The 212,105-nt window shown below is 52.8% G+C and overlaps 12 protein-coding genes, 1 long non-coding RNA gene and 2 other non-coding genes across 19 annotated transcripts; 6 read left to right on the top strand and 9 right to left on the bottom strand.

Moving 5' to 3' along the window:
• The first annotated feature begins 6,227 nt into the window (after positions 1 to 6,227).
• Positions 6,228 to 10,898, top strand: HIC1 (HIC ZBTB transcriptional repressor 1). The gene is made up of 2 exons (XM_068154603.1): positions 6,228 to 6,571; positions 7,344 to 10,898. Exons 1-2 carry the CDS (start codon positions 6,520 to 6,522, stop codon positions 9,287 to 9,289), a joined length of 1,998 nt encoding a protein of 665 aa, XP_068010704.1. The 5' UTR covers positions 6,228 to 6,519; the 3' UTR covers positions 9,290 to 10,898.
• A 296-nt stretch (positions 10,899 to 11,194) lies between these two features.
• On the bottom strand, positions 11,195 to 129,497 carry SMG6 (SMG6 nonsense mediated mRNA decay factor). The gene is given in 20 exon segments (XM_068154602.1): positions 11,195 to 13,384; positions 15,031 to 15,112; positions 15,405 to 15,616; positions 18,890 to 19,043; positions 27,307 to 27,453; positions 30,362 to 30,538; positions 63,704 to 63,905; positions 72,484 to 72,652; positions 73,159 to 73,275; positions 98,563 to 98,641; positions 98,643 to 98,709; positions 102,553 to 102,614; positions 119,368 to 119,580; positions 120,188 to 120,298; positions 121,508 to 121,586; positions 122,790 to 122,896; positions 123,615 to 123,725; positions 124,384 to 124,576; positions 126,619 to 128,380; positions 129,392 to 129,497. Coding segments are annotated over 20 exon segments (4,269 nt in total). The 5' UTR covers positions 129,486 to 129,497; the 3' UTR covers positions 11,195 to 13,253.
• On the bottom strand, positions 41,957 to 42,696 carry LOC137449468 (uncharacterized). Its single transcript, XR_010989395.1, has 3 exons — positions 42,391 to 42,696; positions 42,242 to 42,287; positions 41,957 to 41,991 (listed from the first exon to the last, which is right to left on the bottom strand). It is a non-coding gene; the product is annotated as an uncharacterized lncRNA (long non-coding RNA).
• Positions 129,498 to 129,588: 91 nt separating the features above from the next.
• SRR (serine racemase) lies at positions 129,589 to 132,090 on the top strand. Of its 4 annotated transcripts, XM_068154599.1 has the most exons (7): positions 129,589 to 129,772; positions 129,879 to 130,014; positions 130,232 to 130,335; positions 130,409 to 130,528; positions 130,631 to 130,705; positions 130,907 to 131,116; positions 131,401 to 132,090. In XM_068154599.1, the coding sequence occupies exons 1-7, from the start codon at positions 129,602 to 129,604 to the stop codon at positions 131,596 to 131,598; spliced, it is 1,014 nt and encodes a 337-aa protein (XP_068010700.1). In that variant the 5' UTR covers positions 129,589 to 129,601; the 3' UTR covers positions 131,599 to 132,090. The 4 variants fall into 4 exon arrangements, with proteins under 4 accessions (XP_068010700.1, XP_068010699.1, XP_068010701.1 ...); XM_068154598.1 differs by having other exon boundaries at positions 130,409 to 130,705; XM_068154600.1 differs by having other exon boundaries at positions 130,232 to 130,528; positions 131,013 to 131,116.
• Positions 132,071 to 138,157, bottom strand: TSR1 (TSR1 ribosome maturation factor). Its single transcript, XM_068154597.1, has 15 exons — positions 138,033 to 138,157; positions 137,852 to 137,955; positions 137,412 to 137,628; positions 137,200 to 137,334; positions 136,232 to 136,659; positions 135,798 to 135,957; positions 135,332 to 135,492; positions 134,847 to 135,049; positions 134,265 to 134,427; positions 133,945 to 134,055; positions 133,560 to 133,692; positions 133,073 to 133,189; positions 132,725 to 132,865; positions 132,525 to 132,599; positions 132,071 to 132,428 (listed from the first exon to the last, which is right to left on the bottom strand). Exons 1-15 carry the CDS (start codon positions 138,130 to 138,132, stop codon positions 132,250 to 132,252), a joined length of 2,427 nt encoding a protein of 808 aa, XP_068010698.1. The 5' UTR covers positions 138,133 to 138,157; the 3' UTR covers positions 132,071 to 132,249.
• On the bottom strand, positions 133,405 to 133,497 carry LOC137449495 (small nucleolar RNA SNORD91 family). The gene has a single exon (XR_010989407.1). It is a non-coding gene; the product is annotated as a small nucleolar RNA SNORD91 family (small nucleolar RNA).
• On the bottom strand, positions 134,690 to 134,782 carry LOC137449496 (small nucleolar RNA SNORD91 family). Its single transcript, XR_010989408.1, has one exon. It is a non-coding gene; the product is annotated as a small nucleolar RNA SNORD91 family (small nucleolar RNA).
• Positions 138,158 to 140,460: 2,303 nt separating the features above from the next.
• POLDIP2 (DNA polymerase delta interacting protein 2) lies at positions 140,461 to 148,368 on the bottom strand. Its single transcript, XM_068154594.1, has 11 exons — positions 148,163 to 148,368; positions 147,508 to 147,589; positions 146,729 to 146,826; positions 145,852 to 145,948; positions 145,332 to 145,407; positions 144,620 to 144,727; positions 144,261 to 144,397; positions 143,207 to 143,233; positions 142,896 to 143,021; positions 142,425 to 142,504; positions 140,461 to 140,926 (listed from the first exon to the last, which is right to left on the bottom strand). Exons 1-11 carry the CDS (start codon positions 148,330 to 148,332, stop codon positions 140,812 to 140,814), a joined length of 1,116 nt encoding a protein of 371 aa, XP_068010695.1. The 5' UTR covers positions 148,333 to 148,368; the 3' UTR covers positions 140,461 to 140,811.
• Positions 148,369 to 148,445: 77 nt separating this feature from the next.
• Positions 148,446 to 151,002, top strand: TMEM199 (transmembrane protein 199). The gene is made up of 6 exons (XM_068154595.1): positions 148,446 to 148,654; positions 148,732 to 148,805; positions 148,883 to 148,972; positions 149,989 to 150,025; positions 150,320 to 150,432; positions 150,566 to 151,002. The coding sequence occupies exons 1-6, from the start codon at positions 148,483 to 148,485 to the stop codon at positions 150,659 to 150,661; spliced, it is 582 nt and encodes a 193-aa protein (XP_068010696.1). The 5' UTR covers positions 148,446 to 148,482; the 3' UTR covers positions 150,662 to 151,002.
• On the bottom strand, positions 151,000 to 152,713 carry SEBOX (SEBOX homeobox). The gene is made up of 2 exons (XM_068154596.1): positions 152,400 to 152,713; positions 151,000 to 152,238 (listed from the first exon to the last, which is right to left on the bottom strand). The coding sequence occupies exons 1-2, from the start codon at positions 152,676 to 152,678 to the stop codon at positions 151,993 to 151,995; spliced, it is 525 nt and encodes a 174-aa protein (XP_068010697.1). The 5' UTR covers positions 152,679 to 152,713; the 3' UTR covers positions 151,000 to 151,992.
• A 439-nt stretch (positions 152,714 to 153,152) lies between these two features.
• KIF12 (kinesin family member 12) lies at positions 153,153 to 158,681 on the top strand. The gene is given in 19 exon segments (XM_068154589.1): positions 153,153 to 153,212; positions 153,214 to 153,265; positions 153,268 to 153,349; positions 153,662 to 153,727; positions 153,856 to 153,934; positions 154,011 to 154,132; positions 154,304 to 154,379; positions 154,523 to 154,657; positions 154,741 to 154,876; positions 155,113 to 155,204; positions 155,426 to 155,561; positions 155,647 to 155,765; positions 155,889 to 155,993; positions 156,073 to 156,338; positions 156,501 to 156,684; positions 156,792 to 156,875; positions 156,956 to 157,089; positions 157,212 to 157,351; positions 157,505 to 158,681. Coding segments are annotated over 19 exon segments (2,133 nt in total). The 3' UTR covers positions 157,570 to 158,681.
• Positions 157,715 to 163,177, bottom strand: VTN (vitronectin). Its single transcript, XM_068154593.1, is given in 10 exon segments — positions 157,715 to 157,921; positions 158,095 to 158,367; positions 158,951 to 159,100; positions 159,224 to 159,380; positions 159,655 to 159,794; positions 159,901 to 160,096; positions 160,098 to 160,192; positions 160,494 to 160,613; positions 161,106 to 161,255; positions 163,113 to 163,177. Coding segments are annotated over 9 exon segments (1,311 nt in total). The 5' UTR covers positions 161,167 to 161,255; positions 163,113 to 163,177; the 3' UTR covers positions 157,715 to 157,802.
• Positions 163,178 to 163,934: 757 nt separating this feature from the next.
• SARM1 (sterile alpha and TIR motif containing 1) lies at positions 163,935 to 177,170 on the top strand. 2 transcript variants are annotated; one of them, XM_068154588.1, is made up of 10 exons: positions 163,935 to 164,539; positions 167,357 to 167,975; positions 168,133 to 168,345; positions 168,439 to 168,530; positions 169,024 to 169,259; positions 169,796 to 169,889; positions 170,377 to 170,566; positions 170,669 to 170,790; positions 171,349 to 171,519; positions 177,148 to 177,170. In XM_068154588.1, the coding sequence occupies exons 1-9, from the start codon at positions 164,088 to 164,090 to the stop codon at positions 171,476 to 171,478; spliced, it is 2,148 nt and encodes a 715-aa protein (XP_068010689.1). In that variant the 5' UTR covers positions 163,935 to 164,087; the 3' UTR covers positions 171,479 to 171,519; positions 177,148 to 177,170. The 2 variants fall into 2 exon arrangements, with proteins under 2 accessions (XP_068010689.1, XP_068010688.1); XM_068154587.1 differs by lacking the exon at positions 177,148 to 177,170 and having other exon boundaries at positions 171,349 to 171,691.
• SLC46A1 (solute carrier family 46 member 1) lies at positions 174,367 to 191,701 on the bottom strand. The gene is made up of 8 exons (XM_068154590.1): positions 191,598 to 191,701; positions 186,037 to 186,214; positions 180,200 to 180,305; positions 178,617 to 179,040; positions 177,669 to 178,521; positions 177,194 to 177,277; positions 176,017 to 176,173; positions 174,367 to 175,484 (listed from the first exon to the last, which is right to left on the bottom strand). The coding sequence occupies exons 3-8, from the start codon at positions 180,217 to 180,219 to the stop codon at positions 175,415 to 175,417; spliced, it is 1,608 nt and encodes a 535-aa protein (XP_068010691.1). The 5' UTR covers positions 180,220 to 180,305; positions 186,037 to 186,214; positions 191,598 to 191,701; the 3' UTR covers positions 174,367 to 175,414.
• SLC13A2 (solute carrier family 13 member 2) lies at positions 181,988 to 195,036 on the top strand. Its single transcript, XM_068154592.1, has 12 exons — positions 181,988 to 182,089; positions 185,123 to 185,251; positions 186,080 to 186,216; positions 187,336 to 187,562; positions 188,433 to 188,613; positions 188,827 to 188,949; positions 189,829 to 190,047; positions 190,150 to 190,247; positions 191,457 to 191,578; positions 192,254 to 192,415; positions 193,396 to 193,533; positions 194,250 to 195,036. The coding sequence occupies exons 1-12, from the start codon at positions 181,988 to 181,990 to the stop codon at positions 194,379 to 194,381; spliced, it is 1,770 nt and encodes a 589-aa protein (XP_068010693.1). The 3' UTR covers positions 194,382 to 195,036.
• The last annotated feature ends 17,069 nt before the right edge of the window (positions 195,037 to 212,105 follow it).

The following is a 212,105-nucleotide window of genomic DNA, read 5'->3' as shown; positions in this document are numbered from 1 at the left end:
GGTGTGGGATCACCCCCTGCCCCAGCCCCGAGGTATCCGCTCAGGGCACCCACAGCAGTCCGGAACACCCATCCTCTTACCACCCCCCCACATCCCGACCGCCCCTATGGGCTAAGGCATGGCCCCATCTCGGCCTGGTGGCATCACCATAGGGGTTGGCGGTGTGGGGCCGCTCGAGCTCCCTGTCCTCCATCACGGGAAGGGGCTGCACAGGGCCCCAGGTGTGCCCGCACACGGGCTCCAGCCAGCTGGTAAGCTAGCACCCCCTGCCCACCTGCACATCCCAGTGTTCTGGGCAGCACCTCCCGCCTGCCCCCCAGTAAGAACCCACATCCCTCTGGTGCCAGTCCCAAGCCCTACAGGAGCATGGGACAGTACAATGGGGGGGGTGAGGGTGGGGGTGAGGTGACTTTAGACTACGGAGGGGGGGACACCCCACTGCAGCACCTTGCTGCCCTGACCCAAGGGGCTGTGTACCCCCCCAAAATCCGTCAGTGTCCCAGAGCCAAACAGGTTGTGACTTTGTGGCTGAACCGATTTTGCTCACCATCCACATCCCAAGTGCCAGCTCCCCCCCGCCCCCCCCACGGGCCTTCAGGAGTCCCGGGGGACTTGGGGAAAGGAGGGAGGGGGAGGAAATCCTTTCCCCCCTTATATCCCCTACCGTTCCCCCCCTGCCCGATTCCTGCTGGAGCCTTCTGACCTCACTCTGCTCTGGCGAAGCATCATACTGGTCGCCACAGCAACAGCGGCGTTGTCATTGACAGCAGCATCCGCCGCTGCTGCAAGGCCACACGCTGCTGTGGGGGTCCAGGCCACAAACACCACTACCTCCCCCCCGCCTTCCCCTGACCCTTCCTCATTTGTCACTTACACCCCGAAATAGCTACAAAACGGTTGAGAGCATGAAGCCCCCTAAAAAAAGCTTCCCCTTCCCAATCAACCGCCCTTAGGGTGCTGCCAACCCCAAAAAAACCCTTCCCGGGGACACGGGGGTGTCTCCTCCCTCTCTTTTCTCCTACATCCCCCCGTAGAGCCGGTGCCCGCCCTGTCGGGGCTTCTCCGGTTTGGGAAGGGGCGGCGGGTGTTGTGGGGGGGTCGCTGCCGCAGCGCTCCCCGCCGCAACCGTGACTCAGCCCCGGGATTAGTCAGCAACCGGGGCCGGCCCACCCGCAACTGGCTGCGCAGCTCCGCCGCCGCCTCCTCCGGGGCCGCCCCCCGCACCTCCTCCCGGCGCCCCTGTCCCCCGTCGTACACCGGGGGTGCGCGTCGGGGGACCGGGGCGAAGCGAGGAGTGGGAAAAGCGGGCCCCGAGGGGACAGTGGAGGCGAAGAGGGGGGCCGGGAGAAGGGGGGGGGGGGGGGAAGGGGGTGGTCGCATCTCGGAGCGTGGCCCGTTGCTGCCATCTCGTGGGCTTTCCACGAGCGACGGCAGCCGCGTCTTCCTGGTGGTGGGGGTGGTGGGAAGGCGCTGAGATGTCAGTACTCGAGAAAGGAATCCCATCCACCCGCAAAGCATCATACCAACAGGGGATGGGGTCTTCAGCTGTGTGAGTAGTCACCCTGCAGGGAAAGGGTCCCATTGTCCATCAAGCATCATCCAACAAGGCAAGGGTCCCACCGCTCCCTCAAGCATCATCCAACAAGGAAAGGGTCCCACCACTCCATCAAGCATCATCCAACAAGGCAAGGGTCCCACCACTCCATCAAGCATCATCCAACATGGAAAGGGTCCCACCACTCCCTCAAGCATCATCCAACAAGGAAAGGGTCCCATTGTCCATCAAGCATCATCCAACAAGGAAAGGGTCCCACCACTCCATCAAGCATCATCCAACAAGGCAAGGGTCCCACCACTCCATCAAGCATCATCCAACAAGGAAAGGGTCCCACCACTCCCTCAAGCATCATCCAACAAGGAAAGGGTCCCATTGTCCATCAAGCATCATCCAACAAGGAAAGGGTCCCACCACTCCATCAAGCATCATCCAACAAGGCAAGGGTCCCACCACTCCATCAAGCATCATCCAACAAGGAAAGGGTCCCACCACTCCATCAAGCATCATCTCACAAGGTCTCATTGCTCTGCAGATCACCTTGCAGGGGTGGGAGGGTTGAGAATCGCCCCAACAGAAGGAGGTCCCATTGCCCCATGAAGTATCATCCCACAGACAAGGTCTCATTCCCTCCACCCCCCTCCCCAAATATCCCACTGTTCCTCACCCAGCTGGGTCCTCCAAAAAAGGGGTCCTACTGCCCCACGAAGCATCACTCATAAGGGAGAGTCCCATTGTCTCACCAAGCACCACCCCACCAGGGATGGGATCTTCATCTGCCCGAGGGGTCAGCCTGCAGGGAAGGGACCCCATCATGCCATCAGGCATCCTCCCACAAGAAAGGGAACCCCACTGTCACAGGAAGCATCACCTTGCAGGGACAAGTGCCCTCCAGCTGACAGGGACATCATGAGGGTCAACAAGGGGAAGTGCAAAGCCCTGTCCTTGGGTAGGAACAGCCCCAGGGACCCCCTGGCCAGGGGTCTGATTCTGGTGGACAACAAATTGACCAGAAGCCAGCAAGGTGCCCTTGGGACAAAGGAGGTTAATGGTGTCCTGGGGTGCATTAGGAGGAGCACTGCCAGCAAGGTGAGGAAGTGCCAGGTCCAGTGCTGGACCCTCCACTACAAGTGAGATGTGGATGTACTGGAGAGAGTCTGGTGAAGGACCACTAAGAAGATTAAAGTGTCTCTCCTATGAGAAGAGGATGAGAGCTGAGATTGCTCAGTGTGGAGGAGAGAAGGCTCCAAGGACCTCATCAGTGTAGGGACCCTGTAGGTACCCATCATAGGTACATTGAGCAGAGAAGATGGAACCAGGCTCAGTGGTGCCCAGTGCCAAGGACAATGGGCAGAGACTGAACCTTAGGGCTTCTCTCTGGCCTTTGGGAAACACTTTTTCACTGTGAGGAAAACATTGGCACAGGCTACCCAGGGAAGTGGTGGAGTCACTGCCCTTGGAGATACCCAAAAACCCTCTGGGCAACCAGCTCTGGGCAATCCTGCTTGAACAGAGGGTTGGATGGCGGCCAGCTGAGGTCCCTCCCAACGTCGGCTGCTGTGTGATGTTGTTTGTTGTGCACCTGAACACCACCCCTAGAAAGGGCTCTCACTGACAGATCAAACACTGCTTTGTGGGGAATGGTCCCCTCAACCATCTGAGCATCTCTCTGTAAGGAAGGGGCACCACTCACCTCAGCATCACCCTGAAATGATCTCCTCACCCACCTCAGAATCACCTCACCAAACATTGCCCTGTGAGTGAGGGTCTCCTCGTTCATCCCACAGGGAAGGGGCCCCCTCACTCACCTCAGCACCACTCTGCAATCAAGGGGTCCCCTTGCCCACTCCAGTGTTGCCTGGCAGCTGGTGCAGCAGCCATGGGCTGGTGGGGAAGCTGTGTCATACCGGGAGGCTTCACCTTTCCCACCACCCCACAGGTGTCCCATCATGTTTGAGGGACACAGGGCACTCCAGAAATACTCAGCAAGGTCCTGTGACCACCCCCAACACCACTTTGCAGCAGGCAGGACTCAGCAGTGGCATTCCCACGGCCCTGCCTGGCTGCGAGAGCAGGGCAGGAGATGGACACCACCGCTCTGCACCCAGCACGGAGCAGCTCAGCGCTGTCCTGAGTTTCACTGGCTTAGCCCAGCACAGGCAGAGGGGGCACACGTCCCCACGCAAACAGAGGGGCTGCAGCGGTGGGGCGCGGGGGGCTGCCGTACCCCAGCACCGCCGGGAAGATGAAGTGCGAGCTGCCAGCGGGGGCTGCAGGCTGCCGGCGGTGCCGGATGCAGCCCGGCTGGCCAACGCTCCATAATGGAAGACATGTGTGTGGGCTTTGGGGAGAGGCTGCGCTGGGAAACAGGGCCCTGCCGAGACCGGGGGGCTGTATCCTGTCCAAAAGCCCAGGTCCCACATGAAGCCAGGCATGCGAATACGATCCAAACCACAGCTGGATTTGAACCGAATCTCCCAGCATCTGGGCTAATTTGCTGCAACTTTGATTGATCGTGGGGAGGGGGCACGGGCGGGAGACGCTCCAGCTCAGACCTCCCAACAGAGCCAATGACTTAACCAGAGCCGGTTCCAATCTGCCCAGCACATTGAGGCCAAAATGTCCCTTTCCCCACATGCTCCCGTTCACCGTGTGGCTGTCCCCACGTCTAGCAGGTCCCGTGGGGAGTCCGGGGCAGGTTTTGGGACTTTCTGGGTGCAGGGTGCTGGCTCAGGCTGTCTGGGGCCCCTCCACGAGGCAGAGCAGGGCTCACCCAGGGTCACTTTAGAAGGCAGAGTAAGGTAGGACCGGGGGATATTAGTGGGTCCCACGCCCCCTTCTCCACCTGCCCCAAACCCCTGCAGGCACCGATTTTCTGCTGGGAGAGGCCGAGAACGGGAGAGGAGCTGCAGAAAAAAAAAAGAAGAGGGGGGTGGGAGGGAAAGGTGAAGTTTTTTCCATTCCCACCCCTCGGTCGCTGCCCGAGGGTTCGGCGTCACTCAGCAGGTAGCTGGGGCAGCCCAGGGTCCCGGGCGGCCCCGGGGGGAGCAGCTGTCCGGGAGCCGCTCGCTGCCGTGATTTATACACCTCGGTCCCATAAATTACCGGGACGGAGCCCGCGGGAGCCATCGCTCACAGCGACGGCCAGAGCTCGCTGCCAGAACCTGAAACACTTCCAGCCGTTAATTGAAGAGGGGGGAAAAAAAAGGAGAGGAGGGGGGGTGTGGAAATTAGTGCCCGGGGAGTTGGGATTAAACCACGGCTCGGTAACGAGGGTCGCCCACGTCCCGCTCCCAGGATCCCGATGCTTCCTGTGGGCACAGGATGGGGAGTGGGATTTCTAAGCCCCTGCCTGGGATGTGCCCACTGCAGGGTCCCCACGGGCAGTGCCACCCCTCCCACGCCGGTCCCCTGTGGTGATCTGAGGCACGCTGAATCCGACGGGAATCTGCGGATGAGTTCCATGCGAGAGATGCTGAGCCGGGAGGGTCACGGCTCCCACCGCCACGCACCCTCCCTGCCTGTACCCATCCTCTTTCTCCCAGTTCAGGACAAACCTGGTCGCTGGAGCTGGTAACTGGGATAATTCTGCGGGGATCCCGGCCAGTGTCCCCAGTCCCCGGACACCCCACAGCAGCTCCCACTCACCCAAGGTTATGGGCTGAAACCCTCAAAGCATCCGAGGTGGCCCCAGCCAACACTCGAGGTCCCTTGCCCAGATCAGAGGGTGCCAGCGGGACGCCCCCCCAGGATCAGTGGCCAGCCCAGGGGAGCCCATCACGATGCTTCGCTGTACTCGGAGTTGTGCAAGAGCGTGTGGCCGTGAGAAAAGGAGAAGCGAAAGTGCGAAGCGAGAAGCGGCTTCCCCCGCCCCAAGGGGGGGACTCCAGGCTGTACCCCCTGCCCCAGCCCAGCAGCCTTTTCAGGGGAGGCTGCGTGGCTGAAGCGAGAGGAAACGTGGCTCTGCCTCCCCTCTTCTCGTCCCAAACCACCGCAAGCCCACCCCGAGCCGCTGCTGCACATCTGGGCACCAGGGCTGCAAACCCCCCCTCTCCCGCCCCTGCCTCTGCTTGCTGCCCTCCCCCTCACCAGCAAATTAAGCCCTGCTGCCTCCCCAGCCAAAAAAAACCCCAAACCATCCCCAAACCCCCATGCCTTCCCCACATCACCTTGCCCCGCCCTGCTTAAAACAGCACCCAATGGGTCCTAACCCCTCTACCCATATTAGCACCCATCCCTCAGGTAGGGCAGCAGTGATACCCCCTTCACACGCCCCCCATTCCCCTTCCCGTCCCTCCTCCCCCGCGCACCTGCGCTGGGTGGAGCTGCCTCCGGTAAACGGCTGGGGTGGAGCGCACCGGGAGCCACTAGATGGCGCCCTGCGAACGGTACCGACCCGGGGTGGGGGACCTAGAGGGACAGCAGCCTTTGCCCGGAGATACGGAGTGGGGGTGTCGGGAGCTCCAGAAGGCCCCACCTCAGTATCACTGGGCAGAAGCTGATGTCCCAGGGATGAAGACCCCCGAGGGGACGGGACGGGAAGAGACCGGGATCAGGGCTTGTGGGGAGGGGGAAAGCGGGCTCCGAGGAGGAGGAGACCGGGCATGGGGAGGGAGGGGAGAGGAGAAGGGAGGGAGTGGGGGGGCCCGGCTTGTCGGTGCCCCGCCCGGGGATGGGAGGAGGAAAACCTCCCGCCGTCCCTTTAACAGCCAGCGGCGCTGCTCGGAGTTCAGGCCGGGGTCAGGGGGAGTTCGCAGCCCGGGTTTCACCTCCGAGCTGGCGGCGTTGGGAACCCCGAGGAACTGCTCCTGCTTCTTCCACCACCATCTCCTCTTCTTCCTCCTCCTCTTCCTCCTCCTCCCGTTCCGTAGGACCGGCCGGGAGCTCGGGGTATGGAGGAACAGCAGCAACAGAGGAGGAGGAGGGTGAACAGCAACCGGCGGCGGCCCCCCCGGGGCTGAGCCATGAGAGTTCACCGAGACCTCGGCTGGTTGGCGGAGGCCACCGGGCGCCCAGGTAAAGGAGCGGGCGGGGGGGGGTTACACACACACCTCGAAAGAGATAAAAATAGGGAAAACTCCCAAAAGCGGCTCGGCGGGCTCTTGGCTTTACCCACCTGGGCGGGGGGGAGACACCGGTACCGGAGCGGAGGCGGATAGGGAGGGGAGGTCCTGCTCCCCCCCCACACCCTACACCCCACCCCAGCCGTCCCCCCGATCACCTCGCGGGGAGGGGGGAGAGGAAACGGGGGCGGGGGGCACCCGGGAGGGCCCGACCGTCCTCCTCCCGGGACCGGGGCACATAAGAACCGGAGAAGCGCAGCGGGGAGCCGGGGGCAGCGGCGCTGCGCAGGTAACCAGCGGGGGACGGCCCCGGGGGGACGGGCGGGTGTGGGGCACCGACCCGGTTACCCTCCCCACGTCTCTTCCTCCGGCAGGTGGGCGCGGGGGTGCCGGGGCGCTGTCGGGGCCGGGGCGCGGCGCTGGCGGCGGCGGCGGGTGATGTCACATTCTCCGAAAGCCTCCGGGGGTTTTCACCCCCCTCCCGCCCCCCCTGGCCCGCCAAGAAGCAAGCCCCCATATAAGCGGTGGCACCGGCCAGGCGGTCCTGCAAAGCGAGCAGGACGTGGTGGTGTGCGGGGCTGGGGGCAGAGCCCTGACGCCCCCACCCCACACACCCACCGCACGCGTGGGCTGAGCTGCCCCGACGTGCGGGTCGAGCCCCCTCCCTAAGCGCGGGCCGAGCGGCCGGGGCCAGTTGCAGCACTGACGGGGCCGGTGTGTTGCAGGGCGGCGGGCGAGGAGCGGGATGCTGGACGCCATGGAGGTGCCGAGCCACTCGCGGCAGCTGCTGCTGCAGCTGAACACGCAGCGCACCAAGGGCTTCCTGTGCGACGTGATCATCGTGGTGCAGAACGCGCTCTTCCGCGCACACAAGAACATCCTGGCGGCCAGCAGCGCCTACCTCAAGTCGCTGGTGGTGCACGACAACCTGCTCAACCTGGACCACGAGATGGTCAGCCCCGGCATCTTCCGCCTCATCCTCGACTTCATCTACACCGGCCGCCTGGGCGAGTGCGAGCCGGGCGGGGAGCAGAGCCTGGGCGCCGTGCTGGCCGCCGCCAGCTACCTCCAGATCCCCGGCTTGGTGGCCCTCTGCAAGAAGAAGCTGAAACGCAGTGGCAAGTACTGCCACCTGCGTGGGGGCTACGCATCCTACAAGCTGGGCCGGGGGCTGCGTGCTGCCACACCGGTCATCCAGGCCTGCTACTCGGGGACGCCGCGGCCTGTGGACCTGCCACCTGTGGAGCCGGCGGCACCACTGAACACGCAGTGCGGGGAGCTGTACGCTTCAGCCACCCAGGGCACCCCGCTGCACCCCCATGGACTGTGCCCGCCTGAGCGTCACTGCTCACCGCCTTGTGGCCTTGACCTCTCCAAGAAGAGCCCCACTGGCCCCTCCACCCAGCTCCTACCCACCGATCGCCTCTTGCCTGGGGAGCCCCGTGAGCCCTCTCTGCCCCCACGGCACGACAGCCCCCCAGTCAGTGCCGGACTCTTGGCCAGTCACGCTGCTGCCTACAAGGACTCCCCACCGGGTGGCGAGCCAGGGGGGCACCCCCATGTCCCTGACCCCTTCCGCAGCACTCCGCCTTGCACTGAGCCCCCGCTGCCCCGTGCTGATGGGCGTGAGCTGATGTACCGCTGGATGAAGCATGAGCCTCTGGGCCCCTACCTGGATGAGGGAGATCCGGAGAAGGAGCTGGAGCGGGAAGAAAAGGCCGAGTCACCTCCCGCAGCACCACAGCCCCGCTACCCCAGCGTGGAGAGCAATGACCTGGAGCCTGATAACAGCACGAGTGAGGAAACAGGCAGCAGTGAGGGTCCCTCACCTGGTGATGCGCTGGACCGCTACTGCAACCACCTGGGCTATGAGCCGGAGAGCTTAGGCGATAACCTGTATGTCTGCATTCCCTGTGGCAAGGGCTTCCCCAGCTCTGAGCAGCTCAATGCCCATGTGGAGGCCCACAACGAAGAGGAGCTGTATCACAAGGCAGCGGCCGAGCAGGCCGTGCCCTTCCTGGACAAGGGTGGCCCTGGGCTGGGTGACATCCTGCGGCCCTACCGCTGCTCATCTTGCGATAAGTCCTACAAGGACCCGGCCACCCTCCGGCAGCACGAGAAGACGCACTGGCTGACGCGCCCCTACCCCTGCACCATCTGCGGCAAGAAGTTCACGCAGCGTGGCACCATGACCCGCCACATGCGCAGCCACCTCGGCCTCAAGCCCTTCGCCTGCGACGCCTGCGGGATGCGCTTCACCCGCCAGTACCGCCTGACTGAGCACATGCGCATCCACTCGGGCGAGAAGCCCTACGAGTGCCAGGTGTGTGGCGGGAAGTTCGCCCAGCAGCGCAACCTCATCAGCCACATGAAGATGCACGCGGCCGGCCCCGACGGCAAAGCCAAGCTGGACTTCCCTGACAGCGTCTACGCCATGGCCCGGCTCACCGCCGACCAGCTGGGGCTCAAGCAGGAGAAGGCGGCCGAGCTGCTCTCCCACACCTCACACTTCCTCAGCGACCCCAAGGCCATGGAGAGCCTCTACCCGCTGGCCAAGTTCACGGCGGAGCACCTGGGGCTGAGCCAGGACAAAGCGGCCGAGGTGCTGGCGCAGGCTCCACACCTTCATGCCGAGGCCGCCCGGACCATAGAGCGATACTCGCCCCCCTAGCGCCGGCCTGGCCGGGGGGTGAGGAGGGCCACCGGGCTCCCCTCGCTGCCCCGCGTGGAGCTGGGGGTGGCGAGAGACGGTGGGTGTTCATCCCCCGGCGCTGCCGATGGCTCTGGAGAACTCACTCGTAGCAGCAGGTCCCATGAGAGCTGCCCCGGGACGGCTCGACGGCACGTCCCGGGACGAGCCCCCCAGCCTGCCTGGGAGAAGCCTCTGATTCAGGGACTGACCTTGTAGCGTGGCCCCGCCTTGCCGTGGGGGGCTGCTGGGCCCCTGGCACCAGGGCGGGAGCGAAACACAGGCTGGGAGGCCGGGCTGCGCCCCGGGGCTTTGGAGGACGTGAGCCTGCTCCTTACCTCAGGGCCAGCCCAGCACTGGCCCCTGGACGAGGGGACGCCCTTGGCAGCTGCTCGTGTTGCCCTGGCCTCACGGTGAGCTCTGTCGCGATGGGACCTGGACTGTGCCACCTTGGCTGCCGCGGGGCCGTGAGTAGTTTGTCCCTCGCGGCCGGAGCAGCTGTCCCGGCCGGGAGCAGCGAGCGTGGCCATGCTGGAGCTGGGGGGGTTTGTGCTGACCAAACCCTCCCAGGGCCACGCTGGGAGCTCGGGGACAGACTGACGGAGGGGGCCGGTGGGAGCGGGCGGTAGGCTGGTGGTCAGGTCCGTGCCGGTGGGGGCTGGGGAACCGCGATGCTCCTCACCCCGGAGCAAGCACTGAACTCTCGGCCTGACTGCCGCAGCTCGGCCACCGGCACCCTGCGTTTCCCGGAGGTGGGGCAGGGCCTGTCACAGACTGAGCCCCTGGGCCCTGCCCCAGCCACCAGGGATGCCCGGGGGGGCCCCTGGGAGGCCCAGGGACCTGGTGGCTTTGCCTTCAGGTGGCCAGTCGCCTTGAGTTTTGTTTTTTTTAACGTGGTGGGTTTGTTTCGTTTCGTTTTTTATTTTGCCAAAGATGCCCGTCCCCAGCGCGGCCGGGCTCGGGCCGGGGGGGCCATGACAAAGACAAAGCGTCTGGTTTGTCAGCTACGGAGAGGTGGCCAGGGGCTGCGGGAGGGGGCCGGGGGCTGGGCAGAGCCGGGGGTGGGCAGGGAGCTGCCCCAGGCTGGGCTGCAGTGACCTGGGGCTGAGCCCTCCACCGCGGGACGCCCCCTGCCACCGCTGCACCTCCTCTCCTGCCGTCTGCTCAGTGTGGGCAAAACCCACCCCTGGCCTGGACCCCCCCGGCCCGTGCCCTGACCCCTGTGCTGGGGCTAATGTGAAGCTTCTCCCCTCCCCAGCTCCCTCCTCTCCTTTGCACACACGAGGTCCCAGGGGCGGCCGGCAGCAGCGACTGTCCCTGGCCTCGCAGCCACTGTGCCTTAGCCTGAGCAGGCTGCTCCTGCCCAGGTGCCCCCCTCGCCCCAAGCCTGGGCTTCCCGGGTCTCCCCTGGGCTGGCAGGATCCCTCTGGAACTGCTGTGGGGCGAGTGGCAGCAGCACCCGAAGCAGAGCTGGCAGCACCCAGTGGGGCCCTCGGCCCCCTCTGTATCACGTCCAATTTGTACACGGGCTCCTTGCCCTTATTTTTTTCTATAGTCAAAACCGAACGAGCAATAAAATGACATTAACTGAGCGGCCTCATGTTCTTCTCTGTGGGCAGGCCCAGCTGGCATGGGGTTGGTGCCGAGTAGGGCAGGGAGGTGATCCCAGGGGGGTACAGGGGGTGCAGAACCGCAGGGAGGGGATGTGAGGGGTTTTGCTGTGCATCTGGTTCACCCAGAGCCCCGTTGCTCTGGGAGGCAGCAGCAGCTGCAGGTGGGACAGAGCCACCATGGCCTTAGCACAAACGCATCCTGGTGCCCCCCGTGCCCACCTCTGCCCCAGCCTCCCCAGCACCCACCCCGCCGACAGCAAATGACTCAACAGACTGCGCAGACAAGAGTTTAATACTAAAAATTATTAAAACCATCTTAACAAAACAGCCTGAATGTGGCTGCCTCCCCATAACATGGCTCCCTGCAGGCACTCAGGCAGCAGCCTGGCATGGATGGCCCCAGTCACGGGGCACTCGAGCCAGTGAGCCCCATGGTGCCACGCTGCTCTGATGGCAGTAAGACCCTGTCCCATAGCCAAGCTTGTGGCATGGTGCGAAGGGTCAGTGTCTGGCAGAGCCACAGTCACTCCAAGCTGGTGGTACCCTGGGAAGGGCCTTGCAAAGCAGCCTTGGGGCAGCTGTTAGAAAAACAAACATTTAAACAAACTCCGTGTGGAGGAGACGGCAAAAGTCCACACGCTGCACACAGCTGTGGGCATCGAGCTGGGGTGTGGACGCTGTGTGTGCCGTAGGCTGAGCCATGCTGATGACTCTGTGCCCTGCAGCAGGTGTGGGCACCCCAAAGTCTTTGTTGAACAGGCTGTGCCCTGCAGCACGGATCCTACTTTGCTGGCAGCTGCCCTGCACAGTGCCCTGGTACAGCACTGGTTAGCAAGCACAGCCCTGCTAATTTCCATCACTGTGCCGTGCAGCCATGCAGCTGGGCCCTGCCAAGGCTCTGATCCCAGTGTTAGCCTTCACCCTGAGGTGGGGTGGCCAGTGCAAGGGCAATGCTGGGCTTCCCAATGCAGGCACTGGGTCTGAGCCACCCATACAGGAAAGGAAAGGAAAGGAAAGTGCTGGGCTCAGTCTTACTGCTTCCTCTGCCACCTTTGACTCTTCCCTCCCATGGCCACAGGGACTGTGGACAACCTCAGGGTCACTCCCACCCTCTGCTCATGGGACTGGGACTTGACAGAGCTTCAGGGACTCTGGTTCACAGGTTAATGCTCTCTCTTAGCTTCTGTATCTGGTGTGTAACTGGGACAGGGATGGGAAACTTGGGTGATAGGATGTGATGTGGAAGGGACTCAGCAATGCCCCAACCCTGCAATGACTCCTGGTGCGGTATGACCCAGGGATGAGGCAGCAGGGTCCCTTCACAGCTCCCTCCAAGGCGAAGGGGCAGCTTGAAAGGGGACCCTCCCAGCTGGGCAGGCACCAGCCTGGCCTTGCAGCCATGAGAAGCTGGATCCCACAGGCAAGAGGAGCCCATGACAATGTGAGGACACACAGGACCTGTGGGACCTGGGGTCCTTGGGATAATTTTTTTGGCCTCACTCTGTCTTAGGTCAAAAACATGTCTAAAGATAGTGGAGTGGGACTCAGGGGTTTGGGGGAGGAGAGAAGGGACAGATAAGCAGCAGGGGAGCAGGACAGAAAGCAGCTGTGAGAGGGATCTGAGGCTGTTCAAAGCTTCCCTCAGCTAAGCAGGTGGAGCACACACCTGAAAACTAACCTAAACTGAAACCTGAAACAAAACTCAATAAGCAAACCCTGCACCAGGGAGAGGACAAGCACCTCCGCAAGAGCAAACCCTGCGTGAGGTGAGCATGAGGTTGGGAAGGGGCTGGAGGCCTGGAGTTGCCTGGGCCACGCAGGACTAACAGGCTGGGGCAGGAGGGGACCTGCCCTTGAAGTCCATGGCCTCTCTGAGGGGTATGAGATAGACCAAGCAATCCCAAAGTCTACTCTGGCCTCAGTGTCCTCGGTCTCTGCCCTACACAGCCTACAAACCCGAAGAGTCACCAACCTGTGACTCGAGCTTTCTGCAACCAAGCACACCAAGCAAAATGCTGGCGGTCTGGCACGGGCTCACCCAAAGCTTCCCTAGCCAGCAGGGCTCACCAGCTCTGCTCTGGCACTGCCCAAAAGGCTGGTGGGACCCTCACCAGCCCAGCCTCCACGTGAACCATCCACAGCAATGACCTTCCCAGCTGGTCTGCCCTCGGGAGGGGGCTCTTCACAGCATGGCCATCGCAGGGTGGGTTGAAGTCGTGGCGTTTATTGTTTGTGGTGGGCTGGGCGTGTGGCGAGGGCTGCCGCTGAAGCCGGTCTCCCACCCTACCAGGCTGTGTGACTCACTCAGGGGCTGTCGGCCCCGCTTGGCCCTCTCAGCCCTCCTGGGCCCACTTGAGGAAGGTGGGGATGTCCCGCACCGGCACGTTGCGGGTCAGCGCTTTGACTCGCAGGTTCCGGTCATCGGTCAGCAAAACCACTTCCCTGAGCAAACGGATGGGATCTTCTGCAATCAGAGAGAGAGAGAGTGGTGTGAAGCTCACACTGTCCCGCTCTGCCCCAGCCCTTGCATCCATCCCACACCCTGCTGTTCCCATGCTGTGACCCCTCCTTGGGTGCTGCACCCCAGGCATGGCAGAGCCACCCGGCACCCCAGCTGTGCTCTCTGCTCCCTGCCAAAGCTTCCTGGCGTGGCTCAGAGACAGCTCTTCATCTCGAAGGCCGCCCTCTTCCCCCACCCTGTGCTGGCTGGGGGATCATTTGTGATCTTTGCCCACAGTCCCAGGGCCAGGAAGGCTGGTGAGCGGTGCCAGGGCCTCGTGCTGCCCGCTGCCTGCCATGGGCTGCGGCAGGCAGGGAAGAGGAGGTCCTTCTGCCTGACCCAGGCCAGGAAGACGGCCCGCGACCCTGGCTCCAGCAGGAAGTTGGTGCTATTATTCTGGTGATCTCATTATAAGATCTAAAACCACCCCTTATTTTTTCTTGTGAAGGTTTTTTGGAGTCACCACTGATACTGAGGCATTTCTGGCTGGGGCTCAGCCAGCCAGAGAGAGGGTTGGAGCCTGAGAAAGAACCGAAAGGATCTTGCCCCCAGATGGATGAGCTGCCCCGCACGCAACGCGCCCGGCTGGGATGTGGGAGCCACGCTTACGTGTGTGCAAAGCAGGGGAAGCATATGGGGTATGTGTAAGCAGCTGGGTCCTGTGACCAGAGTACTGTTCCTATGAGCACAGGAAACACAGAGCCTCTGAGCCAGGACGGGAATGGAAAAAACAGAGTTTATGGGAGCCCAACATGGGCCCAGATTGGCTGCGTTGGGGAGCGACAGGACAAGGGGAAGGGGAGGGTGGCCAGGAACGCGGGCTATGGTCAGGGTGTTGGGGCTGAGGATGGTGGGGAGAGTGCCCAGGCCAGCCCATGCCAGGAGGAAGGGGAGCAGGGCTCGGCAGGAGGGCAGGCCTGGGCCCGAGGGCTGCCGCAAGCGGGATGGGGAGGTTCTGCGCGGACGCTTTAAGAAATGTGTAACAATAAACATCCTCTGCTCCGCGCTGTGACGCGCCTCCTTGTTACAAACCAGAGGCTGTCAGCTTGTCAGGCCCCATTCCCCATAATCCACATGATTTCAAAATTCAGCATCATTTGCACATAAACATTTGGTGACGGTTTCTCTGTGAATCTGACAAGTTAAGCTGCTAAGAATTTGCACTGACAAATGCGGGTTGATTTCTTGGGCAGCTGCTGATGCGATTCCCATCCCTGCTGTCCTGGCAACAGCCTGGGGGCCGTCTGGTCCCAGCACATGTGGCCAGTGCCAACTAGGCATCTGGAGGGAAAAGGGCCCTGGACAGGAGGCACCAGGGTTTGTGGGGAGGAGGCTCTTTCTGGCCCTTTGTCGCCACTGCTGAGCACCACAAAAGGGCTCTGGGTGAGCTTCTCACAGGCTGGGGCATCCCCAGAGCACACTGAGGTGCACATTTGGTAATGCAGTGGGAGGGCCACAGCCTGGGGCTGACCGGAGGCAGAAGGTGGCACCTGGGTGTTGAAAGAGGCAAAATGCAGGAGAGATTGGCTCCAAGGCCTGTGAAAAGAGAAATGAGAAGAGCCTGTGGAATGCCACAGAGAAGGGACAAAGAGGATGTGAGGATGTTCTACCTTTGTTGGAGGGCATGAAATCCTTGGCCTTGTCATTGCAATAGTGCAGGCAGCAGGACAGAATCAGGTCATCATTGTTTCCCTGGAAAAAAAGGGAAACGTTACCCCTGGCAGGAAAAACCCCTGCAACCCCACCAGCCTGATCTCTGCACTACCCTTGGGACATTGCTGCAGCTCAGTGGAGACAGCTGCCCCGAAACAAAACACATGCAGCCTGCAGGAGCCTGCAAAGGTGGTGACAGAGGTTCCCCCTGTTTGGAGCTTGCGGATCCCAGGGTCCCTGGTTTCTCCCAGGGAGGTGGTAGCAAAGAGCCTCCAGCCCTTGTCATCACTACCTCTGTGTCCCATCCTTCTGGGGCCAGGTTGACCCTTACCTGTTGGCCAGTGGTGTCTTCACTGCGGAAGGAGATGGACTCCAGCTCATTGCCTCTGCTGGTCAGAGCCCTCAAGCAGTTGTCCCGGCTCTCAAATCGCTCCTCCAGGAACTCGATGGACTTCCTGGCTCTCTCCTGCACTTGGCGGGCATAGCCTGCAGCCCGGTGCTCCATCTCTGGGCCCTTGGCCAGGCCATCCAGCTCGTTTATCACTTCAAACAGGAAGAGGAGGTACAGTTACTATGGGACAAGGTGCTCCTGTGACCTGCTGCTGGAGCAAGCAAGTTGCCAAGGCCTTGGGGCCGGGGCACTGGGAGCTGGCTCAGGAAATCTGGGTTCAGCTGCCACAGTGTCCCTGTGCTCCTGGACTTGGCTGCAGGTCTGGAAAAGCTTTGCTGCCTTCCACCCCCATGGGTCACCTGGCTTGGCAGGCACCTCGCCCTGGCAGTGTGAAGATAACACTCCCCAAGGGCACCTCGCTCTGGTCTGCACAATGTCAGGCCCATGGCCATGCCCCACAACCCACACTCCTGCCTTACAAATCATGGCACCTCTGTGTGTGCCCAAGAGGGTCAGCAAAAGGTCACCTGCAGCCTGCTCCTCCCCTGCCAGCACAGCGATGGCCAGTGGCACCGTGCCTCCTGCCCCATATCACACCACCTGGCTCTGCACCTCTCTGCTCCCTGTTCTCACTTTCAGGCATGAAAAGCTGCTGCCCTACAGCCACAGGTGGGAGCAGGGTCATGCGTGGGAGCAGGGTCATGCATGGGAGCAGGCAGTTCCCACTCCAGCAGCTTCCCCTGCAAGTCTTGGCCTTGTTTTCTCCACCTGAAGCTGCTGTCCCTGGCTCCTGGCAGGGGAGATGCTCACTCCCAACACCTCACCCATCTGGATCTGATAGAGGGTTCACACATCTGTCCTGATACAAGCCACTTGAGATAAGCCTGAGCTTGGGATCAGGCAGATTCCCAGCCCATTTGCTTTCACTGGAACCAGCAAGCCTTACAGCCTCCTGCACTGCTGCCTAGCAGAGAACTCCAGCTCCCTGCATCCAGCAGCAGCCCGAGGGACCCCAGCGGAGCTCCAGGAGGGACCTATCCTCCATTGCTGGGGCTGCTGGGAGAGCCTTTGGGCTCAGAGCAAGCAAGATGGCAGTGGCAAGGCCGGGCCCGGCGGCGCGGGTGCTGCGGCTGCGCGGGGCCGGGCTGGTGTGCACGTGTGCGCGGGGAGCCGCTGCGCGCAGTGTGTGCTGCAGCCATGGCTTCATTTCTGAAGATTGTTTCCGAGCCTGGAGCCAAGTCCTGAGTTCAAGTGGGAACTATGCATTCCTTGGGGGTTCGGGGAGAGAGCTCGGGGTCTGAGGCCTCTCCCCAGTGCTGTGAATCACTGCCCGGGGAGCCTGTGCGCTCGCTCTGTTCCATGGTGAGACTGGCACTCACTGTCTGGGTATTCAAATTAAAGCTGCATGGAGCTGCTTTGCTCTTCGTGGGCCAGCGACTCCTCTTGCTACCGACCTGGTGCTGCCATTTCCACACAATGCACGGCTGGGCCCGGGGTGGGGGGAGCCGTGCAAGAACGGAACATCAAACAGGAAAAGCTGGTATTCCCTCCCGAAATCCGCCTTCCTGCTTCCAAGCTAAACAGGCTTCAAAGGGGAGGCTTGTTTGTGCTTCTGCACCAGGCCTGGCTTCTCCATGGCGGGGTCAGCCTCGAGGAGCACGGAGCAGGTTAAAGAGCAAGAGAAACAAACCCAACGCGAAGCTGTGCGCTTAACCCCTTGCTGCGTCCCTGGGAAGAGCTGGGAGAAGCGCCCTGTGCTGGGGCCCAGATCTCTGGTCCAGCCATGGGGCACAGCACCAAGGCCTCTGTGCCCAGTGGCCATCAGCCCTCAGCTTATCCCCAGGGACAGGTTCCTCCTGCCTGCAGCGGGGTCTCAGCACTGATGGTTTTCCTGGGGGGGTATGACCAACCCCTGGTGTGGACATGGAGATGCTGGCTTCAGGGCAGGCTCGTGGCAGGCAGTGGGAGATGGGTTACTCTGTCCCTCCTAAGATGGGCTGCAGAAGGAGGTGTCAGGATAGGGAAAGCACTAAAGTGGCTCAGCTGCTGCTGCTCCTCCTGCCCCGAAGCAGGGCAGGACAGGCTCCTTTTGCAGGCTTAGGGCTGCAGCAACTTGAGCAGGGGCAGGACCAGGGTATCCAGCTCTCCTAGTCCTGGCTGGAGTTCCAATGGAGAAGCCTCACTTCAACCACAGGAGCACACCAGGAGGCAGGGCCATGGTTCCAGGGCAGATCCCAGCTCTCTCAGGTGTTAACATGCCCCACAGCTCCCAGGGCTGCCCAGGCTCTGATGGTGCTGCTGGCTTCCTTCACTTCCTCACAAAGCCCTGGCACTGTGGTGCCAAGCCATGGAGTGCTTTGGCAGCTCCTCTGCTAAGGTGGGCAGGCAGCCAGCCCTGCTTCCCCCACCCAGGAATCCTATTCCCAGCCCCAGGATTCCCTTCTGAGCCAAGCTGGGGAAGGGCAGCACCTGGATGGGGGCTCTGGGGCAGGCAGAGGTGTCTGCAGGACATCAGGAGTTGAGAGGGAGTCCCATAATGGTTTGGAGGGCAGGCACCCCTGCGTGCTTGAGGCCAGGAGCTGGGCATGAGCACACACTTTGCTGTCTGGATGCTGGAGATACCCACGGGGCAGAGCTGGCCCCTAGCTGCCTGGGGTTGTGACTGAGATGGAGAAGCCTGTGAGCTCTTTAAGGCTCAGCCCTGCTCCTGGCCTGGCCTCTCCTGCTGCCCTTGGGGAATCCTCTGAATGCCAGGCTGGCACTGGGAGGCGCCGGGCGCCAGAGTGACACTGGCCAGAGGAACACTACCTCCAGCCCTGAGTGTGATCAAACAATCAGAGCAAAGGCATCTAACCAAACCTTCCAGCCACCCTGGGAGACCACCCAGCAGCACAGCCGTTATCTGCCAGGCTGAGTGTTTACCAATAACGGGAACCAGCTTGCTGTTTTACTGCGAGCTTTATAAGGATAAAAAGAAGGGCTGGGCTTGAGCAGCTCCGAGATGCTGGGACACAGGCTGGCCATTTGCTCAGGCTGCCTAAGCCCCAGCTCAGCTGGGATAAGCTATCTGCTCTGACTGTTTAACAATTCCTCCTCCTTGCTCCCTCCAAAATTCCCTCCAAATCCCATTTAACACCCATATGCCTCTCACAGCCCCTGGCACCCTCGAGTGCACCAGGAGGAGAGGAGTTTGCGGAGCACCGCGGGCAGAAAGCTGGCAGGAAGGGAGAAGGACAACACGGGCTGAAGGGAACGCCGGACGCAGCTGAGACAAGACAGGGCAGGATGGAGGCCAGGCCACGGCGTAAGCAGACTGGCTCCAGACCACACAGGCACTGCGGGCACGAGGAGCATGGAGAGAGTGAGCCAGCATGGAGGGACAGCCTGACCTGGGGGAGAAGGGAAGCCCCTACCACAGTACTCACCAATTAGGGGCACCACCAGGATGAATTTCCTGCAGTTCAGCAGAGTGATCAAGCTGCTGAGGTGGTCAATGAAACCATTGGTGTCTGGGACGAGGAAGACAGGTCTGATCTCCAGTTCCATCTGCCTCATTTGACTCTGGTCTTTCAGCACGGCCTAGAGGAGAAGGACACATGATGAGTAAGAAGGATGTCAGGCCTACGACCTGTGGACCTTGGGAGCACAAGATAAGCCTGGCTGACAAACACACCTACTACAGCAAAAGGCAGCATGTGAAGGGGACTGGCAGGAGGTTGTACCCATTCACCTGCACATCTCAAACAGGCATACAGTGCACAAAAGGGCTGGATGGTGAAAGTCTCCAGGAGACTGCTGTCCTAGGAGAATAGCCCTGTCCACGGTGGGGAGAACAGTTGGGACCAGCCTTGAAAACTGAGGTGTTTTGGGAGTTGTCCCATTCACAGGACTGGCAGCTGCCAGGATTATCTGCACCAGTGCCAAGAGACTGACCCCGATACAAAACAGTGGAGATAAAAGAGGGCTGGAGGAAGTGGGTTCTGGGACTTCAGATGGAAACAGCTCAAGGTGACAACAGCCAAAACAAACCAGTTTGGAACACCCAAGTCCTGCCAACAGTTTCCTAACACAAGGACCCCAAGCAGGCAGCAGGAGGGGAGGTCTGCGGGGTGGGGATGCTTGGCCAAGTACCTTACTCACTGTCCCACCAGCTCCCACATGTGTGCCTTGCCTTTTCTGACTCCATGCAGCTGGGAAACCAGGTGGATTCCAGCCCTGAAAATCCACAGCGCTGTCCTTGGCTGAGTCCTTCGCACCCACTGGAGACGAGGTGCTCACACATAGATGGGAAGGGTCTGCTGCTGGGTCTTACTAGCAACCCTGGGGTGTTGCACCTGGACCTCTCAACGCTGCCAAAGTGAGGCCCAGGAGCTCACACATTGCTTTCTAGGCTATCGAAGGACTTGGGCTCTTTAGTAAGTCACAGGCTTAAAAAATGCAGGATGCTATTCTAGTGCTTCCTCTGCTTAAAAATAGCTTCCCTGGACTCGCCGCCGTTTGTTGCCTCTAATAGGAACCGGTCACCCACGGAGTGCAGCAGCACTGCTGTGGAACACATCCACCTTGCAAACCCTTGTGAGACCAGGCTTGCACCCACAAGATGCACCCTGGGGACATGAGGTGACCACTGACCCTATTCTGCCCAATGTTATGGGGAGCCTCCCCTGCCCGGGGTGAGGATCCCAACCCCCCCCCAGTCACACCAAAGCCTTGGAGGCACCCTGGAACAAGGAGCTGCAGGGCCACCAGTGGCCATGGAAAGAAGTGGTTTTTAATCCATTTCCAAATGTTGTCATCTGGCTTTAAATCAAGGAGACTTGATGCTGCCACCTCCCACAAGTGTCTCTAGGCAAGGCAGCAGCCATAACCTCACCACGTGCCTCCCACCCACCTCCTGCCAGTGCGGGTCCTGGGGCTGCATTTCCTAGGACCACAAGGGGTGATAGGGAGAGTAGGGAGCGTGCCAGGGCCTCTCTGCTCCACGGCAGCACTGAGCTGACATGACAGCACCAGCATCCCTCTACAGATGCTGCCACAGCCAACCATGTCCTGGGTGCCATCCCTGCCTGCACTACACCTTTGGCTGGAGAGGTGTTGGCACTACTCAGCAGCATAGGAACCTTGTATTGGTACCCTGCCACGGTGCTGCTGCTGCCTCCTCACTGTGAGAAGGGTGGTCAGTGGGGCTTCTCCTCAAGGCTTGGGGGTGACAGAAGAAATACTTATGCCTTGGAGGCACCAGGCCCTGCTGAGCTCCACCAAGCTCCACCTGCTGTGGGGAAATTGAGAAGGGTCCTGTTGGCCAATGTAGAGTCCCAGAGCAAAGCAGCACATCCCCTGTGTGGTAGCCAAAGAGGTCAATGGCCTCAAGCTTGCAGAAAGGGGGAGCTGAAACCATGCAGCCTCTGATGGGCAACGACAGTCCTATACCAGCAGCAGGAGAGGCTCCTCCACCCACACCCCAACACGACCCCAGGGCTCGCTGTGGCCCTTGCAGGTGACCTCGGGAGCACAGTTCGAATGGGAATCTCACCTACGCCTCCGGCCAGGGAGCATGGGGGTGGCAGCACGGGAGGGGCAGTACCCTCGTGGGTGGCATTTGCCCCGGCAGCTCTCGCGGGCCGTACCCGGCCGATTCCTGGCAGCCGGCAGCAACGCCTGTGCCGGCCGTCACGTCCCATTCTGCTCGCCGGGCCGCCCGGTGAGAGAAGGACACAGGATGCGCCGGGAGTGAAAGAGCGAGGTCGGCGGGGAGCGTGCCAAGTCCCCGCACAGCACAGCTCCGGGCCCGGCACAGCTCCGGGCCGCTCGGGGAGCCAGAGGGAAACTCGCCTTTGCAGAGTTCAGAGGCCGGCAGCGAGATTTATTTTTGTTTGTGTGAGTAAAAGGCTGCAGAAGCCTCCGGCCAAGGGGGTTGGGGGGGGGGAGAGGAGTGGCCTGTGATTCATGCAGACGCTGGCTGGCCCCGCGCCAGAGATGAAAGGGAGCCCATGTGTGGGGAACCGGGAGGCGAGCGCCACGTTAACCCTTCTGCGGGTCCGTGGGGCACCGTCCCGTGGGGAGGATGGAGAGCGTGGGGATGTGGATTGAGATGCCCATTGCCGAGGGCACAGCCTTTGTGCCACCACCACTACTAGAAATGGGCTGCCGCTCTCGCTGTGCCTCAGTTTCCCCCATGCGAGGACAGGAAGCTGGTGGCCTTTGTTCCGTTCTAAGGAGGAGACCCTGGGGAGTGCAGCGTGGTGAAAACAGCCAAGGTACAGCTCTGCCCTGGCTCAAGTGGCTCAGGACAGCTGGATTTTAGCCTCGTCTGACTGCGGTTAAACACACTGCACAGCTTGGTGGCAGAGGGACACCGCAGCACTGGACGTGGCAGGGGATCTCTGCGACTGGGAGACCTGGATCTGTTGCCCCCAGGTCCGGGCAGCTCCCCCTCTTCACCTGCACCCGCACGCTATGGCCATCAAAGCTGTTCCCCTCTGCAGCCCTCTGCCTGCCCTGCTGCTTCAGCGGGGGCTTCTCCCAGGAGCCGGAGCCGGAGGTGGCTCCCCCGGCTGCCCCAGCTGGTGGCAGCACTGAGATCAGACACTCCTGCGCACAGTCCCTAATTCCCAGCTCATCCATCAGCTGGGATCACCTGGGGGATTCCCCGGAAGCCGATGCCCTGTGTGATAGGGAGAGAGCCAGGCCACCAGGCAGCACCTTCTGCAGGGGCGAGACCTGAGGGTCTCCATCACAAGTACAGAATAGGTGGAGGCTCCACACCAACTCCCGGGCACATGGACCCCAGAGCTCCTCTGCCTGTGGTGCCACTTTGGAGGAGGGACCTGGAGCCAAAGCTCAGAGAGAGCATCCTGCTGCCCTCGGGATGGGTCGTACCGGGTCACACCACTCTGCCAGGGCGGATGGGCCGTCACCATCCTGCCACCACCTCTCCTGCCCCGACCCGCTCTCCCACCATGGCGCCTCTGCCCCTTCCAGCCCCCTGCGCGCTCCGCGGGGATTGGAGGCGGATTTTCCAGGTTGGAGAACAATGCCTCTCCAAGTCTCTGCTCGAGGGCTTCCTCCTCCCCGAGGTTCGTCTCCAGCGTCTTCCTCAGGAGTAAACGTGCCCCGTGGCTGGTAGCAGCGCGGGGCCGCCGCCGTGGCGGAGCCGCCGCGGGTGGGTGTGCGTCTTCCGCCGCCAGCAGGCACCCCGCTCCCAGGCAGGTGCGCGGCGGCGCGTGTGCGCCCGCGGCATTGTTCCTGCGCGCCCAGGAGAGCGTGAATGGGACACGGCTAAATTTAGCCACTTAACTCACGCTCCCGCCACAAAGCCGCGGCTGCATCTTACAGGGGGCGGCCGTTCCGTGGGCTCGGGAGGGCCAGGAGAGCGGTGGCTATTTCGGGAAGGCGGTGTCATAGCTGGGCCGCCCCGGTTAAGCTGCTTCTGTAATGCTGGGAGAAACAATAGCAGCATCCAGAGGAAGAGCCTGTTATGTTTCAGGTGGGATGTTTTCAACCGGTCAGGAAACTCGACCGCTCCCAGCGCGCAGCGGCGGCACAAAGGACAGGGGATGCTGAACAGCATGGACCAAGGGCCTGGCCAAGCGGTGGGGGCGGCCAGGAGTGCTGGCTGGGGACACAGCCATGCCAGAGAATGCTGCCTGGCCTGGCAGTGCCACTGTCACCTCCTCTTGCCCGCCACCTACGTGCCTGGCCTCTTGCTTTTCCAAATACCTGAGCGGCGCTCGGGTACCTGCCTGGCCTTTCAACTCACCTCAAGGCATTGCTGCTGTCACCAGGCAGTGGCTGGCAGGAGGCTCCATTCCAGTCTGGGCAACTGGTGAGGGTGGAGGCAGGCTGGCAGCAGAGCCAGGTAGCAGCAGCCAACCCATAACCTAGCAAAAGGCTGTCCAGTGACACACAGAGGCTAGAACCCAACCCAGCAGCAAACTTGGAAAAAGCATCAGGTGGATGACCTCCATCATCAAAACTGGGCTTCAAGAGCTGGAGAGCATGGCAAAGACAGGGACATAAGATTCACATAGATGCTGAGGGGACTAGGGCATCTCTCTGACGAGGAAAAGCTGAGAGACCTGGGTCTGCTTAGCCTGGAGAAGACTGAGAAGGGATCTTACCAATGCTTACCGATGCTTACCAATATGTAAAGGGCAGGGGTCAAGATGATGGGGCTGGAATCTTTTCAGTGGTGCCCAGAGACAGGACAAGGGACAATGGGCACAAACCAGAACCCAGGAAGTTCCATCTCAACATGTGGAATTTTTTCTTTTGAGGGTGATGGAGCACTGGACAAAAAGTCTCCTCCTCTGGAGAGATTCCAAACCCACCTGGACATTGTGAACCTGGGTAACCTGCTCTGAGTGACCCTGCTTTAGCAGGAAAGTTGGGCTAGATGATCTCCAGAGGTCCCTTCCAGTCCCTACCATGGTGGGATTCTGTGATTCTGTGATAGCCTTCTGGGGAGTGGGTAGTGAGTTTAGCTGTGAGAAGCACAACTCTGCATGGCCCAGGTAAGATCACAACACAGCACTCCCCTTGGGCACAGAAAGCAAGCAGATGGCTGAGAGATGAAGGCATTGCCCTGGGTCATTGCCTGCACCATCAGACTCTATGGGAGGCAGTGGTGGCACCTGGTCTTTGTGGACTCAAATCCCCACCACTGTGCCTGCACAGCCACACAGCCATGCATGGAGAGCTAAGGCTCTAAGCTGTGCTGAGACAGGAGCTGCATCAGCTTAACTTGGGTGAACATGTGGAACTGTGGCTTGTCCCCAGGATAATGAAAGTGGGACATGGAAGGCAGCCAATACATGAAATCTGTAGGTGAGCACTGAACAAGAGGAAGGGGCTGTAAGAGGGAATGCAGAAGATATCCAGGTCCCATGAAACACAGAATCTCTTGAGAGGATTGAAAGGTCAAGGACCACAGACCAGGAGAGGGAAAGTGGAGGTGGATGATGAGCTGGCTCTGACCTGGCCTCCCCAGGCATTGCTTTCCACCCCAGTTCCTCTGCTCCTCCAGCTCTGGCTGCCTGGTTGAGTACCAAGGCAGAGAGAGGAGCAGGGCAAGCACACATGTTCTGCTCCAGGCTGTTCCCAGCTAGCTACAGGCTGGATGACTTTACTGAAGCCCCAAGGACTTCTCCTCCACCCTGCGCCTTCAGACTCCAACTGCACCTCAGCTCTCAGCTGTGCAGCCCCTGAAGCTGCCCACACCCTCATTTTGACCTCTCTCTGCCTGCGAGCATCGGCCCCAGCACGGCCAGGGAGGAAGGGAGGAGCATGCCGGGGGGAGAAAGCCCCTGACAACATCAGGCAGCCCCCACTCTCCCCCCCAGAATGGGCAGCGGCCATCCCGGGGGGGGCCCAGCTGCAGCTGGGTTAGTGGCCGGGGCCGGGATCTGCTGTACGCTGCCCTCCCTGAACATGTGCAGTTCCTGTTTGCTGTGTCTGTACAAGGCAGTGGGAAGTGGGGAATTTACTTACACCTCCCGCTTAACAACCCTGGGAGGCTGGAAGGCTTCAGGCCTCTTTAATTTACAGCCCATCTCTCCAATCTCTCACTCGCTCGCTTGCTGCTTTCTTCCTCCTTTGTATTAATGTGACCCAGGTACCTGCCAACAATAATGGACTCGGCTGGTGGGGGTGGCCCCTCCCTCCCGGCCCAGCTTCTACCTTCTCCTTGATATGAATTGCTCAAAATTCAAATGAAAAAAAAAAACAAAAGAAAGGGGGGGGGGGGGGGGGGAAAGAAGAGAAAAGAGGAAAAAAAAGAAAAAAAAAAGTAAAGAGAAAAACAGAGAAAAAAGAAATAAAAAAGAGGAAAAAAAGAAGGAAAAAAGAGAAAAAAGGACAAAAGAGAAGAAAAAAAGAAAAAAAGAGAGGGAAATAAAGGGAAAAAAGAGGAAAATAAAGAGGAGGGGGAAAAAAGAGGAGAAAAAAGAGGGGGGAAAAAAGAGGGGGAAAAAGAGGGGGGAAAAGAGGGGGGAAAAAGAGGGGGGAAAAAGAGGGGGGAAAAAGAGGGGGGAAAAAGAGGGGGGAAAAGGGGGGGGAAAAGGGGGGGGAAAAGGGGGGGGAAAAGAGGGGGGGAAAAGGGGGGGAAAAGAGGGGGGGAAAAGGGGGGGGAAAAGGGGGGGGAAAAGGGGGGGAAAAGGGGGGGAAAAGGGGGGGAAAGAGGGGGAAAAGAGGGGGCAAAAGAGGGGGCAAAAGAGGGGGAAAGAGGGGGGGAAGGGGGGGAAAGAGGGGGAAAAGAGGGGGCAAAAGAGGGGGAAAAGAGGGGGAAAAGAGGGGGGAAAAGGTGGGGGAAAGAGGGGGAAAAGAGGGGGCAAAAGAGGGGGCAAAAGAGGGGAAAAGAGGGGGAAAAGAGGGGGGAAAAGGTGGGGGGAAAAAAGTGGGGGGGAAAAGGTGGGGGGAAAAAAGTGGGGGAAAAAGTGGGGGGGAAAAAGTGGGGGGAAAAGTGGGGGGAAAAGTGGGGGGAAAAGTGGGGGGAAAAGAGGGGGGAAAAGAGGGGGGAAAAAGAGGGGGGAAAAAGAGGGGGGAAAAAGAGGGGGGAAAAAGAGGGGGGAAAAAGAGGGGGGAAAAAGAGGGGGGAAAAAGAGGGGGGAAAAAAAAGGGGGGAAAAAAAAGGGGGGGAAAAAGAGGGGGGAAAAAAGAGGGGGGGAAAAGAGGGGGGAAAAAGAGGGGGGAAAAAAGAGGGGGGAAAAAAGGGGGGAAAAAAAAGCAAAAAGGAGAAATCTGCAAGGTTGGGGTGGGTTTGGAAAAGCGAAGCGCAGTGGTTCTGGGCCTGGCGCCAGTAGCCGGAGGGTACACATGTGCACGGCTCTCCCAGTAGGGCCTTCAGCAGCCCTGTTTTACAACCACCTCGGCACACACTGCAGAGTTCACGCATATGGCCAGACAGATGTGTCTGGCTTACGTTCAAGGCTGGAAAATGAAGAATTATGGAAGTGAAGGGCCCTGGGCATTAGAGAGGGCGGAGGTGAGGGGGAGGGGAGCCAGGGAGAAATTTTTTCCTCTGCTGAGAAATCCTCATCTGGGCTTCGAGGCTGGAGGAAGAGGGGTTGCGAGCGAGAAGGCAGCCAACAGCCATGCATGTGAGATTGCTCTTAAAGCAACAGCCTGCACCTCCAGGAGACTGCTCCCAGTCCCACCAGTTTACCTCACCAGCTCCCACTGGGCAACAGGCTCGGATGAGGCCAGAGGCAGGGTCAGGATCACCTGTACCCTGTCTGTCTGTCCCCATAACGATGGCCATGCTCTGCAAGCCTCTCTGGCTGCAGCAGCCCTTTACAGGCTCTTTTTCCTGCCGCTGGCTCCTACATGAACTCTGCTGTTCATGTCCCACCCTCTCCCCCATCTGCCTGTGTCCTGCTGTACAGGAAAGCTGATTTCACACCAAACTTTGCTACCATGGAGCCTCTGCCCCGGGCCAGGGGACAGCTCACTGCCTGGCATACACTGCACTACAGCCGTCAGCTACACAGCACTCCCCTGCCAGGTTCTCCTGGCTTTGCTGGCAGCTCCGCAGAAAAGCTGTATCTGGCTTCACAAGGGTCTCAGGAGTCCTCAAAACATTCATCTCAGGGCCTGGGAGGACAGATCTTACTCTGGGTGGGGACAGCAACACCACTTTGGCCCTTCCAAAGCTGGGTTTCACAGAGAAAGAACAGGGCAACTATAGCCAGGAAGCCCGAGGTGCTATGGAACAATTCAAGAGGCCACTGGTCCTGAAGCATGGCAGGGAAATTGCTGTGCATCAAGGGCACAATGAGGCAGGATCGGTCCCTGTACCAAAGCAAAGCAGCTCCTCAGCCAGCTTGGGTGCTGCAGCCCATCCTACCTGAATCTTGTCTTGACGACGCTGCTGCTCAGCTACTTTCCTGGCCAGGGCTTGCTTCTTGGCTCTGAGTTCTTTGATGTCCATCTCTCCTCCACTGACTTCAGCCTCAGAATCATCTTCAAATGCCTCAATCCTCACATCATCTTCCTTCTTCCAGGAAATGCAGAAAGAGGAAAAAAAAAAATGGGAGAGAAGTTCATTGTAAGGGATGTTGGTGGCAGGGACTGTGCTTGCTCTGCTCTCCCCCTTTCAGGCAGGCACGGTCCATCACTGCTTGCTGAGGGACAGCTGACTACTTCTAAACATGCAAAAGAAACATACAAAAGAAATAAATAGTAAATTTCCAGGAAATGACAAGGTGAGAGAGGAGGTAACAGGGCAGGGAACAGGCAGGGCAGAGCCCTGCTTAAGGCTGTGTTCTAAAATCAAACTCTCTTCCTCACCTTGGAAAATTCTTCCCACAGCCTTGGGTGAGTCACTGATGTTTTACAGGCTTCAGTTCTGCAAAACCATGGCATTTCCCTGACCCTCCACTTTGCCTGGATGTTGAAGCTGCACATCCCTTGGAGCAACTGCTGCTTTTCCTCACCTGCCTGCACCTGCTCTAACCCTCCATGAACCCAGGAGACCAAAGAGCCCATTCTCCTTCTCTGTTTTGATCTTTGAATATGCCAGAGAGATTCTTGCACCCAGCCCAAACCTTCCAGCTGGGCTAGAACAGATGTTTTAGAAGGAGATGCTCAGTCTTGCTTAACGCTCTACATCATGGAGAATTCACTGCATCTTGAGGTCAATCACTTCAATGGTTAATTACTTCTTCTGTTAACACTTGCATCCTACTTCTAGTTTGCCTTTGCCATGCTTTCTCTGGCCAGGAACCTTGTCTTTGCTGAACTGAAGGGTCTCAGGTTCTCCAATCTCCTCCCTGCACAGGCACTTCGGGACTATACTACTTCTTCATCCTCTCCTGGGGACCCTTCCCTGGCTCTTCCCACCAGGAGGTCTGCAGAGCCTTCCCATTATGCCTGCACTGCCTAACTGGAGACCCTAGAATGAGCCATGCTGTTCCTACCTCAGGTGAAGGCCATGCTGGCTTCTCCCTGTGCACCTCAGTCTCTGGGACACAGGACAGTGGGAGGTGGTGGCTGGCGTCCAACTAGGGATCAGCCACAATCCAGTTCTGCCTCCAGCTTTGCTGCTCTCCCCAGTGGCTCTGTGCCCAAAGAGGAGGCCAAAAGTTCCTGTTCCTCAACATGTGTCCCACCTGCAGCTGCCCAGCTCTGCTACTGCTGCTGACAACCTCCTTTGTCTCACCCAGACCCCCTTGCTCCCCACTGCAGTGACCATGGACTTCCCAAGCCATGCCATGACTGATTTCCCCTTCCCTGCACAAAAGCCAAGGTTGTGATGGGGCTGGCACCCAGGCAGAAAGACCTGCTCTGAGCCCCTGGAGAGCTGCAGGGGACAGGTCCTGCACAAGGGGATGCCCTGGAGGGTTAAGAGTATTGCTACACACCCTAGCCTGTGCAGGCTGCATGGCATGTATCAGCAGGAGGGACCTGGGCAGGAGCTCGCAGGCTTGATTTAGAACAACCCCAGCACTGCACAGTCCTCTACTCAACTCTTTCACCCAGCCTGCACACCCTCCCAGCCACAGAGCCACATACTCTTCTCTCCTTGTGGCTTTTTAGCTATGGGAAGGAGGAAGATGGAGCCCTCAAGCTCACTTCCCTCTGCCAGGACAGCTTGGACCACAGGGGATGGGGGGATGCTGCCAGAGGCATGTGTCAGATGCAGATGTGCTGCACTGGGTTGGAATCTGCTTGCCCAGTGGTCACCCTGGTGAGCTGGAAGCTCCCTTGCGATCAGAGCCCAAGGAGGAAGCTCCAGGGTTGTGCAATGGGCTCAGGCAGAGGTTCCCACTGCTGAGCAGAGAGTGTGGGGACAGGACAGGAGGGAGCTTTTCTCCATGCTGTGTTTGTTGATAGGAATTGGAGAGATTGATACAACAAAAGGACCATCCCTGCCATGATGCTGGCTAGAACCTGAAGATCCCCCCACATCATATGCTTTTGGTGGTGTCAGCTTGAAGGTCTCCCACCTTACAGAGACATCCCTCGCTTCCTGGAGTTTTGCTCTGAGCCCTAGTGCAAAAAAAGTCACCTAAAATCTGTCCCCTGCTCAGCCAGAGCCAACTGCTGGGACAAGGTGGGTGCGAGCACATTCTTGCTCTGGGCTTCCCTGGCTGTCAGCTCCCTGGGACACAGAGGGCCACAGACCACCCAGCACTGGCAGAGGCAAGCTGTTGTCCCCTGCATGGAGCAGTATCTCTGCGTGGGTCTGCAGCGCCCGGCACAGGGAGGGGACTCGCAGCGAGGCTTGGGCAGTGCTGGGCCACCCAGCTCCCCGCTCCCAGTGCCTCTGCCCCTCTCTCCTGTTTCCTTGGCCTTTCCAACTGGAAGATTAAACAGAAGAAAAGAGCCAACCTGCAGAGCGGCTGGCAGGGCCCTTAAACACACACATGGAGCCTGGAGTGAAGCAAGGCCTACAGGAACAAGCAAGGGCAGAAAAACAAGAGCTGAATTCCTTAATCACATCAGGATGTGAGAGGCAGGGGAGGGACGGGGCGCCAATGTCAGCTCTTCCTGTACGTGTGCTGGAGGCTGGAGCTCAGGCCTCTGCCTCAACGAGCTCCACGGCTATAAACTTGATCCTGAAGCTGAACCCTGACACCCCCTCGCCCACCCTCCTCTCCCGGGGCCGCGGCGCTGTGCATTATTAAAGCTCTCCCCCAGGTTTGGGTATGAAAAAGCAGCATCTGGAACTCATAGCAGCGCGCGAGATACAGGCACACCACTTGGACTGGCAGGAAAGGGCACGAGTGAAGTACACTCAGGAGACAAGGGCTGTGCACCATTTGCCCCCCCTGCCTCCCCCCACAAAATGCACAGGCAGCTATGCTGACTATAAATAGCGGGAGCTGCAGGGCAGGCAGAGGCTGGGCCCCACAGGGGTGATTCTTCCTTCACCGAGGCGCACTCTTCCCGCACGGTACCTGATCTTCCAGTTGTTTTCCCTCTTGGCTTCCCATTTCCTTTCCCATGGCGTCTGGGACGGGTGCCACTGACACATATTTTCCACCCTTGAATGCCAGCAAAGGCTCTTCTTGTCCACAAAGGGCTTCCAGGAAATACTTCAGAACTGTGACCCTCTTGCAGTCGGCTGCAATAACCTACAGGGTGAGGACGAGGGGGTTGGGGAGAGGGAAAGGAAAACAAAGTCAGTGCAAAGGGGAGGCAGATGGACAAGGGCCAGGGGAAAATGTTCAGGGTTAGAAAGTCCAGTGGGATGCAGGCAGCACTGAGCAGCACCACAGGGATGTCCAGGGTGCCCCTCTTCTTCTAAACAGGGATGGAAAGGCTTTGCCCATGCCCAGTCCCCAGGGGAGAGGAGGCAGGGGAAGACAGGACGCCCAGCACCAATCTGCATCTTGTCCTGCCCGCTATGTGCAGCCCAGGGCTGCTGTAGAGCAGGCAGCCTCCTGCCCAGCCCCACCTAATGGGGGAAAAGCCCTTCTGAAGCATGAGAGATGAATGATGTGGCCTATCCTTAGTTTTGTTTTGGCTCCATTGCCAGGTTCACCCCCAAAAAGCTGAGGAGGAATGAAGGTGCGAGAGCAGGGGCATGGGGGCATGAGAAAACCTTAGCCCCTCCTTGTCTCCAGCCTGACCCCATCCCATGGGCCATCTCATGGACCAAATGGGGAGCCCTGTCAGGGAGGTTAGGACAGATCTGGCCAGAAGGAAACTCAATAGCTTGGGTAATTATCCAATTTATGAGGCTCTCAAATGGAGTTTCCAGAGCCCAGGAGCCCAGTGTCCCTGCAGCCCCCCATACAGCACAGCCTCTGCCCCACCCCAACCAGCTTTGGCTCAGACCTTGTCCCCTCACAGCAGTGCTCTGCACCTGCAGAGCTCTCCCCTGCGGTTTCCTGCTGCCCAGCATCACCCCTGAGGAGCAGCAGATTTATAGGGATAAAGTCAGCAAACAGACCAGAAGTGCTACATGCTATGAAGACAAAGGCCAGATGGATGCCTGTCAGTGGACAAGGGGCAACAGGCACACACTGGAACATAGGAGGTGCCATCTGAACCTGAGGAGAAACTTCTTTCCTGTGAGAGAATGCCAGAGTACTGGAGCAGGCTGCCCAGAGAAGCTGTGGAGTCTTTTTCTCTGGAGAGATTCCAAACCTGCCTGGACATTGCCATCCTGGGAAACCTGCCCTTGGTGACCCTACTTTAGAAGAAGGTTGCAGTAGATGATCTCCAGAGGTCCCTTCCAACCCTCACCATATTGGGATTCTTGGTGCCCAAGTTCTTCCTGGCACCAAAAAAACACCTTGGTTTTTTTTTCTGTACAAAGCAGCTTCAGAGACCCCAATCCCAAAAGGGTCCCTGCAGGCTTGCAGGACCAGGATCCTGCAGCCAGGGCAAAGGCCACACTCCATAGAGGTGACTCACCCAGACACCTTGCAGTCAGGGACAGTAACTGCTCTCCCCCTGCACACTCTCATCACGCCACACCGACGCCACATCGCCCAGCCCTGGCTTGGTGGAGACCAGCTGGCCACCCTGCCATGCTGGTGCTGGGGCCGTGCCATGGTGAGCAGAGGGTTGGCAGCAGCATGTGGTCCCACTGCACCAGGCTGCCGTGAGAGGAAACTTCTGCTCTTCCACAAAGCTGGCAGTTTCCTCTCTGTGGGCTAATTTTAACCAGCATGTCGCTGCAGTGCGTGTCGAAAACCTGACCCTCCTCTGACCTCCAATCTCCCACCCTAGTTATTACCTCCTGCCCCTGCAGCCAGGACCACCTCTATTTGAATCTGGGACTCTGCATCCCCCTGTACCTGTGCTGATGGGCAGAGGGGAAGGAGAAGCTCCCTTCTTCCCATGGGAGGCTGTTGCTGCAAGCAGGGTGATGGTAAGGATGCAGTATTTCAGAGAGCAGGGGACCTGTAACCACTCAGTCTGTTCCTGAAAAACGTGTCCTATGGGACAGAGGTGAGCAAAGGACAAAGGGATGCAGGTTCAGCACTGGGAGCAGGTGAGGCTGCTGGGCACCTCTTTCCTGGGACAGCCCTTTGCTGCCTGGGACACCCAGCCAGGAGCAATCCCAGCCAGTGTCACCACAGGAACATTCCCATCCTCCTGGCTCTCTATTAGGAACAGTTATGTACAGGGGAAAGTCAGAAGGAAAGATAACAAAAACAAAGCAGGGATAGCTGTCATGGGAAACATCCCACCAGAGAGCTCCAGGCTGCAGTGGACCTGGGGGAAGTGGTGGAAACCTCACTGCCTGCTTCAGCCCCAGCTTGGCAGGCTAATGCTGTGGAGACCTGGCCTGACTCATACAGGGTGACTTCAGCCCAGCGATTTTCCAGTGCTGGTATCTGCAGTTCCCTTGTGCCCAGCACTGCTGGTACAGCTGCAGGGGCATGCCTGTGGCAGCACCAGCATTTGAGCCCTGCTGCTGGCAGCCACATGTGGGGGGATTTCAGGATGATGAAGGGGATGCAGAAGCTGTCTGGTTAGGTGGAGAAGAGATGGACAAGCCAGCCTGACACCATTCCAGAGGGATTTCTCAAGACACCTCCAGAAATAAAAGCCATCACATCTAGTTCAGGACCCATGAGGCTTTCATGAAGGGCTGGGTGCTGACACAGCTGCAGCACAGCTGTTTCTGCACAACAAAAGCTTAAATCTCACTGTTGGAGTGGCCTGGACTAGGAATGGATCAGGCATAGTGCAGAAGAGGTCCCTTCACCCATGGCTGGGCTTGGGGACAAGGGCAGGTGGGTTTGCTCCTTCCTCCCCTGAAGAAGAAACAAGTAGGAAACACCAGATTTCCTGCCAAGCCAGCACAGCCCAATTCGGCTCATCTGCTGGGGAGAAAAGAGCCCAGCTGAAGGCCCATGACATAATGCCACAGCAACTCATCTCATGAACACATTTTTCCAGCCCACATGAATGAAAAACAGGGAAGGAGCAAACGCTCTGCTCAGCCCTGTCATGTGCAGCCCTGCTCGAGGAGGACACGGCACAGCCCGGGCTGCCAGCAGCCAGGCTGGCCCTGCTGTGGGGCACCCCAGTCTCTGGGTTGCTGGGAAAGAAGTGACCTGTGACTGGCACCCAGGCCTCTCTTGAACGGCAGAGTGAGACCTCGTGTGCCGCAGAGCAACCTGCCTTTGCCAGAAGCTTCCTGTTTCGGAGTGAAGCGCGAGTGCCCGCGGTAGCTGCGGGATGCCCGGGGCAGGTCCCGGCCGGGCAGGCTCCCGTGGTGACTCCCTGCTGCCAACGCAGAGCGCGGCAAGGACGGCAGGAGCCGTGCCCATCCCTCCTAAAGGAACGGTCTGGTACAAAGCAATGCCAAGTCGACGTGTTTGGTGGTGTGGCACAGACCCCCCCAGCCCTGGCAGGGCGCAGGGCTGCCCCGTGTGCCCTTCCCCCTCCGCCTGCGCGGTGAGCCAGCAGGAACCGAAAGCCTGGCCCCGAGTCCTCGCCGGGTATTAAAATAGGCCCTGACACGCACCCAGCCGCTCGCAAAGGAAAACTGAAACTGAGAATTGCTGAAGTGGTCTGGTGCCCCTGTCCCTGACCCGGGCTCAGTTCCCCAGAGGCGAGAGCAGCCGAGGCACTGCCGAGCCCCTCGCCACCGCGGTGCCTCCCGGGGACACGTGGCTGGGGACCCGGCTCGGGCAGGGGTGGCTTTGCCTGCGATCGCCAGCCTGATTTCAGCAGGGCTGGAGACCAGAGGTTTCTAATCTCCTGCTGCACAGGCCAGGCTAACTATCAGCTCCCTGCACCAGTCACCCACTGGTGGGCTGGTGGCTGCTGGGCTCGTTAGTGCTCCAACTACTAACTCATAGGTCATACATTTACATACTAATCACTAAGACAAAGCAGGGCACACATTCACACAGTTAACTGCCTGTAGAGACCCACAGGGCTGCACATGAACTGTACCAACTGTCGTGGTTTCAAAGCCACTTTGCAGTGCCAGTGTGCCACCAGGACCCTGTCACCTCTTGCCAGTGGTGAGCAAGGTATCAGGTCTAACGAAGGGTCCCCAGATCTAATGAAGCTGATCCTCTCTATGGCCTTAGCCATATTTTCTGCTGCAGATAAAACAGGCTGAAGGGAAAAGCTGGTCTCAGAGGAATCCATCATGAGGTGTCTGGCACCTGGCTCAAAGGAGATGTGGCCCTGACACCGGTGCATGTCCTCCAGGAGATTTAAGGGGAAGGAAGGGCCTGGCTCTGAGAGCTGCAAGTGCTGTGCCTGAGGGGATGTGCACCTGGTGCTGGTGGGGTGACACCACCAGAAACTGGCCACGGTCTTGCTTTGGGGGTCAGAGGCTTGCTTGGAGCCCAGGGGAGGGGGGCACACAGCCCCTCTGCCCCCTGTCCTGGCCCCGCTGCTCCGCACACTGCTCTGCTGCGGCTCAGCAGATCACTGTCACACCCTCCGCCGCCTTCAATCAGCTTTTACAACTTGTTAATTTTACGCAGCGTCCTAAAGAGCAAATAACTGGGAGGCAGGAATGCAGACTCCTTCAGCTAGTCCAAAGAGCCTGGGGCAGCCAAGCCAGCTGGCCAAGGGAGCCTTGCTCAGTCCTGGGGACCTGTCACATCCCAGAGGGGGATTTAGTCCAGAGAGGGCTGCCCTGTGCCCGTGGCTGCCTCTGGCAATGCCATGCTGCTGCTCACAATGGGTGGAAGGACCCTGGCAGCTTTCCTCCCAGCAAAACCTTAAGACTCCACAAGCAAACAGGATGCAGTGGCTTTGGAGAAGGGTTTGCTCGGAGGCCAGGCTGCCATTGCCGGCTCTGCATTCCTGTGTGCAAGGGGGAGACACGAGCACATCCTGACAGCTGGATTCAGAAGGGGAAAAGGACATGAGAAGTTTGAGTCATAGCATGGAGAGATCCCATCCCAGATTCAGAGATGGGAACAGGATAGGGAGCGAGACTCAGAGCCAAGCTCCAGCAGAATCCAGCGTGGGGATCACACTGTTTTTGCCACATCAGTTTAAACATGGCTTAGCTGAAGTAGCTGATTGACGCTGAAACCAAGTGAGCCTCAAACAATCTAAACCACGCAGCGTCTGCATGCCCCAGCTGAAACATTTGCACTGACCCTGCGAAAACATCCAGGCAGGCCGTGGCTAAATGCCTTCCAGTGCCCTGTGCTGCCTCCTCCCATCCCCGGGGAGCCAGCTGGGAGGGCGGCCCAGCGCGCTGGAGGAGGAGCACAGGGGAAAGCACCCGGTTTGGCCTCATCCCTTCTGGGCTTTCATCTCGCAGGCTCGCACAAGAGCTGGGCTGGGTTTAACCCTGGAGTTATCACAGCACAGATGCTCTGGGCTCGTTCCTCAGCCAGGAGCCCCTCGCCCTGCACAGCCCCAGATGGCCACCTGGGTAGGGAGGACCCAAGTGTCCGTCACGGCTGGGCAGCAGCGCTCACAGCTGGATTGCAACCCTGGTTTCTGCAGCTGAGAGCTGATCTCAGCCACAGCTTTTCTCAAGAAACTTCTGATTTTGACTAATCCCTCAAGCAGGCTTGGTGGACATGGCTCCCACATGCTTGCAACTCAGTCTGTGACCCGAGAGAGCAACTGTGGCTGCAGTGGGGCCCAGAGCAAGGCACTGTTGGCTCTGATGTATCTCGCTACTGCCCTAGCTCTGCAGGACCCAGTGCCAGTACAGGCAGCACTCAGAATCAACCAGAATGTTTGGGGAAAGGATCTACCACATGTGATGCTCTATCACAGCAGAGAAGTGCATCACAAAACACCCAGGGAAGGCAGAACAGCTCAGAAGAACCACTCCAGTTGCTCTTCCTTGTTGCTGCTGCTGGAGAACCACTTTCTCTGCAAAGCAGGAGCTCCCCAAAGAGAACGTGCAGCCACATCTTAGCCAAACCTCTCTCCCAAAACCCTCAGCCTTGCAAGAGGCACAGCTTCAGCCTCTGCTCTGGGGCACAGTCTCAGACAAGTCATCAGAGCAGATGTGCTCTTGGCCTGGGCAAACATCTCTGTCTTTCCAATCTTGGCCACATAGCTGGGCCACGACTGGAGAGCAGCATGGAGCCCACTGCTCACCATCACTAGGTCTGCTGAGCTAAGACCAGCCTTGCTTGTCCCAGGTATTGATGCAGAAAAGAAACATGGATGATACAAAGGCGCAAAGTGATAGATCTGAGTCATCCAGTTTTTGGTGTCAGATATCCACAGAGGCCCTGAGTAGCCTGCACAGATTCCTGTCATGAGTGTGCACCCAAGGCACTGTCACTGCTGGCAGCCGTAGGACATGAAGCTGAGGCTCAAAGACATGGAGGAAGCTGTGAGCGATTCTGGGGCTTGGAGCCTGCACTCAGCAAGCCCTCCCCAGAGGAGGGGATCCCTGCACCTGCAGCCCTCTCCAGAGCTGTCCATCTGTCTGCCAGGGGCCGGTTCTCTCTCCCTGACTGGCACCTAGTGGCTGTGGGGCAGGAATACAGACTGAACCTTTGCCGACCTAGGCCAGAAGACACTTTCTGTACGGAAACCCCATGCTGCCACAGGGGCCAGCCTACATCCCTGAAACCCTCTGTGCTGTGCCACAGCCTGGCACTGCCCTACAAAACATCTCACAGTTCCTCCAGACTCTCAATGCAGCCAGCTCCTCTCAACTCTTCCCTTCCTTGGCTGTTTGACCACCATAAAATACATCTGAGGGTGCTGCAGGAACCTTTTGTGACTCGTGTGCAAGAGCCAAAGTCACCTGAAGCATACACTGTGGATGGAAAAGCATCCTCTAGACCTTTGCTCAGCTCCTGTGCCCAGGATGACCTTAAGAGCTGGCTCCAGTCCAGCTCAGGACCAAGTGAAGCATGAGTAGCTACTCAGCACAGACAGGAAAGTTTCTGACAGTTTCCAAACCAAGCTTCTGGCTTTTGCTGATGCTGGAAAGACCTGCCCTGGTGTTTTATTCACCTCTGCAGTGTGCTAAAGAATCTTTCTGTCAGTTCATCTGTCCAGTGAGCAGCAGTGTTTGCAGCAGGGAGCAGTTGGCTCCAGGCTGCATCTGACACCTTGTAGGCAGGTTTGCTTTCTTCAATTTTACCCCTACCAGCCAGCCCATTCCTACTGGGCAGCTGCAAAATGGGAAGAAAGCAGGACTCCAGTCTGGGTGAGAAGTCCCAGAGAAGATAATGGGGTACAGGAAGCCTCCACAGAGTGATGAAGATGTTTCACCCAGTTTGTGAGTGTGGTTCTCACTGGGTCCTCAGGCATCACTGCCAAGAGCTCTGCCAGAGCTAGGAGCTTCCCACTGCAAAACGCTGCCTTCAGTAAGAGGCTGCAGGAATTCCTTCAGGAATTTCCACTGGACAAAGCATTTGCTTCCACACCCTGTGGCCACATGCCCCAGAGGCTGGGCACACCAATCCCCACAGCAGTAAAATATCTGGAGCACTTCTGCTGTCCAAGGTGAAGCCTTGAGCACAGGACCACACCTCTCAGTTGTTTGTTGAGAGAACAAGAGGCTCAAAATTCACAGCTTTCAGAGTCCTGTGAAAGAAGCAGATGACTCCAGGAGAAACAGCATGTCACAGCCAGGGACTCCCTGTCATAGGCACCTCCATGCCTTCCTCTTTACCACCCCAGCTCCCAGCACATCTCCAAACCTCTCAGGGATACAAAAAATTCGACCATAAAGCTGACTGAAGTCCAAAGGAGCTCACTCTGCTCCTCCCTGGCAGATCCTATGGGGACACTAGGAAGAGAAATCCCTGAACACTGCCACAAGGCTGTAGTCACAGGCTGGGGAAGAAGGAAAGCAAGACCCTGGTCCCCAGGGATGCCAGTATAGCAGCAGTGCCACTCCTGCAGGGCACAGGCTGTTCCCCCTGCTGCAGGACTCTCCAGTCCTTTCCTTTCCAGGGACTGGGGGAATTTATTTCCTCTGCCATTTCGGAGGATGCCTGCCTTGCCAGAGATTGTTTTGCAGAGTTAAGAAAGATAAGAAAGTGGTTAGCAGGCTCTTTGGTGGAGGAAGGGAGGATTGCTTAGTAAGGGAAAGGGGACCCGCTCCACTCTCGGCTGACACATGCTGCCCTTCCTCTGAGGCCACCGCTTCACCAGATGCTGGTGTTGGGGACCAGGCCAATCCTTCCCCACACCTCTCCACCCCTGGCTTTTCTTGGGTACATCTGCTCCTGGGGCCACAATGTGCTGGTGACCAGAGAAGCTGTTCTCGTGCCAGGACTAGGATCTGTCTCTCTTGGAATTTGGGAAATGCAGCTGATGAATGTTCAATCCAACATCTCGACTGCAGATCTCAGTGTGATCTTGCAACAGCAAGAGCCCTTTTTGCAGGGTATGTGGAAAAAAACAGTAAGGCAGGAGCCAAGTCCAGGCTGTCCATGCCATGGGGTTATCTGGCAACCTCCCTGTTTCAGAAAGCACCTCTTGAGCAGCAGCATTCACAGAGAGGAAGCCCTGAAGATGCAGGATTCCTGCTGAACGTGTCTGTTCCCAGCACGCCAGTGTGCTGCAGTGCTATGTGGAGATCCACCTCAGCTCCTCTGCACCCTCCACCCACCCTTCACATCCAGGCAGATAAGGGCATCATGCACTGGAGAGGGGCAGAGCAGATGTTTTGCTCTCACTGACAGCATGAGCTCTTCATAAGGATTGCCCCATGGAGACAGCCAGGCAAGTACCCCACGATTTGACCCACAGAGTAACTTGGTGATTGCTGTCCCCATGGGACATGACACCAGTGTCTGGGGTAGCAGAGGGTGGGAAGTGGAAGAAAAAGAAGGAAAGCAGGGATAAGGATCTAGCACAGAAAAATAGCAAAAAAACAGTGCAAAACAGAGCTCAGACTTACAGCATCCACCTGCCCTGCCCACACCATCAACCTCTCACCCTGCCAGCGTGAACTCTGCCACAGGCAGTGAGGAAACCAGTAACACCCACGGCATGCTGGACTTCCACCTCTGAAGGTGTTAACAGGCCCCCACGTCCCTCACAGAGCTGCCTTCTGACCTCGGCAGCAGGAGGGAGAGGAGAGGTAAAAGCTGGAATATTCTGCCTGGTCCTGGCAGGGCCGGTCGGGAAGCCGTCCCTCTGAGTTTACACAGCTTATACATTCTCCATGCAGTTCCTGGACTCCTTCCACCACAGATGAGAGTTTTATGTCGAATTTTAAGTTTGACCACAAATATTTAAACTTCCTTGGACCACAAATGCTGTATCTTCTTTGTGGTTGAGTTGGCACCACATGAGTATTTACAGATCTCTATATGTCTGTCTGTCATTTAAATCTTGCAGAGGTGCCAAAGACTTCAGAAGTGGAAGGGGCTCCTCAGGCAGAGCCCCTAATTCCCCCTCTCTGCCCTTCATTACTCGGCACAGGCAAGGCAGAGGTGCTGGCCAAGCCCTTGCAGAGGGCACAGCGTTTCAATCTCACACCCTGTTAAGCTTGCTTTTCAAAGAATGTCATCTGAGATCCCTCTGTAACTTCCCCAGCTCCTTGCCCTGGTGGATATTTGAACTAGGATGAAAGTCTTTGGAATTTTCTCCTCCTCTGTTAGGAAACTTGGGATTTCTGAGACTACAGGAGACTGTTTTAATGAGAACTGCTAAAACCCTCTAAAGCAGCACAGCTCCCACCTGGCTGCTGCTTGCAGCCTCCCCATGGGTGTTTTCACTTCCTCAAACATAAGCAATTCTCAGAGGGTGACAATCCTGACCTCCTGAACTGGGATCTTGCTCTAGGGAAACTGGTTAGAGGGGTTAGTCTCAGTGGCAGAAGGGTACTGAATTGAGGGATGGCTGTTCAGCCAGGAAAACACCACCCAATAAACACCATAAAAGGTCCATCCGAATCACCCTGCCCCAAGGAAATTCAGGGCTGGTGTTGTGCAGAGCTGGATGGGGAGCAGAGAGCTGAGGGTCCCTGAGCCAACACCCAGCCAGGTGGGCAAGTTACAGGGAGCAGCAGCCCAAAACCTGAGTTAATGCGTGCACACCGATCGAGTCAGGTTGTGTGTGTTTCATTTCCTTCAGACTTTTTAGTCTGGGACACAAATTGGATGCTTGCCTCACCAATTTTAGGGGAACTTTACAACACGTAGCAGTGTGGTAGACGCTGCTCCTGCAATGTTGTTTTTACCACTCCAAGGACCCAAGCCACCAGCTGGTGGTGGCAGCACCCAGGGAGCTCTCCTGCACATCTCACCATTCCTTGTGAGCCACAGAACAATTGCGTGCCCAGGGAGAAAGCCCCAGCGACCAGGGCTGCCCACATCAGAGGAAACAGACACCTGAGTCAGAGCAACGCGATGAGAACCCTGCGCTCCACAAACCAGAAGCCAGACTGAGCAACGTCAGCTGCAAGCTGCCCTGCACGGCTCACCGGCCCCGGACGCTGCTGGGGAGCTCAGGGCACTGCGACTGCCCGCAGCTTTGGAAGTTAAAAGAGAAGTGGCTTTGCTTTGAACTAGCAAGCAAGCAAAGCCCATGCGAAAGGGAAGCTAACGGGGCCGGGGCTGCCGTGTGCAGGGAGGAGTCCTCCGATCATCGGCTCCTCCGTTAAAGCTACCACTTAAATTCCCTTGAAAACAGAGGGTGGGGCTAGGGAAGGCAATGTAATAACAGCAGAAAAATGCCACCACAGCTCGGTCGGCTGCGACACCACAGCCCCAGAGATATCAGCAGCATTGGCATTTCCAGCCACCGCAAGAACCGCACCGGCAGCGCGCTCCCGGCTGCTCGGGGCAGGGCGGGAAGCAGCTCACACCACTTCCAGCAGCCACTGCAGGGAGGGACAAACGCTGTGTTTTGCTTCACAGCGAAATGCTGCCACTTAGGGGACTCCCGATGACGTTCTTGTGCCTGAGAGCCCATGTCCTCTTTGAGGAGGGGCTGCTCCAAGTGAGACTCACTCCATTAGCCTACCAGAGAGGTGACTTTATGTGCTGGATGCGAGCTGCAGACCGTGCAGACCCTGCTCTGACTCTAAGGCAGCAGCGAGCACAGCTCTGCTACTTATACCCAGCACTCAGCTCTTTTGGCAGGTGATTAATGGCCCGAGTCTTGCAGTCACTCGCTTCCAGCCGAGCTGCAAACACACCTAGGGAAGGGAAGGAGGAACTGGAACGGCAGCTGTTGGAGAGGAAAACTATTCGCTGTGTCTTTGTTTTCTGCAGAGCTCCTCCTCCCGGGAGCGGGATGATGAGCACAGAGCAGGGCCCCCGCTCCCAAACGGAGGAGCTGAACCAGAACAATAGGGTGGGGACTCTGGATGGGCCTCGACAAGTGGGGTGGGCTGGAGCAGGGGCACCGATCCATCCTTTTGACTTCATTCACACTTACAGCTGCATTAGAGACATTTCCTGAAAGCACAGTAGGAAGAGAGGGGTATTCACTCACTCCACCCTGCATCTAACACTGTCCTTGCGATCCAGCCGTGCACTGAGAGCCAATTCTGGCCTCTGGCAGAGCTGCTGGCCAGACATGACGAGCGCTGGTGCGAGCAGCACAGATCCCCACCCGATGAGCAGCACAGAGACTTGGAGCAGCCAGCAAACCAAGATCAATGGAGGGAAATGGAGAGTGTTTGTGCTTGTCCAAGGTGGCCCTGAGGTGGACAAGAAGGCAACAAGACTGAGATCTGAGTTTTGGGACAAGACAAGGTGCAACCATCAGCAGGTGCTACACAAAACGAGGCTGAGCTGCATGGGGCCTTGAGGCAGGATTGGTGCCATGATCCCCCACCTCGGGGTGACTGCACCACCGTGCCTGCAGCACATCACCTCCCAACGAGGCCATGACCTACAGCACTGAGCAGAGGTTTGAAAGCAGCACAGCAAGGCCTGCGCCTGACTCACCGCAGCCAGCCCGTCCCCCGGCGCATCCTGACCCTGCATGTGGAGCCTGAAAAACAACCCTTTTCTTTCCTTTTTCTTTTTTCCCCTCCCCTAAAAAACCCAAGCCAGCCACTCTCCTCCAAATCTGGAGTTACTTCAGCCTGACTCACAGCAAGGCTCTCCTGGAGCAGGCTGTGCAGGCTGTGCCGGTGATACCCACGCCGCACCGCACACCTGGAGCTCTGGCACTTCCTTGACTGCCAACCACAGGAGCTTGCTACAGCCAAGCTAATTGTTTTCAGCTTCAAACTTCAACCACTTTTGGTGAATCCTCGAATTAAAAAAAAAAAGAAGAAGATAAAAAAAAATAACATGGAGGCCTTAACTTTTGTTGTTGTTGTTGTTGTTTGAAATGGGAAAAGTATTCCTTTCATTCTCCCATAACACGGATCCAGCAAACATGAAAAACATGAACCCAAACCAAAGCTCAGACATCACATCTGGGGAGAGACCAAGCATGGAAAATTTTAATCCAAAGGTTAATGTTTGGGAAGCTCTGGGTGTGTGAAAAGAGGGGTTAGATGGGTGCTGCTCTGCGGCTCAAACAGTTGTTGCCGCCAAGTGGCGGCTTTCAAATGGTGCCTGCCTGCCCCAGCCCCGGCACCCGGGGTCAGAAGCTAAAATAGAAAACAACTGAAATCATTGGAAGCAAACAAACAGTCAGATCAGATGCTGGAAAAGCCAAGCGAAGAAGGAGCCAGCAGCACAAAGCACAGCTCAAGTCCTGTGACTGGAAACAGCCTCCTGACTTGCCCGGGGTGAATCGCACCAAACCACATGGCAGAGGTGGCTCTCCTCACCCCCCTGCTCCCCTGAGCTCTCCTGTGCCATCTCTACTGCTTCACCACCACATGACAGTCCCATGCCACTCCTGTCCCAACTGCCATCTCCACCTCCTTTGCTTGCTGCTTTGCAGGATCACACTCTGGTGGTTATCACATCTTGGGCTTTTGTTTTTCCCCACCCAGCAGCTTGAAACTTCAGCCTACAGCCAGAGCAACTTTAGAACCATTTTGGTTGGAAGAGACCTTTAAGATCATCAGTCCAACCACTAACCCAGGACTGCCAGGTCACCACTAAACCATGTCCCACAACACTGTATCTACATGGGCTTTTAAATCCCTCCAGGGATGGAGACTCCACCACTGCCCAGGGCAGCCTGTTCCAGGTCTTGACAACCCTTTTGGGGAAGTAGTTCTTTCTAATGTCCAACTTAAACCTCCTCTGGTGCAACTTGAGGCCAACTCCTCTTGTCTAGTTGTTGTTACTTTGGAGAAGAGATCAAACCTCCTTGCAGGTAGCTATAGAGCACAAGAAGGTGGACAGGGCACCCAGCAGATACAGCTCCCTGTACTCACCCAGAGCAGCACATCTTTGCTGCCCTCCTGCTTGCTCCTGCCTGGCACCCTGAGCTGCTGGGCTCCTGCACCCCCATTCCTGCTGCAGAGCTGTCTTCTGAGCTTGTAACATTCTCTCAGGCAACCAAACCACGGGACAAGGGGAAATGGCCTCAAGTTGTGCCAGGGGAGATTTAGGTTGGACATTAGGAAGAATTTCTACACCAAAGGGATTGTCAAGGCCTGGCACAGGATGCCCATGCCAGTGGTGAAGTCTCCATCTCTGGAGGGATTCAAAAGCCATGGAGATGTGGTGCTGAGGGAAGGGTTTAGTGGTGACCTGGCAGTGCTGGGTTACTGGTTGGATTTGATGATCTTAAAGGCCTCTTCCAACCAAATCGATTTCATGAGTCTATGCCCCTGTTTTCCCCACATCCTGCCTTCCAAGTGCCTTTGTCTTAATCTTCTGCATTAGATTATGTCCTTTCCAGAGTGATTCTTCCAGACACTAGGAAACTCTCTCCCCCAGCTCTAACAGAATAGCATCCTAATTGCCTTTGTTAGGGACCAGGCCATGCTTGTAAAATCCCCAGGTCTGCTCACAGCCCTATCAGCTCTAACAAAGGCTTAAAAGCGACAGGAGGGACAGCATGGAGTCCTCCCACACTTAACTAAACACAAAGAGAAAGGACCACATGTCTGCAAAGGCAGCCATGTCAGGTGGCTCCCCGGGGCTGGGAAGGGAAGGCACTGGCACCCGCAGGCGTGAGAGCATCCGGCAGAGCCGTGCCGCTCGCTGCGTTGCTTCCTGGGATCAGCCCAGCAGAGCTGCTCCCTAAGGTAGCTGAGATGGGCTTCAAAGAGCTGCAGCATCACTGCCTGTGGCCTGGGCTGCTTCTCCCCTCACTCAGCCAGCAGCCTCACCTGCTTGCTGCACCCTGCTCAGTCTGGGGAAAAGGAGGCTCAAGGGGAGACCTTCTCACTCTCTACAACTGCTTTGAAAGGAGACTGGTGGGGAGTCAGTCTCTTGTCCCAAGTTAACAAGTAACAGGACAAGAAGAAATGGTCTCAAGTTGCACCAGGGAAGGTTTAGTTGGACATTAGGAACAGTTTCTTTCCCAAAAGGGTTGTCAAGGCCTGGAACAGGCTGCCCAGAACAGTGGTGGAGTCTCCATCCCTGGAGGGATATAAAAGCTGTGCAGATGTGGTGCTGTGGGACGTGGTTTAGTGGTGACCTGGCAGCTCTGGGTTAACAGTTGGACTTGATGATCTTAAAGGTCTTTTCTAATCAAAACAGTTCTATGATTCCATGCCCACCCAAGGTGTGCCTGGCAGAAGCAGAATGCAGGAGTCTCTCCCACACACAAGGAGACAAAGCAAGCTCCATTTTGGGCTAAGATGGACCACTTTGCATCAGTATAGAGGTCTACTCACGCTATTGTGCCTGGGCCACTATAGCTGGCAGGCTGTCATCACCTTCTGCAGCTCCCCAGTGCCACTTACAGTGCCAGGAGCTCTTTTTCAGACAAACCCTTCCTGCAGCCACAGGCAGTTTTGATTTTTCAGTACATTGCTGAGGAGTGCAACAGAAAATGACTATGTCCTGCTGCAGAGGGAGGAGGAGAGAGACACTTCCAAAATAATTGGGATGTCATACATTGCTCCTCCCAGCACGGTGATGCTGCCCAGAGAAGCATGGTAAGGAGTTCAGATAGATGGTGGGGTTCAGTTCCAAAGATGCTAATGCTGAATGGGTGCAAGATGTCAGACACAACTGGGATGCTGGAGGACACACAGACACTGGCCAGGGAAGGGGCAAGGGGCAACTGTCAGCTGTTGGCAGAGCACACCTGCAAAAAGATTGGAAAAACAAAATAGTGCACCAAAATGCAAATGGTCCTTTAACAAAGCATTGCACAGGCCAGCTCCAGACCACATCTGTGTGAATAGTGCCTTGCTTGGCTGAGGTAGGGCCCCAAAATCCAGGCACCTCTCATACAGCTCCATAGCCACACTCCTCTCTCTGCAGTAAGAAACCTAAATCTGCTCATGACTGACTGAAGGAGCATGGAGAGAAAGACAGAGAGAGGAAAACAGAAGTAATGTTGAGAGAAACACTGAGAATCTCTGTGGCCACCCAACGTTTCCCTAAGCTTAGCCCATACAAAGGGCTCTGCTAAAGGAAATGTGCCCAGCACCTCTGTCCAGGCTGGGGAGGGGGCTGCAGGGGAAGGGCTGATGGCAAGGATGATGTCCAGAGAAGACCTCGAGGAGGAGCTGAAGGGAAATGGTGGCAGGGCTCACCCACAAAGGCAGGGCAAGTCTGTGATGAGAGACAAGAGCAGAACCAGCTGGCAAAGCCAGAGCTCGGGACTGGGCTCCCCCAGGGTCTGTGCAGCTGGCAGCCTGTGCCAGCACACCCAGAGGAGCCCCAGCAGAGGACAGGCAGGTGAGCTCCAGCTGCCCATGGACCATAGCTTCTGCTCTGTGCTCTTCAGCCCTCCAGCCAAGGGGGAAAATGGAATCAGAGCAATTTCTATTAGCAAGAATATAAAGACTGGGAACCTTGGGGCTGTCTCTTGACAACTAATTAATTACCAGGTAGCATCCCCTTGAAGCTGCCAACACAGCACACACAAGTTCCAGCACGACTGAGGGAGAGAGATGAACTTTGCAATCAACTCTAGGATTTTACTTCATCTCCCGCCACCATCTGAGATCCTGGGGGAACAGGAAGGGGTGGCAAGAGGCGAACTCTAGAGCCATCTGGGATCATCATTAACTCGTTCACTTGTGGCCTCTGAAACAGAACACCAACTGCACTGTGAGCAGCAGCTTCAGGCCAGATGAGAGCTCCTCCTGCTCTCAATTTCTTAAATGCCCTTCTGCCAGTTTCTGCAGTGGGGTGCCCATCCTTTTGCAGCTCACCCACCTGGCCCTCAGGGCTTTGGCCATCAGGGCAGCCAACCTTTGAAACTAGTAAGAACAGAGATGGCTTCAGGTGAGATATTCTTTGCCCACAGAAAAAAAACCAAAACCAAAACAGGCCAAACAAAAAAGAGTGAAGAAGTTTGCCAAGAAACCAGAGGAAAAGGGCATGAGGAGGTGAACAGAGTGACCACTGCTGATAGAGCTCTGATGGGAAAACCCAGAAAAATCCCCAGTGGTAGAAGATGATCTTAACCCCCTGAGGCCTGAGCTTGAGCTCACTGACCTGGCTGGTGTGGCTGTGTGTGCAGTGCCATACCTGGCTGGTCCCTCACCTCCAACAACATCCCATTTCTCTCTCTCATCAACAGAGCATCCCTTTCCAGTTAATTAGTTGCCAGTTATTATGGGATGGCACATCAAGGCAGTCAGAGAGCCACACAGTGCAGCCTCCATGCACCAACTACATCATGCTGGAGGAAAGGAGCCTCCTCGCCTCAGGCAACCAAAATCTGTAACTATCTCCTCTTCTCCCCTCTCTGAGTCTGGGACCATGGGATCAAAACCTCAGAGCAGCCCAGAAGGAGGACACAAAGGCTACCTGGGCTGCAGAGGTCACAGAGGACAGCAGTGGACACCATGAACCACTGCAGTGTGCCAAGCTTTATCTCATAAAGAAAGATGATGGCAAACTGCAGCTGAAGCTCAGGATGTGTGACCTGCTGGAGAGCACTGGGCTTGGGCAGCCAAGTCAGAAGTGTGGCAGCACTGTGAGTTCTGAACTAGAAATCACATGAAATATGAAGAAATTTGAGGAGAGTCATCTCAGGCTCCAGAGACCCAAGGAGATGGGACATGCTGTTCAGCTTGGCACATGTTAACTGAACTGTGCAGCACCCCAGGTAGTGCCTCAGAGGACTGCTTTTGTCTGCACTCAGTGTTATGAAATGAACCATCAGCAACATCCTCAACAGCATGAGGAGGTAGTGCTATGTTTGAGGACTGCCTTGAGGAGACATTTCACATCTAACAACTCTCCCACCTCACCACTTGAGGCAAACCTAGAAGCCAGCTTGTCCTGAGTTGGCAGCTTTGGGGCCCAGAAGCCTCTGCCTCCCTGCTCCAGCTCTACTGGTGGCCATGGATTTCTTCCTTAGACAAGCAGGACAGCCACAGGTCATCTTGCTCAGGTGCAAATGTTCTAGGCTAAGCCAAAACATTTCTTTTCTTTTTCAGACTTACTTGATGTAAGTCCAAAAACTGAGATGACATCAAAGAGCACATTGAGTAGATCCCCTCCAGAAACATACAGGGACTTTACCTCCTTAGTACAAACACAGTTCCCCTGCAGACTTCCTGGGAACAGCTGAAGCAGCATCACACTTCAAAAACCAGCCTGCACATCACAGGGCTGGGGAGGAGCTCAGTTCTGGCCCAGGATTGTTGACAACCCTTTCAAAGCCCACGCAGGATCACACACAGAAATTGTCACAGCCCTGGGGGGAACACAATTACCTTTGTCCCCAGAAGATAGATTGTAAAGGCAATGGAAGGGCAGGAGCTCTCTCAGGAAGCAGCCAAGGAGGGCATGGAGTCTGATAGAAAGGAGAGAGAAGATTTAGATGATCTACCCCTCCTAGAGATGGTCAGTGACTGTTTCTCAGGAGCTACAGAGAGGGATGTCCCTTTAGGATTTCAATCCATGTTGAAAGAGTCCATCTTCTTCTGAGGGAGAGCAGCTGCCAATAATTCTGTCCCTGCTGCAGTCCCCAACTCGGGTCTGTGTCTGGCTGGGCTCTGAGGTCACTTCCAGAGGGATGAAGGAGACCTGCAGGAGTCCAGGCTGAGCCATGGCATGGAGTGACAAGCAGGAGACATGCTGCTTCCTGGCAGAACTGGAACTGATGTGCAAATAATGAGAGAAAAATGTGGGGCGAGGGAGGGTTAAGGAGAAGATTAGTCTGGGGCACACTCTGGGAGATACACAATGTTAAGTATGAGGGCAAAGGAAATGAAAACTGGAAACTCAAACATAGTCAAGAATCCAATCCCAGCCTGGGCAGGAAGTTTACACTCTGCTTCTAAATATACATGTTTTTAAATCAACAAGCTCTCTTCTTCCTCAGCTCCACCATACTACCACACAGCACAACTAACCAGACGAAGGCACTGCCAAGCTCTGCCCACAGGTGACAGGGTCTGGGAGATGGAAATCCCTACCATGCCCTACCAGGGAAGGCCTGAAGAAGCTCCAGGAGAGGAGGTTTCCTGTCTCTGAGCACTCTACCCAGCACACCAGTGCCCAGTCCACTAGGTGCAGGCTCTCCTGTGGTCTCCAAGTGTGGACCACAAGGAGAGGAAGCGATAACCTGTGAGCATGAGTCAGATGTGGTGCCTCTTTCCTTCCTGCTCTCTGGCCACTGCATTCATGCTCAGCAGTCAAATAGTCACATATTTTTTTAATTTGATATAATTATCTCCTAGAAATTACTGTACACAGCCTCTTGGGATCTAAAGCAATTAAGTGAAGATAAATTTCTTTCATGGAGCAAGCTGTCAAAGGATGAAGCAATTTCATTCCCCATTTGAAGTGGAAGCTTTGGGTCATGCATGGTTTATTTGAAACAATGCCATCACCTAAAGCTGCTGATCTTATCTGTCTCTCTCTGTCTCTCCATTTCAAACTGCTGAAGATGTGCAGCGTGGCACTGCCTGAAGTGATGACATCTGGCACGGGGCCAGCTACAGAAACAAGCTGCTCCTCCCCAAGTCTGAGTGCAAGAGGCCAAGCATTCCTATTAAAAAGGGGGAAACCGAGGTGAAATCTGGGAAGAGCTGAAAAGTGGGAATTCTGCCCAAGGGAAAAGGAGACCCAAGAGCTACAGGAGCGATGAAGTGCTTGCAGGAAGAGGTGGCACTGCCCAAGGCAGGCTGGGAACACGTGGCACACCTCTGAGAGGTACCACTACCAGGCTTCCTCTTTATCACCAGACTGCCCTGAAGCCATCTAAAGCAGGTTTTGAGGATTTCATCACAACAAGGCACAGCCCACGCACTTTGGTCTGTATGAGAAGAGACATGGCAGGACAGCAATTATGTCCCACCAGCACACACATGCTAGGTCTCTCAGAAGTTCCAGCAAATTCTCTCCTCTGCTCACAGTTCACCATGCCAAGATGTTTCCTTTGAGGCAACCCCCCCACATAAACCATAAAGAAACACATTTAAATAAACCAAAATGCTGGCTTTCAGCCTGAAAAGGGGAGGATGGTCAGAGATGCTGTGGAGCAAAACAGTGGCCACAATGGCTCTGCAACCTCCACAGGTGAAGCACTGAGGATGCTCAGATCCCCCCAGGGGAGGAAGGCATGCTCTACACCCTATGGAACACAGCCAACCAGTCCAACCAAGCTTTGGATCCTCTAACAACCTAAAGGTGCCACCCTGCCAGCTGAACAACTTTCACCTACCCACTGGGATCAAAAAGGCAGAGAACATCATGAAGAACAAGTATGAATGGATCCTGAAATCCTTGTGCATATTGCTGACAGCAAACCAGTCCCACTCATGCCACAAAAAGCCAACACCCCTCTGAGCATGCCATGGGCAGGGAGCACAGAGATCAGCAGCTGCTCCTGCTGACTGCATTTCTGTCATCTCCAGATCATTCATGTAGCCTTCAGAAAGGCTGCCCTGGGTGTTCAGTCTCTAAGCCAACCAACACATGACTTCTGTTGGCACAGAATAAGGCAGGTAATGGCCTGGAAATCAGGCTCCAACCTTCCAGTGATGGCCAGCATTGCACAGATGGTTCCCTGATGGCCAGCAGCACACTGTGACTTGCTAGTACCCTCAAAGCTGCAAGCCCCTTGCTGTCCCCAGCCAGCACTTCCACCCTTTGCCCACTTTTCTGTTCAGCAACTGCTCCATCTACACACATGCAATGATACAACCACCAACACATCCCTACAGACACTCATTCTCATTCCCACCTAGCCAAATTCAGCCACACAACTCCCTTCCAGCTCTCCAGCCTACAAAGATTTATCTTCACAACTTCAGTGTTTCCCCTGTGGCTAAGCCTCTTGAACTTTAGCAGACACAACATACTCCCAAGCCATGAGGTGGCCCTGGAGGATCTCTCCTTTAGCATGGCAGGGCAAGTCTCAAGGCACAGGGAGGTTGGGGAAGATGCTCACATCTAAGAGGAAGTTCTAAAAGGAGGTTGTAGCTATGGATGTGAAAACAGGCAACTGCTGAGAAAATTCAGCCCCTAAGGCCACAACTGATAAGAGCATCCCAGCCATCAGCTCTCTGCAAAGCTCAGAGCAGTGTTGGTCAAATCTGTCTTCGTTAGGACAAAACAGTTGCTGGTACTGGAGAGAGTTACAAGCTGCTGATGGGTACAAGTTCAAAAGGCATCTGAATGACTTCAAGTGCAAGCATGATCTTCACAAGTGACTTCAGCACCAGATATATGGTAGGTCACAGGCATGTCCCTGACATTCTGAAACGCTGCTACATGGCTGCCTCTCTGCAGGAAATGCCACATATGGACCAGGTATCAGGTGAACTGACACAGCACTGGAAGGACATAGCAAGCTCTGTCATCTTCTGCCTACAGCCATAAATCTCTTTCCTTCAAGAATAATGGATGCTGTAATAAACATGACATCCTTTATGCTTCAGAGAAATATGGAACTGAAATGTAAATCTTCTGTTCACAGAGCAGAGCAGGCAGGCAATGACTGCTCAGAGCTCAGAAAACACATTTGTCTTCAGAGTAAGAATTTGTGTCTATCTACCTCCCTACCTCCCTATCTATCTATCTATCTATCTACCTCCCTCCCTCCCTCCCTCCCTCCCTCCCTATCTATCTATCTATCTACCTCCCTCCCTCTCTATCTATCTATCTATCTATCTATCTATCTATCTCCCTCCCTCCCTCCCTATCTATCTATCTCCCTCCCTCCCTCCCTCCCTCCCTCCCTCCCTCCCTATCTATCTATCTATCTATCTATCTATCTATCTATCTATCTATCTATCTATCTATCTACCTACCTACCTCCCTACCTCCCTCCCTCCCTCCCTCCCTATCTATCTACCTACCTACCTACCTACCCACCCATGCCAAGTACAGTTTGTGGAACATTTTGGTTGCCCAGAGAAGTGGTAGATGCCACATCCCTGGAAACATTCCAGGTCATGTTGGACTAGCCTCTGAGCAACCTGATCTAGTTGAAGATGTCCCTGCTGGCTGCAGGGAGGTTTGACTAAATGACCTTTAAAGGTGCCTTCCAACACAAACCAGGCTGATTCCATGAAAATTCGTAGAAAGTTTTAGGAGGGGCCTTAAAGATCATCCAGTTCCAACCCCCTTGCCATGGGCAGGGACATCTTCCACTAAACCAGATGGCTCACAGCCTCATCCAACCTGGCCTTGAACACCTCCAGGGAGGAAGCATCCGTGACCTTCCTGGGTAACCCGCTCCAGTATCTCACCACCCTCACTGTAAAGAACTTCTTCTTCCTAACACCCAGCCTAAATCTGCTCTCCTCGAGCTTCACCCCATTCCCTCCTGTCCCATTACTACAAGTCCTTGTAAAAAGTCTTGTAAAAATGACTGGAAATTAACACAATTATTGTCACCACTCCTAATACATAAACTTAGAGGCAAATATTTGTTACATATGGTGGAGAAAACGTTCTATGTACAATGCTGGCATGCAAACTGTTATGGGAAAACTCTGCTCATTTAAACAAGAGCTGGAATTTGCCTCATGTTTAAGGAAATACAGGCAAATATCTGATGAGGAAAAATGTGATGAAATGATCTGCATTAAACATCTGCCATCTTTAGTGCCCCAGCACAGAGGCAGGCAGCCCCGCAGCAGTAGCGCTGCTCGCACGACAGGGCAGAATGTTAACGCTCCCCAGTGAACCTCCCCTCAGTATCCCTTCGTCTTCCTAAGGGACAGGGGTGGCTTGGGGCTGAGGCACTGGCCTCAGATCCTGGGTATCAGGGGTTTGTTCTCATCCTGAAGCTAAGGCTTCCTGTGGGACCTGGGTCAGTCCCTCAGCCCCGCGTACCTCTGCTGCCAATCCCCAACAAGGAAATTGCTTTTCCTTCTGCCCTACCGTGTTGTGGAGATATCTTCATTAATGCCTGGGAAGTGCTTTGACTTCAATGACAGCAAGAAAAGAAAATCCTAAATAAGACCATGGTGGTGTCTTCTCTTTCTGATTCGGGATGTGACAGCACGAGGGCACTGAGGGTTACAGCTCAAGCCTGTCGTGGGAGCTGGGCTCCTCATCCTCACCCAGACTCAGCCCAGCGCTGGCAGAAGGATTTGGCATCCACAAAAACAACTCAAGGTGCAGCTGGGAGCAGCAATGTGGGGAGCAGACTCCAAGCTCAATGACAGAGGTCACCTTCCGTCTCCCGTAGAGACAGAGTAGATCCCCATCTGTTATTTGGGCTGACCACTCCCTGCATTCCACCCCGTCCACTTCTCTGGCAAGCTTCCCAGGGCCTGGATCTTTCTTATTTGGGATAACAATGAGAAGTTATTAATTGGGTCTTTTTTCAGGTTTCCTGAGGTCCTTCCAATAGCTGTGCTGGTGGATACCACAGCCGTCCTCATCTTCAGCAGGGATGTTTTAAGCATTTCACTTGGCCAGAGACAAACCAGAGTCACCCCTGAAGCTAAGCCACAGGCTTAGGTTATGGACTGAGTTTAGTACCAGAGTGCAGAGTCTGAGCAGTAGTGGAACATACAGCTGGCAAAGTGTGAGGCAGAGGTAACCCTGAGTCACAGGGAGCCCCTGCACAATCAGAAGCACCACATTAACTCCTGAGTACCACAAAGATTGTCCAGAGAGAGGCCATGCTTCATGGTCAGGGACAGGCTTGGCCAGCCAGAGCAGCCTTTCCATTTCCTCCAAGTTTCTCTGGGTAGCAATAAGAGATGGCTCATTGGGAGGGGATCCAGCATTAATGGTGTTTTAATGAGGCCTTTCAATATACTTACAGACTAATCAGCAAATTCCACGAGGTCTGGACGCTACTTTGTCATTCCCACTACACTGAAGTCATGGTGAATACCTCTTTTATAGTCAGAGCTGTGCATTATCTGGGCCTGATGCCCTGCCAAGATGTGGCAGGTTTTGTGCCATTAGGGTACTGATGAGCCCCTTACCTGCTGAATATCCCCATGGGAAGCAAAGGGTGCACACAGCATACATCAAGGAGGTGCTGCACAGGAGACATCATGGTTTGACTCGCTTCTCCAAGGTCACTCCACTGATGCCAACTCTGAGAACATGCAGTCACCAAGTTTCTTGAATAGGACATTTCCTGTTTCCCAAGAGCCTGTGCCCAACTTCTGGAGGCAGCTTTTAGGCCAAGAGGGCTGAAGACAATAAAGTTTTGCATCTCATTACATAAACCTGGCCTGATGGGGACAGAAGTGAGGATGTTTGACAATCAGATCTGCATGAAAAGATCAAAGACCACCTGAACCCAGGCTGAGTTACCCTGTCAGGCTCTACCTTCACCTGATGACCACATTGTGCTTCCTTAAAAAGCTTTAAAAGAGCCTTTTGCTGACACCAGGGCCAAACTGTACAGGGCTGGCTGAGGAGTCACACATGTGCTGGTGCACCTGCACAGCTCATGCCCAGGCTGCCCAATTCACCTTGAGCCAGGGTAGTGACTAAGGTGCCCTATCCAAAATGAGCCTGGAGGAGAGGCAGAGATGGATCCAGGGCTGGGGCAAGGCAGAGGAGGAAGGGATGGAAACGTTACAAGCTGCTTGAACAAATTCCCCATGGCTTCCCCCTTGCACATGGGGATTGCTTGCTCTCTCCACATGCCAGGAAAGAGGCATCTCAGGAGTAGGTTGTTTCCACCAACTTCTGGTTCTTCCCACAAGAGATGGGGCTGCCTGGAAGGCAAGATTCCATACTTCCCTGCAAGCTGTATCCAGAGCACAAAGCCACTCTCACACTCCCCAGCAGGCGTTAAGAGAACACATGGCACTTGATCTTAGCACCTTGGCAGGTGGCTCCTCACCTCTAAGTGAGACTGCAGTTCTCACACACCAGCTCCCAGCCTCAGAACAGAGGCAAAGCAGCAGGAGCCCTGCTCTGCAGAGAGCTGCTGGACTGGAGGTACTGCTAGATCTGCTCCTCCTTGCCATTGTGCCTGCCTGGCCAAGGCTAAGGGATCTGTTAATGCTTGGCTGTGGGCAAGGTAGCTGCACAGCTCTGAGCTCCTGCTGCCTGCAACACAGTTTCTGCAGCTCGGTGCCACAGCTGTGCGTCATCAGGCAGGCAGTTGTCCTCAGCCTGAGCACTCTGTGTGGCTGGGACAAGAGGACGTGGAAAGCTAGTATGCCCCAGAGACTGCAGTGCACAGGATAAGGACTGGATTAAAATCTGGTCACCAGAGGTCTTAAAATGTCAGCGTAAACAAGAGGGCAGTGCTGGCGGGGCTGTGGGGAAGCTTGCTTGGGCTCATGCTGCTTAACAATAGGTTCAGTGACCTGGACAAAGAAAACCTTTACTGATAAAGCCTGCAGATTAGACACCAGCTCCTACCCTCCTGATCTCTGAAAAGAGCAACTCGCACCGACAGCTGAAAAGCTCCAAATTGCTCAGGCTGCTGCTCACAAGCAAACCCCACGCTGGTTAATACAGCTGAAAGCAAAGCTCTGCCACTGGGAGCAAAGCTTGTGGGATGCTGGAAGCATTTGGTGGGTATGGAGGAGAGCACAGTGGTCACCTCCTCCTTACAAGCTGGTGAAGCAGCTCCCAGGGCAATGCATTGATTGAGAGAAGCACCAAGAGAATGGCTCAGGGCATCCAAACCATGACGCAAAGACTATCACCTCTGTCAGGTCTCTTCCAACCTTAGTGATACTGTGATCTATTTGGCTCCTCAAAAGAGGATGGGGGGACTTGGGACACACTGATACACTGGGGTCAGAATAGTATCAGAGGGCTTCCAACCTACACCAAAATTCAATTAGTGGAAATGGAAACAAAACCAATTTAGATGGACATAATGCCACATTTTTAACAGCAACTGAAACTGGCTCCTGCAACAACTTGCTAAAGATCCCAGTGGGTTTTCAGCCTGCCAAAAAATCAAGGCTCTGTGCTTTCTACAAAACTTGCTCTTGTTCCCTTTGGAAACTTCCCTGTGGTTCCCCGAGGGAGAACAGACCCCAGGGGAGATGGCCACAGCTTGCCAGCATCCGGGGCTCTCCCAGGCTGGATTCCCCACTTCCATTACTGACACACACCACCGTGGGCTCCTCTTTGAAGAGGAGGTTTCTGACCTGTACATTCTTCCCAGAAGCTCCCTGATGTTCAAAGCACCTTGCTGACAGACAGGCAGGTGTGCCTGTGACAGTGGCCTCCCCAAACCCAGCACGGGGTAGGGGGTGGGGGGAGAGCAGCCCCCGCAACAGAGCCCTAGGCAAGGCATGGGGGAGGACTCTACGCCCAGCTGTGACATTTCCTTTCACCTATACCTGTACAGCTGTTTCCTACAGGGCTGCAGCCTCGAGTGAGATGTGTGAGGCTTCTGTAGGTGCTTGGGAACAAGATGGAACAGAAATGCTTCACACCTGGCCCCAAAATTACAGCACGCTGGACGGTGGCCAACATCAACTGGCAGAGTACCAGTTGCAATGGACATCAATTAAGCTGCCTGTCATCCTCAGACTGCAGGCTCTGCTCTCTGCGATCCGCAGCGCTCCTTAAGCCTTCAGCAGCACCAGCGCTGGAGTTTTCCAGATGGGATCATTTCCTTCAGATTCCACTCAATAGATTTATTGCAGCTTCTTTTTTTTTTTCTTCTTTCTTTTTTTTAAGCCCCCCCTTCCCCTCCTCTTTTAAGAGCCTGAACTATTATTCCACATTGCAGATTTCTCCAGGGCTGTTATTTAGTGTCCTTGTGCAGTGCTAGGGCTTGTTTGCCATGAGCTCTCCCTTCACCTTCAGCTGGAGAAATGCAGTTTTAAAGAATATGCTCCAATTCCTCTTAGCTTAAAGAGGGATTAAAAATTAAGACTGAAATCCCTCTGGAAGATGCCCTGCAGAGCTCTAGGAGATGCAGTAGCAGTCCCTAGGACAGCACTCATATCCACTTCCAGGAAGCTATGGCTAAAACAGCACAATGGACACCAGTGTACCCTCCTCTGCCACCCAAATCTGGGGACACAGATGCAGCTTCATGCTTCCCACTATGCTAACAACACCTGACAAAGGCACAGAGAGGCTCCCATGGTGCCCACACAGTCTCTGGCACTTGTGGTTCGAGGAAATGCTGAGGAGGGATGAGGAGTTCAAAGCAGGTGATGTCCTGCATGCTACCTTCATGGTGGCATATAATCCACCCTCTACTCCATCACCCAATGACATCATCTTCCAACATGGCCCATAATTTAGCCTAATTGCCTTTTACAATCCAAAGGCACCACATGAAAGGGAAGGTCGAGGCTGGGATGGAGTTCAGATACTGGTCAGAAAATGTAAACATCTCTAACTGCCGCTGCGGGGCTGCCATCTCCTGCCAAGTCCCCGCTCCGAGCAGGGCTGCCTGTGGCAGGGATCTTTCAGTGCTTGTTTGGAAACCAAGGCAGGCAGGGGTGGAAGGAGTTTTTCAAAGATGACTCCTCCCTGGACTCTCCAACTTGGGGCTCCGATCTCTGCTCACAGTTTCCCTTTTCCTCTCTGGATCAAACTCTGAGCTGGAAGCTCTTGCTCTCATGGGCTGAGTGCATTTGCCTGCCAGCTGGAGGGAGATGCTCCAAGGCTATGGAATGGGAATATGGAAAGGATGCTGAGAAAAGTTACATTTGCTCACTGGGGTTTTCTCTGTGCTTACAAAATGTTTGTGCTCTCAGAATCCTGGTCTTAGAAACATAGAATCATTTTGGTTGGAAGAGACACTTAAGATCATCAAGTTCAACCATTAACCCAGCACTGCCAGGTCACCACTAAACCATGTCTCTCAGCACCACATCTTCCTGGCTTTTCAGTCCCTCCAGGGATGGGGACTCCACCATTTCCCTGGGCAGCCTGGGACAGGACTTGACAACCCTGTGAGGAAGACATTTTTCCTAATGTCCAATCTAAACCCACCCCTGGTACTACTTGAGGCCACTCCCTCTTGTCCTATTGCTTGTTACCTGGTAGAAGAAACCAAATGACACCTGGCTCCAACTTCCTCTCAGGGGGTTGTAGAGAGCAAGAAGATCTCCCCAGATCTGCCAGGGTAAACAACCCCATTTCCCTCAGCCACTCCTCGTAAGGCCTGTGCTTTTCCTTCTTGCTACCCTTCCCCTGATGCCTTGCAAGAAGTCCTCCCAGAATCACTGCAGCACAGCCATTTTAATGTGGATTTCATCCCTGGCATCCCAGGAGTTGTTAGGTCTTGGAAAGGACAAAGCCTCTGGTCATTCCAACAGCTATTCCCCCATGCTTTTCAAACCTGGAGCTCCCTTTCCAAGAGGCATCACACATGACTACACATTGCCAAAAGAGATCTCCAAGTCCAAAGACGACTGAAATGCCCTAAGAAAGAGAATAACATGACAGGACTAATTTTAGCCCAAGTCTAAGCAATTAGCTCCTAAGTAGCTAACCCAAAGACTATTAGCTCTGTAAATCTAGAGCATATTGGGGCAACTAGAGAGAGGGTCAAATCTGGACTGCCCACCTGGGCTGGACAGTACAGAGGGAAGAGATTTGTGTTGTCTACGGAGGACAAAGCTTGGATTTTAGGCTCTCTGAACTCACAGGTGAGAAGTGAAAATAGCAAGAAGCAAGCACTTGTGACAAAATGAAGGGCACCAAGTGTAGGAAGCTAACTGCCCACCCTGGAGCTGGAGGAGCCATGCAGTACCCAGTTTGCAGGCCTGGGGAAGCAAAGCAGTGCTGGTTATTTCTTGGAGCTGCGCATTTCAGGGCTTTCATTTGCCTGGTGAGGTGAGACAGGGTTGAGACTAGCTGAGTGGTGAGTATCTGAGCCAGGCCACTCCATGCATAAGCATGCACATGAAGGGGAAAAAAAACAAGAAAAAGTGGTTTTCTGTTTGAGAGGAGGGACCCAGAGTGACTAGCCCTATAAGCACATGTATTAATCATGCACCGTCTGGTTTTAATCCACACACTGCTGATCCTGCGTCTCACTGTATTGTTATCAGGGGAAGGAGTATTTCTCCTCAATCTTATTCACCAGCCAAAAGCCTGAAAATGCAAAAAACACATTTGTGAAGTGCCTTCCCAAGGACCCTGGGCCCCGGACCTGGTGAGCTGGGGCTGCTGCCTTTTTATTGGCGTTTAAAAACCTTTTATTAACGTGTGTCAGGGCTGGGGGAGGAGAGAGAGGCTCTGGTTTCAGGACCCCCCATGCAGAGAGGTTTATTGTGGGAAGGGACATTAACACTTTCTCCTCCATATCTCCCTGGCTGGGGCACGTGACAGAGCGTGCACTGCAGGCAGAGCCTCCGGTGATGGACACGTTGCAGGGATGAGGGCAGTCAGCAATGCCATGTGCCTGCACAGAGCAGAAGGATCTTCCTGCTCTGTGTGGTGCTGAGCAATCTGTAGCCCTCTTCCGGCCCTGCCACCAGCTCCATGGGGGTCACTGCTGAGCAGGATGCTCATGAGACAAGAGGATTCAGTGAGTGCTGAGAAAGCCAGGCTCCCAGGGCTGCACAAGAACAGACCCACACACAGCTCAGATGCACCCTCACCAGGACTTGCTAATTTAACCTCACCGTGACCCAAGCGCTTCCCATCACAAGTCCCTCACAGCATCGCCACAAACCACCTGACGAGTCCACAGTTGCTGCCTTCCTTCTCCCTCTCCTTGAGCCTTACACTCAGCCACACTGCCGTTCCCTGCTCCTGCCTCGGGTACAAGGCTGGGTGAGTGAGGTCCTGGCACTGTCTCCTTCAGCTGCAAACGCTGCAGACAGTCTGACAGCTCAGGCACCAGGCTGCATAGTTTGCTGTTGACTGGCACGTTCGATGGTGTTCCATCACACAAGCTGCAATGGATATCTGCCCAACATACGCCCAGGAAAACATCACCAAGTTATGCTCACCCCGGAGCCAGCTTTTGTTGGTTACAGCTTCAATGACAGTGCAAGAGACGATGGGAAGCGCTAAGTGTCACACTGGCTCCAGCAGGAATCCAAATGCACAGCTTCGTGGCAACGAACCGAGTCAGAACATTTTCACTCAAAACAAGAGACAGGCCAAATGCTCAAGAACTTGCTGAGAAACTCTGGCTGAGTACTGCACTTCATCTGCTAAATGGGATGTGGAGAACAAAAAGAAGTGGGAAGAGCAGTGTTTGTCTTATATAGCTTACAAAACAACCATCCTCTTGGTAGAGCAAATAATCTAACACCATTTTAAGCTCAAAAGTCCCCAGTTGTTGCCTTTCCACAGATTCGTTTCCTCTGAAATGCTACAAATTCATCAAAAAGCAATGGTGCAAAAGCATGGGGTAAGGGTTTGGAGCATCAGCAAGCAAAGGGAAATATCATCCTTGTAGGAAAAAGCCAACTGCCTCTTCCCAGCCATGCAAATGATAGGAGAGGTGCTACAGCAAGCTTCCCAGAGCCACTTTGGCATACTGGAACCCCTCCCTCAGAGCCACTCTGGCATACTAGAACCCTCCTCCCAGGCAACAAGACATTCACAGGGTGCCATAAAAAGAGCAGTGCACTTTCTTTGCCTCTACAGCAAAGAACTGTCAGGAACTTCTGGTGTTGTCTCCTCCCTGGAGGTGTTCAAGGCCAGGTTGGATGAGGCCTTGTGCAGCCAAGTATAGTGAGAAGCATCCCTGCACATGGTGGGGAGCTTGGAGCAGATGATCTCTAAGGTCCCTACCAACCTAAGCCATTCTATGAAAACTGGGCCAAGACTGAGAACACAGAGAAAGAAATTGGGTGCAGAAAAATAACTCCTGCAAAAAAGCAATGCAAAATCAGTATGGGCTTGCACAGTTCTCACTGCACACTTCTCACCTGCCTGCAGCTCAATCAGCAACCAAAAAGGAGCACAGGAATGAGGAAGTGCCTGCAACACGGCTGGATGGCCACATTCAGACAGAATGCTCTGTTGAAGAGCCTGATTGAGGCTCAGGGATACAGATTCCCTCATGCCACGATGGACATGGCACCCTTCCTCAGCAAAAAGCCCAGAGATGCATTGGCTGAGGAGTCAGCTTCATCTGGGCTCTGCATGCCAAAAGGCAGGGCAGAGAGCAGACCACAGAACTGCCTAGATTGGAAAAGACCTTTAAGATCACCAAGTCCAATCATTAACCGAACTCTGACAAGTCCTTCACTAAACCATCTCCCTGAGCACTGTGCCTACACAATTCTTAAATACCTCCAGGGATGGAAGATGGTGGGCTGGGAACTGCACACAAGGATGACCTGGTTCAGCTGGACTGGGAGCTTCTTTGCAGGGAATTGTCTATCTTGCTCATGGCCATTTGTGAAAGGCGTTTGGGTTCACAGCACTCAGTCTTACCTTCCTGGCTTGGTCTGTTCTGCCTTCTACAACACCCTGCTTCTGAAGAGTCAAAAAATTTCCTTCATTAACCCTGCAGAAGTAGAAGGCTCATGGAACAAGGCAGTCATTTGTAGTGATGCAGGTGCCACTCTACTCCCTGTCTACATCATTACTGAATCACAGAAAATGGGGTAGGAGCATCCAAAGAGGTCACATTGCCTCCTTTTCCAAAGCATTCACCTTTACCCAAGCTGCACCTCACAGAACCACCCAGCCTGCTTTTAAACATCTCCAAGGCTGAAGAGTTTCTGCAGAATGGCTCAGGAAGCTGCTTTCAAGTGCTTAACTACCCAAAGGCATGAAGCTTTTCCTAAAGTCTTGTCCTCTTCTATTTTGCTGCAATTTATGCCCATTCCTTCCTGTGCTTTTCAGCAGGGAGCTGGAGGACAGTTTGTTCTCCTCTCTGCAGCAGCTTACTGAATTTTCCCCGAATTTCCTCTAGACTAAAAAGCCCCAGCTCTGCCAGTCCCTTCTTGGAAGTCAAGCTTTTGAGATCTCTGCTCTATCTCACTGCTCTCCCTGTAATCCTCTTGATTGTCTGTATACTTATTGCTTCACCAGTCTGACCATTAATGGTTACTACTGGATTGAGGAGAGACCTTGCAGAACCCTTTGCTTCTGCTCAAGTGTGTCCTGACTAGAGCTGGTACCAGAGAGTTCCTTTGCCTACCTCAGTATGATGTGTTTGGTGTGTAAAGCAAGGACCAGAAGATGGAATGACACAGCTGGCACAGGACAGGAGCTCAGACCTGCACAAACCTGAGCAAGCACCCCAGCCTGCTAGGTGGGATTGTGGTTCCAAGGTCAGCTACTGTCAAACCAAGCAAGACCTACAGAGGTGGCAAAAAATCAACAAAAAACAACCCAGAAAGAAAGGGAGGGCCAGACGCAGTTAGGCCTCCTCCTCTCTGTGGTCTGTGTTGCCCTCCCAGCAGGGCTGAGCTGGTATCACTGTGCCTGGTAACCCCAGATGTTTGCTGAGCTGCAAAGGGCTCCAGCTCCTGCCAGTGGTGTTGTAGTTTCTTTATAAAGCACCAGAGGCAAAGGGAGCCAGGACAGTGAGCAAACTCAGCTCAAAAGCTCATGTGTAGCTCTAGCACACGGACACTGCTCTTTTACACAGGAGTGCAAGTGCCTGGCAGGGCAGGTAGATGGCACTCCGAATAAACCAGAGTGTGGTTAGAGGAGACAGAGTTCAGGGAATATCAACCCCCTCCTACAAGTTATGGGGAGCTGCTCTGCCATCCTACCTGCCTGCTTCAGGCTCTGATTTGTGGCTGCTGGGTAAAGAGTCTCTGTGGAGAGAGTGGGGCACTGGGACTGTTCCCAGCAGAACCTCAGTGAGGCCACAATGTACACCAGGCAAACAGGCTCCCTTAGGGCAGCAATGGCAACTGCACTGTTTGCTATTGCAATCCCTTCAAAGACAGCCCTGAAAATCCCTTTTTCCACAGTGACTTCCTGTACTAAGGTGATTGCCCAAAGTGGAAGAGCTCTCAGTTTTACTGGGAGCCTGTGCCCCTCTGCCATGGGCAGTGCTGTGAGCATGGGCTGGGCCGGGCCAGGCAGACAGAGAAGTGAAAGAGAAATCTGCACCTCCTGGGTCCCTTTGTGACAAAGGTCCTGGATTTCTCACTGTCATTTCAGGAAAAAGTCAAGAAGAAGTGGCACATGGGAAGGCAACGCTGCCACTGCTACATGCAAGCTCTCCACAGAACTCAGCCTCTGCACCTCCACTTCTCTGGCTGCACCAAGCGCTCGGGGAGGCAGCGCCGCAGCGTCCTGGCTGAGCAGCGGCGCTGGGGCTGTGATTGTGCCTCCAAGCAGGAAACTGTTGAGAGCCACTCTCATCCTGCCGTGCCTCCACGGGCATGCAAAACAAATGCCATTGTGCCTCTCCCACCCTCCCCCCCCCAGGTTTAGACACGTTATCCAAGTGCAGTCCCCAGGTCCCTCCTGGCCAGGTGGTGGCAGAGAGCAGACCCAAAACCCCACATCAACAAGGGAACTGATTTCATTATTCTAAAAACAAACAGCCAAAGGAAAGTTCAGGCTAGAATGGGCTCCTAGAGCAAAGAAAGGAAAATAGAGAGCGGGCAGTGGGGAATGCTTCATATTCCTAAAAGCCTTTTGTACGTTAACACATGGTGTCTGCTTCTCTCTAGTCACCTATTTATCACTCTCCTCTTTAGAGAAGGAAAAAAGTCCTGGCTGCCTTCCTAAGGCAGAGTTTTGTGGCCGGGGGGAGGGGGAGGGTGCTTTAAGCATGATGCAAACCATTTGGAGTGCACTGAGAGCACTGCCAACACAAGCTGCACTATTTAAACAAGTGAGGAAATGATCGTATATACAACATGCCAGCGAGCACACACACACCAGAGGAAGTCGAGAGGGGTTTTCATGACACAGAGCTGGATGTCAGCGGCTGAAAGGTCGATATTTTCCCTTAACACCCTTCTCAATGACTTAATCGTGTTCCGTTTGCACAGAAAACTTCCCAAGAATAAAAGTCTGGAGGAATCGAGGGGGGATGTTTGGCCTACTGCTGACCTTGTCCGAGGTCCTCTCCACGTAGCAGGGCTCCTGGGGGGCGACCAGCAGGGGAATGAAGCCCGAGAGCAGTCGATCCTCTTCCAGGCTAAGCAGGGCAAGGTCGTCATCTGGGTCCTTGTACAAGGGCACCTCCGACTGATTCACTGTGGTCAGTATGTTACAGAAGTCAGCCAGCGTCGCCCACACATCTACTGAGACCCTGGGAGAACGAGGAGAGACGTGAGCAATGCGGGGCTGGAATGCATTGGGAGTTGCCTGCAATGCTGCAGCGAATACCAGAGAGGTGAGGCGAGGCCAGGCAAGGCACCACTAACCTACCCCACTGGGAGGGCTCCGGCCACAGCTGCGCTGGCACTGAAGCCAGGAGGGCTCGCAACCCTCGCCCGCCAGCGCTGACACCGGCCACCCCGTCCGCCCCCCTGCACCGGGAGGGCTCCCAGGATCTTGTCCTTCCCACTGCTCTGCCCTCCTCTGCCCGCTCCTGAGCCAGCACATGTGCGGGAAGCAGCTTCCCTGGGCAGCGCCGGCAGGAACCCAGCACGTTCCAGATGGGAGAAATACTGCTTGTTACTCAATTTGAAAGCCTGCAGGGAGGACAGGCTGAACTCCTGCACTGCTGTCAGGGCAAAAGATGCACCCTGGGGGCTTCAGCCTGGCTCAGGCAGCTCCAGCCCAGCCCAGGGCACCTTCTTTCCTTCTGCTGCAACCACGTGCTGCAGCCACACTCAGAAGCAGAGAGACTTTCTTCAGTTAACCCCCCATCCACAGGGGGTTAAGCCATGTTTTGCTTCTGGCCACATTTTCAACACTCAAGACTGACCTGCAGAGCTGCCTCCGCAGTGTCTCACCTTCGTGGAGTGGCAGCGATGTGTGGGGAGCCAGGTGTGAACACGAAGCCACCAGCAGCCCTGGACCACTCTCTGCACATCCCTGTCACTTCCTCATTGCTGAGCACACCCTGAGGAGGGCCCAGCACCCCAGAGGGTCAGCTCAGGAAAGCATCAAGCACTGAAGCACTGCAGCTGACTAGGCGGCCTCATACTGCATTTCTACCTCCTGTTTCTACAAGCACTTCAGACTGGAGATTTTTAGTACTCTAATTGGGACAAAAGCAAGGAACAGGAGAAACTTGGGCTGATCTTCCTCTGGTGGCAGTAAGGAGGGCTGCTCCTCCACCCCACCTCCGAGGCACCGAAAAGCGTAGGCAGGCAAACCAACATCACCAGGGGCGCAGCAGTGACCAGTGCAGCCCAAAGCAGCCCAGGGCTGGAGGGAGGCCCCCTGCTCTTTGAACTGCTCCAGGTGGACAGAGTCTGCACTCAGTTATTTACGGGAATCAATGTACCAGGAAAGCACACTGAAATGAAACATCTTGTTTTCAAGAGCGTCCTGGGAGCCAGGCAGAATGAGGAGCCATTAATCAAAGCCCGGCACATAATCAGCACACATGCACCGCAGAGTCGCCCACGTCCCTAAGCCAGCCCCAGCCTGCACGCCGCAGAGGAGGAGAGGTCCTTCAAAACCCTCTGGGTACCCACACCAGGAGCTGGGTTCATTCACAAAGCTCTGTTCGCTTGGCTCAGCCAGGTCTGGCTGTCAGAAATGTTTAAATATGGAAAAAAATAAACAGTTGCAACACGTTTTTCGGAGGGATCTGTCCGAGGCCCTTTGTGATGTAATGGGAAACGCTGCGTTTGTGCTACCAGCTGGAAAATAAACAGAGCTGCGAGGGTTAAAAGGAACTGAACTTTCCACGACCCCTATCTGCAAAAGAAGAAAATAATAAGAGGAATGATCCACTGCCCCACAGCCCTGATAGTTTATCCTCCGGCCCGGGCTGCAGAGACAAGCACCGGATGTGATAGGGCTGCTCTGGGCCACCTCCAAGGCGAGCTCTGCCCATGGGAGATGCACAGGCTTGGGAGGCTCAGCCCTCCCCCAGTGCCCTGCTGGCAACTGGGCTCGGCTGCCTGAGTCCGGTCACATAGCACTGGTGGGGCCCCGCCAGCGCGGGCTGCGATGAGGACTCGGCTTGGATGAAGGAGGTGCAGAAGCTGCAGACATCAGCAGGGGAGAGGAAACGGCGAGAAAGTGCCTGCAACTGCTGGGGAATGAGCGCATGGGGCTAATGGGGACAGGCACCGATGCAAAGGATGCTCCCGAGGGGCTGAGACAGCCAGGTGCACGGGGCCAGAGTCGAGGAGAAGGGAAAGAAACAGATTGCAGAGACCTCCTCTGTATTCCCCAAGAAGCAGAGCTGCAGGCAGGGGGTGGAGATGACCGGTGAGGGTGGGAGGGAGGCAGCAGTAGTATGCTGGGCAGGACTGAGATCCACAGCAGGACAGGGGTGGTAGTGGGGTGAAGGAGCAGCACAGATTAAGTACAATGAACCATGTCTCTCCATGGGAGGGAAAAACACCATGTGAGCAGTCACCAAGCTGACACTGCTAACATCCTCAGAGCCACCATCAAAGCAGTCCCCTCTGCTCTCCCCCCACAGCTGCCGCTCCTCAGCCCCTCCAGCAGCACTGCCAGGCCGAGCAACCCTACACTACCCCCTGAGCATGAGAACAATCCCTGTCACTTTATCCCCTTCATCCCCAGCTCCCTACAGCTTCACTGTGCCTTGCCTGTATCTGTCATTTGTACTGGACATGTCACGTTACTACCCTGGACTTCCTTCAGCCAAATCACAGACTGGTGGCTGCCTGGGTAGCAAGAACTTGCTGCAAAGCAACCCTGAGCAGCTCTGCAGCAGTGCCTTGGCAGCTGGGCAAGCACCCTCTCACATGCAGAACCCTGCAGAGCCTTCAAAAAACCAACAAAGAAGGTGGTCTTGGTGTTTCTGCTGTGGTTTTCTCCTGCAGCACAGGGAGAGCACTGCAGAGAGTGTCTGACAATTTTCTGACTTCCCCTTGGGTGCTGCTCCTCTGCAGCACATCTCCAAGCACTGGCACCACCAAGATCATTTACCAGCTGCTACTCACCAGCAAAGCCAGCAAGTGCTAACAGCTCATGCCAAAACCATATGGCCTCATGGATCTCCTGCTGGGATGGGCACTAGCCCTAGAAGGCTGCAAAACACCTGGGAGCCCTTTCAGGCTCTCTTCTCACTGCTTCTTCCCAGGACCACACCATGGTCACCTCCAGGTGTTTCTGGCTTATATCACCCAACAGCACCGCAGTGCTAGAGCCTCTCTGGAAAGCTATGGCAGGCCCAGGTGCCTGGACACACTGCATATGCACAGTGCCACAGTTTCAGCATCTCTCTGCGGAGGGAGGCCCTGAGTTACAGACACCGAGCCCAGGCCCACAGCTCCCAGGTACAGGGATGAGGCTCCCAGAGCTTTCAAGCAAGGAAGCAAGCAGGGGGTGAGCTCGAGGTCTTTCCTCAGAACGGGGGTTCATTCACTTCCCCACAGACACATTTACATTTGCTTATTCCACTAGGACAGGAAAAAAAAATACGAGTTAATTTCTTTTTTATTGCCTCAGGATTCCAGGTTTAATGTAGCTGTCAGTGTGAGCGCAGCCCAGCTGCAGGCCGACAGGACGCAGCCCGGCCGGGACAGCGCCGCGCCCGCACGCAGCCGGCTGGGGACGGGGATGGCTCCTGGCAAACATGGATGGATGGATGGATGGATGCCCACGGTGGGCATTTGTCACCACGAGGCAAAAAGCGCCACGCTGGAGCGTGGGGAAAGCAGAAGGTGCCAGGGCAAGCCTGGCGCTCACCAACTCCCCGCCGGCTGCCGTGCTCTGGCGTGGGCCACCATCTTCACCGGGGGCGCGGGCTGCCTGGTGATTAATATCAAGCACAATGACCCCATGTTACAAGCCTGCGGGGGCCTGTGGAGGTGGCCATTTCCTGTGTAATACCAGCTTGTTTAAACACTAACAGTCAAACTCCACAGCTGCAGAACAAACCCGGAAAGCGCGGCACAGAAGAAGCCCTGCATTGTGTTCCCTGGCCGCCGAGAGCTGAGCAGCCCTGCAGATGCCAAACACCTCAGGCTTGAGTGCTCCTGGGGCTAGGCAGTGGGCACCCACCAGCTCCCTGTGCCCACCCCAGCTCCTGCCGTGCTGCACTAAACCCTCTGCATCCTCTTCCTGGGTTTCCTCTCTCCCAGCTGCCAAACTACAGGCAGCTCCTCAGCAAGGAACAAAAGGGGTTGGTGGCGGGAGCTCTTCCTAAAAGGTGTTCACCAACCTTGCCCTGGACTCAGACACAGCTGCCCAGAGTGGGGATGAGGTGGTCGTGGTCCCTTTGCCCCCAGTCACCAATGATTCCACTCACCCTGCATTCAGTACCTTTGGCCAACTGGGCATCCATAAACCCATCCCTCTCCTGAGAAACCTGCCTTCAGAGTTAGAAGGATGCTTTCCTCCCTGGGAGAGGTGCAGACTCTGCTTCACCACAGCCCTCTTTTCCACAGAGCCTTTTGGCTTCTGCTTCACTTGACTTTACCTTCATTCTCAGCCAGGTTTACACTACTGAGACACCTCTGAATCCTCACTTTGATGTCTCGATAGGGAAGCTTTGGTGGCCAGAATTACTAACTAAGACTGAGATCTGCAAAAGGGATTTTCCATTTAGTCTTCAGCAAACTCCAGCAAGATCTTGGCACCCCCATCCAAGACTCTGTCCATCTCTCCCAGTGGGAGCTGCCATCTCAGTGACACTTCTCCACAAGAGCGATGTGATGAGAGCGATCTGGCAGATCTCTCTGGGAAGGTAAGCTCCAGAATGTGCTCAGAGCTTTTGGATTTAATTTAATACTTGGTTTAAATTAACCATTTTTAAATGCTTGCAGACAGTCTCCACAAACTGAGAGAGGCCCTTTGCTCCAGCATGGAAGGAGCAGAGATTCACCAGGGTCAGCCCTGTGGCAGTTTGTCTGTCTAGCCAGTGGCTTGCCCATTGATTCTTGTGCTTTGTTTAGCAATAAATTCATTGCAGTAACAAAGTACACCAAGAAGCAGCTTTGCTCTCCTGTGCTCAGCCCTCTTCAGCCATCTGAGCTCTTCAGCCATATGGCCTAAAAGGAGATGGCATCACTTGAATGACAGCAGCCTTCCTGGAGGTCTGCCTTTCACCTCCTCTGCTGTTAATATCTCTGCCTTCGGAGATCCATCTAGGTCTCCTCTCCCTAGGACTCCCTTCTTTTACTCCCTAGACTCTGCAAATTACTCCTGGGGACAGACAGCTGCTATGAAAGACACTGCTCCAGCCCTGTTGCAAAGCAATGTCACTGCTTTAATTGACCAACTGCTTAGAGCTCAATGTAACATTCATGAAACACACCAAAAGAAATTAATTTTAAGATGCAGAAGTGACTGCTGGTACTGCTGAAGACCTGGGAACACTGGCCCAGACACACAATCTCCAAGCCACAGGGCACTGTGGATCTGAAGCAGAGATGTCCACAGTGAGGTTTAGCTCCTGTCGCGGAAACACCCAAAAAAAGAGCCACAGAAAGCTCACCAAGCCCCTCTCCCAAACAGGCAGAGATGAAAGACTCCTCCACCTCTCAGGTACAGCAGTTCCAAGAGAGGGATCTATGCAGCCTGTCACCTCTCTATGGCCTTTTGGCCTGCAAACATGCCCCAGTGTGTCCCCTAAGCCCTGGTGATGGTGCAGGTGTGGCTCAGAGCTGGATGCGTGCACTAGACCAAGGAGACTGATTCCGAGGAAAGGGATAGCTTCTCATTCAGGTTGAATTGGGGACCACTGAAACCCCAGCTTAGCAGAGGATCCCTGCCAGGAGCTGGAGTTCACTCCCAACCCCCCATCAAGAGCAAAGCCCTGAAGACACAGCCTCCTGTGCCTCCCATCCCACTCCACAGAGCCCACTCCTGCACAGCTCGCAGCCGCAGGCTGGGTTTCGGCAGCGCTCACCCCTCACACCTTTCCCTCCTCCTCTGTCCAAGGGGAAAGCAGAGAGCTGAGGAATTTGGTGTGGGCCTTTTTCTTTTTTCCCCCTCTTTTTTTTTTTATTGTAAGGACTCAAATCCAGCAGTGTGATAAATGCATCCGAGCTACAATTAGGAAGATATATAGCATCAGAACGCGAAGGTCTGGGCAGCGTGGTGAAACGCGGGCTCTCCAGAGCCCCAGCTATGTTTCCCATTATGTAACCCTGGTCATGGGCAGACAGCCAGACTCCAAATGAAAAAGAGACTCTGGCTTGGCACCGTTTCTATTTTCCTATCCTCATTCGGGGTCAGCGCAGTGTCATACAGCTGCAGAGAAAGCTCTGGGGATTAAACCTGGGAAAGACTCCAAGACCAGGACCCGGGTTCAAGTACCAGCTGAAAGCAATAAACCAACTGCCACAGCTGGGCTGAGTTTAGACGTTCTCAAAGTCCCCCAGCTCTCTGCCTTGCTAAGAACGAGTGATCATGAACATGGCGAACGCAGCGTGAGCAGAGGCCTTGGGCTGTAGAGCCCTGGCCCTAGGCTCTGGCAGAGTCTTGACAAGCTGCCCTGCTGGCCCTGAGCCCAGGCCGTCATTCTGGCAGCAGCACTGGCCCTGGACAAGCTGCACTTTGATGCAAGCTCTGGGCCAGGCCCAGTGGGCTGCCAGGTGGGTATGGGGCCTGGCTTTTCCAGAAGCTTTAGCACATTCATGGCATCCTTGCAGGGTGCTTCAGTGCTTTTTCACTGTCCCTCTTCTGTGCCCATGCCATCATGAGGGACAATTAAACCGATGGTTCCAGAGCACCGGGAGAGGGATTCATTGTGTTCAACCAACTTCTCCAATGGCACTGCCAGGGACCTTGCAGCATGTCCCAGTGCTGTGAGGCAGTGCACGTGTGAAATGGCACAGGCCGTTCTGCAACTTGGCATCTGCACTTGCTCCTTGCAAGCTCTCCCTGCTCCTGAGCTCACCCTGCCCATAAACCTTGGCTTACTCCAGCACGCCTGCTGCTCTGACCCATGTTTTACTTCTAAACTTCTTTGAAGCTGCTCCTATCTAAACCCCAGCACTTGGTGACTCTACCTGGTTACCGAGCGGCACCCAGCCAGGCAGCAGGCTTGTGTCAATAGAGAGCTGAAACAGTAACCCAGGGCTCCCTTTTCCTTTCCCACCTCCACGGAAAACGTTGGAAGTTCCAGGTCATGCCCAAGATTGGAGCTGCTTCCCTGTTCCTCATCACTACCCACACCTCCAGAGAAGCTCAGCTGCTGCTGTTGCAGTCTCAGACCACCAACTCCTGGCCATGTAATGCTGAGTCAGGACAAGAGGACTAATCCTGTCTCCTTGCCATGGGTAAGACAGATGCTCCTGGTGAACCAAAGAACAGGAAGGAACTGGGACACAAGGGGCTGCTCAGCCACACTCCATGGAGACAGCAAGGTGGGGAAGCGCTTGGGCCTCTACCACAAGATGAAGACCCTCGTTTCTCCACTGAGTAGGCCAGGATCTCGTGTAGTAGAGCCCCACAGCCCATGCCCACCACTCCCCAAATATCCACACCATCACCACCACTTTCTGCCTCAACAGGGGACAAGCCAGAGCCCGCACCTGCTGCTCCAGGGGACACAGCGCCATGCCCTGCAGGAGAGCCAGGCAGCCTGTCCCGGGGCCGGCGCCGAGCGCTGGCTGCGTGAACCCCATCAGAAATTCCATCTCGAGGCTGCCCCTGGCCAAGGGCTCGGCGGCTCCCCGCGCAGGCAGCGCGAGGGGAAGGGGGGATTGGTGCAACGCGCGCTCACGTGACGGATCCCGGTTGGAGTTCCTGCCCAAAGATGGGCAGCAGTTCACATGAGCAGGCAGCGGTCCCACACCGAGCAGCCGACAAACAGAAAACAGACTCCATCTCCACAAAATGAGGCCCAGAACTTCCTGTGTGAGATTTCCATTTCCTCAGCCAAATGAAAAAGAACTGGAGTAAGAGGCAATAAACTAGGAGAGCAGGACTGGACCTGACGCACGGAGCGGGGACCCATTAATGGTTAAGCCACTTTGCTGGATTACTCCTAATGCGCCTTCCCATCACCCCGGGTTCTGGCTCCTTTGGATTAACAATAAGACGTGATTTCAGGCTCTGGATCCGGAGTACCGGAGGCAGATGGAAAATCCTGCGGGAAAGCAGCTTCGGAGCATGCTCAGACGCTGTTTCGCATACTCCATACTTGGCCTCTCCGCTTGGGTTTCTGTCCAAAAATATGCAAATTGCCTAGTCCGCAGTACAGACTAACGGGCTGGAACCAGCCAGCTCAGGAGATTAACCCTTGGGTGCGTTGCAGGGGTAGAGACAAGCTGTTTCTGAAGCATAAGGTGACTTTTAGAGCTCCAGGAACATGCATGTTGCTCCTGCCTAGCCCAGCCTGACCAGGATTGCCTTGATTCAGTCATAAAATAGGCAACAAAATGCTGATGCTGGAAGTGGATTTCCCTCTCGCAGAGAGGAAGGCCCTGCCTGTTTGAGCTGGCTGGGTCAGCACAGCACGTAAAGGAGACGTAGCCCAACAAAAGCAGACACACAGCCTAAGCAGAAGGCAAAAATCCAGCTCATGGGCCATCTCCTAGCACATGGAAGCAAAAGGCATCAGCCAAGCTCCGTCAAAGACACTTCAGCCCCACCCAAGCATCAGTGAAGCAGTCACTATGCCACTAAGGGTGACAAGCCCCCCATGAACATCCCCTGCAGTGAGCCTCTCCAGGGTGCTCAGGGCAGAGTGCCACAGCCAGGAGTAAGCATGAGAAAGGTGACACAAGGAGCTCAGGGAGGCAGTGGACACCAGAAGACAGACCAGAGGATGAACGTACTGTTTGGGGAGCTCAAGAGAGGTCGGAGGAGGATTCCAGGTGTCCGGGTGGCCAAGCATCCAGTCTGACCAGACCTTCAGGCTAGGGAGCAGCTCCTTCAGGTCCTGGGGCAAGGCAGAGACCTTGATCTCGTCCTCATCATCCTCCTGCTCCACCTCCCGTGACTGAGCTGCAAAAACAAGATGTGTGAGCTAGGAAGCTCACCACAGCCAGTAGCCAGGCTCAGGCAGGGACTGGGAATGGACAACACAGATCCCAACATTCCAGCCTTGGACACACAAAGAACAGCCGCAACCCACACCAAACACAAAGACAAATCTGTTCTCCCTACACACACTGGGCGGGGGGGCAAGCCAGGATGTTTGTGATGCCTTTTAGTGAGGGCAGTGGGGTGCCACTGCACCATTCATACAGATGGGATCCAGAGGTCCCAGTTCTTGGAGAAAGCATGCCCTGAGTCTGTCCCTTTCTTCCAAACATTTTTGCATGCACACATCAGGGACTTTCCTGCCAGGTGATCCAGCTATAACCTGGGCAGAGCTCGGGAAGCTGGACGAGAATCCAAAGGGCTCCAGCAGAGGGGAAGAGGTGGACAAAAGAGCAGGGAAGAAGGGCCTGAACCACATCATGCTGCCTCCTGGGCAGTTGTGCGGATCCTGTTGGTAAACCCCTTACCTTGCAGGCACTCCCTCAGCAGGCTGGTGCACCTCCTCACCAGGAGAGCAAACATGGAGAGCCCCAGGGCTGTGGCCTGTTCCTGGATGACAGAGCGGCAGTCTTCAGAGATGCACTCTAGAAGAAAGAGATTTGGTTCAGCAGGGAGCAGGTCAGATGCTCCCTCTTGCTCCGCCTTTGCAGCCTCCCTTTCTGCATCCTGCATGGGGCAGGGATTTCTGCAGGGATGAGCAATTCCCCAGCTTGCACCTGTCCTGGACCAAAGTGCTTCATGTAGTGAGGGAAAAAAAGCTGGTGAGTAGCTGCTGTGTAGTGAGCAGAGGCTGCAGTCGCACTGCCCATGTCGTGCCCACCCCACCTCATCTGCTGAGCCAGCCTACCTCCAGCCGGCACTCGAGACTCCCAGCACAGAAGCTGCTGGTTGGAGCTGGTGCCCTCCCCTGAAGGAGGAGGGTTATGTTTAAGTGTTAAAAGGGTAATTAGCTGCATGTTTGATCTTTGTCCCTGTTGGAGTTTTAACCTCAGCAGCTGAGGAGGGGGCTCCTCCCATTAGCTCACCAGTCACACAACAGCTTGTCAAGAGAACTTAATTGAAGCTGTTACTCAAGTGGATGCCACACGACCACAGCTCTTCCAAAGAGAGTTGGCTGGGAGTGAGAGCAAATCCCCCCAGCACATCTACACCCAGCCAGAACCACTTCTGAGGCTGCTGAGAGCAGCGGGGAGCTGGCTTGAGGGAACTGCCTAGAGCTGGGCGTGGGCTACACAGTGAGGCTGAGAGCAGCATGGGACATGCCAGGCTGCCCATGCTCAGGCAGGAACCAGGGCTTTAAGCCTTATGGGCAGCCTTGGCCCAAATCCCCTTTGCCCCCTAGTTCATTTCCTCTCTTGAGATGCTGGGGAGAGCAGCAGGCTGGGGGCTTGCCCTGAGGGAAGCAGTGTGAAGAGGAGCGGAGGGATGCACCCACACTGCTTGGGGGTCTCCTACCAGCCCATGAAGGCTGCTCTGCAGCAGCACCTTGCAGGCTTGCACATGGCAGTGCCTGATGCATAACCAGGGCTTCCACCCCTCAGACAGGCACGCACCATAAGGAAAGCTGCTGTGACACTGGCTCCAGACCAGTACCAGAGTTAGCCAAGCCCAGCACCAGGATGGGGAGAGAGGGATTCTGTAGAGCCCCAGCTCCCAGGCACCTCCACCGCAGACATGCACCAGGAGAAAGTGTTGGAAGCTGAACTCCCCTGATGTGGCAGACCAAGGATTTTGAGCAAAGGGTAAGAGGATTAGAGTAAGACATTGAGACCCTATTGAGACCCAGGGCTAGCAAAACACCTGAGGTGCAGAGAAAAAACATTGGTTTAGTTTTTTAAGAGCAAATTGTTTCAGAGCAATGAGGTGGGAAGGTTAAAAACAGAAAAAGACTACAAAGTATTTAGAAAATACAGGGAAAAAAGGGAGGCTTGACTTGGCCAGCTCTTACAGTTCAGCAATGAATTCAGCACCCAGAGAGGAAAGCACTGAAGGTAACCCAGGGTGGCACCAGAGGTGCCTGGCAGCCAAACCAGGGTGCTCTGCTCCCAGAGCTGGCCCTCAGCCAATGCCGCAGAGCCATGGCAGAAAAGTGCTGTACTGCAGGGGCTGTCAGCTTTTGGAGGAAACATAAAACTAAAGATGTGACCACTCTGGGACAGTAAATCTCTTTCATGAAGCCTTTCCCACAATTAAGAGTGTTAGCCCTTGTGCTCTGGCCACAGGCCAGTTCAAGAAATTACAGTCGTCTTCCCCGCGCTCCCTCCGCCCGCACTCGGGTGAGCTGCTGGACTCTCTTCACTTCTTGTCTTAAATGGGCACACCATGAGCCCACAGCCATCATGCTTGCTGCACCTGAGTCTGGCGAGTCTTTGGGGTGAGTGAAAAGCTCTGGGCATTTCTGTAAGCACCCCCACCCTTTGAATGGGCAGCACCCGTGGGACTTGGGGCACTGCGCTCCAGCCTGACTCACAGTCACCTCCCAAACTGGTCTGGTACAAAAGCCAAGTCCTCTCCCTCCAAAACTGGCAAAGCTTAAATAAAAGCTTTTGTGATGCTGAGGGTGACAAGGACTGCAGAGTCTCGATGTATGTCAGACACTGACTCCAAGTGCTGGAGCAATGCTCTGTGGTGGCCATGGCCAGGCTCGGTACCAGGATCTCAGCCCTTCCCACTGCCACCAGCAGCTCCTTGCTACAGGCTACAAGTTCCCCATACAACACTGAACAACCAGTTGAGTGTCCTGCGTGTGAGCTGTTGCAGGGACAGCCACCTGCACCTTGCTCACTCAAGCCAAGTACTACAGCCAGAGCTCCACCAAGCATCTCTTACTGTCACAGACATGAGCCCAGTGCCCACCAGCCCACACTCAGCTTACATAAAGCCACAGTGCTTCGGCGTATGCAGTGATGCTCAGCTGTGGCACAGCCTGCAAAGCTCCCCCTGTGCAGGTGAGTGGAGCAGGACACCCACATCAAGGGTGGTTTCCCTGGGGTTCCAGCTCAGCTACAGTGGGTGCTGTCATCTCATCATTAAATTAGACGAAACTCCTCTGGTCCAGAAAGTTCATTCCCCGGCCAAGCCTGTCAGCTTCATTTCAAGGAGGCTCCCACAACGTTGCAGGGAAGGACAAGAGTCCAGGTGGGTGCTTGTTCACGATCCCTGAACATACTCCAGCACTCCAGCTCCCAGCACTGTCAGCAAAGGCTCTTAAGAGCTTAATTGTAGGACAAAAGAGGAAAATGCCATAAATCAGGAAAAACTTTGTGCCTTTTCACCACTTTCCTCAGGAGGCAGGGAGCCTCAGCTTTCACTGAGCTGAGAGCTCAGAGCCAGTGGTGATGACTGCATGACATGGAGGCTGTGACCTGGCAGACCCCAGGCTACCCCTGGTTACCCATGCCAGCAAGGTGAGGATACAATCAAAGGGCAAAGCCCTTGTGAAATGGAGGTGATTAAAACTTGTGGAGTGCTTAGAGTGATGAGCACTAAGGAAACTAGCACCCCACACCCACAACAAGGTCTTGTACCCACAGCACAAAGCATCTGAGCATACCCTGGCACTACGAGAAAAATACTCTGAAGAAAACATGCTGAAAGCGGGGGGATGGAACAAGAAATCTGCTCTGGAGCCCACAGGGTGTCATTACCTCTAAGCTGAGCACTGGTTTGTGCTGCTGCTAACACACAATGCATTAAGACACTAGCTTCATGGAAAGATGCTCTTGGAGGCTGGAGTGACACTTAGGTGATTTCCTATCCCTGCAGCTGAGCAGCACTACTATAACCTGGGGGCACCAGCTGCCACTGACCAACAAGAGCAGGCAGAGGGATCCTGACTGCCTAGGTCAGGACAAATCCTGTAATTCCCAGATCTGTTTCCTCCAGGTGCAGGAGAAGCAGAACTACAGCATCAGAACTTGGTGCCAGAGACATTTTCCGGTGGCATCGATAGATCCCATCAGCTAAAGCCACCACAAACACACACTCCACTTCCTCCCCTGCAATCCCAGATCAGGCTGCAACCAGATAACCTCCTGCACCCACGCCCAGCCACACCACACAGCCAAGGCAGGGTGAGAAGGTGGCCAGGCAGACTACAGACAGAAATAACATACAAAAGAAGCTGCCACAAGGTCATAGGCCTTGAGGTGGTCAGAGATGTGACTCTATGCCACCAGCAGCCACAGCAGTGACACTCCACAGGAAATTATCCAGCACAAGACCAGGTTGTGTACCAACAACCACAGCATATTCCTCCTTCACCTTCTCCCACTGCAACCAGGCAAACGTCCCTGTTAATGCTGCCATCAGTTCCACAGCCCCTGTCACCACATCACCTCTCAGCTCTTGCCTGCACAGCCACCCTGTGAAGCAGCTCACAAGGGTTAGAAATGTCACCTTTCAGCTGTGCCATAACCATCAAAGGTGCTACATGGGGTGGTGAGCTGGCACCACTACCCAAATAACTGTTCGCTAAACCACAGCCCAAGGTCACGGCCTCAGGACTTGCAGCATCTGCAGCCAAGACCGACGCAGGGTAACCTCATACCCTGCTTGCATGCTGCACCACCACCTGCTGCACTGACACAAGGCCTATGGAGTCATGCTGCAGACACAGCAGAGAGCTTGGCCAGCCTAAAAAACCACTCTCTGGGAGTTTCTCAAGCTGGATGTTTCTTGGTTATTTGTAGCCCTGCATTAGCTATGCCGGCAAAACTCTGAGGTATGTGCAGCGCTGCACAGGGCTAGAATGGAGCAGGCAGAGTATTTTAAAGTGGGAATGTCATCAAATCTTTTGCAGTTTGAATCACCACCCTGGATAATTTGCATTGCCCCACACTTCATAGTCTGAATTTGCCTCAAAGATCTGTCTTTCTGCACTTGAATCGTGAGAGCCCTGCAGCCCTCTGTGAACTCACCACAGAGCTGAGGGCTGGACAGGCCAGTGGGAGATGAGCTCTGATGGTCTTTTTGCAGGCAGGTTTTTGAGTGCTGTGTTGTTAAGCCTGCTTGACACCAGCCCCCCATAAGACCCTTTTTCCAGTCGGCTCAGCCTTCAACTGTCGGAGTTTCCATACTGGGTGCCTGTTTCAGCCCAAATTCTTCCAGAAATCTTTAGCCAAAACAGTTTGGCTACTTGTGAGAATGAGGCTAGGGAACAAGATAGTGGCTTACCCTTGTCAGAAAAAACACTTACAACCTTTTCCTTGAGCTGGAGCAACTGCAAATCCTGGAAAGGGGATCTGTGATTTTGCTGCAGAATAATCTTTTTAACAGAGAGTTTTCCTGTCCTACTAGAAATCTGTCCACACTTGGCTAAGCTATAAACATCTGAAATACAGAAGTTTTTCCATATTCAACAGGAATTCACTTCAGCAGCTAAAAACTTCTAAGATTTCACCTCCCTGAGCATGCTCCATCTTCCCACCTCCCTTATATCTAACCGCCCTCACACCTAACCTGTGCTACACTCAGCAGAGCGACCGCCCTGCTCCCATCCAGCACGCAGGGACCTCTGAAAAAACATCCTTGTGCTAGGCACTGCTGCTTGCTGCGAGCTGGAGATCGGACCCAGACTCCTCCAACTGGCGCCCAGGCTATCTGCTCTGAAGCAGAGCCCAAGAGCGAGAAGAGGGAGAGGGGATGGGATGGAAAAAAACCTGAGAGCTGACGAGCATCAAACTGCAAGAGCAGAGAAAAAGCAACTGGGAAGCAGGGCTGGGAGGTTTTTGTGAAGATCACAAAACTCCTCTGTGCTGCAGAAGGGACCTCCTGTTTCTTCACACAGAGGAAAGAGGGGGTTTCTCTTCAGCTGGGTACTGGGTCTGCACAGGGAGTGCTGTTTTTCTACCAGGAGGAAGTTTCCTTTGCAGAGAGCCTGGGGAGCAGGGCGGGTCGGCCAGCACAGCTGCTGCAGCGCCCTCAGCAAGCACCTACCTGGGCTCTCAGCTGCAGCCACGCAGGGGCTGTGAGCTCTGCTCCGACCCAGCCGGCAGCAGGATCTGACCCGGGCTTTCTGCGGTCATAAATCTACCTGGCTTCGCGGGGGGAAAAAGGGTGCACAGGGAGGGGGCAGGCAGAGAGAGATGGAGAGAAAAAGAACTTTTGTAAGGGGAAGAAATTTGTGTTTCTCTGAGAACATTATATTCATGGAAAACATAAACCAACTGTCGTCAAAGTCGTCTGAGCTCAGGAAATGGAGCGGCCGGGAGAAGGCTGCCATGTGGCCGGATGTTATGTATTTCTAATTAGTGCTATACATCTTTCAGCAGCGAGTGTCCTTTTGCTGGGAAACACAACGCGCTGCCCTTGTTATTGTAACTGTCACAGAGTGCTTAAACAGATAATCTCCAGGAAAAGTGATAAACACATCCCCTCTCCCGCTAGGGTGTGCAGAACGGCGATGCCAAAGCTCTATTAGGGCAACGCGACCAGGCGCAGGAAATGGGAATGGGAAAAGAGCAGGAGATGCAGGGGACGGCCGCCTCCGAGGAGAGGGGTGGCTGGAGGAAGCTCCTCGCCGCCGCTCGAGTGCCATGTGCTGAAGGAAATCCTGCGAGGGACAATCAGGGCAGAGCCAGCACGGGCCATGCGGCCTCGGCCAGGGTGGGGGGGCACTGGTAGGGATGGGACAGAGAGGCTGGAAGTGAGGGCTCCCAGCTGCTCGACTCCCAGCACGCCCTAGGCAGCGGTGGAAGCGAGCCACGGCAACCCCTGAGCTCGCAAGCAAGCAGCAGACGTGCTCCTACATCCACCCCAGCTAACAACACAGGCAGCGCCGAATCCTCTGCAGCTAAAACATCAGCCAACAAACGTTAGAGTCTCGAAGGAGAACAGATTCCTTTGATTCAGGCAACTGGACTGCTCTAGCCAAGGGTCAGGAGGCCTCCAGTGAGACAGTTTCCATGCTGGCCTCCCTATCCTAACCCAAGCTGCGGCTCTGGGCCGAGGAGCCTGGAGCAGTGCCGGCAGCAGGTGGCCCCAGCACAGGCAGAGAGAGCAGCAGGGATGTGCTTCGCTCCTGGGGAGCAACAGCCAAATCTACCTTCCCCAGTGACACAGTAAAGGACCTCAGGCAAAGTAATCACACCAACAAAGAAGCCTCCAGACACAGCCCCAAGATGACACAGCCCCAAGGCAGGGGACACAGGAGGTGGAGAAGAGCAGTGAGGGGCAAGCTGTGCCTAAGGCACCAGGCTGAGGTGTCAGCAGCGTGGGGCACACAACTGATTCACCAGCCAGCTGCTGCCCTGCGGGGAGGATGACAGAGGCTGGTCACCTCCAAGCTGACACCACCTGAAGGCAATTCTCTTGCTCTCTTACTGCTCAGACACAGGAGTGCTTTCCCCGTGAGTCACCCTCCGCCAGACTGAAGCGTTGGCAAGGCTATGGGGAGCCCACACAGATGGGGCTGTCTGCTGGAAGTGGGTAAGGACAACCACGCTGCTGGGCCACGGTGAAGACCTCACACAACCACCGGGGATGGAAAGCACAAAGTGAGGAGGATGCTCCCTGCTGCAGGGCATTTCCCTGAAACCCCCTCACTGAGGACCTGTGAGTCATGGGCACTCCCAGCTCCCGGGTGGAAACTGGCGAGTCACACACACACTCATCTGCCCCCAGAAAAAGCCTGGGAACCTGGAGGCATTCACTCAGCCCTGGCTAATACCCTGCAAGGAGCATGGGAATTACGGGCAGCTTTCCTGGAAAGATGCTCCCCGACTCTGGATTTGCAGGCAGGAGACACAATGGCAGCCCCAGCTCTCCTGGCCAAGCTAAACATCACCACCTGCAGCACAAAGAGCTGAATCCCTCCTGAACCGATTGCAGAAATAACCTGGATGCTCCCAGTGCACCTCCCCCCTGCTGACCTCTCCCTGTGGAGAGGCAGGGAGGCCCTGGGGTCAGGTAGGAGTCCTGGTCACAGTGCCCAAACATGCAGCAGCTCTGGGGGACTCACTGCACATGTTCCCAAAAAGCAGCTGGGGCCGCCCAGGAGTCTGCAGCTCCCTCTGCTCCATGCTGAAACCCTGTCTTGTCCGAAGGAGGGAGGGAGGCCTAAGAGGTGAGGAATGCCGGGGGGCCTGGGGAGGATGGAGCAGCTCTCCCTGTGGAAGCCATTAGATATTCAACACTTCATTTGTTTCCAGCCCTTCTGGACTGCAGTGCTGGGCTCTAGGACGAGAGGCTCTTCTCTGACGTAACCAGGAAGCAGCTGCAAAATTAAGGAATCCCTCATGACATCATAAAAAGGGTCGATGGTTTACAGGGGAAGGTATAAAAATTAATGACATATTCCCACCCGAAGCAGCAAGCCTGCCCGAGAGCCACAGGGGAAGCCATGCTCTGCCCAACACAAAGGGGCTGCAGCCCAGGACAGCTCTGTGCTGCCAGCTCCCTCCAGCTGATCTGGGAGCTTGCCTCTGATTCTGACCACTCTCCAGCCTAGGATCCATGTGCAGGGCTGGATCCTTGCACCTGGGGTGCAATAACCAGCTCAGGACATCCTTCCTGACTCTGACAAACAGTGCTTTAGGCTGAGCAAGGGAATGACTTCAGAGGCACTTTTCTTGTGTACTTGGGACTGGCCAGGAGTCACCGACAAAGAACATCATTGTGAAGTGACTCAGGGAGAGATGGTTATTCATGTCCACAGGGAAAGCAGACACGTGCACAGAGTGCCCTCAACACCCCAATTTCTGCAGCTCTGGGAGATCTTGTTGGTCCTGCAAGAAGGAGCCAGGGCAGAAGCACACTGTCCCTCCCCAGGCTAGGACAGAAAGAATGACATTAGCCTTGAGGACAATCACAAAGCCATTTCCACTTGAAAAGGGAAAAGGATAGTGGTTTAAAATTAACCGCAGCCTTTTCCAGGAAATATCAGTGGAAAGAAGCAGCCATTTTTAGAAATGTTATTCTCAGAAATTTCCTGAAAAGACCCATCAGTCAAAACACAGATTGAAGCCATTTCCACTTGAACTAAGCAGCACTTCGGAGCTCTCCCTTCGCGCTTGGGGTGCCTGACCCAGCCGGCTGGGCCGAGATCGTGCCCCACACCCCTGGCCCTGGCGAGGCTGCAGGAGTCAATTCTGGAAGTGAAACACCCCAAGGAGTGTCAGCAACGCCCCTGCTGCCCAGGGAGGCACGTACATCCCAGTTCTCACACTCACACCGAGACACACCAGTTGCAGACCATCCCAGCTGGGGCAGAGGCACCTCCGTCTCACCCACACCGGCCAAGCCTGGAGACCTGCCAGCAAACGGCGATTCCTCAGCGCTGCAGCATCAGAGCTGCTCGAGTGGGCGAGCTGATGCTAGGACTCATGACACAGGCACAGCAAAATCTTCACTGGCCTCAAGGCTCTGCAAGATCCCCAGACTCACTGGTTCTGCTGCCAACAACTGACAGCTACATGAATTTGACCTGCCTGGCAGCTAAGAGGCTGGCAAATCCAAACATACTGAATTCTTGGCTAGCTCGTAAGCAAGTGTGTCCCTCCAAGCTGGCAAGCCAGCTCATCAGCATGGATATAGCTCCAGAGCAGCCTGGCACCTGCTGTCTCTTGCTGCAGAGGGAATATTACTACAGGATGCATGAGCTAGGTGGGACCAAAGTGGCTGCAAGAGTGAAAGGGTCCAAAAGTGGGCAGGTACATGTGGAGGGCATCTGGACAGAACAGGGAATGCTGCACTGCAAAAAGAACAAATCTGGATGACAGAAACATAAGAAGGCATTCTGGGGACTGCAGTAAGGCAGAGTGATGCAGCCCAATGCAAGAAAACCCCTGACAGCATATCCTCTCTGCCTGCACAGATCTTTCATCCCTTTGCAGGAACCAGCTGCACAGTGAGAGAGAGCCCTGAACCTCCCCCCAGACTGGCCAGTGAGGAGCGCAGGCTCCTCAGCACATGTGCTGGGGGGAACGCACTGCCAGGGAGCCCAGCTCGGTGTTAGGCAGCAGGCATGGCAAGCTGCTACTAGCATCCCACCCAGGAGCTGCATGCGCCCAACCATAATTGTGTCAGATGTTATTTACAACGGGGGAGGAGGTGTGAACAGGGCTTCCCAAGAGATTTACTCCAGCCTGGAGTGAAGTTTTACCAGGACAATCGCAGCAAATAAAAGGCAGCCTTTTCCACCACCCCCCACTCCCAGTGCTGGAGGTGGGCATGTCTTTGGCAGCAAATGCAAAGAGACAGCCTGGAACATGCCTCCTCTGGTGTGAACCTTGGTGAGCACTTGGAGCCTGGAGTCAAAGCTAACGAGAGAAAGCGCCTGCAGACAGGCACACTCACAGAAAGCAGCTTTGATGGGGCAGGAACAGCAAAGTGTGGAGCTTCCGTTTCAACACATTCACTTGGTTGCTGCTCTTCTTTTTACAGCTTCCTGAGGGACCAGAGCACCACAGTGACAGTTTGCAAAGCAAACGCCAATACGCAGAGCAAAAGCCACTGCCCTCCCCAGCTCCAGGGAGGCAGTAAATCCCAGGGTCCTTATCAGATGCCTGTAGGCCTGACCCACCTCCTGCTCCAGCCCCTGGCCACATCCAGTGCTGGCTCGGTCCCTCCTGCCTCCTCAGCTCATGCCAGTGGCATCCCAGCACCAGGGCATCCCCGAGAGGGGCACAGCCCAGCTGCTGTGCCTACAGTGAAGCTTACCTAACACTTTCCGTTATGAGACCTGGGTTTAGTTCCTAACAACTGTGCCAAACTTTAACCATTTAGGCTGCTAGCCCTTCATGCCAAAAGCTTTCCTCGAGCTAAATTTATTGGGAAAATCTCATCTACAAAGGTTCAGCCATTTGCCAGAATGAGGTTAGGGAAAATATATTGTTCTTCTCAAGTTAAAAATCCTTTGACTGCTTCAGCAAAATCCCTAGCACCTTCACACTCTGGAGCAGGAACCAGAAGTTTGGCAGGAGATGGTGGCAGGGTCTGGGTGTGCCTTCTGCCACCTCTGTTCACCCTTGCTTTGCCACAGTGGGGGCCTATGGAAATCTGGATTAACAGACAGCTCTCATGTGCCACTGCAAACAAAGCAGCACCTAGTTCATCTGATGGATAGGTGAGGAAAGAAGAAAGCAAGGTGGGTAAGATGGGGGAATCATAGAAATGTTTTGGTTGGAAGAGACCTTTCAGATCATCAAATCCAACCTTTAAGCCAGCACTGCCAGGTCACCACTAAACCATGTCACTCAGCACCACATCTACGCAGCTTTTCAATCTCCCCAGGGATGGGGACTCCACCACTGTCCTGGGCAGCCTGGGCCAGGTCGTGACAACCCTTTCAGGGAAGAAATTTTCTGTAATGTCCAACTTAAACCTCCCCTGGTGCAACCTGAGGCTGTCCCTCCTGTCCTACTGAAGGTTACCTGGGAGAAGAGACCAACCCCCAACTTCAAGTTAACTCTATCACACACATCATGAGGCAATCCTACTGACATATCCCCTTTCCTCCCCTCAAATTACCATTTTCAGTCAGCACAGAAAATTAACAGTCAGTACTAGAGACCTGATGTGCTGAAATGTGCATGTATTCAGTAAGGCTAAGGGCTGCAGGATACAATAATGTTTTGGGGGTTAAGATAGCTCAGTGCTATGCTGGAGAACCAGATTATCATAGAATTGCCAGGGTTGTAAGGGACCTTGAGAATCATCTAGTTCCAACCCCCCCTGCCATGGGCAGGGACACCTCACACTAGATCAGGTTGCTCAGAGCCCCATCCAGGGATGGGGCCTCGGTCATGAACTTCCACAGGGATCCAGAAGTCACCTTAAACACTCAGCACATGCCACTATTTGTGTGTCCCCTACTTGTTGGCTGGCCATGGTAACAGAGAGGATGAAATTTGCAGACACTGGGCAAGCCTGCTTGGGTCAGGAAAAAAGGCAGTTCCTGAAGGACAATGTTTTTAGGAGGAATCCACCTCCTGGTTTTCCAGGTGAGCAGTCAAAAAACTAGGAAAGCCTTTGATTTTCCTTTAGCTCAGTCCCCCATCTATACACATTGGAGATACCATGCAGAAAGACATCCAAACCCAAGATACTTTAAGACAGAAGCCAGCAAGTTTAAGCTATCAAATTATTTGGAACCTGAGCCTTCCAGCTCTTCCTATGCTCCATGTGGCACCGAGCATGATGATAAGACACTTAATCAGCGACTACTCTGGAAAACTCCCATGTGAATGGAAAGGAATTTTACAAGCAGAAGGACAACAGGAAAATTGAGGCCAGGATCTCTGCCACGTCATCATCTTGTCCATCACAGGAGGCCTTATCTGCGTTACCCTGCACCTCAAGCTCGTGGAAATGCTGCTGAGCACAGGCTTTGAGGCTCACTGTTTGGAAACATCCTCTCGCAACAGTACTGGTGAAGATATGGCCTGGTTCACCCACCCGACCCCTCGTGGTGAATGATGGCCATGGTCTCCTCTGGAAATTTGGGAAAATCTGCTCTGAGCTGTGCCACAAAAAAGGGAGGCTCTCAGGTGTCAAGTGAGCAATTCCCTGCAGGAAGGGCTGAGACCACAGGCACAAACCCACAGCACACAGAGAAACCACTGCAGGAAGTTTCACATTCAAGCCCCCCTGTTAGAGAATACAATCTCAGTGCTCCAACAACTTCCATGCAGCCAGAGCTTCAGGTCCCCAGACCCTGGGCAGGCTGCAGGACATGCACACTCACACTGCTTATTGAGCCACCCTGTCAAGGGACTCAGCAAGCAAAGAGCCTGAACCTCCTGCATTCATTAACCAGCGCAAGACAGAACAGTTTCGTGCCAAATTCCTCCTTCCCCCTGTGATCTGTGATAGGATTGGCATGACCGTGAAGCTCCCACAGCTACCATTCCCAGCAGGACCATCCCCAGGGACAGGCTGCACTCAAGGGTGGTAGGCTCAGCCCGGGGGGCGCCCCAGCCCCTCTTTTCCTTCACTGCTACATCCCCTGCTGGGAGGGAGCAAGGGAGCGCTGTGGGCTCCCACAGAGCCAGCACCACTGCGTTTCCTGCAGAGCTTTGCAAACCTGTTGCAGTTCCAACGTGAGCTTGGGTTTCACTGTGAGCAGCAGCCCCGAGCCTCAGAGTTACTACACAGCCGAATAAAATATTTTTTCATAAATTTAACGCCAGCATGTCTGTGTTTGGAAACTTTGAAAATCCATGTTGTATGGTTTACTGCACTGGAAAAGGTGCCAGCAGAGTTTCAAAGGAAGGGAAGTGTATAACTGTTTCCTTTCAAATGCATTTTCCAATGGGATCCATTGAGGGAAAAGGCTGGAACTAACTAAAACATTATTAAAAACTGTTATGAAAAGAGACAGAGAGATGGAAAAAGATAGACAAAAACCTCCAATACACAGCCGAGAGGGAGGGAGGGAGGCAGGCAGCAAGAAAGGGGATATGGGCAGCAAGACACTTTGGGTGGGGAAAAACGGGGCGAGACGGGGAGTTTTCACTGGCAATCGCCCTTCGTGGTTTCATATTGTTGCAGATCAATTGATCAGGATCTCAAGTGCTGCTGGCCCGGTGGCACACAGCGAACCACAGAGCTGGCTGCAAGCACAGCGCTTGCGAACTGCTGACCTTCAGTTTTAAAACCAAAAGTATTCTTTGGGAAACAGTTACAGCGGGTTCCAGCCCCAGCTGCCAAGCGAAAAACAAGCGCTACTAACCTGAAGCAACAACCCCTCCCCCCCCCCCCCCCAATCCCTTACACCAAAGCAACAACCAGGACTAGTAACCTGAAGTAACTCCCTGGTCTGAGTCACCCAGCAGTAACCGCTCGTGACATGTGTGCAGGGGCTTGGCTCTTCCTTACTCCCTGAGTGGAGCGGTGAATTCTCCAATCGCTGACACCAGCCCTCGCCGTGAGCGCGCAGGACGCAGGCACCAGCCCTCAGACCACTCCTGCTCCAGCACATTGACCACACTCCAGATACTCTAACAAAGTCTACAAATACCAAAGCGATCGGGTCCGTACAGTGCCGGCACATCCCGGCTCCAAAGCTACCACTCCAGCTCGAGGCACAGCCCTGGGTTTGTTGCCCTGTGAGCGAAGGGGGAACTGAAAGGGGCTGGAAACATACATTGAGTCAAATAACTTCAGTGCCCTGGACGCCAGGAGGCTGCCAGGGTCAGGGCATGACCGAGGATGGAGCCAGATCTCTGCTGCTCTGCCAGGCTTCAAAGAGCCAGGCTGGGGGTGGGCAGAGCTCAGCGCACGCCTGCAGAGCTGCAGGCCTGTGGTTCTGCGGGGTGCAGTAACCGTGGGCTGTAGCACACATGTCGAGGGATGAGGGGAAAAAAATAAACAGACAGACAAAAGAATGAGGATGCTCTGCCAATTCCAATTGTGCAGCTTTTATTTTAAATGCTTATCAAGCTGAGAAAGAGCAGAGTTCTTGGAAAACAAGGTTTCCTTTCTTCCCATGCCAGTGTCAAACACCCTCAAGGACGGGTACGGCACAGGCGCTCGCTGCCGGCTGCCTTTGCAGCAGCAGCAGCGGCAGCCACCATCCCATCCCATCTCACCCGCCTTGGGAAGGGTTTGCAAGTAACAGCCCTGGTGTTTCTGGTGGGGAAAAAAATAAAAAAAAAGAGAGCTCTGTGATTCCTTTCTTTCTTTATTAATCTCCAATCTGGCTGGGTTCAAATTATGGCCAATTACCCACCAACACTTCTCACTAATAAAATAAATTTTTACGGGCCCTAATTACTGCTTTCGCTGAACTGCTCTACAGGAAGCCGAGAGGCTGCGGCTCTCCAGACGGCAGCAGACAGCAAAGCAAAGGCACCCGCGAGTACAGCAGCGAGTGACTCAGAGGAGAGAAGCCGCCGGAGGGGCGGGCGGACGGGGAACGCTTGCGCCTGGCTGGAGCATGAGACACAGCAGTCCATAAAACGCCGCAAGCCCTGCGCACGGCGCTGCGGGGCCGGCCGTCAGGCCCCCCGTCAGTCGCGGCAGTCGCTACCTGTGACGCAAAGCTGGCCCCCAGGGCCAGAACGATGGCTGCGGCGCTCCGCCGACTGTCTCCGCAGATACTAAACCGGCAAGCGAACGGTATTTGGAAATGGCTGCATCGATCACGCACGGCAGAGATGCAGCTGCCTCCCCATCATGGGTACTGACCTTCGGACTGGGGGTCACCTCAGGGGATGGAGGGGAGGCGGCTTCTCAGCCCAGCGCCCACCTCCGGTTCTCTCCGTTTCACGGTTAATTGGAGGAAACAAATAGCAGAAAGGTAGAAAATTGCCCTGAAACTGTGAGGCATGCAGCCTGCTCCCAGCTACACACATGCCAGCACAGCCTGGCCCCAGAGGGCTCCCCAAGCACAAAAGCAGGAACCCAGTGGGTGCCTGGAGCCTGCAGCCAGGCCCTCCCAGCTGGCAAGCTCACTCCCAACCCCACCGCGCTGCGTGGCGGCAGGGAAAGCGGAGCCGCTGCTCTGGCCGCTCCCGGCGGCAGGGAACACCCTCCGCGGCAGCAACGCCACGGCAAAACCACCGGCCCGCAGCCTACTGCCGGCACACACGAGCGTGGAGGGCAGGAGCCTTTCAAAGCGGAGCTGCCACGCAGGTATCCAGGCTGAGCTGGGGAAACGCAGCTCTGTGAGATTAATTTTTCTCCCCCCCCCCCCCCCTTTCTTAACCAGGATTACTTTAATTTTCAAGGCCTAATGGAGTCCAGCTGCGATGAGGAGGCAGCGCTGCAGTAGTAAGAAGCCAGACCCTTACACACTGGTGCAAACTTGTACAACGTTCAGCACACACACACATGCACACACACACACAAAGCCCTATAAAAAGGATGCACTGCAGGGGGATATTTTTAGTCCTGACAATACAGCACTAAAAATATGACTTTGCTAATACATCACTACAGAAATATTCCCAGTGTCCATTCAGGAACGGGTTTAAAACATTTATTTTTGTTTCCCTTTTGCAATGGTCAGAGAGGAGGGAGAAAATAGAAACTCATTGATAAGAGGAAACGAGAGAGACATGAAAAATTGAAAACTACCTAAAAGCTCATGGAGAGGTTTATTTTATTAGTTCTTAATAAATATCTTGCAGATTTCCTCAGGAAATACACCAGATCACATGTAAAATAGTTTGGTACTGATGTCAACTGTGTCAGCATATGAAATCTATTAGGGTGAAGCCACAGCAGGGTGATCAGCGTGCTGAAAAACTGCACGGCACTGAGGCGAGGGGGGGTGGGGGGAATCTCACGGCCCTTCCAAATTCTTCGAGAGGTAAAAAAGTCAGCCAAGACGCAGAGAGAGAGAAAAAAAGATCCCACATCCTGCTTTGCGCTGCCAGCAATGTGAAGTGCCCAGAGATTAATTCTATGTCTGGCCTGGAAATGTGACTTTAAAGCATTGGAGGGAGCAGGGAGGAGGAGGAGAAGAGAGGAACGAGAAGGCCAGGCGAACCGGGACTGGCACCGTGCCACTGACCCCCCTCTTCCCGAGCCATGTTTCAACGTAGACAGCAGTAAACCCCACCAGACGGCAGCTCCCGGGGCTGCCAGGGCCTCGCACCAGCTGGGGCGCGTCTCCCGCTCCCCGCGCAGATGGGCCCGGGAGCATCACTTCCGCTTTGCCTGCTTTTAAAGGCACACGGGACCATGTGGCAGGCATTTCGCCGCTCCTCGCCACAGCCCCGCGCCCGCCTGGGGCCCCCTGGGTGGGACCAGTCCCACTCCCAGCACCAGGCATGAGGTCTTGGCTCCTCAGGCCCTGCTCTGAAGGGTTTATGCTGTTCCCAACCCGCCTTTGGCAGCCAGCGTCTCCTCCTTTGTGCCATTACCCACTTACGCAAGACTCCCCTGCTCTGCTCCTGGGTCCGGCGGAGAAGCACCAGGAGTTCACAGAGGGAGGGTCAGGGGACCTTCTGGGGTTGTTCAGCCTGGAGAAGGCTCCAGAGAAACCTTATTGCAGCTTTGCAGTACTTAAAAGGGGAGCTATGAGAAAGATGGGGACAGTCTTTTTATCAGGGCCTGTGGCAACAGGACAAGGGATGATGATTTTAAACTGAAAGAGGGAGATTTAGACTAGATTCAAGGAAAAACATTTTTATGCTGAGGGTGGTGAAACACTGACGCAGCCTGCCCAGAAAGGTGGTTGATGGCCCATCCCTGGAAATAGTCCAGGTCAGGTTGGATGGAGCTCTAAGCAACCTGAACTGCTTGAAGATGTCCTTGCTCACTGCAGGGGGTTTGGACTAGATAACCTTCAAAGGCCCCTTCCACCAAACCATTCTCTGACCATATATTGTCAGGAGAGATGGGAAAAGGGGGAATGAAGCCAAAGCTGCCCCAACAGGGCATCTCCCTCTTATCCCATGCTGACGTGCTTTTGTCTGCCTCTCATCCCACAGGCTAGAGGACTTGAGAGCACATGCTGGAAACCAGGGACTGACAGATCACTTGCGCCCTGTGTCACCCATAAGCCAGCCAGCACTATGGTCACATTAACCACAGCATTGATTGATGTGGCTTGTGATGGTTACAAATGACCCTTCCATCTGAGAAGGGCCACATACCCTCACCGCTACCACCTGCCCAGGGTTAATCTGACCCAGTCCATACTGGCTGTAAGGTGGACAGAGCATTACATTAGCCAGGATGACTCCTAGAGGTCAGCAAGTCAATCAATTACCACGGGTAGAGCCAGCACCATGCTGCCAAGGACCTGATGCATGAGCACACACAGCCCTGTGCGGACCCTAATCAGGAAAAATGAAAGGCCTCCATACATTAACCTGCATGGGGCCACCCCTGAGCTGCAGATACACTTCAGAGTAGAAACACAGCCTTGGCTGTGCTGCCATTCCTGAGCCCCCAAGGGTACCTGCTTCCAGCTGAAGCCCTCCCAACATGAGGCACTCAATTTACTGAGGGACTATAGCCTGCAAGCAGATGGAGGCAGGATAGAGTTGGCAGGGGACAAGCCCAAATAGCAGCCCCTGAGAAAGAAGCTACCCTCACGATGCTGGCAGGCTGCACCCAAACCTGCGCAGGGCATGGGCACAAGGCAGGCAGCCCTCCCTGCCTAAACCTGGCAGGCTATAAAACAGCCCCACAAGCTCAATCAAGAGTTTTACAACTTCACAAAGCACCATAATTAGCCTAATTATACAATCTTCTCTCAGAGAATTAAACAGAAATACAGTAATTGAGTTGGTGCTGCTTAGAAGCACAAGGAAATCAAAGGCACAACGCACATTAAAGAGTCAGAAACATCTCTTTAAAAGCAAGAGGATTTCCTGTCATGCTGCAAACATCTAAAACTTCACCAAAGCAGCTGCACCTGGTGTGACCCTGCTCCAGCTCCCTGGCACTCTTCTTTCTCCACCACCAAAGAAGGGTAAAGCAGAGCCTCAGGACAGCTGCCTCGGGTACCTCCTTTCTTATTTTACAACAGGATGGATGGACACCGAGTGCCAGTGCTCCATTTCCTGCCTTCTATTTTATCCAGTTTCTTCATTGAAATTGAGGGTTTGTTCCAGTGTTCACAGAGTTGGCCCATGCCCTGGTGGCACCACGGCACTGAAAGCCCCTCCAACCTGACCCTGCCTGTCACTGGCTCTGTCTTGACTTGCTTGCTCAGGCTGATGAAGCTTGGCTTTAAAGCAAACCCAAGCTTTGTGATTACAAATCGTTTCCCCTCTATTTGTTACCCTGAAACGAGATCTCTGCATCACCCTGCACTTGGTGGAACCATTTCAAGGGCAGATATAAGGATATGCTCGTGTGACAAGCAGACCAGGCAGAAGCCCCCAGTGAGCTCATCCAGCACTACTCGCTGGGGACTTTTGCCACACTGCTGTTGGAGGGCAGGACTGGAGAGTCTGACACACCAGGAAGCACTTGGTTTTGCTGGAAACCTTTCCCTTCCCTGCCACTAAGCCCTGCTCAATCTTTTGCCTCCAAAGCCAACATCTAGATTTCAGAAACCTGAACTGCAAGTGGAAATTCCCTGCAGCACGTTGATTATTGCATCTCCTGCTGGCACTTGTGGCAAGGGGGAAAAAAAAAAGTCACATGGCTTTCTGGACACACGTTTCGCTGGGGAGTCTTGCATCAGAGGGCAGAAGCCAGCAGCCAGGAAAATAACTCCAATTACGGTAAATAAATCCCCAAATATGTGACAATCTGCCTTTTAAACAGGAAACAGAGGGGAATAAGCAAAGGAAGACTTTGGTCTAAACATCGCTGCCACCAGCCTCAAGAGCCCAAGAGCAAGACTCTGAAGATGCGTCTGGGCCAAAAGTATTTCACCTGAACTCTGCTGATGTGTCTCAAGCCCGAGACAGCTTCCTTCCCTGAAAGGAAAGGCGCCGACAGTTCCCAGCAACTGTGCCAACCTCCAGCCCTCCCAACTGCTCAGAGGAGAAACTCTGGAGGGTCAGCTGCCACCTCCGGACATGTGCGTGTCCCGCAGGGGGCTCGGCGCAGGAAGTCACACAGCTCCCAAGGTGAGCAATGCAGGTATCACCCACACACAGCACGTCGACCTTTCATCCTGCTCACAAGGCCACGGGCTGGGCTGTGCCAGGACACAGCGAGCAGCAGACACCACTTGACAAGGGGTCAGGTATACAAGGCCTTTGTCCAGGCACTGACATCTCAGCACCTGCTCACGCTAGAGCCTGTGTGCAAGCCAGGCAGCGCAGGGAAGGATGCACACCAGGATCAGCCAGCCCTCTTCTGGGTTTCCTCTTCTGACCACAAATCAAACCCAAAGTCAGTAACAGCAGCAACATGGAGAAGAAAGATAAACTTAATGTCCAGTTCCTTCAAATGCAGACCTTGGGAAGCATTATGTCTTAAGAGCACCTCACTGAAGACAGCACTACTCTGCCCCACAGGCAACAACAGACAGCAATTGCCAGGTGCACGCTGGTGATCTCAGCACAGCCACTTCAGTCCACACTTGCTGTATGAGGACCAAAGCCTCAGCACCCCAGAGAAAGCTACCCCCTGAATGGCTCAACTCCATCCATCTCCCACCAAGTGGGCTGTGTTTGCACTACAAAATGGAGGCCCCCAGGCAGGTGGGATCTCAGGCTCTGCTCTCAACAGTGCACAGGACTGCAGATGCTCAGCCTCCTCAGGACACAGCCCTGCAATGTGACATCTCCATCAGCTTCCCAATTGCTGTGCCCAAAGCTGTCTTGGCCCACAGGCTGCTTGCTCAAAGGTGCCAGCTGGGCTCTGGTGAAGCACATATTTACCACACAAAGAGGGGAATGAGGAGAAAAGGACTCTGCTGGCCAGACAGGGGAACATCAAATTGCTGCTTCTGTTATCTATAGCCTGAGGTTTATTAAGCTTTGCTTTGTGCCTGATTTTAAAGCTCCACCAAACCAAGGCAGCCGTCCACAGCACTGCTTTATTTTTAAACTCAAGGGCATTCAACTCCCAGCACCTTTTATCTGCTCCAGAGAGCAAGATGTGGTTAGAACTTCATGAGTGGCCACTGAGATGTGGCTGCAGCAGAAGAGGGATACCTGCTTGCACTGATGCTGCAGTTAGCTCTTTCAGCAAAGCTGGGTCTGAGCATCAGAAACCAAACAAGAACCATGGAGATGGTCAGAGCTGAGGTTCTGCAGACACCATCAGAAGCTGCCACATATCTGGGGATATTTTAAGGGTTTACACTTTAGCTTGCAAGCCAGAGCAGTTGTGGTCAGCAAAGTGAAACCTGCTCCATCCAGCACAGGGCTGTGCACAGTGGCAGGACAGCAGCAGAGCAAGCTGCTGGTTACAAAAGCACTGTCTGATTGCAGGGGGTCCTCTGGGTTCAATGGGTCCTCACCACCCAGGTTGGGTTGAGCACACATGCAAAAGGAGAAGCCCTGTACCTGCTTAGACCACTGATTTGCAGTTGATAAGTACTAACCTATGGATCCTTTGCTGCACCTATCAAGACTTGGTCAAGATCAACATTCCAGAACCTGGTGTAGGTCTTCAAGGAGCAAGCATGACCATGCAGGCTAGCAAAGCCCTGCAAAGGCTGTAGTCAGCGCACACTAAGAGCTGTTCTTTGGGAGTCAGGCAAGAGGATCTCTACATCCAGTGGCCTGTGCAGTGCTGACCTACTCTATGCTGCTCTCAGGCCACCAGCATTGCAGCGCAAAGGGGATAGACACTGTTCTCAACTTGCTGCAGGAGCCTTCAAAGTTCCTCAGCCAACCCTACCTCACACAGAAAACCCAAGGCAAACAGACCCAGGAGGGCTGTGAACCAAAGCCCAGCCTGACTTTGGCACAGCGGCTGCCCCCCTTGAACCTTCCTCATATCCCACACAAGTACTGGCAGTGGGACTGCCGCTCAAGCAGCAGCAGGTCTTCCTCCTCGTCCTTGTGCCCTGGCAGAGCAGGCGTCCCACAGGCTGGTCACGCTGCCCTGCCACAGCTTTCAGCCTTCCCCTGGATGGAACACAAGCCACTTCCCAACCCTCAGCTCAAGCCGCGCTCTCAGCCACAACCTCCCTCTGCCTCTGTGCCCTGACTCTGCTCGGCCCCGAGGGATGCAAACTTCATTCCCTACATGTGCTGAGGATGCACATATGGCAGCCCCCTCCCTTCCCCACTTCCACCTAAGCCCGACCTCCTAACAACCTCCACACAGCGCAACGCAACCGGCCCGCGAGTGCCAGAAGGCATCCAGGTGCTGCAGCCTGATGCTTCACACCCGCAGCCAGGCAAATTTGCTGGGATTTCCGGGAAGCGTCTCTAGGGTGCCCCGTGCTGCTGCACCCCCTCTTTGGTGCATGCTTGTTTGGAATGCGGGGCCATTTGGGGGGGGGGGGGGTGGAGAGAGGGGAAGTTATTCTGGTGGTGGCCTATGAATAACATCCAGTGATTTATAGGAAGTATAATCCAATAATACAGTAAAATAAAACAGTGTGTCTGAGATGGGTTTGATTCCAGGAATTATAAAACAAATTATTAAAGAGAGAGAGAGAGAGAAAGAGGGGGGGGGGGGAGAAAAAAAAAAAGCCTCAGAGAGGCCAGATTGGAGTAAATTGGGCACAGATGGGCTGGGAGGGGGTTTCTCTCTCTCTCTCTCTCTCCCCTCACCAAGATGCCCCTGCCGCAAGCACGGCTTCAATTAGCCTGCTCAGAAACCAGAGTTTTATTTCCCCAAATTACAGAATTAAAAAAAAATTAAAATTCTTGGAGTGTTTGTGGTCAGGATAAAGGGATCCAAGCTTCTCTGCTAAGTTGCTTGTGCAGATGGCTACCAAACTGTTAAATGGGTCGCCCCTACGAAGGTCCCACCCTGGCTAGAGCCCAGGACGGCCCAAAACATAGTCACCGACCTCCTCGGATGAAAGGCTACAGCAACTGCACATCTCTGCCATGCAGAGTGCCTGTCTCTCTCTGCCTCCCTCCCCTGGGTGGGTTCTCCTTTGCCCCACAGGTCTGAAGTCTAACAAGAAGCTTTTTCACACCTTTAATGCTCCTGACAAGAGGCAGCCAGGAGGTCAGAGGGACCCCTGCAGCCTCCCTGGACAATGGGCAGAGTGGCTTGCCCAGAGGAAAACGCTGCTTGATGCTGAACAGCAGGGGAAGCACTTCATGTGGGAATTCTTTGGCTTCCTCTGCCAGAGAAAACAACAGACCCAATCCATCTCCCAGGATCTTCCCACTGCTGCCTGGCTGCACAGGCAGCTGAGACCAGCTCCAGTGCCTGGTGCTGGCCCTGGGGACAAGCAGAACTCAGCTGCCCATGCCAGGCACAGACCCTCAGCGCTCTACCCACACTCACCTAAGCCCTGCACATGCTGCAAGGTCCAGGTAGCCAAGGGCCACAGCAGTGACCTTGTGTGAGAGGCGACTATGAAACACAGTGGGCTGTTTACAGCTGACTGGCTTTGAAACCAGTTTATACAGCCCAGTGCACCCCAAAAAGTCAGCCTGTCAGAAGAGCACATGGTGACCTCGAACAGACTGATTTACACAAGAATGGCAGCTGCCAGGAGCCAGAGATGTGCAGGACACACAATTGCCATACAGGGAACACACTGGGGCAAGGACATCCCTGAGGTACCACAGCTGACCCACAGCACAGCAAAAGAAAAGGAGTTAAAAGCAAAGAGCAGCAGACACAAACTGTTATTCCTGAGCTCCCAACTGCCCCTGCTGCCTGTTGCCTCAGTGAAGGAACTGGGACAGACTGAGCAAAATCTACAGCAAAAATGAGAGAACCTGAGACAGGCCAGGACAGATGATTGGTGTAAGCCTGAGAAAGAGGGAGGAAAAGTGTTTATCAAAGCATCTGATTATTCTGATTTCCTTTTTCTCAACACCTGAAGCTGTTTGTGTTCATGGGCACAAAATCTTGTACAAGTTCCCCACACCAAGACTATTTTGCCAGTGACCCTACCCCACAACTGTTAGCACCACTGGATCCCATCATGAGGCATTGGTTAGACACCAGACATGGGGCAAGCAAGCAAGTTTGCAAGTTCTCAGAAGTAGCTGGGGCTCCAGAGACATGGAAATACATAGCAGGGGAGGAAGGGAGGGAGCAGCTATCCCTGGAGAGACCTAACCCCAGACAGCAGGAAAGAGAGAGACTCTCCAACAGACCTCCCTCCCCAGCTCCAAATCCAGAGATCTCCTCCTGCTACCAAGAGCTAGCAACTGAAGGTCAGACAGGCCCCATGCGATGGGAAGGACACTGACACACTCCAATCCCAGATTGCAGAAGGATTTCAGTAGGAGGAGATCTCTGAAGGTCGTTCAGGCCAACTGCAAAGTCTGATCCAGCTCTAGAGAGCTGATGCAGCCAAGCTCTGAGCACGGCCAGCCCGGCTGCCCAGGAACACTGCCTGCTGGCAGCCGGGGGCCGCAGGCAGGGTGGGACCGAGGCTCCCACACGCTCGCAGGGGCGGATCGGCCCCTTCGCTCCCGCCGCCGAGCTGCCCATGGTACTGCAGCCCCGGGAGGTGACTCATGTGCTGGGAAACCGGCAGCCGCACCTTCCCGACAGCCGCTTCTGCCGCGGGCTCCGGCCAGGCCCCTGCCCACAGCAGCCCACACGCCGGGGAAGGAGCCAACATCTGTGCTGGGCACTTGGTAATAAAATTTAGCAAACGTTCTTGATTGCCTTTGAAACTCCAAGTCCTTCGGGTTTTGGTTCTTTGGTTTTTTGTTCCCCCTCTGCACCCAGCTCTGCTCAATTCACACCATCGGCACCAAGCCCAACCTGGGCTGTGCCAGCCCTTGGCACACGAGTGCTGGGGGACCATCAGGGTATTTCAGCTGACAACAGGATTTGCTTTGCCAACAGCATTCTCAGCAATATTTTAGGGTCACCGGAGCAAGGAGCCCTCAGGGGAATCCCTGAAGGGCACCAGGCATCAGATGGCAGCCGCGGTGCCATCCGACCTGCAAGCATTTCATGAACACAGCCACCTGCTCTGCAGGCCCCAGCAGGAAGGGGTTTGCCTTCTCCAGAGATCCAAAGGCTGGAGGCAGCTGGCAGCTGCCTATACAGGAGGCAGAAAACTCTGAGAACACTTATTTTACACATGAGATGAAAAGTGCTCTCTGTCTGTCACTCACTCAAATTCACAACTCAGCTATGTATGGAAGAGCAGAGTCCAGTGGCCCAAGAGCTGGGATCACTTCCAGCTCTGCCACAGGGGCTCCCAGTATGGCCCAGACTAATCTCTTCCTCTCTTTACCACCCGCTCCCATCTGCAGCACAGACACTGCCATCGGTACACCTACTGGCAGCCAGGCAGGGCCATTTGCTCACAGCCATAAAGCACTTTGCAGCTCAAAGAGAAACACTGCCGGTGGTTGGCATCTAGCAGGCCGGAGGGGAGGGCAAAGCTGCCTCACCAGCAGGATTGACAGCTCCCTCAAGAAAGGAGGGTACCAAGCAGCAGGTATGGCACACAGGAGCCACTTCCCAGCCCTCTGGATGATGCTGGTTCACTCCATCAGCTGACCTCAGCCACTAACCACCAGTCTGACAACTGGCCAATGGGCTCACAAGGGAGGAATCTTCCAGCAGCAGCTCTTTAGGGCTCAGCCTGATATACCCACATGGTGGCTTTGATCAAAATCCATCAGCTGGAGGCATCCATCTTGGAGATCCAAATCCCAAGTCATCAGCATGCAAAATCCTGCTTCCTCCCACCCTGGGAGCACAGCCCCATCCCTGCTCTCAACCATGTGGGTCTGGCAGACCTGGGTACTACTGTTGTGTGTGTGTGTCAGGGAGCCATGGGGGAAAACATTCCCTGGAAGCACTACTCCAGACTCAGTGCAAGAGACTGGTTTGGTGGCATCTCTGCTGACCAGTACATAAAGCTCAGCAGTGGCAGAGACAACATACAGCCTCCCATGTGGATGGAGCAGGAGCAATTCTACCTGTGCTTTGTTCTCTAGGTGCCTTAATATGGAGCATAGCCTCCAGCCTGGCCTGTCAGAGAGGTGCATCACATCACCCAGTCACCTCCATAGACACAAGCAGTCCCAGGCAATATCCCTCTCCCAACAGCCAAGGCCTCTGAGATCCTCCCAGCCCTTCTGGTGCCAGCACAGACACTGAGCCGGGCCCAGGCTCAATGCTGGGAAGGCAGAGCCCTACAGCAGTGCCCTCCTCCTGTGCTTGATGACTCAGGCTCCAGGGAGATGCGATGCCTCCTCACAAACCTCAGCCAGCTCCAGTCAAGGTCCCCTTTCTGACCCTACCCACGTCAGCACCCCCAGGCATCCAACCACTGCTCCACTTCCCCATCTGTCTTCAGCTGGTGAGTGTCCCCCCCACCTCCCTCCTCCACATGAGCACCAAAGAGTGGCTGATGCCCAGCCCGGTTCCCCTGAAGCCGCACGTGGTACCTTTGGGCTGGGAGTTGTACACTGCAAACATGTTGATTGCCACCAGCTGGAGCATTCGAGTGCTTCCGATGGGGGGGGGGGCTGTGCTGCAGCAGCACCTGGAACTCCCTCAGGACCTCCTCAGCCACCGCAGGGAACGTCTCCATCCTGCAGACAAAGACAAGAGTCTGTAGAATCGGTCGGCACAGCTCGCTCAGTGTCACATCTCCTGGGGAAGAGGGACCCCTTAGGGTGCTGTCTCCCACCCAGGAGCTGTGGGGAATGAAGGTGCAGGCTGTGACAGAGACGGATGAAGCCCTCCTCAGGGCAGTGAGGAATTGCTCTGTGACCGACAGGCAGCATTCCTTTGGCAGGAAAACACGGCCTTTATGAGTCATTTCTGACCAACCATTTTTTTCTACTGACTTCTACCAATCTGGGAGGGTTGCCAAGAGGCCAGCAGCTCACTTGGACCAGGAGCAGCCCATGGGACTCCCAAGAAACCCAGGCTACAGCAAACTGCACACACTGGTGCCACATTGCGGATGTGGCAATTCCAATGCGTTGAACGCTGGCCAGAGCTCGCTTCCTCCAGAGCTCTGCCTGTCCCTGGGCTCCTTGCTGCAGGATCAGATCCCATGGCATCCAGCCCTGTCCCCCCAGGCTACACACTCCCTGAGCCCTGAAACTTCATCACTTGGAGCCCCACAGGACAGGGACTTGCAGACTAACAACTGGCCTCATCTAGCTGCTGGAAACGTCAAGGCTGGAGCTGGTCCCTGCGGCACAGAGCGCTGCTGTCGCTCATCAGGACTCAGCAGCCAGCGGCTGCAGTGCCACAGCCAGGGATGGGCTTTGCTTTCAACACCACTCACAAGCGCCCACGGAAAGCTGACACCTTCATCCTACTCCTCATCTGGCATTGCTGAGGAAATTAGCTGGGCTTATTTATCAGAGCCGCTGGATCCCCAGCAAGCTCTCCACTGAACTGGGGTCAAAAACTAAACCGAGGTCAAAACCTGAACTTTCTGCAAAGAACACAGAGTCAGTTCACCAAAGTGACTGAGACACAGTTGCCCCCTCCCAAGGACAGTCCTCACCTGGCATGCCTGAGGATGCCAAGAAACCTTGGAAACTATTATAGTGATAGGTCCAAGAGGATGCCAAGAAACCTTGGAAACCATTATAGTGATAGGTCCTCCTCTCCTACTGCCTCTTGTGCCGAGCTTGCTGTGTTAGTTCTTGCTCCTGCCCTAAGAAATGCCACAGCTAGAGCCACTGAGAATGAATTTTGTGTCTCACAGCAAGTGTCCACTCCAGTTGTCAGTGACACTGTACTAAATGTGCCCAAATGGGTGCAAAGGAGCCAAACTCTGCAGTGGGTGAGGCATCTGGATCTGGGGCAGTCAACCTCAGGGGCCTCCATAGCAATTTCCTCTATCTTCCCCCGAGAGATTCAGATCTAGTGATATCAGCACACTACAGGCTGGATTAGCAGCTGCTTCTGGTAACCCACATGGGCAATTCTGCTGGGCTTCCCCAACAGCCTGTCAGGGCAGTAAGAGGCTCTATTTTTAAAGACAGAAATGGCTTTCTTTGTAACCATGTTTCACAGATGCCTTTCAACAAGCCCTTCTGCCTAGCAGCAGGGTTACCCTCTCCCCGGGCACTGTTTGCTGGAGCAGTTCAAAGTCTCTGCTACCTTCCCACCACCAAGGGCTGTAACAAACAGGCTCCTTGTACTTTGTAGCTGTGCAGAACGGAGCAGTTCCACCGGTATGAAAGCACTGCTCCCTCTGGAAGAGGCAACTTCCCTGGATTTGGGGCACAGCCAGGGAATCAGAGCAAACTGATTGCTTCTAAAGACCTCCTAATTCTGAAGGATCTAAGACCATATCCAGCAACATCCTCCTAGGGCGGACAGGACACAGGGGATGGAGGAGCCCTTTGCAGGATTAATTGTTGGTGAGGAGATGAAGACAATTGCCATGGAATAACAAGGAGGAGGAGTGAGGACTTCCTCAGCCCCGCCAGCTGTGCTTTGATACCACAGCACATCTGGAACAGCACACAGCAACCCCACTGAGCTCAGAACCAGCAGGTCAGGAGCGGAGTGGAAGCTTTTAATAAATTGCTTACCTGTGGTTTTAGGAGCAAAAAAACCAAAAAGAAAATAATAGAAGAGTCCCATTAGGGCAACATCATCTTTTCCATACTTTTCACAGATCAATCACTGCAGATCCTGCCCAAGGAGGACTCAGCTATTCCTCACCTTTTACCTATTTTAAGCACGGAAGCTGTTTAGCAGGGCTGGACGATTCTCTCTTCCTGTGTCATGGTATTACTTTCTAGTTCCCTTCTAAGTACTTCAGGGGATACACCACCATTAAACATACTTGGCTTTTCTAAATGACTGTCCTGGGAAGCAACTGCCTCAAACGCTGCATCTTAATTTCACAGCAGTCTCAGGAGCCAAACGTGCAGGCAACGTCTGCACCATCCCCATTAATCCCTCCCCTGGCGCGCGTTCAACCGGAGCTCAGCCGCGAGCACGGCCCCGCAGAGCCGAGGACCAGCAGCCCCCCGGATGCTCTGCCCTCCAGCTGCAGTTACCAAACCTTCCAGGGGCTCCTGCAGCTTTCCTCCTCTTTTCCTGCGGGTAGGAGGACATCCAGTTCTGCTCCTCGCTGCAGGCCAGGCTGCTGCCCACAAGCAGACAATCAGTGCCTTGTGACTTGGGGAGAGATCAACAGCACTGGCAGCGGGATGGCTCTTCCCCTTGCCTTCAGACACTTGGATCTCCAGCAAATGGGCCAGCACAGCTCCTGCTTCCTACTGTTTTAGGAAGGGTCCAAAGTCAGGCATGTGCCACTCCTGACTGGTCACCTCAAAGCACACTGGACAGAGCAAGCACTGAGGTTTCAGGCTGCATGGCAAGATCAGTGCTGTGTCCTGCATTGCTGTGCTCCCCTGCTCCAGGAGGGAATGGGGACAGGCCCAGAGGCAGGGAACTCTACATGTGAGTCAAAAAAAATCCACAGCAGGGGCAAGCTGGCACTTTTTATCCACACTACATTTACCTAAGTGGCCTGGAAGAGGTCTCTCAGCCCTGTAACTTGTAGCCAACAGTTCCATAAGAGACTGAAGGAGCCAAGAGTCATGAGACTACATCTGCTTATGAGGCACTGGCAGGCTGAAGCAGAGACCACCGTTGCCAGAGACTGTCTAGACCCACACAAAGTCTTGACAACAGCCACCCCATCACCTGACAGCAAGGGCCAGTCCCACCTGGAGCAGGGACAGTTCCATGGGAAGACCACAGACTGTGAGGCTGAGGTCTGCACTCTGTGTCAAAAGGATGTCCCCCAGGCTGGGATCTCAGCCCAGACCTGAGCCAGGCTTGCTTTGCTTCAAGGACAGCTGTTGAACTACTTGAAACCAGTTTCTGACAGACATTGCCAAGGGCACTTTGCATAAACCAGTTCCCACAGCTGGGGCAGATCCCAGCTAGGAGCTTTCAGTAAAATGGCAGCAAGGAGATGAAGGGCAAGGCTTGTCCCAACATGCTCTGGACAGTGGCTTTCAGCCACCACATGGTTCTGCCTTGATGGCTTTGTGCTCCTCAAAGGCACCAAGAACCCCCTCAGAGCTATCTCTCTGCTGGCTAAGAGCAGGGGGGAATGGAAGAGAGGAGGTAAAGCCAGAAATTAAAGAGGAAGGGAGTAAAGAGGAAACAAACAGCCCCTGCTATGTGTATCAGCCATCTGAGCTCAGCCTTTGCCAGAAGATCCCAGTGCACAGGCAGGACCAGGCCTTGAGGTGGGAAAAGAAAGTGTCCAAATAATCAGTGTGGATCAGAGGGCGGGTAAGGAGAATAGGAACCAGGAGGCTAGGCCTGCAAGAATTCACACCCTGTGCCCTCAGCTCCAAACACAGCTTAGTTGCTAACAATATTAAATTCCAAAAAGACTTGTAATGTAGGAAAATAAAATAAACATCCTGCACACTTACCCAATCCTGGTAAACAGCTTCCCATGGGCATGGAGAAAACTGAGGATGAACCTTTTGTTCAGCTGCATGGGAAAAAAAAAAAGGGGAAAAAAAAAAAGGAGAGAGAGAGAGAGGAGAAAACAATTAAACTCTCTCCTATTTCCTGTGAATTAAGAATGTCCCCAGTGACAGAGAACCTGGCCTGGATGCTGGGGGTGGCACTGGAGATGGGAACCAAATGGACATGCCCAAACTCTTACAAACATCATGCACACAGGCAAGTGCCAAACAGCTGGAGCTGGGAGAGGCGATGGAGACACAGCACCCTCTGCCGGGTCCTGCACAGGGCTGCCTGCTGGGCACACGCACCCTGGAGGCCTTCTCCAAGGTTTCCTCCTCTGTACCCTGTGAACCCGAAACACAGCACAGCCTAGGGGTGTTACACAAAAGGAGTCCCCCTAAAAGCAGCCTTTCCCAGCAGTGCTTCCCACCAATGAACAAAAAACCAAACAACCAACAGAAGCAACTTGTTCAGTGCTCTGTGAACGCAGCAGAGGCTGAGCAGTGTCTGGCTGAAGTGGAGAGGGAATGAGATGTCCTCACCAGGGCTTTTCTGCAGAGAAGCCAACGGAGCTAGTTCAGCAGCAGAGCCACTAAAGCTTGTTTGTGCCTTGCCAGGAGCAGCTTTTGGAAGTGAGGGGGCACTGGGGTGATGCTGCACCCCCTCACTTAACTCCAGCTTTAGGTGATTACAGAGAGGGAGATGGTGCTTGGATGTATCAGAAACACCTTGGAAAGCCTGCAGTAGAAGTGCTGCTACTGAAATACCAGAGCAACATGGAGCTGAGGGGATGTATGGGGAGCTGGCTGCAGCACATGGCATGAAGGCAGCTTCCTGCCCTGCTTAAGTCCAGTAACAGCAAAATCCAACTTGAATAATTACTTACAACTGCTCTAAGTCAACTTTCCTAGCTCAGCCCAGCTCTGGGCTTTCCCAGTCTTTATGTAGAGGGCTTTGAAGGCAGATGTGGGTGGGTAAGTAGTCACTCTGCCTGAGCCTGGAGGTGGCTGTGTCACAGCAGGAGCAGCCTGGCCTCACTCTTACCTTTTCCACAGCAAGAGGCTTTCCCCTCACCCCTGCATGCCTGCAGAGCCTCAGTGAGGTGAGAAAAGCCAGGCCGGGAGCGCCTCGGGGAGAGACCCAGAGCACCACTGCTCTGCTCCCAGGCACATCAGATTCTGTATCTTGAACCCCTCTCTACAAGTCAGCAAGACCACTTCCAGCTACAGGGCGGGTCAGAGGCACAGATTGAGGATGGCATTTCCAGGCAGGGCTGTGGCAATGCCTGGCCAAGATCCAGGCACACATGACAAGAAGCAAGACAGGCACTGGCCAGTGTCTCCTGGCAGCACCGAGCTCCATGCCAGGCCTGGCTGCAGGGGATGGTTATCCCAGACAGTCCCAGCTCTGGCAGCCCCTCCCACCCTCACTCACTGAACCCCCTGGCTCACACCATGACTTATGCCAGCTGCTGGGTGAGGTGTAATTAACCCGGGCTGCATTCCCAGAGGACCCATGCAGGAGAAGGATGCCCTGCTGCAGAGTTGCTCCTGGGCCATGTGCAAGTTTAAACATAAAACCTGTCTCATAAAACAAGCCAGACCAATTAAAGTGGCCCCTGCAGCAAGGGGTTCTTGCTTACTTGCTTTTTTACTGCTGCCCTAAAGAGCCCTTTCCACTGCAACTCAACTTTATTTGCCACCATTTTATTAACTCTGCAGATGAAACCCAGAAGAGACTGGGGAATACTGGGACAGCACAGCAAAGCCTTTACTTGCTCTGCCAGCAAAGTTTGGATGTGGCTGCTTCTCCAACATCCTCTCTTTAGGACACACCAAGGTGTCTCAGAGTTTGAAGTCTTTAACACATACTTTTTTTTTCCTCTTTTTTCCAGGAGGTCTTTCAGGCTTGTGGGGACAGAAAGCTGCTTTGTGCCCAGCTCTGTGGCTCTGGCTGCAATCACACACCCTGTCAGACACAGTCTAACAAGTCAGAGCCTCAAGCTCAGGTGCAAGAGCCTTGCTGGGGCAGTGGGCAGCGCTCTGCCCCACAGCAAACCCACATCCTGCTGCTGCCTGCAAGAGCTGGAGGAGGGTATCCACACTCTGTGCTTTCTGATGGAAAACAGCAGCTCACGGCTTGCCCCATCTCCGCTGGCAAGTCTGTCACTAGGCTGACTGGTAGGCTGCACGTGGAGGAGAAGAAGAAATTGGAGCAGCAGTTTTTCCCCCAAGGCCCACATTCACCCACAGCCCTGGGAGCACTCACCCTGCAATCCCTGCACCACTTTACTGGCAGTGGGGGAGTAGCAAAACTCCCCACCCGGAATGGAAAGTGTCACCCGCGCCCAGCAGGGACGTGCCCAGAGCGTTCCCACAGACATGTCTGGCACAGGGAGGGCTCCCCAGGACCCTCATCTCCTTAGAGCAAATTTCATCCTCTGCATTTTCACCAGTCCCACTCCTCACTCAGGAACCAGTGGCTGTGACCTGGGCTGTAAATAATCTGCACAAATACCCAGATTTGTGATTTTTTGAGACGGAAGCACGTTCCTGCCTCTAGGAAAGAAGCACGTTTCATACCTCTTGGCAATCTAAGCATGAACCTAGCAAGCCCAGGCAAAAACCTGTGTGCCCCAGCACTGTGGCATCTCAAGCAGGCACCTCTCACACTGCTTTCATTACTTTTTCTCTCACAGCCTTAAGGTTTTGATGAGCTCATCGCTTAACTTTGGACCTTTCATCTCGGAGTTCATGCTAAGGCCACGTGCTGCTTTGACTGGGCTTTTCTCTGAATGACTCTGGCTCTAGTGACTCACCTGTCCCTCAGTCTGGGAGCCCTCCCTGCTCCTCCCATGAAGCACTGCTTCTCACAGCGAGAGGCAAACAGCGACTTCCACCATTACCTGCAGGGTGGAGAGGAACACTTCCCCAAAGCCCTCCCAGCATGTGCTGAGCATGAGACCTCCAGCAACTCCTTGCCATCATCTCACTCACTGTGCAAAGGTGGCCACCACCAAAGGTCTCCTGAAAACAGTGCTTGTACCAACACCAGCATGCCAGGGGCAGGCAGGGCTCCCTGCACACCAATGTCCCTGCCCTTTGCAGGCAGCTTTGGGGTGCAGAAGCAAAGCTGGCTGGTCCCAGGTGGTTGCTTGAAAAAGAGCCCACCGAGTCAGTTCTATGCAACAATAAAACTAGGTCAAAAAGGGATTTGGGCCCTTCCAGTTGAAAAGTGGGCATCACAGATATGGAAGTTATGAGCATATAGTGAAGGCATTAGCTCTAAAAACAAACCAGCTGTCACGATGAAGAAGGGGTCCCTGCACACAGTAGTGCCTGAAGCTGAAAACAGCTGTTTCTGCTGTCATGAGTCAGCATGTGCAGACAGACTAAATCCACCTGGGAAGAGGCAACCTCACCAGAGGAAGCAGCCCACTGCTGCTTGGGGAGCATTCACACACCGCGCTGCCAACTAAAGTGGATTTGTTACCATGGAAGACATCAACAGTGACTAACAACTTCTGGTGGAGTGGCTAAGTGCAGAGATAGCAACGGCCCTGGAACAGCCAGCTCGGCTCACCCCGAGGCCGCGAGGAGTACAGCCTGACAGCACACAGAACAGAGGCGGTCAGACAGCTTCAGGAAAGGTTTGTCAAGCCTCGAGCCAGGAAAGAAGAAAGACTCAACCTCAAGGGAATGTGCACTGATCAAAAAGGGTTGAAAACGGAGTCTCCCACCCCGGCCCAGAAACACAGGAGAAAGAGAAGTGCCAGGATCCGGCCTGAGACGCAGAGCTGCTACGCTGGGACCCAGAGTGGATCCATTTGGCTTGTGGCAAGGAGTGCACAGAGCTTTGGCACCTGAGCATCAGCCCCAGCTGTGAAGGAGGCACCAAATAAGGGAAAGATTCTGGAGCAGTGACTCCTGGGGAAAAAGGCATTTCAAGTTAAAAATTGTTACTTCAGGTTTGGAAGTAAATTTCAGGATCTGGTCTTTATCAAGTGAGGCAAACTTTCTTCAACATCAGCAAAGCATCTGTGGAGCAGAAAGCGGTGTTAGAGTCAAAATAGGCTGCAAAAGACAAGTCCATTAATCAAGAGACCAGATGCAAAACTGCCTGTAACAAATGCGCTGTCTCCACCGGGGTGGAAGGAACTAGAGCACAGCAGGATGTTCTCCTGAGTCTAGGGGTCTCCTCAGTGACAAGGGGTTGGGATACAGACCACAGAGCCACACAGCTCTGCTCCAAAACACGTACCACACTCATCCCAAATATTTTGGGGGTTTTTTGGGCAGCCAGGCTGTTCCAGGCACAGATTCCTTGCTGAGAACTGTATGAAATAACATCCAGGCACCCAAACCATGCCATACTCTCACTCCCAGCTCAATCATAAAATCACAGAATGGCTTAGGTTGGAAGGGACCTTAGGGATCATCTAGTCCAACCTCTCAACCATGGGCAGGGACACCTCTCAACTAGACTCAGCTGCTCAAGGCCTCACCCAGCCTGGCCTTGAACACCCCCAGTGAGGAGGCACCCACAGCCTCCCTGGCTGGGCAACCTATTCCAGAGTCCCACCACCCTTGTACTGAAGAAGTTCTTCCTAAGATCCAGTCTAAACCTATTCTTCCTCAGCTTAAAACCAAGGGCCAGATAAACCACATTAACTATTAAGATTATTCCTCTCTTCCACAGGCAGTTTCTTCAGAGCTTCACACCACCCAGTCCTCACCACCAGCAGCAGCACTGAGTCCTCTGCTTTGCCTAGAGATGGCCTTACAAATATGAGCCCAAGCCTTTATCCTAACCTATCCCAAAGCTGCAAGGCACAGCTATGGCTGGTGTTTTCCACAGCAGTATCTCTCTGAAATAACACCAAGCACTGATACTGAGCCTCCTGAAAAGCCTAAGATGCTGCAGTGGGCTCAGCTGGCAGGATACCAGGAGCAGGCTTTTACTGCTTACAGGTGCAATGGCCACAAAGTGCTGGTGTAAAGTGTTTTGTGCAAATGGCTACCTACAGAAAGGAGAGGAGACAAAAGGGCTATTAAGATTGTCTGGCATTTTTTGCAGCATTTACAAGGTACCCACAGAGCTGTGGGCAAATTCCAGCTGGGCTAATTACCATCATCAGTCCTCTTCATATACCACCTGCAACCACAAACGGACACAGAGCTTGCTTTGGCTGCTTCTTGCCACGTGTCCAGCTCAGCAGTCACAGCGTCCTGCCCCGGAATGGATTCATTCCTGTAGCACCAAGGGCAATGCCAGTGAGAATCCTGACACTTCACATCAGACACTGAGATCCAATTTGCTATAAATACAGGAGGAAGAGGGAACACTGATGTATTTATTGTGGCCTTTGGGCCAGGTAAAGAGACCCTGAGACACTCCTGCAGCTTCCTGATCTTTTGGACTGCAGCAGCTGTGGCTCCAGGAAACATCTTCTGGCTCTAAGATTTGCAAGTCAGCAACCCAACAAAAGATGAAGGGAGGCATTTAGGAAGCCTCCTAGCAAAATTAAGGAGTTTTTGACTTTTTCTCCCTTCATCACTGCAGGGAGCAGGTGAGATGAGAAACATCAGCTGGAAAAAAAAACAAACCCAGAGGTAACTTCACTGCCTTGGAAACAAACATCTGAGCTATAAATAAATGTAACGAATTTACTCTCAATTTAAGGAAAATAGGTTGGACAGAGTATTTTACATGGGTGTTATTTCCTTTTCAGCCAAACCTGGGTCTGAATTTGGTTTCTACAAATTAGTAATAAGGAACAGGCTTGAAAAATAACCCCCAACATAAACTACCAAGCTGACTAAAACCTGGTTAATTAGCCTCTCAGAAAGCAGCAGGCTTCAGAGCCCCTCACTGACCTGGATGGCAAGAGGTTGGTAAAGACTCACTGGCAACGTTTCTAATTAACAAACAGAAAGCAAGTTCTGCTGTCCAACTGCCTGTGGCAGTAAGTTATGATGGCTGCAGCACAGCCACACAAGGTTATTATAATCACTTCTAGAATCTGGGGGTTTCCAGCATCAAGTGTCACGTTGTGCATGTGGGATCACGTCGGACAAAGTCTCCAGGAGACTAGGTCCCAGGCAGCTCCTCCAGAAAAGCTCCAAGGACTACAGCAGCCAAGCTCCCAATGCAATGTGTGGTTTAAAAAGGGTTAATGAGTCCCCTTAGAGGTACAAGCAGAGAGCAAGCACCGGCCAGGCTGACACTGAGAGGCTGCATATCCAGTTCTAGTGCCCTCATTTCTAAAAGGATGCTGAAAAAAAACACAATTGGCCAGAGTCCAGAAAGCAGCCATAAAAGTGATTCAAAGGCTAGAAATGATGTCTTGCAGTGAAAAAAAGAAAGAACTTAAACAGCTCAATCTGTTTAGTATATCCAGAGGGGGGGAAAAAAAAAAAGACTGGGAAGCAATTTGATTGCAGGGTGCAAAGTGCCTGGGTGGTACTTAAGGGCTCTTTACACTCACAGAAGAGCAAAGCACAAGAACAGACGGCAAACATTCGCTGTGGAAATAAGGTCTGAGTGTTTCAGAACCAGTGCAATTATCACTGGAACAAACTCCCCAGGAAAAGGGTGGATTCTCAAGCCCTGGATGTCTTTCTGGAAGTTTGACTTTAGCCAAACACAAGCTATTTGGCTTCGTACAGGAGTAGCAGAGTGAAATTTAAGGACCTGTGATATACAGGAGATCAGACTACATGATCTAATGGTCCCTGCTGGCCATAAACTCTATGAATCTATGCAAACATGCCAGAGAGTCCTCAGCTGAGATATCAAGTTAACTTTCAGCACAAAACTTTTCACAAATTGGCTCTGGTGCTGCAGGTCATTTAGGATACAAGCTCAGCTCTTCAAGGCTGCATCTGGTTAAGCACTGAAAGCGAGATGGCCCAGGCAGAGCTGTTCTGTGGCCAGCAGGTAAGGGAGAGGCCACGTGCTGAGCGCTGAAGCTGCCCTGACCAGCAGAAAGCAGCTCATACTCAGACACTTGCTGTTTGCCAGCAGCAAGCAGCATCCCCTTCCTGCAATAGAAAACTGACATTGAGAAATGTCTGCTGAGTTCTGGTCATAAGAGATCTCCTGCTAATGGAGCTCAGGGTGTTGTAGGCCTTCTCCGCTGCTCCAGGTTATTTGTAGAGTCAAAGCACAAAGGAGGGAGATAACATGAGAAATCAGGGAGAGTGAAGACTGAAGAGATCTAGCCCTGAGAAAACTGACACTGAGAAATGCCTGCTGAGTTCTGGCCATAAGAGATCTCCTGCTAATGGAGCTCAGAGTATGGTCAAGCTTTTTCACTGCTCCAGATTGGTAGAGTTAAAGCACAAAGGAGGGAGATAACGTGAGAAATTACGGAGGGTGAAGACTGAAGAGATCTGGCCCTGAAAGGCTTAGGATGGAGTTACAAAAGAGAAGACATTTGGACAACAGGCTGAGCAGAGACAGAGCCTTCCAGAAGGGTGCCAGCATTGTCACATGCAACCTTCACACTCTCCCAGCCACGCTCACCAGCAGGGACAGCAGGAGCTGCTCACAGCCAGGCTGTGCCCCAGGCTCCCACAGCCCAGAGGTTGATGTCCAGCCTGGGGTATTCCTGGAGTACTTCTGGAGCCTTCACTTCTACCTGGGCAGCATAATACAGGGCACGAAGACATCTCCTCTCCACTTTCCATTATGGAGCAATGAATTCTGCTGGGGAGGAAGAATAGAGCCAAGGACAGAGGAAATGACACAGATTCCAGCAGGTTCCACTCCCTGATCCTCCGGAAGGAAGTTTCTTTCCTAATACCCACCTCCACAGTGGATACAAAGCCCATCTGGAAATGGCTCATTCAACACTGAAGAGAAATAAACATTCCCCATGGCAGAATTAAGAGGTTTGGCTGTGGAATACGAGGTGCCCATCCCAAAAAGTGTACAGCAGAAAAAGGTGACCCAGGCCAACTTCAGACAAAGATCAGGGTTAGGCTAACAGCAAAAAAAGCTCAAGAGAAATCACTGAGTTACTGTGTAGGACCTAAACCCTGCTCTGGGAAATTTCCCAACCCTACTATTAGGCATTTTAAAGGTTGGACCAGATGATCCTTGGGGTCCCTTCCAACCTGGCATTCTGTGATTTCACTTCCTTTACCAGTATTATCAGTCCTGGCAGTAAAGTGCAAAGCCTCCCTCCAAAACATCGCTCTGCAGTGCCTGGATCATCAAATCCACTGCCACGAGAAAGGGCTAATGTGCAGCAGCAGGAGGGGGTTTGGTTACACACAAATCCCTGGCTGATCAGCACCAGCAGGAAAGGAAATGAGGAAAGAGTGACTGACAGGGAAAGGCGGTTTCTGGATGATTGTACTTGGGTTTAGAGTATGAAAAGCTCGTTGGAACTTGAAGTCTCACTCCCCTCACCACAACCTCTCTGAGCACTGGGATACAGCAGAGCCCCTCACACAGGCATAACTCATTGATGTGCTTGTAGTGCTCCCACCTCTGATCCAACACGGCACTCCTACACACATTAGCACCAGATGCCTGTCACTGGAAGGATAACATGTTGGGGTCTCTCCCATTCAAGTAACATTAGGCCCTGCCTTGTTCTTCACAGTTGAATAAAACCACCAACATGGGCTACAGAGAAAAGGAGACAAAAAAACCAAAACCAGAAAAAAAAGAGATCAACACTAACTTCTGGAAACTTTTACCAAGAGCTTAGCCTTCACTTTCTGGGTAGTGACAAAAGGTCAAGCAGCACTGGGAAGTGACATGTGGGTTCTACACAACACATGTGCACAGGCTGTGAGCTCTGCTGAGCTCCGGGAGCCTCAGTGGAGCAGCACTGAGCATCCAGGGAAGGTCACCTCGCTCAGCAAGGTGCAGCAACGTTTCTGGTTGGATTTCTACTGCAGGAACTGCAGCCAAGAAGGTTTTTACCACCATTTTAAAATAACACCCCCCCAGGGATTATATAAAAACCCCAAAGTGCAAGCAGGGAGGGTGCACAACTGGCAGACCAAACGAGCCAGCGCTGAGCTGCATGGCTAAATGTCACGTCTCAAACCCAGAGAGGCTAAGAGTGTGGTTTTAGTGTTTAACCAGTTTCAACTGCAGCCTGGCACTCTTTTACTTCCTCCACAGAGAGGTCTTCTCACTGCAAGGGGAAAGAAACCAACCTCACCACGTGAGGCAAAACGGCTAGAGTAAAAATAAAGCCCCAGGGTGGTTTGGTGACCAAGGTCGTATTAGGAGATGGAGGGGTTGCAGGCTGGGGAAAGCACTCAGAAATCCTCCCACTGCCAGCCATGATCACAGAAAAGGAGGCAGGGCAAGAGAATTGATGTGTGTCCAGCAGTAAAGAGGCTGAGAAGCCTCTTTCACATGCCACTAGCTTCCCCATGCTCAAAACAGTTTGTAAACTGTTTCCTAAACACAAAGGGGAAAAAAAAAAACCCAGACCGAGTCCTGACCTCCAGGAATGAGTAACCAAACCCAACAGCTTCCTGCAAGCTTGCAGGGGTGAGGAAAGGAGGCTGCCTGGGCAGGAGAGAGGGAAGTCAAAGATTTTGTGCCCTCTCGAGTCCTCCTTTAGGCACAACAATTAAGGATGCAACATCTTTTGCTGCTTTTTCACATGGGTGAGTGGATAAAGGACAGAGATATGGGAGGGCAGCCTGCAGCTGACTGCTAGTGCCTCACATTCCCACCCCAGAAGGTTCAGCAGAGGCTTACAGAACCACAGAGCTGTGGATCAAACGGCAGCAAGCAGCAGGCTGGAGGGGAAGCACTGCCTTCCCCTGACAGCAAGGGCAGACCAGAACACAGCAGAATAGAGGGGACTGCTCACATCAAATACCAGAGAGCACCTAAACGTGGAGGAGACAAACTTCCAGACTTCACACAAGGCACTGATGGCAGCCTGACCCAAGGCCTTGCCTGTAAGACCTGCTGTCTATCCCACTGCCAGCTTGTGCACTGAGGAAAACCAAGGGGACACTCCCTCAGCATGTCCCCTCCCTTTGGGGACACACCTAAGCCACCACTCTGATGCAGCTCAGATGTTTGGCAGTGCGAGAAATGGCTTCAGCAGACAGCTCGTTTGTCTAGTGGTTTCCATTCCCTCCACACTCGGCACAGGCACAAAGTGCTGGGTGAAAAAAAGCCCTGAAAGTGTGAGAGGCAGCAACAGGCTTCCAGGGTATCTCTGCAGCCTTACCCTTCTGGGCAGCTGTGTCCCAGCAGTGGGGGAAAGAGGCACATCCGAGCTTTCAAGCTGCACATTAAAACCAGGGGCACAGCCTCAGCTGCCTGGACTTATTTTCCAATCAGAGGCTCCTAAGAAGGGACCATTCTGAGCATTTTTCCCACCTGACACCACAGAGGTAGCAAATGAGGGAGCTCTGTACTTCATCCAGCAGGAATTACTTGTAAGAGCTTGCATGGAAAAGATCAATCTTCCACTGTCCTGAGCAACACCACCCAGCCATGAAATGCTCCCACCAATCTGGCAGCAGACTCAGAGGCAGACATTCCAGAACCAACAAATTCCCCAAGCAGCCTCTTATCCCTGCATCTATCACAGAATCCCACATGGTGGGAGCTCCAGAGGACCTCTGGAGATCGTCTGCTCCAACATCCCTGCTAAAGCAGGGTCACACAGAGCAGGTTGCCCAGCATCACAATGTCCAGGCATTGGAATCACTCCACAGAAGGAGACTCCATAACCTCTCTGGGCAGCCTGCTCCAGGGCTCCATCAGCTTCCAGAGTAGAACTATATGGAAGCACAACCACCACACTGCAGCAATACATCATTTCTACCTCTGTCTGTCACTTATTTCTAATCATGTATGAGAGAAAAGACTTACAAGGTGAGAAAAGAGCTGAGAGTGAAGGGAGCTGCTCTCAGCAAACAGGGGTGCCTCTGTGGTGTGCCTGCAGAAGCAAAGCTGGGCCACACTGACAGACACCCAGGTCACACCACAACAGACTCTTAACAAACCAGACACTCCTAGGGACCACAGGTAGTGATACCAAGGCAACCCTGACTCTGAATACAGGCCACTGTCACTCCCCTGTGTGACTGGTCCAAGCAAAGGGCAGACTGCTGGAGTAAACTGGTCAAGAACACCCACTCCCCCCACCCCCAAAACTGCTACCAGCTTAAACAGGAGGTTTTATCCCACCACACCCTAGAAGCACCCTTCTCCAGATGCAGAACCCAAGAGACAGCTCCTCCAGATGAATAAATGCAGCAGCTGAAATCAGCCAGGAGCAGCAGACAGCCCAAGCAACTGCTGCCCAAGAGGAACAAGCACACAGAGCAGAAACAACAAACACTGCCATGGAAAAACGGATGTGAAACGTGCAGGAACTGCCTAGGACAGGGACCCTGCTCACTAAGGACACATGGCCTCTGCTGAGGCAGTGACTTGGACAGCACTGAGGGTTCCACAATGTCCTAAATGCACACAATGTTGCAGAGGTGAGGAAGACTCCTAGAGGACTTTATAGCTGCTTTCCAGTACCTGAAGGGATCCTACAGGAAGGCTGGAGAGGGACTGTTCACAAGGGTGTCTAGAGACAGGACAAAAGGGAATGGTTTTAAGCTGAGGGAGAGTAGGCTTAGACTGGATCTTAGGAAGAAGTTCTTCAGTACAAGGGTGGTGAGATTTTGGAATAGGCTGCTTAGAGAGGTTGTGGATGCCTCCTCCCTGGGGATGTTTAAAGCCAGGTTGGATGAGGCCCTGAGCAACCAAGTCTAGCTGAGAGGTGTCCCTGCCCTTGGCAGGGAGGCTTGAGTAAATGATGTCTGAGGTTGGAGTAGATGATCACGAAAGTCCCTTCCAACCTAAGCCATTCTGTGATTCTAAGAAGGCAAAATCAGAAATTAAACTGAGCAGGCAAGAACAAAGCAAGCTGTGAAGCTAGCCCCAACCAGGCACTGCTGGGTAAGTTCCCACTCAGCTGAATCCTGACCTAGAGCAAAACAAGCGGGACAGCTCTCACGTCCTCTGCTGCTTTGAGAAGACAGTGCCCTCACCCAGCTGCAGAGGGCCACTTCCCTGTGTACCTGGCACTCTAGGACTCAGGAGAGGAAGGATGAAAGGGTCCAAAAGAGACCAGCACTACTCATGTGAAGGAAAATCCAATCACCCAAAGATGAGCACAGCTTACAACTTCAACATCACTGCTCCATCTCCTGGTACTCACACCCGTGCCTGGCAGAGTGCCACCTGTATGCACAACAAGCTTCCAGGATGAGTGCAGTAGGTAACAGAGAAACACAAAAGCAAGAACCCCTCTACATGCAGCCCACTGAGAAAACTCTGATTTATTGTTTGTTTTTTAGCAGACCTCCTTTTGGTATTAACTCCTCCCTGCTGGAAACCCTGATGCACAGTCCATACTCCCTGCTGATGAGAAGAAAGCCTGTGTGGGCTTTAACACGGGGGTTAAAACATGCTCTGAACTTCAGAGTTAATGATTCCACCACAAGTTTTCTGTCCCTGCAGTGGGATTGCTGCTCCACAGGCACCCAGCACCAGGCAAATGCAACACCTCTGTTCCAAACCAGCAGGCTGGGGGGAAACGGGAAGGTTCCTGCAGCTGATGCGCAGCAAATCTTGCCTCTGGCCTCAGCTTTCCTAAGAGCTTTTTGGGTGGCCCTAGCAAACTTTTGATGGCTCTACAAGACTGACCTCTCACAAAGAGGCTAGGAGATTTAATTCTTTAATGATGCTGAAGTATTCAGACATCTGGAGACAAGAATTATTCAATTACTGCCTTGCCAAGGGAAAACCTCTCTTCCCTAATCTTAGCTGCAGCTAAGGAGTAATCTTTATTGGTGCATGCACGCTGCTTGGTAATGCAAGGAAGTGCCTACTGCAGAGCCCAGGCAGCAGGCAGTAGTGACTGTGGGAACCTTAACTCAGCATTTCCTGACAGCAGTGATTAAAATCTCAAAGTCAGTGTAATATTAACACTTTCTCAGGAGACTGACAGCACATTTGCCCCATTTAACTTTACTAATTCACAGTTTGCAGAGTGAGCTGCAGACGGTACTATCAGATTTAAGATCAATACTGACCCACTGCAAAGGAAACCAGTGGCAGGGAAGAAATGCCAGAGACTCAGCTCCTCAGCTCACTTTTCCCCTATCCAGCTGTTCTAAGAAAGCAGCAGAGCTGCTCAATGGCTCAACCTCTTTTTTTTTCCCCTTAGTATGACCTGTGTGGCAGTTTAAGCTGGATCTCTCTGGCCTCAAACCAGCACAACCTGACACTGACAGGTAAGCAGAGCACTGCATCAGCCTGGACTTTCCTGTCACTGCACTCCTAGGAACATGCAACATACAAGAGACCACAGAGAACAGAATGAAACCCCCAAAGCCTGCAGGCATAACGAACAAAACCCAAGCACAAAACAGCCAGGCTGCAACCCAAGCACTTCTTCAACTCGCTTTGAAACTGTCCTACGCCCCTGTGCCACCAGGGCCAAATCCAGTTACTAAGGACAGGGCCAAATTGAGGTGTATGGTCCTTGGTGTGGGCATATGGCATCTTCCTAGAAAAGATAACACAGCAAAGTGTGAAAGAAGCATCTATGCCAAGCCTCTGCCTAAGCACAGAGCCAAGGCACACAGCCAGCTCTGCACGGTGCCTTGCCTTCTCACAGCAGCGGCTGCAGTGTGAGCTGCCCTTCTGCAGAGCTGCCCATCATGCCTTGCTAGTGCCTTGGCTCCTCACCCTGAACTAAAGCAAATGATATCTGTGTCTTTGTCCGGGGCTGCATAAGGAGAAATGAAGTCAGCACTGAGGAGAGATGCACAAGCATGTGCTGAGCAGACCCTGCGTGCTGCTGGGGACAGCAGTGGGGCCGGGGAGGGCTCAGCATCTCCCTGCCAAGTGTGCCACGTCACACAGGACTGGCACTTCACCACCTGCACGGTGGAGAACATGATTATCCAGGGCAGGAAACAGCCCAAATCAATTTCTTGTCACCTGTGACACAGCCAGCACCCCCATACTTAAAACATTGTCACCTTTGCCTTGGGCTGGGTTTGAAGCAACAGCCTCCATCTGAAGGGTGCAAGGAGCCTCTCCCCACACTTCTGCCCAGTACATGTCCAGAGCTGTGAGGGTGTAAAATTGCACCAGATCTGTCTCTGCTTCTGGAAGATGAATGCTTTTCCATTCTACCTTGTAAAATTCCCTTCTCTGGCCCAGAAACAGCTGCCATAAGGACTGATCCCTGAGGAGCTACCTGCAGTGCACAGCTGTCAGTAGGAACAAAAGAGCACAGCTTGCCTCAGCCTTTTCAAGGGCTAAAGCTGGCAAGGAAGGGACCAAGGAGGCAATGACACATTTAGACTCATTTCCCCCAAAATGACACAAAGTCCTGGCACACATCCCCTGGGAGAAGAGCTGTTCCCTTCCGCCCGGCTGGGGATGTGGGGCAGAGGTGCTGCCAGGGTGAGATGCTCCCGGGGCAGGAAGGGCTCTTCCGAGGCCAAACAGCGCCACACAGTGGCACCAGCCGGGCAGCTCCGCGGCTTCCCGGGGAGGGAGCTCCTGCAGCCAGGAACAGGCTAAGAGGCTGTAGATTCAAGGAGCAAAGAGCTGAGAGCTTCCTGAAGAGCTCCTGTCTTTACCCAGTCCACAGCCTGAGAGCTTTGGCAGTGACAGAGAGACCGATTTAAGGTTTCCTTTTCACCCGGTTACTTTCAACCCAGATCAGCTCAGTGATATGGCCACAGCCAAGCCCCATGAGCAGTTCTGCCCACACAAGTGGAGTGCTGCACCACAGCAGGCACAGGAAGCCTGACTAGAACCATCTTGGCTGCCAAAACCGGCAGTGCCCACACCCGGGCCCTGCCTTTTCACCATTCAGGGGTGTTTAGAAGAGTGTGGCCAGCAGCTTGAGGGAGGTTCTCCTTCCACTCTGCTCTGCCCTGGTGAGGTCACACCTGGAGTACTGTGCCCAGGTCTGGGCTCCCCAGGTCAAGAGAGGCAGGGAACTACTGGAGAGTCCAGGGAAGGGATACAAAGATGAGGAGGCTGGAGCATCTCTGACATGGAAGGGCTGAGAGACCTGGATCTGCTTAGCCTGGAGAAGACTGTGAGAGGATCTTCTCACTGCTGACCAATATCTAAAGGGAAGGAGTCAAGAGGATGGGGCCAGATTCTTTTCAGTGGTGCCCAGCAACAGGACAAAGGGCAACAGTCACAAACTGTAACACAGGAAGTTCCACCTAAACATAAGAAAAAACCCTTTCCTGTGAGGATGCCAGAGCACTGGATCAGGCTGTCCAGAGAGGCTGCAGAATCTCCTTGTCTGGAGATTCAAAACCCACCTGGACATTGCAATCTTGGGCAACCTGCTCTGGGTGACCCTGTTGTAGCAGGGAGGTTGGACTGGATGAACTCCAGAGACCCCTCCCAACCTTCATCATTTTGGGATTACATTGCTGATCATGAGGCCTCTCCATGATCAGAGAGTTCATGCTCTCAGTGAGACAGGATTTCAAACAGATGAAGAAATCAAGACTAATGGCAGTAATCAGACACAATCTGTGCAACCTGCACTTCAGAGATCACAGCCCCCACGGAGCAGACCAAGGACAAGCTCCAGCAAGTGCTACACTAATAAACAAGAGGTAGCTGCCCCCCACTTTGCCAGCCACTAGGGTGCCTCACATGGGAGTGCTGGAAGAGACACCCATAGTGCCTCAAAAACACTCACAGCATCTTATGTCAAATCATCTTCATCAGTGATTTATGGAGTGCCTAAAGCTTGGCACATTCTATTCCATGATGCTGAGGAAGCAAAGGTCTCCAGAAGAGAAGCTGAAGAGAGGGAGAGGGAAAACAACCAAGGGCAGTAATGCCTTAAAAATGCTGCAGCTGTGTGCCAGAGCTTATCTTTCAGAGCTCCAAGACTTCACCCCAGTTCCACCCAGCTGAAGTCACAAAGTAGTTCTAAAAGTGCAGTCATATGACAAGCTCTGGGCCCTGCACAATGTGGAGAAGGTCTTCCCAGTTCTGCTAAACTCACATCCCTAACAGCCATTTTAGGACAGGCAGCCCAGAGCTCCCTGGCAAGTTCTCCTGCAAGCCTGATGTGCCAAAGCAGTGTAAGGATTCCTGGAGGATGAGCTCCCAACCACCACTGCCTGTGTCTGCATTCCTGTGCCTGACAAAGAGGGTTCACCCAGGCTCCTCTCACAAGGCTTTGGTCTGTCCATTTGTCAGCCTTTGTTCTGGCCTTGCCCAGCAAAGCCCCAGCCTGGCCTCTCAGCAGAACACTGCAAACTCCACACCTACACTGGAAATTAAAACCACAGTTTTCACATTCCCAGTGCAAACCCATCATCTGGCACTGGGACAAGTGATCCACTTCCAGCACAAGTTTCAGAGCTTGCAGGGTCGCTGTCAAACCCTGGTCCTCAGCTTCTGACCTCATTTCCCACCGGCAACCTCACCCAAGTTAGGGCCCACAGCAGAGGCATTTTACAGCATCTTCTCTTTGTGCCTCTCCTATTCCACAGCAGCCACGCCAGCACAGCCTGCCAAGAAATGGATGGTAACAACATGCCTTAATCATGAGAGGCACGAGGTCACCAGCTCCTCAGCCTGACCCAGGCACAGCTCCCATAGGGGAAGCCAAAACACTGGAAAATTTAGCAACAGGAAAGCAAAACAGATCCAGTGTCCTTCTGCTGCATTCCAAACACATGACACCGAAGCCAACTGCTGCCTCCTGCAGTACTCACGTCGCTGGGGCTGAGGTTCCCAAGGCTGTTGTCCTGCTCAGAGTCCCTGCCGGACTCGTGGCCCTGGGAGGAGCGGGGGTGGGAGGGATGGATCCAGATCTCCAGCCGTGTGGCATCATCTCCAACCTGTCGCAGTGTGGACTTCTTGCCCTTCCCCCGGCGGCTGGGGCTCAGGTCCAGCACCTGATGCTTCCTCTGCTCCAACTGCTCGGCCTGGGCAGACAGGACAGACTCAGAGCACCCAGGGAAAGGGGCAACGTTTCCCTCACACAGAGAAATTAGCCCTTCCCTCTGCTTCAGCACCACCATCACGCACTGACAGGTCCAGAATTTGGCTTCTGACACTGCAGGGCAGTGCAGCTGAGGTTTTCAACTGCCCCAGGACAAGAAAAGCTGTGTCCAGTCTTGGGAGTGTGTAACCTCTGGGGCACAAAGGGACTGCAGCCTCTCTTGCCCACACCCATAGGTGTGGGACACCTCTGGGATGAGGTAATGACCACATACTGTACACCAAGAGCATGCTGCAAACCACAACACCCTACAGACCTTGCTGAACTTGGCTGGTTTACAGTTTGCTACTCAGAAGCAAGAGATTCAGCTGCCCAAACAACCCCAAAAGCAGTCTGAGCAGAGGCAGAAAGGACATCATCCTTCTGAAGGCTGCTTCTCTCTGACACCAAACATGGACTTTCTTAGTGGGTAAGTGGCAACCCCAAGCCCAAAAGCCACCACCCCCCCTCCTCTCTGGAGCACAGCTCTCCAGCTCAGGACAGTCAGCACAGGCAGCTGCAGCATCCCACAGCCCAGCTCCAGGACTCACCTTGCGTTTGGTCTCTTCGAAGAGGCTCATGAGGCTCTCCTTGGCTGTGAGGATGGGGTTGCTAGCAGCCAGGCTGCGCATGTAATAGTAGACAGCATCCAGCTTTCTCCTCTGCAAGAACAGCCAGACTCAGAGCTGCCACTCATCTGGAGCATCCAGAGACCAGCTCCCAAACCCTTCACCTTCCCTGTCCCTCAGCACACATGCCTTCTCCCTCAGTACTGCCTGGGACAGATATGCCAACAAATGCTGTGGCAAGTAGGACCTTGAACTCTCCATCCACATTCACAGCTACCTACAAGCACCAGCACAAAGCACAAGCTCTTTGCCAGGGTTAGGGAGTGCAGGTGACACCACAGCCTGAGGAGTTGCCTACTCTATCCCCAAGGCTCCTACAGAAGCCACAAAGCCAGTTGCTCACACAAAACAGTCTCTCACTAGACATCATGGTAAAGGAAGAAGGTAAAAACACTGAATTCCTGGCAGCTCAGGAAATGCTCTGTTCAGCTTTACTGTGAATATGGAAACAACTCCACAGGAGTCTTGCAAGGAGCAGAGAACCAGGAAAACTGGCAGGATGCTCCCTCCCTTCAGCCTGCTCCTGGGCTCACCTCCTCATGCTCACTCCCTAAATCTTTATGCTACCAACACACAGCCATTTGGGCTTTTGCCCACCTGCTGCTGGCCTCACAAACCACTACAGAGGGTGGGACACTTTGTTGCTCCAAACCCCACATCAGGCATCAGGAAGGTGATTCCCAGCCATGAAATGCCTTGCTGAACCCTCTAGCTCTGCTTTAAACCAGCATCTTTCAGTGTTGTCCCAGCCTGATGCTTCCACCAGCTGGTGCTGCATCTTCCTTGCAATAAGTTCTCCTGCATGGCTGCAGCAAGCAGCAAAACTGAAACCCAAGAAAGCTGTGTGTGGATGTTGCTTAGACCAGTTCCCACAGGTGCAGTGAAGACATGGCCAACAGAAACAGCATCCTCCTCACAACAGCATGGCCTTCAGCACAAAATTCTCATGCAAAACTTTCAACCCAACCCACTTTTAAAACATTTGCACTCTCCCTATCCCACAGAACAGTCCCCAAAGCACTGACAGCCTGAGGGAGCAGCGTGGATCTAAGACACTGCCTGAAGCCACAGCAGCTGCAATGCACACAGCACATCCTGCCATCAGCTTTTTCTTCTTGAAGAGAGAAACACACAACATAAAACCATCTGGAAGCACTGCCCTATACAAAGCCTTTCTCCACCAGATGGAATCTCACAGCCATCCCAGACACTCGCTACATCCTTGCAGCAGGAGTATCTCACCGTGTAGATGGCCAGAAGCGCCAGCTGGTTGTATGGGCGGCCGTTTTTGGGAGCAATCTGCTGAGCCTTCAGGTACCAGCTGAGGAAGGACCAGAGAGAAAGGGTTACTGAAAAGACACCAGGTTCCCTTCCTCACTGTTAAGGGCACAGAATTCCCCTCCCAGCACTGGCAGCCCTGCAGGGAACAGGCCCTTTGCACAAGTGCCCTCTGCCTGCAAGAGCGAGGACAGGCAGCATGCCTGGAGAGGCAGCTGGGGCACAGGGCAGGAGAGAGGGGCAGAAGGAAATCTTCAGTTGGCCTGAAGATGAGCATTTAGCCAGACCCAGCAAGAGCTGTCCCACAGACAGCCTCAAGGACAGTGAAGAGGCTCATCAGAGAATGTTTCTCTCTCAGTCCCCTTTTTAGCTCCATGGCAGTGAGGACCAAACCTTTCACGTTCCTTAGCTCCTTCCCCAAGATATTTTCAAGATACTTAATCCCAGAAGAAGAGACATTTGGTCAGTGGCAGTCCACACATCCCTCTATTTTCCTATCTTCCCTCAACTGTATTATCCACTCTTCAGCTTCTATCATGCCACACAGACCCACTGACACTCTTCAGACACACCATGAACCCACTACCTTCCCCCCCAGCCTCCCTGAGACATCAGCATACTCCACAATATCTGCAGACCTCCAAATCAGCAGCTTGCCCTGTCCCATTCTCCAAAGATATTAGGGCTCCATTCCCTATGGTGGACTCACTTGTGTCCCCACTGCTCTGCTGCAGAGGAAAAAAAGCCCAGAAGATCAGCAACCCAAGAATGACAGGAAGGAACAAGTGCCAGTAACACCTGCTGCAGTCAGGACATATGAGCACATATAGGAACCTCTGGAACAAGTGCCAGTAACTCCTGCTGCAGTCAGGGCATATGAGCACATATAGGAACCTCTGGAACAAGTGCCAGTAACTCCTGCTGCAGTCAGGGAATATGGGCACATACAGGAACCCCTCCTAGCTGAAAAGCTACCAGAAAACACAACAGCCATTCTGCCAGCACCAACAGCATAAACCCCTCCTGCTGCAGGATCAGCACATGAGAACTTCCACAGGACATGGCTGGATCTGCCGGCTTCCCCTCTGGGACAGCAGAACAGCCTAAGCTACATCTTTCAGCTTCCCAGGACTGCAACACAACAAAGAGGTGTGGAAAGCCTTTTTTTCAAGCCAGAGGCAAGTTCTAGCATGAGCTTGCAGAGAGAGGAAGAGCTGCAGGCAGCAGCAGCCAAGGGAGGAGATACCTGCGAGCCTTGCCGTAGTTGGCAGTGTCGTTCGCCTGCTCTCGGTACCGGCAAATGTCCCCCTGGCAGATCATGCACCGCTGAGCGCTGATCAGGGCATACTTCACCTGCAAAGAAGCAAGCAGGACATTATGTGGCACCTGTGCAGCTCTGGCTCACCTGCAGACCCACAGAGCACACATGGAACGCAGAGCTGAGAGGAGGTGGCCGACACACCAAACATCTCGAGGAAGGGCGGCAGAATGAAGCGAGAAGGCTCCATGGCACTGGGTCGGCATTTGGAAGGGCAAGCCAAGCCCCTAAATACCTCCTCTCTCACAAAAAACAGTCCCATCTGTCTCCAGAAGAGAGTTGCTCACTCCATGACCAATTTGGTGACAGCTGTTAGACAAACACGTCCCTGGGAATGGAGCTGGACTGAAATATCCTTTCCCAGCTGCCCCTCACACCTGCACTCACAGCTCAGGGCAATGGGCTGTCATGTGTCAGGGACACAGCACAACTGTTAGCTTTCCTCCTTCGTTACTCTGGATTCCACAGAGAGATATAAGAGATGAGCAACAGCTAAGGCGAAGCCAGGATACCTTTGGACACTTCTTTCCCTTTGTTACCCCTGGTCACAAAGCTGGTACAGAAAAATTCCTTTTTGCAAAGGAAGCTAAGAAATGTTAATGTAGCAGAGTTGGCTCAGCAAGTTCTCTAGCAGCTGAGAAAGGTTCCCTGCAAACATACTGACATCTGTTCAGAGTGCAGCTGCCTGCCTCCTGGCAAGGGCAGCACACTGAGGTCAGCAGATGAGGGGTCTCCAGGAGAAACCCAACCTACCATTTTCCTCAGAGGCTGACTGCGGATAACCATCCCATCCATATAGTCCTCCAGCTTGAACTGGTATGACAGCTGCAGCTTCTGGAGCAGGCCATCAAAAAAAGAGGAGCCCTGCAAAAAACACACACAGCTGGATGTTAGAATCTTCTAATGATGAGCACAGAATCACCACCCCACCCCTGCCACACAGAAGAAAGAAGGCCTCTCCTCCCTTTCTCTTCAGAAAGCAATGAGGAGGTCACAGGGTCTCCAGCCTCAGAGAGACAGACAAAAAAAATCAAGACTAACCTGATCTAGTGTTTGAGGAGTCCCACTTTGAGCAGGAGGTTAGACTAAAGCCCTCTACCCACCCCCTTCCCACTAATGTAATTCTATTAAAATCATCCCCTCAGCTGTCAGTCTGCCTTCTGCAAAGAGTAAATGGAGCTGCACACTGCACACTTCAATGCAATGGAAGGTGGCACAAACTTGTTTCTGTTTATTTTCACTTCAGGGTATTCATTTCATTTTAGCTTAAATCAGTTCCTCATTAACATTAAAACAAACAAACAAAGACCAAACCTGGTTTAAATCACACCAAATGCCCCCCTGGCCTTACACCTGCCACACCACGCCATGATCGCTCTGAGCATCCTCTTTGCACAGGGATGGCCTTAGGCACACAGAGATGCAAACAGGACCACGAAGGCTTTTTGCCCAGTCACACCATCCCATTCTGAACACCAACCCAAAGGTTTAGCAGAGCCTGGAGACATTTCTCTCCTCTCACCTCATCTAGAAGCTGGAGCAGCTTGTTGCGGATTTCGTGGGCGTCTTCTCCCTGCGGGTCCTTGAGGAGCTGCCGGAATTTCTCAATCACCTGGTAAAAGGCATTTTTCCACAGCAGCTGGTCCACATTCTGGGTGTCAGAGAACTCAATGTCCATCAGGATGCACCTTTCATACAGCTGCAGCATCTCCACCCTACAGAGAAACACAACCAAGGGTCAACAGAAACCACCTCCTGCCCAGCCCGAACTGGAGCTGTTGCAGAACGTGCTGAGCCACCTGCTGCTTCTCAACCAGCAAGCACCAGGTAGGAGCAGCTCAGCCACCCTGCACACCATGGCAAATTGGTGCTTCCATGTGTCCCAGAGGGAGATGGGAGCTGCTGCAATCAAACACCCTTCCTGCTCCAAGAGGGCAAACCTGAAAGGACCTTCTCTTCTACATCTGCATCAGAACAGATCAGGGCCTGGCAGAGAGTAAGGAGCTTTACTGTGATTCTACCACTGGAAACAGTGAGGCACAAGTGTCTCCTGACCCCAGCACAGAGAAAGGGTTCACTGCCAAGCTCTGCTGCTTCTAAGCTCAGAGTCTAGCTACCCTGGGCCAGGAACAAACACACAAAGGACCACAGACCAAGAGAGATCTTGCCATTAAGGTGATCCCCACCTCCTTCCCATCCAACCGAAACACACCACAGAAAACAGAGACTTTGCTTCCTCAGACATGAGCAAGAGCTGAGGACATCATACCTGAAGGAGACTAAATCTGAGTCCCAGAAATCATATTCATCTCACCAGCTACCTACAGCCTTGCCTGGGCATTGGAGAAGATTTCCTCTCCTAATTTAATAAAATAGTTTCAGGCTAGAAAACAGCTCCACAACACTTGGGGCAAGTTCACAGCAAAGAGGATCCTCAGCTGTTACTGCCTTGGCAGCCTCATCCCTTTGCAGGCTTTCAGCCCTACAGAAAGCAGCAGAGCAGCATGGATGGTAAAGCCCAGAGCAAGGCCAGATGGTAATGCCTGGAAGAGCCTAACAGAACAAAAGAAGGATGGTGATGGGTTCCTGTGCAAAGCACAGAGTGTGGTTCTGCTGCGCCACTCCACACAGTCCCAAACCCAACACACAGACACTTGGACAGCACAGACACTAACCATAAGAATCAGATGTTGCTACACTTGCATCCAATAGCCTGAACACAGCTCTGCAGACAGGCTGGCAGCAGGCACAGACAGGAGACACCAAGAAAGAGGGACCCTGCTGGCAGGGACTGAGATAACCACATCTACACTCCCAGGGCAGGGTGGGCTTCACATGGTACACAGCAGCACTGTGCAGTGATTCCTCCCCTACAGACAACAGCAGCTCTTGGTGACCTTGACACCTTGAGGGAGACCTGAAACCCCCAGTGCTGCTTCAAGCACAGACACATCCCACCCTGTGGTCTACCATACAAGTCCCCAAGTCCCAGAACAAGCCCTGAAATGAAGACACCTACTGGATTTGCTGCCAGTCAGCTCTGAAGTCTCTAGAGAAGCCCCAGAGACACAAAGGTCACAAGTAAATTTGAAAGATAGCATGTTAAAATTTGCTGCAGCCATGTCAGCTGCCTTCTAGAGCAGCACTATCATTTCTCTCTCAGCAGCTGGTGTCACCAGACTACTCCCACTGGACTGTCATTTGTCACAGCATTGAGCAGTGTCAAGAACAAAGCTACCCAGTGCTTGAAAGGTGCTGTCACAGCATCAGGAACCCACGCAATGCTTCACAAGCACAAGCTGACAGTTGCCACCCCTGGAGCCCACAATGTAAATCAGACAGCAGATAAGCAAGGACAAGTAAGAAAGCAGAAGTCCACCAGCAAACACTGAAAGCACAGGAACCGAGGTCAGCTCCAGCAGAAGCAAGAATGTAAGAGCCACAGTAAGTGCTTGCCCTGCTCCTTCACATCCCTGTGACATGGGCAAGGCATTCCACAACCACAAGAAGCCACAACTTAGCTCCCAGCCCAGACAAATTATCTTTGTCGTGTGCCAGTGGTGTGTGGGCGTTGGAAGGAAACTGGATAAACAGATGCAGCACATCAGAACCTAGCAAGCCACTGCCCCATCTCCCAGACCAAGGCACTGACATCTCCAGTGCAGCAGAGCAGCACAGCACACCATCCTCTGCATCCTCTGGTACTTCACCCTAGGAACAACCCAGCCACATCCCCCCTCTACAGCACAGCACAAACCTCAGCTGGGTCATCTTCTCCAGCCCCTCTGGGCTGATTCGGTCTCTGGAAAGCAAATTGCTGAGCTGCTGCTCCTGGTTCCCAGCCTCACGGAGGAGTTTGCTGAGCTCCTGCTGCTGCATGTTCCGCATCTGCTGCTCCATCTCAGGGCTCAGGGGAGTTGGGGGCAGTGGGCCACACATGTACTGCCCCACCTGGCTGGGGTACCCAGGGTAATAGGCTCCTGGGTACACACCATTGCTTGGACCCATAGGATACTGCAGGGAGTACCCTCCATAAGGATACTGAGGGCCTTGGCCAGCAGCCCGGGGGTAATAGTAGGGGTTGTCAGAGTTCTGGAATTTATAGTAGGATGTTTGGGCCTGGCGGGCTTCCCCCCACGAGGTGGGGCTCACTTCATCATCTGTGTCCAGGAAGTGAAGCTGAGGGGTCTGGCTCTTCAGGGCGGGTTTTTGGTCCGGGTTGTTTGGGTCCCACAGTCTGCGAGCAGCACCGCCTCGGCCCCTGCTCCTGGGGCCTTTGCTGCCAGCCCCGCCGAGCAGGAGCCTGGGCCCAGGGTGAGTGGGTTCGGCGGAGCCGGCAGTGCTGGCAGAGAGGTCTGTGTTGGCAGGCAGGAACAGAATCCCACGGCCCCTCCCGTGGGGCTCTCTGCTCTGAGAAGCCTCTGAGTCATTGCCACTAGTAAACGCCTTCAGGGGCTTTTTTTTATCTGTCTCTGCCAGACTGATGTCCCTGCTCATAGTCCTGCTGTCAAACGTGACTCGGAAGGGTCCCTTGGCTTCCCTGCCGTTGCTGCTCCACTCGCTCTCACTCCTAGAAGCTCGACTCAGCTCTGACCGCTTCTTCTTGTCTGCGTTCCTGCTGGAGCCGTACGGCACCGTCTCATCGATCCTGTCGTCGTCCAGGGAGTCAGTGGAGGATGCAGAGAGCTGCTTCCTGGGGCGCAGCCTTTCCCTGGCACGCTCCTGCCGCCTCTCCACGCCGTCCCTGAGCGGGGCTCCATCCACGCTGTTGTTGCTCCCAGCTGAGCTGGTGCTGCAGGTGCGGTACCGGCTGCGCCGCTTGTCGGAGCGGGAGTAGCGCTTGGTAGGGCCCAGCTTGCCCTGCATCACCTCGCTGCTTGTTCTCCTTACCCTGTCACTTCGCTCTACTTGCCTTCCTTTTTCTCCCCTGGAGGCTTTCAGTCCCTCCCCTGCCTGGCTCCCCTCTCTATCCTCCTTGCCTGATTTGGCTCTCCTGTTATTGTCTTTTCCACTACCTTTCTCAGCCTCTTCATCTCTCTCAACTTTCAGCTGCTCCATCTTACTGGTGACGTCCTCAGTAGCTGCCCGTAGGGAGGGTTCTTTAGCAGCTGAGTACAGGCGTTTCCCAGGCTGGTAGATCTGCTGGTCTGGCTTCTTGGTTCTCCTGGTGGGTTTGGGACACCATTCATCCAGAGCAGGCTGCTTGGACAAATTCTCCTGGCTCTGAAGATCGCCTTTAGCCTCCATCTCTTCTTCATTTTCTTGTGAAGGACCATTCTGCTTGGGGCCATCACCTCTGCCAAAGTCCTCCATGACTGGAGCCTCTCCTCCCAAAGAGCCCTTGTCACTGGCGCTCTCCTCATTGCCCTCTTCAGTTCTGCTCCTCTCCTTTTCCAAGGCCTCATGCTTTGGTGGCAGAGGTTTGCTCCTCAGCCGGGAGAGGCCAGGCTTGTAAATCTCCAGGTCTGGGCGCCTGTTGTCTTTGCGATGCCTTGGCTCCTTCGCTTCCTTCACGTTTTCTGCTGAGAAACAGAAGAATATTACTCCCTCCACAAACCAAACAGGGACAGAGAAGTATCACAACAAGTATTCAAGGAGAAATACTAAGTAAAGGCAAAGAACCTACCGCCCTCAGAGAAGGTCCAAGAACAAACCTATGTCAGGTTTTACAGATGACCAGAGTAAGAACAGAAAATGATCAAGCACAACCCAGCTGACCAGATCCTTGGTCTAAAGCATGCCTAAAACACATCCAAACCAGGTTTTGCCTCAAAGCATCCACAAGCTGAGAAAGAGCTAAGGCCCAATGCAAGACTTGAGCACACACAGCAAGAGCTGGGTACAAAGTTTCAGAGTTGCAGGTTTCTGCAGCAGTTGTCTGCCTGCTGTTGGTGCAGGAGCCACCATCGCCAGCAGACTCCCTGCTCTACCAACAGGTGATTTTGAGTCAAAGATACATTCTCCCCTTTGCTACCAACCCGGCAGCGTCTCCCTCCTCCTCTCTGTAACGGAATTTTCACAACACTCGTTAAAGAACACAGCCTAAACGACCCATAATTAAACGTTTTACCAAAGCCAGGCTGCTACACGCTGCGTTTCCTCAACTTTTCCCAACCGCCCGTGACTTCCACTAATCCCTATCACCGAACTTCTGTCACGCAGAAGCCACCGTTACCAGAGGCTCCGGCCTAGAGACGGCAGAGAGCGCCCGGGGGTGGGCTAGGACCGACCTGACCCCGGGATAACGCATCGCCGGGGGCCGTTGCTCGCCGGGGGCGCCCCGCAGCCTTCCAGCGGCCCTTGTTCTCTATACCTCGGCCTTTGTTCTTACCACAACGACAACCGCGTCTGGGGCGACGCGGGCCCAGCGGCTCTGTCCCAGCCCCTACACTAACCCCAGCCCGAGCCGGGCGCTGCGGCCGAGGGGCCCAGCCCGCCCCCAGGCAGGTGCCTCCAACAGGAGCAGAAAGGCCCAAAGCAGCGTCTCCCAGCTCCCACCACCACTCTACTGGTCCCTGCTGCCCCCTTACCTCGTCCACCGCCAGCTGCGGCGCGGGCCTGAGCCGCCACCATGTCCCGCAGCTCAGCAGCCGAAACGCGAACGCGCTCCAGCCCCTCCGCCATCTTCCCTCCACCGGGAGGGGGCGGGCCGGGCCGACGGCGGCCGCGCGGGGCCAAACTGCTGCTGCACGCAAGCGCGTTCTCGCTACGACCGTGAAAGCCTGGGAACGCCGAGCAAGATGGCAGCGGATTGCTCCCGCCCGGCGCTAGCCGATGTCCGGGCGGCGGAGAGGCGGCTGCACGGCCGGCTGCACCGCACGCCGGTGCTCACCTGCGGGGGCCTGGACCGGCTGGCCGGGCGGCGGCTGCTGTTCAAGTGCGAGCTCTTCCAGAGGACCGGCTCCTTCAAGGTGCGCGGGGGCGGCGGCGGCCCGGCCAGCCGCGGGGCAGGAGCCCCGCATGCCGGCTCCTGGGGGTGCCGCACGCACCACCGAGGGGACTGCTCTCTCCTTCCAGATCCGGGGGGCCCTAAACGCTGTCAGGAGTCTCGTTGAGGAAAGCGAGCGTGCTGGAGGGGGCCTGCCTCGGGCCGTGGTGACGCACAGCAGTGGTAATCACGGGCAGGCACTGGCCTGTGCTGCCCAGGCTGAAGGTAACGCCACAGCCCAACCTTCGGCCCCAGCTCAGGGGCAGCCGAGCTAGGGGCGAATACAGAGCTGCTTCCTAGGCAGAGGCAGCTCTAGGCACCCCTGGAGATAAGCAAAGATGTCATTCTAGTGCCACAGGCAAGGTATGGCCTGCTCCTGCAGCACTAACCAGCCACTTGGGGCTTTTGGCTGTTGGATTTGCCTCCTCTTTTCATCACACAGGGATTCCTGCCTACATTGTGGTGCCCCGCACAGCCCCACACTGCAAGCAAGCTGCCATCCGCACCTACGGTGCCACACTGGTGCCATGTGAGCCCAGTGATGAGGTAAGGCACAGGAGAGACCAGCCAGGAACAGCCCCCAGCCATACTGAGGCAAGCATCTGCCCTTTCCTCTTAGTCCAGGGCCGAGACAGCATCTCGTGTAGTCCAGGAGACAGGAGGAGTGATGGTACACCCCAACCAGGAGCCAGCAGTGATTGCAGGGCAAGGCACAATCGCCCTGGAGGTGCTGGAACAGGTGAGAGAAATCCAGCCTAGGGCTCTGCTCCTTGTAGGCAAGGACATAGCAAAAAGGGGCAGCCGAGGTGCCAAGGAGCACTCATGCTTCCTTTCTGCACAGGTGCCCAAGGTAAATGCAGTGGTGGCTCCTGTTGGAGGTGGAGGAATGATTGCAGGAATAGCAATTGCCATCAAGGTAGGCAGGAGCTCAGCTGGGAAGCAGTGGGTGCACTGGCCCATGGGAAGGGCAAGGGTCCCAAGACAAGCAACAGGTTTTCTCTTTAGAAATGGAGAAAAGGGTGCCTGGGGTCTGCAGGGCCTGCTTGGCCCCCTGCACATTCAGCAACAGTGGGCAGGCATATGCTAGTTTCAACTGAGCAGCTTCTGCTCTCCCCAGGCTCTGAGACCAGATGTGAAAGTGTTTGCTGCTGAGCCATGCAACGCAGATGACTGTTACCAGTCCAAGTTAAGAGGGGAACTGACCCCCAACCTTCACCCACCAGAGACCATTGCAGATGCAGTCAAAACCAGCATTGGACCAAACACGTGGCCCATCATCAGGGATTTGGTTGATGATGTCCTGACAGTCTCAGAAGAAGAAATCAAGGTAAACGCTTCTGGCTCCCTTCTCACAGTAGCTGCCAGCAGGCAGCTGCCTCTCTCCATGTTCTCCCCACCCCTCTCACCCCTCCCTTCTCCCAGGGCAGCACAAGGCCCTGCACACCACCACAGCTGTGCAACACCCACACTCCTTCCAGCTGGAAGGGGCTGGTGGAAGCTCTGCTCTTCCTTCCCAGAGGGGTGCAGCTATGTACACACACAGTGCCCTCCACAGCCCTGGAGCAGCCTCTGCTTGCTGCTGGGATGACAGCTGCTGCTCTGTCCCCACAGCAAGCCACACGGCTGGTGTGGGAAAGGATGAAGCTGCTGATTGAGCCAACAGCAGGCGTGGGAGTGGCGGCTGTGCTCTCCAAGCAGTTCCAAGCAGTCCCCCAGGACGTGGAGAACGTTTGCATTGTGCTCTGTGGAGGAAATGTGGACCTGAGCTCCCTGACCTGGCTCACAGCGCTCCCTGGGAAAGCAGAATGAGCCTGGAGCTGTCTCTCAAGCAACAGAAACCTCAGTTTGTACCATCTGGTGTGTGCACTACTAAAAACAAATGAACAGTCCTAAACAATTGCAAGTTTTCATGGAGGCAGAAGGGAAGCTGGTGCGCTACAGCACAGAGGTGCTTGGTTCCACAGGAAAAGTTTGCTACTGGGGGGGCCTGGAAAAAAAGCACAGTAGCCTGTTGTGTTCCCCCTTGCTAGCTGCCCTGCTCTAAGCCAGGCCTCCAGAGAGCTGCATTCAGTAGCTCTGTGTAGCTGCTGCTTCACATTTGTCAGTGTCACAGTAACTTTTAGTAACTCCTGTCCCTGATACAGCAAAATCCCCACACACAGCTGAGGAGGGGCATGATGGAAAGACAGCAGCCCCAGTGGGCTCCACCAATCAAGGGGTGCACACAGCCTCCCCCTTTGGCCCCCACAGCTGCTACCACCACGACACAAGCACCAGGATGTTTTTGAAAACATTTTCCATTGAAATAAATAGCTGTAGCTGGTACCTGAGCAGCAGCTGGTGAGACAGCCACCCCTGTACAGACCCCAGCGGTAGTATGTCCCAGACATTAAGTGTTGTCCTTGCTGAGAACAGCATCCAGGGAGCCAAGGCACAAACTGCATTAGCCATGCTGGAGAGTTAATCCATTTCCACCTCCTGCACTGGCAGTGCACTCTCACTCCTCACCCAGGGCACAGGCTCAGGAACATGGGGGTCGTAAGTCCATTTAGGAAAGACGCGCTTGTAGAGGTTCAGCAGCACCGTGTCCTGGGACTTCAGCTGCCCGTCAAAGTGACACTTCATGTGACCGTGGGTACCTAGGCAGAGGGCAGAAGGGGCTGTTAGTTGTCTCTCCTGCCCAGAAGGACCACATCCTGCCCAGCATCACAGAGATTAACACAAATCAAACTCACCTAAGGGCTCTTTGATGTGTCCTCTGCGGCCCCACTTTGTCCTCAGCTCCACCGGCTTAAACCACATCACATCATCTGGAGATCAGAACAGAACAGGCAGTCATGAAGCTCACCTTGCTGCACCAACACGACTGCTCCCACAGGGGCAGGAATTCTGTTTCCACACCCCCCTCTTCCCAGCACACAGAGAGGAGCTGTACCTCTGTTGAAGAACATGTATCGCACCACGGCCGTCTTGGTGAAGATCTTGAAAGGGTGGCCGCTGAGCACCAGCCGCTTGATGACGATCCTGTCCGGGTCCACGGAAAGCAGAGAGCCCGTGGCAATGAGGTCATGCATTCCTGCAAGGCAGAGGCACTAGGGCACCACAGCAGGTTCCTCCATCACCTCCTTCCCCCATCACAACCCAAATGTAGTCAGGCCCAGAGCAACTCCACAGTGAGGGCAGACAAAGGTGCCAGTGACAACAAGGACGAAAATGCGTTAATATTCTCAAGCAGCACGAAGGGGACACTTTTTCAACACCTACTCAGCATTTACTAACTTACCATTGCCTCTCTGTTTAAAAAGCAGCACTGAGGCAGGAGGGAAGGTGATGGGAGCATAAACAGTCACCACCACGGCAGCATCCGGGCGCAGGAAACGCTCCAGCTTGTGCTTATCAGCTAGGACAGAACAGGAATGATGCAAGTTCAGGCCAACAGCAGTTCTCAGAGCTCTGGGAAGCCCTACTGGGCTGGTTCTTCCCTGGCAAGCAGGCTCTGTGCTTTAGGAAACAGGTGACAAACACCCTTCCTCTGCTGGCACAGAGGATCTGGGAACAAAGGTGACTCTCTGACCATCTCGGCCCAGGCCCTTCCACTCCTCACTATTCAGTGCCTCCCCTGGAAGCCTCAGAGCCTAGAATTGATTCTTCAGAAGAGTCCTTCAGCCAGGTTCAGACACCACGGCTAAGACATCACAGGCTTCCGGCCCTAGAAACCCCAGCCCCACCTCCTGGCATAGCCAAGCCCACCCCACTGGTGCCTCACAAACCTGAGGTGTGCTGGGAGAACAGGGGGGATGCCCGGAAGCGCCTGAAGCCACAGTGAAAGATCAGCTCCTCCTTGGCCCTCACCGGCTCACAGTTGCTTGGGTGCCGATGCACCAGGAAATTCAGCACTGACATCTGCAAGAGAGGAATGTCCTTGGCAATGGCTTCCCAACAGCCTGCTGCTCACCAGACACCTCAGCCTGAACACCCCTGACAGCTTCAACCTGCTTCGAGCACCCCTGACAGCTTCAAACCTGCTTTGAGCAATATGGGGAGATTTCAGCTCAAGCCAGCTGCAGCCAGCAGCTCTCCCAACCCATGCAGCCCAAGAGAATCAGACAAGGAGCTGCACATCTACAAGATCTTAGCAAGGCCACACTTAGTCACCTTTTGTTCATGGGGAAGCAGCGAGAACAGGACTAGAGGCTTTCCTTCTTTGAAACTCTCCATCACTGAGACAGGGACATTGCAGACATGAACTGTAACATACCAGCCAACCTGCCAAGAGGATTGGTTGTGAATACTTCTCTCAACACAAAATGGTCAGGGTTAGACAGGGAACTGAGGAGAACAGTGTCATCTGAACTCATGGTTTCACACTAAGAACCAGCTGGCGGCAAGATCCACCCAGCCACCTCCCACATCTTTCCTATGAGGAGCAAGGGAACACAGTAGGGGAAGAGATCAGCAAGAGGAAAGGGAGTTACCGAGGCTCCTTCAGTCTCCTCTTTCTCTATTTGCCGGAAGAGGTTCTTTCTGGTTCGGGCAAAGTCCTGGAACTGGAAAATCCTGGCATAATCCCTTGGGAGATTCTCTTTGGGATCCCATGGAGAAGTCCGGAAGCTCTTCAGCCCCCTGTACTTCTGGAACCTAGAGAACGGGTAAGAGAAATGACAAATGGCTTCACCAGTTGAGGGAGTTGTCAGCACCTTCTGTGCTCCACAGGGATTCACACCTTCAGAGAGAGCAAAGCAAACATTAGTTCTCAGGAAAGATCTTACTGTAGCCAAGACCCCAGACAACCTGCCCTTACATCAGGGCTCTCCCATCCTCCTCCCTCTCCCTGGCGAGGGCCCAGCTTTCCCCAGCACAGGGAGCTGCCCAAACCCACCCACTGCTCCCAGCTAGTGCTGTCCCTGGAAGCCTCAGAGCCTAGAAGGGAGTCTTCAGAAGAGTCCTTCAGCCAGGTTCAGACACCACGGCTAAGACATCACAGGCTTCCTGTCTCATCAGATCAGACAGAAAGGTGCCCTCCAGCTCCTCTCCCCGCAGGGTATCCTGCTTCTTACCGGACTCTGGCAGGTACGTCCCGTGGTGTGTCCACCTCATCTGGAAACATTTCATCCATTCTCTCCTGTTTGTATCTCTCCAGCATCTGTTCATCTTCCTCCACCTTCTCATCATACCGGTCATCCCGCAAGCTCTCAGGAATGGTCATAGTTTCGCAGTCCTCCTCTGCAGGTTCCCCTTCCTCCTCACTGCTTTCTCCTTCCTGACACACAGGACAGATCAGAGCTCTGTTATGTCCCTGCACCACTGCAAACCCCATGTGCACAGTGTCAATTGTGAGCCAAGCTGCACCACAGTCCCTCATTTCAGCACCTAACAGGCCAAAGAAGCAACATGATACATGGGAGAGATTTAACAGTGGAAACCCAGGTGAGTCCTGGCTCAGTGTTGTGCTTTTGCACAGAGCAAGCCAGAAGGACAGGATTGTCCTAGACTACACAATAATGCCCTGGGGATCAGCTGCAGAATCAGCTCTTGGAGATACCTGGGAAACTGCCTCTTCCATCATATCATCATCTTCATCATCATAATCATCATCATCATCTTTCTCACTGCCTTCTTCTCCATCATCCACAATCCAGGCAGCCTGGTACTTGGATGTGCCTTTTGGGACCTTCACCACCCTCCTGTTTGTCTTCAGAGAATCTGTAGGATTCCCAACAATGGTTAATACAGGAATAATTCTCCACTTCAGCAACAATGAAACCAGGACTGCAGCATCACCTCTAGGCCAGAATTGCTGTTTCCCAGCACAGAATCTGCCAGGGCAGCTAAAATGTAACTCTGTTATTGCCCAGCAAAGCATGCAGCCTGGTATTCAGGTGATGGGAGTAGGAATGGAAGCCCTGGGCTCCCAACCAGCATGTTTATCCACAGCCATCCTAGTGAGGATTTCTAACAACCCCCTTAATGGGGACAAGGGAAAGGTACAGAATCATTGCTGCTCTCACCCTCTGCTTCTTGCAGTTCTTCTTCAGTAGGCCATGTCTGCTCCCCTTCCATAGGATCAGGAACCACTTCTGACTGCAGAGACTCCTGCTTCTTTGGATCTGCCTTCATCAGGACCTTAGTATCTTGCTCCATCTCATCAGTGCCATTTGCAGAGTCATCCTGAAGGTCAAGAGCAGAGTTCCCAGGTGTGAGCACACCTAACTCAAGCTAGCCATTAGCCTAAAGCAAAACTCCCTTCTGCATCACATTCATTACATCCACTAACTGCTGTGGGCAAAGAACCTCAGCTCAGTGGCAGAACTCAAGCCTACTGGGTTAGATACAACTTCCTTTGCCCACCCCTTAACTACATCCATCAAGAAAACACAACTGAGTGTAAGTTTCAAAACATTGTGTTCTAATGGGCCAGGCAAAGCCCTGACCTCCCACACACCTGTATCTCCATGGGCTCACTCTTCTTCTGTCCTTTAACCACTCGAGGGTTCAAAGAGAGAGGGTCAGGAGGAGCATCCACCTGGCTCATTTGGAAGTCTCCATGTCCCACAATGTGCACCAGGCTGTTCACACTGAGGGTCTGTCCCCGGACAAAGCCAGACACCTTCAAGGTCCCAACCAGGTCACTCTCCTGGCCAGGCACAAACTCAGCAGCGTAGGCGAGCAGGTGAGCCCTCCTGTCCCGGAAAGCCAGGTGCCGCTGCTTCTGGGTGGCCAGGTGCCTCAGCAGCAGCGAGGACTCCTGCTCAGTGTTCAGGGGGAACAGCTTGGCCTCGGGGAATCGCTTCTCGATGGCTTTGGCAAGTTTCTTCCTGGCGTCTATCCGCTTCTTAGGTGGCAAGTCATTGCCTCCTGGGACAGCAAGAGCTGCCAAGCAGGGCACAGAGCAGAGTTCCAGATCACATCAGAAACCTCCTCACATTCCTTTTACCAAGCATTGGTAAACACTCAGATACCAGCAACCCAAACAAGCAGGATCACACCACAAGGCACAGAGGCAGTTTCACACACTGACAATAATATTTGAGAGAGGAAATCTCTTTTCAGAGATAAGATCCTGAAACTAAACAAGACCCTGGAGATAAATGCACAAGAACTGAACTCAGCATGGCAGCATCTAAATCCTTTCTCTCTGCTCTTCCAGGGAACTGTGACAATACTGACACCACCATGAACTCAAAGGCCTAGGCCTAAACCTAAACCACCCCATTCATCTTCAGCACTCCCCTCACCAGAGCAGTAACACGACAATGCAGCACGAGAATGGTATTCACCCAACTGATCTATACTCAAGAGTGATAAAACATTTGTGATTGCTTATTAACATATGGAGATTCTAATTATTCCCATTAGCACCTCCTTGACCTACAGCCCACTAGAAGTCCTTAACGCTTCTCATTTGCTCACCGTAAGTGGGGAGGCCCTGTGCAAAGAGGCAGGAGAGACAGTAATCCCCAGCACTGTCCCAGCCATCTGTAGGATCCAGGATAAACAGGAGGGAGTCGGCAACCTTTGCAAGGTCTAAGACAGCGTGAAGGTCCCCTGCAGGCGAAAAACCTCCATTACTGGCGCTTCTAGGGGCACAGGAGCTAAGAACCACATCAACATCGTTTCCGCACCTGCCTGTGCTGTCACAAAGCGCCAGCGCTGCTTCAGGCGGGGGCAGAGGAGTGCAAAGTCACCGGCTTTCCCCTCAGCCACAGGGACAACTGCTGAGTCCTGACTCTGCAGCAAGTGGAGGGTGTCGTGGGCTGCAGCCCTGATGTGCAGTGGCACCAGAACCACGAGGTGCGGTGGGCCATCTCTGCTGCCCAAACTCCGCTTCTCTGCCAGCACCTGTGGACGCAACTGCAGAGCATGAACCGCCGCCGCAGACCAGTTCCTATCCTACCCTACTAGCTCATGATCTCCCAAAAGAGACTCAAACCGGCTCAGTCCCCACAGAAACACAGATCAGGACCCCCACCAGCCCCATTCCCGCTCCCTACTTCCCTCTTGCAAAGACCCGAACCAACCCTTTTCCTGCTCCCCCCACAACCGGTTGCCCCGTGGTCCTTACCGCCTCCTTGCGCTGTCGGCGAAGCTGCAGCGCCTGGTGCCGCCGGTCCACCCTGCTGAGGTCGCGGAGCCGCCGGCGAGGCTGGGCCTTGACGGAGACGCGGCCTGCGGTAAGAGAAGGGTCAGGCTGGCAGCGGCAAGCAGGGCTGGCGGAGAACCCGGACGGGCCGGCCCCACCTCACCTCCAGCGCGGCGATGCGAGGCCCCGCTGTGCTTTCCGCCCTTGTGCGCTTTGTTCTGCTGCTTCAGCGGCCCGGGCCGGTGGGCGCCCGCCGCCACCATGCTGCCTCCTACACGCGGCCTGCTCCGCGCTTCCGCTCGCGCCACTTCCGGCGCAGCGGGGCACGCCGGGAGCGCGCGGCGCCACGCTGCGCACGCGCCGAGGTGGCTGCGCGAGGCCGGGGGTGACGGAGTCCCTCGGGTCTGGCCGCGGGGGGAGGGCAGCAGAGCCCCGCAGCGCGGCCAGGGCAGGGAGCGAGGGAGGGAGGGAGGGAGGCTGGTGGCCGTCAGCGCCGCGGCGGCGGGGGAATGAGAGGCAGGAGCGACACGCGTTCCTTCAGTGCTTTATTGATTAGTCCTTTGTACAGGTATTTACACACGAGAGGAATGCGGCTCTGGAAACACGGCTGTGGGAAGAAACAGATGAGGAAGAGTCCTCCCCCAGCCCCAGGGTCCTCAGAATGGCACTTATGCCCCGGGCCAGGCACGGGACACCCCACACTGCCCCTCCTCCACAAGCGAAGAGGAAAAACTCCTGTGCTCCCCAAAACATTTCCACGCTTCCCAGAACTTTCCTATGCTTCGTGCCAGCCAAGTTTTACTGCCGGCACTCCTGCTCCCCGCTGTGCTTGCCACTCAGGATCCAGCCAAGAATATCTTCGTGGGCCCAAGGCCTCAACTGTACCCTGCTCAGCTGGCACCTCCCACCAAACACGCCATGGGGCTCCTGCAGCTGCAAAAGCTGCTCTGCCTAGCACTGCCCCTAGGACCACGCTGTCGCTTAAGAGTACAAAACTCTGAGCTTGTTACTGGAAGCATTAAGTCCACAGCACCCCAGACACACGGGCAGGTAAGCAACAGTTAAACGTTCACAGTGGTGGTGCAACTGCCAGTAACACAAAGGAGAGGCAGGGTAACTGCTACTCTCATCCTGACTTAACAACTTCATGGGAGCGAAAAAGCAGGTTCCTATAGGTCCCTGCTTCCTCTGAAATGGAGGCATCATTTCACCCCCAACCCTTCTCCTCCCGTGAAGAAATCAGCATGACAGCAGCAACACAGGATTGTCAGCTGTAGGCTGTTCTTTATGGATCCTGTTCTACCCCTAAAAGCAGGCTGGCTGTCAAACTGTTCAAGTCCTACCAGTAACAGAGATCCCATGTCCCACCTGACAGGAAGGAAGACACATAATTAAGAGTTTGCTGCCAGATAAGCACTGTTTAAGCAGCAGTAATTAAGTCTATACAGATATCTGCTGGTTGCAGGAGAGCGTGTTGATTTCACCCTCTGTCCTTTCCAAAGGCTCTTTGTCCATAGGCTGAGACAGCCCCTTGCACTGCCACAGCACTGCCTTGAAGAGCCAAACTTGAAGAAACTGCTCAGAGAGGGCTCAGGGGAAGAAGGGATAACTAGGATACTTCCAAAACAATCAATAAAATCAGCAGTCCTGTGAGTCAGTTATATTTTGTCATTTAAGCAAGACCAGAGAAAAGAGCAAGTTTTGAAATTTTCCTGCTTAAGGTTCCTATCACAAAGCCTCTGCCCCCACAAATCACCCAGAAAGCTGGAAACCCAGAGGCAGCCAGAAAGGTCAGATGGAGGCTGATGTCTCTCCAGATCTCTGCAATCCTCAGAGCTGCTCAGAGCCACTCTGGCTTGTAAAAGGAGGCAACACTTGATTTGCATCGTGGCTGGGCCCTTCACGTGTGAAAGCAAAGTTCCCACAAACATACACACTGTAAGCTTGCAGCAATCTCTGACCTGCATGGTTCTGCCAGGGCCCTCCACACAGACTACCAAAATAATCACAACCCACCAAGCAGAGCAAGCAGGAGCAGAAAGCCAAGCACCACCTCACTGCAGCTAACAGCAGGTTAAAACAAGCTCCTCCTGCCAAAGCAGAAACGACCAAGGTAATAGGGTTACAGTGGCAGCAGGAGCAGGGAGCTACCCTCCAGTAGCTGGGACACATCCCTGCAATGAGGCAAGCCTTTGCAGGGGGAGGATCCCCCCTCAGCTATCCTGTATCATCACAACACACATCCCAGTGCTCTGTATACACAAGACACAGTGGCAGCCTGCTCAGCACCACCTCCCACTCTGTGCACTCCCTTCTCTCACAAAACCTGCTTCACACTGCTCCAGCACACAGCCCAGACAAGATGTGGAACTCACAGGCTGCCCCACCACATGCTGACTGAATCCCAGAAAGCATCTGCATTGCAGGAAGGCTGAACTCACACTCCTGCTCCCTAAACCAGCCTCAGTGGTGCCTTATGAAGCGGCAAGAAGTCTGGGCTGACTCTTGATTTGCACATGGGCAAGGGAAAAAGCAACAAGCTGGGGCAGGCTGGATGCAGAGCTAGGCCTTGGTTTATAAAGGAAGACTGGTTGCAACTGGAAGGGCCAGTTTATTAGAGAAACCTCACATTGCAGAGAATTCACAACAGATTGGAAAGGGTCCAGGCCTGGTGAGGGGGCTAGTCTTCTGCAGCAGCAAAGATCTACAACTCCAGCCCCAACCCCAGCAGGTGCCCCAAAGGGAAGGGTTAACTGTAACACAGCTTATGTTTACAAGCAGCCTGAGAGCCAGTATTAAAGTTCAAAAGAGCCTCCCCATTAGACAACAGTTAAAAATGGTTTAAAATGTTTAAAAGCTCCATGTTCTTGGCTGCAGCATAATGGGGAGGCAAAGGTCTACCACACACACTGGTCTCTGTGGGGTTCGGCACCCGGCCTGCTCTACCAGTGAAGGCCGGAGGGGGGCGTCTTCTCGTCTTTGTTGCTTTCCAGGGAAAAGGGTGGGATTCGGACATCAAAGTGGGAGCCATCAGGCCTCTCAAAACGAAATGTGCCCCTGAAAAATAATGGCAGAGATCAGGCCGAGGCCAAGCACAAGCACAGCCAGGAATGATCAGCTAGGAGGTAAGACACCAGCTCTCCCATATCCTGCTGCCTTTGTAAGCCCTGTCTAGCAGCCGGTGCATCGGCTCAGCAGCAAGGACATCTGCCTGCCAAGATGACTCATTCATTGGAAGACTCCTGGGTGGCTGACATCACATGTCTGATACACATCTCCTGAATAAAGATGCCGTGATGGGAGGCTCTGGGAGGTAAGCACACGCCACGCATTGCAGCGGTGTTTGCCTGCCGCAGCAGGCAGAGCCCTCGCAGCTGGTTTTACAAACCCGTCGCACGTGAAGTCAGATTCCTTGGCAGAAGCTCCACTCCTTAAGAAGTCTGTGACAGTATGAAACCTCATCACAGATATAATTTGGAATAGATTCTACTTTGCATTTCAGAAAGGGCATTTCCAAACTGAATCTGCCTGTCCTTGTACAATGAATTTGTTTCCTGCCCTGATGGCTGCGCTGCAGAACAGGACATGGGCGGGAGGACTGTGGAGAGAAGCTAACAGGTTCTCATGACACAAATGAATGTCAGAAGTCAAGCTGAGCAACTTCTGAGCTGCAGAACCTTTCTCTCTCTCTTCAGGATGCATGCAGGGAGGGAAAAACGACTAAACAAGTTGTGTTTATTCCCCAGAGCACTCAGACTATTCAAAATGCAAAGGAGAGTATATTCTATAGGCAAAGAGCTTCTCTCTTGCTTTCCCAACTCAAAAGTAGTTCCAGGGCAGCTTGGCTCTGAAACACTGACTTCAGAAATGAAACCAGAAGACCTGACACACAGCAAGCAAGAGGTGGCTGCACAGTTCTTGTCCACACAGAGATGACACTAAACGTGCTAACGGCTGAAACAGGACAAAGGGAAACTGCTTTAACCCTGTGGCACAGGCAAAGAACAACTCAGCTGAGCACTTTCCTTCCTGTGCTCACAGAAGAGGAGACTTGAATGCCAGTTAGACTGAAGGCCTTATCTGGGAATAACCCCATGTGCCATTCCTTGTGGACACAGAACTGCACAGCTTCACCCAGAGATAGAAACAAACCCCAGACCTCTCCAAAGAGAGGATAACAGTGCACGCATCCCTCAGGAAACACCACCAGGAAGCACTGCCTCCTGCACCAAGGACTGAAAAGGACAGAAGCTGAGTACAGCAGAATAAACAGTGAACTGCTTCATGTCTTTTAAAATCCTGTTTAGGTCAGACCACACACAGGAGGAGGATTTATTAGCCTGGAACCTCTCTTGGTGCAGAGAATCAATGGATCTTATCACTAACCAGGATGCTGCTATGGAGAAGCTCATAAAAATTTTAACTCTCAAATATGTCCTGTCCAGTCCACTCCCACCACCTCTCAGCCATAACTCCAGACTGCAAACTGCATCCCAGCTCAGTGATGTGGGGCCCTATATCTAAACCACTACTGCAGCAGTTAAGTGCTTCTTACCACATGTGACCACTGGATGCCTGCAGGGAGACGTGACTGCTGTACTGAAATGCTGGCTGCTCTTTGGATAGAACTGGCTCCTGAGAAAACAAGAAGAGACCACTCTGGATCAGCAGCTGTTCTCCATAGACAGGCACCAACAGGAAATTTATACAGTGAGAAGAGAAACAGAGAGATCCACACCTGAGCATGACTACCAATTACACAGCAAACCACTTGTGCCAGAAACCCAGATTACTTGAGTTTTCCCATTACCAGTCACTTAGGATCAGTCTCTAACACTCAGCGTGAAGTTCTGGATCATGCATAACCACAACAGATGAAAAGCTCACGTGATTTATTTTTGTCTTCATTGCCAGTTTCCTATTCCATCTATCTCTACTGCCCACTAAGCAATTCACTGGCAAATCAACCCAGAAGAAGAAAGGACTCCAGCAGAGGGCTTCCCAGAAGCAGCTACCTGATACCTACCCTTCCCACCACGCCGCGGCCCCTGACCGTTTCCAAGGTGCCAGACAAGCTAAATATCCTCCAGTGCCGCTCTCGGAGCTGTACCACTTCGCTGTCAAGGTTCTCCAGGCGGATGCAGTAGCGCCACTGAACAAAAGAAAGGCTCCTATCAAGAGCTGCAATCGGCTGCAAGCCATTGATAACCCACAGCCGATGCTGGGAAGCAGTCACCAGGCCAGGGCTACTCTCCCCTGGAGCTTATCACACAGCAATGATGCCACAGCAAATAAACCCCTTCCCTTTAGCTGCTTCGTGAAACAAAAGGCACTTACCCAGTAGACATGGGAATTCTGGGCTTCCTGTCAAGAGAAACAGAAGACTTTAGCAGCTGCCCTTCAATGCTCAGCGCCAAAAACCTCTTCAGCTGTCAGCACAGCACACACACAGGGGCTCTCAGCTGTGCCAGACATGGATAACTCACAGGAGCACAAAGACAGATGCTCTCCAGACAGCCCATCAGTGACTGCCTGGCACTGGCTTGGCTCTAGACATGTAATCATGAGGTGGGAGACTTGCAAGGATCTCCTGACTGTGAAGGGTTGATCTCCATATAAATTATGTACTTTCTACAGATCTGGAAACACACATTTCTGTGCCTTCAGGCACCTGTTTTTCTGACAAGGTTAGGAAGAACATCAGCTGGGCTCCACAGAAATTGCAACTCCACACCAAAATGTCCACTGCCATGGCACAGGCTCCTCAGCAGCTGTGTTCATCTGGACTTGGAAATCAAACTGCTGCACCAACTCCCAGCCCTCCCACTCAGAAGCTTACTGAAGCCTAATTATTTTGAGTGGTCCATATCAAGTCCACATGCTATAAAAGGGCACATGGTTATCAGCTAAAGCCAGAAAGCTTTGGTCAAACCCTCTAACCCATACTAGAGCCAGGAAACAAAGGTAGACACCCAACAGCACCTCATCACTGGGCAGGATAACAGATGTGTCTCTCATTACAGGGCAGATGGCTTTATTGTCACCTTACACACACGGTGCCCATCTGTGACTGTGGCAGTGAAGGAGCAATTCACCAGCTTTCCTACATATCTTTCTAGGTCTGTTCTGCAGAACACTACAGGGTATTCCCCATCCTACAAATAACAAGCAAAAGCCAATCTGCAGGAGCTGTTCTCCAAAAACAGTAATGGAAAACAGAGTTTTGTGTTCATAGCTCTGCCGCACCTCGTGACAACCAAATCACAACTGTGATTAAACTGCCATTTCTCCAGCAAGCAGAAGGTACCTTCAGTCAGTAAACTAGCCTTAGCAAAACATGCAAGTTAAGCAAACCACAGAACTAAAGCAGCAATGTGCAACCTAGACCTACCCTCATGCCCATATAGAAGGGGATGACTGTGACGCGGATGTTCTCCGTGGTTTCCCGGTGCACATCAGAGAGCTCCAGCCAGGGGTGGTTCTTCTCCTGCCATGCACACAGAGTATCCCTTGCTACAAAAGGTGGAACTGTAAGGAAGGAATGACATGAGTTTGAGGATAGGGTACTGCATCCAGAGTGCTCCATCCTCAAAGCAACTCCTTTCCCATAGTTACAGAAGTTATTGGAAGGAGGCTTTATGGTGACAGAACCCAAGCCACACCTCGATTTTTACACCCTATCAAATACAATGGGTTCTGGGTCCTTGTTACAAAGGGCTCTGAAGAGCTCCCACCAAAGTCAGAAATTACCTTTTGTTTGGTCATACATGAGGAACCTCTCAAAGAGCTCATGCTGGATGGGCACTTGATCAGTGGAGCTGTAGGGGAGGATATCTTCATGGCTTACATAGTCTAAACCTAAAAAAAGAAACCCCAAAAGCCATTGAACTTCCCCAGCAGAAAGCAGCTCAAGAAGGCTCCTGACAGGGAACATTAAGCAAAGGATTTTGGCAGCAGCAGCCAAAATGACACACAAGAATAGAGGGAGCAGGCCAGTAATGAGCCCTGGCAACATTCTCCTGCAAGACTTCTCTGTGTAATCATTTCTCTGATCACAACATGCTGCCTGGGAAGTGATTGCACTGCCACAAAAGGGCTTTGGTTAGGGAATGCACAGGACAAGAAAGGATCTAGCTCTGCTGGACACAAGCAGAACAGCCCATATGCATCACGGTATGTGCATGGGATCTGTGTCTCAAGAGCACAAGGTAGGCATGTTTGTGTCTGATGAGAGACTGCTCAACTTCCACCTATCCCAACAGGCTTCATGTACTGTAGTCATGTACCTATATGTTCCTACAGGACATTCCTGTAGTGCATCTGTACTGTAGACAGATGCACTACAGGAATGTCCTATAGGAACTGCTGCTGTGCTGGCAGAAGTTGGCTGTTGGTGACTTTCCCAAGCTTCCCTCACGACAACCCAGGCCCTCCACAGGGGTTACAGGTGCAGTTGACTCACCTGGGATGGCATAGAGGGCTCTGCTGTCATCATGATTTGCAAGGAACGTCACTGCTTCTGTCTGTGATCTCTGGGACTGAGAGAAAGGGACACAGGTTTATGCCTTGTGTGGATTGGTGTGGGCCAGTTTGCAGCCACGTTTCAGTTTACTGTTGTGCTTTCTGAAGCGTGCAACGTTCATTTTACTTAACCAATTCACCTCAGCACATTTCTCCTTTTAACTCCTCTAGATTAGTTCTCCACTCAAACAAGTGAAGAGCACTTCCAGTGCTGCAACCCACACTCCTAATGACCTGTGTGCAACAGAACAGGAATGCCAACAGGATGAGGAAGGGAGGCTGGAAAAAGGAAACAGGGAAAATACAACCTGAAGAACAAATCTGTCCTAAAATTCAAAACAATCAAGTTAGCCAAAGCTACTTCCTCACAGTGCTTGTCCATCTTAACCATTCAGATAGGAGAAGATATTGGAGTTTGGGCAGATATTGGAGTTTCAACATGAGGATGATTGGTCACTTACTATATGTGGACAATCCCGGGCATCTATTAACACCTGATAGTAAGTGTGTGTTTTGCCCTTGACCTCTTTGGAACCATGGCCTGTTGCATTCTCACTCCTAGAAAGAAAAGGAGAGCATTGAGCCCAGGATGGCAGCAAACTATTGTCACCAGGATCAGGGACACTGATTCTTTAAAAAAAAAGCCCCACAACGTGTCAGAGTCTGTAATCATCTGATTCCATCCAAACTAACTCATGTCAGCCACCTACACCACAACAGATGAGCTAAGATGACAATCAGTGGTGAATGTCACAGGCACAGCAGCTCTGTTTTCAGACAACTCGCAAGTTCTTCCTGCTGAGCCCAAAGCTCTTGTTTGGGGTGGGTGTTTGTATTGCCCTTGGATTCTCCCTCTGCTTACTCCTCATTCCCTCCCAGCAACCCTTCCAGGGGGAGATAAATGGCAGAGAGATGTGAACAGCAGCTCAGTCCACAGGAAGGCTGAACTCAGCCTAGTGGGTTGAAACTGGACAGCAGCTGACAGCTCACTAGAAATCTACAGAAGCAGCTGCCTGCAGTTTTAACACAGGAGCCTAGGTGTAACTCAAAGAGCAATACAAAAGTGTTGGTTTTTTTTAATAATAAAAAAGACCAGAAGCATGATCTATTTTATTATTCTTTATTTCCTTCACACACACTCTCATCAATCATAATTCCAACTCATCTCATCTCCAACTAACACAAGACACTCACACAATGTCTCTTCTCTAAGCACCTCTCTTCTATTTATGCAAAACAGATCCATGATCCTCCTTAAAAAGCCTTGTTTACCCCAACCAGAAACTCACTACAAGATGTGATTGTAGCAGTACAAGAAGAACCAGAACCAATCCTTACTTCTCTGTGACAGGAGAAGCCACATCTCGATCGTAGAGCCTGGCTTGCCAGGGGAACAGGACTATTCCTCGATAGCCAAACACACTGTGAAGAAACAGCTGAAAGCAACAGAGAATTGCATTTGAGTACACAGCAAACATTAATCAACTCAAATATGACAGAAAACATGAAGCCAAGAGGCCTTTTTTGATAGCATTATATACATATGCTAACTAAGATACAGCTAGAAACACTGACAAAGGGTAGGAATGCACAGGATAGGAAGAAAGAAGAATCACTGCTGTGTGATCCCAGAGCAGAAACAAAGAGGGAATACACACAGTCTGGGATGAGAGAAGAAACTGACATCATCTCTATCCCATAGAAGTGAATGGCTAAACTAGGAATAAAGTAATAAGAGCAGAAGTACAGAAAGCAGACTAGCATGGGAGAGAATGCTCAGGAACACAGCAACAGGTCTGTGAGTCACAAATGCAGATGTGAAAAGTTTAGTTATTTCTCAAATTCAGTGATTGTCTCTTCTGCTCCTAGAGGGAGAAAACCCTTAAGCAGCAGCAGTGGAGCAAAAGCAACAGTTGTGTCACGCTGCAGATTCTTATCAACTTGCTACTGTCAGATGACTGGCAAAATGCAGACACAGCAGAGACAAGGAGTACTGAACTGTGAAAATCCTGGGCGCCTGCTACAGCACAGCAACCTCCATGTGGGTCAACCCCTTGGCTACCCCAACTCCATGGAACAAACCTGCAGGGTCAGCTCTGCTTCCCAGAACCACTTACCTGCCCCGTCTCATACTTTCCATGCTGCTTTGGTGCCTCAAACACCCCCACAGTCTCCAGCACTTTGCCTTCTGGGCGGTTTCTAGGAGCAGAGAGGCAGATTGGTGGCCATGCAGGGGCTGAAGCATCCCCCGGGACAAAGAGCACCCAACATCCAAGCTCCAAGTACTGGTCAGGCACAGCCTCCCACTTCATAGCTGCCCCGTGAGAGCCCCACTACACACTAGGCTGCCGAGTCAACAACTCCCTTCCCCTCTTCCCTACCAGTCTCCCAATTCCTCACTGCCTTGGACATTTCCCTGCCCAGCTGCACCTTTAGCCCAACCCCCCCACTCTGCCATATACCAACCCTAGCCAACCCAGCAGCCCCCCAGCTCTCAGACCACCCCCAAACACCCATCAGAATCTTTAACCTCACCTCCCTAGCCCCTCAAGCATCCCCTGACCCAACCTCCCCAAGCACCCCCTAACCCCACCTCCTGTAGCTTCTCAGAGCCCGTAATCCCACCCCCAAACACCCTCTCAGAGCCTCCCCCACCGCCTGCCTTCCTTAATCCCCGGGCAACTACTCCACACTCCCTCTCCTCACCCTAACCCTTCCCTCAACACCCCCTAAATCCCCCCCGGGCCGAGCTCCCCACTTCACAGGCCTCACCGTGACGAGAGGTGCCGCTGCGGCGGCACCAGCAGCGGGAGCGCCGCGGCTCCTACCGGGCCCAGAGGTCGCAGCCCACGGGCCGGGGGCGGTTCCCAGAGCGGCAGCCCACGGGCCCGGCACCGGCTGAGAGCCGCCGCCACGTACCGCCGCGCCGCGCCGCCCGACATCCCGCGGCCGGGCCGACCCCGCCGCCAGCCCACAATGCACCGCGCGCCCCCTGCGCTTCCCGGCGGCCCCCGCGGGGCGGCAGCGCCGCTCTAGGCCGGGGCCTGCCTCTATGGTGCTCTGCGTCGCCAGGGCGACGGCAGCCGGGCAAGATGGCGTCGGCGGTGGAGGCCGGGGGGAGGCTGCGGCGGGCGGTGGAGGGAGGCGAGCTGGCGGGGGTGCCCGCCGGCCTGCGGGCCGAGCTGGAGGAGGCACTGGCCTCCGAAGGCGCCCTGGTGCCGTTCAGTCTGCTGCGGAGGCTGCACACTGCGCTGCGGGAGGCAGGTAGGCCGCGCCCGCCCCTGGCGCCACGGGCGGCCGCTGGCCGGTCCTCCGTTAACCGTCCCGTCCCCCACTCGCAGAGTCCCCGCTGCACCTACATGAGCTCCTGGAAGGCAGCGAGATCCACCTGCCGGCGGTGCCGGTGCCGCCACGGGTATGTGAGGGCCGGGCACCAGCCTCGGGAGATGACGGTGGCCCCCGGCCCTCACGGTGGCTCTGCCCTTCCCTCAGAACCCCGAGCTCGTGGCCCGGCTGGAGCGGATAAAGGCCAGGCTGGCCAACGAGGAGTACCGGCGGATGACCCGCAACATCACCGGCCAGGTGAGGGTCCTGCTGTCAGGGTATAGCTGGCAAGGGAAATGTGCCCCGCGGTGTGAGTGCAGTGGGGGGGTGGGCAGGGACTTGAGAAGTGCACTGTCAATGCATGGAGACCACAGGTACAGCGTTGAGGGCAGAGGCGGGACAGGGCTATCAGGATGGTGAAAGAGAAGAGATACTGACGTTTGGGAACAGCTCACAGTGTCAAAGATCTCAGGTTTTGATCTGGAAGGCTGAGCACCGTCAGTAAATGTTTTACTGGGAGCATCTGTGCTGCCCTTTTCTGAGTGCTTACATTTTCATCATAGTTTTAAAATGAGCTCATTCGTGGCAAGGTGAAAGCTGAAAAAACAGGACGTTTGGGCACTTGCTCTTTGTGAGGAAGAGCTGAGATCTTTTGGCACAGTGACCACTTGGCCAGGCTAGAGACTGTGCTGACCTTCCTTGTAATCCCATCCTGCTATCCCTCTTCCACACTGGTGTCCCTGTGTGTTTAAGTCCTTGCATGTATCCTCCCCCTGGGAAGATTGCTTCACTCTCTGTCAAACTTGGCCACTTCATTTGTGAACCAAGAGAGTTTGAGCAGAGTTGGGTAGTGACAGCAGCATTGCCAGGGAGCACTCCCTTGTCTGTGTGCTCCTCATGTTCTTCTTGTCTCCCCACCACTATCTGGTGTCAGAAAGTGGGTGATCACTTCTGATCTGACAGAATGTGCAGAGCTTTACAACGTTTATTTCTTGCCAGTTACATGACAAGGTGGGACCCTTTAGTGTCTGCAGACAAGCCTGCAGCTAAGAAGCCATAGGCAAGGTGTTTTGATGAGCAACAATCCTTTCTCACCGTCTGAGAATCACCCCACAAGTGAAAATCCAGCAAAACCTGGGTGCTGTTGAACTGCTGCTGCCCCACAGCCCACCTGCCCCCCAGCAGCTCTCTGCACTCCTGAGTCTTGGGGTCTGGGCATTGATGCTGCTTTTATTATGCAGTTAACATTCAAATGTTTTAATCCCTTCTTTTAGGAGACGCACGGGACATTGGCTGAATTTGGGAGGCAAGGTGAGTGGCTGATGCCTGGCAGTGTGTACCTACAGGTTAGTCACAGGAGCTGTCATGTCACAGCTGTTGACATCAGAATGCCTTTCTCTGACCAAGTACCTTGAGTTCCTTCAGTAAAGGAGCAGCCTGTTGGTTGTCCTATCAATACTTCTGGAGGCATAAAGCGTGTGAAGCCTTGGGTATTTCCATAACCTAGCTGAGAGGACCACAGTCAGTCTGTTAGCAGGGTTACAGCTCAGCCCCTCTCTCCAAGCCTTACCTAAAAGCACCACTGTCTTTCCCCTTTCTCTCCAGTTCGCTCTGTTAAAGCCGTTGTCATCACCATATTCAACTTCATTGTCACCGTGGTGGCCACCTTCGCCTGCACGTACCTGGGCAGTCAGTACCTCTTTGTGGAGACCGCGGCGGTGAGTGAGCCCACAGCCTGGCAGCACGCTCTCAGCACACTGCTGGCCAGGCAGGAGCAGCAGATGTGCTTCCCAGCCTGGCTGCAGCTCAAAGCACAGGCAGGGTCGCTCATCTCCCTTTGTGTGCCCGCAGCGTGTCCTGTCAGCCGTCATCGTGGCCTCAGTAGTGGGTTTGGCCGAGCTGTACGTCATGGTGCGGACCATTGAAGGGGACCTAGGGAAACTATAACCACGTGTGCTCTCCTGGACTGCAGCCTGTGTGCTGGAGGCTTTTGCCCTCCCCAGAGGTCCTTAATTTGGGGCAGGTTTATCTTCTACCATCTGTCTATACCTGCTTCTGCTACTGAGAAGATGCTGCGTTCCTCAGACTTCGTCCTTTGCTTCCCACTCCTTAACGTTCCTGAAATGAATCATGGATTAAAAATCCCACAGCTGCAGAACAGAAGATGGAAGGGCTGTGGACTCAGCACCCCAGCACAGAGGGGTGTCAGTTCCCACTGTTCCCACTCTCCTGTGAAGCTGTTGTCCTTTTTCCTGGAAATAAACAATATTGTGTTGTTTGCTACCTTCTTCCTGCCTGTCAGGAGATGTCCATCACTGTGTGGAACGCTGAGCCGGCATCTAAAAGATGCCACTGAGAGCCATGAATCTTCCCTCTGCCTCTGCACCCTGTGTCCTGCTGCCAAAACCTCCCTTTGCCTGCCCTTGCTGTGCCTGCTCCCTTGCCTGATTTGGGGAGATCGTTTTTACCTTGTGACCCACTTGGCAGCACCAGACCCAGCTGCTGTTTAGGGGCAAGCCCTTCCCTGCATCGCTTCAGGAAGATGATGGTGTCCACCCCAGCCACACTGGGCTTGGGACCTAGCTCTGCTTTGTCTGCAGCAGCTCAGCTCCTCATGCAAGGGCTGCTGCCTCTCCTGACCTGCAGCTCTGGGAGGAGCCTGATGAGTTTCAGCTGCCCACCCATACTGGGCCTCCTGTGGACAGCAAGCAGTACAGGGCTCTACCTTCCATGTCAAAAGGTGCCCAGCTTCTATGGGTACAGAGGGCACACCTCAACGCAGAGCCTGGGGGCTTCTTGGATGCTGCAGAACAGAGAGCCAACAGAGCCAGCTCAGTGCACCCACTGTAGGGCGGGGGACACGGAGGGTGGGCCCCGGGGACCCGGACACCTGCTGGGTGGGCACCCTGCCAGGGCTGGACACGGTGATTAATGCTCTGATGGCAGCTAAGCCCCTCTGCAACCACGGTTTAATATCCGATACGGGGAGCTGTGCCGGCACCTGCGAACGTGCCTGCGGATTAGGGGCGGCCGCGCCACAATCATCCGCGGAGACGGCCTCAGATTAAGGTATTGTTTCCAAAAGATTAGTTGGCATTAGGGAGCTGATGGGGAGCTGGCCCTGCCGCGGCCGCACCGGCATTTAGGATATTGGATGACATCCTGGGGACCTTCGGGACCGGCGGTAATTCCACACCCTAATGAAATCGTGGCAATGAGCTGGAGGGGGGGTCTTGGTGCTGGGGGTGGTCCGCGGTGCTAGGGGTTCCCGACCACAGCTACGGCTCGCCCAGGTTGGTGATGGCCGCGCTGTAGATTAGGTCAGAGATGGAGCCCAGAGAGGTGGGGAGGCCCCGAACGGGGCTGCGGGCTCCCGGCGGAGGTAGGGCAGGGCCCGGACACGGGCTGGTGCCGTCGTGGGGGGCTGCGGAGGGACCCGGTTCCCCGGGTGGCGGCAGCGGTGGTGGCGGCGGCTCCGGTTTGGTGCTGCGAATCCTGCGGGCGCGGCGGTTCTGGAACCAGACCTGGGCCGAGCAGGGAGCAAGGGAAACCGTGAGACACCGGCGGCGGCCCGACGGGGCGACTCCCCGAAGGAGATCTCAGCCCCGAGAGAGAGAGAGAGAAGAAGGGAGGGAGGAAGGAACGGAATGGGAGGGATGGACGAAGGGTTCTGGTCCGCACTCACCTGGATCTTGGCTTCGGGCAGCTGGGTGAGCTCGGCCAGGCGTTCCCGCGTGGCGATGTCTGGGTAGGGCACAGCGGCAAAGGCCCGCTCCAGCTCCGACAGCTGTCCCCGGCTGAAGGTGGTCCGCCGCCGCTTCCGCGGCCCCCCCGGGCAGGGGCAGGGCCCCGGGCCGCAGCTCCCCCGCCCCACCGCCGTCCGACCCCCGCCCGGCGCGCCCGCCCCGTCGGGGAAGGGGAGCAGCGGCTGGGGGGGGCGGGAGGTGCCCGGGGCTGCGCTCATCCTGCCCGGCTCCGCCAACCCACCGCAGCTGCCCCGGCTTTTATCCCCCCCAGGCTCCCCCTGCCTGCCCCCCCCAGCCTGGCTGGGACCGCCCCAGCGGGCGGTGCTGCCCCCACCCCAAGCTCCCTGGCAGCTCCCGGGGCCGCTCCTTGCTGCTCGCCCCCCGATAGCCGCGGGGACTCTCTCTCCCAGCACCCTCGGCGACAAGTAACCCCACCAGCTGCTCGTACTGGTCTCCTCAACCCCACCCACCGCCGTCGGGGCACGGTGGGGCCCATGAGGACTTTAGTGCTCAGAGGGGGCTTAGCAGGGTCCGGTGCCAGTGGGTCGTCCAACACCAATCCGGTGCCAAAGCTCGGGACTCCGTGTACCACCTCCCTGGCTCCCAGGGCCGAGATGCCCCTACCTGCCCCTCCCCTCCTCGCCCCCTGCCATGCCGCCGCCGCTGCTCTCCCGCGGGGCTGGCGCCGGTCAATGTTTAACCGGAGCGGTGGTACCAGTTGTGCGGGGCAGCCCGAGCCGGCTGGCGGTGGCTGCTGCTGGGACAGGCCGGGCGCTGCGGGCACGCAGAGCGAGTGGGGCTGGGGGCGAATGGAGCCGGAGGGGGAGCGGCGCTGTGAGCCCCAGCCGGGTGCACGGCCCAAAACGCTCCCACGGGGCCCCGAGAGACCGTAAGTCTGAGAGGAAACGGAGGGGACGGAGGTCACCTGGTCCAGGGCCTGGGCAGCGACTGCCCTGCCCATACTTGGGCAACCAGGGGGGCTGGCACCCCAGAAAGACTGTTGGGGATAGGATGGTCCCTCTGTGGGGACAAGGGGCACGGGGGGATGTTGCAATCTGTCACTTGTCAAGCCCCAGGGCACAGTGGGGAGCAGAGGATGGCTTGAGCACAGCACAAACAAGTACCCTAGCCCCTGAGTTGCCTATGGGCAGGTTCCCAGCTGGGTGGTACCCACGACCCTGCTGCCTTCTGTTCCCCAAAGGAGCCCCGGAGAAGAACAGGAGGGCCCCGTGCTGGGAAGAGAGACACGCCTGAGAGTGGTGCTGAGGTAAGAAGAGACAGGAAGGGCTCAGGGAAACGGTGGGGACCCTCTTGCCCAGGACAGGAACACACCCTGGGGTCCCCATGCAGCCACACCACTGTACTCCCATTGTGTCCTCCCCCCGCGCCAATTAGAGTCCGGCCACTGACCTGCACAGAGAAGCGGCGAGGCGACCAGCGGGTGGTGCACAGCCTCGGAAACGGCACTGTCCATGTGAGTGCCACCTCCCTACCGGAGTTCAGGGTGGGGGCTCTGGCACTTCCTCAGTCACCATTATCCCCATGCCCAGGTGAGTGCAGCCAGGCACGACGCCACCTTTGGGTTCAGCGCCGTGTTCGACGCTGGAGCCTCGCAGGAGACCGTGTTTGAGGGCAGTGGGATGAGGCAGCTGGTGGAGCTGGCCATAGATGGGTGAGTCCCAGCAAGCCTCCCGTGGACCCCAGTCCTCCAGCCCACCTCATGCTCACTGCACTGCACCTGCCTTGGCCTCACTGGTGGGTCTGCATTGCCACGGCCATGCCGGGAGGTGGCATCCCTGTGCCACTACCTGGGACCGTGCCTGAAGCTCAGCATCTTCCCCAGCTTCTCTTGCACCGTCTTTGCCTTCGGGCAGACCGGCTCAGGGAAGACCTACACCCTGATGGGACCCCTCGCCCAGGTACAACACTGTTCACCCACTCTGACCTGATCATCATGGTGGGATAGTCTCTTCTCACCATGTCATGGGTGCCATGCCAAGGTGGTGGGAGCAGGGAGGTGCCCAATTAGATGTGACTGCTCATTGTTCTGGCATCTCCACAGGGTGAGACCCAGCCGGAGGCCCCAGGGCTGCTGGGGCTAATGCAGAGGTCCTTCGCCTGCCTCCTGGAGCAGAGCCACAGCCACGGCTCTTACCTGGCTCTCAGTGCCTCCTATCTGGAGATATACAATGAACAGGTAAGTGCCCCCCCAGCACACCGTGCCCCTGCTCCCCTGGTGCCCCTATTCCCCTGGTGCCTTCCCTCTGTTGTATACTCCAGGTCCGGGACCTGCTGAGCCCGGGACCACCCTGTGCCCTGCCGCTGCGGTGGAGCAAAACCCGTGGCTTTTACGTGGAGAACCAGCTCAGCGTGGACTTTGAGAGCCTAGACACCATCACCAACCTGCTCCAGCAAGGTGCTGAGCCACGGGTGCAGAGCCAGGGCATGCTCAGGATGTGCTGGACCCAGTACAGGAGGACTTATCCCCCTGAGGACCAACACTGATGCTGATGGGGTTTTGATGATAGCCAAGAGGGGCAGTTCCCTGTCCTTCCACAAAGCCTTGAAAGGCTCATGTCTGGCAGGAGGAGGGCAGTATTAGAGATGGAGTATTTGATGCTCCTCTGCAGCTCCTAATCTCCCCCTCGACAGGATCTCAGAGGCGACAGACCTCAGCACACGCCCTCAACAGGCACTCCAGCCGCAGCCACGCGCTTCTGACCATCCACGTCCGCAGTCGAGCTGTAAGCACACGTCCTGCTCCGGTGGGGGAGAGGGCTCGGGGGGCGGGGGCAATGTGGGGGTTGCAAACAGGTCTAAAGAGGGGGGGACATATCCTCCTCCTCAAGGATATGTTGGGGATGCTGGGGCAAAGAACAGGGAGCTAGATCTCAGACCCAGAGGTTGGGACATGGAGGAAAGGGCAAGGGAGCCTGAGCATCACCTCCCAACATGGATCCCCCAGCCCAGCACCTACCCCAGCAAGCAGGGTACACTGTGCTTCGTGGATCTGGCTGGCAGTGAGCGGGTAAAGGAGACCGGCTCCAGTGGGGAGCTCTCTCTGGAGGCAAACAACATCAACCGCAGCCTCCTGGCACTGGGTAAGAGTCCCCCCCACAATGGGAACATAAGCTGCTGGTTCGCATCAGAACCCTGCTGCACCTTCTGTGGCTCATTCTCTGGCAGGACACTGCATCTCTCTGTTGGCCAAACCCAAGGCCAAGAGGACGCACATCCCATATCGGGACAGCAAGCTCACCCGGCTGCTGGCCCGCTCCCTGGGTGGCTCGGGTATCACGTTGATGGTATGTGCACCAAAGAGGCTGGGCAGAGGTGCACAAAGCCACAGGGGTCTGAGGTCTCACCCTGTGGAGGTGGAGGGTGCCCCCTTTGCTAGCAGCTCACCTGTGGCTCTTCCTCATCTGCAGATTGCCTGCATCTCCCCATCCTCACGCTGCCTCTCGGAGACGCTGAGCACACTGCACTATGCCAGCCGGGCCCGGAGGGTCACCACCAGACCCCTGGCCAACAGGGTACAGTAGGCAGGGGCTGCGGGCAGGACACTTTGCCCTACTGCTGGGACCCCCCTGAGCCACCCTCTTGTGCTCCCAGGTGCCGCGGGAGAAGCTGCTGCAAAGCTTGGAGAAAGAAATCCATGCCCTGCAGCTGGAAAACCTCTCCCTGCGCCAGCAGCTGTGCTTGCCCAGGGTGCCAATGAGCAGCACAGAGGTGCCAGGCACCCCCCTGAAGGTGGGGTCATGGCCAGGCTGGGGAGGCAGGCACGGCCCCACAGAGCATCTCCCTTCAGAGGGAGCCCCAGCTTGGCCCAGCCTCTATGGCCTCCTGAGGGACTTCGTGGTGGAGAATGAGCAGCTGAGGTAAAGGAGGCATGCACAGGACCAGGGGCAGGTGGGGCAGCCAGAGCTCCCAGCTGGACCCAGTGTCAGCCAGCCTCTGCTAGGCACTCCCTAGGCCAAGCAGGGGTTGGAAGTTCACCAGAGGTTGGTGATGCCCTGCCCCATTCCTTCACTTCTCCTCAGGCAGCCCCAGCTGTCCCCAGACCCGAGCAGTGACATCCCAGCTGGCCCATCCTGCAGAGCCACCCGCAGCTCCTGTTTTAGCCAGCCCCAGCTCCGGAGTGCCGCCACCTCCCGTGTCACCCCCATCCACCCTGCGAGGCTCTGGCAGCCTGACGTGACACCTGCTTCTGGCTCCCAGCTGCCAGTGAGTATGTGGGGCTCTGGGGCACCGTGGGCATCCTCATGTGGGGCTGTGCCCATGGCAGGTTGAGAGCACCCAAACCATCTACCTGTTGCTGTCTCCTCTTGCAGAAGCTGCCTCCCACCTCTGTCCGCCCTGGCTGCCCAGGGTGCCCCCAGTGCTGCCCTGTGCCAGCTGATGCCATTCTGTCCCAGGTATGGCCATGGGTGTCTCTTGAGTGGGGGCTCACACTGCATGGCACAGCAGTCTGACTGCTACTCACCCTCCCCTTCAGGCACTGCCAGGACCCCCTGTGCTGCAGCAGGGCACCCCCGAGGGAAACATTGGCATTGTCCCACCTGGACAAGAGGTGGCTCTGTCCAGCGCTCACCAGCTCCTCGGGCACCCCCAGTCACACCAGGGAAAGCGGTGAGTGCTAACACCTGAGGCCACCTCTCTGGGCATCAGCTGCAGCTCAGAAAATCCCTGGGATTATAGGGTGTGTGGGAGCAGCGTTCAAGTCCAGGGTGCTTGTTCATGTGTCTTCCCAGCAGGAGCCTGGGCAGGAGCAGGAGCTCAGCTCCACGGCACCCACTGCCCCGGGAGCTGCCAGGCCCAGAACGTTGTCCCAGCCCTGAGGGAAGGGTCATCCCCTCAGCACCACCATGGCCAGAACTGCCGGAGCCGAGAGGTGAGCAGGGCAGTGGGGGGAAGGTCAGGCAGTGCCTTGGATGGGGTCCCTTGAGGATGGTCACCCATCCTGAACCCAGCTACTCATACATGAGACTACAGACCTGACCCCAGGGGTGCTGGAGATCTGACCCTGATGGCTCCCGGCTGGCAGCTGCCAGCACTGTCTCTCCTCTCCAGCTGGAAGAGGCACTGGACTGGCTGGCAGAGCAGATTTGAGCAGCCATAGCCGCACCGAGGATGGGGCCAGCAGCCAGGATCCAGCACAGCCCACACGCAGTTCCTACACCTGAGGGGCTGACTACAGCCCTCAGGAGCATAGGGATCTGGGACTACAAGGACAGCGCAGACCACGACACGGATGGACGGATGGACAGACAGGACTCTCCACTTTATTTCTGTCTAGCTAGGGGCTGTGCAGCCAAGTGTCTGTCGGGGACCTCTCTCCTCTCTCAGGCGCTCTCCTCCTCAGGCTGAGGGCAGTGCAGCCAGTACTGGGCGATGGAGCGAGGGTAGCGGGGCTGCACCAGGTCCACGCGCTTGGTGCGCAGGTTGACACGGTAGTACTTGTCTGGGAGGAAGGGGAATGGCTGTCAGGGCTGCCTGTCAGCCCTCCCTGCCAGCCCTGAGCACCTTCCTGCTGCATCCCAGAGCTCAAGGACACTGCAGAGTGAGAGGAGACTTCCTCCTGCCCCAGCACCCTTGGTTCCACATCTCTCCTAAATCCTGCCAGCCCAGACTCACCTCCTACAAAGAAGTAGACGCTCTGGAGGGTCTCACACTTGGATCCCGACAGCCAGTCGTTCTCGACGCCTGCGGACTCAGAGTCGTTTTGCAGCCATCCCCAGAACCCCAAATTCAGCGACCGGTGGTTCTTGAACTTCTTGCGCTGGCGGCGAGACTTCCTCCTCCGCTGCTGGTTGGAGGCCACGTAGATCCTGCCAGCCATGGCAGCATCCAGCTGGCTCGGCACCCCCCGCCAGTCTCTGCTGATGTACCGGGGTCTGCTTGCCCCAACTGGCAGAGAGGCAGAGGGTGAGTCAGAGGGGCAGCAATGTCTGGGAGTGAGCTGAGCCCAGTCCCACAAGCAGCCCCCAGCACCTGCTCCCAGACCCACAGGGATGCTCCAGAGGATCTCAGCCTATATGGGATGCATGACAGGGACATGGGCCAGGCAGAGCCAGGAGCAACCCTTTGCTCCACTTTTGGCTAGGGTCAGCCCTGTGCTGTTGAACTCCCTTCTCCTCTCTTCCACTTTTAATTTCTCTTGTGTAGGGATGGGATTTTCCTGTAGCATCTTCAGCTCCAGTGGGAATAAACAGGCCCCAGTAGTGATGCTGCGCTGTGAGATGATTGATGACATGGGCAAGAAATACAGGTTGTGGAGGGTGGAATTTGAAATACTGTGGGAGACATAGCTGTAGCCTGAGGGGTTCCTGTGTATAGCCTGGGCTCCTGCCCAGCACAGCAGCTCATCCAGTCTGCCTGTGCTCCCAGTTACGCTTCCACCTTCCTGGCTGCCCACACCACTCACACCCCACCAGGGCAGGCTATACTGGCACCCATCAGCCCTTTACCCTTGACCTGGATCATTTCTTACTCATCCTGCCACCAAAGAGGAGCTGGAAGACATCCTCCCAGCTGTCTCGGTTCATGAAGGCGTAGTGGTTGAACACAGTGGAGGGAGAGGACTTCTCGCAATCAGCCTGCGTGGGCTGCTGGGCGAAGTCGTAGGACCAGTAGTACTTGTCTAGGAGACGATGTGCAGGGCATCAGTGAGGGACACACACCTGGGGAGCAGTAGCTAGAGGGGTGCCCTGCCCATGGCCACTGGTGCCAAGTTCTGCCCAGAACAAGGGGCTGTGTCACTTACCCTTGAAGAAATAGACTCTCTCGTTGCCGTGGTAGCTGTGTGCGGGGAGGGCAAAAGCTGCGTCAATGTTGTTGGGGATGCCTCCAAAGCCCTCAGAGATGTTGCGTGGGTACCCAGGGTCCAGGAGTCCATCATCAAAGCGCCAGTACTGGCTGCCCTGGAGGGGGGCAAGACAGACAGCAGGTCAGGGTGCTGGTTACAGCATCCCCCAGGTGTGGGTCTGCCAGGAGAGAGTGAGGGGATGCTGAGAAGCCCCATGGTGAGGCTGTGGCTGCCTGGGGCCATGGACAGCTGCAGGGTTTTGGGGATATCTGACAGCTGTCATGTGCTTGCACACATGCAGATGGACAGGGCGGGGACATGGTGGGTTTGGGAGGCTGTTCTGACTGCCCTGAGAACACCCCCAGCCCTGCAGCCAGCATCCTGCCCACCTTGAACAGGTAAGTCTTGCCCTGGCAGTTGATGCGTGTGAAGGCTGCATCAATGGGCCCCTCAATGCCCCAGAAATCGCTGATGAGTTTAGGGTAGCCAGGCAGCACACTTGTCTTGTCCAGCTCATAGAAGTACCTCCCTGGGGAAAGAGGAGAAGTGGGAGCTGCAGAAAAGACCACAGCCACTAGCATGGGGTGATGGCATGGCAGCATGACCCACATGCCAGGGAAAGGTCTCCAAGGTACCTCGGAAAGCATAAACAGAACCATTCTTCAGGTCAGTGAACGCATCAAAAGGTTTCCTGCTGCACAGCTCCTCGGGCTTTTCATCCTCAAACCAACTTGCTGTGGTGCTGGGCATCTCTGTCAGCACCTCTTCAGGGTCCAGCGTGGGCTCCAGCGTGGGCTCCAGCGTGGGCTCCAGCGTGGGCTCCACTGACGAAAGGTGGGGGGGGGGGTGCCTCAGTGCCGAAGTCAACAGTGAAGTTGTAGTCAAGGTATTCATCCTCTGGCAAGGCGAACACATCTCCCCGGGTCACTGTGAGAGGGAGCAGATTGGTCCAGGGGAGCCCAGGTATCTCCCACTGGGTCTGGGTTTGCAAGTTGTTAGCTCCTAGCAATATGGATTTGCATGGACCCCACACTGAGGACAGCAGTGAGCCAGCTGCTGAAAACCCTTAGTGCTGCAGCATGCCAAACACCAAGTCCTGGTGCTGAATTCACCCTGTGAACGTGGGTAGGTGCAGACCTGACCCAGCAGAGACCCCTCTGAGGCCCCACAGTGCTGGGAACCCATGGCCACCCTCCTAACCCATGGAGGGCAGCTATAGAACCAGTACCTTTGGCTTTGCAGACGGTGGAGTAGTCAGTGCAGCAGCTCTGGTAGTACATGCAGAGGGTGTCGCACTGGCACTTGCGGTTTGCGTCAAAGCCTTCATCACAACGACCCTCACAGGAGTCTGCAAAAGTTGCCCACCAGTGCAGGAGTAACTTGAGGAGGGCAGTGGGGTTGGCACCTCATCCCCAACCCAGCCCCAGGGATGAAAGTAAACGTGGGCAGGTGCTCATTGAAGGAACCCTGCTTCTCCATGGTCAACCTCATCACTAGTGACTACAGTGGCACCTCTCCCCACTCCCACACAGGTCCCAATGGAATGGAATCCATGGAACCAGGCTGTGCCAGCCTCCCAAATCCATGCTGGGAAGTCTAGCTGTAGGATAGCTGGGGATTTGCCTAGGCACCACTGATCCTCGTGTGCTGCCTGCTTGCTTTCTCTCCATACTCTGAGCCATAGCTGACATAGCCGGTGGCCATGGTCTCCACCTGGTCCCCTCCTCACCCTATTCAGGCCCCCCAGCCCCTCCATCAGCCCGGGAGAAACACTTGCTCCATCCCCATGCTGGCTACAGGAGGAAGGCAGCTGGCACAGGGCTGGCCAGCTCCAACTCACCTTCAGCAGCACGGGCAGTGGCGAGCAGGGCCAGCGCGATGGCTGGGAGGAGCAGCCTCATCCTGGGTGGCTGGGAGCACAACTCTCCTGAGACTGTGTGGGCTGCAGCAGTTCTGTGGCCGAGGCCTCAGCATCCACTGTTTGCTCAACCTGTCCCAGATGGGGAAAACAAACAGGCCAAGGTCAGAGCAGCAGGGGGAGGGCCAGAGATATCTCCCATCCAGCATGCACCCACCCCACCCCCACCCCCCCAGTCCACAGTGAGCTAGATGCATTTGGGGGGGACAGGGCTCCTTACAAGTGCAGGCAGCTTCCAGAGCCACTGGCTGTGCTGTTGCTGTTAGCACCTTCCCAGCCCAGGTGCAAACTGGGCAGTGATTCAGAGAGTAGGAGAGGACAGCAAGACAAAGCCAGAAACCAGGTTTGAGGCCCTGTCACACTTGTGTCATATCAAAGTTTGTGGTATTAAAGCTCCCAACCTCAGTCCCAAGGGGAGGCTGTTTCCTAGCCTGGTCTTGGCAAGACAAAGCCCTGACAAGAGCAAGAGAGGATGTGGGAGCAATGCTCAGAAAGCAAAGGCAAAAGCCCAGGCTTATGCTTGCCCAAAATGTCACCATTTTGGAGGACCTGCTTTGGGGATTTTGGCTTTCTCAGTGTTAGCAAGGCTGGGAACAGAGCTGGGGAACCCCAAGAGAGGGTGACTAAGGATGGTGCCAGTGCCACTGTTGTGCACAGGGACCAGAGGCGAGCAGCCAGGAAGGGGGGAGGGAGAGCAGAAATCCCCTGCACTTTCACTGCAGTAGGCAAACAAAAGCCTGTGTATTTTGCTCCCATCATTCCCTTTCTCACCAATCTTTTTGGTTACTAATTAATGTCAGTTCAGCTCTTTTGGCAGCTCCTGATAATTCTGAGATGTTTATTTAATGAGGGTCAAGGAGCAAATGCACACAAGGCTACAAAGATACCACCTCTGGCTTCCTCCACTGCTGCAGCAGCACAGCTGGGGCAGGAGATATGTGGGGTCTGTCCTGGCCCTCGGGCAGGAATGGTGAAGCTCTGGGCTTTAATAGGTGATGGAAAATCTGGGGAGAGAAGAACCTGAACAGGATGCCCACTTCTCCAGGGGGTTTGCCTCTGCCACCTTTGACACAGGCAGTTCCTGGCATTGGCTACTCCCCCCCTTACTGGAAAGAGCTTTGATCTGGTGTTGAGAAAGGCATTTTCACCTGGAAAGCTCTGGTGAGCCAAGGACAGCCACTAGAGATGTGGGCTGTTGGGGCAGGGCTTCTCGGGAAGCCCAGTCATCCCCCTTCTTGATCCTAGCCACAGCTATGCCAGAGCTGGCATCATTCCCAGGTCCATGCACTAGCTCAGTGTTACACTAAAGCTTCATCTCATATCTGTTGATTCAAAGTTGGGGGACAAGCACCCTGAGAAGTCTCAGGCTTGCAAGGAGGCTGGGAGGGTGAGCGGCTGGGCAGTGTCTGAGCTGCTTTTGCTGATCGGCTGAGACAAAGCTCCCTCCTCGGGCTCCAGGCTCCCAACCACCAGCAACTGCAGACCCATGAAGGCTTGGAGAACCCTCTCCTGGCTGCTGTGCTCAAAACATGGCAGGAGGGGCCCCTGAGAGAGGGGCTGGTTTGGGTAATGGGGCTGTGGGGAGCCCTTGCAGCCAAGGGCCAAGTAGAGCCAAAAAGGAGAGCTCAGGAAATGGGTCTGATCCTTCAGGGCAGGGCTGGAAATCCTGGCCATTCCCAGTGCCCAGGCTGCTGGTGCTGGACATCCCTCTCCAAGAGCAAAGCAGAGTTAAAGCAAAGCAGAGCAAATCTAAAAGAGAGCAAAACTCAGCTCTCTGGGCTTGATGGGACAAGCCTAAGTGAATCATTTGAACTCTGCCTGCCACGAGCAGCAGCCTCCTCCGAGGCAGCAAAGCCCTCTGCCGTGCTACATCGCGACAGCCCGTATCGTTACCCCCAATTAATAATAATTTATCAGGAAAATCCTTACTGGTTCTGTGCTGAGCCTCTCCTGCAGTACCGTGCTGCTGGGAACACCTCGGTTACCGTCCTTCGCTGCGAGCTAATGCCCCTGCGGGCTGGATTCTGAGAGGATTAAAAGCAACCCGGTGGCATCAAAACATCAACTTGAATTTAAGTCTCAGCCTGAGCTGGCAACAACCTGGTTTTGGAGCCAAGGATTTAAGCTGCTCCTTCCAACACAGGCGAGAAGTGCCCAAAGCATTTTTTTCCCCTGTGCACGTCTGGCCTGGAAAAAAAAGAGAAAGGGGGGGGAAAATAAAAGGAGGAAAATAAAAGGGGCCCAGGCTGCCTCTGCTCTTTCTTTTATCATGCAAATCCTGAACCCACCCAGAAGAGCTGCTTTGAATTTCCGCTAGGCAAAGAGAGCTATTTACTCCCCTGCGCTGATACCAAATGGGTTCAAAACTCAGTGCCGAGATGGCCACAACCACACCGTATCCAGGGCCACCTCGGTGACTGCCCCTCTGCCCCCTTCCCCAGTCACAGAGGGTCCTGGAAAGCTCCAAAACCACCACGGAGGTCCCTGCCTGCTGTGCGGGTGACCACAGGCTCTGCAGGGGGAACATGGGTCATGAGGACAATGAGACAAGATCCAGTTCTGACTGGGCAGGCTGATGGCTGTGGAAGGAGGGGTCTGGGGGGATGCCAGAGCATCTGCAGCGAGGAGGGGGATGCTGATGCCCAGAGATGAGCCCCTCCTTGGAAAGGCGGCGCCTGCGCGGGGTGACATCAGCTCCTGAGGACCTGAGATGCTGAGCCTGGCTCTGGCAAGGCAGCTCCAGCCACCGCTTCCAGCTCCGCATCCCGGGAGAGTGAGCCGGCAGCCCATCCCCGGTCCCCCCGCCTGTGCCTTCGGTCCGGTCACTTCGGGTCCCAACTCGGAGGCCCTGGCCGGGTGCTCCCGGCCGGTGAGTGACAAAAGATGCAGCGCTAGGAGACGCCGATGGTGCTCACCTTGCTTGTCTCCCTCTATAAACTGTGCCGGTTCACCATGTCGTGTGCGGAGAGGTTGGTGGTGCCCGAGTGCGTGAGCCAGGCGGGCAGTTGGGCAGGGGCGGGCAGCTCCAGGGAGCACCAGGAGGTCTCCCCCGGGGTGAACACCGATGTCCGGGCAGCCCTGGACCGGATCCTGCCTGCCCTACACCGAGCCATTGCCTGTGCCAAGCAGGCCACCAGCCCTGCAGAGCTGAAGAAGGCCATCGCTGAGGTTTTCCAGCTGGTGGAGGAAGCCTGGGGGATGCCCACTCTGGGGAGGGACGTGGCCAAGGTGCTGTGTGATGTGATCCGTCTGGATGGGGGCCTGGACCTGCTGCTAAACCTGCTGTACACGGCAGAGCTGGAGACCAAGTGTCAAGCAGGAAAACTCCTGGAGCAGATCCTGGTGGCAGAAAATAGGTGAGTATGCAGAGACCCCTCCCTGCCAGACACAGCCATCCCCACTGCAGGCTTGCCTGCCACCCCAAGGTGAGCAGGCATTTCCTCCACCCATCCCACCCACATCCCCCAAATTTTCCTGCTCTAGTTGTTCTGGGTGCATCAAACCTCCTTGGCTCCATATCACACCCCATCCCATGCACACCCCACCCAGGGGTCCCTGACACACCCAGGCAATGGCATGACCTGTCCCCAGCACAGTTGGAGGGAGGAGTGAGCCCTAGCTCAGGGGTGCTGGTGAGGATGGGGCTGTAGTTTGGCTGGCCCAGAGCATGGGACCCCAAGGACAAGACACAACTGTCCCTTAGCCATAACCACAGCAGAAGGAGGACAAAGCCAATTCTCAGAGACTTCCTCCTGCTGGCCAGGGCTGGAGTGAGGCCATAAGGATAGGGCTGGTCCAAGTCTTTGAGTGCATGCAGAGGAAGCTTGGCCTACGTTTGTGGTCTTGCTCTGGCTTCATGGGTGATGTGTCCTGCTGTAAGGTTGTGGAATGCCAGTTTGGGCCTTGCTGCATGCACTGCAAGCAAAAAGAAGTGACAGCTAAATCAGGAAAGTCCATTGGAGTGGAATTAATCCCAGGAAAGGTCACTGGCACAGTCTGAATTGAGCACTTAACTTGCTGGCAAGAGAAAGCAGCTCCTGGATTCACCATCTCTGCTCCAAAGTCTTGCAGCAGCCTGGGCTCCCAGCTCCTTGCTCCCCACAGCCTGACCCACCTCTCAGTGATGTCAAGGAGATGTAGGGTCACCCCCAGGCTCAGGCCTCTGGCTTAGAGACCACTCTGAGCATCTCTGTGCAGCAGCAGCAGTGCTTAGCCAGGAGCTGCACCAGTCCTGGCTCCATCCCATGGCTGCAGGGAGTCAGGGACCTGGTGGGGCTGTGTTTGTCATCCAGCTCCATGGCTGAGTCTGGGCTCAGAGCCAGGCTGAGGACTTTTATTTTCCAGAGCTCTCCACAGCAGTTGCTGCCAAACCCACCCCAAGGTCAGCATGTGGGCCACAGGCTTCCCAGAACTGCCCTTCCTGTCTGCCAACACAGAGGCTGATGTGCCTTCACCCCATCATCACTGGTGGCCAAACCTGCCACTGCCCTCCTGATCAGCTGTATTTGGCCTAGCTAAGATGGAATTAACTTTACTTTAGCAGCCCTCACAGTGCTGGGCTTTGTGGTGGTAGCTAGCAAGGTGGTGAGAACACACCAGTGTTTTGCAGCAGTGCTCCACAGCGTTGAGCCTGTCCCTCACCAGTGGGCTGGGGTGGACAAGACCTTGGGAGGGGACACAGCCAGGAGAGCTGACCCCAACCCACCAAGGGGATATTCCATACCACATGACATCAGCAGAGCAACAAAAGCCAAGAGAAAGGAGGAGGAGGAATGGGTGACATTTGTTATTTGTGTTTGTCTTGTGGAGCAACTGCTGTGTGTCCCAAAGCACTGCTTCCCGGGAAGAGGCTGGGCATTGCTTGCTGATGGGAAGTAGGGAATAATTCTTTTGTTTACCTTTGCTTCCATGCTCAGCTTTTGCTTTATTGGACTGCCCATATTTTGACCCACTAGCCCTTTGTTGTATTTTTTTCTCTCCTTTGTCCAGCTGAGGAGGGGCAGTTATAGAGTGTTTGTGCCTTGTAAACAGAGCAGCTCCATCTGGGCACAAGAGAAGGAGCTGCCCTAGGCAAGTTCATGGGAGGTCTGCCAAGAGCCCATCGTTTCCTCCTTCCTCACTCTATGCTTTTAGGGCATAGCCCCATTCAGGTATCATTTTAAGGCCACCCCATAGCATCCAGTCCTCTTTCAGGACAGCACAGGACTGAGGAGGTACACAGCATCCTCCATGCTGCCAGGCAAGGAGAGAAAGATCTCCATCTCCCACATGCCCTTGTAGCCAGTTCTGCATGGTTACTCAGCCAGGTGTGAAACCCCTGTCCTGGGCTTGGCACCGAGCTGGAGAGCAGGCAGAGGACATCACTGGTTAGGGACAAAAGAGTTTTCAGCCCCAAACACAATGCAGCTCATACACACCCATCAAAGCTGACTCAGCAGATCTATTTCCAGCCTGACATTAGCCTGCACTCTGCTGTTAACTGCCATGAGAATGATCAGAGGGCTGGAGGACCTGTCACATGAAGGAAAGCTGAGAGAGCTGGGATTGTTCAGCTTGGAGAAGAGAAGGCTTAGGGGAGATATTATTACCATGGACCAGCACATAAAGGGTGGCTACCAAGAGGATGGAGACTCCCTTTTTACAAGGAGCCACATGGAAAAGACAAGGGGTGATGGGTAAAAGTTACTCCTGAGGAGATTCCTTGGACTCCAGAAGAAAATGTTTCCCCATGAGAACAGTTAGACAGTGGAATCATCTCCCAAAGGAAGTGGTGGATTCCCCTACACTGGACAGTTTTAGGACTCACCTTGACAAGGTGCTGAGCCAGCTCATTTAAACTGTACTGTTACCTAGAAAGGTTGGACCAGATTACCCTTGGGGTCCCTTCCAACCTGACATTCTGTGATATACTTCCTACCTAAACCACAAGTGCTTCTGGCATGGTGGCTCTGGGCTATACACCCCACACCCTGACCCATTGCCAGCTCTTCCATCAGACCCACGTTCTTCAACACCAGCCTGACAGCACATCTGACAGCTGAGTCCCCCAGGGAAACATCTGTCTGTCATGGGACAAATGCCACCAGAGCTGGGGGAGTTCACAGGCCAGTCACTGTGCTCACTCCCTGCATGGCCACCTGTCCCTCACCTACCTGTGCCTCTCCTTCCTGCAGGGATCGCATCGCTCGGATCGGTCTGGGAGTGATTCTGAACTTAGCCAAGGAGCGAGATGTCCCCCAGCTGGCACAGAGCATCTCTGGTATCCTGGAGCACATGTTCAAGCACACTGAGGAGACCTGTTTCCAGCTCATCTCTGATGGAGGTCTGGATGCCATCCTCTACTGGTGCCGCTGGACGGACCCCATCGTGCTGCGGCACTGCGCCATGGCCTTGGCCAACTGCGCCATGTATGGAGGCCAAGCCAACCAGCGCCTGATGATCGAGAAGAGGACAGCAGAGTGGCTTTTCCCACTGGTGTTCTCCAGGGATGATGAACTAATCCGCCTGCACGCCTGCCTGGCCATCACGGTGCTGGCCACCAACAAAGAAATCGAGAAGGAGGTGGAGCGCTCGGGGACGCTGGCTCTGGTGGAACCCTTCATCGCCTCCCTCGATCCAGAGCAGTTCGCCTGTGAGATGCTGGGCAGCAGTGACAACAGCCAGGGGAGGACAGCAGATGACCTGCAGCGGCTGGTGCCCCTGCTGGACAGCTCGAGGCTGGAAGCTCAGTGCATCGCTGCCTTCTACCTCTGCACCGAGGCTGCCATCAAAACCAGGCAGAAGAAAACACAGGTAAAGGGTAGGTTGGCCTGAAGGAAGGAGGTGTCAAAGGGAAGGGTTGCTGCACATGCACCTTGGTGTCTTTGCTCACCTATGAGCTCAGCCCTGGCACAGGTTGCAGGGAGGAGGAGGGAAAGCAAAGTGATGTCTCCTTGCTTTGTGTCCCCAGATTTTCAGCGAGATTGGGGCCACACAGAGCCTGAAGAGGGTCGTGTGCTACTCCACCAGCAGCACCACCTCCTCCCTGGCCAAGAAGGTGCTGCGCATGATAGGGGAGGAGGTTCCACGACGCATCCTGCCCACAGTTCCCAACTGGAAGCCCTGTGAGGTGCAGACATGGCTGCAGCAGATTGGATTCAACAAATACTGCCAGAGCTTCCTGGTAGGGCTGTGTGCTGGGAGAGGGGACACCTGGATGGGCATCTCACCCAATAGATTTTCCTGGGATCTTTCCAGCCTGGATTTCTCTTGGCAGGACCACCAGGTGGATGGGGACATTCTCCTGAGGCTGACAGAGGAGGAGCTGCAGAAGGATTTGGGGATGGACTCGAGCATCACCCGGAAAAGGTAGGTCTGTCACCAGGGCATGTTTGCCCCTCTCATGGTCATCACCATAATGGCAGAGCCAAGGAATGGGTCTGTGCATTCTCCTTCTTGCAAAGACGAGAAGGAAGACCCTCAAAATGTAAAACCTGGACTATCAGGTCTTTCCTGGTGCAGTATCCAGTCCTAGAGGGCTTCCTGCAGTGGGGCCAGTCCATGAGAGAGGTGTGAGATAGGGAGAGGCCACGTATAGCACAGGGGAGTTACCCAGCAAGTTGGGAACTTACCTCAGCTTCTCTTCCCTTGGCAAGCTCCTCACACCTCTGTATCCTAAGGACCAACACTCCTGCAGTCATGCAGATGTTAGTCTCTTTTTGCATTCCTGTGGCTCACTCTTCACCACAGCAGCTAGCTGCTCTCCTGTACAGATAAAAGGTGCTACCAAACATCTCTGGGTCCTGCCTGGTCCAGCAGCCTCCCCTCCTTTGCTCCACGCTTCCATTTCTTTCTCTGCCAGGTTCTTCCGGGAGCTGACCGAGCTGAAGACCTTTGCTAACTACTCCACCTGTGACCGCAGCAACCTGGCCGACTGGCTGGGCAGCATCGACCCCAAGTTCAGGCAGTACACCTACAACCTGCTGACCTGCGGCATCAACCGCAACTTCCTGCACCGGGTGACGGAGCAGCAGCTGCAGGAGGACTGCCACATCCACACAGGCTTCCACCGCGTCCGCATCCTCACCGCGGCAAGGGGTGGGGGTCCCACTGCTGCTTGCTGTGGGGGGGAGGGCTGGAGCACCTCTCCTGTGAAGACAGGGCTGAAAGAATTGGGGCTGTTCAGCCTGGAGAAGAGAAGGCTCCAGGAAGACCTTAGAGCTACATTTCAGCAGCTGAAGGGGACCTACAAGAAGGCTGGGGGAAGACTGTTTTGAAGGGCTTGTAGTGATAGGATGAGGGGCAGTGATTTGAAACTGGTTGGATGTTAGGGGGTTGGGTATTAGGAGGAAGTTCTTTACTATGAGAGTGGTGAAATACTGGAAGAGGTTGCCCAGGAATGTGGTTGAGGCCCTGTCCCTGGAGACAATCAAGATCAGACTTGATGTGGCCCTGGGCAGTCTGATCTAGTTAGAGGTGCTCACTGCAGGTGGGTTGGACAAGATGACAAGATGATGATGATGAGGAGGAGGGTCCCTATCAACCCAATGCAATCTGTGAATTAATGAATCTATGATCAAGGGTTGTTTGGGACAAGGTGGTTTTAACTTTTGGTTGCTGTTGGCTCTGCCTAGAAATGCTTCACTCCCCTATAACACTGCAGACTGCCTCCAATGGGACTGATGTATTTATCAGCTACCGCAGGAGCACCGGGTCCCAGCTGGCCAGGTGAGTCCTGCAGGCACCAATATGTTGCTGGGGTGGAGCCCAGAGTGAAGGCTGGTGACCAGTTGTGGGAAGAGTGGAGCTGAGAGCTGCAGGCTGCAGCGAGGAGGAGGAAGAAGGATAAGCTGCCAAAAGCTGCAGTGCAAACGGGGCCAGCACATGCCATAAGCTGCATGGTGGGCAGGCTAATGCTCAGTCCTGTCACTGCCACCTTGTCCCTCTTTGACACTGATTTACCCTTTCCTCATGCTGTGCTTGTAGGGCTGTAGGGGATCCCAGCAGGACATTGATGTCCTTCTCTCCATGTTTTCTCTCTGGTTTGACACCTGTAAGCAGGCTGAGCTGACAGCCGGTGTCTCAAGGACACTCTGTGGGAGCCTTTCTGCTACTCTTCTGTCTCACTACATCTTGGCCAACATGGTTGGGGAGTGTGTGAAACCCAGATACTGGCAGTAGCTCTCCTTAAGGTGCTATCCTCTTTTGCCACCAGCCTGCTGAAGGTCCACCTGCAGCTGCACGGCTTCAGCGTGTTCATTGACGTGGAGAAGCTGGAGGCAGGGAAGTTTGAGGACAAGCTGATCCAGAGTGTCATGAGTGCCCGCAATTTTGTGCTGGTCCTCTCACCAAATGCATTGGATAAATGCATGACAGACCCTGAGTGCAAGGACTGGGTGCACAAGGTAGGAGATGTCTTCAGGTGGGAGCATGGAGGGTGTTGGAGAAGGAAGGAGCTGGTGATGGGCTGGCACAGGCCATAACCTGAGCACTTGATGTTCCTGCAGGAGATTGTGACAGCCCTGAACTCTGGAAAGAATATTGTGCCTGTTACAGACCATTTTGAGTGGCCAGATCCAGAAACACTTCCCAAGGACATGAGGGCTGTCCTGAAATTTAATGGCATCAAGTAAGTAAAACGATCCTGTGCCAAGGGATTCCACACCTGGAAAGAATCTATTGCATAAGTAGTAACAAAGAGCACAAAGCAACTGGGAGAAACAGATGAAGGAGGCAGAAAAGGCCAAAGGGGAGATGAATCAGTTCAGCTACTCCAGAGCATGAAGGGAGCAAAGGTCCTCACCATAACCCTGCTACTGCTGTTGTGTTGGGGCTCCTCTGGGTCACAGAGCTGCCCATCCCATCGCTGCTGGCAGGTTGCCTACACTTGTGTCCCCAGCCCTCCAGGCAGGAGGGACGCTGGCAGGCTTCACAGCTTATCTAGGTTCTTTGCTTCTCCCAGGCTGGCATCCCACCCTGCTCAAGAGCCCTCCAGCCTGGTAGGGCACAGGGGAAGGCACTTTCCTGAGGCATTCAGCATTCCTCTATTTGTCACAGGGAAAAGGGTTGCTCCTAGAGAGCTGAGGTGAAGGAAGGGTGTCTTGGTCTCCCATTCCAAATGAAATGAGCTATCTTGTGGCGTTGTGCACAGTGGGAAAATTAAAGCAAGCTTTCCTCTCAAACACAGGTGGTCCCACGAGTACCAGGAGGCCACAATCGACAAAATCATTCGCTTCCTCCAGGGCCGTTCCTCCCGGGACTCCTCAGCTGGGTCAGAGAATGGCCTGGACTGCTTGCCCTCCCTGGGGCAGACCTAGAACCAGCACAGCTGCCTCATTCTCCTCTGGAGACATCCCAGGTGACCCCTTTTAATGTTGGGCTAAATGTCCCTATCTAGATTTTTTTCCTCCCCATCTTAATCCCCTGGCTTGAGACAAGGGCTCATTAGCGTGCCCCTCACCGCCCCCCAAATGGCTGCAGCTTCCCCCAGAAACCTGTTCAAAGAGGAGGAATCTTCTGAGGACCGAAAACTGGGGAGCTGGCGAGGGGTACAGCACAAGAGGATATGAGAGAGCGAAGAGCAGCTGAGAGACAACGGTCTGTAGGCATCGTATGGCCTCTGCTGGGTGCTGCAGGAATATCATTGCGGTCAGAAGCTGAGAGCAGGAAAAGGCAAACAAAAGCTAAGCCCTAACGAAATCTTTGTGTTTGGGAAAGATAACACAGAGAGGCTTCTAAACCGCTCAGAAGCTTTCTCTTTCCCAGTGTCCTTTTGTTGCGCTTCCCCCTTGAGGGTCTTTTGCCTCCTAATGCTGCAAAACCACTTTGTGCTCTTAACTCTGGTGATGGAAGTTTGGGGTTAGACCCCATGAGGTTTCTGCAGGGTCTTTGCAAACAGTGCTTTTAAAAAACAACCCTTCTCTCCAACTGGTGTCTCATCTTTACCACTTCATCAGGTCTATACTTAAAGGGCATAGGAAGCTGGACTGTGACTCTGGTAAACATGTCCCTGCAGATATGGAAGATGCTTCTTGCTGTACTGTACTTGTGGAGTTACTATACACTGGCTGGTTTTTATTCTGTTGTTGGTGCTCCACAGCAGATGTCCCATGGTCTGCTCCTGCACACAGCTCTTCTTTGACTACTGCTCACCCCTGACGGCCCTGGCTAAGGTCCTCAGGCTCAGGGTTGTCCCTAGTCTCTGCTGGAGGCCATACCAAGTAGGAGTTTTCCCCCCTTCCAATCTCTTCTCAACACCCATCAGGTCTTTCTGCAGCTATTCGGCTTGAAAAATCAGGAAAGAATGAAGCTGATGCCAAGGGCAGGTGGAGGCTGCTAGTGTGAGCTGGGAGCAGGTCTGGTGCTAACCCTGCAGGTGAGGAACCATGGGCACCCTGACACACCTCCCCCAGATTCGGCACTCCCAGTCTTGTCTTGCTTCTCACACCTGCTTGGCGGATGAGCACGCTCACAACATGCCAGTTAGCAATTAGGAACAGAAATCGCAGTTCCTACCTGAGTTCATCTCTTCTGATGCAGAGCAAGGTGGATAATGCAAAAAGACATCCTTGTTCTGAGCATGGGCAGGAGGAAGAGCATGCCATGACCAGGGGATACCTGCCTGCCTTGATACCCACCCTGCAGAAGCAGCAAGCCCCTCTGCCTGTCCCTGCTCAAGGTAACTCGTAGGAGGTAATGAGGAGTCTCAGCCACCCTGCCCTTCTCCTGGCTCTTCCTACAGCACTGCTGCCTGCTTAACTGGCAGGAACACAAACACATTCCCTTTTGGCTTAGATCCATGAACATTTGAGAGGTTAAAAAAAAAAGAAGTTGAATTCTGGTGCTTAACCACAGCTTTATGGATAGTTCTTATCAACTCACACGTAATGGCATCTTTGCTCCCTAGTGAAAGGTTAATAGCTATTATCTGCCCAGCACTCATCAGAAATAGAATCTATCTAATCTCCAGATTAAATAAGAGAAAGCCAGCAGATGAGCCCAAAGGTGAATCTGCTGAAGGATAAAAGCCACTTGTGAGCTACTTCAGGGAAGTCCAATGGAGTGTCAAGGCCACTGAAGGAGTCCCACATAAAGAGTCCTAAGGACTTTTCTCACTACAATACACAGCAAGACTTCGTGTCTTGTTTCCCAGGAGCTAACAATTAACCTCCCCACCCACCATTCAGTGTAGAGATTTTTTTTCTCTACAGCTTCAGTGTCTCACCTGCAGTGAGATTCCATCACATGCTCCAGCTGCCCAGACTGTGACTCCTCCTGTTTCCCCATCACTTCACCTTAATGAACTCACCTTGCACTCAACAAAACATCCCATACCCAGCCCCTTCCAGCCTGAGAGGACAGACTCAAGGAATTTAATCCTTCTGTTCTCATTCTTCCTTATCCCTTTGCTATGTCTTGTCAGACAGTGTTTAGAGTTCTTCTATCAGACATTATTAATAAATTTGGGTTATATTCTAAATCCCTACCTCTTTTCTGTTTGTGTCACACACTCCTCTCCCTCCAGCCCTCTCACTCCTGCTCTCTCTCACTGTCATGCCTTCTTCCTCTCTGAAAGGGCAGCAGCACTGACATTCTCCAGGCACCATTCTCTAGGGGTGGGGGTGTGTGTGTGTGTGTCCCCACTTCACAATCATCTTTGCATAGACTGATGTAGCCAACTGCATCCCCAGGGACTCCACCTGCTGCCCACAGGCACGATGCATGGACCATGTATTTGCTTCATGGCTGTAGTTCCTGGAGGAGAGCCTAGAAAAACTTCACTTTTTTAAACAGAGCATAACAGTTATTGAACTTCCCCTTTGCAAGCAGACTGACACACAGAGGAAAGCAGAGCCTGTGCACAAGTTTCACTTCACTGCACATCTAGCAGCTGCTAGCACTGGTGCCCACAGAGTCTGCTGGTGGGGAAGACTTACTTCACAATCAGTTCATCTGTAAATATCTAATGCAACACTCACAGCATGCCCTGTTCTTCAGGATGGCTAATTCTGGGCTTAGCCAGTCAATTAGCCATCTAACTCCTGCCTGTATCCAGTGGCATAACACCAAGTTCTTAAGGTCTCCCTACTCCTCCTTCTCTACTCTCCAGTTCTCCTGCTTTTATCACAGACTCCTAACAAACAGGGAGGAAACCTGGATTAAATGTTTCCCATTTACTGCAGATTGAAGGACAGGTTCCAGACTATGCACTCCCACGAGCTTTATTCTGGTGTTCAGGAAAAAAACACACCAAGCTTTGGCTGCTTGCAAATCCCAAACTTGCATTTTTCCTGACTCAGGACTCTCACATGCTCATCCTCCACAAGGCAGACAACTTCCTGCTGCTGCTTCTCTACTGCAGAGTCTTCAACAGAGGAAGAAGCGTACGAATAATGGAGAGAAACATGGGATGAGTCAAGGACAAACAACATCAACATCTGTACAGGAAAAGCTATCTTTTTATGAACTATAAAAGGGAACAGAGGGTTTATTCATCCTGAAAGTTAACAGGTCTGCTAAGCAATTACACCATTAAGGACATGATTGCATCCATCTAAACAGCCCTGTGCAATGCATCATACCCAGAACTGCTGATTTATGGCACCCTGAAGAAAAGAGGATAGAGGCAATACAGGTAAGGCTTTGGAAAGAATGAGTATGAGCACCATGAACACAGGGCTTGCCTGCTGGCATCAACACATCCCGAGAGGGGCAGCAGAAGTGAGGCCGCTGACACGCAATTTTGAGGTGTAATTTTCTCTCTGAAGACAACTCCACACCAGCTCATCCCAACAGTACTGTTGATAAAGAATCACAGAATGTTATGGGTTGGAAGGGACCTCCAGAAATCATCAGGTCCAACCCCTCTGCCAAAGCAGGATCACCTAGGGCACTTAGCTTATGTCTCTGCTGTAAGCACAGCAAGCATTTCACACAAAGCAGAATTCACTCCTCTCTCACACTAAAAGCGTGGCACAAAACTTCCTCTTCCCACCAAACCCCAAACCACTAATCAGCCTTGCAAATGGCCACGTATTTTACTCTTGATTGGGTCTCTTGGGTTTTCTCTAGCAGATGAGGCAACATTCACATCTGCAAATCGAGTTCCTAGGGGCAGTCAGGCCCATGATTTCCAACTATTCATCATTTCGAAATCAGTAAGGACAAGCAAGGCATCTGTCCCACACCAGTCATTCTGTCCTTCAAGGGAAGAAGAAAAAGAAATCTTCAGATGGACACTGCCAAGCTGCTGCTCAGCCGTCTGTGGGGGATGTAGGTGAGAAGTGACTGTAGTCATCTTTTGAGCCCCGGATTTCTAAGGACCTAAGAAAGAAAGAACAGTTAGAGCCTACACAGGCGCATGAGGGCACTGCTGAATAAAGTGAGTTGTAAAGTTCCAAAGGAACAGAACAAAATGAGCCTGGCAGGAGCAGTAGCACTTCTGCACATCCCAAGACACTCTCTCTCCCAGAACTTACCAGGCCATTTGTTTCCCAGCATGACACAATTTCTGCACTAACTGGTAAAGAAACATCAGGAAGCAAGACTGCTAAGGGAACTCCCTTCCATAAAGGAGGACTTTCAAATTCAGCTCCAGATTTTGGATGCCACTCTGATGAGGGTGGAGCGAGACTCTGGAGTACTTGGAATGTTGGCAGCTACAGGATTCAGGCTGCAGATTTATGGCTGTGATTCAGAAAGGGACTTGCACTTCTGCCTACTGGGGCACTGAACACCCTCTTTGAAAACATGCCTTTAAAACTGTGAGCCTCTATCCTAAGGAGAGTAAATAGTACCTTTCATATTACACTTCACAGACCCTGTGTCAAAGTTCAGAAATGTTGAAGTAAATTACCCTATGATAGCTGCTGGAATAAGAAGAATCATAGCTGCAAAGAGAAATGGGAATCCCCTCATGAAGTGCAGAGTGGCAGAGTAGAGAGAATTGAAGACTCCGGAAGCAGCAAGTGAACTCAGCCCTTGTACACAGGCAACAGAAGCAAAGAGAGCACCTGGAAAAGACACATGAAAGGTTAATGGTGAGATGGCCCTGCCTGCAGAAGTCTTCACCACATCACCTCCTTCAGTGGGATTCTGTGAACCTCTCGAAGGGTTTGCACTCCCCACCAGAAAATTGGTGTCTGCGTGGCCAAGCATTATAACCAAGAGCTGGGAGCAGAGATGAGACACACTGTGCTGGCCTGGCAAGCCAAACCTGTCAAGCTCAGGCAGGCTGACCTTACTGATCTCCAGAATTTGTTATCACTGGAGGCTGATCAGCTGGATCATAAACGCTTTAGAGAGGGCTATACATAGATCTCATTGCTGCCAAGCAAATCTTATTGCTTGTTAAACATTAAGTGCAGCAGAAGACTGTGCTTTACAGATTTAGCACCATAAATCACGTATCAGATGTGTGCTACCTTCACCCTAATAAACAGGGACTGGGCAAAGCCACCTTTTGCTCCTTCGCACCTTGATTCCCTCCTCACCTCTGCCCACAGAAGCATTCCTGTGCAATGCTGAGCAGCAAGTGCAAGCTCTCCACACAAATCATTGGAAGAAAGGCAAATACGTTCCCTCTACAAGTTTTCCATGATCTTTCACCATGGTCAATGATATAACCCTCTAACAACATTAGGTTTCTTCCCACTGTTACTGATCTACAGAAGGGAGTTATGGTCGGGGAAATCACTGTTTCTTGCTCAATATCTAATCAATTTTAACTCTTATTCCTTATACAAGTTTTTGGAAATGAAGAGATGGAAATGAAGAGATGGAAAGCTGAACTGTTCCTGAACTGGAATGCAGCATTTCCCATCTCACTTTTCATCTCTGGTCCTCATCTTGAAAATATAGCAAGTTTGCGTGGATGAATGTCAAATCCCCTATAAAAATGAAACTGGGCCTGAGGGGTCTAGACAGGAGTCAAGAGGAGCCAGGGAAATCCCAACCTCTCAAAGCATCTTTGCTTCTATTTTCCTAGGATACAGCTTCAGGACATGGTTTGAGCATAGTGACTAACTCCTTACCCTGTTCTGTCTCACTGACCAGCTTGGAGAGCCTGGATCTGATGACTGGAGTGGCTGCCATGGAAAGGAACAGGATCCCATAACCTGTGAGCAAGATAGAGCACATTGTGGAAAGCTCAGATGAAAAATAAAATCTTCTGAGTAAATCCCAGAAATCTGTAGCTCAGGGCACTTTCTCCCTGCTATATTTAGACCTGATTCATCTCCTGCATCTCTTAACGCACTTTAGTCTGCCTGCAGTGTAATACAGCTTCTGGGAAACTTAATACTCTAGGAACTCTGTGGTTGTACTTTCAGCTTCAATGTTTGCCCAGTTTTGCTGTCAGCAAGCCACAGCTTTGGTGGCCCATGGGCTGAAACAGAGGCAGAACTTCCTCCACGTGCTTCAGCTCCCAGAAGCACACTGCCCTCCTGCACCTATTGCCATCCCTAAGCCAAGAGCTTGAAATACAGGGATTTAAGAATTCAGCATCACCTGTAAACATCAGTGGAGTTGTAGTAGCAAGAGAAATCACAACCAGTCCAGCAATATTGGAGATCAACGCTATCTCTGCCACCCAACTGTCTTTAAGGCAGAGCTGTAGCAGCCGCAGACCTCCCAGGCTGCTCAGGTAAGTCAGGTAGTTGGCAGCTGAGCCGTACCCAATGAGGTCAGAGGTCCAGCAGAGAGGGTAGCCAAGCTCATACACAACAAAGAGGTCCTTGGCTCCAAAATGTGCAGTGACAACGAGAAAGAAACACAGGGAGTAAAGAATGAGCTGTATCCTGGAGCTTCGGTGTTCTGGGGCTGTGTAGAGCCTGTAGACAGCCTTGTAGTGACTGAGCGTGAACAGCTTGGCCGGCTTCCTCTGCTTCACCGACTCCCGGAGACAGAAAGCAGCATAGAGAGTGGCAGCAAGACTGGCAGCAAACACCATCCAAAAGGGGTTGATGTAGCCGTGTGCCCTGCGCCAGTAGCCACCGCCGATGCTGGCCAGCATGCCCGCGATGCCGAGGCACGCCTCGAGGATGGCCACACGGAACGTGCGGGAGCCTTTATCGCTGGTGTCGGCCGCATAAGCAAAGCAGCCGGCCAGGATCAGGTTGTAGTCTCCAAAGATGCTACTCAAAAGGCGCCCCAGGAGAAAGTAGGCGACGTGCAGCTGCAGGTACATGACCAGGAGGTAGACGGCCGCTTGCAAAGCCATACCCATTGCCGACAGCATGAGTGCCGGACGGCGGCCCACGCTGTCGCTCCATGGCCCAAAGAGCGTCACAGAGAAGATGTCAACAAAGAAACCTCCCAGGTTGATGTAGAGGTTCCAGCGGGAGACCAGAACTTCCACCTCCTGCAAGAGAAACCGGCATCTGAGGGCCCTTCCCGGTAGCGCCTCGGGAGGTGGCAGCCCCGTCCACGTCCCCAGTCCCCCCTCTGCCCTCCTACCTGCCGCAGAGGGTCGTTGCCGGCGCTGCTGTTCCCGCAGCCGGAGGAGCTGCTGGCGTTGTCGCCATGGTAGCCGTGCTCGGCGCCGAGCCGGTCCCACAGGTACTGCGTGGCCAGCGGACCCTGCAGGCTGAGGGACACGGTGGACAGGAAGAGGAACGGCTCGACCAGGGGCAGCCGCGAGCAGAGGCGGCGGGCGGCCGCGGGGGGCTGCGCAGCCGGCGAGGCAGCGGCCATGGCGGCAAGGACGGCAGTGTCAGCTCCGCCCGGAACAGGCCGCGCTCCGCCCCGGGAGCCAGCGGGAACCCGGAGGGAACCGGGGCGGGGGGGGTTGAGGGTGAGTGCAGCAGTGGTGAGGCAGGAAAAAGGGCTCGGCTCGGCCTCGGCGGCGGGGCTGGTTCTGGTGTCCCTGCTCGACAGGCTGCTGTCAGCCCCGGGGGAAAAGGAACCGTCAGAGGTCATCCAGTCCAACCCCGGTGCAAGGACGTCTGCAACTAGAGCAGGTTGCTCAAAGCCCCGTCCAACCTGACGTGAAATGGTTGCAGGGACGAGGCATCTGTCATCTCTCTGGGCAGCCTAGGCCAGTGTCTCACCACCATAGAATCACACAGTTGTTTCGGTTGGAAAAGACCTTTCAGATCATCGAGTCCAACCATTATGTAACATTACCAAGGGTGGTGCTCGACCATGCCCCCTCAGCATTCATGTCTCTGCCTCTTTTAAACACCTGCAGAGATGGGGATTCAACCACCTCTCTGGAGCGCTTGCTGCAGTCTTTGAGAACACTTTCAGGGACACAGGTTCTTCTAATATGCAACCTAAACCTCCCCAGTGCAACCTGACGTTATTTCCTCTTGTCCTGTCACTTGCTTCTAGAAAGAAGAAACCAACCTCCACCTTACTCCAACCCCCTTCCAGGTAGATGTGGCGAGCAAGAAGGTCTCCTCTCAGCCTCCTTTTCTCCAAACTGAATAAGCCCAAACACCCTCAGTGTAAAAACTTTCTTCCCTATATCCAGCCTGAATCTCTCCTCTTTTAGTTTAAAACCACCACCCCCTGTCCTGGCACGGCCATTTGTTGATGGTTAAGGACATTTACATTTAAAAATCTATTTGTTTTTTTTTTTTCCTTATCTCCAAACAAAGGAAAAATGAAAACCAGTTTAAGTGCACAAGGATTTGAGAAATGTTGCAGTTGGCAATGCTACTTCACAGCACAGTAGAAAACACTTTATTTTTCTGAAGGACAAAATAACTCTTAAACTGTAACCCAGCAGAGGGTTTGGCTGTGCTAGTAGGTGTCCTGTTAGGTTTGGTCTGCCTCGAAGAGCAGATCAGTTAAGCAAAGACCAAGCTGTTCTTTAAATTCAAAGCACACAATTCAGAGCATTAGATGAAGCTGTTTGTATAAATTGGGGTAGCTCCAAAGCAAAGCCAATTGGCATCGCTCCTTTGTCACCGCTGCGGGAGTGTTAATGAGCTATGGGCAAAGCTCTACCAAAGAGAAGACATAAAGCACTTGTTTTGCAGTCACACCCATACAGAGCTCTCCCTTGTAGCATGTCTGAAAGTAACAGGACTCACCTAGCAGTGGAAAGAACCATCGTGGATGTGCTGCTCCTACAGAAGAGACAGGATTCATTGGCTGAGCTCCTTCTGCATGGTTATGTACAACTAGAGGCCAACCTTCCTGTTACAGAGATGTGACAACAAAGGATCCTTTCAGAATTTCATTGCAGCCTCAGGACACAAGCAGAAAAGTCTTTGCCACTGGCTGGCTTTTTCACTGCACCTTTTCAGACATTAATTCAACATTAAGTGGATGCAAAAATGGGGGGTGGGGAGGAACCTTAACTTGAAAGCTCTTTCTCATTCTTTTTGTACCAAGGGTGAAATGCTGGAGCTGAGGATTGACAGTTATGGAACACTGTGCTATTTCTCCTGAGGACTATGCCTAAGTCAAGCTTGTGGGAGAGCTGAGTTAGCAGCTCTGGCAGCTGAAACCCCAGCTGCTTTCAGTCAAGAGTATATTACTGAAAGGATACAAGCCCCAGCAGAAAAAGGATGAGAGAAAAACAGCAGAAGCTCTTTGTGGAGCCTGTATCAGATGACCTAATGTCTGTGCCTCTCTTTCTCTGCTTCAATAAGTGATAAACAGAGCTGAGACAATTTATAGCAATAAAAGGGAAACATCATCATTATCTGAACCATGCACTGGCATACTCCACCAAAGACATCAAAGTGGCATTAACAAGACACCCCTTTTGGAATTAAACTGTTCAGTTCCATTCCTGCATATCCACAGAAACAAGTCAGTCACTGCTTGTATTTGGGAAGTTTCTTGAACTGGGACAAGAATTGCTGGCATCTTGGCGATTTCCCAGGAGCACTTTTCCTCCCCACCCTTTTTTTCTTCTCTTCTTCCTTCCCCCCCCCACCCCCCCATACACCCTGTGAGCTACCAAAACTCTGCCTGTAAACCTGCCACATCAGAAAGGTGCCCCATAAAAATAAACAACCACAAACCATCCCAGTATCTGCAAAGTGATGTCCTGTAGCCAAGTGTTTCCCCATCCACTGAGCTGTAACAAGCTATACCAGAATGAGTTACCAGGTTCCCTCTTTGACCCCAAGCCTTTCTTATACCAGGCTGCTGTATGGGGAGAAACTGAGTTCTGACCAGATCTGACCAGATCTGACCAGACCTTTCCATTTCCCCTGTTGCTCTTTGAGGAGAGGAAAATGGAATTGTCATGAGGGTCATCTCTGCTCTCGTGTGGCAAGGACTGTAAGTCCCTTTCTGCATGAGGACTTGATGTGGCATCTGGTGAGAGTAGCTCTGCTCTGGTGGATTTTGCTTACCCAAAGAATTTCTCAGCGAGCACAATGATGTTTATGTAATGTTTTGTGTAGCTCTTTCTAATCTCTCTGAGTATTAGAGGTGCAGATGTGGTTTTCAGTACACATTTTTAGAGCAATTTTCAACCTGTTATGGAGGGAACAGGTTTTCTTTTTTACAGGAGGAAGAGCGGTGCCCGTTCAAAGAAGGCATTGTTAAATGTAAAAAACCACCACCCAAAACATTAAAAAAAATGTAGATAATTTCAGAATACTTTCAATAAACCTGCCTGGCCCACAAGGAGTTAATTCTCTCCTGGACTTTCCAGTTATCAAGAAGATTGTCTCAAGAAAGTTCCTAGTCTGACACTCTTTTGCTGTCCCCTCCCTTCTTTGTTCTCTTCCTTCTTTCTCCGATTACAGTTCCAAAAACAACACCCAACCTCCTGAGGTCAATGGTTAATACTCCTGACTGTTTATATAGTCTCCAGCAGCTGAGCTCAGGCCTTTCAGCACTGGGCTAGCTCCAGCACCATGGCTGGCTTCTGGCAGATGACCGTGGCCTTTAGGAAATACCTGATCCTAGTGTTTGTACCCCTTGTGTTTCTTCCTCTGCCCTTGGCCATTCCTACCAAGGTAAGAACTTTTAAAACTCAATTTGGAAGCCAAATCTCTCCCTAGAGTTGTTCCTTTCAAGTGACGGAGGACATTCAGATTCTTTTTCAGGGACTATTTCTTCACCTCTTTCTTGAAGATCTCTCTTTTTTTTCTGAGCAGAGCCCTTTGCTTACCAATAATGGGGAAGTATAAAAGCAGCAGGACATAGGTGGATGCACATCTGGGATTGTGGAGCCCAGAAGAATGCTCAGTGATGTGATTTTGTCACTTTTGCTTTGCATCTAACCAATTCAGCAGAGGACTTTCTATGCTGAAGCTCACTCGTGTGAACCTAAGTTACAATCTAAGGTTCAGTTTTAATCTCCCTTCTGACTTGCTGACAGTATCCAGTCCACATCTTCTGTTAATTTTTTCCTTGCTGTTGTTGTCAGAGAGAGGAGGTATTTCTCTTGCTCGGATGGACGAGGCACTCTGGTACAGAAGGATTTAAAAAATAAATAAAAATGGGTATTTAATCCTCTTTTTTTTACATACTTTTCTAAACCATGATACACAATCTACAATGTCAAGGTCTGAAAGCCACTTTGTTTAGGATTCCTTCTGTAATAGTTAACTACAAAACCCTGTGCTGGTGGAGACGTCGATCACTGAAATGCAGCACTGTGAGCAGGCTGCCTGCCAGCTTCTTGCTGCTTCTTCACGCTGCTTTATTTCTCACACTCCCAATCTCTTCATGCAAACAGATCTAATCTCATCTCTTCAGGTTTCTTATTACAGTTCTAGCGTTGTTCAATACCTAGTTCCAATCTACCTGTCACTGGACATCAATTCCTTGCTTTTTCCTCTGGCCCTTGCCTGTTTGTGTCATGCTCCATGCTGATTCATTCCCAGTGTCGTGGGTCCCTCAGCAGCCTTCATTACTCACTCCTCTCTCTCTTCTTCTGCAGCCTATACCAAAGCTCATTCCTCCTCACAGCTCTGAGCGTTATCAGAGACTTTGGAGCTATGACCAGAGGACTGCAAGTAAGAGGGATAGAGCTTAAGGTGAAGTGTGGCAACTGATCAGGCGTGTCCTCTTACTCCCTTGCTGTGCAAATCAAATAGCTAAAACACCACTGTAAAGCTTTCTATGAAGAATATCAGAGGGGGAAAAAAATAACCCTTTTTTTTTTTTTGCTAATTAACTTTCCAATGGCAAGAGAGTTGCTAAAGTTAAGAGAGATCTGGATCAGGAAAGTTCTAAGTAGCCATAGAGAGAGATTTATGGTGGATTTGTGTTCTGAGGCCATGAGTTCACACTTGCTGGAGTCATTGTTATCAGAAAAGTCCTTGGTGTTGTCTGTGGAACGATCTAGCAGTCTTGGTTCAGTTCCTTCTTGAAAAATTACTCTCTCTGGTTTCCAGGCAATCAGCTCCAACACACTAATTTAGAATGTCCTGGACTTTTCCCCTTGCAATCTGTAGCAAGGTTTCTTGTGCTAGAATTGTGCATTGTGGTATTGCTAAGCAGGAAGAGCTGGTACTTCGGCATGCGGTGTTGTAAGCAGACAGTTTACAGGATGGAATGTCACATTTTTCTGCTCTGTTGAACTGTTTTAACCTTCCCTGTAATGACAGAGCAGTGGAAACTAAACCATTACAAATTAGAGCAAACAATGCTAAAGATTCTGTCTAAACACAGAGGAATGTCCATAGAGGACAAGTGGCTTTGTGAAAAGCCTTATTCCAGCTTTTACTGAGAGCCTGTTCACAGTAGGCTGGAATAAGGCTGTGATATATGGTCCCAAGCCCTGCTAGGATATCTCAAAGGTACCCACTGGCATTTCTTAATAACAAAAATGAAAGGTAAATGAAGGAAAGTTGTTTTCAGTGCTTGATGAGATGCATAATTAAGGTTCTTACTACTTTCATTCCAAATAAGGCTCAAAAAAGCATCATTTCATTACTTGAGGGATCTCTCTCAGCTTTACTTCTCCAACCCTGCTGCTCTGGTCATTTACTTAAACTGCTGTTGTCTTCTTTGCTCCAGCCTACTCAGCTCCCTTGTTCTTCCTTTTCCTTCATCAGCTCTGTAACTTCTATGGCATGTTCAGATACCCTGAGCATGTTCTGAAGCATCACAAGTTTGATCCTGGCCACTGTTATTCCAGCTCCTTGCTTTAACCCTCTGTAATGTAGCCATCACAATTTCCATCTCTTCACTATTTCTTCAGTAGGCATCACTACATTTTCATTCATATTGTCCAGGATATTTTAGAGGACATCCTTGATCCAAGACCACAAACCCACTTTTTTTCTTACTTTGGATTTGCTGGTGCCTGTGATTGTGATAGTTCAGAAATGAGGAAGACTCTAACCTGCTTCCTTCACCAGCCCAGCCATACAAAACTCTGTTGTGATGTTGTTTTGGATCTTCTTAGTGTACAGGAACTGAGATAAATATTTTTATTTAAGAGTAACATGCAAGAGGGGATCATACTTTCTTCAAGAATCAAACTAAAAGCAGTGGAAACTGAAATTGATCTGTGACCAGTTTGTCTTTGAGTGATTCAAAGTCTGTACTAGGCTAAAAATCCAGTGAAAACCAGACAAAAGCATTTAAAGTTCAAGGAATCCAGGCTGTTGAAATTACTTGGGATCCACGTGGGCCATGTGCTGAACCACGTGGAGAAAGAAGCAGAGAAACTCTGACTGGATCAGTAACTATGCAACCCCAAGATAGGGGGAAAAAAAGAAAGCAACACCATCAGCAAAATCAAGAAGTCTGTGCAGGGACTGCCAATCCCTTATCATTAAGGGTTCAAAGTCATCTCCTATGTTTCTTAGTTTAACCTATTGGATCTTCCCAGAATTTCTGTCAAGGTTGCTGAACAGTTTGTTGTTTGATTAGGACCTGCATAGGCAGGGAGGGTAGGCAGGAGAGATAAGTGGAAAAGAACTTTTTCTCTAATCCCTTTATCAGGCAATAAATTTAATTAGGGGCTGTTGCCTGCTCAAAGCCTAAGTGAGACATACAGTCTGTTCTGATTGCATGTACCCTTCTTCTCTCAGGAGGCCGAATGTGGTTATGTTATCATAGTCATGGCACTGTTTTGGTGCACGGAAGCTTTGCCATTGGCGGTCACAGCTCTCTTGCCTGTCCTGCTGTTCCCAATGATGAACATCATGGATTCGACAACAGTAAGAGACCTTGCTCTATACACATATGCCTATATATTTCTTGGTCAGCTTCCCTCTTTCTGGGATTCTGTCCAGGGTGATTTCCAGAGTATGGTGCAAAGAGAAAAGTGCTTTCATAGAGTGGATTGGCTTGGAAGGGACCTTAAAGATCATCTAGTTCCAACCCTCCCACCTTCTACTAGACCAGATTGCTCAAGGCCTTGACACCTCCAGTGAGGGAGCATCCACGACCTTGCTGAGCAACCTGTTCCAGTGTCTCACCACCCTTACTGGAAAGAATTTCTTTCTAATATCCAGTCTAAATCTGCCCTTCTCCATTCTTGCACTGACAATCTGCTGTCCATGGAACAGGACTTGCATGAGCCCAGAGTGAACTCTGGGTGGAGCTGCTAATCTGAAACTGTGGAATCATAGAACCATAAAGTGGTTTGGGTTGGAAGCAAAGGCCATCTAGTCCATGTAGTAAGCAAGGACATCCTCCATTAAACTGGGTTGCCAGGAGCCCCATCAAGCCTGACCTTGAGTATCTCTAAGGATGAGGCCTCAACTACCTCCCTGGACAATCTGTTCCAGTGCTCCACTACCCTCATGGTAAAGAGCTTCTCCTAATGTCCAGTCTAAATCAACTCTTGCCTAATTTCAAACCATTGTACCTCTTTCTATCACTGCAGGCCTTTGCAAACAAGCCCCCTGCTTCTAGACCCCTTCAGGTACTGGAAGGCTGCTATTAGGTCTCCCAGGAATGTGCTAATGTCTTTGGAACAAGATCCTCCCTCACAAAATACCTTCTCTCTTGGCTTCTTGTCACTATTTTGGTCCATCTTACAGGTCTGCCAGGAGTACTTGAAGGACAGCAATATGCTTTTCATTGGAGGTCTGCTGATGGCCGTTGCTATTGAGACTTGGAACCTTCACAAGCGTGTTGCTCTGTGGGTCTTGCTTATCACTGGTGTCAGACCAGCCCTGTAAGTAAGAGACATGAAAATGCTGTGGGATTAAAAGGACTTTATGGTATTAGTTCCCATCTCAGAGCTGCCTGTGTTCTCCTGTGTGAATCTGCAAATCATATCCTACAAATGCTTTTCTACACTCCCAAGTGAGTTCATGCCTGAGCAAACGTTGCAAATGGGGCTCCTTTGATGTGTTACAGACCTGGTGCCTCTTTTTTTTTGCATTCCAAATGGCTTGAGGTGGAGACATAGCAACCAGAGAGTCAACACTGGAAAGGCAAGGGTGCAGCTAGGCTTGGCCAGAAGCATTGCTTTAGGCAGTCAGAAAAGACTACAGCTGAAACACAGAAAATATATACTCCTGACTGTTATTCTGATTGCAAAGAGAAGGGAAAATATGGGGATGTTTGTTCTGAAAACAATAAATGTTTACCAGACTAGAACTTTAAGCTATGCAGAGGCTGCGTGGTCCTATTTAATTTGTCTCTGATCATAAGAAGAGAGAATACTGGAGGAAATTACAAAGCAATAGAATAAAAATGCATACAAGATAAAGCCCTTTTCATCTAATGTATAATCTACATCTCATCTAAAGAATAATTCTGAGACAAATAACAGAGTAATACTGAAACGAGGATTAGAATTTTATATGAGCAGGAGGAGAATCTTAAATAACAGAGATGGGCTAAAATTACCCAAAAATAAAACAAACCAAAGTAAAATCGAGATCATCTTCCTTATGGCTTAAACTGATTGCCACTTGGGATCGACTACAGCTTGCAATTAATCTTCAAAACTATATTATTATCTATAAATGTGTGTTATTGAGATGGTGTGTCTTCTTCACAAGCATGCAGAATAACAGGATCAAGGAACTGTTTGCTCCAAGATCCCAGCTCTCACTTTCCTAGTCATTAGGAATGTGAAAGCCCAACTGGCTGAAACTGCAAATACTTCTGTTCAGTGTGTGTCAGTCACAGAGCAGGCAAGGGTAAGGAAATGCTAGGTTGGAACTGCTGAACGTTTTCCAAACCCAGCACTTGCAACCAAAGCTTTGTAACAACAACAACAAGAACAAAAGGGGCACTGCAGTGCTGAGTCCTGAACAGATCTTTCCAACCCTTTTCCTTCCAGGCTCCTCCTGGGTTTCATGGTTGTGACTGCCTTCCTGTCAATGTGGATCAGCAATACTGCCACCACTGCCATGATGGTCCCAATAGCACAAGCGGTATTGGACCAGATGCACAAGTCAGAAATGGAGTTTGTTGTGACTGGCCAAGGGCATGAAAATGTCAATAAAGCCTTTGAACTGCAGGAAACACCATCTAAACCAGATGGTGTCAAAGAAGAGAGTGAAAAAGGTGAGTGGGTTATGGGTGGGCTTCACTTTTTAGGGTAATGGGCAATGGCCTGATGCCTTCTTCACTGGCAAATTCTAAAAGAAGGAGGTACCTAAAGCACCCTGCCTGTATTAGGCAGCATTTATGAGCCCCTTCCATGAGCCAGACCAAAGCACAGTTAAGATTTACTGACTTGGCTGAAGTTAGAAATGGACTGGAAATATAAAGCAGTGATAACTAATCAACACAACAACAAAATATATCAGTTCTCCCTTAGCTGCAGCCTTTAGATTAGGTTTGATTTTTCCTTATTTATTTATTTTGGGTCAATTATTATTTTCTGTGCAACTTATCAGATAAAATGGAATTTCTGAAGGAAAATTTCTGGCCTATTTCATGCCAGAAGGTTAGGGATTAACATGATCTTTCTAATCCAAAAGATACACAATCATGCAGCAATATCTCTTTACCAGCTGCCTTGCCCTCTTCCCATCTTTGAGAGGACTCCAGTGTTTCTAAATCTCAGTGCCATCAGTCAGCTGCTGCTACAGAAAGAGTTGCCTTCACTCCATCTCTTCTGACTCTCTTGCACCTTCCTGAATTCTTGCCTCTCTCCCTCCATGTGCAGACATTGCCCTAGTTCACCAAAAAGTGTCAGCAGTATGTTTAGATTTTTATCACACATTTCAACTTTGCCTCATCTGAAAAAGTGCTCTGTACCAGTGAAAATGGAAATAAAAGCAAAGATTTAACAATGCCAGACTTAAAATAAGGAAATTAGGTGCCTTCAGCTTTGAGTCTTTGCCTTGGAGCACTGCGTTACACAGGCACCAGGTATGTTCCTATCTAATCTGCCTTCTCTAACTCTTTTGTTCCTGTCTTGGGACCTAGGTAGTACTCATGTACTGACACTTGAAGAAGATAGAAAGATAAATGAAAACCTGCTAGAGAAGGAACACAAGAAATTCTCCAAGGGAATGTCTCTCTGTATTTGTTACTCAGCCAGTATTGGAGGGATTGCAACTCTGACTGGGACAACACCGAATCTGGTACTGCAGGGACAAATTAATCAGTAAGTCTGGTTGAATTTGGGATTGCATACCCCCTAAACTGCACCAGTCTGCTACAGCTGGCTTCTAGCCAGCACAGAGAAGGAAAACATCAATTTGATATTTTTGCTGGGAAGTTAGCTTCTCTTCCATAATGGGCCTCTTGTCTGGGTCATCAATTAAATTCAGGAGAGAGTGCAGAATTTTGGGTGCTAACAGCCATCTGCATTTTACAGGCTCTTTCCTTCGAATGGCAATGTCATCAACTTTGCCTCTTGGTTCTCCTTTGCCTTCCCCACCATGGTTGTGTTGCTGATTTTGGCATGGTTTTGGCTCCTGATATTGTACCTGGGCTTTAAGTAAGTACCCTTTACTCACTGTAGTACAGCTGACAGGCATGTTAGCAAGTACTTCCTGCATGTTGTAACACAAGTGGTACTTTTGTTGAGGATCCTATCCTTGTATGTCAGCCTTGCAAGTGATGAAGTCCTCCCATACAACAGAGACTAGCAGAACAGAAAGTATTTACTGCCACATTTTCTCCGAGGAGCCTGATCAAATCCCAGCTAGAGAGACTCTGTAGATGAAAACTGCAAGATAGAGCTGCACATAGCCTGTTCTGAAGCATTGCTTTCATGTCCTGGAAGCCTGTTGTGCTTCAAAGCAGGAAATTGATTTCTCCATAGAGCTGGTAAATACCTTTGTGATGAGAGTTGCTACAGACCTAAAGGATTAGTGTTGTACCAGTTTCCAATGCTAATCACCCTGTACCACTGCACTACCCACCTGGTTAATACTTAACCTGTCACTTTTGTATTTATCCCCAACCTCCTTTCTCTCATATGAAAAGAACACTGTAATACCTGAAAAGGTATTTTCTTCCTTAAATTCTTCTACCAAAATTCTCTCTTTCTGTAAGCTTGGCAACTCTTTACTTCTGGTGACCTTGGCAGTGACACTGCCACTGTCATTATGTCCCCCCCTGTGCCCCGTTTATCTGTGGGTCATGAGTTTTTAGGGGTAGGAAACTTCACTCTGATCGTGCTGGCAATACACAGTACAAAGCAGTCGCTACCACTGCTGCTGGTGCTGTATACACATCATTTCCATATGCACATATAAGTACATATATCTAAAAGAAAATATGACTGAGCATGAAATTTGCATTCTTAACTCTGAGGCTATCTGGCAGATTTCTCTGACTTTTGTTGTTGTTGTTGCTGTCCGTTTTCTTCCAGTTTTCGGAAGAGTTTTGGTTGTGCTGCAGATGCCACTACAAAGGCTAAGGAGGAACAGGCCTATAAGACTATCAAGGAAGAGAGCAAGAAATTGGGCCCAATGAAATTTCCAGAAATAGCAGTTTTGACTATCTTCATTCTGCTGGTACTGCTCTGGTTCACAAGAGAGCCTGGTTTCATACCAGGCTGGGCAACAGTTTTATTCAACAGTAAGGACAGGTAATTGCACTTCTCCTTCTCACTTAGAATAAAAATGAAGTAGTCTGGGTTGCATTCACATGAAAACATGACTGGGCTAAACATCTGACTGATCTATTGCAGCTATGTCACTGATGCTACAGCTGCCATCTTCGTTTCAATTCTGCTGTTCATGATCCCTGCCAACATAGGTTACACTGTCAGTGACAGAGAACAAACAGGTATGGTCACTGAAGGCATCAGAAATCAACAGAATACAGAATTAACCAGGTTGGGAAAGACCCCCAAGATCATCAAGTCCAACCCATCACCCAACACCATCTAATCAACTAAACCATGGCACCAAGTGCCCCATCCAGTTTCTTTTTAAACACTTCCAGTGATAGTGACTCCACCAGCTCCCTGGGTAGCCCGTTCCAATGGTAAATCACTCTTTCTGGAGATCTTTCTCCTCACCTTGAGCCTAAACCTCCTCTGCACAGCTTGAGACTGTGTCCTCTTGTTCTGTTGCTGGTTGCCTGGGAGAAGAGACCAACCCCCACCTGGCTACAACCTCCCTTCAGGTAGTTGCAGACAGCAATAAGGTCTTCTCTTCTCCAGGCTAAGCAACCCCAGCTCCCTCAGCCTCTCCTCACAGGGCTGTGCTCCAAACCCCTCCCCAGCTTTGCTGCCCTTCTCTGGACACATTCCAGCAACTCAACATCTTTCCTAAACTGAGGAGCCCAGAACTGGACACAGTCCTCAAGGTGTGGCCTAACCAGTGCTGAGTACAGGGACAGAATGACTTCCCTGCTCCTGCTGGCCACACTATTCCTGATCCAGGCCAGGATGCCACTGACCTTCTTGGCCACCTGTGCACACTGCTGGTTCATGTTTAGCCTACTGTCAACCAGTACCCCCAGGTCCTTTTCAGGACAGTCAGGACAGAACCTGGTTTAGATCCACAAAGGAGATTCCAAACATTAAACAAGATTTCAGGCTGTGCTTCCTGCACTGCTACAGCTGGGTGCTTTAGGGTGGGCAAGGCATATATCCAGTGAAAGGTCTCTTGCTTCTTGTCAGTTAACCAAGTAGGAGACTCCTACCCCCAGCAGTGCTGCAGACAGTAGTGTACACCTATGTAAAAGCTTTTCTGCAGCTGGAGTCTTCAGGAAGGAATGTGTGACTTGACTGAAACAGCTCTGCAGATCTGTGGCCATACTTTTCAACTCACCTGTGTTCTCCTGTGCCTCTCAGAGCATCTGCAGGGCATTTGCTACCATTTCTGCAAGTTAGGTTTTAAAACCTGTGTTGGTAAGGCTCCCATCATGTGCTTTAGGACATAATGCCACAGTCTACTAGCTCTTGCTGACTGAAGTGTTTCAGACTAGGCTCACCTCTCTCTTCTTTGGAGAGCATGATATGGCTTACAAAATCTGCTTGGCTTTTAGGTGGCAAGTCGAAGATCCGAGCACCTCCAGCTCTGTTGGACTGGAAAACAGTCCACGAGAAAATGCCGTGGAACATTGTGTTTCTGCTGGGAGGAGGCTTTGCCTTGGCCAAAGGCAGCGAGGTAACATTCCTCTGCTTACCTGGAATTTGGTGTCTTCCTGGGTGTTCTCCCGCTGGCTTTTCAGACGTGCTCTCCCAGAACACAAGAGGGCAGGCTGGCAGCACCAAAGCTGCATTCCCTCAGCGAGTGGCAGCAGGTCAGACTGCACCACCCTTCGGAGACCTGCGGTTAGAACAAAGATCTATCTCTGCCTGCGCAGCTGGGACGGCACCACCGGTCAAGGCAGCTCAATTAACTATTTCTGGAAAAGCGAATGATTAAGAAACTGCCCCAAACGCATTAACGGTTCTATCAAATAAAATGTAATTGAAGTGGCAAGCATGAGGAGATACAGTGCCTAACACGGGTCTCCAAACTATTTCAGACAAACTAGATATATATATTTTTTAAAGCCCTAAATATTGATCATGTGCAACTGATAGCCTGAGCAGAAAAAGAATTATTTGCTATCGATTACATCCTGTAAATGTAATATCTGCTTCTTTCAAATTCTTTGGAAAGGAAAGCACAGCTCTTGCCATTTCTCCTACCAAATTATCATGTCTATGAGCATTGCCTCTCACATATTTATCTTAAGGCAAGGTAGAATTAGTATGAGGAATGTAGCTGGACTGTGATATGGCTGGTTTTTTTCTCCAGCCTACTGTCCTGATGGACCTCTTTTCTCTGTTGCAGGAGTCTGGTCTGTCTGCATGGTTAGGCACCCAACTGACTCCTCTGGAGCAAATCCCTGCCCCAGCTATTGCTCTGCTGTTGTGCCTTCTCATTGCCACTTTCACTGAGTGCACCAGCAATGTGGCCACTACCACCCTCTTTCTCCCTATTCTGGCTTCAATGGTGAGTTCCAGCATTTCAAAACACTCTTATAAGAAACTCCTTTCAACTCCTCTCCAAGCATACATTTGCTCTGTTCTACAACCTGCCTGTCTGACTTAACCAAGCACCGGTTTGTGTATCTGATGAGGAATACAAGATTTAAATGACACACATCTCTGTGTGAACACAGAAGTGTTCACACCCCTCCACCCCCCTGTTTGGTTTAACCTTCCTAAAACCATTGCTGGTTGAAAGTAGAGGGATTAAATTCATTGCCATATTAGACTTTGCCTTCTGGCCTAAACAACCTCATGAGGTCACTGCCAGCTGTACTTGTTTTTTCCTATTTGTTCTGCATAAAGACAGCAGCAGCATTTGCTTCCCTGCAACATTCCAGTACTATATTTCACCCTGACCACTGGCCTTCCAGAAAGCTCTGAAGGTGATAGCATTAGTCAAGCTCCCTGACCTAATTCGGACTTTTGCGTTTCCACACGAGATTCCTCTTGCTGGGGTGGACTTAGTTCTGCAGTGTGAAAAGCTGATTGCAGGGAGAAACTGGAATGAGCTCCACCAAAATCTTTCTGCATAGGCCACAGACTCCAGTTAACCCCTAAACAGATCCACTCATCTTCAGAGCTTGGGCTACCCTGTTGCCCCTGATAATTTAATATAGTTCTTTAACCAGTTTGAAGCCTGGCTTTAGAGTTGGCTGCAACCATTGTTATCAATGCATACTGCAGCAGTGTCCAGATTCCACACTCAAGGAACACAAAGCACTGACCACTAAATCAGTTTTTGCAGTTGCTGCTGTCTTGGGTCCCAGCTGCATAAAGACATCAACTAAAAGTTTCTAAAGCAGAACCCAAATCTGAATGGCTGCAGTGTTAGGGAAAGAGGGAGGTTTCTGACGTGGAGAAGTGCAATCAGTCTTCAGCCCAAAGACTTCTGTGCATGTTTGTGTATCAAACCCATAAGCTCTGCTCTCCCTTCTTGCACAGGCTGAAGCAATCTGCCTCCACCCACTCTACGTCATGCTGCCCTGCACACTTGCTGCATCGTTGGCATTCATGCTCCCAGTGGCCACTCCTCCTAATGCCATTGTCTTCTCCTATGGACAACTCAGGGTTGTAGATATGGTGAGCCAAAGCATATTCTTTTCAGAACTTCCATCACTAGTTTTGGGTTTTCCTTTTTCTAATGTTGGTTGTTCTCCTTGGAAGAGCTTTAGACAATTCACTTCACTCAGCCTATGACAAACAGAGAGAAGAACGAACGTGTGTGAATAAAGGGTCACACCGACTCTAATTTAGACTCAGAGCCTTTTAGAGCTGCTATTGAGCTTTTAGAGAGCAGCCCAGGCCTCTTGAAGATGTTCCAAGAAGAGCTTACTGTCAGTGGGAGATAGCAATGTCTAACTTTTAAATAGCTCAAATGTAGATCTCAAGGATATCGAAGAGCCTGATCATCTGGACAGTTTTTCTGCAGGGACTAGGGAAAAACCCAGCACATCTCAGTAGGCTGTCCCTGGTGCCCTTTCTCACTATGTTAGAGAAAGATGGATAAGGATGCCATGTCTATTGATAACTTTTATAACCAAGAAGAAATCCAAAGTAATGTTAGAGAGAGAGGTCAAAAGAGAAAATCCTACAGAAGTGAACTGAAAAGATTTCAGGACTTCTAGTTTAAGAGTTTTATCCAGTGGAAAATCATTTCCCTCTAATACAAGTTGCTTAAATGTGGTTTGATGGAGTTGTGAAAGAAGGCCAAAGAGAAAAATCTAATGATACAATCAATCCTAATCAGGAAGGAAGTACTGAGTTCACCTAATAACCCTTCTCTTTCATAATTGCAGGCCAAAGCTGGGTTTATGCTCAACATCCTTGGAGTTCTGACGATAACTCTAGCCATCAACACCTGGGGCTCATCTTTGTTTGACCTGCAAACCTTCCCATCTTGGGCAAATAGGACAGGAACATGCCCATAATCAGCAGAGGCAAAGGAACCAACAACTGGTTTTGTTAGAACCAAAATGAGATCAAGACTCTAATCTGCAGGAGATTTGCTGAGGTGGGAGGGGTCAAGAGCCAGGCCAGCTCTGTGGAAAAGGACAAGCCACCTACAAGCAAAATCATTCAGTTGGTGACAGTAATAAAATTGCCTAACAGTGCTGTTCAGCAGGCAATTCTGTTACCCCAGCAGTACGAAGAGATAACCTTTGCCTTTCCAGCTGTTCCAGATACCTATAGATTTTCTGCCTCTGCAGAAATACACACGTAAAAGGAAGAAGAGAGACTTTACATTCCTGATTCCATGCATATGTCTGCATCTTATCACGACTGAGATGCCTGTTCACCTGTGAGTTGTACAGGCCTCTGTGTTTATGTGCAAATGCATATGCCTGTTGGATCCTCTGTGGGCATTCAGCTGTGTGATCACAGAGAGATCACCTACTGTCAGCCTGTTCTATTGCTTTGAAGCCTATTTATTTGCAGTCCCCCCTAATATGGACGTCAAAGACCGTTATTTATGTGAGATTACGGCATGATAAGGGTTGCAATATTCTTCTGAGAAGGGGAGAATCCTTGTATCCTAAAATCTGTATGACTGAATTAAAGATTTCATTAATTTTTTTTAATGTATCCTCCTGTTATGGAGTTTTTTTCCTATTATATATCACTGCTTCTACTTCTGTCTTCCATGTGTCCGCTGCTTGTCTGCGTGCTCACTTACGACAACCTTGAAATAATCAGAGAAGTTAGCACAACTGATTTTCTCTTATCATTGAAGCAATAATTACTTTATCACTAAGAGTCCACTTTTCTTGGACTCTCAAAGCCAAGATCTGCTCTTTTTCAAAGGCCCCTGAAATAACTTTATTTGTTTATATACTGTTAAATATTTCATCCCTTTTCTGCTGGAACTGACTTTCTGTAGCACATAGACTCCTAATGACCAAACTGACAAAGGCACTGGAATATCCAAAGACACTTTGCCAAATCAAGCACTTTGAGGTTGGGTTCACACAGATCAGATCTACAGCGTGTGCCCCTGAACTTAATGCTCTGCTCTGTTGTTGCCTGTCAAAGTTTTTCCACAAAGCCTGTTGCATTTCATAGTATCATAGTATCAGTCAGGGTTGGAAGGGACCACAAGGATCAGCTAGTTCCAACCCCCCTGCCATGGGCAGGGACACCCCACACTAGATCAGGCTGGCCAGAGCCTCATCCAGCCTGGGCTTAAACACCTCCAGGGACAGGGCCTCGACCACCTCCCTGGACAACCCATTCCAGGGTTTCACCACTCTCATGGTGAAGAGCCTCCTCCTCACATCTAGCCTGAATCTCCCCACCTCCAGCTCCATTCCATTCCCCCTAGTCCTATCACTCCCTGAGATCCTAAGTAGTCCTTCCCCAGCCTTCCTGTAGGCCCCCTTCAGATACTGGAAGGCCACAATTAGGTCACCTCGGAGCCTTCTCTTCTCCAGACTGAACAGCCCCAACTCCTTCAGTCTGTCCTCACAGGAGAGGTGCTCCAGCCCTCTGATCATCCTTGTGGCCCTTCTCTGGACACGCTCCAGCACCTCCACATCCCTCTTGTAATAGGGGCTGCAGAACTGGACACAGTACTCCAGGTGGGGTCTCACCAGGGCTGAGTAGAGGGGGAGGATCACCTCCCTCGACCTGCTGGCCACACTTCTCCTGATGCAGCCCAGGATCTGATTGGCTTTACTGGCTCTGAAATCCCTCTTGAACCATACTGGTTTGATGAGTGTGAATGGGAGTGAATTTCACTCTTAAATAGTAATCTTTCTTCTTTATCTATCCTGAAGTGTAGCATACATTTGATTTATAATTTTACTGCTGTTGTTACAAAATGTTAGAACTCACTGACCTGCAGTAGTCTCTTTCCAGTTCCAATTGTTAAGTCAATTCTGGTACCTGCTGGTCGTTGATTCCCTTTGACAAACAGCTTCATTGGCCTGCCAAGCACAGCTGCTCTGGAAAATCACTGTTTCAGAGAGAATGGTTTGGTATTAACTCTTCAGTGGCATTGAAAGGCAGTGTTTTGATTTGGTGTGTGTTAGGGCTCCAATAAAGTATCCACAGCACAAAAAGGAAGGGCATTTATTCTCTTTTGCTAATGAGCTTCCTAAGTAATTGATTTCAATCACATAATGACTTGCTCAGGTCACTGCTAAACCACTCACCTTCTTCCCCTTCACCAAAGAACATCCCAGTGTGCCTAAACATTTTCATTACCCTGCTCATTCTAAGTACCTAAAAGTGACAAACTCAAGCAGCTGATTTGCTGCAAGCCTCTCCCTTCTCTGCTCTTTGTCTACAGCACCAGGGCAGGCAGTGTGCACAGCTTTTGTTTGCTTTTTGTTTTCTTTGAAACACTTGCACATGGTTTACATGTCCTTCTAAATTACTGCTTAGCTAAGCAGGAAATGCTGAATCCTTACAACATTTCCCATCAGCCTCTCCTTCCAGCCCTTTAAAAGTGTGTTATGGTTCTTTGAAGTCTTTTCTATTAGTCTTCATTATTCAGAGGCTGTGGTGTGCTTAAGTACATGCAGCAGCACAGGTGCAATCTTTATGGCAATCTCCAGAAGAAAGAAGAGAGACATCAAGTAGCACAGAGTGTCACAGGGCCAATGCAATCATGCTGGGTGTTCCATGTTCATTAGCATGGATGAGTAGGTAAAGGCTGGAGACATCAGGAAGTGGCTGCAGCGAAAGTTACTCAGGGGGTAGACAAATGCCCAGCTTCCAGAAGAATGCAGGTGAAAAGCAGCAATCTGTAGACAGAGGAGCTAACAGTAGCACCAGGACATAAGAATGGAAAATTTCATGATTAGTTTCCACCTTGAAGTGATGGTGGCAGCAAGTACACACTGGGCAGTATCTTGCCTTGGGCATGTCTGAGCGCAGGACCAGTTGAGGTACAGCTAAATATAGTGTGCTTGTGCAAAACCCAGTAGCACTATTAAAAATGTTCATAATTTTCTAAGCAAAGCAGGTAGAAAGTGTTTCTGAGCCCCATCATTACACAGCTCACCTTTGAAGGGTGGTTCCCCATTATGTTTCCAGATATTGCCCTCAAGGAGTGGCTCCATTTCCCATTGTGCGATCAACTTTCACAATCTTCTGTGAAACTGCCAGCTCAGCACCTGCTGTAGTTAGGTGTGATTTCCACTGCAGCTCTTCATTTCGGAGCTGACACTGAGTTTGTTTAACATGAAAGTTGTAAGTGATAAATTTGTTAATGACAAGGGGCTGTCTGCCTTCTTGCCTGCCTTCTCTAAAAGGCCAGTGCTCGACAAAACCACAAAGTACAGGTTTCCCACACTATACACCAGTGAGTAAGTCAGTGACTCGCAGTCACCTCCTCTTTTTTCCCCTGGAGTGATGGTGCTGTCTTGCCTTGCCTTGCCCAGACACACACACACACACATACACACACACACACACACATTCTACAGGCACATACATGTACACCAAAGAGTGGTAAACATACACATTTCTACAGCACACACCAGGCAAACAGGTTAATTTTAAGCAGGCCAATACAATGATGAAAATAACCTACATATGAGAAAGGAACTTCATCATCAACATCATCATGCAAGGGTCACTTCATCCAGCTCTAAAATGCCCCCTCCCTGGAAGCGTCCAAGCCAGGTTGGATGAGGCCTTGAGCACCGTGGGCTGGTAGAAGGTGTCCTTGCCCACGGCATGTGGGTTGGAACTCAATGGCCTTTAAGGTCCCTTGCAACCCAAACCATCCTATGAATCTATGAAATCATGGGCAGATTTAACAGAGCACATGACAATTTTGAGGCTAAAACGAGGTAAAGCCAAAACCAGCTTAATGGCAGCATTTGTAATCCTCAAGTTGGTTTGGAGAAACCACAAATGTGCTCCTGGTCACTTAAAAGGCATTAAAATGAACTTGAAGGAATCTTTGTCATATAGCACTGAAACCTTGAAATATGTCTAAATTTTACAATTTAATTCCTAAGCTCTCATAAAAAACAAACCAAACCCCCCTCCAAAAAACCCCAAACCATCCAACCAAAACACCACAAGCAAACAGAAACAACAAACAACAAACCCCACCCAAAAAAACCACAACAAAACAAAACCAGAAGCTGCTGTGACAGTTATAGGCTGGTGCCTAGGAAATTTCCAGAGATGTTGAGTAGAAAAGAGTAGAAAGTAAATAAATTACTATTGGATGTACAATAAAAATAATCATAGAATCAATAAGGTTGGAAAAGACCTCAGAGATCACCAAGTCCAAGCTGTCACCCAACACCTCATGACTACTAGACCATGGCACCAAGTGCCACGTCCAATCCCCTCTTGAACACCTCCAGGGATGGCGACTCCACCACCTCCCTGGGCAGCACATTCCAATGGCTAACAACTCTCTCTGGGAAGAACTTTCTCCTCACCTTGAGCCTAAACCTCCCCTTGCACAGCTTGAGACTGTGTCCTCTCATTCTGGTGCTGGTTGCCTGGGAGAAGAGACCAACCCCCTCCTAGCTACAACCTCCCTTCAGGTAGTTGTAGACAGCAATAAGGTCTCTCCTGAGCTGAAGTCTAAATAATTCCCTTGGCTTGCTAACTGGGACAAAAACGATAGGTTGATGCCTAGGAAATTTCCAGAAGCATTGCTTTCAGGGAAGCTTTATCACAGGATCAGAGACTCGTTTCAGTTGGAAAAGACTTCACAGATCATCAAGTCCAGCCATCAACCTAAGACCACCATGGCCATTAAACCATGTCCCCAGGCACCATGTCCACGCTGTTCTTGAGCATATCTTTATCAGGCAAATAAAATAGAGATCAAAGAATACTTTCAGAAAGCAAAAGACAAACCAACAAAACACGAAGGTCTTGTATGTACATGTGGACCTTCCTCCCAAGGCTGTTAAGAGCAGCTCCACTCTTGTCCTTGGATGTAATCCCCCTTCAGGTGACTGTGACTTATTACAGGCAGTAGAGTGCATCCTAGTGCAAAATTCCAGCTCTCTCCACCTGGCACACAGACGGATTCTAGGAATACAACTCTTAGCTCTCGATCAGCACATTTGAGTTTGGTGTTTGCAAAGACAGAAAGAGGCTTTCAAACGTCTGCAATGCAGAAAAACTAAATGAAGGGCAGCAAGCAGAAAAACTAAATGAAGGGCAGCAAACACAAGGGCTTAGGGAATCTGTGCCTTTAAATCATTAAGGAATTTCACAACCCTCCTCTCCTTTTCTTTTTTTCTCCCTACTCCAGCGCGGAACCAATAAAACTATTTACAACTTGATTCACTGAACTTTACGATTTGAGTTAGTTAATGGCCAAGGTGCCAAAGTCTGGAAATGAAGTGGTTTGAAGGTACTAATCACCCGGTGTCCAAAATAACAACTGTTTAATAGAACTTAATCACTACTGTCAATGCTGTGCGTTTTCTCCTATTAAAGAAACACTTAATGGTATTTATCCTTTCATCATGCTACCAGAGGTCAGGCTGCCGTTCAGGAGCTGCAGGCTCCTTTGCCGTGTGCCATCTAGTGGCTGCAGGCACTGCGCAAAGATGGGTCCAAGGTTCCCCAACCCAGGCCAAGCACCTCCACGAGGGTTAATCTTCCACAGAAAGCACCCTTGAACAGCTAAAGGGGAAAGTAATGGAAGCAGAGGAACACTCCTCAAAGGCAGTGCATGAGCATGCCTTCAAAACTAATAACATTGATTCAAATCATCAAAAAAAAAGGGGGGGGAGGAAATAAACCCCAACAAACAAATGGAAATAGAGAAGGAACAGAACACTTAACTCAAGGGTTCAACCCTCGTGTATTGTTCTGTATGATTCAGATGAAATTGCTTCAAGGCTCAGACCTTGCATGCCTGTGGAAGGTATCTGTCTTCATAAAACATCAGCTGTGGTGACTTTCAGATGGCACTGAATGTGAAATACTAACATTAAGTATGGTCAAATAAGCCACCAGAACTTTAGCCTGCTTGAAGTTTATACTGTTCAGTTGGCATCAGGTTAGCATTAAGGTTCTTTTGTCAACCTAGCAGCATTGCAGCATGAATTTCCTCAGTTCTCTTTATCCCTGCCCATCCTGCAAGAAGCAGAGCAATTTTGGGGTTTCTCAATACCTGCCATTGGGACCTAGGGCTTTCCATGCTTTGGGAGGGGATGGGAAGCCAACTCTCATTAATTCTGCTGATTACAGAGATTCTTTTTTCTATAAAGCAAAAGGAAAAGTGGCTGGAGTTGTTTGTGAAGCTGATGTCCATTTCAAAACAGCATTGCACAGAGTCAGAGGAGCCAGTTGTGTGCAGTGGCAGAAGGGTCTTGGTACAGTTAGCTGTTATGGCTCCAGTTTTCCTGGTCACCTGTCAAGTGGCAAGTATCTTAGAGAGTAGTAGTTATTCTGAGGCAGTTGTAGTGACTGTAAAGTCAGGTTTCCCTTTCTGCTCTGGGACTATCCTGATGAGACTTGCCAGAAATTTCAAAAGGATCCTCTTTATTTTTAAGATGTCTGTCACCTGAAGGGAGTTTGAATTTTCCTCCTTGTTCTTTCCTCTGGCAATATCATTCCTGCTACATGAAACATCCCATCATAAATCATTTGTCTGCGCTGCAGATAACACAGTTGTACAATGCAAGCTTCCTCACACCTGTGCTGCTGCTTTGCTCCTTAGACCTAAGCAAGCAGTGTTGTGGTATCAAGAGCTACAATCAGTCCTGGAGAAACAGTAGTCTCAGAAGATAATCACCTAGCCTATCTGAAATAATCTTTGTCATTCCTTTAGTGCTACATCTTTATCATCCAGCCTACATAGAAAATAACAACATCATCAGAATGGGTTAGTCTTTTAGGGACTTGCAAGCTTTTGCATGAAGACAGAACAGGTTTTCCTCTAATTAGTGGCAAAAGCCAATGACCCCTGGACAGTCACAGCAGAAAGACCAGCACTGAAAAAACAGCAAACTCCACTTTCATGTTGGTACATTATCTCTTAATTGAAGACTCTCTGACAGTTGATAGAAAGCATAGTGTAGGGACAAGACAAAAATAAATGTCTGAAATGCATTCAGAAAAGACTGAATCATAGAACCTATCCCTCTGGCAGCTGTCTGCCATCCCTGCTCCAAAAACAAAAGTCCTTCTACCCAGTGTGGACAAGGGTGTGTGCAAGTGCAGGAGTTCATACTGTACACTTCTGTATTTTTTTGGCAGGGATTCTATAACAAAAAAACCAACACACACACACACACAAAAAGGCAGCTTATTAGCCTAGAAGAAAAATCTTTGGTCTGTTTACATTGTAACCACACACCTGTATCTCAGAAATATGAGACAATTGATGGAGAAAGGGGAGGGTTTCCTCTGCACCAGGTGCAGTCAAGTATGTATTTGAGCCACTATTTTGAATCAGTGCCAGTTTTGGCCTACTGTACCTGCTGAACAGCCCCTGCAGGGAATGACTCCAAAACATGCCCATGCTCTCTGCTCCAGCGAGATCACTTCTTACCTGGAGCCCTGGCGGGTGCATGCATAAGTCAGCCAAATCCTGAAACCATTCTAGCACAGCTGCAGTTCCTCCAAGTCACAGAAAGACCAAAACCACTACATCTTATACTAAATTATTGTACCAATTCATCTTCCTTGCAGGATCCACTGGTTACCTTCCCCCTGCTGCCACTTTATGTTCCATTTTCACAGGGAAGCTTGTCACAATGCAGCTGTATCAGAAAACATCAAAGTAGAGGATGGAGACAGAGCTGGACACGAAGACTATGCCATCTCCTTAGCTCCTCAAACTGAAGTACAATATAGCACAATCCAGTTGGATTAACTGCAACAAATCTAAGTGCCTGCTTCTCCTGAAGGCAGTTGTTTGATGTTCCTGGGCAAACAGGGAAGGAGCAAAGAGGGTTAGATATGAAAAAAAGAAATCAATGTATTTTTCATTTTGTAGGAACAGCTTTCTTTGTATGATGAGAATGACAGACAACCACACCTCATGTTTTTTAAGATAATAGCCATGTTTTTTAAGATAGTAGCCACATAACCAAGAACAAAGCAGCTGCTATTTGAGGCCAACACACTGCTGGCCATGAAACCAGCAGATTTATTTCTTAGCTCTGTTCCTGTTGGATTCATTTGTTCTCTTTAGTAATAGTGTGACACAAAACCCATCCAGTATTTACTGGAGCAACATAAGCAATGTGAAACTGTTGGAGAACATACATTTTGCCACACAATATATGACAGAGCAAAAGGAATGACCTGCATCTGTACAGACAGTGATGGGTGGGACAGGACTGTGTTGCTCAGAAGGGACAGTTTGGTATTGCATTAGCCCACACCAAAGTGCATGTAGTATTTCTATCATGGTTGCTCTTGTAGCCTACAAACAAAGTCTCTATGTTTAGGAACTTAGATTTTCATTGAGAAGGAATATTTAGGATTCTTAGGTGGTGATTAGCAAGAACTCAGAGTTTACAACTATGATGAATTTAATGTACACAACGTGGAATGTAATAAAGATCAGAGGAGAGAGAGGGAGAGAGACCTTTCTACCTAACTTAGGCTGCCAATGCTCTGGTTACAATTGGTCTCACAACAAAACCTTTCAGGGGTCAGCATATTTCAGCCAAAGATTTGAAAACAGCCCTGTGCTGAATACACCAAGTTAGCACAGAGAATTATCTAACACATACCACAGCAGAGCTCCTGGGTTTTACTTGAAACCTTACTCAGGTTATTAATTTTTTTTGTCATGAAAGAAGTACCTGCATCTTCGGCACTTGTAAAAATACCATGCATGGCACCACCTGCCAGACTAGTAACAATAATTAGAAATGTAATAAACTGTTCATTGGCAAGGTAACAAATTGTCTTATCCTTTGAAAGTCACACTGGCCTGAGGCAATTCCTCACAGACATCGGCCACTGATGTCACAAGAGCCTGAGCAAAAAGCACACTGTGCAAAATAACAAGAAAGGAAAATAAGGGGTGGGGGGAACCACTGGCAAAGAGGCACCCAAGCAATGTAGAGTAGCTGCAGTGTATTCTCATTTTACTCAGCAAGCTATTAAAAGTGAGGACTTGCAAAAAGTTGACAGTGAAGGTGAACCAATGCTATTGCTGCCTGTGGGGCTTTACACACCGAAGCAAGTGGAGAACCACATGAACTCATAACACTTGCTGAAGGAGATTGGACATGTTTAACTGAACTGAGAATTAAAACTCCACTTTCTTTTTGTGCTCCTTGGTTCTTTTCATCTTTTGTAGAATGCCCTTTCATGTAAAATGCCACTGAATCCTTTCTGGAGTGAGTTACTCAGCCTCTTGTGTCTCACGCATTTAATTTTACATCTGCCAATCTGAGATCAATATTTTGCCGTTGCTGAAATTCCTCTAAGTGCTAAAGCAACCTCAGATTGTCTGCCAGATGAGAATTAATGGCCTGCTCAGGATTTTTACCTCCATTACAACTTCCCATTTGAACAGAACACGCAAACTTAATTTCTCAGAGAATGTTTAAAATCCTCCTCAGCAATGAAAATGCAATTTCATATTTAGAAGCATAGAGTTGTCAGGGTTGGAAGGGACCTCAAGGATCATCTAGTTCCAACCCCCACTGCCATGGGCAGGGACGCCTCACACTAGATCAGGTTGCTCAGAGTCACATCCAGCCTGGCCTTCAAAACCTCTAGGGATGAGGCTTCCACCACCTCCCTGGGCAACTTGTGCAAGTGTCTCACCACCCTCATGGGGAAGAACTACCTTTTAACATCCAATTTGAATCTACCCATTTCTGGGTTTGTTCCATTCCCCCTGGTCCTATCACTACCTAACACCCTAAAACGTCCCTCACCAGCTTTCTTGTATCCCTCCTCAGAGACTGAATAGCCACAATAAGGTCTCCTCAGAGCCTTCTCTTCTCCAGTCTGAATTTTCATGACCTCATAGTGTTTATGTTCCTTTTCTCTGGAATACATTGTAACTCTGAAACTCAACTTTCAGTTTCAGTAAAAAACATCCAGAAATCTACAACATAAACATGCAATCATTGCTTCCTTATCCACGTTCTAGAATGCATGCAGGCATTCAAGAGGACACAGCCACCCGTTGCAGGCTCACAGAGAAAGGAAGAGAAGAAAATCAAGTCATATGCGCTGCATAAGCATTTCTTTCTGAGGCTTCTGATGATTTCACAGTCCCAGTAAGTCATCTAGGAGGGGCCCATGCCAGGCAGCAGCCTGCTTTTGTTCTTTGCTTTGTACTAAGAAGGGAGGGACATTGCTGAGGTACAACACTTTGAGTATTTATATGATTCATTCCTTCTTTCACTGAATCATTTTCTAGTTTCTAAGATAATACCTCTGGGATGATTTCAGCTGCTGTTTGTGGAAGCACAGGGTTTTATGTTTTCCACTATTGTGTGTGAAGATAGAGATGAAGGAAGGATTACCCAAGCAAGATGTGAAAAGTTTTTGGATGGGATGGGGGGAAAACTCTCTCCCATAGTTTTGATTGCTGACCTGATGGCTCTAAAGTCTTACCCACAGGAGCTAGGGAGGTCAACTCAGAATCCTGATTACCAACCAGGTACAATTCCATAACCTTCCTGCTGAACATGCTGCATGTTTCCCCCAACCCAATTAATGTCCTAAGTCTGGCAAATAATTCATCCCAGGCAGTGTCTGCTTTACAACTGGTTAGGAAACCCCAAGCATGCCAGTCCCTACGAATGTCCCAGGTAAGAAAAAGTGGGAAGCCATTTTTCTTTTCTGCTTCAAAAATCAATACAAGAACTGTTGGTAGAATTTGAGAGAACACCTTGGAGTTTGAGATAACACCTTGGAGTTTGAGATAACACCTTGGATTTTGAGATAACACCTTAAGCATCTGCTTTGCCTTTAAATACTGCAGATGTAACTATGCTCTCTTGACGCGCGCATAAGAAACTCACGTTTCAAGAAGTGAGAGTTGTATCCCTAAACCAGGGTTGTTTGTGGGTGGGTTTTTTTTTGCTGCACTACAACCCCGAGTTTATGCACCTGTCTTTCTCCCATTGATATCATCAGTGCATTTTTAGGGCAAACCCAAAGAGTTCCCCCAAAGCCCATGAAAGTGGAGAAATGCTAGAAGGGTGTGCACACGTTGGCACCGGCTGCTTATGGAGCACTGTAGTTAGGAACATCCAAGCACACTCCAAGGAAGGAAGAAGCCAGACCAGTTGTGCAGGTTATTAGACATGGTTAAGAGGGTTAAAAAAAAAAGAAAGAAAGAAAGAAAGAAGAATTTAAAACAAAAATAATCAAACCCCAAACCAACACATACACACACTTCTGCCAAGCCAGTTATAAGAAGATAATCATGTGCTAGCTTAAGCCTCTGGCAGGAGTAAAGCACTGTTAGCTGCCTTCTAGTTAGCTAAATATTAATCATCCTGTTCAGAACCAATCATGTCACTAACTGGTTAGAAACCTGGGTAAAGGTTGTGGTACTGTTCTAGCTCTAGCTGCAGCGTTCCTAGATTTCTGCAAGGAATCTGCTGAGCAAAGCAAACACTAAAGTAATATTTCACTTGTTAGCAAGTTCATAGGTTTTGTTGGAAGGGATACAGAAGTTTCTGCAAGCTTAGAAGTACAGCAGGCTCTGAGAGCTCCCCAGGGCTCTGAGCACTGCACAATTGATCCTCAAACAATTCCAAACAGGTTCTCTTCAGCTGCTGCAAAGGAATGGTGCAAGAAAAGTGTGTTTTGCCTTGGGTTGCAGAGTGAGTGGGTGCAGTAAATTGCTAACATGCTCCATCTGTACCACAAAGCAGCATTGCACACCACTGACAAACAAATGCTGCTTCTAAGAGCTGTCACAGCTCCAGAAAGGATGCTGCATTTTCATGATGGAGTGTCAGCAAGGAGGAGAGGGCAGAAAATAGCCTGAGAACTAAATGGAGCACTCTCTTTGGGGTAGGTATGGGTTATTCAACACCTTTGAAATCATCTTGCAGCTTAAAATAAATGGAAATTCAAAAGAGCAGGCAGCATGCCTAAGGAGCAGCGCCATGAAGTAATGTGTGAGCCTTCGTTCCATTGCTTATGCCTTGGCACTAAGTGGCCAAACCTGAAGAACATATTCAGAATCATGAATATGGCAGGATTGGGTTTGGAAAGCTCATACAGTTCAAAGGTCTCACTTGCAGCTCCACATGTTCATGAAACTCCCACAGTCCCTCAGGGCCTTAAAACCCAAATGTAACAGCATTCTCCTTTGAATCTCATGTGGTCTGACCTTTAGAAAGTCCTGCTTAGATAGAGGAGTTAAAGGTGACTAGACAGAGGATCAGCCAACTGTTCTTTTCTCTCCAGCATCAGTACCAAAGTTCCATTGCCAAGTGACTTCATTAAACACGTCTAGGATCCAGTCAGTTGTCTTCTGACACTGGCCACACTCTTCAGTGTTCTTACTTTGACAGAGAAACCTTTCTTCAAGTTTCCATGCTCTGGAAACCAATGGAAGTTCAACTTTCTCCTTGTTATTGTTGTGTCACCAAAAAGCCCTCTTACAGTCTTGCTCTGCATCGCTCTGTGATGTTAGAAAAAAGCCTGGCAGCCAAAAATGAAGAAGGCATAAGACCAAACAAACAAAGACAGCCTGCCAAGCTACCACTTATCCAGCAGCTTGAGGCTAAGAATGCTTTCTCTCTTTCTGTTAACCTTGTAACACAGAAAGGGGGAAAAAAAAAGGAAGAAAATCACAAAAGACTCTTTCTGAAGTGCAATGTCAACAAAAATGGGAAAGCTGACAGAATGCTGCCAGCTTTTCACGAATCAGGGTCTGTGAGAAGACAGTTTGTGATATGTTACAGAGCATTTCAGGCTGCCCAGGGAGGTTGTGAGGTCTCCTTCTCTGGAGACTTTCAAAACCCATCCGGATGCATTCCTGTATGGCCTGCCCTAAGTGACCGTGCTTTGGCACGGGGGTTGGACTGGATGATCTCTAGAGGTCCATTCCAACTCTGTAACATTCTATCATTCTGTGATTCAACCTGATACCAAGGTCTGAAACTACATATAGACAGTGATCAGCTCCAAGGAGCAGTAAGCACTCCTCCCTGAGGACAGGAGAAAGTTCCAGCTGCCCTGGAACAATACAGGGTCCTGAACATGGTGTATGCTACTGACAAGTTATAAGCAACAGGCAACTAAGAACATGACAAAATAAACCTGTGAGGAGAATCAGAGATTATTACCCTCTTAACCCAATATCTATGGTTTAAACTAATTATCTCATTTGTATGTTGAAAGATGCACACTGACAGCAGTCTTGTCAAAAAAAGGAAACCAAAGCTAGACCACACAATGACTGTAACACATCTCTTGATCACCTACCTGCATTTCACTTAGAGCAGGAAGGCACAGAATCAAGTCTCACACCATGTCTCATGCTTGTTTCTGAAACAACAGAACAAGAACAGCTTCCAGTGGCTGTTGCACTGCTCCAGCTGCTGGGCTCTGTAGCCAACACTAAATCACTGGTCAGGAAATGATATTTCATGGACAATAATGGTTCTTTCTATTTTAGAATAGAATAGAGTAGAGTAAAACAGAACAGAATGGACTAGAATAGAATAAACCAAGTTGGAAGAGACCTTTGAGATCATCATGTCCAACCCATCATCCAACACCATCTAATCAACTAAACCATGGCACCAAGCACCCCATCAAGTCTCCTCCTAAACACCTCCAGTGATGGCGACTCCACCACCTCCCTGGGCAGCACATTCCAATGGCCAATCTCTCTATGAAGAACTTCTTCCTAACATCCAGCCTAAATCTCCCCTGGTGCAGTTTGAGACTGTGTCCTCTTGTTCTGGTGCTGGTTGCCTGGGAGAAGAGACCAGCCCCCATCTGCCTACAACCTCTCTTCAGGTAGCTGTAGACAGCAATAAGATCTCCCCTGAGCTTCCTCTTCTCCAGGCTAAGCAACCCCAGCCTCTCCTCATAGCGCTCATGCTCCAAACCCCTCCCCAGCTCTGTTGCCCTTCTCTGGACACATTCTAGCAACAACATCTTTCCTAAACTGAGGGGCCCAGAACTGGACAACAGTGTGAAACAATTACCAAACAAAGTTCTGCAAATGCCAACAAAAGAGCATCTTATGGGCATGCCAGATGGGGAGGCTGCAGTTCAGATGTCCCTGGTGAATTTTGCCCTTCGGTCTCCCAAGTGAACACTGCAGCTCACAGCTCCTCTACCAGCAACAGGGCAGGAGACTCAGGTGTTGTCTCAAAAGAGGAGGCTCAGAAGGGAATGTGACTGATACTCCCTCAACTATACCAAAGTGCTTACATAAAACATAGTTTAAGAAAGCCTAGTTTAAGGTGAGGTATACAGAGAGAGTGATTGCCCATTGGAATGGGCTGCCTGGGGAGGTGGTGGAGTCACCATCATTGGAGGTGTTCAGAAGGAGACTTGATGGGGTGCTTGGTGCCATGGTTTACTTCTTTAGGTGGGTTGGATTGGTTGATGGGTTGGACACGATGATCTTGAAGGTCTCTTCCAACCTGGTTTATTCTGTGTAATTCTGTGTAAAATGCTAATACTGATAAGCTCAGTTCAGCAGTGTGCATTTCTAGACACATCAGGCCACCAGGCATACGCAGTTGGGGTTTATTTCTTAGGGACAAAAAATGGGCTGAAGTGTATGTAGGTTAAACCAAGGTGTGTATTCCCTAGGGATATCTCAGAAGATAAAAAGCAAGCCCTGACTACTATTTAAAGGCAGCCCAGCAGACGGTTAAGTTACACCCAGGTGTGTCTTCCCTCAGGTGATCCCAAGGGAGAGATGCTGGGCCACTTTTCCTATTTAATGGTGGCAGAATAGCTGGTTAGATTACGTCTTAAGTCATTTTGTGAGCTTATCATCCCAAATGTTAGGATACAAAAAAATGTAAGCCTACAAAGCTGTTTATGATAACGAATCCTGCTGCCATCGCTGCATAATAAAATATAAACAATGCATTCAAAATGAGCAATTATCCCCACTGCTACATTAAATAAGGATATTCTATCAAAGGGAGGACTTTCAGCGCTGGTTGAGCACAAAATGAAGTAAGTTCACAGGGAGAGCTCCTCGCTGACAAGCTTCCAGATGAACAAGACCGTTCTTGCCAACGTTAAATAGCAGGAGGGGTTTATAATGAGGTCAGCAGTGGTGGGGTGTGTGAAGAAGCTCGAGAACACTTTCTATTAGAATTATCAAACATTTGGAACAGGACACCAAGTGCCACAGAATCACAGAATTTCAGGGGCTGGACGGAGCCTCTAGAGATCATCCAGTCCAACCCCCTGCCAGAGCAGGATCACCTACACCAGATTACACAGGAACGCATTCAGGCGAGCCTTGAATATCTCCAGAGAGGGAGGCTCCACAGCCCCCTGGGCAGCCTGGTCCAGTGCTCTGTCATCCTCACAGTGAAATTTTTTTTCCTCATTTTTATGTGAAACTTCTTATGCCCCTCCTTCCACCATTGTCCCTTGTGCTGCTGTCAGGCACCACCGAGAGAGCCTGGCCCCCTCCTCCTGGGACTCACCCTTTACATATTTATAAACATCGCTGAGGTCCTGCACACCGCTGAGCTCAGCTTATCCATTTCCAGCACTCCGCTTTGAAAAGCATTAGCTAGTCCAGGAAAAGTTTTTGAGACAAGGATCAAGCTGTGGAACATCAGAAGCTAATCATATTTTCCCAGCTTCTATGACAATACACCCTTTGGAACCCAAGCTGCCAAAAGACAGCACCACAGGAAGTAGAGCCTGCAGGATGACTCCCACTTAGTGAGTGAGGAAACAAATATGGAAGCAGGCTCCGGAGCCACAGATGTGGGACACCTTACAAAGACATCATACCACGGCAGTCATGCAGACTGTCATTTCTTCTCCCTGTGCAGTTCTGTCTGTCTGGAGGCACCAAACAGCACTCTCTCTTTGGAATCCTCAGTGGGAAGCTGAGCTCACATGTAGGTAGGTGGCAGCCATATCCACCTGATGACATTATTACTTCAAACTAGTCTCAGCCAGACATCTCTGAGTTGGTTCCCCCATCTTGCATTTTGAATATTTACTTTGCAAATTGGATGGCTGCATTTTTTTTTCCCAATTTCCCCCCCCCCAAAGTGAAAGATCAGATCAGGAAACAGAATTTAACAGTTTAGAATAGCTGCCAGTACACCAAATAAACACCCAAGTCTTTCAATGAAAGCAGAGATACAAAGTTACCTCATTACAATAGTCTGGATCTGACAAAACTAAGTTTGCTCTGATGCAAGCCTCTTGATCTCTTCTGTTCTTGACTTGTGGCACATTTCCTGAAGACCAATCTGGTTCCATTTAACAAAACTCCTCAAGCTGACTAGAGCACAGCTGGTGTGTTTGTGTACTAATGTTAAACTGTGCCAAGCTACTTTGCCAGTCAAAAGGAGAAAGACTACAAAGCTGTACAACTAGGTGGGCTCTGCTCTTCATGTCCACAGAAGAGGATGTTGATGCAAAGCTGTGATACACATTGGTAAGGAACAGGAAAAGTCTACAACAAATACAGACACCCCAATTCCTCTAGGTATTTACTCCTGACAGTCATCCCAGGAAGAGCAGATAATGCTAACCCAGTCAGTGGTTCACTTTCATTCAGGATCTTATCTCTGCATTGCATCCGACCTGTGACGCCAACTCAAGTAAACACACCCAACAAGTTAATGTTAAACCAGCTAACTTGGGTACCAATAACTGCATAGCTGCAGCAGTCTGGCACTACAGAGACTGGGGTAATACTCAGGCCATTAGCCTGCTTTGTTTCTGGGCTACTGCAGCTACTACAGAAGTTACTAACATCAAACCATCCCAGATTCATCTGTTCCAGCCATCAGAGTAAGAATCATAAGAGTAGTGCAGAATATAGGAATAATTAAGTAGAGGTGTTGAGTTTAGAACAGATCATCTCAGAACATTCCTGGCCAGCTTTAGACACGTCACCCTGAGGAACATCATATGGGGAAGGCCCTTGGAAAGGACAAGCAATTAGCTAGCACTGTCTTTGAGATCTTCCAGACAGGAAGGAGCGTATCCACCATCGCTCCATGCCCACTATCTCTACAAGATCCAGCAGATAAATTGACCAGCCTTCGTTTCTAGTATTAGGAGCTCCTGGTGTATCTAATAAAAATCAAACTGACAAACTCTTGAGAGGAAATCATCCACCACAGGCCCAAACATGGCTTTTTGTTTTCCCCCCCACCAGCCCTATTATTACGACACGTGGATGCCGCGGCAGCTCTGTTCTATCACAAATCTGCGTTCAGCATTCTGCAACAGGGCATCACAAAAACCCCTTCATGAATAGCACAAACTTCACATGAATATAAATGTGTTCTCCAAAGGAGAGAGAAGGGTTTTTATCAAAGTCTCAAGACCTTCAGTATCTTACCATAATCGTGGCAGATAAACATGGGTGTACCTATACAATGACCCGGGGGCCGCAAAGATGTTTCTACTGTTTTGTGGAATGACGATAATTATATTTAGCACTCGTTCAGGGCTTTTCATCTTCAAAGCACTTTACAAACATTAATTAATCCTCACAACACCCTATGAGGTAGGTGAGTATTATTACAGTAGGTGTG

The sequence above is a fragment of the Melanerpes formicivorus genome, unplaced genomic scaffold (genome assembly GCF_026170545.1).
Source record: "Melanerpes formicivorus ecotype bairdi unplaced genomic scaffold, bMelFor1.0.p_v2 SCAF_29, whole genome shotgun sequence".
Taxonomy (NCBI): Eukaryota; Metazoa; Chordata; class Aves; order Piciformes; family Picidae; genus Melanerpes; species Melanerpes formicivorus.
Note: the sequence above shows the minus strand (reverse complement) of the source record. Positions and strands in the feature narration are given on the sequence as shown.

Coding starts and splice junctions, on each gene's coding strand:
- HIC1 (XM_068154603.1), top strand. CDS start 6,520: ATGAGAGTTCACCGAGACCTCGGCTGGTTGGCGGAGGCCACCGGGCGC. Junction 6,572..7,343: donor GGAGGCCACCGGGCGCCCAG/GTAAAGGAGCGG, acceptor GGTGTGTTGCAG/GGCGGCGGGCGAGGAGCGGG.
- SRR (XM_068154598.1), top strand. CDS start 129,602: ATGGCAGCGGATTGCTCCCGCCCGGCGCTAGCCGATGTCCGGGCGGCG. Junction 130,015..130,231: donor CTGTGCTGCCCAGGCTGAAG/GTAACGCCACAG, acceptor TTCATCACACAG/GGATTCCTGCCTACATTGTG. Junction 130,336..130,408: donor CATGTGAGCCCAGTGATGAG/GTAAGGCACAGG, acceptor CTTTCCTCTTAG/TCCAGGGCCGAGACAGCATC.
- TSR1 (XM_068154597.1), bottom strand. CDS start 138,132: ATGGTGGCGGCGGGCGCCCACCGGCCCGGGCCGCTGAAGCAGCAGAAC. Junction 135,958..136,231: donor GTGAGCCCATGGAGATACAG/GTGTGTGGGAGG, acceptor CTTGACCTTCAG/GATGACTCTGCAAATGGCAC. Junction 132,866..133,072: donor TTTTAAACAGAGAGGCAATG/GTAAGTTAGTAA, acceptor TCTGCCTTGCAG/GAATGCATGACCTCATTGCC.
- POLDIP2 (XM_068154594.1), bottom strand. CDS start 148,332: ATGTCGGGCGGCGCGGCGCGGCGGTACGTGGCGGCGGCTCTCAGCCGG. Junction 145,949..146,728: donor GCTTCTCCTGTCACAGAGAA/GTAAGGATTGGT, acceptor TTTTCTTTCTAG/GAGTGAGAATGCAACAGGCC. Junction 143,234..144,260: donor CCTTCTATATGGGCATGAGG/GTAGGTCTAGGT, acceptor TTCTCTTGACAG/GAAGCCCAGAATTCCCATGT.
- TMEM199 (XM_068154595.1), top strand. CDS start 148,483: ATGGCGTCGGCGGTGGAGGCCGGGGGGAGGCTGCGGCGGGCGGTGGAG. Junction 148,655..148,731: donor CACTGCGCTGCGGGAGGCAG/GTAGGCCGCGCC, acceptor CCCCACTCGCAG/AGTCCCCGCTGCACCTACAT. Junction 150,433..150,565: donor TCTTTGTGGAGACCGCGGCG/GTGAGTGAGCCC, acceptor GTGTGCCCGCAG/CGTGTCCTGTCAGCCGTCAT.
- SEBOX (XM_068154596.1), bottom strand. CDS start 152,678: ATGAGCGCAGCCCCGGGCACCTCCCGCCCCCCCCAGCCGCTGCTCCCC. Junction 152,239..152,399: donor TGCCCGAAGCCAAGATCCAG/GTGAGTGCGGAC, acceptor TGCTCGGCCCAG/GTCTGGTTCCAGAACCGCCG.
- SARM1 (XM_068154588.1), top strand. CDS start 164,088: ATGGTGCTCACCTTGCTTGTCTCCCTCTATAAACTGTGCCGGTTCACC. Junction 167,976..168,132: donor CCAGGCAGAAGAAAACACAG/GTAAAGGGTAGG, acceptor TTGTGTCCCCAG/ATTTTCAGCGAGATTGGGGC. Junction 168,531..169,023: donor TCGAGCATCACCCGGAAAAG/GTAGGTCTGTCA, acceptor TTTCTCTGCCAG/GTTCTTCCGGGAGCTGACCG.
- SLC46A1 (XM_068154590.1), bottom strand. CDS start 180,219: ATGGTTCTTTCCACTGCTAG. Junction 179,041..180,199: donor ATGGTTCTTTCCACTGCTAG/GTGAGTCCTGTT, acceptor CGGGGCTGACAG/CAGCCTGTCGAGCAGGGACA. Junction 176,174..177,193: donor GGTCAGTGAGACAGAACAGG/GTAAGGAGTTAG, acceptor TGTCTTTTCCAG/GTGCTCTCTTTGCTTCTGTT.
- SLC13A2 (XM_068154592.1), top strand. CDS start 181,988: ATGGCTGGCTTCTGGCAGATGACCGTGGCCTTTAGGAAATACCTGATC. Junction 190,048..190,149: donor TTATTCAACAGTAAGGACAG/GTAATTGCACTT, acceptor GATCTATTGCAG/CTATGTCACTGATGCTACAG. Junction 190,248..191,456: donor CAGTGACAGAGAACAAACAG/GTATGGTCACTG, acceptor CTTGGCTTTTAG/GTGGCAAGTCGAAGATCCGA.